This window comes from Myodes glareolus, chromosome 20 (assembly GCF_982192425.1).
Source record: "Myodes glareolus chromosome 20, mMyoGla1.1, whole genome shotgun sequence".
In the NCBI taxonomy this organism is placed as follows: Eukaryota; Metazoa; Chordata; class Mammalia; order Rodentia; family Cricetidae; genus Myodes; species Myodes glareolus.
Genome location: NC_142045.1, coordinates 21,425,222 through 21,713,579, shown reverse-complemented (window position 1 = coordinate 21,713,579; position 288,358 = coordinate 21,425,222). Strand labels below are relative to the sequence as shown.

The window sequence follows — 288,358 nt, the reverse complement described above, 5'->3', positions numbered from 1 at the left end:
AGTGTTCTGAAGGTTGAGGCTCAGCCTCCTGTATCTATTTTATCATAATTCTCTTCTGCAGACACAATCCCTTGGCCTGAAATCTATCACATAAATTTCCTTAGGACACAGCACTTGCACTGTGTACTCTCCGTCCCCAACCGGTGATGGCGGTGAAGGCAACTCGGCTCTGCCGAGCAGACCGGAGGTCAAGGTGCTGCTGGCCATTCCCCTAGAGTCTTCCTCTATGTGGTTGATTGGCCAAGAGGTATTCAAGTGGCTTTGGTTCTCCTTTGAAAAAAGTTCAATGAGGACATTTTTCATTTTCTAGAGCCCACGTCTAGTCCGCCAGAGCAGCCCAGAGCTATTTGCCGAGTGCACGTAGTCCTTGTTTTTGCAGAAGAAAGAAAAGATGTGTGTCTTTGTTTACAGCTGCGGGTCAGCGTGGAGTGTTACCGATTTGACCAATGCTACCGTGTCTGGGCAGAACTCCAGCCTCCCAGCTAAGGAGTGCTGTGTCCTGCCAGGATTCTGTATCGAGACAGTGTGTTCTCTCCTTTCGCATGCATTTCCCTCCCTGTCTGTAAGGGGTAACCTGGCTTTACCTAGCCATCCTTCATCCACATGCCTTTTTCCATAGAGAAAGGCAAAGTGCACTGTGAGTTGTCATGTCTCCCCCCTCCCCCCCTTCAGAAAAGGGTGGCATCATAGAGCTTATTGCTGCTACCACGCCGCGTCTGGCATCTCCCCAGTGAAACAAGGAGCTTAGTGAGAACGAGACAGTATCCAAAGCCAGCTCCGTTCATCAAATAGTGTAGCCTTCCTGGCTTCATTCCCCCGTTCTGGAGTTCATCATGCCGCAAACCACAGGCACTTCGTGTGCATGTTATTGTATTAGCTCCATATGCCGAACCCTCATGGAACTCACATGCAGAATATGTGATGTCAGACCGGTTTACACGAGTCTAAACTTTGGGCAGCTGTTAGACTCAGATGTTATCTTTCATTTTTTTTTTTCTTTTTTAGTGTCAGCACCATCCCAATAAATCCACCGAGTTTGAGGTTGAAAGGTGGAGAGCTCTGTACTTGAATGTGCTTCAGAGCCAGGAAGCCCCGCGCCACTTTTGTGTGGGTCGGTATTCCCTACATGAGGTCACAGCAGGGTGGTGGCTCCAGTCCTCTGGGAAGAAAAAACCCGAACTGGGGAGATCAATAAACGAGCGGGTACAGAACACGCAAGGACAGCAGTTCTCGCACAAGCCAGAAATCATCACCGAGAATCCGATGCCCTTGCAGGCAGATCCCAGCAGAGAGCTTCATTTCCGCAGAGGTGCTGCAGTTTCTCCGAAAGGCATCGTCGAACTGGCTCCCGAGAAGGTGCTGGCTAACAAGCGTCCCTGACTCTGGTATTCTGTCTGAGATTGGCAAGCTTGTCTTGGGTTTGGTTTCTCTGGAGTGAGACAATTCATCCTCTTTTGTCTGCACAAGAGTGATCAAACATTGCCACCTAATTAATACTGATATTAAAAGATAGACGCTCCCAACATTTATGTGGCATTAGGGACAATTGATACACGGCTCTAAAGCCTGGTGTTTTAGATTTACATATGCCATTTTGATCCTCCATATTGTGACTCAATGTGCATTTTAAACTAAACGCTGAGAACTGTAGGTTTTCCGTTATTCACTTTGGACCGACCATGATTCTTGATGGTTTGGTAAAGAAATCAAACTTTGGGAGCAGAGAGAGGGCAATAATTATGTGGACAGTTGTTTACTTACTTTGAGACCTAAATTAAAATTGAACTTCAGATTTATTTTCCGCTCTCCCCTTCGATATCCCTTCATTTCAGGGACTCTGGCTGCCACTGTCTGTTGATCGAGGTTTCTGTACCACCCAGTCCTTCAGTCGTTCAGTCCCAAAGGAACACACAGAGGTCTCTATTAGTTATAAACTGGTTGGCCTGGTAGCTCAGGCTTTTCTTATTAACTAATTCTTACATCTTCTATTAGCCGATTATTCTTGCCTATGTTAGCCACATGGCTTGGTACCTTATGCAGCCAGGCAGTCACATCTGGCTTACTCTGCATCTGGGTGATGACTGCAGATTGAAACTTTCCTCTTCCCATAATTCTCATTGCCACGCCTCTACTTCCTGCCTGGCCGCTGTCACCCCGCCTATACTTCCTGCCTGGCTACTGGCCAATCAGCATTTTATTAAAAATAATACAAGTGACAGGTTAAATGATCATTGTCCCACAGCAACGGTCCCCTTCCCTGGTGAGATGGCAGAAGAGCCGTTAAAACAGTGCTCTGCCCCCTAGAACTGGCTGGCTGGCCTCTCCTCCTCACCGCGCTTGGTTGCAAATGTTTTTGAAAATCGGAGAAACAAGACTTGCCCAGCTCATCTCTTGAAGATAGCAAACATTGAGCTGCCCCACGCTGTGAGCGCTTGAGGGCTCGTGTCTCATTCCAGCTGCACGGTGTGCCTAGCTACTTAAGACAGAACGCTCCCCCGCTGTGTTCCTTCAGCAAGCAAACTGAAGATGCTGTGAGCTCCTGGGCCCGGTTTCGACTTTAGCCTTCAAAACTGCTATGCAAGAAGTCCTTCAATGGGTTATTTGGAGAAGGTCCACTGAACAGCATCTTCCTAAAGGAAAGTGAGTCCCAAATGAGCGAGGTGTGCTTGGAGTGAGGCCGAGTCAATTGGCTCGGAAGCTACCACTTTCTAAACAGGAAGCTGGGGTCCATTGCATCACCAACTTAAGGGTTCCCGAAACCCTCTGGCTCTGACACACACCTTCAAGAACTTAATGCTTCTTGAGCATGGTGCAGCCTAGATGTTGTAACTCAGGCTAGGTGAGTCCCATGAGCAGCACGTGACCGGCAAGCGACCGCTGAGCATTCTCAGCCAGGAAAAGTCAGAAGAGTTACAAAAAGGCCGAGTGGCATTCAGTCATTCTGCAAACACCTTAAGTTGTGAAAGTTTCAGTTCTCAAGTGAATGGGACCCTTGTGAATGAATGAACCCTTCTACTCATGTGACTCATACTACATAAAACTCGCTGTCACAGTTCTATTAACAGCCATACTGGGCTCCCTGGGATAAATTTATATCCATTTAATGAGGACATGTAGGAATGAATCGGCAGCATTAGGCGAATCTTATAGTAGGAAATACTCGGCGCCATCTGCTCGGTGTCTGGAGGTGGTTTTATTCTTATATCATTGGTGTCTCCTGTATCTTTTATTCCCGACTCCTCACACGCTGAAAAGATTACTCATCCTTGACTTGAAACAATCCTTTAACTCTTTCCGTGCAGAAAAACCTTTTAAGCTTCTTCTAAGCGAAGGAACGAGAGCCTCCACAACCAGACACTCACACACATAGAATCGATAACACAGAAACCCATCTCCCCTTTAAAGCTATCGTTGACATTCTGCTGAAAATTATACATCTGATAACAGTTGACTTACCATGAAAATAGTAATTCCAAACAGGTGATCATAATTTTCTGTCTCGCCCCCCCTCCCCCTCCCAGTGTTCCAGTTATGTATGTAAGATCTATTTTGATGCTCTTTTCGCTCTTAAATATTCTGGAGTTTTTAGTTCTTTTTTCTTTCTGTGTCTCCATCTGGGAAATATCCATTGGACCATCTTCAAATGTACTGGCTCTTTCCCTGGCTCTTACCAAACTCCCGAGATAGAGCGCGTCCCCTCCCCCACACTCCATCACCGCAGAGCGAAGCCTCAGTGGGTTACAGCTGAAAGAACTGTGAAATCAGACACACTCCAAAGCTAAGAGAGGATTCAGAAATAAGAGCACTAGAAGTATCTGAACCATTTGGGGTTTATAGAACAAACTTCAAGCAAAGCCTTACTCTAAGCCAGATTAGCAGAAATCCTCACTGAGGGCCTCTTTTACCTCAGAACCTACTACAGGAATAGCGTGCCTGGTGTTCAGCCCAAGATTACAAGGTGTACTAAAAGACAAAAAAACAAAACAAAAAACCAACAACCCCACAAAAAACCAACAACAACAACAACAAAAAACCACTATGCGGAGATAAGTGAAGATAAAGCAGGATAATCAGACAAGGAATTTAAAACAATTGATGAACATGTTAAGGACGCTCCTAGTAAAATAGACAGTTTGGGACATCTAATTAGCAATGTCATCAGAGACAAAAATTGGGCTGGAGAGATGGCTCAGCACTCAAGAGCATTAGCTGCTCTTACAGAGGGCCAGTTCCCAACACCCAAATGGCGTCTTACAACCATCTGTAACTCCAGTTCCAGAGGATCTGACCTCCATGGGTACCAGTCAGGCATACAGGTGGTTCATATATATGCAAGAAAACACTCATACACATTAAATAAATAGATAAAAGTTTTATAAGAGTAAAAACTCCCCCCTCCAAAATAAATAGGAAATAAAACAAAGCTAGTGAGATTCTCCAGCCTGATGACCAAGGGAAATGGCTCAGTTAGTGAGTACCTACCCCACAAGGATGAAGGCATGACTTCAGTGTTCCCATAGCCACCTGAAAAAGCCGGAGTCACGGAGACAGGCAGATCCTTGTGTCATGGTGGCCATTCTAGCCAAATTGGTAGGTGCCAAGCTCAGTAAGAGGTCCTGTCTCAAAATATCAGGTGAACAGCAATTGAGGAAGACATTGAACATTGATCTGGCCTCCATGTATGTACATGCATGCACAACTACATATACAAGCATTACACACATAAAGAAAATTCTAGAAGTGAAACTCTAATGGCATTTGTGAAGACACTGTTTCCTAGTGCAGAATGCGCAAGTGTTCTGAAGTAATGTTTGTATCTACTTTGATAGAAGTGAAAACATGGATGATAAATTCTACTAGAGAGTTGCACCTCTGGTAAAGACGAGAAGCTTCCCATTTCATGGGAAGTTATATCTGAATTAAGCGTGGATTAATGTGGCTTTCAAAACATTCAACAGAAAGGCGGTGAGTCTTATTCCTCCGTGAGAAAGCTGTCTGGGAAAAGATCTCCTTTAGTTCCTATTTTCAAACAGTTCTGGAATTGTAAACAGGTTGTCTCTCCGTCTGAGTAAAAGACCTCTTGGGAGCGTGGCATGGAAGGAAGGTCGCCTCTCCGCCAATGGAAAGATTGGGTAACCTTGGTGCATGCCAGAGAGAGGGCCCAGACTGCACGCTATGGCTCTCACTTCTCAGGGTCCTTCCAGGGTCCACTCTGCCGGGCACTCAGCAAGGTCTTAGTATATTCTGGCTGATTAGTAGATTGTGTGAGGCAAGGGTTAGTGGCTCTGCGATGGATCACTGTACTGTATGCGGCGGGGCAAACTAGCAAAAAATTGATAGGCGATGTCGCTGTTCTTAATGGCTATTTTAGATTTTAAACTCCGGGTTATTAGCAGCACAGCAACAATACTGAGGGAATTAACTAGACCTATAAAGAGTGTTACCTCTTTGTGGAGGCTCTTCCGCATACTGAAATAGCAGTAGAAATCATCCAGGGTTTCTCTGCCAGGTCACAAAAAAGACTCAGGGAATGATCTTAAAGTTTAACGTTTTAGTTTCCCCTTTACTTTTCCTGCATCTTGAAAAACTTCGTAGCGGATGGGGATGGGGCTGGAATGAAGACCACTTGGGAGTTGTAATGAACCTAGCTTATTACTACGAGCTACTGAGATGGAAGGAGAGAGCTGATGAATAACACTGGGCACCTCAGCCTCATCGCTACCCCCTGAGACGCCGTGAGTCACCTAGCACAGAGTACCTCGCCAGCCTCACCACAGGCTGGCAAGAGTTGTCAGTATCTAATGGATGATCAGAGTGGCCTTAGCCAACTTGTCTCTGGACGCATAGTCTGAAAAATGGTAGGGCTAGGATTTGAACGAAGCTGCATCTGCCTCTGAAACCCAGGCCTACCTCTAAGGCCACGAGACTGGGTCCTGCTTAGCTTATCCAAAGACTAACATGACAGCTGTCCCCAAAGGAGGCTCCTAAGCATTGGTTTCCTAGTTGGCTGGATTAGGCCAAAATGTCTGTAGAATGGTTCCAGAGGTTTTAGATATGTGTAGGTGGAGAATGCTCATGTGTTTTCTGGCCACCCAGACGCGAATAATCACACACAAACTATATTAATTACAACACCGTTTGGCCAATAGCTTATGCATATTTCTAGCTAACTCTTACATCTTAGATTAACCCATTTCTATTATTCTGTGTATCACCACAAGGCTGTGGCCTACCGGGTAAAGTTCTAGGGATCTATCCCCTTCAGCTACTACATGGCATCTCTCTGGCTCCACCTACTCTCTTTCTGTATCTCTGTTCAGATTCCCCCCCAGCTATATTCTGCCCTGCCATAGACCCAAAGTAGCTTCTTTATTAACCAATAGTAGTAAAACATATTCGCCGCATACAGAGGAGAATCCCACATCAGATATGCACAGCCTCTCTTCAACTTCTACACACCATGAGGAAATGACCCAGTATTACTGAACTGGGATTTCAAAATAATGAGAAAATAGAGGTGTGATGTGTATTCAAAATTTAGCTACCCCTACAGAGGCCAATTACAGATCCTGACTGCTTATAAGGTCATTCACAGGGCAGAGATAGCCACTTGATATAAAAGCCCCCGTGAAAACAAGTGCTCATTTGGTTTTCCATGGTATTGTCTACCTCAGATAAAATTATTTTTATTTTCATTTTCTTTGCACCATGGCAGGCATCGCAGCTCTCAGCATATTTCAACACATCTGAATTTGGTATTTTGTACTTGGCTTGGTTTCCACTAGCTACTTCATTCAGTTCTATGACCTACTCTCCTGGGTCATTGCACATTAGAGTATCCCATGGCCCACATCTGTTTGCTGCTCTTCTTCCCCTATCCCTCTGTATGCATTTTATACACCAATCGCTCTCATTTTTAGTTTAGCTCTTTTTTTTTCTTTTACTCTTATGACTCTTACACTTTGGGGGCCTGCCAACTGGATTGCAAATAAATACACAGAGGCTTATTCTTACGAATGCTCAGCCTTAGTTTGACATATTTCTAGGCAGCTTTTCTTAAATTATTCAGCTTAACTTTTGCCTCTGGGTTTTTATCTTTCTCTATTCTGTATACCTTTCTTTCTTACTCCATTGCTGATTGTATAGCTGGGTGGCTGGCCCCAGTTATTCCCCTCTCCTTTGCTTCCTCTTCTTTTTCTCCTTCTATTTCTTCTCTCTGCCTGCCAGCCCCGCCTATCCTTTCTCCTCCTTAGCTATTGGCCGTTCAGCTCTTTATTAGACCAATCAGGTATTTTAGACAGGCAAAGTAACACAGCTTCACAGAATTAAGCAAATGTAGCCTAAAAGAATGCAGCATATCTTTGCATCATCAAACAAATATTCCACAGCATAAACAAATATACTATATCTTAAAATAATATTCTATAACACATCTCCAGTCTGCTGTCCAGTGGAAATTATCTATAAAACAGAGCTGCCGATAATTATTGAGTTCTACCTTCATCTTTAACCTATTGCTCCCCTCCACCCCAAAATTCAATTCTGTATCCAAGCACATGGCTTGGCCATCTTGTGTTTCAAAGCTAACCATTTCCCCAGCTGGACTTGAGGCGTCTTTGGTGCCTCTTCCATGCCCACCATAAAGTAGCCATGCCTCACCTTGCCACTCAGACTCCAGCACATCTCCTTTGATTCTCAGAGCTTAGAATGATCTAAAATGCAATTGTCCATTTGCTTGTTTAGTATCTGGTTTCCTTTGTCAATTGACATCTTCGTATGAACAGATGTCAATTCTGTCCTTTCTCTCCTATTCAGGACTGTATCTCCAGCTAAAAATCTATCTCCATCTTAAGTAGTAGATGTTATTTAAGTGGTTTTCTTTCTGCCAGCCCAGGGAAAAATAGATTGCAGACTCAGAAAACGACCTAGCAGTATAATAGTCCAGTTTTAATTTTTGCATTAAAAATAAAATAATAGTTGCAGCCAGAATTACAGTTTTGACTTACAAGTCCCCTTTATAGACAGGTCCTGTGGAACCATAACCGCAGGATCTCCAGGACTCAGAACAACTGCAGGAAAGCCAAGAAGAGTTTCAGTGAGGGTCCAGTACTGATGGTGCCAGAAGTCACAGGCCTTGAACCTGACCAACACCATATCACACACTGAACATTTGCAGGTAAAGCTGTGTGGACAAGCGTGCAGACTGCATGACACACAGCAGCTCCCGTGCCACTAAGGTGAATAAAGAGGCCTTGGAGTGAAAGGAAAGATGGAGGAGCAATGTGGGGGTTTTGTTCATTTGTATTGGTTTTGCTCTTTTGTTGTTGATTTTGTTTCGTTTTGTGTTTTTGACTTAGTTGTTCTTAATTAATATTTTTATTTATTACTTGTTTTATTTTCTTTTGTGTATGGGAGCGAATGCTGCAAGGGTGTAAGGCGTTAGGGAAGGACTGGAAAATGAGCGGGACCGGGGTACGCCATATGAAGTTCCCAGAGAAGCAATTTAAATAATCGTGTTTAAAAAAAAGAAGATGCCCCCTTGGCAACACATCTGTAAGCCTGCCTTCTTTGTTTGTTTGTTTGTTTTTTTTGGTTTTTCGAGACAGGGTTTTCCTGTGTCACAGTCCTAGCTGTTCCGGAACTAACTCTTGCAGACCAGGCTGGCCTCGAACTCACAGGGATTCACCTGCCTCTGCCTCACGAGTGCTGGGATTACAGGTGTACGCCACCACTGCCTCGGCAACCCTGACTTCTTGAGAAGCCAAAGCAGTTAGATCCCTGGAGCCCGTGAGCTGGAGACCAGCCACAGCAACATCTTGAGATTCCATCTGAAATATAAAAGCACAAATAAAGAGTTGTGAATTAGAATGTCTCAATAAAAATTTACGGAATGAAAGTTAGTTCATTATTGAGTGTAAAATTGGTTGAGCATGACTGCAGGAAGTGAATGCACCTTCAGCTGCACTCATAATTACAATAGCAGAAGACGCTTCTTTCAAGCAGCATTTAATTAAATGGCAAATTCTGGCTTGTACTTAAGATATGCATTGCATCGTGTCGTGACTCACTGGGTCATTTATTCTGTCGGTTGAGCGTCGTGAAACATTCTTCACTTGACTTCATCGGAAGAGAACAGCACAAGGGAGATCTGCTCTCCTGAGAGCACCCAGCTGCCCCGACTGAGGGCCCCTGTTTGATTTTCATCACTTCGAATGTCTAACATAACTTCTAAAGTGCTGAGATGGCCAAATATGGGCTGCCCTGATGAGTGACCTCTGTCTCCCCTTCCAAACAATTCCTCCCAGTTAGTTAAACTGGACCCTGGCGGTCCTGGCTTCCAGCCAATGAGCCAGCAGAAAAGGGCGCTTGTTGCTTTTGAAGGGCGCTTTCCTCAGAGGTTTCTGGTGCAATGGTAACATCAGTTTGGCTCCTCTGCCTCCCTTTTCAATAGTAACATGTTCTCCACAGTCGCCGCCACTCACAAAACACTGTCAGAAAGCAAGGATGCAGAATGCCAAACACCGCAGAAGCTTGAGATTTACTTTTGCCTCCTAAGGAGAACTTCTAAATAGAGAGACGTTTTATAAACAGCCCCACGTCCTTTTAGAGAGGAAATTGGAGGGACGGCCTGGATGAAAGAAAGCAAAGCATGGAGTGTATGAATGCCTTTTATTCTGCAGAATTGTGGGTAGACCTGAAGGAGCAGGGCAGACAGCGGTCCTTTTATTATCTGCAAACTGAGCCCAAGGCATGTGGGAAGGTCCAGAATCTGCTCTTAGAGCAAATATTCCTTGGCTCTGGTTTAAACAACAAGAATAATATAAAATTAAAAACAGACGTAATGTGCTGTAAGAAGGGCAGTCCTTAGCCGTGTCTAAGCCAGGTCCTGTAGGTCAGTTCAGTTGCACATGTTAAGAGATTTATTTCCGAACTCGATGTAAACAAAGATTGTAAAATGTGTTCAAATTAGATTCTATAGAGATTTAGAAGCCAGATAATACACACATCATAATTAATAGAATACAAAAATATTCTATGAGGTGTCATAGCAATTAAATTCTCAGCTTGTCCTTAGGCAGAGTATTGGTGGACATGACATGAAAACAGGAGGGGAAACAAGGGGAAGGAAGGGTCCAGCAAGAGTGGAAGAGGCACAGGGGAAGTCTGTGGGAGAAGGAGACAAAGAACAAATGATATATATTGGATGATAATGCACTAATAAAACCATTACTTTGAATGCTGATTTAAAGTCATAGAAAAATGTTTTTATTATAGGTTAGTCTATTTGTTTTCTTTGGGAACAGATTCTTTTGTTGCCCAGGTTAGCTTTGAACTCTTTATCTTCAAGTTCAAGGAAGACCTCGAACTCCTTATCTTCCTGCTTCTACCTCCCAAGTGCTGGGATTATAAGTGGGTAACATCACCCCGTGTCATTATTATTTTTCCCTATTGAAGGTGAAATGCAGAATGATTTCTACCTCAGGAGGTAGTTAGGCTGTGTTGTTTGATCTTGAACTCAGGAAAGCCAAAAGCTAGTTTGGACTAAAACATGGAAGGCCCTAGGAATTTGGAAAGGGATTTGGATGTCTTCTATTCAAGAGGTGAATGAGGACACAAGCCCAGGAAGACTTCGTTTATCAATTCCCAACACCCCTGCCACCCCAGTCTCTATCTCTGTGTCTCTCTTATTTAAATAGACGGAAACTCTATAACTATTGAAACTATGGAAGTCAGAAAGCACTGTGGAAAATAAAATGGCCTGAACATCTTACCATAGTTGGAAATCATCAATTACAAGATAAAAGGTAATAAGGAAAACAGTGTTCAGTCTGGGGATATCTACTTTAGACAAATTTTCACGAATATGCTTGTTTGTTCCACACACCAAGACATTCCTGTATTTGTCAGAAGTTTCCAAACACAAATACTGAAACAAACACTGATTTGGGTCAACGAGTGTGATTCAAGTTGACTTTCCTTTGTACCTCAAACCCTCTGTTTCTCAGCCTGTTCTTGCCTGTTCCTCAGTCACGTTTCATTCTGCGGTGGTCAGATGGCCATCTGCATTCTAGCTTCTCTGTGTCCTCAGGGAGATGCTGGAGGCAATGACAGCTAATGTAGACCTAAGAGATGTGGTCACAGGCACTGCGATTTGTAAATTATTAAGGTAAGATTTCAAGTTATGTAACTGACCTTCTAAAAATATTACGACTCCCAAATCATCCTGAGGACTTAGGTCTCCCATCACTAATAACAAACTAAAAAAATAAAATAAAATTTATTTTTTTACTAACTTATACTTAACATTTTTTGACAGTAAAAAAATAATTTCCTTCATAAGAAAATAAGGTATTTGAAAAACAAATGAGCTGTCATATTAGTTAGACCAGAGAAAGTTGGAAGCTATCTTAGCAGCCAATAAAGTCTTATGGAAATGCATTAGTTTATAAACTAATTAAAATAGAAAAGTAGTAGTTTGAACATAAATAACCTGTATGAATAGAAAATGCCACCTAGAGAAGACACGGGTTATAAAATTAAAATCTCACTATCAGGCACTGCTACCTCCTTACAAGTTAGTAGTCAGTAAGGCACTAGAGACCCCAAATAGCAAAGTCTATTACCATTGTTCTTTGTTACCCTCCATAATGCGATGGCAAGACCCAATTGCTGAAGGCAACACACTTTGGATGTAGCTCATAGAGAAACCAAGCTGAAATTAATCTGGGAATTTATCAATGGACTTATCCAGTGGTAGACTATGAATGTTGCAATACCAATCTGCCAGGCAAAATGTGCCCAGGGTTCTAAGAGTGGCATGACTGTGCGAGAGGTCACCAACTGTTTTCTGGTTGGACTTGAGGCTGGTTTGACAGGAAGGGATTCATGCCTGATACTGAAAACCTGGTCAAAAGCCTATGGTTAGGGAGGTCATAGACCCTGGGGGAGAATCTGCTACTGTTGTTTTGCTAAACAGATGTGTTGTTCAAAACTGCTCTCTGAGCTGCGTGGTGATGGCGCATGCCTTTAATCACAGCACTTGGGAGGCAGAGACAGGTGGATCTCTGTGAGTTCGAGGCCAGCTTGGACTACCAGAACTAGTTCCAGAACAAGCTCCAAAGCTAAACAGAGAAACCCTGTCTCAGAAAAGCCAAGAAACAAAACAAAACCAAAACAAAACCAAAACCCCTACCTTCTGGTAGACCCATAGATTAGGGCTGCTCTCACCCTTGGTCAAAGAAGCTTCTCTTTTGCATGGGCAGCCGTTGATGTAGAGACTTTAACTTTGTCAAAGCACTGAGAATCAGTGTTGAGTGTTCAGCCTAGATGAGGCATCTGTATTAAGCCATTCAGGGCTCAGGAAATATATTGGAAGGAGAGGAAAGAAAACTGTAGTCAGAAGAGGTGGAGGGGAGGAAAAAGAAGAAGAGGAAAAAGAATAGAGAGTACACTAAGATCTTTAAGCCACGCAGTGTGACTGGGTGACAGGCGCTGAAGGGAGAGAAGGCCACAAAGGCAAACAGGGGCCAGATTAATAAGGCCTTGGGGTTTAGTCCATAAAGAGGCGCTGTTGTAAGCTTTAGAGGCCAAAATATTACAACTGTGGCAGAATATGTATGTAGTCAGGTTTTATTCATTGGATGCCTTCATAGCCATGTATTTCTCGATCCATTTTTAAACGCAAGGGTCACCTGTGGAATGTGTGCTGACTTTGATCAACACAGGTTCTATCTAACGATAAATAAAATGTGAACTCTTCGCCTGAGAGGCTAATAACTGTGTGGTCAGATGCTTAACCTACAGAAATGACAGGTTGCGCTACACACCACAAAGGAACCTCTACAGCGTGCTACTGAATGCCAAAAGCAAATTCATTGACTTGGAGGGAATGGACCAGGTAGTCTAAAGGACAGATACCAGTCAGCGAAACAAAAACTCGCAGAAGAATTTCCACCAGTTAACCAGGCACCATGGGAACCCCGAGCTTCCCCCAAGTTAGCAGCTTCAGGAAGCAACTGCCCCAACCTCAGGTCCGGGTAAGCAAAGGGCAGTGATTGAGGTCTTCGGAATTTAGCAACTTGATTGAATACTGCAAAGAGACACAGCTCAGACCTCAGAGATGGCTTGCAAAGTTTCACAGTATGGTTGGAAATACAAGTTGTCTAAAGAGAGGAGGCAGGCAGGCAGAGAGGACATTTCGGGCAGACGGGAACTGTAAGTGCACAGACACGATGCTCTCCAGCCAAGTGCCTGGTGCTCTTGGGAATTCTAAGTAGGGGAATCAATAGCAGCTAGAACTCCAAATGCACTGGGAAACCGTGGAGAAGCGGAGTCAGAGCGTTGGAAAGCGCCGGCACTTGGAAGGGCACATATTTCCGTGCTATGCTACAGGGAGCAACCTAATGTTTTAGAATTTCTGTCCTTCCTTTTTAGGAATTCAGAAGTTTTTCACTCTGGCAGCAGCGTTAGGCATAGACCGAATGTAAAGCATTTGTCTTACAGGAACTGTCTGCTGCGGGCAGAACAAAGGGGTCATTGCTTGGATTTTTCAATTTCAAAATAGTTTGTTTTAAACTATATTTGGGAAACAAAACAGCCTGAAGGCAGCCTTTCTGATTTTTCAAGTTTGTTGTTGTTGTTGTTGTTGTCTTGTTCTTTTTTGTTTGTTTGTTTGTAAAGCTCTAAAAGCTGAGAGTGGTGCTATGGTCTCTTCTAAGAAGGCATAGAGTTGGGATGCGGCGTAGGATATTAGCAAGTTCCGGTCTCCCAGGATGGAGAGAAAGCCTCAGCCAGTTGAGAGGAGCCTCCAGCCGGAATGCCACGTTCCTTCCAGACTGACTTCTCCATTTCTGTCGAAATCAACCTGGAGGGGGATTGGGGTGGGGTGGGGTGGGAGGGTTGTGTGTGTGTGAGAGAGGACTTTCTGAGACATTTGCCATGAAGTCCCAGAACACAGAGTTCTATTCCCAACTGCAGCATGTCCAAACTGTCTGTCCACAAAAGGCTCTGTGTGTCCTGATGGTCACAATGGTCCCTCTAGATGGGTCTGAGTTAGTGTATTCCTGAATGACACATCAGACAGTTTTCTTCTGTGGGATAGTGATAAATCATGCTGGTGTACTATCTGCATGGACCCTGGTTTTTTTCTTTTTAAGCTGTATTGTTCTGCACAGCTACATTCCATTGGCCTATCTAGTGCATTATAAGAATGTCTTATAGATATATTTTCAAGCTCTGGTGATTTATTTGTTCCTCTTGAAGGCTTCATTTCAACCACACTCAGACTCAAAAGTAGACGCCGTCGCTCAGTGAGGACAGCCTAGGTCTCTTGGCAATCTGTTTTTGGGGTTTCACTTCAGCTTCTTCTTGACCAAAACTTCGGCATATTCTGCAGCCTCCTCCTTGTTTTTCCTGCTGCGTATCTCTTCAGATCAGTACCCTGGCATTTGTGTTGCAGGACTCATGGATATAAGATGCTGGATCTTGAGGGCTTTGTTCCTAGCTTTATCACCTACTTTGTTTAAGGATTTTCTGAGGACATATTAGTGGACATCATCTTCTTTAGAGAGACTCAAAAGCTTTTCAGATCTTACTAGTTTTCCGGGGCCCCAAATGACGAGGTACTTCCTGTCTCCAGTTCTCCTCGGTCTATCACAGTGTTTCTCAACCCATGAGTTATGACCCTTCAGGAGGTGAACAATTGTTTCACAGGGATCGCTTATCAGTTATTCTGCATAACAGATATTTACATTATGATTCATAACAGTAGAAAAATTATGGTTATGAAGTAGCAATGAAAATAATTTTAGGGCTGGGGGTTACCACAACATGAGGAACTGTATTCAAGGGTTGCAGCACTAGGAAGGTTGAGAACCACTGGTCTATAACAAGAATGCCCTGTATCCAACAGTAGGCACACTCTGCCATGGATCAAGATATCTTACTTCATGGGAAAACCTTGTTTGTCCTTCCCACCACAAAATCAGACCACAAAGCCTTTCCTCTTCAGCCAGAGCATCTACAGATACTTCTGTGGCCGCTGCTTCTCATAGGAAGTACGAAGCTTGCATTTACCCCACTTCAGCGAGTTTCTGACAGCCGGTGGTTCTGAAGGGGGATACTCAGATTCATCTCGACACCGCCTACCGCCTAGGAGGCAACATGAGAAAGAACGGCTTAGAATTTTTAAATTTTAAATTTCCTGAGTATTGGATACCCATTGCGATGAAGGTGAGGCTATAAATGGACAATTTTATTAGAGCCTATAAAGAAGATAAATTTGCTGAAGCATAGCCAACGAGATTATTCAGCTGTATTAGATAATGCTAAATTATTTTCCAAATTGATATGCCAATTAGGAGTCTCAGAACTATTTTAAAGAGTTTCTGTCTCTGGCTCGGAGGAGGACCTAAGGACATTGGATTCCTGTTATCAAACCAGATGACCTGAGCCCACACCTTGTCACCCACATATGGGAAGACAAAACCTGACACAAGTTGTCCTCTAATCCCCACATGTGCATTGTGGCACGTGTGTGCTCACTCAGACACACACACAAAATACATAAATAAGATGCAGTGATAAAGGAAGGGTTTGTGCATCCGAACACTTGCTGTTGTTTGGTCAGTGTAATGCATGCCAAACAGCACCCCCAAAATCATTTTCATTTCCTCTTCTGTCACTGAAAATGTTGAATGTATCTTCACGTATGTTTGCCATTTGAACTCTGTGAAATTCTTTTGCACAACCTTTGCCTTCTCTATCAACTCACTTGGTTTTGATGTTGTAGATCATTCGCTCCTCCAGATCCTAATCCCTTATTGGCTTCAGTTGTAGCAATTATCTCTTCCTATCAAAGTTTGTTTTTTGGACTTTTAGTTTCTGGCGAGTGTCTTGTACGAAACAGGCATTTTAAATCTTGTTGTAGCAAATTTATTGGTCTTTGGTGGTTAGGACATTACGTAAGACATCTTCTTTACCCTGGCATCATAAAAGTTTTGCCTAAAAATATAAAAATTGATCCAGCGTGAGGATGCATACCTTTGACACCACCATTGGGGAGGCAGCAGGAAGGAGATCTCTGTTGAGTTCGAGGCCAGTGTGATCCATATAGCAGGCTCTAGAACATTCAGGTCTACACAGTGAGACACTTTCTCAGAAAAAAAGACAAGTGTAACAGTTGGCTCTTCCCCTTTATGTTCTCAGTCCTTGTAGAAGTTTTTAAGAATGTTGCCAGGTAGGAATCCAACTTGAATCTTTCCATGTCACAACCAATTATGCCATTTATTGAAAGCTGAGCCATGTACTCTGGCCACACACCCACGCTGTATTCCTACTTTAGCTTGTTAGTATTTTGATATGAAAAACTCCATTGTTATTATTGCAGTTTGGCCTTTCTTTCTTCCTTTCTTTCCTTCTTTTTTCTTCCTTTCTTTCTTTTTGTCTTTTGATCTTCCATGTATATCTTAGAACCATCTTGTAAAGAAATAACCCATTTGTGTTTTTACTGGAATTACAATGAATCTATTGAGTTTCAACCCACTCCACGCTGCCTTCAGTTGCTCAAACACCACTGAAATTAATCATGCCCAAATCACCAAAAACTCAATGTTGTCAAAACCGTTGGTTTTCCCTTTGTTCTCTCGCCTTACTGCCCCTGCTGACAGCATGCCACGTAGATGAGAGGGCTCTCCTTTCTTACTCAGTGTGTGTTCTGGGCTTTGGTGACTTCATGCTGGCCTGATTTTCCTCCTAACCTACATAGGGAACCCCTCAGTTTTTACAGGTGGCCACTTCACCTCGAGCTGACCTCCGAGAGTCAGAGCGCCAGTGATCTGCTGTTTACTTCTCTTCCCCAGTTCACTCTCTGGGTTGTGGTTTTCCAGTGCATGGCTTTCAGTGTTACTATGTATTACTGACGCCCTAAATATAGAAATACACAGACTTAAACATCCAGTGGTATCCCTGATATACTTGACTTTCCTAGTTGGACTTCGAGCAGACACAAAAAATTCAATGCACATTTAAAAAAAAGTTACACCCTAAATACGATACTTTCTGTGATAGTTTGAGTGATAAGGGTCCCCACAGACTCATCTATTTGGATGCCTAGTTGGTGGAAGGATTAGCAGGTGCAGTCTTCTAGGAGAAGGTGTGTCACAGGGTGTAGGTAGTGGGCTTCAGGTATCAGAACCCATGGCAGGCCCCGTCTCTGCCTGCTGCTTGTGGAGTAGATGTAAACTCCCCCCTACTGCTCTAGCCCCATGGCTCCCTGGCTGTTGTCACACTTCTGCCATGATGGTCATGGATTTACACTGTGGACCCATAAGCAAGGCCCTGGTAAAGTGCTTTCTTTTATAAGTTTCCTTGGTCATGGCGTCTCTTCACATCAATAACTAAGACACTTTCTCAGACTGATAAATAACACCATCATATATATATACATACATACACACACACACACACACACAACTAACACTAACTAAAAGGCTGCATAAACAATAGTAAAAAAAATAAAAAATAATAAATAATAAAAAGACCAAAAACCAACTAGGACTTAATCCATTCTAGTCTGTATTCTTTCATCCTTATCCATTAACAGGTTGTAGATGCTACCTTCAAAAGTATTTTAAATCCTTTTATCTATGTCTGTTTCACATACCATCATCCTAGTGGTGGCCACTCTTCTCTTTTTGATTTGATAACAGCCACAACCCCCTATGCGGTGTCCCTGCATGCAATCTTGCTTTACTGTAATCCACTCTTCATTAGGTGATGAGGGTAATCTCAGAGTTAGGGCAGAACTTGTGCTGTCTTGGGTTAGAATCTTCCAAAGGCCTCCCACTGTAGATAGAACACAATCCGAAGTCCACACAAGGCCTACTAAGCGGACTCTTGTCTGCTTCTTGGGGCCTTAGCTCGCTAAATCCATCCCCGGCAGCCTTCCCTTTGCTTCCTAAAACAAGCTAAACTCAATCCTGCTTGGAACCATTATATATACTGACCCTGATGCCCTCGGCTCACTGCGTGGTCTTTGTGTCCTTCCTTAATCTGCTATTGAATCAAATGTCGTTAGAGAAGCGAGCTTCCCTAACCTAAAGACAGCCGTTCACCATAAAACTTTTGAAATTGTTCCCACTTACTGATTTAGATATTTTTTCTTGAATAGAATTTAGGCCTTTGAAAGCCAAGACCTTATCTGTCTTGTTCATCATTGTTCCTGCACCTTCAATAGTGCCTGTCACCCGAGGATCTCTTGACAAACATTTACTGAAGGGATAAAGGTTCTCCCAGAAGGATGTGTTGTATGATAAGAGGTTAGATGGCTATGGCCTAATGACATTCTAAAATCTTAAACTGCAATTCAAAACTAGTCCTATAAATAGGCTTGATATGGAAAGCAACGAAGAAAATGAACCTCACGCACTAGGGTGTGAGCATTTGTGGAAGTTCCTCCCATACATTGTTGTTTTGCTACTGATGTAATAAGTCAGATTAAGTAAGTTCGACTCTGAGTTCATATGTTCTCAAAATGAAAAAAAAGCACAGTCAACTCGCGAAAATAGTTTATATTTATGATTTTGAAAGAAGAAATGAAACTTACAAATGAAACTCCACATGGGTGTGTCCTTTTCCCCTTTGACGACAATCCAATTTGTACTCCAAATGCTAAACTTAGTTTTTTTTATTATGTTCTTTTCATTTGGAGGTTGCCGGGGATTGGACCCAGGGTCTTGCGTATGCAGTCTACACCTGAGCTGTGTCTGACCCTCTCCCCAGGTCCTAGATTTAAAAGAATGATTCATCTCTGCCATCATACTGTGTAATTCATAGATTGTGTGTCTGACCCATTTCAGACGATGAAAAGCCAAACATTTTCAGTACCTACTTGATTCTTCTCTTGGTTTTAAATACTGCTTGTCTTTGTTGGCTGCATAAATAAAAACTAATAACAGCTAGTACAATGCCCCACATTACAAATAGAATATATTTGAGTAGTTAATGAATGATAAATGTGTGAGATGCATTAGCCTAGGCAGCCTATCAAGTCCCTCCAAACTCAAGTGCCCAAACACAAATCCCCCTGTGATAGCATTGACAGGCAAGGCCTTCCAGAGGTGACCGGGCAGGCGTGACTCACTCAGGAATGCTATTAGTGTTTTAATATGAAAAGCCCAAGAGAGCGAAATAGCGTGTGTAGAACTCAACCACACTATTGCTCTGACCTCAGACTTTCAGCTTCTAGATTCTGAGAAATCTTTTTTTTGTCTTTTATTTGCTATTTTTCTAGAGCAATTTTATTTAAGAGAATAAAAGCAACTGAGCATGTGCCTCTACGCCTTCTTTTTCATAAATAATGCAGTATACTGTAATCGTTGCTTGACCTCCATTTCTTTCAATAATGTATGCCAACGATGTCTCATTTATAGATGACGTCACTCTTCTAGTTCCATACAATTCCATCACAAGGTCATATTATATTTATTTATAGATGTTAGATTTAATTAATTATAAGTAATACATGTAACCAAATTCCTATTGGTGAGGGAGGATAGTTTCTGCCATTACAAACAAATTGATATCTAAGACAGTGGGCAATCTCATAAAGCACCACTTACACTTCTGCGAATGTATCTGATACATAACTAAAGGTGAGATTAATGGGTCAAAGGGTAAATACATAGGTAATGCCTTACTCTTGAATTCTCAGCCTCCACTCTTGAGCTTACCGGTCAGTCTGAAATGTTGCCTTGATCAGCTATGGTCTGGGACTTAAGGGCTACATGCTTTACTGTTTACATGTAATCAGAGACTAGACAGTCCCACCGTGGCCATTTATACAGTGGAGAGCTGGGAATTCCAGCAACAACTCAGTCCAAGAATCTGGAATCCTCAGGACAAAAGGTACCAATGACACAGGCCTAGTCCACAACTGGAGACATGGAAACTCCCCGAAGACTTATTGGTGCAGCCAATGTTCTATATGTATATGTATATAGCACCAATGCTATAGGTGATAATAGCAGGGAGAAACACGCGCGCGCGCGCACACACACACACACACACACACGCATGCACACACACACACACACACACACACACACATACACAGCTGAGGTCGGTTGCATTCCTAACACTGGGGTTGGCTTGCACCTGCACACACAGGTCAGGAGCCTCGAGCGGCACAAGACGAGGAAGACAGACAGGGTTCCATGCTGTACACCACTCCCTCCCTCCTCCCCCAGCATCCCAGAATGTGAGCCTGGTCCTGGGAGCTTCAGACCATGGTCACCAGGCTCCATTGCTTTAGGCGTGAGGCAGAATATCATGGTGGCAGAAACACAGCAGAGCGTGGGCCAGAAGGAGAGAGAGCAATATTTGTTCCTTATTAGCCACCCAAATATTGTGCTTTGTTGTAGTAACCTGAAGTGACAAGAATGGCTTGCTCCACTTTAATTTATGACAATAACAAGTTTGTATTATGCAGTGCTTATGGTGTGTCAGGTACTGCCCTAGCATGACCCGTTTCATTCAAAGCTCCTCAAAACTCTTGGATAAGGTGCTATTCTTGTCCTCATTTTTCTGGTGAGGAAACTCTTACACATACTAGGTAGTAGAGTCTCAAACCTCACACTGCTAGTTCCTACACCAAAACTGACATTTAGAACCAGACAATTCTTGCTACAGATGCTGGCTTTAACTGGATGTGACAGTAACTGAAAATTAAGCAAATGAAAGTGTTTTCTGTACATGATATCTTTGGAGCCTGTCCTGAAGCTCTCTCTGTAGACTGTGTTGATCTCGAATTCACAAAGAGCCGCCTGTCGCTGCCTCCCAAGTGCTGGGATTAAAAGCGTATGCCACCATCACCTGGCTGTCTTCATATTTTAAATAATACCTTGTTCTGGGATACGGTAAGAGCTAGGACCACAGCCGACCTCTGCAGTGCAGAGGATGCCCTGAAGGCTGCTGTTAATATTCCCTTGCTCAGAGCAACTGAAGACCCCTCGGTGACTTGTTCACTCCATAGCTCCAGAGAGCCCTGCCCACGCAGTCAGGGCAAACGGCATCCCCTGAAGCCATTAGGAGTTCTTCATCTGCAGCAGATGGCCTAAAGGTTTGCTGGCTTCAACCAGGAGATCCTTCTCTTTGTGTAAGAATAGTACGTTTTCAGTTACATGGATCCATCAGAGTTTAAGACTAAGAGAACATATTGAAACGCCCCTCTGTATACTTTTTAACTGTTGTCTTACCTTTTTATTTTCAGCCCCATAAAACAGGCTTAAATGTTTTGATGTCTCTATAAACAATGGGGTTGTTTTTGTTTTCAGTTTCTTTGTGAGATGCGATGGTTTTAAATGACTTCTCTGGGGGCTTTGGGACAAGTATTTGGCAACAAAAGGAAACAACAGAATGGGAAGAAATCTAACCCAAGATTCTGTGAATGGCGAGATTCATTCCTTAATCTGCTGGCCTTTCGGTGGTGTCAATAACATCCTATTAAGCGATTTTGTGTGTTCCAGTACACACGTGTGCTTGTGCAGTAGTGTATCTGTGAGTGTGGTGGCCAGAAGACAAACTCAGGCCATATACCTTATTTTAAGACAGGATCGCCCATTGGCCTGGAGCCCTTCAGCCCTGGGATTATAAACACACACTACCACACCTGGCTTTTTTTTTTCCTTCCACTTGAGAACCAATCTAGGTTCTCATGCTTTCAAAGCAAGCACGTTGGAGATTGAGCCATTTCCGTGGCCCTCTTAATTCTCAGTGAAGTCGAATGGTACTCAACTGAGCTGGTCCTCGCGGACTACTAAATTTACCCTAGAAGACAGGCGCTGTCACTTCCAGAAAGGACGGGTCCAAAAGACCTGTGTGTACATGGGACCTACAGAGCCCTGTGGCCTGCCTTTTCTTCAGGCTAACTGAAGTCTTAGGTCGAGAGGGTTGCTAAGCAAACAGAGCTGGTTGGTGAGAAGAGTGAGACATATCCTAAGCTCTATTTCCCTGTTCCATCTCACTGTACCCTTACCTATGGAGAAAACAAAACCCTATTTTGTGCAGATACTCCAATTTTCCTGTTCCAGTTTTGTGATTTTTTTTCTCTTTTGACAGCATTTGCTGACAGCCAGCCGAGCTCTTTGAACGTGAATTCTGTCTCTTCCATCTTTAGATAAAGGATTTTTTTATGGAATAAAAATACTGATTGGTAACACCGGTCATTGCCTACAAGTCTGGGCTCCGTTACTCCTTATGCAAATGTAGTGATTGGTCAGTTCTCTTCGGTGGGCTGTTCTCAATGTGAACTGAGAGGCTAGGATGTGTGGCCCACTGTGTTCTTCCCAGCCCTTGTGTCCGTCCTGCTGCGAGCCACCATTGTGCTGCCTAGTTATCTTATCCTTAAGCACATTCGGAGAACATAGCAAGCTTTTCAGTTCTTGGTAAATGAGACAATGTTTTCAGTGGCTTAGTCAGGTTTGGGGCCTTGTTTTTCACACGCTGCTGTTAGAAGTTGGTATTCCTGCTCTCTCATGTTCTGTTTCTGTTTCTAAATCAACACTGCGCACTCTGTCAAGCTGACCTGTCATTCTGTTCTGCTTAGTCTAGGTTTGCTTTTTGGTTTTGATTTTTGAGCAAGGAGACATCGCTGCTGAACAGAAAAACTCCCAGGTGGACTGTTCAGAGTTTCAGGGCCCTGTCAAGGGTCATACACTTACGGCATGTGGTTAAGCCAGGAGTTAGTGACTGATTCAAAGGTCCCAGGAGTAATCACAGGGGCTCTGGCTTAGGAACTTAGCCCTAGACAGATGCTCACATCTGGGGAGTAAACAGTAGACTGAAATGCATCATCTTTCTTGAAGCTTTTGAATAGACTCACACATTTAAAAAAAAAAAAGAAGAAGAAGAAAAGAGAGGCCTACAGGCCAAGAGCAATAGAGCCAGAGGCACACTGTGCAAAAACTTAAATCAAAAGCAATGCTACCACAAATTGAGGGAACGTTGTATTCATTTTTTTTTGTTGTTTCCAAAACGAAAAATACACATAGTTTCTTTGGTAACAATCCTAGCTGCCCTGGAACTAGCTCTTGTAGATCAGGCTGCCTTGAACTCACAGAGATCTGCCTGCCTCTGCCTCCCTAGTGCTGGGATTAAAAGCGTGTGCCACCATCACCTGGCTTGGGGGAAGGTTAGAAGAGGAAGGAAAATAAATGGAATTGGATGGCAGCTGAGTAACAATGATAAGACAATCGGTTTGTTGGAGCAAAGTTAGATAAACAAGTCTGGCCTGGGAGCCAGATGACCAGACAAGCAGAGCTTCTGACATGGAGGCTTTGGAAGCTGTTGGAGCATCCTGTAAATTCTAGTTCTCTATGAAACTGAACCAGCCACAAACTACTTCTTGTAGCTCCATAGCTTCCCACCAATCTTTAAAAGAAGTCCCATCCCCTGCACTAACCTGGTTATGCATCTGCGCCTTGCTGACTGAAAAGGTTGAATTCACACTCAATGCTCTTGGCGTGCCTGAAGGTCGCATGACTGTCAGGACTCCACACAGTACATTTTGCTGAATGAAGAGGTGGGGTTTGGTTGACTCTGGGGGAACGGTTAAGTCTGTGTTAGACCCGTGAAAGAGTAGTTTCTTATCTAGGTGAAGGTAAAGTCAACCTTATCGGAAAACTTGCAAAGCTGATCAAAGCCTAGAATGGTGCGTGCAGTTATTTAGCCAAAGCCACGTCTTCCACGGCTGGTTCTGGCAGTAGATTTGGTTTTTCATAACCTCCTGGGGGCCCGGATAAAGAGTCTGGTGGGCTGATAGAGAAAGGAGTTTGGAGAAATGGATGAGGAGGAAGTCACTAACCAAAGAGGGCTGCCACTAATTACAAGGAGATGCTATCCTTACAAGAAAGCCTGCAGAGGCAAGATGCATGCGACGTCCCCATTTGAAAGCAAGAGGACATGCTGTTTAAATCTAGTCCCGTGTGTCTAATGTAATGGGAACTGACTTTTATCAATAGGCATGAAGAGAAATCATTAGCCTTTGAATTTTGTGATTTTTCTGAAGCCTCGTATTCCATACCCCAGTGCTCTCATGAGGGGAGCTGTTTTGTTTATGCATTTGAGCCTTTTCAACACGCTCTAAATTGAAACGGAGAATCTGTTCTTTTTTTTCTCTCTCTCTCTGATGCTAGTGTAAAATCGAATAAGCAACAACACACTGCAGGAAGCCAGTCTAGCCACGGCGAATCTGCACTTGTGTTGGAGGGAGGATGGGGAGAATGAATGTTTGCCCTGTGGCATCAATTTCCTGCATAATGTTCTTCAAAAGGCATTTGGAAAATGCCCAGCCTCACAGATGTACATAAATACCATACATAACTTGTTTCTGTCCGCGGAAAGAGGCGTCTGCAAAATTATGACAAAGCTGGCTTTTCCAACGCCTCCTGGCAGCTGATGAATCACCTCACCTTTAACTGGATGACTTAGAGGTGGATGATTCCAGGGTTTGACACCAGAAGGGCAAACTGAGAGAGCGGGCGTTTGGCTTCTGTGCCTTTGTTATTCATTTCAGGCTACTTGTATTCAGAAGTTTGCACGCCCCCTCCTTCTGGAAATTGCTGGAAACAGTATATACCCCAGCAGAAACCAATCTATAGCATTTTTAAAGCCACGTATTTGTTTTCAAACCACATAAAAATGTACGTACATATCACAAAGCATTCCTTTAAGAATGGACAGATGTGTCCCTGTTTCTTCAAGTCTTACTATCCCAAATACTGCAAATATCATTGCTGGTCCTCTTGTTTAAAATGTGATGGTTTGACTGAAGAACCAAACCCATTTCTGCTCAACCTGTGGAGCCGGGACAGAGTTTAAGAACTTGACATGCAGAGGAAGATTCAGATGTAAAGGATCTGCTTTCTAGTTTAGCTTTGCTGTTTTCTCCTTCAATGCTTGGGATCTAACCCAGGGCCTTATGCAAAATCTATGCATGCTAGGCAAGAGCTCTAACAACTGAGTCACATCCCCAGCTCCAAGCTCACCTAATAAAAGGCAAGAGAAGAAATAATTAGCTGTGTCCTATTACCTACCATGTATGAGGAGCCTTTCCATGTATCAGTGGTAACTGTTTTAATACTTCTGCATTTGTTCACACCCCCTCGTTTCATAGATAAGGAAATCTGAACACACCGTTCAGTTGCTAATAATCGAATTCAGGCCCAGGTCTGTCCGGTCCTAAAGCCTGTGGTCTTTTCTCAGCCTTAGAAATTATTAATCTAAAGGATCCACAGAAGGTCTCAGAAGATGCTCAGTGGTCCACATCTTCTTCGTCTCTTTTCTGACAGGGTCTCAGGTAGCCCAGGCTGGCTTCAAACTGGCTAGGCAGAAGTTTATCTTGAACTTCTAATCCTCTTGCCTCTGCTTCTGGAGTGCTGGTATTATAGGTTTTGACTATCACACCCTGTTTAATGTGGTGCTGAACCTTAGTGCTTGTTAGGTAAGTTCTCTAACAACTGAGCTCACAGATCCTTGGAAGTCTTAAATTAACATAAATCTGCCATTATGTGTATATGCTGAGGAGAGAGACTAAAACTTCTCAGATCTGTTGACTGTATCCCTAAAGCCCAGCAGACTTGTATTTGTTTTCTCCTGGGTGTCTCTGGTCACACCTTTCCCCTGCCTTCCTGTGGTAATCACCGCTCTACTCTTTTTCAATGTATGCAACTTCTTAAGAGCCCGGATAGAAAGTGACATTACACTGAACCCGCCTTTCTATGCCTGACTGATTTCTCCTGACATAATACTCCCTTCTAGGTTTGCCCACGCTGTTCTGCACAATGGAATTTCCTGGTTGCTTGTTTTTAACAGCTGAGTAGTACCCCATTGTTCACGCAGACCACAGTCAAAAACCATTGGTTCCCTTGGTTTCTGTGTCTCAACTGCTGTGAGCCAAGCTTCAGAAAAGGAGAGCGGACATCCCTTAAGCCTGCTGATTTCAGCTCCCCAGAGTATCCGCCCAGGGCTGGGGTTCCTGGGTTGTGTGGTTGCCCTACTTGTAGCGTTTCCCTTTGAGAGAGCTCTGTGGTGTTTTCCAGACCGCCCTTGCTAATCTGCAATATGACCAGGATGTTCGGGCGTCTCCTTTTGCTACTGCCCCGCCAACAGGTGTTATCTTTCATCTTTTTATAACAGCCAGGCTAACAGGTGTGAGGTGCTCGCTCTCCCTGGCTTTGATTTGCATTTCTCTGAAAATTACTGATATTGAGAAGTTTTCGTATAGGTTTTTTTTTCTCATTTGTATACCTTCCTTTGAGAAATGACTATCAAAGCCCCAAGGCCCACTTGTTAACCATGCTGTTTTCTCCTTACTGAGTAGTTTGAATATAGTTCCTTATCTCATGTATGATTTGCAACTATTTTCTTACAGTGTGTAGGCTCCTCTCACTGGACTATTCCCTTGGTGGAGTAGGTGCCCTTTAGTCTCACATAATCTCCTTGACTACTTATTAAAATACTTATTTATTTACCTACTAATGTATCATTTCATTTTATTATCGATTTGTTTCTCATAGATATAAAAACTCATTCAGGTCCCTAAAAATTAATCTGAAGACCAATAAACAACAACAACAAAGCTAATATGTGGCTTGGTGGGACATGAAACTATGCCTGGAAAAAAAAAATCAAAAAACAAAACAGAAAAAAATAAACTAAAGGTACAAATGAATGGTCAATAAATCTCATACCAGGGAGTTTGAGACAGAAGACATACTCCCAAATGCTTGGCCACAGAGATCCTGCATGAGAGAACAAAACAACAAAAGGAAAACAGTCAAATTAAAGGTGGTGGTGAAACAGGCCTGTAATGCCAGCACTTTGGAGGCAGAGGCAGGCAGATCTCTGAGTTCGAGACCAGTCAGAAAAAAAAAAATTGAACAAAACAGTACAGTGCTACGGACCTTTAATCAGCCCTTGGGAGGTAGAGGCAAGAGAATCAAGAAGAGCTGAACGTCATTCTCTTCTATATATTGAGTTGATGGGTAGCCTGGGCTACAGGTGACCTCACCGAGAAAACATTGAAAAACAATAAAAGAAAAGAAATATTGCACCTGCCCACCTCCAACTGCAGTTCAGACAGAAAAAGAAACCACTGAGTCCCCCCCCCCACCCCTGTAGATTCAGAGCCCCTCAAGGCCGGACTTGCCTGTCACGCCATCTTAACCCATGCCATCTCCATCTTGGTATCCAGATATTGAAGCAAAGTCTGAATCCCTGGAAGGCTTCCCGTCTTGTGGCGAAGTCGGCCTAACCAGGAGAAACCAGGGATGGGGGCTCCATCCCCAGATTTGGATGACTCTATCAGTGCCAGTGCTTAGAGTTCCAGAATGAATGTTCATGGCTCACGGAGGACTCTGCGGGATTGATGGGAAGGAGCCTGGACCTCCAGCGTCGGGAATGAGGGGAGCGGGCCATGTGGAAAGTTAGGACGCCATGCTGCTGACTGAGTAGGGTAAAAGTGCTGAAGTGGGCACCTGGAGACTACTGCCATGGTTTGAGCGTGCACCCGATGAAACACCCCAACGTGCTCCCTTTTGGGGATGAGTCTGGCAGCCTGCACATTGCGTGCTTCTTAATCACGTAGAGGTCCACCTTGAATTGTTTCCCTAGCTCCCAGTGCCGCCCCTTCTTCTGGTCACAGGGACCCCAGAGTTCTTCCATCTTGGGTGAAGCTTCCCTCGGGTCACGACCTGATTCTTGCTTACAGGCTGTTGTGAGAAGCCCTACGTTGGTGCTGGAAATAGAACTCGGGTCCTCTGGAAGAGCAGCAAGTGCTCTTAACTGCTTGGTTATCTGCCAGTCCCCTTTGTCTATTTTCTGCTTTCATTATTTTCTTGCGTTCCTAGCTGAGAAATCATTGCTCCAAACAGTGTTGTACAGCTCTGTTCTTTTGTGTGTGTGTGTGTGTGTGTGTGTGTGTGTGTGTGTGGTGGAATAAGATGAACTGTTGAGACAGGGTCTCTCTATGTATCCTCGGCCAGCACACCCAGAACCTTCTTGCATCAGCTTTCCCAATATTGAGATTAGAGGCTTGTGCCGTAAGCCCAACATCACTGTTTTCAGTTTTAAAGTTTTATTGTTTTGGTCCAGTGTGGTGGCACACGCCTTTAATCCCAGCACTAAGGAGGCAGAGGCAGGCAGATCTCTGTTGAGTTCTAGACCAGCCAGGGCTACACAGTAAGACCCTGTTTTATTTATTTTTTTTTAATTCATAGTGTCAGTTTGCCTAGTCTTGAATACAGTACACACATGACAAACATCTGTTCAAAGACCAATACAAACCCACGATACAGAGACGTTAAACAACCAATACTTTTATGGGTGTGTTTCTGGGTCATTACATGTCCCCCTGTTATCTATGTTGTAGTTTAGCAGATGGATTTGCAGCAGAACTGGCTTTCCTCTGGATTCAGTCATTCTTTGAAAAGAAGACTTAATGTACAAATCTTGATAGAGCATTTGAAACGATTTGATATTCCTATGAAAAGATTAAATAATGGTTTTGATATTACCCAAGGATAGCTTTTCTTCAGCAAACCCACACTCCTTGTACAAAGAAATGCAAACTTTTTAGAGCAGCTCTTTAGAAGAAAGATATAGTGTGAACTGCAGAGCCAAGCCATGGTTGTGACTGTGACCTTCCAGGTAGCCTCGTTGTAAAAAGCTAAAAGATAAAGGCAAAGCCAATTTTAATACATTCTATTTAATTTACTACATCCCAAATATTACCATTTCATCCCAAAAGCAATAGTCAGAGATTATTGAGTTGCTTTTCGGATTGAGTTTTCACATGCTGTTTTGGAAAGACGCTCAGCAGTAATGCTTGTATGCCTCGTGTCCTGCGTTCAATCCCCTATGCCGGGAGAAGAAAACCCTACAGATGTATATTTTACACTCAGTGCAGAAGAGCCCTCTCTTCTTGCTCGGTAGCTACCATGGTTTGTAGCTGTCATACTAGATGGTGTGCATGGGGAGTCAAGACGTTGGAAGACGTGAGCGAGGCTAATAAAGCCCGGAGGGAAAGTGGGAGGAGACGGCAGCGGGTTCTGGCACGCCAGAAATGCTTTGATGATCCAGGAACCGGTGATGTTATAACAGGACTCCAGCTTGCATTGCCAAAATTGCAGCTGTGCAGGTCATTATTAAGATGTGCCCCCTTCCTCTCCACCCCTCCCCTCAAAATCATAGTAAGCCCATTCCAGCAAGTGTTTTCGTATTCCTAGTCTTTTCTCTTTTTTTTTAAAGCAGACCTGGTCATCTAAGGTGCACACTCAGGGAAAGCTGTGATGTCTGGTGACTAAAGTTATGCCCAATAATTATGATCATCGTGTCCTCATAACCACACCTAGAGCAAAGGCTCTGGGGATTTATGGTGCGGAACTGAAGCAGTCTCCGGCCCCTTGGGGAAGACGCGCAAAATAGAGGTCTCTGCGCTGCATTCCTCTGTTTTACAGACGGAGAAGGAGGCAGACAGAGCACCCGAGGGCAGAAAAGGCCCGACCAGATCATGTTATAAAAGAGCTCAGGAAATACTCTTCCGCATCCTGCCCTGAGTCACACATAGTTCCTTTATGTCCCTCTGAGACCCTCTGAGGGCTCTCCCATGGGGCTTGGTCCTACGTCTTGCTCCAACCTGCCCTTCTGAAGTCTTAGATTCAGGAGTGCCTTTAAAAAAAATCCTTTGTTCAGGTGTGGCTGTACATATATGTGATCCCAGCACTCAGGAGTCAGAGACAGGAGAATGAGTAGCTCAAGTCCAGGCTGATACTGCCCGAGATCCTGTGTCAAAAACCGAATCCAAGCACTACCAGCACCTAACGCCTTTGACTGCTGTCAGTGCGACTCTGTGGTCTTGAGACGTGTACTGGTGAAGCCTTTTCCAGAACAGCATCTCTTCTTCCCAAGTTATTACTCAACAACATGAGCCAAATGTGTCTTCTTCCAGAAGATACTTATCATCAGCTCGCAGACGTGCAGCTGGGTCAGTTCCAACGCCACACACAGAATTCCCCAAACTGGAGCATTGTCTGAATCCATAAGTTAGAAGCATTTGTTTGAGAACTAATGCTAGATGTTAAATGTGGTAGGTTAAAACCCAAAGCCTGCTGGTGAATGTTTTAAACTTTATAGGGGAAAAAAAACCCCCAAATACATAAAGCCCTCTACCATGTGATAAAAACAGAGATGTTGTCTCAGAATCTCATAGTACACTAATGAATTGTAAATCATTGATAACATAAGCTCCCATTGTCAAGAGATTAGAATGAAATCCTACGCCGTCAGGTAGTTCTATGCTGTCCCCAACACTAAAGTTACAAACACTGTCACCACAGCCATCACGTGCCTGACTACTACCTCACCACCTCCACTACCAGTATGCTTCTCTGTCGTTAAGTTGAAGATAGGAAAAGAGCCCAGAAGAATAAAGTTTTCCGGGAGCATTGGGAAAACCTCTGCATTTGGGTTTCTGCCTTCCCAGCAAGTCAGAATCCTGGGGTGATATAAATGGGAAAATGCAGCATTTGTAAACCAACCCACAATTCATACAATTTCTTGCTCTTTTAGAATGATGCAGCATTGCTTGCTGAGCTAGAAGAGAAGAGTCTAAGAAAGCAATTAACTTAGGGGGGTGAAAAATTGGAGTCAAAGACGGCGATAGCTGAAAACCCACAGAGGGTGACTCGGTGAAGATGCTCAGGACTTAATTCATATCAGAGAGCGTCATAGTGCGGAGGAGTGATGGACACGGTGATGACTCATGTTCCCTGCACAGGGTACAACCTCAAAATAGGGAGGCCGTTCCTACAGGCAAATGGGAGCTGCCGTCACCAGCTGGGGACGATCTCTCATTTGGGGCTGTCTGAGTCTAATACTGCTTTTTGTGGCCGTTGTGCGCTGCTCCCAGCCAGTTTACAAGTAGAAGCAGACGGGGGGGGGGAGGGGTGATGTTCATCAGTGTATGTGATCTGGAGCAAGTTTTCTAATTCTCCGAGCCTATGTCTGCAAAGCAGAGATGGCGAAGGTTAAGTTAGACGCATATAGTTCATTAGGTGAACCACACAGTTGATGAGACTCCCATTTTCTGATAGACTGCGTGTGTCTTTTTAGCCACCCTCTCTTCTTCCCTAGCAAACACTTACAGTTTGCTTCTCCAGGTCATGAATGAAGATAGCATGGCTCCATCTAGGATAACATCACACAGCCTGGATAAAAATTTTCTAGTGTACAACCAGACTTCTTTACTGTATAAACTGTGTTTTGCAATAGCTTGACACGATTTAACACGAAAGCGGTCCAATCCAAACTACACACACAGAGGAAAACTCATAGATCTGGAGGAACTGGACCATTTCAGGGCAATGTAGCTGTATAATTTTTAAGTACATACAGTAACCAGAAAAATGAGCCCCAAGAGCTGACAGTTCGGGCCCGTATTTAGTCAACAGATAAAAATGATTAGCATATCTAAGAAGTTCTGGTCTTGCCTACACACTGAATAGATGTTTTATAAGTAAAAAGAAACCTACAGTATTGAAAATCAAACTATTTTCTCTCTGCTAAGTAAATGCTCCCTTTCAAACTATTAGTTACTCATCTGCTTACTAACGCATCCCCTTCAGAGACTGCACATAAATACACTTCGGCTCTGTCTCTGTACAAATGACTTTTTTGTTAAACGAGAGATTAAAACTGTCCAAATTAAAAAGGTTTTGTTGCAAAGGTTAAAGTTTATAAATAGCTTAATTTATTTATCTTTTAATTCTTCGGCAGATGATGTTTTTAAAGGACTGTAAATTTCTAAATATTTTCCAAATTTCAGTTATCCAACTTGACACAAAAGGTCTATTTTGGTATTTTCTAAGAACAGCATAGTGTCAGCCACGTCCTTTGCTACTATGCAGAGTTCTTGAGAAATGCAGGCCCTTTTTAAAATATTTACACCATTTAGGAGGACTCTTTAGAATACAAAGTGGCAGGCAGCAAATAAAGTGTCCAGGCTCGCAACTTTGACAAGCCTGGCGTTCTGTCTGCTCTCACACAGAGCTCCGCGGCCCCTATAACTTGGGTGGACCAGACATGGCTCAGCTTGAGTGTGGAATCTTTTCGCTCTTGCTGTTAATCCATGGAAAATATTTTAGTGTGATGTGTTCTCTTTTAAAGTTAATGAATTATTGCAAAAAAGAACAATGGGATTTATTCAATATGGTGGCTCAGAACCATGCCAAATATCTTGTGGTTTTCTGGGAACACAACAAGGTAGTTTTGGCATCGTAATAAATGAGGGGCTTAGCATTTCCCAGATGCTGAGCACATGATCTCTACTTGGGAGGACAATGGCAGGATTTTCTGTCCCTGATGTGTTGTTTGCTTGAGATCCTCCTGCATAACTGCAGTGGACCACTGGTGGGGTCATTAAAAAAGAAAACAACAACTGTATTTTATTTCTCTTCCCCGTATGAAGCTCCGTTTAGCTGATATCTGTCCAGAACCAGACTTTCCACAGCATGCAAATTCCATGTCAGGACTTGAGCTCCGTTTGCCTTTCTTTATGGAAGCTAACTAAGCAGTGGACATAAAATTTTTATTGGATGGTATTTGGTTTTTACTGCAAGTTTATGGATCCAACTAGATTTAACATTCAATAAACAAATTTTAATCACCTGCTTCACATAGTAGAGAAAGAACACTAGATTATGTTTTTTTCGAGAACTTTCAGGCTGAGTGAAAAGAAAAACCTAATTTATTTATCTAGAATCATAGATAAGTAGAGTTGGAAAGAAGTCCAGCAGTTCTAGGCTTGGGGCTCAGGAGTTTGCCCTGACAGAGTTCACGTTAACTGTACAGACCGTTGAGCTAACATGTCACGAGAGTACCCATATCCCATGCTAAAGGACAGCTGCTTCATTTCTCAGGAATTTCTGCCACACACAAAATGCAGGCCTTTCTTTGCGTAATGATTTATACCGCCCCCCGGCAAGACAAAGTCTAATTTTTCCAAATTTTGGAAATTCCAAACTTTTCAGTTTTTAAAATATTGCTAGCTAATTTGAGTCTTACTACCAACAAATGAAGTACGTTGGTGGGCATTGTCATTTTGCACTGTACAGATGTGGAGTGCCCCAAATTTGGATCCATTACCCAGGACTTCAAGCCAAGGCTTTGGTCCGTAACTTTCCCCTTTTCTCAGCGAGACAGAAATTACACGATTCAGAAGTAAAAACACTGTAGTCGTAAAGCGACGCTGGTAGAAGCTCAAGGTGCCAGAACAACGACAGGATTCTAGGGAGGCCTCATCAGACAGTCCGGGGAGGAGGAGACTTCAAGGAGTCTTTTGTGGATAGTCTTGGGGTGGCTCTTGAAGAGAGAGATTGGAACAAATCCACAAACTGGAGCGTCAGAGGCAATTGGTAGCAGGGAAATCAAAGAAAGAAAGAGAGAGAGAGAGAGAGAGAGAGAGAGAGAGAGAGAAAGAAAGAAAGGAAGGAAGGAAGAAATATTTATTCAGGGCTGGGAATGTGCAAATACATACGCAAAACAGCACAGATCAGAGTCTCTCCTTCCTAATACTGCGACTCTAACACAGTTCCTTATGTTATGGTGACCCCCAACCACAGAATTATTTTGTAGCTACTTCATAACTATCATTTTGGTACTGTTATGAATCGCAAAGTAAATATCTGACATAAGACCCGGGTGGGGAGTCGAGGGTCGTGACCCACAGGTTGAGAACCACTGGCGGGAAGTTAAAAATAATGTCATCGTGGAGCTTGTGAGGTGGCTCAGCAGGTAAAAGCTGGTGAGGACTGGGCTTTATAGCCCACACCACCACACTCAGTACAGTTGGTGGCTCCTATCCCAGAGCAAGCAGGCTAGCTAGACTAACTTAATTGGTAGCTCCTGGTTCAAGTGAGAGACCCTGCCTCAATATATAACGGGGAGCCCTGGAGGGAGATATCTGATCATCACGGACATTTGCATAATACTTACACACACGTGTGTGCCTCCCACCCCCATACACAGGCAAAGCAAATGAGAAAGGAAAAGTAACTTTTTTTGGTTGGGTATGATTGCAGGAACCTTTAATTCCAGTACTTAGGAGGCAGAGACAAGCCACTGTATGTAAGTTCAAGATCAGTCTGGTCTTCACAGTGAGCTCTAGGCCAGCCAGAGCTATGAAGTGTGCCAGGCACTGTTCTAGGCTACAGATATACAGAAGCAAATAAGAAAACCAAGTTCCAGGTTTGTGTGGGTTGTTTATACAGGACACACACACACACACACACACACACACACACACACAGAGAGAGAGAGAGAGAGAGAGAGAGAGAGAGAGAGAGAGGACAAACAGTTGGAAAATGACATACAAGACCATGATTTGAATAAAACCAAGAAGGGTATCCAAGGTAGCTGCGGTAACACATTAGGAGAATGGCGAGGACACATCTCTGAGCAGATGGCATGCACACTGAATCCCTGCTGATAAGAAGGCCCTGGCCCTGTAATGAACTGAGCAATAGCTTTCAAAGCAGCAGGAAAAAAAGACTAGTCCAAGCCCCTTGGGCGAGAAGGAACAGCAGAACCAACATGGCCACAGCCCGGCGAGCTGCAGGACCGCAGAAGGCCCGCAGTTACAAAGACAGACAGATGCCTCTCAGGTCTCGCGTTAAGAATGAGGCTGACGACGAGCGCGGATCTTCCACGCAGGAAGCAGAGCCATTTGATATTTGACAAGAAGAGGAGATGGATGGCGAATGTTCCTGAATTGAAGCTGATGAAGCACAGTTGATTTCTGATGACGGGGTAGCCTTCACGGGCAGAGGCGTGATGAAATGATAGATGATTGTCCCTTCAGACCGAGTGCAGAACAGGGCTGGGCTGAGGAGCCCTGAGTGAGGCTGCTGCACGCTGGTGATTCAGGAAACTCCAACTGTTTTAAATTTCCTTCCTTTCGTGTGTGTGTGTGTGTGTGTGTGTGTGTGTGTGTGTGTGTGTGGTTGGGTGGAATCACTATTGCTTTTGTATAATGTTCATTATCGACACTCGTCATGAAGGCAGGGTATAAGTATGAATATAATTGTCTCACTTGCCTCTCCGTGGCATTGCCATAACTATCTTAATTAACAGTAGATAAGAGCTGTTCAAATAGAAGAAAACACAAGCCAGAAGGCTCCACCCCAGTAAGGTGAGAAAGAAATGTTTCTGTTTTGTCTTATTTCGTGGGGTTGAAGTTGAGACCCCGGACCTCACACAGGCTAGGCAAGTGGTCCACCATTGGAGCTGGAGCCCTATCCACAAGCAATTTCGTTATTGTTTTTAATAGATTACATTTAAGACCCGAGTTTCCGTAGAGAAGGAGAAAGCAAAAGCATAAAATACAGGTTAAAAAAAAAAGATGATGAGACTGGAGAGATGGCTCAACAGTTGAGAGCACTGGCTACTCTTCCAGAGGACCCAGGTTCAATTCCCAGCACCCACACGGCAGCTCACAACTGTCTGTAACTCCAGTTCCCTGGGATCTGACACCTTTATGCCAATGCACATAAACTAAAGTTAAAATAAATTATTTTTTTAAAAAAAGGATGAAATCAAAAGATGAGAGTCCTTGAATTGTGGCTTCTAATGGTGCGACCTGTGTGTACGAATCTTTCTGATTTAACAGAATGCATGTAAAGTTGCAGTTGCCATGGTGTGCTTACTCTAAGTCTACAGACTAAAAACTTCAGTGCTAGGTCTTCTCTATGACTTATGCAAATGATAGGTGCACATCAGGCTCAGTGGCCAATCAGGTCAGTTCCCCTAGAGACAGTCAGTGGTTGGTCGCTGTGCACCTGTCACTCAGCGCACACTCAGAGAGCTGAATGTACAGCTGTATTGCCGTCTTGTCTCTTAGTGGACAGCCCCTATTGATTTAAAAGCAGAGCAATCAAAACAACGAGCTGACCAGCAGTGGAATGAAGAAGCCATGAAAACGGTGGTGGAGAGGGATCTGTGAGGGCAGCTACGGAAGAGAGCTGACTGGGGTCATTGTGATGCCACTGGAGGTGGGAGGCCGTGGGTGTGTCACCCATGGAGCTCACCCACACAGGGAGGCAAGGATGGAGACGTCTCGGAGAAGGTGACTCAGAGAAACCCTTGGAGATCATTAGTGGCACTCTAAGGACAAAGGTAAAATGTTACAAGTTTATTTAAACTTAGAAAGGCTATGGCGAGCTGCCAGAGCCTAGAGAAGATGCCTAGCCAGCTGTTGGGCGAGAAAAGGGACAAGCGCTCTCGAAACTGCTCAGTGAGTTTTGTGTGAAGGAGCATGGAAGTTCTCAGTGTCACTGGCATTTGACTTTGGAATGTATTAATGAAGTAATAGTTTTCAGCATTTTTTCATTTTCCTAAACTAAACATTTTCTAGGTTTTAAGCGCTCTCTCCTCCCACCTCTCCCCCCCTTCTCTCTCTTTCACACACACACATACACACACACACACACACACACACACACGTTAAGGGCAATGGGTAATCATCATCTACCAATGATTAAGATTGCTTCCACAGCTCCACAGATAACTTAATTGCAGGAGTAAGACATCCCATGACTACTTCTAGAACACCACTATTGTAGAATATTATTTTAAGGTGTGCTACATTTGTTTATGCTCTGGAACATTTGTTTAGCTATGTAAAGATATATTGCTTTTGTTTATGCTGATTTGTTTAGCTCTGTGAATCTGTGATTCTTTGCATGTCTAAAACACCTGATGGTCTAATAAGGAGCTGAACAGCCAATAGCAAGGCAGGAGAAAAGATAGACAGGGTTGGCAGGCAGAGAGAATATATAGAGGGAGAAATCTGGAAGGAGGAGGGAGGAGCAGGAAGAGAACAGGGGGAGAAGGACATCAAGGGGCAGCCACCCAGTCAGCCAGTCATGGAGTCAGAGTACAAGTAAGATACACAGAAGTAAGTAAAAGAAAAAGTCCAGAGGCTAAAGGTAATCAGGATCATTTAAGTTAAGAAAATCTGGCAAGAAACAAGCCAAGCTAAGGCTGGGCATTTATAAATAACAAGGCTCCGTGGGTTTTATTTGGGAGCAGGCGGCAGCTCCCCCCAGTCAGAACAGATTAAGAGCAAAGACTAAAAAACAACTAACAACATTTTGGTGTTCCAGCGTGGGGCTAGGGTAAAAGAAAACCCAACTACATGCCGCTCCACCTACCGCAGTACCTGTGTGTTTGGTGAATGCTTAATGAGTGCTTTTGGATGACTAGTTGTTATTATTTTGAATGATAGAGCGTCAATAAAGTCATCATAATACATATTATTTCTTTTATTAGACTAGAAGTTTTACTTGTTTTTATTTTCAGGGTTAGGGCCGCCATGTAAGATCCCTAGATTGTGTCCTTCTAGCTCAAGGGCACACATGGGAGGAGGGTACAGACAGTGGTCTGTGCCCTTGCTTTGTGTTTGGTCTGTGCTTATTTACAGCAGCCCTGATACCCATCACTATCACCTAGAATAATGCTTGCCTCACCAGGGGCAGAAAGACATCAGTTTCATTTAACTAATAATTACTATGCGTGGCTGCATGCTTTTAATCTCAGCACTTAGGAGAGGCAGAGGCAGGCAGATCGCATGTGAATTCGAGGCCAGCCTGGTCTACCGAGTGAGTTCCAGGACAGCCAGGGCTGTTACACAGAGAAACCCTGCCTTGAAAAAACAAAAAAATAACATAAAATAAAATTATTACATGTATGAATGTGCATTGCTCATTACTTTTTATTAAATGTTTTACACACATTTTCTAATTTATCTTTCAATAGTCCTATGGTTCCTATATTATAGACAAGAAAATCTTGGTTCAGAGAAATTAAGTAAAAGAAGAGAAGCGTCCAGTTCTATCAGTTGCTGGTTTTTCCACTGCACTGATGACAGCAAAGAGAAGAAAATGGATTATTGAGAAAATCATAGAATTAAAAAGTTTTTTCATTTTTTGTAAACCATGGGCCCATTTTGATGAGGAAAGTTCTCATTTATTTTTGCATACTTTTCTATTGTAATTTCCATCATCACATCACTACTTTAAAAACTTTATTTATTCTATTTTGCGTTTATGAGTTTTGCCACACGGATGTCTGCACACCGCTTGCATGCCTGATATCCTTGGAACCCAGAAGAAAGTTTGGATCTGCTGAATTTAAAAACTAGATGTTTGTGAGAAACCGCAGGACTGCTGGGAATTGGACCTGGGTCCTCTGAACTGTTGAACCATCTCTCCCCCAAAAGGCTTTGATGTTGTGCATTTTGTTTGTTTGTTTCTCTTTGTTTTTCATCAAAAGATGCAGTTGGAAGCAGCTGATGAAGAGATCCATAACTGGCCAAGTCCTGAGAAAAAGACACTTGATGCTCAGCCCTAACAGGACGTGGTTATCACTTTACCCCCTTTCCCCACCCTCCAAGGCTCTGAGAACATCTCGGAAAAGGAGGCCGAATGAAGTAAGAAATGCAAGACAGAGAGAAACTCTGTGACATGCTGTCTTCTGCACAAGACAAGGGTGTCACAGGATGAACTCAGGGCAGTTGCGGTTTCCACCATAAGAACACCCCTTCCCTTACTGAAGAGTCGCTGTCTGTTGATACCTTCTGGGGAGGAGAGTCCTTCCTCTTGAGGAGGTGGTCACTCAAAGGATTCCCATGTTCTGGTGCTTGGCCCCAAGTGGATTATTAGAAAAGGAAAACTAAGACATGGAATTATGAGGAGAACATATTGGGGAGATATGAGGACAGTTGGAAGGGGAAAATCGGGGGTACGTATGACCACATACACATCATTGCATACATGTATAAAATTCTCAATAAAGATCATTTTTTTAAAATCAAAAGAACATATTTCTTGTAATACCACCTTGAAATAGAGTCATGTTATCAGTATTTACAAGGGTTTGTTTAGTGTTCTTCAGTGGGTTGGTTTGTGCTTATTTGACAAGTCTCCCTCTGTAGCCTGGGCAGCCTTGAGCCTGCTTATCTTCCAGTTTCAGCTTCTGGAATGCTTGAATTGCAAGTGTGCACACCACATCACACTTGGATCAGTCTCTGTATTAAGAAGATGCCATGTGTATAAAACCCCTCTGCCACATGAAGGTAGGTGTGTGTGTGCACGCATGTTCACACGTAATCTTAAAATTAAAACTGCTTGGGATTTAATAAGTTATTCATTTCTCCACTTTGGATCTTCCCTACACAAACACTCTGTAAGTGCTTCTGGCCTAAGAGCCTTTAATGGCAGGGAACGCCGTCACCAGAGCACCACACACACCGTGGACTTCTATTTGCTTTCATTTCTTCTTCCTTCCTTCCTTCCTTCCTTCCTTCCTTCCTTCCTTCCTTCCTTCCTTCCTTCCTTCCTCCCTCTCTTTTTCTTTCTTTCTTTTTCTCTTTCTCTCTCTCTTTCTTTCTTTCCCTTCCTTCCTTCCTTCTTTTTTCAGTTTTGTTGTTATTGTTGTTTTTGTTGTTGTTTTAGACACGATTGCTCTATGTAGCCCTGGTTGTTCTGGGACTCACTATGTAGACCAGGTTGGCCTGGAATTCACAGAGATCCGCCTGCCTCTGTCTTCAAAGAGCTGGGATTAGAGGCCTGCACCACTATCCCCGATTTTGTTTCAATTTCTTACCTGCTACCATGATAGCACATCAGTCACAGAAGTCTTCTGAAGAAAATGTCATTTCATACATGAAGCCTGACATGTCATATCACATATGAAAGGCTATCGTGGGCAGACAGAAGCTAGGATGGATAGACAACAGCCTATTCCCTTGGGAGGGCTGTTGTCACCCTCAAGTTAGCAAATGTCCTTGCTTTATAATTGCTGTCTTTGTATATAATAAAATGTGCTTTTGAGAACTCATTTTCCCAACAAATCTATGCATATGTGCTGTTCAGTGGAAGATTTCATTTGAATCCCCTGCTGAACAGAAGTTATCTTGCTGTCCAAAACGTCTCTGTATGCTTCTTTGCCTCCTCTCCTTGATATCCATGAATTATGTGTCAAAAGTGTATTCTGAAATGTAATGAGCTGGGTGATGGGGATCTGGGGTGAGAAACACTATCTTCAAGGCAAGGCACAGCCATTGTAAGAGGGGCTCAGAGCAGCTGGGTCTTCTGGACTGGGCCTGCGCAAAACTGAGCCCAGTAACAGTCAGTCATGGGTGGGAAAGGGGCACACGTGGCTCCATTCTTCCCTGGTGAACTGTGGCGGGTTGATGGGTGCTGGAGGAGAGACGGTTACTCTTCAGTTGTGTACTCTCACTGGTGAGCTCCTCAGGCTCGGATGGATAGTTCCCTACCTGTACTAGTTAATTTCCCGTTGCTGTGATGAAATATCATAGCCATGGCAGCTTCTAAAAGAGTTTATTTTGGCTTGCAGCTGGCCAAATGTCCACCATTGTGGGGTGGGGGCTCTGCAGCAAGCACAGAGCAGAGAGCAAAGCAGAAGCGAGGAAGGCTATACAGTTGCTTCCTTCCTCCCTCCCTCCCTCCCTCCTTTCCACTCTCCCTCCCTTCCTTCTGGACCCAGGTAACACAGGACCCGAAACAAACATGCCTGGAACCTGAGATAAACAGTCCTGCCCATAAGTGGGGCTTTGTTGACCTTGGGTCTCCTGGAGATGTCCCTCTCCTAGGAGCTTAACCACTGTGTGGATCTAGCCATTTCACAAATATTTATTGAGCACCTGCTATGTGTGAGAGCCGTAGATGTAGCAATGAACAAGATAAATAATTCTCATGTTTTTGTAGAGGTTACAGTTTACGGGGAACAATAAGCAAGCCAGTAAGTAAAGGAATAAGAACAATGAGCCAGGCGTGGTGGTTTACACATGTGATCCCGACATTCTGGAGACAAAGGCAGGAGGGTCTTGAGCTCCTGACCACAGCTCCTTCTAGAGAGAGACGGGGGGGCGGGGGGGAAGAGGAGGAAGAGGAAGAAGAGGAAGAGGAGGAAGAGGAGGAGGAGAAGGAAGAAGAGGAGGAGGAAAAGGAAGAAGAGGAAGAGGAGGAGGAGGAGGAGAGAAAAGAGAAGAGAAGAGAGAGAAAGAAAGAAGATCTAAATCCTGATGTTATTTCAGGGCCTCAAAAAGGAAAATCTTTCTTTACTATTCTCTTTCATTCTGTATCTGATACCTGAGAATTAACTCGACAAAAAGCAGGCTAACAGGAGAAAAGCACACACTCTATTTCATGTTAATATATTTGCATGCCATGGGGGTATTCTTAATGCATTTATTTGTGTGTGTGTGCGTGTGTGTGTGTGTGTGTGTGTGTTGTGTTGTGTAAATTTCCTTTGAAATCAAAACATTCCATCCTGCAGGGAAGTTCCTTAAGCAGGAAGGTAACAACAAACAAGCAAGCAAGCAAAGCAAAAAGCTTCAGGTAGTCCCTGAAAATTATCAGATTTACTAGACCCTACCTTCTAGAGTAAAAGCTTAGAGTCCTGTGCTGAACAGGAGATTCTGACACAAACTGAGCTGCAAACAAGACTCTGAAACCAGCCAACCTGCCTGGGAGAGGTTTAGACCAACCCAGGCACTTGGAAAGGACACTCCCCAACCTGCTGAGCTGCCTGCAGGCCGCACAGTGTGCTCTAGGTTCCCAGCTTTGTGAGCTGTTACCTGTGCTGGGTGGGCTTTGGTGATGCAGCTGTCTTTGAATCTTTTCGGCTCTGGTAAGTAATGTTTCACCTGTATTCCTGCAGTAACCCCAATAAAACTCATTGGTTCAGCAGTTTGGATTTTGGTGGGATCCGTACTCTGACTTGTTGAGGAGTCCCTTTCTGGAGTGAGGACACACACACACACACACAGAGAGAGAGAGAGAGAGAGAGAGAGAGAGAGAGAGAGAGAGAGAGAGAGAATATATGGAGGCCATGGAACAACTTTTGGGAATCAGTTTCCTCATTCCAGGTGAGTCCCAGCAACGGAACTCAGATCACCAGGCAAGTCTTGGCAGCAGGAGTTTGGTGCACCTGGTCACATTACATCTGAAGGGGGAAGTGGGGAGCAGCAAACTCGGGGCTGCTAGTGCTCAGCTTATGTTTCCATTCTATACCATCGGGATCCCTTGCCAAAGGAATAGTCCCACAGTTAAGATGAGTCTTCTCACATTAATTAATGTAATTAAGATGATCTCCCACAGGCATGCCCCAGGGCCCTTTTCCCAGGTGACCTGAGACTCTATCAAGATGACAATGAACACTATTACATCCGGAACTTAATATTCAAAGCAACACTGTTTGGGTGGCTCTTCTGTACCCCCTCACTCTAAAGGCACCAGGGTCCCAGGATGGAACGGGAAAGAAGTTCTCTAAGCAGGTGATTACGGAAATATTTTCTTAGGACATGACATTTGCTTTGAGAACCGAACCTAATATCTTTGGCAATCAACCCAAGATCCCAAGAAAAACATCTTCAAAGAGACGGAATAACGCTATGGCCTCCAGGCAGCAATAAGCCTGTCCTGCTTGGAGAACAGATCAGAATAGGGATATGTAGGGGCAGACTTGGAAAACATATGGTCAGGCAACAGCTGGGGCTGGATGTTATTAGGCCTTTGGAAGAAATGTGTGGGTTATTTCCTATGTGGTGCTGACCCTTGGAAGATAACAAGAAGGATTCCATAAACCAATGTATATCATTCAAAGATCACTTCTAATATGAGCAGAAAATAGATGATATGAGATGATAAGTATAAATTTATTGGGAGGGAAGTTCTAGTCTTGAGTGTGGGGGTGAACATTATATTTTGAGGATAAAAATTTTGAGTTAGACTGAAGTCTCTGAATAAGCCCAGATCAGGTGATACAGTGTGCATGGAGGATAGTGGTTGACATAAAATGTATTTGGGGGGCACCAGAGAGGTGGCTCAATGGTTAAAGGCATTGCCTGCTCTTCCAGAGTACCCAATTTTGATTCCCAGCACACATGGCTGACAGCCAGCTATAACTCAACTTTCAGGAGGCTCTAATGCCTCTAGCTTCCACAGGCATTGACATTCACGTATAGAAACTAACACAGAGACAGATACACATACACATAATTTAAAACTATCTATCTATCTATCTATCTATCTATCTATCTATCTATCTATCTATCTACCTACCTACCTATCATCTATCATCCATCCATCTATCTAAAGTCGAATGACTATCTCTATCTATCTATCTAAAGTCGAATGACTATCTCTATCTATCTATCTATCTATCTATCTATCTATCTATCTATCTATCTATCTAAAGTCGAATGACTATCTCTATCTATCTATCTATCTATCTATCTATCTATCTATCTATCTATCTATCTGTCTATCTATCTAAAGTCGAATGACTATATCTATCTATCTGTCTATCTGTCTATCTGTCTGTCTATCTATCTATCTATCTATCTATCTATCTATCTATCTATCTATCTATCTATCTGAAGTCGAATGACCATGGCTTGCTGATGAAGTAGACACAGATGAAGAGGGAAGAGTAAAAATGCATACCAAGATTATGGCTTGACTGTTGTGCTATGTTTACTAAGACAGGGAAGATCAGGAGAAGGCCAGATTGAGGTCTATTTGAACATGTTCCACGTGAGATGCTTGTTGGATATCCCAAGATGGTGTGTTGTAGAGTCGAGCTTGGAGTTCTCAGGAGATTGGTATCTCTGGATTTCTGGTTTGGAGAAAAAAGTTACAGTGTAATCAGATTAGGAGAAAAATCATTTGTTGACGTTTGGGTCAACTGCCTCCCTTAGGAAAAGAAAGTAACTGCTGAGCAAAGGTTGATACATTTTGATTTTTGACAATTATGAGGGACAGTGCTTTTCAGGGCAGCATTTTCCAAGCTTTCCGCCCAGGAATGTAACAATTTCCTGTGGATTTTGAAGCTGGACCGATGGGATTTAGTCACAATCCCATCACTTACTTGGTGATTACTTGATTCTCCAGTTCTCAGTTTCCTGGCGGAGGAAACAGAGATGCTATTTATTTTACAGGGTCGTTTTCATCATGGACCCCTTATAGTCTAGATGAAAATTACATGAAAGGGGAAGACAAGAGAGTTGAGAAGGGCACATTGTCTGTGGCTTCCCAAAGGGACCTAGACCTGAGCTGGCTTGGCTCAGAGGAGCTAGCCAATATTCTCAGCCCAGGACTATGGTAGAGACAGTGCCCTTCCTATGTTTCTTCATGTGGAGGTACACTAAGAAGACAATGGGGTCCAGCTAGCAGCCTGGGGTGGGTGATTATTTAACTCAGAGTCCCACTGCTGCTGACCCTAGATCTTTTCAGAGCCTGTATTGTTTCCCTTGGTGGGAGTGGTTCTTCATACTGAACTGGCATGTATGTTTTCTGTCTCATTATGTCAAAATCTTCTTTAACCCCTTATCAATCTGAAATATGTCTATTGTTATTTTCCTCACCTTGCTGGAGGAACTTGTGACTGTCAAACTAGTTTGCAATAACAAGCAACGCTGATGATAGAATAAAAGGTCCAAGATGACTTCCAGGTTTGAAAATCCACCCAAACCCACCAATCCCTGACCTCGAAATCCCACCAATCCCTGGGCTTGAAATCCTGCTGATTCCTGGGCTCACCCCAAGCTCAGGACTTGACATCTCACCAACCCCCACCCTGGAAAACTGCTCTCCCAAGAAACCCTACATATGCCTGTTACCTGCTCAGTTCTCTGCTGCTTCTTGCCTGAGCAGAGACCATAATCCTGTGTAAATCTCTTGTGTGAGGTGAGTCTTTGTGGTACTCCTCGGCTCCCCGACTACCAAGATACCTTTCCTTCAGAGCTGTTAGTGGTTTACAGTGTTACTCTCTCTCACTTACGTTAATTTCTCATTTATGATAATAACAGGTGAGCTTCAGTTCTGTCCTGGTATCCCCCCCCCCTTGCCATTCAAGCCCTGCACCCAGCCTCCTTCACTTAGAGACTGACAAAGGAAAGAAAGAAGTTCCGGTCTTTTAAAAAGAACATTAAACCAATGTACTCACAGAGATATAAGCTAACCTATGTTTCTAAGGAAGAGTTCATCTGTCCTGCTTGGCACAGGCAAATGACATTTCCAGCTCTTGCTGGCCATTTTAGTCACGAGTCATGCTCACTACGGCTGCGCATAGATGTGGGGGCCTACGGACACTCAGCTCATTGTATCCAGAAAGTACAAAGGCTGCAAGATTGTTTTAAGAGTGAGTAAGAGGAGGCATGTGGCCGTGAGGGAAACAAAAGTGCAAGAATAAACATTTTAAATGGGGAGGAAATGATGAGAGTTGCGTGTGTGTACAGGACGAATTGTTTCGCGGAAGGACTAGCTCTGGGGGACAAAGAGAATCAGGCAGCAATTGAAGAGCCGGGCTTCTGCAATCAAGAGCAATCAGCGAGAGAGGAGACAAAGTGATTAGCAAAATGGAGAGCCTGGCCCGCGGAGGGAGTCGATCAGAATCAACACAGATGTCCTTTAGCCTGTGCTAATGCGGGAAGACACCAAGAGTTGGTTTGTGAACTTAAAGGCTAAGTGTGTGTTTGTGGTAGACCAAGGCCGGGCCTGCCTGCAAAATCAGAGGAAGCCTCCTCCACACTCTGCCCAGGTGTAGATAAGGAAGGATTGCCGCAGGCTGGGCACTGCAGGCATTTCAAGGTCTGGAAGCTGGATATTAGCCTGAATGAAGTGGCTGGCTGAGTAAAATGTTGCCTTATATGGTGTCCTAAGTTGTTTCTAGCTGCTTCTGTGGCTGGAGTGTGAAAGAATGAGCCCACATTTCTGGGCAACCCTGACCTTCCAAGACATCTCACTCTTGAGGCTGCCAAGACGGTCAAATTTATGGTCACCCTGTGGAAAACAAAGGGGACAAGGGACAGCTGTGGCTGCCTGGATCCATGCCCATCCTTTGCCCTACTTCCATGTGGCTTTGGAAGCTAATCAAAATAAAGCATCTTTGAACTGAACTCAAAGCATCCTTCTTGCCCCTTACTCTCACCTAGATCAGACTCTATAATCTTCGATGCATGGGGTGGCAGTGCTGCCAGTGAGGCGCTTGTGCAAAGCCATTGCCTCATCCAAACTGCCAAATGGAGAGCAAACGTGGTTATTATATCTGCTGAGGTCAAGGGATTGCTAGCACAAAAGATTCTTCAGTGACCTAATGGGGAGGAGAAAAAGCCCCACAGCATATCTGTCGGTAGAGAAGGGACATGTACGTGGGATTTAAAAGTTTTCAGCGCTATCTAACTCCTATTAAATAGAAGTAAGTTCGTTTGCTATAAATTTAATGTTTTTTTTGTTACATTAGACAATGGCAGTGAGGCCCAAATCTCATTTCTCTCAGTGTGTCTCTCCCAGGGGATGTTTACCAAAACCTAAGATTCCTTTCAGGACTGTCCCATCTATGGACCTTGGTAAACTGTCATCCAGTCCAAGACACTTGGGAATGTGAAAGGAAACTCTACTAATAATTAAGTCACACACATAATAGGGAGCGTTTAGAATAAAGTGGGGTGGTAGTTGCTTTATAGATAAGCAAATCCAAGTATTTGCCTGTCTCGCCCCCTTTCAAAGGAGCTTGGTCTGTCTGGAGCCTGGTGGAGAGGCAACCCTAGGCTTATCAAGCTAACCCTGGGCCAGCAGTCGGTACTCTCTTGAGCATGTGACTTATATGATGATAACCCTGGGTTAGTGACTGGAGGGACCCTGAGGAGGCAGGACATGACCTGACAGGCCCGGCCAAGCAGTTCTCCTTCTGTTAGAAATAAATGGGGTGGCAGAGGGGGCAGTGATTCTATTTTGTTCTGCCTCAGCTCTTTCCACACGTCTATACCATATGTCATGGCAATCTAATTCCAAAGACCTCGAGAATAAGGGACAAAAATAGCTATTTACAAATTCTCAGCAATGTGTACCTAAGCTATAGACACACACACCCACTCACCAAGCAGCTCAGAGTGTGGAAATTTGTTTTACCCATCTCCTTGTACTCTTGTAAAGTGATGTATGCAGATGTCATTGATGACAGTAATGTTTCATTCACCAAAGACTGGGGGGAAAAAATAGCAGCAAAAGGAGAGAAAAAAAATCTCAGTGTTGACTGAGTAAGTAAATCACAGAGCACAGCACGTTCAAGGAACGTAGAAAGGAGACGTGGGGAATGCTGTGACCTTCAAGAGATAGGAAGTGACAAGAGGAGGACTCCGGAGAGTGTGGTGGTGTTTTATAGTTTGTGGGAAAGGTGGGGCTCAGGCGCAGTCCGATTTTGTTTATACACACCTTTAAAATGTTTCTGGAAACGAATCCATTGTCAACCTTTGCTATTTACAAACCTGCAAACCTTAAGCCGTGTGAGTTTAGAATCTATTTTGAAAATCAATAAATCAAATTAAGGATCTGAGACGTAAGACCGTTCTTCAGACATATTTAGGGTAATGGCTTTAGAAATAACTACTTTTGCTGGCAGGGCTACTGAGATCCCTTGAGCACAGGGAACTCAGGTTAAAGGCACTTTGGGGATCTTACACGATGTTACAGTACTGTGCCCCCAGATTCAAATGTTGAAACCCTAACCTCCAAGGTGAAGGGGTTAAGAGGTGGTACCTCTGGTGAGGGGTGAGTACAAGAGGGGCAGAGTTAACTGTCCTGCCCTCTCACTGGAGAAAGCATCGACTAGAGGCTTCCTTCCTATCTAACAGCCAGAAAGTCAGCTACCGTTAGATGCAGAATCTGCTGGAAACTTCACAGGCTTCCCAGCCTCCAGAGCTGTGAGAAACGAACCTGTTGTTTATAAGCTAAACCCAGTTTATGGTGTTTTGTTATAGTTATCTAATGGATTAAGACAGATGGTAAATTTCCCACCTGTCAGCAAGCATCTGCCAGGTACTACGGGGGGCGGGCTCCAAATGTGAACGGAATCATTTACAGTTGCACAACAAAGCGGATATACTTAACCCTGCCAACCTGTACACTGTTACAGTGGTACATTTTACGTATCCCTTACATAAATTTTCTTTTGCTGCTGTTTGCCAAGGATCAACCACTGACCTACATTTCAGCTCTACCACAGTTTCTTTTAAGTAATAAAATGAAATAAACAAAATTGCCCATCCACTTAGAGCCACTCAATACATACAGGAAATGCTCAACTAACAGCTGGTGAAAGCGACACAGGCAGTTGAGAAACAGAATGAAAAGCATACATACAGAATCAAATTAAATCATTGCTGGCTTTAAAAGGGGGGACGATGGGAGTACAGTACCGTGTGAGCGCTTTCTTTGCAAAAGTTGGGCCCTCCATTTATTCCTCAGCAACACTGATGGATGCAGGCAAGCAGGCACGCAGGCACGCAGGCACGCAGGCACGCAGGAGCTCGCCCGAAGGCAACCCATCTAAGACGAAGGATGTCCGTGCAATGTGCGCGCCCTGTGTGATAGGAGGTAACAAAAACGACTTCGTATCCTGAGCCCTGGCTTCCATTCCTGGCCTGACTCTTTTTCTGGTTAAGCAACACGATTCTTCATTGCACAAAGGAGTTGACCATATCCACTTTCCAGCTTGATAACCCTGTTACACCCGCCTCGCCAGCAAGGAAGACGCAACTCCAGACAATTCTAACTGAGGTTTTATTCAGGACCTTAGAACAATCTTCTCACCCTCTTCGCACCTCTCGCTCGCTCAGGGCAGAGCCAGCCACGTGGGAAACGCAGATAGGTCCAGAAATGCAGAAGCAAGCCAGATCTTTAGCGTTAGCCATATATGGAGTTGTACACACCTGAGAGCTTTCACCGTTGGGAAGGTGGAAGGTGGGAATCAGCACCACCTGTAAGGCGTGGCATCACGCGGCTCTCTACATAACCCCTGAAAATTAAAGAAAGTCAGGCAGTGCACTTAGTAAACGCCAGCACACAGTGGGTGTCTTACATACGCTGCTTCAACAGGGACATTTAAATGGAGCCTTGAAAAAATGAGTAGAAATTTGGTAGCCTGGAAAAAGCCTAAAACAGGGAATTTCAATTTAAGAAATTGTTACAATTGGGTGAATTGTGCAAAGGAAGCCTTGGGGTTAATTAGAGTTTTCAAGAAAATGATTCAGGCAAATCTTAGTAGGCCTTTAATGTAGCTAAGTGGCAATTCAAAGACTCGAGTTTCCTCTGTTGTTTTTGTTTCTCTGTTCGATTGATTTCTTTAAACTTCTTATGGCTTTTAATAATCCTCCTTCTTCTCTTTTACAGTGCTGGGGATCTAACAAGAGCCTCAGGCATAGAGGTAAGGGGTCTGCGAATGACCTCTTTGTTGTCTTTGTTGTTGTTATTTTAACCTTAAAGGAAAGATTCCATTATGAGCACCCTCTTAGTAAGGGTTTCTATAGCTGTGAAGAGACACCATGGCCTCAGCAACTCTTATAAAGGAAACTATTTCATTGGTACTAGCTCACAGTTTAAAGGTTTAGTCTATTATCTTCATGGTGGGAAGCATGGCAGCATGCAGGCAGACATGGTTCTGTAGAAGGATCATGGTTCTTGATCTACAGGCAGCAGGTAGAGAACAGATTCAAACTTCTGAGACCTCAAAGCCCACCCCCACAATGACACTCTTCTTCCAACAAGGACACACTTCCCAATAATGTCACAAACCTATGGGCCAAGCATTCAAATACATGAGTTTATGGGGGCCATTCCTATTCAAATCACTACAAGGACCATGACTGTTTTCCCAAGGAGGTCCTGAATGTAGTCTGGAGGACTGGAAAGATGGTGTAGTGGCTGAGAACATTTATTGCACAAGCATAAAGATCCAATTTTGGACCCTAGACCCCATCTTAAAAAAAGAAAAGCCTGGTGTAGCCTTAGGTGAACTTAACTCTGTTGCTGGGTGGGGAGATGGGGAGGGGATCACTGGGGCTTGATGGACACCAGCCCAGCTCCAGGTTCAGTGAGAGACCCTGTCTGAGAGGAATGAGGCAGAGAATAATGAAGCAGGACATCTGATGACCTCTTCTGGCCTCATAAGGACATGTCATAACCCACACAGACAGACAAACACACACAAGCACCTGGAGTTGGATTTTCCTTTGGGCCGCCAGCCAGCTCTCAAATAAAGACACAGAGACTTATTATTGATTATGAATGCTCAGTCTTACCTTAGGCCTGTCCCACTAGCTCTTTTAACTGAACTTAATCTGCTTCTAGTCATCTATGCTTTGCCTCAGGTTTTTTGTTTGTTTTTTCCTTTCATTCTGTACGGCCTAGTTTCTTGCTTCTTCTGTGTCTGAATGTCTGGTCCCTGGCGTCTCCGTGGCTTCCCCAGCCTAAATTCCTCTTCCTACTTACTCTCCCTACCTAGAAGTTCTGAGTATAGCTCTTCTCTCATTATTGGCCATTCAGCTTTTTATTAGACCAATCAGGTGCCTTAGGCAGGCAAGGTAATACAACAACACATAATTACGTAATTAAACAAATGCAACACATCTTTACATAATTAACAAATATTTCACATCCACACCAAAGGCTGTAAACCTATAGGAATATAACCTCCCAATTCTCAGCAGCATTTCATATTTTTATTTTTACATGTGTTTGTGTGAATGGTGGTGGACATCAATGTATGCGTGTTCACATGCATAAAGTTGATGTTTGTGTTTTCCTTGGTTGCTCTTCTCTGTGTTTTTGGAGGTAGAGGCTAAACCCAGAACTCACCAAACCTGTCTAGTGTAGCTGGCCAGTTTGCCCCAGGGATCCCCTGTCTCCCCCTCCCAAGTGCTGGCATTAACAATTGACTGCAATGCCTGCTCACTTTTAAGTGGGCTCTGAGGATACAAACTCTGTTCCTTATGTTTGATGACATCAAGCCTGATGACCTGAGCTCAATCCCACGTACCTACATGTTGGAAGGAGAGAATGGACTCTTGAAACTTGTCTTCTGACTGTATACTCTTCCATCAAATGCATCCTGCCCCAGACAAATAAATAAATGATATTTAGATTTTTCAAAAAAGCAAGGGGATATATTTGTCTCACTAGAACATTATTTACAAAAACAAAACAAAATTAATAAAACCATGACATGTGCTTTATAGACTGTTAGATACTTAGGTATCTATATGATTTCTCACAACTGAAAAGTAGGGATCAGCCTCATTTCTCACAGCTTTATTTTACAAAAATAAAAGCCAAAGGAAGCCAATAACCAGTGTTCTTCAATGGCCTCTACTTCAGTCCCTGCTTCTGGGTTCCTGCCCTGTATGAGTTCCTGTCCTGACTTCCTTCATTGATAGGATGTGGATGTGGAAGCATGAGTCAAATAAGAAGTTTCCTCCCCAGACTGCTTTTGATTGTGATGTTTTATCAAACCAAGACACTTGTGAATCATCTCTTTTAAAGCCCCTTGGTTTTCTCTCGGCTTTCCAAGTCTTATGGTACTGGTTGCACTGTTCTGTTGCTGTGGAGAGACATCCAGACACAACAGCTCTAATAAAGAAAAGCATTTAGCTGGGGCTGGCTTACAGTTCAGAGGTTTGGTCCATTATCAGCATGACAGGAAGCAGGGCAGCATGCTGACAGACGTGGTGCTGGAGAAGCTAAGAGTTCTTCATCTGGATCCTGAGGCAACAGGAAGAGAAAAACACTGGGCCCGGCTTGAGTAGTTGAAGCTGCCAGTCACACTGACACACTCCCTCCAACAAAACCACACCTATTTCAACAAGGCCAGACCTGTGGTGATATTTTCTTTGTGCCCTAACAAATAAAGCTTGCCTGAAGATCAGAGGAACAAGCCACTAGTTAGCCATAGAAATCTGAAGGTCTGTACAGACAGGAAGTGATATGACTGGGCAGAGAGAGGAATATAAGGTGGGAAGAGATAGGAGGTTTTTTTTGGGGGGGTCTGAGAATTCAGTAGAGGTAAGAAGTCTCTCTAGTGGCTGGCTCCTTTACTTCTCTGATCTTTCAGCATTTACTCCAAAATCTGATTCTGTTTTTATTATTAGGACCAATTAGAATTCATGTTAAACAACCTCCTAATTCCTGCCAAGTAGCACCAATCCCTTATGACCAAGTATTCAAATAGATGAACCTATGGGGGCCGTTCTTATTCAAACCATCAGAAAGCAGTAGTCATTTTTAGCAAAAAAAGAGTAATGGGGTTGGGTCATATATACAAACAAGAGAAAATGATAGCACTCCTGTTTGTAATTTTTTGGAACTTAATAGATCTAAGAGCCATCTGATAGCTACAAAAAATATTTTGGTTTGTTTCCAATAGGTTCTCATGATTAATAATGAATCATGGATCCTTCTCTTCCTCCCCAGTGCTTCCTCCCCAAACTGATTTGTTCTCAATGTCCCAGGTCATGTGGTTGACCTTTGCCATTCCTTTTCTTTAACCTACTTACACAGTTCTCAGAATTATCATGTAGGGAAACACAGAGAGACAATCCTATATACTTAGGGAAAAAATTGTTTTAAGATTTAATAAGGCTGGAGAGATGGTTTTTAGTTAAGGGTCCTTTGTAGAGGATCCAAGCTCACAACTGCCTGTATCTCCAGGCCCAGCATATCCTAAACCCTGGTCAGAGGGCACCTGGCCTCAGAGGGCACCTGCCCTCATGTGCATATGCCTTCATGCATACATGCACATAATTAAAAAAAAGCAAAAGTGAATCTTCCAGATTAACTGTTTGTTAAAAGTGCTGCAAGATCCCCAGCGGCAGTAGGCAGGCAGGCCCACAGAGCAGCCAGTCCCAGGCAGAGATGGCGACCGGTTCCGAGCGGTGGCTAGTCCTGGGCAGGGAGATGCATGGCAGGCGGGCTGGTCCCAGCGAGCCCAGGGGTGTGAGCAGGCGGCGGGTAGAAGACACATATACAGATACATTGTACAGAATAGAATTGGATATTTATTACTTAAAGGGAGAAAAGAAAGAGAAGAAGAGGAGAGAGACAGAGAGGGAGAGGGAGGGAGAGGGAGGGAGAGGGAGGGAGAGAGAGAGAGAGAGAGAGAGAAAGAGAGAGAGAGAGAGAGAGAGAGAAAGAGAGAGGACAGTGAGAGTCAAGATGCAGAGAAGGGTAGGGGTCACCGGGAGTGGGCGTGGCTTGTCTCTTAAAGTGACAATTAACCATAACATTGTTGAACATACTTTATTCATCTGTTTCCTTATTAAAACAGTTGTCAAAAGCGTGTTTCTTTACACTTATGGTCTCCTTTAAATGTCGATGTGAGATCTTGAAGATCTCAACTTTTGCTCCGGTTTTCATTTATAGCCCCGGCTGTCCTCAAACTCACCAAGAACCTGCGGAAGTCCTGAAGCTCATGATCATCCAGCCTCTGCCTCCCAAGAACCAAGATTAAAAGTAGGCGTCACCATGCCCAGCTGGCTCGAGAATTCTTTCATCTGAACTGAACGGATCAGAACACAGCTGGAAGTGAATACCACCTCTGGGGGAGTGATTCCATTGCAAATAAGGAGAAGTGTGATAGTGTGCAATTTCTTCTTATTATTATTCGTTTTAAGGAAAGGCTCTCCCTAGTTTGTGATCTTTTACTGCTGTCCTTCACTTGCACATCTGCTATGTTATTACTACGACTGCCAGCCCAGTACATTTACTATGGATGCCTTTCAATAGTCTGTTGCCCGGGAGAAGATAAGACCTACACTGTGGAAGGGAAATACCATAGGATCTTTGCTAGAGTTCTGGAATATTTGTCGTAGAAATAATCACAGCGAACATTTGTCCAGGCCTCATTTTATAGATAAGAAACAGAGAAACAGTTAAACTGCCAAGGATTTATAACTAGATGGTTGCAGAAGCAGCATTGACTCCGTTTCTTTCAATCCTCAGGGTGAGTTGTGGCTAATGCATCAGAGAGTGCAAGCCTTGAAATAAACCATAGACAAGATGCCAGTTGAACAAGCTGTTCTTCACCTTTGACTCCCTCAGTTTTCTTACTGATACTTTGGTTGAAGCTTATAACTTAGACTTCTCTGTACCCATTACCTGCCCATTATCCTTTCCCAAATCCAGTTATTGCGCATCTTAATGCTGTTTCCTAGTAGGAAAGTCTGTTAAAAACCTGCTCAACAGTACAAGGAAGTTATTGGGAGAGGGACTGCTTAATGAAAAAGGTTGCCAATGGGAATGGAAACAGTAATAGAAAGAGGTTTTTAAAACATAGGTAATGTTGGGAGCTGGCAAGATGGCTTAGCAGGTAAGGGTATTTACTGTCAAGCCTGAAAACCTGTGCTCTGTCCCATAGTGGGGAGATTCACTTAGTGGAAGGAGAGGCCTTACTTCTGTAAGTTGTACCTCCACCCGAACTCTGTGTCAGTTGTGCCCCCACAGCCACACATCCACATACAATAAATGTGATTAAAAAATAATGTTGGTTGGCAGAACAAGAACTTAGTGGGCAGAGTGGACCTAAGCTTTTAAACGGGAACCATCTAGCCACTAACTCCGCAGCTACCCACGAGTAAAGTCAAGCTTATGAGTTACAGTAACCCTGAGAACTATCATCGGAGGATTTTCCTATAAACCCGTCAGACAGGCTGGAGAGATGGCTCAGCAGTTAAGAGTGACCGCTGCTTGTCTTTGTGACCTTTCTATTGTCCTGTAGAGACACCATGACCAAGGCAACTTGAGAGGAAAGACTTTAACTGGGGCTTATAGCTCCAGAAGGTGAGCCCATGACCATCATGGTGGGGAGCACAGTAGCAGGCAGGCAGGCAGGCATGGACTGGTAGCTGAGAATTTACATCATCTTTGCAAGTTCAAGGAGGAGTTAGAATTAACTGGCAACCTCAAAGCTCACCCTCTGTGACCCAACTCCTCCAGCAAGGCTATAACTCCTTATTCCTCCCAACAGCTCCATAAACTGGGAACCAAACATTCAAATATATGAGTCCATAAGGCACCTTCTCATTCAAATTGCCACACTGCTCAAACAGAGGACCTGGGTTCGTTATCCAGTACCCACAAGGCAGCTCACAACCATCTATATGACCCACAGTGTCCGATACCCTTTTTTGACCTCAAGGACACCAGGTACACATGTGATGTACAGACTGATAGACATACAAGAAAAACACCCATATATATATATATATATATATATATATATATATATATATATATATATATATATATGCAAAACCAATTAAACCTGTAAAAAACCAAAGTTGTCTGTTACATTTAGTGTGTGCATGTTGTGTGCGTTCGAACATGAATATGTTTGTGAAGGTCAGAGGACAACTTGCAAGCAGTCTTCCTTCCTTCTGCCATGCTGGTCCAGGGCATCAGATACGGGTCCTCAGGTTTGGCTGCAGGAAACGTTATTTCCTGAGCATCTCGCTGGCCCATGTAGTTGGACACAGGGCTTGGCTGTGGGTGCCGTTATCCACAGAGTCATCTCACAGCCCACGTAGTTCGACCAGTCACGGGTCCTTCGGCAGCCTCGAAGGCTGAGTTAAGCACTGTATGGCGGAAAGGCAAACAAACACATCAGAGGTTCAGAATGTGAAAGACTTAATTAGAACAGACCCAAATCCAGGTTTTCCGATTCCATAAATGCCACGGGCTTTCCATTTCACCGCTTGTCTTCCCCCAAAAAGCCCAACGGTTGGACAACACCATTGTAGGAACTTGTAGGAACTAATCTACCGCAGTGGAGGCTATGTCACTGTTATCTTTAGACACTGTTTCCTAGGTGACGTGACAGGTGGGGTGTGAGTTGAGGCCCAGCTGTGCCGATTGGCTAGAACTTGACTGAGTTCCGATGGTTCAGCTTCGATAGTATACAACTGTTTCTTTTATTTTTATGCAATGGTTCTCTCTTATGGGAAGACACACAGTCTCTGACTGATTTCTGAGAAAGCTGGTATCCCCGTGAAAACAGGCTTCCTAACTTTAAATCCTTGTAGGATACTCAGCTACCCAACCACAAACCCTGAAGATGCCTCCTCCAGATCCTGTACTCCACAGGGCCTGGAAGTGCGGAGCTGAGCTAGTAGCCCAGGTCCTTCTCACACTGTGTTCCCCAAAACAAAACTAGAAAGAAAGGAGGTGGTTGGATTACACATGAAATATAATCTTTCCAAGTAGAGAAATCACCCTCACTTTGGGCAAAGAAAACGAGGCAGTTGAGAGGAGCCAGGAGACCTCAGGAGTGGCATTGTCTAACCTACTGTAACTTAGGGAAGGATTGTGTGACGTAACGCAGGAGGAACACTTCTGGCCTGACTCGGAGTTAGTCTTTGATTGATGAGAGCTGTTTTAATTAGAACTCCGCAGGCTTCTTTCTGGTTCCAGCGTCCCTGTTAATTGAGTGATTGGAGCAAGAGAACACATCTGTCTTGCTCACCACTGAGTCTTCAGACCAAGATTCGTGCCCTGCATATACCTGCGATAGAACTGTGCTAATAATTTGCTATTCTACTGCAGATAATGATCTAACCCTAAGATCTCGGTGACACTTAAGTTTCCAGGCGTCTAGCCCTCCATCTACTACATCTCTGAGAGTTTGGGTTCTAAAATCAGACAAAAACATCTGTAGTCACATTAGTATTTAGTGTTACATATTGAATTCCAATATTCAAAAAGGCCCGTTCACTTAGAACAGCAACATGTGCATAATTCTCCAAGAATGTTAGTGCTAATTAATTCTTCTCTTCCTCCACACATGCTGGCCAGGTTTATTAAGAGTGACAGTACCTTTTCTTTCCCTTCTCCATCTCCGTGGACTACATGTCCACAGCAACGCTACACTAATGTCTTTTACTTTAAATTTGAGGGAACAAGTTGAGTGTTGCCATGCATTCTCATTGCTTGGGAAAACAAGCTCAATCTCACCTAAAAGCAAAACCTTTCCCCAGTTCTTACTATCTTGGGACAGAGCAGACAGTCTCAGGTTGTTGTGTGAGTGGGACACAAAGCTGAAGCGGCACTTTCGGAGGTGCCTTTGTATGGCCTCATCATATTAAGGAGTTGGTCCATAAAATCATAGCGCCCACCATCCCATAGACAACCAGTGGGTTAATACACTCCGGCATATAGCATGCCAAAAAAAAAAAAAAAAAAAAAAGCAGGGTATAGAAGATTTTCATTAGAAAACATAAAGACTTGCATTAGATGACAGAAAGAAAAAGGCTAAAGACACACAAATATTTCTAAAGCCATATAAGAAAACAAACAAACAAAAAAGTAAAAAAAAAAAATCCAAATAATTTCCCAAGTCACAGTGAGAAATATTTGGGGGATGACTTCAGCAACTCTCAAAAGGTTTCTGCCAGACTCTGGAGTCCATTGTGTCCCGCAGTCTGGAATCTAAGAGACGCTCTTAGTGTCTGCCTTATTTCCCTGTTAAACAGGAACTGGAATCTGAACTTTGCTCTCTGAAAGTCAAAGGCCAGCTAATTTAGGAGGAGACTCTCAAAATCAATGATGGTTTCTTCTACTTTCATTAGCTCTGTCTACAGTGATTAAAGGATCTGATTTCTAGATAAGCGGTCATCCTGATGGCTATTTTTTACAAATCGCATTAATTTCGATTCTCAGATCTGAGCACAGGCGGCATTCCTGAGGCAAGTCTGGATGCATGCAGCATTCCAACCGCGAGTGCTTTTTAAGTTCCCAACAGAATCCTGTCCAGAAGAGTGATGATACCTTTAGCCTCAAGGTGTGGAAGTCGTTTCTTACGGCCTAGGTACAGCCCGGCCCCTGCACTGCCTCAGACAGCTGCAAATACTTTGTTCGCTTCAGAGACATCTGACCACAGAGAGGCTGCCATCTGGACTACTTCCTTTTTCCTTTTTGTTCACTTAGAGCATGAACGATCTGGGCAGGCACTCATCGAGAGAGAATCGGGAAGGCCTGGGGAATGGAGCGCCCAGAAGTTAGCTCTCAATGGTTTTCTCTCCCATCTATGAATTGATTCACTCAAACGATTATTACTCACTGGGTGGTATTAGGAGTACAGCAGTCTCTGTCCTGGAACAAGGAACAACCTATCGCAGGTTGTATTTGTCTCAACCTCACAAATTATATTTCATATGCTCATGGTAATAAATCACACAAAAGCATCTTTAATGTATGGAGTTCTTCAATTGCTTTTAGTCCCCAATATCTCTTATTTTTGGTAGCCACGGGGTTTATGTAATGTTTTGCTCAAAGTCTTTATTGTGTTTCAAGTTTTAAAACTACATAACATCAAAAGCAACATTCTGTAAAGGCTTTTGTTAAATAATAATCAATTAACTCTTAAAATTCCAGAGGAAATCAGGAGTAGTGACTTACAGCTGTAATATTAGCCCTGCAGAGGTTGAGGCAGGGGGATGGCCTGGAATTCAAGGCTTGGATTATATAGCAAAACCTAGTTTAAAAGACAAGGGTGGGAGGGGGGTTCTGGAGAGATAGCTTAGTGGTTATCTAAGAGCTTTTTGCTGCTCTTGCAGAGGACCAGGGTCCGGTTTCTAGCACCATCATTTGGGTCTACAACTCAATTCCAGGTGGATCTGATGCCTTCTTCTGGTCTCTGTGAGCACCAGGCATGCACACAGTACACATACACACAAGCATACAAGCACTCATTACATAGAAACATAAATCTTAAAAAAATGAAAGTACATTAAAAAAAACCCTTTGAAATTATAGCTTGGTAAGTAAATGGTGAGTTGTGTAGTGCAATAGTCAGATCCCTTCATATGCATTATTTGCTCTAGGCCTAAATGGTAAATTACAAAACTGAGCACTTAATTACCATTGGGAACTAGTTTTTTGAAGGTGTTAATTCAGCTGGATAATTTTATGCTCTTACATGACATTAATCCCACATATTTTATATATTTATATTATGCACATATTTTAATAGGTTACACACAAACTCTTCTTTTGTGATAATTAGATCATACAAAGATCAAATTAACTCTGTTCCTAGAGTTGTTAAGCAAAGAAGTAGGAGATTTAAGGTGTATTCAGGGGGCGGCTCATCCAGGAAACATTTCAATCCCACGTGGTCCTGATGGGGCTCATCTATTTGGAAGTCTCTCTTGCAGACATCTAGAGTAATCAGGTCACTCCATCCCGACACAATAGTCTCTGCCACTTGTTGTTTGGTCTGTGATATCATGTCAATAGACTTCAGAGACATTAGCACAGGAAAAAGAAAATACTTTAAACTCAAGGCTATCCCAAAGGGTTCAGCAAGACATACATCTTGAGTCGATAGACTGATCAGATAGCAAATCCTACCAAGGAGTTCAGACAAAATTGAGTCAAACTGACTGTATCACATTCCCCAGTGCACTGCAAAACTGAGACAATGTTTCAGGAGCTAAGGTTCTTCCAGTTTGCCTTGTCATTGCCTTCTTTCTTTCTTTCTTCCCTCCCTCCCTCCCTCCCTTCCCATTCTACACAATTGTCATGCTTCGGCTGCTCTTCATAATGAGACCTTGGAAGGCAACATCATTCGATTTACAGCTTCATCAGCCTGGGTTCCCGCACAGCACCCAGCTCCACCATCTTCTCCACTCCAGAGCAATGCTATTAACTGCTATTGGGAACTGAATGCTTGTTCTGGCAGAAGGAGTTGTGTTCCAGAGGACAAACAGTATCTACTGCAAGCTTCACAGGGCCTTTGTTCCCATTAGGGAGACTCCCCTTTTCAGGAGGATGCAAAGCACCTGTCACATCAACTTAAGCTAGAGACAGAGCTCCATCCACCTCCTCTCCGGGTGTCAGCATGCACTCCGGAAAGTGAACAACAGTATAGGACCCTGCCAAAAAGGGTCAAATAGCCTCAAAGTGAAGACAGGGAGCAGGAAGAAATCTGAGGGTAGCTTTGGTGAGGAGAAAGACAGAGAATATTGTGGGCTTTTGCCTTATAATATTTTAGATTTGAGTTTGAACCCAAAGCATTCTACAAGCCATTCTAGCAGTGAGCTAAATCCCAGCCCTGTCTTACAATTTTCGAAGTGGAAGAGATAAAAGTCTGGCATCTGCTTTCTGATTTCAGTTGAAATTGGCTAACTGCATTATCAGGAGCTTCCGTTCCATTTCAGGAAGCCCCTCTCTGGTGACTGCTGTTTTCTTCTCAAGGGTCCTCTACCCAAAGCTTCAAACAAGACGAGGTTTTTTACATTTTCACAAAGATGTGTGCAAGGCATTAGTATTCCTAATGCAATTTGCATTTAAATGGCAGCCATTTGAACATTAAGCATCCGGTTTTGTCTCTCGGCTGCACCCTGCCCAACTTTAACAAGGCCTCACACACAGTCAGACTCAATGGGTTCAATAAATTCCTAATCCTAGATGGTCAGGCATTCAGCAGCAGGAAATTATATCTAGAAAATTTCTTGCCTTCAAGATTGTGTGCGTCAAGAAAGGAGTGATCAAAAATTAGTTTTCTACTAGATACTTTATAGGCTAAAAGTCTCAACTCTTAGAAAATGGCATGAATACAATTAAATAGTATGCTAATACATAATGACTAATACATACTTATTAATGTATAAGTATTGTAATACTGGTTACTTCAAATCTCCATTGCACCCAATGAGATATTTGTTGAATATTTGTTATGAAGCTTCTATAATTTTATGTAATGATACATACAGCCTCTTAAACCATATACTAGTACTTGATAATAATATTGCAACACAGTTTTAAACATACTTTTGTGGGTTTTTTTATGGTTTGTAATAATTGAATATAGACCCTCTTCCTACAAACAGCTCAAAGACCCTGGAGTGATAGTTGCCCGGTTCCCGCCCCCAGGGTGGATCGTAAGAATCAGGAGTGGGCAGGCATTGTTCACTTATTTTAGTACATAGCTGGGCTCATTAGAGGGTATGCCTTACATATTCATTCATTCTTTCTTTCTTTCATTTATTCAATATTTTAATTTGATGCCGTATGCTAGGCACTTGGGTTCGTCTTTACTGAACTCGCACCACGTGAACATTACGATCAACAGAAGAGTCATAAAATTCAAGGTCGCGATTTTTATGTTGTTTAATCCCACTTCATAACTGACAGACCTACCACCGGTGAACTACTTGTATGCTACATGACTGAGATACAAAAATTTGACGGCTCCACTACTTACTTCCTTACATGTGTCGATGGTATTCACATGACTATAACATAAGGCGTTCTTGACGTTTTCCTGGCGTAAATGCTAACGTTTTTAAAATGGCTAATTGGAAGTTTCCGCCACATATTATTGTTGAGCCCGCACAAGATGTTCAAGACCGTGAAAAGCTGAATGCAATGGCCTTCTTGTTAGGAGTTGGAATTTTTTTTTCTAGCTCATTGTTCTTTTAAGTGATCCGTTTTTACCCATACTCTTAACTGAATTCATAATTACCTCCCTTGCTAAAGCAGGATTTCAGACTTGAGTGCATAAATTAAATTTCACGCACACATACGAAAGACTGGTAGGCGAAATAATATAAACAAATTAAAGGCCTCTTTTAATGACCTTTGATTTCCGTGATTGTGGTCTTTGAAGTTACCTACTAGGCACAGTGGTTTTCTCTGTGTCTAGAAAGCTGCCTAATAGAATCCAGCCTGCTAACCCTGCAGGTTGCGTTTCCTGTGGCTGTCTTCCCCCACTGTCTTCTCGCTGACTCCCTTGGAATAGTTCTGACGCCCCAGCAGGTCCGGGCCTGGAGGGGGCAAGGCCACCCCCAGCTCTCGCCACCCGAATCAGCGGGGCAGCCGCGGCCACCTAGGCAGAGTCAGCGCCGGGTAGGGTGGCGGCTGCGTGACTGGCTGCAGTCCCCACCCCGACGCTGTGGTTAGGCAAACTGATCTCATCGCTGCAGCTCACGACACGCGCTTCCCGTCGCCTGCACGCTGCATAACGAGGGGCCCGCCCCTAGCTCTCGGAGCAACGAGCCAGAGCTGCAGAGAAGCCCGACCCGGTCGCCACGACGTCCCTCGATTCCTCTGTCGTTCTTCAAGTTATCTCTAACTCTCCTCGAAGTCACCAGGACTGAAACTTCCCGGCCTGACCACTATGCACTGCTGTCCTCGGCCCCTCCCCCGCCCCTGTCCCCTGCGTGTGCACAGCTGCCACCCTGTCCCTAGACCATCGGAGCTCCCGCAGGTCCTCCGGGTGTCGGGGTCGGTCCCCCGGGCCCAGTGCTCTCCCTGCCTGCCCCGCCCGCCCTGTTCTGGTCGCCGCCGGCCGATCAGCGTGTGCCTTGCAACTTCCGAGCCGGAAACTTCCCGGCCGTCGTCAAGAGCAGGGCACCCCCTCGGGCTAGAGACGGCGTCCGGAATAGGATTCCTCGGCGGATTACGCGGCGCCGTCGGCACGCAAGGCCAGCCCGGGCGGCCAGGAAGCCCCGGGAGCGCACGCGAGCGGCGGCAGAGGCGGCGGGAGGCCTGGGCTTGCGTGACCCGCCGGCTCCCGGCCGCACGCACTTCGTGCTGGGGGCACAGGTGCTGCAGGGCGGAGCCCGCTGTCCACTTTACAGCCCCGGGACCGCAGTCACGCTATGTTTGTGGGTGGGGGAGCCAGTTCACCGTGTCCCGGTGTTATCGGGAACACCGGTAACCTGGGCAGTAAAACCTGCTCAGAGCGATGCTTTAAGCCAATCGGAAGCCGGGGCTGCTCTGTCACTAAGGAGTAAGCCGCAGAAACTTTCTAAGGAATGGGTTGGGTGCAGAGGCACAGCTCACAAGTACGAGTCCTATGACGTGCCGACAAAGGAAGCAGAGCAAAAGGCAGAGGCGTTGGGACGCAAAACCTCATTTCAGAAAACAGTCGTGATCCTTTGCTCTCATCCCCCCCACACACACAGAAGCATTTTTTTTTCTTCAGTATTTTATTTTTAAAATCAAAGCTTCCTGATCGCACTGGTGCACTAACTGAAGAGACCTCTTTATTGAGATGACTCAAAAGCCCAAATGAAATTAAAAAGGGGGCCCAACAGGTTTGAAGGCCACTGAATCGAAGTTCTTATTCAAGATTATGTGATCAAAAAGTGTTTCTCATGGCACTGTCTACTGGTGGAGATTTGGAGATAAATCAAGTCCGGAAGGAAAAAATTTGACGTCCAGTTTAACGCAAAACCACTCGCATTAAACTGAAAACTTGGAAAACCCTTACTATAATTTAGACTTTGGTGAATTTGTCTAATCTTCTATAGACTTATGGTGCCTAGTTTGACACACACACACACACACACACACACACACACACACACACACCACTAACACTTGTTAATATAAGTAGCGTTAGTGAAGAAGCAGAGGTTCTCCTGGGCTGGCATTTGTACCATGAATTGTTAGGAAGGGCTTAAAGGTCTTTCACTTTGTCACACCTGGGAAGAGGGAGCAAATGTCACTAGTTTTCCAGTGTTCTCTCGGTCACTTTGATTCTCATTTAAGTGGATATAGGGAATGTTTGCTTTTGTTTGATGAGGACACTGAGTAGGACCGTACCCTTTCCTGGATTCTGCTTCTGCTTCTTCTCTAGATGTGTAATTAAAGAAGCGTCCTTGCGTCTGGCCTTGCCTTTCCTGGTCCCCAACACTTGGTCAAGAGGCTAATATCTGGTGGAGACAACTGAGTTGTGGTACCCACCTCCTAGTGTTAGTGATGAGGCCCAAAGATCAGCATATAACCCAAAGTGTGCCGAGGAAAGTCATTCACTAGCATTCTTTTGTTTGTTTGCTTGTTTTTTGTTTTGTTTTGTTTTTGAGACAGGGTTTCTCTGTAGCTCTGGAGCCTGTCCTGGAACTAGCTCTAGTAGACCAGACTGGTCTTGAACTCACAGAGATCCGCCTGCCTCAGCCACCCAAGTGCTGGGATTAAAGGCATGCGCCACCACTGCCCAGCACTAGCATCCTAATGAGGTTGGGAATGCAAGAAGTCTCCTCTTGGTGGGAAAACCTGTGAGCCACCATAGCCCTGCTAACTGCCAGTTATACAAGAGAATGGAACCAATGTTTAGAAAGTGGTGGATTTCAAGGACTGAGTGGTTCTACGGCTCTCTAGCCTTTCAGAATTTACATGACTTTCTCAAAGCAATCTGGCCTACCCTTTCCTGGAGTTGATTAGCTTTCCTGTGGCTCCTGTTAGGCACGCCTGTGTTCTGACAGAATATAGATTTACGCCAATAACTGTAAAATGAATGTTTACAGTACTCAAGATTTGTGGTACTGTCTTTAAACTTGCTTTTCCACAGAACCTTTTAGGCATTTTCAGCACTAAACAACTGCATCCCCTTCTCTCCCTCTCCCTTTACAGTTTGTAACACTGGGGATTGAACCAAGAGCATGACATATGCTAGGCAAGTAAGCCGCCACTGAACTTCGCCCAAGTTTTTGTTGTTGGGGGAGGGGACAATAAGGTCTCACTAAGTTACCTAGGTTGGCTTTGAACTTGTGATGCTCCCACCTCAGCCTCCTGTGTAGCTGTGATTACAGGCATAGATACGGGCCACCTGACCTGTCCCACGTCAACATTTCTGACAGCTATGCCATCTGGGTTGTATGAACAAGTTTGTTTCACATTTTAATATTTTCACTTTTCTCTTGTGCACACTCTGTCTCAACAGGGTCTTGTGCAGTCCAGGCTGGCTTCTAATGTGTTATGACCCTGAGCTTCTGATCTCTCTGCACTGACACGGTGGACCAAAATTACAGGCTTGTGTGCTACCACGCCCAGCTTTCTGTGTTGTTGGGGAATCAATTCCAGGACTTCTGAATGTTGGGCAGGAACTCTAAACTGGGCTACATCCCCAGCCTGTAGCATTTCCAGCTCTTACACTTTATCAGTACGACTCTGATGGACACTGAATACACGTGCTACGCACTTTCCCAGTTCTCCCAATAACCACTTGGAGCTTCTTTCATCAGAATTGGGTCACAGGTTCCTTGCAGATCTCATAGCATGGATGTGTGAAAACGACCTGATCCGAACCCACTCCTGGACTTGGGAAGCCTCCCGGGTGCTTGTGGACAGAGTAGAGATGAGGGTGAAGAGGTCTGGGTTCCTGAACACACGGAAGATGTTAAATCAAATGTCTACTTCAATACTTTGAACATTTAGAAAATTTAAACCCCTTAAAAAGTTATACATGTATTAATTCTTTTGCAGCAATGTTCAGGAATTCTAGTTGCTCTACACCCTGATCAATCATTTTGATATCATCATCTGTTTGATAGATTGATAATAATGCTTGATACTGTGTGTTAATAGTTTCTATGGCAAAACAATTAGTTTCTTTTGTGAGACAAGGCCAGGATGACTTTTAACTGAGATGATACTGAACTTCAGATCCTCCCGCCTCTTCTTCCCAAACGATTAAAGGTATGAAGCCCACATTGCTGTATGTGTGTTGGGAATGGAGCCCTGGGCCTCGAATATCTTAGGTAAGCACTCTTATCAACTGAGCTACAACCCAGCCCACAACTTGGCGAACGGCATGAAGTCTTTAACAGAGGCACACAATACCAGGAAAACAACAAATCTTCATTTCCTATAAACTCAGTCAACTTCATCATAATAGGGAATATAGAATCACTTCTGTCAGGCACTCATCCAGAGAAATGTGAATTAAGACACTCATGGAAATCTCAGCAATGGAAGGTGTCAATAGAGATAACATCTACAATGTAGTCCAGCGTAGCTTGTAACTCAGGATCCTCCTCCTCCTGATCAAGGGCCAGAACTGCAGAGATGTGCTACCATTGCTGATTCAAACACTTTTTGCTTTTTTCACAATGTATAAGGAAGTTCCTAATTTTTGGTTTAGGGTTTTAAAAAAATTTGTTTTTAATTATATATGTACACATGTTTGTTTCTGTGCATGTCTGTGCACATGAGAGTAAAGATGCCCTTGGAGTACAGGAGAGGGTGTAAGATTCTTTGGTTATGAGGCTAGAGATGATGGTGACCTGGCCCAAGTAGGTGCTAAGAAACTGAAACATGGGTCCTCTGCAAGAGCTGGGTATGTCCTTAACTTCTGAGTCATCACTCAGGCCCCAATTTTTATTTCTTTGAAGTATCTAATATTTATGAGGTGTTTAGTGTAGGCCAGGTTGGGATCCTGAGGATTTAATGAAAGGAATTTGAGTTTAATGGGAAATTTAACTTTTAAGGAATTATCAGTACACTATTTATGAGTATCAAATTCACTATGGGTGTTAAGTTGTTTTCATTAGAACTTTATATCTTTGTGTTTTTAAAATATATGGATGTAACAAATACTGAATTATATTTGCACAGTACATTTTTAAATGAAGTTCTTCCCAGTAGTGAGCAGGCCACAGTCGATACATTTATAGTCATGAAATATTTTGCTATAGTGAGTGTCCTTTTACAAATGATTTATTTTTATTTTATGTGCATTGATGTTTTGCCTGTATTTATATCTCTGTGAGGGTGTCAGATCCCCTGGAGTTGGAGCTACAGGCAGTTGTAAGTTGTCACGTGGGTGCTGGGAATTGAACCCATCTCCTCTGGAAGAAAAGACAGTGCTCTTAACCGCTGAGTCATCTCTTCAGTCCCTGTAGTGAGTGTTTTAATTTTTCATATTTGAAAGTCGGCATTTATCATTTAAGGATCTAACTTGTCTCATGGGAAATTTGTTTAACATTTATAGTCGAAGGCTCAAACACATTCAAATGTGTTACACAACAGGTTTCTGCACCGATGACAAAACATTTGAAGTATTAGAGAGATGCATTTAAACTCTGTGACCTTTATTTTATCATATGCTCATTTATAGTGTATGTAAGGATGGATAAAAGATACAGAGCCCAAACCTACAAATAGTATTTTGTGGTCGAACTCATTTCTATACCACAGCTATTTGGGGTTCAATATGCAAAGCAGCTCGAACAGGCTGTCTTCAGCTTTAACTGAAATAGCATGCTAGAAGTCCAGGGTGGAAAAAAAAAAATCCCATCTCCGTGAGAGGAAAATGTGTAGGGGCGTGTAAAACAAAGCAAAGTGGTCTTTGTAGCTAACCTCCTTTGCAAGCTAGAAGCTGTATGGCAAACCAAGCCTGGGCCATGTGTCTCTAATCCACAGCAGGCGAATGCTCCAGGAGGACCGGCTGTCTGGCAGAGACACGTAGAGCGGCATGTGAGGCCCAGGTGCTTCCACTTACAGCCACCCGGGATCCAGCGTGCTTCTGTGCTCACGTGATGGGCCGTGCCCTTGGCCGCTTCCATCAAAGTAAACAGAAGTAGGACCTGACAGAGTTATGTTTGGAAGGATCCTCAATTAAACGAGGCATTGTGTATGAAGTGCCTGGCAAACAGACCGAACCCAATAAATGTTAGCTTTTTCAAAATTCGGCACTTGCACTGGAGGAAGCCCAGAAACAGTAATGAAAGCAGCAGTTGTTCCCAACCCGGGAGGCCTGATTGCAGCCATCTTATTCCAGTTTACAAGAAGAGAGGTGTGTTGTGCTGTGGTTCGCAGGATGAAAATACGGTTGGACTTAACTGTAATTTTATCTTGCTACCTTTGTACCATTCTGCATTGACTTTAAAATTAGTCCACCATCTTGGGTGGACTTCCTGTTGTTTTTAGCAGACCTATAAACAAAGTACCTATTTTCCTATACTGCTTTTCATAGGTTCATGGGAAAGGAGAGGTTGTAGCATGAAACAAGTGACCAAAATGAGTGATTGCCCTGACTTATGAGCATTTCAGGGAAATTCCTACAGTAACAAACACACAGGAGTTCTTATAAACCCTAAGAGGCCTGCTGGCCCTGTAGAAAGCTGAATTTCCTTCATATAGGCACAGTCTCTCTCTCTCTCTCTCTCTCTCTCTCTCTCTCTTCCATATATATATATATGTTACCTATATACTCTCCCATATATATATGTTACCTATATATATATATATGTTTCATATATATATATATATATGTTACCTATGTATCACTTATCTAGCACATGTAGTGCTCTGGATTAATTCTGAAGCACAAGGCACATGCTTGTTTGTTCTGGCTGCTTATCCTGGAAATAACCACACAGAAACTGTATTAATTAAATCACTGCTTGGCCCATTAGCTTTAGCTTCTTATTGGCTAATCTCTTACATCTTAATTTAACCCATTTCTACTAATCTGTATATCACTACATGACAGTGGCTTACTGGCTAAACTTCCCAGCATCTGTCTCTGGCAGCTCCAACGCTTCTCTCTCTGACTCCACCCTTCTTTCTCCCAGCATTCAGCTCTGTCTTCCCCGCCTACCTAAGATCTGCCCTATCAACAGGACAAGGAAATTTCTTTATTCATTAACCAATAAAAGCAGCGCATAGATAGAAGGACCTCCAACATCAGGTAACACACACACACACACACACACACACACACACACACACACACGGACAAATATGCACAAATAACAAAAGGATAACACAAAATTGTATTCCACACACCCTACAATGGGAATATTTAAATTGCATTTCAATTATAGAATGGGCAGTAATGGAATGGGATGGAGAAAAAAGGATGGGAGGGAGGGAGAGAGAGAGAGAGCGAGAGAGAGAGAGAGAGAGAGAGAGAGAGATCAATAGATAATCAAGGAAAAGAATATCAAGATGGATGGTTGTGGTGCAAGCCTTTAATCCCAGTGCTCTGGAGGCAGAGGCAGTAGATCTCTGTGAGTTCAAGATCAGACTGGTTGATAGAGCAAGTTCCAGGATATCCAGGTAACACAGAGAAACCCTTCCTCAACCTCCCACACTCGTCTCTCCCCCCAAAAAAAGCAAGAAAAAGAAAAAGAAAAACAACAAACCAACACAGAACAGTCTTTTGGAACTTTTATTTTTTTTTTTAAAAAAATTACTTTAAGAATACTCACCCGTCATATTTTGACCTTGCTAACTTTAGAAAATACACTTTTTTTTCATTTTAAAGGCTATCTTAAATTTTTTTGAGATTGTATTTTAACATATACCTGTCTTTACTTTCCTTCAAATTCATGGCCTCTTTTTCCTTTTTTATTTATTCTTTTCTCATGCAGTATATCCCAACTGCAACTTCCCCTTTCTCCACTCCTCCCAGTCCCCCTTCTCAACCTCCCCTCTCCCCCAGACTTACTGCTCCCCCATTTCCCTTGAGAAAAAGAGAAGACCTCCCACTGAGATCCACCAAACACAGCAAAATAAGATGCAATAAGATTGGGCACATTTTCGCCAACTGTTATTGCATTCATACATGTGTTTGTGTGCACACACATGTCCCCAAATATAACCTGCTGACTCCACAATACTGCTACGTGTATGAGTCTTTTCAGGGCTGACCATTTTGCATAGGACGGCCAATTGAAAATACACTTCTTATTCCTGGTCTTTCAGAAGAGCTACTCTTCCCCGTGAAATTCTTACTGGATCTACCATTATCTAATCACATTTTCTATAATGATGAAAAGTTTCTGTCGGTGCCACATGACAATTCAGTACTTGAAGTGTGGCTAGCTAATCAGCAGTGGGATTTCTAAATTTATTTCATATCATCTAAGACCCCTTACGGGGGCATTTACCGTGTGTGGCAAGGAAAATGGAAGCAAGGTGCTGTGTAGACGAGCAAGCATAGACAAAAGTGAATTATAGCCTTTCCACAGGAGAACATCATTTGCCAAAACTGTAGTTATGCACCCTATAACAATATTTTGGTCAATGACAAACCAGTTCAGCGGTTATAACATTCAACAGTCCTTGAATGTCACAAGGAACTGAAAACTCCTGTCACCCAGTGATGTTAAAGTCATGGGAACATTTTGTGGCACACACAACTCAAGTGTACGTGCTGATGCTGGAGTAAGTTTCTGTTCCTAGCCCTACAGTATATATGCAGTACACAATTCTAGTTACCCAAGAGCGACTGTTGCTGTCTTCTGTATTAACTATAACTTTTCATGACTTAGGGAAGTGTTCACTTCTTCCATGCTTTCATTTTCATACTAGATAGCTACTAGCCAGCAGCTTGGCACTATTTCGCGTCTCCTAGTCATCTTTCTCTTTTCAGTGCCATTTTCTTCATATTCATGCAAACTATTATTCGATAGTAATCTGTCCTTTCTGCTAGAAAACCGTGTTTTCTATAGTTCCTAGAAGATCAGCACTTTGGAACTCAGATAATTCTGAAAAGGGAGACAAAGCAGGCACTTAGCATACTAAAGGCCTGGGTTAGTCACCAAGCCTCACCTCCCTGTGCTTGCTTGTCGCATAGTAGGTCATCATATTTACATTACGAAAGAATGTAGATTGAATAAAGGGAAGTAAAGCAGGGTGTAAAAACCAGGGGCCTTCCGTAGCACGTCTCAATATACTTCATCTTGATTACTTTTGGACCAGAATGAAATTCTATGTAAGCTTTTCCCGTCAATGGTTCAGAACGTGTTCCCCTGCCTATGACGCCATCTAGAAGCATCTTTCCCCTCCATTTGAAAGTAATGATTGCCCCCGCTGTACACATGACCCCCACTTCCTTCACCGCCCACCTCCTAATCAACCTCGGCCGCCCGCTGTCCCCGCGAGCTCCACAACCCCATTCCAGCCCGTCATAGGACGGGCGCGTCAATCCGCCCTCTCCTCCGACCCCCGCCACCCTCGCCGGCTTCCGCCTCGCTCGCACCTCGGCGGCGGCTAGTGATGCAATGCTCCGCTTCCGCGTCGGCGGCGGCGTGGGTAGTGACGTCGCCGCGCCCTGACGTCAGACGGACGTGCAGCGCGGTCGCCCGGGAGACCGGGGAAGCCGTTTCACACCCTGAGGAGTCCCGGGCTAGGTGAGGGTCACGCCTTCCTCAGCTCGTAGAGTACCGGGTCTGCCAGGACGCAGTTCCGGTGCGGAGGCTAGCGGCGCGGGACGGCGGGGACGGCGGGGGCGGCGGGGGCGGCGGGGGCGGCGGGGGCGGCGGGGGCGGCAGGGGGCGGCGGGAGTAGCGGGGTGGTGAAAGTGGGGGTGTCGGGAAGGCGAGCCTCTGGGCCAGGCCTGGGCAAGTGCGGTCTGGCCAGGCGGTTAATTTCCAGTCTAGGGACGTGACCTCCCGCTCTCCTGCCCCTGACCTGCCCTCATGTGATTCACGTCCCCGGAATGGTACTTGAGGAAGGGCCTGGAAGCAGAACCCGAGTTTAATGACCGGGCGTGACATTGGTGTAAGAATCGGAAATGAACCACCAGGGACGTTTCTGCTTTTAAAAACACACGTCTTTCTCGTGACCTGCGTGTCGCAGAGAAGGTTGGCAAACACCCACGTAGGTGCAGCCACGTACCACCGTACTTTTGCCAAGGGCAGTTTACACATGTGTAATGGGAAAGACCAAAGGAACTTGTTTGGTAAAACAGGCAAAATAACAGATGGGCAAATTAAAAATTCCAAGTTTTCTCCTGCCAAAAAGCAAACCCCCCTACCGCAAAAAAAAAAAAAAAAACCTGAATTATTTTTAAATTCTTCCTCTGTACTTTTCTGGGTATTCAAATCTTTATAAAGACCCGATGGGCTTTTCTTAAATATAGGCACAACAAAAATTAACATTAAAGAAAATAATGTCTCTGTCATCATCTTGGGAATTTCGGTGTCAACCTCGTAGTTGTAACCGTCTGCATGCGCTGCTTAGCAGAAAAGCAACTAGCAACTCCAGTTTACAAGGATCTTACAATAACATACTCTAAAGCAAACAGTGTTAAAAGCCCCTTTGTATGAGAACAAATGACCAGTGCTCTTCGGACGAATGCAATGAATGTATATTGGCTCTATGAAAAGAATGGGATCCCTAAACTATTTTAGGGATATTTTCTGCGATGTGTTTCAAAGTCAAGTTAAATACTCATTCAGTCCACCCCCCCCCACCACCACTAATGTTTTGGATGGCCCTCTAATTTACTAGGGTGCTATTTTTAATTTTTCTTTCATAAGCTGCAGCCTACCACTTCTGGTGGTATAGTAATAGGTTGGTGTCGAGTCACAGTGAAGACACTAGATAAAATATATTCCTCTGACACTTGAATTTATACTGTTATTTAGATCCATGCTCGCTAATACTTTTGTAAATGGTACTTTTAAAGGAGATTTAGTTGGTAATTTTGGGGGAAAATATTCCTAGTGGACCTGAAGATATGATCATTTCCATTAACTAATGGTGACTGAGGATAATGAGCCTTCTGGTTTCTTGCCATGTGACTGTGACAGACTGGCAAACATCAGATTATGTACTTGGTCACTTGGACTCATGTCGACATAATTAGCTTTACTCCCGTGGTTGACCTCAGCCAACATGACCAAACATACACATTGTCTTGTGTTTGTGTTGTCTGTGGGAAGACAGCTCATTAGTTGTTGGTCTTAAATAGCAGTTTATCGAAATGAGGGCTATTTGGGCCAATACAGAGTTGAGGAATCTCTCGTCCACCAATGGTTGAGTAATTTGCAATAAAAACACCAATATTATTTTTTTGTTTGTTTTATTTTTTGAGACAGGATTTCCCTGTAGCTTTGGAGCCTGTCCTGGAACTAGCTCTTGTAGACCAGGGTGGCCTCAAACTCACAGAGATACGCCTGCCTCTGCCTCCCGAGTGCTGGGATTAAAGGGAGTGCCACCACCGCCAGGCTAACACCAGCATTATTTTTGTCTTCACTCTCCTGCCCTGACCTAAGGCAAACCTTAGGGAGCCTTTTTTAACATCCCACCCCCACCTAAAGGATAGCTCAGTATCCTTTCTTGACTCTGACATTACCCCTGTTTATCAGTCACGGGCTTTAGACCTTCTTCTGGTTTAGATGCTTCAGTAGCTTCTTGTTATGGCTACTGTGTTTTCATGAAAGTAATAAAAGGAGTTTTATACTAAATTAGAAGATGAAAGTCTGTTAAAAGTTAAATTCTAGATAAATTTACATAGTTATCCATCTCAGCTACAATTGGCCATGTGGGCTTTGATGCTTTGATGGCTTTTCTGTTCAGTGGCTATATATCCTAACTTAGTAACTGTTTTTTGTGTTTTATAACTTAAAGAAGCCTTGATGACACATTTCTTTCTATAGCTTTTCAGATAAAATGTTATTTTAGAATACTGAAATAGCTCTGTTTAAAATCTTACAGTTACTTTGTTACAAAACAGATAATTAATAAACCACTATTATTTTTGTTATTACTTTATAACTTTCTGAAAAATAGAAAAGATGTGTCAGTAATTTCTATAATTTCCTGTGTGGCTTAAGGACTAACTGTGAAAACTTAACTTGTACCTTCTGCTATGGAACCAACGAAACAAACACCTGTTAAACTACGTACTGCCAGCTCATCTCCAGATACTAAGAATTTTTAAATCACTTGAGTTTTCTTGTCATTGTGTGGATTCTGACCGTTTCCATCAATGTTTTTAGCCCGTTTTCCTGCAGTGCGTCGGGGGAACTATGGATCGTCACGTTCCCATGCACGCATTACCGGAAGAAATCCAAAAGGTATGATTTTGCATTATAAGCATCCAGCATTAGGAGTGTTTTAGCCGTTAGATCATTCTAAAGTATAGGGGAGTGAATTTAGAAAACTACGACAGACTTGATGATTAATTTGGGATGGGAGAAGGAATAACCACACTGTAGGCTTTCCCTGCAAAGACTACATAAGAAGAGAGATATGTTGTTCCATTATGGTATTTTAACTGCTAGTTTTAGAGCCCTAGTGATGTCAAATCCCAGAAATGTTCATGTTTGTAACTTCTTGTGATATTTTTACATAATGCATTTTCACCTAAATTAATTCTCGTGGGTCACTGTACACCAGCTGCTGTTTTGTTTTGTTTTAGACAAAATCTAATTGTGTAGCCTTGGCTGGTTTGGAACTCACTACATAGACCACACAGGCCTAGAATTCACAGAGATCTGCCTTCCTTTGCCTCCTGTGTGCTGGGGTTGAAGGTGAGCACCACCATACTGGTGTTTAGATACGATTTCGACCAATTACCGATTGCTTTTGTCCTTTGCAGATGGAAATTGTGGGTAGGCAAGGGAAAGCTTTTTCAGGATTTATCCCAGAGCAGGTTTGAGTGCTGGTAACAGGGCAGGGAACAAAAGCAGGTAGCTCTGGGCAGTATTCTCCTCTCAGGAGGCCTTGAGTGGCAGCAGCCTTGGCTTCGGAACTGTACCAGCTCGGAGTAGCAGGACCCTTTATAGGTATTTCCCTCTTGTGTGGGCCTAGGAAGCTCTCATTCCTAAGACCTGATGGTGAACAGTGATAAAGCTCCTAGGCCTGGGGACTATTGAAGGCGCCTGGCCCTAAAGACATTTCTGAACCTTCTCCAGTAACCAGGGCCTGTAATTCTCTGATCCCTCTCAGGCTTCCTTTCTTCAGCTCCAGCTTCCTGTCCTCTCTGTACTCCCACCGTTCTTCTTGTTCTTGCCCTGGCTTAGATGGTTCAGTAGCTTCTTGTTGTTATGGCCGCAGTGTTAGTTGCCACGGTCCACGTGGGAGGCTTTCGCTGCCCAACCCCTGCTGCTGTTGTGGTCACATGCACAGCTCAGTGGCTCCACCTCTTCTGCAGCTGCCACTCCGCTGCTTTTCCAGCGTGGACTGTTGACCCCTAGCTGCGCGTCAGCTCTGCAGAGCATCAGCTGTTCAGCAGATGGCTGCCCTGCTGCTTCTGGCTGCTCAGCCGTGACCGCTGCGGCTGATCCACTGACGCCCGCCGCTCTTGTTCCCAGTCAGCCTGTGCTACCAAATGTGGGCGAGGAGACACCACTGGGAAGAAGCCGTTTCTTGTGCCCAGTGCTGCAAAATGAGAGAGGAAACACAGAAGGGTGTCTCCTGTCCAACTCCCCAAGTAAGCACACAGCCGATTTATATAGCCAGAGAAAAGGTGTTTGCTGGAACCACAGCCAGCCTCCCATGCAGACAAGACAATGTCCCCTTTGTGCCTGTCTGTAACAGTCACTTTACTAGGCCACCAGGGAAAAACGCCCCCCTCCCTGGCCTAGGTAGAAATAGTAGCAGAGTCATCTAGAGCTTTCTTAGGCCTGTGATAGCAGAAACTCTGATACAAATGGTTTGTAACAGTTTTGGCTGTGCCTGCATCTTCAGGAGCCAGAGCAGGCGTCTGTGGTGATTGTGTCATTTGTTCAGGACCTCTGAGAAGTGTTCAGAATGGCAGATGCTGACCTAGAATAGCCCAGCTGGCTGTCTAGCCAACAGCCCTTTTAACTCAAGGCAGCCAGGGCAGCATGGGAAAGCCCAACAGCTGCATCTAGAGAATCAAATGGCCACACCTCCAACATCTCTGCTTATTTATAAGGAAACATGAGTTTTTAAATAACTTACCATTTATACTGGTAGTGATACTGATTGTACTTTAAAAATAATACTCAATGCCTATTTAACACCCCAAGGAGAGGTAAATTTCCCCGTTTGTCTCAATTTCACATTTTAAAAAGTGTGTTTATAAATCATAGCACGTGGAGGTCAGAGGCTGACTTGTGGGAGTTGGGTCTCTTCTATCATGCGGGTCCTGATGATCAAATTTGTGTTGTCAAGGCTTGGCAATGAGTATCTTTATTTGCTGAACTATCTTCCCAGCTTTGATTTCCTGTTTATAATTCATTTAGTCTAGTTAACAAGTACTTCTTGGTTTTTGTCCTACCCTCATCCCTATTAGTTTACATCTGTTCTCAGACAAAGGCATTTCTTCTGTAACTAGTTTTTCAATCCATACATTGTTAACATAATAATTAAAAAACACCTCTTCAAAAACTATTGACATGAGTTGTGGGTTGCAACCTTATGCCTTAGCTGTACCTATTAATACAGACAGCTTCTTGTAGCAAATCTAGCACCAACTCTCCCACCCTTATCCTAATAAGAATCGAATGTAGGACCTCAAGCGTGTCTGCAATACCCCCAGTTTACAATCAGCTCTTCATTAACTAGTAATTTGTCATTCTCATTGAAAACCATGGTCAGAAGCAGATTGGCTTTTGCCAGTGTTCGTGCTGCTGTGGATGGCCTGTTAACATTAATCACAGCATCGATTGGACCTGCTGCTCTTCTTGCTGCCCACCTTACCGATTTATGGAAACTTTAAAGGAAGTGCAGTTACCAGAAGAGATCCTTTCAATCACTGCATGCGATTCTCTTTACCTTTGAAGTTAACTGTTTGATGCTAAACTCATATGACGCTCAGTTATGCTACTACTTCAGAAATGGTGCTTCCATGGGTTTGAACAAATGCAGTATCTTTTCACTTGAACTGTGTTCCTTGCATGAAATAGCTTGAGAGAGAGAGATGAAAAGAAACTGTTAAACAAAAACAACCTAAAAGCAAAAGCTCATATTTCAGACCCTAATCTCTTGTCAGAAAGAAAATGAAGAGACAGTAGAAAGAAATACAGTAGAAAGAAAATCTACAAGACAAGGGTTATAATCTAAGTCCCATGTAAGACAGTGCCCAGGAGGCCAGAGAGGTGGTTCAGCTGGGATAGGCACCTACTGCCGAGCTTGATGATCTCTGTTGGATTCCTGGGACCCATGATGGAAAGAGAGAGCTGATTCCTGCAGGTTGTCCTTGTGAGAGTGGAGAGTTGACGGCTGGAATCCCTGGATGCTGGAGATCATCAAGGTGGAGTCCTGTGTAGAAGATGTGGACCTAGAGTTGGTTCCTGAAAGCTGAGTGTTTCTATAGACGTAGAGTGGTGGGGTGCTCTTGTCATGTTTGAGGTAGTTAAAGTATGGCAGGTACTATCATGTCAATGTAGAGACGTGGGGACAGCAGGAGAGGCTCAGCTGTCTAAGCCAAGGACAAGTGTACTAGTTATAACCTTGTCCTGCCCAGTGTTTGGAAGGTAAAGTATAGCTTTGTGCTTTTTTCAAGACCTAAGTTAGATACACTTATGTAAATAATACTTTTATACCCATTAATGTCACGTGCTTTTCTGGTGGTTTGACTATAAATGTATGTGAACATCCCCAAAAATCTTCAAAAGCAAGCTTTTCTTTTCCAAAACTTTCCACTTAGGTGTAATCTTCATTGTCCATATTTATTTAATTACCTAATGGTCAGGCAGTATTCTATATTACCAGTTTGCTTGTATCATTCTACACAGAATCATGTTAAATATATAAATATGCATATTAGGCATCCCTGGTCTGAAATGCAAAATGCTTCAAGAGCTGGAAATTGTCAAGTGCTTATATTATCTTACAAATGTAAATTTTACATGATGAATTTCTGTTTCATGCATGCACTTACTGAGATGTTGTATCATATTTAGGCTAGGTATTTAACACAGGTAAGACATGAATGGAACTTGCATGTAGACTTGGGTCTTAGTTCAGAGACCTCATCTTATATATGCATACAATCCAAAGTCTGAGAAAATATATAATTTAAACCACTTGTGTTCATAAGCACTTCAATTAAGGATAATTATCATATATAATTTGTAGTGATAATAGTAATAATTCAAATTAGAATCAATTCATTTTTATGATGGAGAAAAGGGGACTTTTTCATAATGGCTTAGAAAATGTGCTTCACTTTTTCTTTCTTTTTCTTTAGAGGAAAAGAGACTTGAGGTGGATGAATCAGTGTACAGTGACAGAGGTGTCTTTCAAAGCTCCCCCTCCCCATTCTTTCTTGTCTCTTAACTTTTTGTATTACTTTATAGGCTGGTTCTTCTTCCTAAAGAAGCCCCTGCTGTGTTTTCTTTATTTTCTTTTTCTGTGTATAGGCAAGGAGGGCTAGTGCAGAAATCAGAGGAGAGGCGAGAGAGCCTTTCTTCTTTCTCTCTGTACTTTGGCTGTGTGATATGATAATGGACGCTCAGTGCCTAGGATGAGAGAAGGGCTGTGCTTCGCTGTACCGTTAACAGCAAACTGAGCAGTGCTGGGGAAAGGACACTGGGAGGGAATGGAAAGGAAAGGACGGAGAAGAAGGAGGATGCTAATAAGCCCAAGTTGGAGTCTATTGCCTGCTTTTGTTGGTCTCCTCTCCTCAGGGATTCCTAAGGAAGGAGGAATGAGATAATCTTTTCCCGGTTCTTTTTTTCCCCCGGTTTCTGGCTGAGCACAGAGCACTTCTCAGACTTCCATCTCCGTAAGTGAAAGAAAATGTATGAGAGGTCCATGGGTCATGTATGTCACATGTGTCTTTTTCTGGACTCTGAGTCTTTTTTTCTGCATACATTCCATACCATCCCTGAATCTCTTCTTCCTCCGGGCTGAGGTGATTCCTACCTGTCTCTGACCTCAGGTAACCAGTACTGTTGCTAGACGCTTCATCCAGTGGCATTTAGTAGACTGCAGTCATTTCTGCTTTTTTTCTTTTTTCTTTTTTGGTTTTGCGAGACAGGGTTTCTCTGTAGCTTTGGAGCCTGTCCTGGAACTAGCTCTTGTAGACCATACTGGCCTCAAACTCACAGAGATCCATCCGCCTGCCTCTGCCTCCCAAGTGCTGGGGTTAAAGGTGTGCCACCACTGCCTGGCTCGTTTCTGCATTCTTTTTTACTCTTAACAGTTTAAATTGAAAACAGCATTTAGGGATCAGTAAAGTAATAATGTATATCTCCTCCTCTTGTGAGTGTAGACTCATTTTATAGACTTATTGTGTCCTCTTGTTAAAAAAAAATAAATTCTTTTGCCCCCCCCTTTTTTTTTGCTAGGGAATATAAGTAAGTCAAAAACAACAGAGTAAAATTAGTTCACAAAGAGAAAAACTAATCCCTTGTTTTTAAAATGGTGGCAAAAATGAAGATGTTACAAGGTTTCAGACCTCCTTCAGGAGGTCTTTATTATCACAAGACAGAAAGCAATGAGATCAGGGTTGTTTATCTTGCAAAGCAGAAGTGGCCGGTGCAGGGTGCAGGGCTGGCGAGGGCTGGAGAGCAGGCTGTTCTTTCAGGGTAACAGTCCTTTCCCCAGCACTGACAGCTCATTTTGTCCTGTTTCGGCAAAGTAATTTTAGTACTTTGGAAATTTGAAATTTATTCAGAATAACAGTTTTATATTTCCAAGCACAGGTTGTCATTGCCAGAGAAAATAAACTTAATTTTTCAGGTCATTTTGGGCCATTGCAGCTAGGTTCAGATTTTGTACTGAGTTAGAGCAGAGAATAAAAGAAAGTGGTCTTAGAAATGTTAGATGTAGCATCTTGGAAAGTAGAGAGAGAGAGAGAGAGAGAGAGAGAGAGAGAGAGAGAGAGAGAGAGAGAGAGAGAGGTTTTTTAAAGCTCTTGTAGTTTTGACACCTTATGACGAAAGCTGTATAATTTATGGGAACACTATTTACTTAATGCTGTAATCCAAAGTAATTCATTAGTAAAACTATTTTAAAAACATTCTATCTTGAAAAAAAAATCCTTATTTTTCTATTTTATCCTTTAGCTGACTGGCTAAAGAAGGTTATAGAGATTTCTAATAGAGAAGTATTGGAGGAAAAAGGCTTTGCCACAATGTATAGGTAGTGTTATTCTTTTTCAAAGATATAAGGGGCGGGGAGAGAAGGCTGGTCCCACAAGGCAGTGGGTGACCCGAGGCCTCAGTGAGTCTCCTGCGGGTCACCTTGGCAGGTGGGAGACAGACAGATACATCATGCAGAGAGAGTTTGGATATAGAGTTTATTTAGTGGGTTATGGAGGGGAAAGTGAAGGGGAAAAGGGGAAAAGGGATAAAGAGAGAAAGACAGAGAGAGGGAGGGTAGAGAGAGGGAGAGATAGTAGTTACCTCTCAGAAGAGAGACAAAAAGAGGCTGAAGGAGGTGGGAGATCCATTTGCTTCTGAGGAAGGGGAGGGTTGGAGGTGGGTGGAGCTTGTCTCTTAAATTGACCTGGTACCCAGCAGGTAGTCATAATGTGGCATGTGTAATTTTTATAGCATAAGTCCAATATATTTATTTATTTATTGCTCAACAAAATGTATTTATATTGAGCTAGCGTTTTAATTTGATTTAATTAGATTTATTTATTTTATTATTTTAAAATTATAGTTACATGTAATTTTAAGAAGTATTATGGAGCCATTTCATGGGGTAACATTTGGCAGACTAAAGTATGATACCATAACCAGGAGATTAGCAGTTGATGCGATCAAAATTAGAGCTGTTATTCCTCACATTGCATTTTAAAAACTATATTCACCTTAACTTTCCCATTTCCCTTTCCTCCCTCCATGCTATGACTCCTGATAACTATTGATTTGACCATCAACAATTTTGTTATTTCAAGAATGCTATATAAATAAAAATCACATACTGTACACCATTTTGGGCATTATTATTTTTTTTAGGCGTTATTTCAGAATTTTTTTCAGGTAGTTGTAGCAAGAGTCTCTCATTTTTAATTTGTCTATTTGACAAAATTTGAAGGTTGAGGTGGAATCCTGCTCCCCGGAGAGACTGAGCAGCAAGCAGCTCACCTCCTCTCCTCGTCCTCTCCAGAAACCGCCTTGCTTCTTCTTGCCCCTTCTTAAAAACCCCTGTCACCTGGCTCCTCCCTACCACTTCCTGTCAGCTTGTTGCTGACTCAGCTTCCTGACTGCAGGTGAATTTCATTTAATCAGACACATCTTTGCATCATTAAACAAGTGTTTCAGAGCATAAACAAAAGTAACACACCTTAAATAATATTCTACAGCACAAAGAACTGACTTTTTCTGTTTTTTAATCAGAAAGACACTTTCTTTTCATACAGTATATTCTGATTACAGTTTCCCTCTCTCATCTCATCTCAGCTCCTCCCCTCCCTTCCAAGTTCATTCCCTCTCTCTCTTAAGTAAACAAATAAACATTTAAAAAATGAACATACTAACAAAAAAGGAAAGAACATTGAAATGCACCCACACACACAATAAAAACATGAAATCAGAAACAATATACAAACAAAGAATCAGTAAGGTTAAAAAAAATTACTAATACAAAGAAATGTGAGAGAAAAAAAATCACCAAAAATACCTTTGAGTTCATTTTGTCTTGGTTGTCTACTACTGGGCGTAGGGCCTGCCCTTAAGTGTGGTTTGTATGCTCATTGAGATTACCTTGAAGAAACTAATTTTTCTTTTGCAAGCAGTTGTCAGTTGGAGATAGCTTGATTAGGAATGGGAGCTCTTGCCTACTTCACTCTCTCAGTGCTGAGACCCTGTCTGGCTTGGACCTGCATCATGCTGCTGCAGTCTCTGTAAATTCATGTGTGCGTATCCGTCCTCTTGTGTCTGCATCTCCTCTGGCTGTTAGCATCTTTCTGCCTCCTCTTCTGCAGATCCTTGAGGAGAGAGATTTGACGAGGACATCCCATTTAGAACTGAGTATTGCAAGGTCTCTCGCTCTGCACAGTATTCAGCTGTGGCTGTCCATATTAATTCTCATCTGCTGTAGGAGGAAGCTTCTCTGATGATGCTGAGTGAGACACTGATCTGTGGGTAGAACAGAATATTGTTAGGAGTCATTTCATGGATATGTTCTTTTAGCTGAACAGTAATGTTTGGTTTTTCCCTAGTTTCATGGCCTGTCAAGGCTCTTGGTGATCCAAGTGGTGCTAGAGATGGGTTCCATCTCATGTAGTGGGCATTATATCCAACCAGGGAGTGGTTGGTTACTTTCAAATGTCTGTGCCACCAGTGCAGCAGTGTGTTACACAGGCAGGTCATCATTGTAGATTGCAGGGTTTGTGGCTGGATCAGTGTCCACCTTTCTTCTGTGGTATCATGCATAATCAGCCCCTTCTAGGATCATGAACTCTGGTCACTAGGGGTGAAGACTCTAGTTAGGCACCAGCAGAAAGATGGGTCCAGTTTTTTTGTTTTCTGGTTTTTTTTAAGAATACAATCTGTTACACTATATCCTTTATTGCAGAATTGAGAATATTAATATTGAGAGTTATCAGTGAGCAATGTTTATTGATTCCTGTTACTTTGTTGGTATGGTTTAAGTTACACCCCCCCCTTTTTTTTGGTTTGCTGATCTTAGGTTCTTTATTTTTTGTGGTTTTCTTTTTTTTTTCTTTTCTTTTTCTTTTTTTTTTTTTTTTTGGATGTGGTTAACCTCTTGGGATCAAAGTTTCTCTTCTGGTCCCTTCTGTAGAGTTATATTACTGAATAGGTACTGCTTAAATTTGATTTTATTGTGGAATTATTTCAGCTATGTGGTCAATAGTTTTGATGGGTATAGTAGTTTGGGTTGGCGTCTCTTAGAGTTTGTAGAACATCCATCCAGGCCCTTCTGGGTTTTAGAGTCTCCGTTGATAAGTATAGAGTGTTACTCTGATGGGTCAGTCTTTTTATGTTAATTGTAGCTTTTAATATTCTTTCTTTGTTCTGTATGTTTAGTGTCTTGATTATTATGTCTCATGACTAATTTCTTTTACGGTCCTGTCTGTTTTGTTTTCTGTGTGCCTCTTGTGCTTTCCTAGACACCTTAAAGTTAGGGAAATTTTCCTCAATGATTTTATTGAAAATATTTTTTCAATGACCTGGGTTTCTTCTTGTGTTCTTCTTATCTGTAGGTTCAGTCTTTTCATATGTCCAGATTTCCTGGATATTTTGTGCCTGAATTTCTTTATTTATAGATTTAACATTTTCTTTTACTCAGGTATACATTTCTGGTGCCTTGTCTTCAATGCCTGAGACTCTCTCTTCCATGTCTTGTCCTTTGCTTCTGAGGTTTGTGTCTGACTTCCTAAATTTTCATTTAGTTTTATCTCAGTTTGAGTTTTTTTTTTAGTGATTCTATTTCTTTGTTAAATTCTACTTTCATGTCTTGAATTGAATTTTCATTATTTCATTTCCTTGCTTATGTTTTCACAGACTTCATTAAGGGCTTGATTCATCTCCTCATTAAGGACTTGAACATACTCATAATTGATATTTTGAAGTCTTTGTCTTGGACTTTAACTATAAATTGCATTTTCGGGGTCTATTGTAATAGGGTTAATTTTTAAACGTTGTCATGTTTTTTATATTCAGTAACTATAATTTTAAGAGTCCAAACACAGAATTTAAGAAGTTTGTTTATAATGTATTTTTAGTGGGTCTGCATTTGTTTTATATATTCCTCTTGTTAATGTTTTCTCCAGCAGCAGAGTCAGGAACTTCCTGTTAATGATGGCCTTGTTGTCAGGAATGGCAGCATGTTATTATGTTACTTTGAGAAAGAAACGATAGAACACTGAGATGGAAGAAGGAAGCACAAATTATAATTCACAACAAACAGATAACTTTTACTTGCTTCATTTGGATCCATAATTACAGTATTTCATAACTTCTCAACCTTCAGAAAATATCCCAGGCAATTAGTCCATCAGACACTAAGAATTTGAAAATGGTTATATTCTTTCTGTTACAGTTTTGCTTGTAGAAAACTATTTATAGTTGAATAGTGCTGAAGATCCGTATGCCATGTTTGTGTTAGAGATAATTCAAGGATTGAGGTTATTCCGACCAAATCTGGAGACCATTCTTTTGGGTCTATTATTTTATTGTTTTGTTTTCATATCACAATAACTATTGTGTTTTTCTTTGATGAACATTTAGAAAACCTCTAAAATGCATTGCTTTACTTATTTTAGCTTTCTTCCCTTGATTGTTAGAATGAATGTATCTGTTTTAATACCTGTCAATGTGAAGTTTATATAGTCTGTTTCCTACATCCAGCTGCAAGTCTACTTTAACTGCCAAGGATTCTCTTTAGAATAGGGATAGGGCTCTTTCCAGGAGTAGGAAAAAGACTGACTGAAGGGACAAAGTTTAGGGATAAAAGGCCATAAGAGTACACAATAGACTCTTCCAGCTGACGAGAGAAGGGACTCTTAGGAAACATTATCTGTTTGATTGAGTTCAGGTCTCTTGACATGGATAGACGGGCTTCCCAAGGGCTGGCAGTATTCTGAATGGGGTTGGGGAGTCACTCTTGTTATCTTGAAGCCTGCTAGAGAGGATAATATGCAAACACTCTTCCATGTATGAAATGCTACTGAATGACAAGTAAGTCTCATTTTAATTCCAGACAAGACTTAGAGTAATTTATTAAAGTATGGCTGTAAGGGTTGGTTAGTTTTTGTGAGACAGGTTTATAGTGTATAGCTCTAGCTCATCTGGGAGCTCATTATGTAAACCAGGCTGGCTTGAACTGTTGGAAATCCACCACTTGTACCTCCTGAGTGCTGGGATTAAAGGCCTGCACTGCCTTACCCTAACTAAGGGTACATGAGTGATGGATATAACCCTTGAACTAATTTTACACTTATTAAGAGAGCATATGGGCCTTGCTATTTCATTTAAAATTTTTTCTTTATTGTACTTATTTTATGTGTATGTATGGCACATATACAGATGTCAGAGAACAATTTACAGGAGCTGGTTCTTGCCTTCTATCCTGTGTACCCCAGGGACTGACTTCCACTTGTCTGGCTGGACAATGATCATCGTTACCTGTCAGGTTATCTCCCCATTTCCATTTCCCTTTCTTTCTTTCCTTTTTTTTTTTTAGAATTTTTTAATTGTATGCATCTGAATGTTTTACTTGAATATATCAGTATGCACTGCATTTGTTTCCGATTCCCATGGAGGTGAGAAGAGGGCATTGGAACCCCTGGAACTCTAGTTCCAGATGGTTGTGAGCCGCCATTTAGATGCTGGGAACTGAACCCAGGTCCCTGATGGAGCATCAAGTACTCTTAACTTCTGAGCCATCTCTTCAGCCTTTATTTCATTTTGCATCTGTGGTTACTAGCTCTAAGAACTGTATCATGCATAGAATACATGGACTTTATGAAGATGTCTGATAAAGTTTGTCTATTATTAAGGTCGGGATGAAAAACTTTAGGCTAGTTGCAGAGATAATTAATACTTTCATATAGGATGTATCAGAACAGTGTTTACTGAATGGTACTAGTATCAACTAAGGTGATATGGTGTGTTCCAGGCTCAAAACATGTCAAACACATATCCTATTAGTGTATATGCATACATTCAATGTATGTGTGTATGTATACATATGTGTGACATATATGCTGTCTTATATGCATATATTTGAGTATAGATGATGTAAGATATATACTTACATTGACATTTGTAGTTTTGTACTTGCATCTGAAAGCCCAGTATTCACAGAAGAGATTGGGAAATACTGGTTTCCAGGGCTAAGTAGCATAAGGCAAAATAAGGTATTGGACAAAGATCCCAAAATGTGACTCGGACGTCCAGCTGTTGAGAGGATTGCAGTGAGGAACTGGAGGGCCATTGGGCATAGGACATAGACCTTTTCTGGTTTTTTTCTCTCTTTTGAGCCACAGTTTTTGTGTTCTGTGTGTTTCTGCTCAGTATTTGGCTGATTATGTACCACACGCAGGATGCTTCACCCTTATAGTTGCTAAGTAAATCTAACTGCCTAATTCTTCAATACTTCAGACCTAGTTGGCTTATTCTTGCTTAGAGAGGTTGAATCTTCTGTGTCCAATTTATAATTTGGGGCTATTGATCAATGAGGTGAGGGTGGGTGGATAGACGAAGTCAGTCACATTACTAAACAGAGCAGTATGTAGCTAATCAGGGGTATTGATTACATGATGTCATTTGCACCATCTGCTATTGTAGATGGAGACTTCTCATTCATTTCCTGGCTGCCAGACCTGAATAATCACACAGAAACTATATTGATTACAACACTGTTTATCCTAGTAGCTCAGGCTTCTTATTAAGTAACCATTACATCTTAAATGAACCCATTTCTATTCATCTATATATCGCCAGGAGGCTGTGGCCATTGTCCCACAGCAGTATCAGAGGTGGGAAATTCATATAATCACACATTGCCTTCTGGTGTTTGATTTGAAATTGGAAATATTTGTTAGACAATTTTATTTCATATTTGTTACCAGTTTATTCCAAGTGACACTTGTGCAATGGTTAAGTTGATGTGCCATAACATAGTTACAGGGACACTTTCTACATCCATGTGCTATAACATAGTTACAGGGACACTTTCTACATCCATGTGCTATAACATAGTTACAGGGACACTTTCTACATCCATGTGGTATAACATAGTTACAGGGACTCTTTCTACATCCATGTGGTATAACATAGTTACAGGGACACTTTCTACATCCATGTGCTATAACATAGTTACAGGGACACTTTCTACATCCATGTGCTATGGCATAGTTACAGGGACACTTTCTACATCCATGTGCTATAACATAGTTACAGGGACACTTTCTACATCCTTGTGCTATAACATAGTTACAGGGACACTTTCTACATCCATGTGCTATGGCATAGTTACAGGGACACTTTCTACATCCATGTGCTATAACATAGTTACAGGGACACTTTCTACATCCTTGTGCTATAACATAGTTACAGGGACACTTTCTACTATCTCAAGGGAGGTTGCATTAAGAAGAAACACTTTAACCAGATGACCAGATGTGGTGTGTTTCCTGTACTCCCAGTATTCGAGACAATAAGGTAGAAGTGGGTTTGAGGCCATTTTGGGCTAGTTATTAAATTCCAACCAATGATGAGACATTGTGTTTTTTTAAAAGAGTGCTTATTGAGCAATCTAAGAATTGATTTTACTTTGGTGCCCTGGAGCTCTCTTACCTTTATGAAAAGCAAATCAAACATAGGCTACCCAAGGACTATTTATTCTTAAGACAAAAAAAAAAGTAGGGTCTTTTTCCTGGCTTGCTTTTTCACTGCCCTTGTATTGACTAGAGCTACACACAGACTTTATCTGAAGAACATAAGAACTCATATACCCATGGTAGATAAATATGATATGGTGCATAAATATATAAGTATCGGTTCTTCAAAGACTTGGGTTTAATTTTAACATCCTCTCCTTTTAGTTGGCTATGAAACTTCAGGAGTCTCAGTTTTAATCTATGAAATAAGTATAACAAAGAAGATAATAAGTTTAAAATGCATTTTCTATTGTAACTTTGGACAGAATGTTAAATTCTATAAAAAAAATCTTAAAATATTGAAGTCTAGTAAGAGAATAGAGTTCATTGGGTGCAGTACCATCATTTTTATAAATGAGTGAAATAAGATCTTAGAAAGTCAGAGGCTCCGGAGCAGTGTTCTGAACCTTTCCAATGCTGCGAGCCTTTAATACAGTTCTTCCATGTTGTGGTGATCCCAACTATAGCATTATTGCTAGTTCATAACTGTAATTTTGGCACTGTTATGAATTGTAATGTAAATATCTGATATGCAACCCCTGTGAATGGGTCATTCGACCCCAAAGGGTTCATGACCACAGGTAGAGAACCAATGATCTAAAGGGTCATAGTGTAGTTGATTGCTAAAGGCCATGGGTTCCTTCTGACATTATAGAAAACTCATCTCAGAACTAAAGTTGTAAGGATTTCTTTTTTAGTTTTGTTTTGTAAAAGATATTTGAAGAGTAAATAATCTTACTGATACCACAGAGAGATCATTTCTTTGAGAAAATCTCTTCTCTTTCCAAGATTCAGGTTGGTTTTAGAAATTTTATCCAGATGTAGGCAGTGCCATGATGACTGTCCCAGCAGCAGAGCAGGCTGTGCATTTCCTTTGTCATCAGCATGGTTGCATAGCATCTTTGGTTGAGCTTTATTTTTCACAATTAAAAACATAACATTTCAGTAAATATATGTTCTGTTTCCTAGATGTCTCCTGAAGAAACAGTTTGTAAATACTGTGGCGTCAGCTACCTAATTCTTCATGAATTTAAGGCTATGGAAGAAAAACTGAAAGCAATGGAAGAAGAAATGAAATTTTATCAAGGAAGTGTAGAGCGAGAAAAGAGACTTCAGGAGAAGCTGCAGTCTCTTAGCCAGGAGTTTGACAAGTGCAGAACTGACAGTGAATCCAAAAACAAAAGGTCGGAATATGCTTTCTGTCTCTTATTTAGTCTGCAGGAGAATAGATTTGGGTGGCCGGTGGTACATGCCTGTATTACCAGCTGTCAGGAGGCTGAGGGAGGAGCGTTGTGAGCTCCAGGCCAACTGTGTATTTTTCTGTATCCTTTACTGTGCCTTTCTTTACTTTTGTTATAAGTAGATTTCTGTTATATTTGTAGCTTGGTATTTTTAATAGATGATATTTAAAATAAATAATATATGAAGTGTGTTCTGTGACTTCGCCGCTTAATTGTATGTACTGAAAATTGTTGCCCATTAATGCTTACAGATTCATCTTGCTTTTTACTATGTCTATGTTTTTCTGAGGGATATATAATAATTTACTTGACTTTTCTCTTTTCAATATTTATACTATTTCTATTTATTTTTATAGGTACTATTTATATTTATATTCCTTTGAACATGTTTTTCCATAAGATAAATTCTCAGAAACAAAAATACCAAAAGTATATTTCAATGTGAAATGTTGATGGCTATTAAAACAAAATTAAACCTTTGAGAGGACATGATTAATTAAGTTTGACTATGTACTTAGCAACCGGCCATTCTTACACTTTTTAAAATATCACTATTCTTTCTTTATTCTTAGGCATGAAAAAAGTGCTGCCCCCTGGTATTTAGTTTAAATTTCTTTTTGTTAATGTAGGCGAACAGTTTTCACATGCACATTGATTAACTGCACACATAAATTGTCCAGATTTCTATTGGGTTATTACTTTACATGGATCTTGTTTGTTTTGAGGCAGGGTCTCCCAGGCTTTGTGTATGTTGGGTGTATTTTTAGTAAAAGGCCATTTTTATATGACACATATTTCAGTATTTCCTAAATTTTGTGTTTTTGCCCTTTTTGGGGTGTGTGTGTGTGTGTGTGTGTGTGTGTGTGTGTGTGTGTACTCTGTACTAGTTTCCCAATAATAATAGAAATAATGTAAGTATTTCTGTGAGTATAGTAAGTGGAAAAATATTACTTTCCGTGAAAGCTAAAAAGATAAATACATAATAAGAGGCAGAGGCATGGTGGCACATGCCTTTAACCCTAGTGCAAGCGAGGGTGCAGTGAGACCACCACACTGAACCCTTCTGAGGGTAGGAAGAAAGATTTATTGGGGGTTAAGTTGCCAACACTATCTCTCAGGTTCAAAGAACAGCAAAAGGTGGAGAAAGCCTTGTCAGTTTTAAGGAGACATGTTTTGGTGTGCCTGTGCACACGCCGTGTGTGTGTGTGTGTGTGTGTGTGTGTGTGTGTGTGTGTGTGTGTGTGTGTGTGTGTGTGGTGTGAGCCAGTACAGTCTGGGAGCTAGCATGAGGACTTTGATCTGTTGCAGGTGTCTTTAATGTTAATCAGGGTTTGATGCCCCAATTGCCAGAGGTAATAGGGAGCAGATAAGGGAATTAATAGCTTTCTCTGACAAACAGAATCCTGCTTTACAAGATTTCTGAGGAATGCTGGATTTTACTGGGTCAGAGTCCAGAACTGAGACCAGGCTACCCTTTAGGACCTTGTTAGCAGCACTGCCATTTGGGGGCCAACTTTGGTTCTAATACCCAGTGCTAGTGAGGAAGAGGCAGGTGGATCTCTGGGAGTTTAAGGCTAGTCTGGTCTACATAGTGAATTCTAGGACAGCCAGGGCTATGTAGAGAGACCTTGTTTCAAAAAAAACCCTCTTTTGTCTCTGTGACATTAAAAGTAATTGCCAGTGCTGACAATGATGTCTACAAGTTTATGAAGAAAATTATTTTCTGATAAAGTGCTGACTTAATTTTCAGTATTTTAAATAGTTCTTACATATTCATAGATGAAGCTGCCCTATTGCTCTCTCATGGCATAGGGGCCAGCTTATACCAGTCTCTTACAATGTTCTGGGTAGTCTAGGCAGCCCTTAAACTGGCAATTGCCTGCTTTGACAAACCAGGAATTAACAGGCCTATACCACCATGCTGACTTCACCAGACCAACTAACTCATGAATTGCCTGTACCACCATGCCAACATCACCAGACGTACTAACTAATTCGTGAATTGCCTGTACCACCATGCCAGCGTCACCAGACATACTAACTCAAGAATTGCCTGTGCCTATTTACTAAACATTTTGGTAGACACCTATATCTTCTTTGGGCAGGAGGACTATGATGACCCATTATGTTTCCTAATCATTATTGCTTTATTAGTGAATTTTAGCCTCATTGTATGTCAGCTTTGAATATTGTTATTTTTCTAAACAGTTAAACACATTGATATTTCAAGTCTCTTGATGTTTAGTAATATATAGCTTCTTTTAAAATAAAAAAAAGTAAAACAAAAATTGAGTTTCAGGTTTGGTGAATGTGAATGCCAGGTGTTTTACCACTGAGCCCTGTTTTGGTTATTTGCCCAATTTATAATCAACTTCCTTTTCCTTCTTTTCTTCCTTCCTTCCTTCCTTCCTTCCTTCCTTCCTTCCTTCCTTCCTTCCTTCCTTCCTTCCTCCCTCCCTTCCTCCCTCCCTCCCTCCCTTTTTTTTTTTCAAGACAGGGTTTCTCTGTGTAGCCCTAGCTGTCCCAGAAGTCTCTTTGTAGACCAGGATTCCTCAAACTTACATCCCTTGTTTCTGCCTCTCAAATGCTGGGATTAAAGGCATGCACCATCACTGCCTGGCTAGTTTACTTTCTTATTGTTGAGTTTTTATAGTTGGTTTTATGTTTTAGGAAATGTACAAGTCCTACATCAGATATCTGTTTTGTTACTACTTCTTCAGTCTGTGATTTGTCTTTACTTTCTGTCTCAAACTAGAAGTTGTTTGTTTTTAAGTGAAATCCAAGCTATAAAATCTAAAAAGTAAGCTGGTGATACTAATTTACTAGCAAGCTAGAATACTATATATCTGATCGATTCTGCCTCTTTTGTGTGTGTGTGTGTGTGTTTTCCTTATTTATTTATTTAAAGAATTTCCACTTCCTCCCCTCCTCCCAATACCCTCCCACTCCCCCCACTCCCTCTCCTCCTCCCTCCCCAATCCCAAGAGCAGTCAGGGTTTCCTGCCCTGTGGGAAATCCAAGTTCCTCCCCCCTCCCTCCAGGTCTAGGAAGGTGAGCATCCAAACAGACCAGGATCCCCAAAAGCCAGTCCATGCAAACGAATCAAGACCCAGTGCCATTGTCTGTGGCTTCTCAGTCAGCCCCCATTTCAGCCACATTCAGAGAATCCGATTTGATCACATGCTCGTTCAGTCCCAGTCCAGCTGGCCTCAGTGAGCTCTCATTCGATCAGTCCCCTTGTATCAGTGGGTGAACACACCCTTCGCGGTCCTGACTTCCTTTTTCATGTTCTCCTTCCTTCTTCTCCTCATTTGGACCTTGGGGGCTCAGTCCAGTGCTCCAGTGGGGGTCTCCGTCTCTATCTCCATCCATCGTCGGATGAAGGTTCCCTCTGGTTCTGCTTTCATTGCTCACAATCTCCCTCCCTCTGCTTCTCATTTGGGCCTAGGGAGTTAAGTCCAGTGTTCCAATATGTGTCTCTGTCTCTATCTCCATCCATCGCCATATGAAGGTTCCCTCCATTGTATCTCCTGCTACAGGATCAGTCTCGATTCTGCCTCTTTCAGTGGTCATGGAGGGAGCTGCTGGTCACAGCTGATGTTAATGTCAGAGAACTGAAAAGCCTCAATGTCTGCTTATTGATCAGAAATATTTCTGTTTAGTAAATCATTGGCTTTTAGGACTTCTAGTTTAGGGATAATTGTATATTTACATACATTTGTAAGGAAGAACAGAGAGCTCATATACCCTTTATCCAACTTTCTTTTTTCGTTGAGGGAAGAGCGGTATACAGGGAGAGCCCAGGGAGAGCCATCCTTCTGACTCTGGCGAGCCCTGAAGTTATTATCTTCAAAGGGCAGCTAAGAAATGCAGATGAAATCACAGGGTGATTCCTGACATGTACATGAAAAAAAGAAATAAAAAAGAAGACCTGGCTGCTCTTAGGTGTGGTAGAGCAGAACATTTATTGTGGATAAGAGGGAAAGCGTAGCCAGAGGCACAGACATCTGGGAAAGTCCAGACTGGATGTGACCCTGAGCCCAGTGAGGAGAGCCAGGAGGGGAAGGGAGAGCGGAGAGAAGGGAATCAGGTGCAACAGCCAAGAGGGCAAAAGGTACAAAAGGAACCACTAACCAAACATGGCTGAATTATATAGGGAAGAGTCTCTGGGGGAAGGGCAGCTCAGTCCCTGGGCTGGTGAGATGGATTATGCCAGCCATACCCTGTAACTGGGTAGGGACTGGGGATGCCCAGAGAACCTGGCAGCCAGGTTGATATGTTAAATAGGCACCACAGCCTTTTGTTCCAGGGTTTGAGACCTAACACCTTGTAGACAGGATTCCAATTGATCCCAAGGTGTAGGAAACTAGAATAGCTTTACTGGAAATAAAACTTAGTGGTTTGGGAGTTCCCCAGAACGTATCTGAGAGAGGAGTGCAGCACTACTTACAGCCATCCCCATCAGGCTGGAAGCCTGGCTTACTGCTAGCTTAGCATTTTAATTTTAAAATAAAAACATTTGTCTTTATATTTATTGGTAACTTATAGAGCTAATATTAACTGCTGAGATTCTTGCTTTTTAGCTGGCACGAGCTCCAATGTTAGACAGTCACGCTCCCCTCCCTTCTCCTGTCTTTGTAATTTCCCATCTTGCCTGCCTTCATTCTTTTATTTCATACTGCAAGTATTAGTTATCACTTTTTTATTTTTTAAAAAATATTGTTTATTATTTTTTATAATAAAAATTATATTATTTTTATTTTTTAACATCTGTTTGGTTCCTTGTTGTAATTTCTGTTTCTTTCTAAAATTTTCCATTTTGTTTCATGTTGGTGGAGACTGCTTGTTCGTTTCCCAGCTGCCCTGACCTGAATAATCACACAGAGGCTATATTAATTACAACACTGCTTGGCCAATAGCTTAGGCATATTTCTAGCTAACTCTTACATCTTAAGTTAACCCGTTCCTATTATTTTGTGTTTTACCACAAGGCCCGTGGTTTACAGGTAAGGCTCTGGGGTGTTTTGTCTCCTTCAGCAGCCGCATGGCGTCTCCCCGACTCCACCTACTCTCTCTATAGAGCTCTGTTCTGATTTCCTGCCTGGCTTTACTAAGTCATTGGTCGAAACAGCTTCTTTAATAATGAGTGGTAATAAAACATATTCTAGCATACAGAGGGAAGCCCCACATCAGTTTCAAGAGATTTTTGTTTTTTTAAAAAAGTATATTTGTATTAGCTACTGTATAATTCTTTACAGATAATTGTAGCATCTGATTCATGTCAATGTTTGGTCTTTTCTATTAATGCTGTGGTTTCCTGACTCTGGTTCGATGGTAGATGTCAATGGAGTTCATTTTATGTCAAATTGATTACCATAGGGGGTACTCTGATAGCTGGCACAGTGTTTTTTGGTTTGTCTGTGTGTTTCTCCAAGAGATCAGTACTTGACTTGGTAAAGATAAGTCTTAATCAGTGTGGTTGAACAATCTGTTGAGGGCTCACAGAGAATAAAAATGAGGGGAAAGGGAAGAGTTAATTGTGTAGCATTTATTTTCTGCCCTCAGATCAGAGTTTCTGGTGCTCAGATGTGTGCTGAGATCTTGACTCTTGGGCCTTGTTTTGGACCAGAAATAAATACACTTGCTGCCTTCCTAGGTCTACACTTATATTAGGCAATGACTTCCATTCCATTACTTACATTATGGACTTACTAGCTTCCATTATCATATGACCTAATTCCTCATATTAAATGTCTTTTCCCCTCTCCATTTGACCTATTGTTTCTGTTTTTTTCTGAGGAACCCTGACTAATAACAGCATGCTTGCCATTTCCTACTGGGCCTGGACACTGTTCCTGGGAAAATGGGGCCCTGACTCTAATTGCCTTGTGTGTTGAGGGGTTTCATATATCCCCTTGGTCTCACGCTTTTCTGGGAAAAGGTCACCATCTTGTACTTCCTATGTTTTTGTACTGGGATGTAAAATCACCTCCCTACTTGGCTGCTAACCTTGGGAGGGACAGGGACTCCAAGGTCTGACTTACACCGTTTTGTTCCTGTGGTTTAGGGCCAGAAGCTGCCTCTTCTGTTTCTTCTTTCCACTGAGGGGTTGAAGAAGTGAAGTGCTAGTTCACAGTGCCTTTAGCCACTTAATCCCTCCTGATGGTGGGGGCTGGGAATGGAAGTTCAGCTCTTACTGGCTCCACCAATCCCAGAGGGCAGGGAAGCAGAGCGCTTCATACCATCTCGTTCCATCTCTGTGATACTCTGTGAAGTCGGAGGCCCTCCTCCAAGACCCACTCACAGCTCAGGACTGAGGTGATATAGGAGTGTTCACTAGTGATATTTCTCACGGTCTCTGCTTCTCAGTGAGGACTGAGATTCATTCCCCATGGACCTCAGCGATGCCAGCTGCGGAAAGAAAGTGGCACTCTTACTACTACCGGCCTTTACTGTCCTGTTCCTTCTTGGAGGAGGTTGGGATAGAGTTCCCTGCTGGCCTTGCTGACACTGCCCTGTTAGGGACAGTAGAACCTTGTTTCTTTCTGGAATTAAGGGATTTACAATATCAGTTCCCTGGCTCAGCCCCGCTGACTCTCCACCATGTGACAGGGTGGGGTGGTACAGAAGGTGACTCTTCCAGCTCTGTCCCTACTGAAACAGCAGCGTGGACAGGTATGGTTTTCAATTGTGTTTGGTCAGAGTAAGGCAGGTATTGCTAAAAATGTCTTCTGTGGTCAGCTGCTCTTTTTCAGTTAGCTAAACAGGCCAGGGTTCCCCTCTCTGTGGCTGTGGGCAGTTCTGGGCTGGAAACCTGCAGCGTTGTATGGAATGTGCAGGACAAAGGAAAGGCAGGAACTTCATTGTGTTGATGTTTCTCAGGTTCCCTCTGCCTCTTTTCCGTCTGTTAGTCTTGCTGTGCTTGAGTTTTTAGACACAAAGGAGGAAACTTGGGGACAGCAGAGCTCCTCCCTTTCAATAAAAACCCTGGGTTGATTTTCACTCAAATTAAGTTTTGCTTTGAGTAACTTAGAAAAAAATAAGTAATTGTTTAATTTCTCACAATTACCAGGAGCCTATAGAAGTCAGTGGATTCATATGTACATCTTTGCGTGCCCCTTCAACATTTCTTCTTCCAATTCCAGATGCCACAAGAAAAGTTAAGCCATGGGATATAATCTGCCTGGAGGGATGGGACTTAAATTCTTTTGAGGAAGCACGGGATTCTGACTGACCCAGTGTAGAGTCAGGGGTGCACGACGTGGTTCCCTCTCTTCATGGTTCTGCTGGATGTCTGGACACTGAGACCGACCCCGAGTGATATCAGACACTGCTGTTGCTGTCACTGTGCGCCACAGACCCTCCCTGTCCAGAGGACAGCTGTTAGTGCAGAGACACTTGGCTGGTCAGAATGCTGAGAGTAAGTGAATATCGAGTGCTCATCCTTAGTGAGACATCTCCATCCCCCACCACCCCAGTGCTCAAGGGGTGTTTGCTAGGGAGCATCAGGGAAGAGAGATCAGAAATAGTGTAAGTGCCAGAGGACGGGGAGGAGCACTGAAATACCGCCTTCCTGGTATGCCATGACTGTTCCAATTACAGAGACAGAGCGGATGTGCGTGAGCGCGCGCGTGCGCGCGCGCACGCGCATGCACACGCGTGCACACACACACACACACACACACAGCATGGGAAAGAAGGGAGCTTGTTGGGAAGGAGGGAACCAACCAGAGGACAGGGACAACAGTGGGGTTGTCTTAGACTCCCTGCTGTTGCTCTCTGTCAGTTCACTGTATAGTGCAGTCCATCATGGAGGGGAAATCAAGGCAGCAGGAGCTCAAAGCTCTGGCTCACAAACATCTATAGTCAGAAACAGAGGTGAATGCAAACTAGCACGGAGCTTGTGTTCTCCATTTTATACAGTCCAGGTCCTTACCACAGTCAAGTCAGAATCGGGATAAATCCCCACAAGCATGCTCAGAGACCCATCTCACAGAAAATTCTAGATTTGAACAAGGGGTGAATATGTACTTAGTCTATTCTATGCATGTATGTAATTATTAAACACCATTGCATCTGAAATAATCCACTCTGAAATAATTCAAAAAGCTTAAAATATAAAAAAATATTTTCATCGTAGTTGGCAGTTACCATGTTAGGCAAACAAAACAAGTGAAATCTAAAGCAGTAATAGTTCACAGGACGATACCAACTGTCCAGAGCCAGACCAGGATGATACCAACTGTCCAGAGCCAGACCAGGATGATACCAACTATCCAGAGCCAGACCCGACCCACAGTTTGGGAGCACATTAACTTAGAAAATATTTCTAAGTTTGTGGATGGAAAGAACAGGAAGAGATACACATATCTGATGTTGGGTACTCTGGAACTGGAGATACAGCAGCCCACCATGTGTGTGCTGAACCCAGTCCTCTGCTGCTGAGCAATCGCCTGGTCCCTTAACCTAGGGGCTCTGCTGTTTGTGTTTCTGAAGCACCTTTTTTTAAAAAAAAATAATAATAATTTTATTTTATTTTTTGCATTCAAGGATGTAGCTTAAGGGACATACATGTTAAAATGACTCTGTAAGTCATTTGGAATAATCACGGATATATAGAACACGGAACTGATACAGAGCTGTGGTTTTTGTAGTGTGGGGTTCTAAGAGAACCTTTTCAAATCTCTGGTCAACCTACTCTCACACACGGAGTGAATCTCTGTAGGGAAAGGGAAACGAGCCCTGGCTGGTGTGTGGCCATACTTACACGGCGGGGAGCACCTAGGAAGACACTTGTTTCATGTTGCTCAAAAAACTATTCCAGTACACACAGGACCATGAAAACATAACTGAAACCTAGAAGTTCTTAGCACTTTCTTATCCTAGGGACATAAATGTGATTCTGTTGTGTCTGTATTAGTACCATGCAGCTCTAGAACTTTGAGGAAACAATGTTTTCTAGTTCTGAGGTCAGCTACCCCTTTATTGCTTTTTGGTCCTCATTCCATGCCATCCCTAGGATGTACTTCAGAGCCCCGAGGCAGAGAGTACCTCCTTCTCTTGGAGGGCACATGCAAACAATAAGCAGAAGTTGACGGGAGTGTTTATGATCAGTATATATAAAGTTTACATGGGTTTTCCCATTACCAGATCTAGCAAGATTATGGAAACTGATATTTATTGGATAATACTGGTAGACCTATGTATATGTTTTATTACCGGTGTAACTATGAACACTTTTTTAAGGATTTTGATGTTGCTATAGCAACATGGTTACCAAAATAAACATTTTTTTTCTCTGCTTTTGTCTTTTTAAAGCCATTCTTTTATGCGCCGAGCTTTTTAATCAACAGAGTAGAGTTTCAGGCTCTCATTACCCTTTGTGTGTGTGTGTGTGTGTGTGTGTGTGTGTGTGTGTGTGTGTATATAACCTTCGATTTCTCTTAGTCGTTATTGTAACAAAAAATATTATTTTTGTTAGGATGAGTTCTACAACTTTTATTAGACTAAACCTGATTTATTCTGAGAACAAAGTAGAAAGGAATCAGTGCGTGGCCTGAGGTCAGTAGCACAGGCTCTGCCCTTAACTACTCTTAAGATTTGCTTCTTAATGTTTCTCGGCCTTGATTTCTTCATCTGCAAAATAGTAAGAAAATAGACTATTTCCCTGGGATGGAAGGCGGATTGCCTGATGCTTGGAGAATTCTTACCTTCCTCTCTGTCCTTCCATGTTTATTTAATGTTCATAGGATGCTGTCTGCAGTGATTTGAGTGAGGAATGTCTCTGTAGGCACAGGTATTTGAGCACTTGGTTCCCAGTGGGCGATGCTGTTTAGGGAGGTGTGGGGGTGTGGCCTTGTTGGAGGAGATGTCAATGGGGCCCAGCTGTGCTTCCAGTTTACCCACTCCCCTTCACGCTTGCTGTTGAGGATATAAGCTCTCAGATCCATGCTCTGACTGCTGTGCCTGCCCCTTGTTACCGCGCCTCTTCATCATGACAGCTTTTATCCCTCTAGAGCCATAAACCGGAACAGTCTTCCTCACCTTAGTCACGGTGCTAGCACAGCGACAGTAAAGGTAGATGGCCTTTCCACTATTGAAGAATCTGATCCGCCTCACTTTCAGTATCCAAACATACAGTCATCACAAGGAAAGTCCTGGATCTGGGAAATAGCGAGGTTATCAGTGCTCACTGGTGAAACTCAGCCAAGGTTAGCACAACTCTCACGGTGCGATGCTGCCACTTACTAATTAGGGCCATATATGTCTTCATATACATATTCCTCACGCAGAACGTGTAAAATATCTCAGCCTCAGGCCTGCGATCTCCTTCTGCTGCATCGCCAGGGCTTGTTCTGCTCTTGCCGTTTCTCTGAACATGGTGTATCCAGCCCCAGGTTGTATCTCAATAACCTGGTCAGTTTCTGTCCAGCTCCCAGTTCTGTGACAGCTGTTATCTAGGAGGGGACAGTGCCTCCATGGCAGCTACTGATGACCCCAGCCTAGCAAGCAACATAGCGTGATTGGGCCTGAATCAGTGGCCCCTACTGGCTGCTTTTGCAGAGACATTTGTATATCTCACTTGGACTTAATGGAATCTGTGCCACCTGTCTCTCTTCCCCACACTGTTCCGCCATCCCTGTGTTTGCTGTTCTTCAGCTTTTCTTCCCACAGGAATAGAGTCTATTCCTTTTTATTCGGATTTTTCATTTGCTGGTGTTCTAGTTCCTTTCGCTATGGCTGTGATAAAGTACCTAACAAAAGCAACTTTGGGAGAGGAGTTTATGTTGGCTCACCATTGGAGGGTAAAGTCCACCGTGGTGGGAAATCCTGGGGACAGGAGCTTGAGACCGCTGCTCACTGTATCTGTAGTCAAAACGTGGAGGACAATGAATGCTCTTGTTCCTCCTTCTTGTGCAGTCTGGGTAGGAACCAGGCTCAGTGGTTGTGTTAACCATATCGCGTTTAACCCCCCTCAATCAGCCTAACCCAAGGGGGTTGTAGATCCTCTCAAGTGACTGCTAATACAAACCTCAGAGCTGGGTCACACAGAGACAGCTTCTCATCCACACCTTACCCAGGAGCGGTTTTCCCCATTTTAACATCTTCCTTCTTAATGGCTTGAGTTCGTATGTCTACTCCCAGTCATGGTCTGTTTGCACACCTACAGCAGTTAGGCTCCTTGTATGACTCGTTGCCCATGTCTAAACCATTCTTAGCTACAGTCTAGAAGATTGGGGAAAAAAGGTGTCTCTCTGTTATACCTGCTGCATGTTTAGACCAAACACTTCTGCTCTCCCTTTTCTCTGCCTCCCGTTTTAGGGCTTGGCTGAGATGGTAGATCCTCAAGAAGACAGTTGCCAGTCCTGGTGCCTCCTGTGACTTCTTTTGTTTTTCTGTTCGTGATGGTCTTTAACAACACTTGTTTGGGGTTTGCGTTGCTGGCAAATAAATTCCACGGAAGCAGTTTCATTATTTGTCTCTAACGTAGAGCCTAACACCTAGTAACGTTGAAAAGATATTCCAGTCGATTCTCTTACGAACAGGAATGAAGACAAATGATTGCTCCTCTGGGTTTGTCTGTTGTGTGTTATTGTAGGCCGCAGAACTGAACTTGCCTTGTGCGTGCTAAAAGGGTTACCCTTGTCCCAGCTTCCTTTGAAATTAAGATGACTTTCTCTAAAGATCTAAAATGATATATAAGTTAAACTGTTGGAGTGCCACAAAAATTTCCACCTGTTGCGGAATATTTGTCTAGCTAGACAAAGATGTATTACATTTTGTTATGCTGCCTTTGTTTAATTATGTAAAGATGTGTTGTATTTGCATTAATTAAATGAAATTAACCTGGGCTCCAAGAGGCAGGGCTAGCAACTAGTTGACAGGAAGTATCAGGGAGAAGGGTAGAGTTTTTTTAGTTGTTTTTTTTTTTTAAGTGGGTTTTTTTTAGTTGGGGGCAGTGTGAAAAGAGAGAGGCTTCCCTGACATCTGCAGAGAGAGAAAGTTAGCCAGTTGCTACTCTAATTCTCTCAGCTAGGAGGTTTTCACCCTAGCCTTTGAATCTCCACCCTAGTCTTAGAAGGACAGAGATTTAATTAAAGTTACTTTTCGCAGCAGTAACAGAGCCATTGTCTGGGGGCCAGAACTCCCCCTAGGCTATGACCTGAGAGGCCTGGTGGCTAGTAGTTTAAAGTTCTGCCCCTGTGATGAATCTTCCTACTTAAATTCAGACTTCACGTTAAGGGAATCAATTGTCTTGCAATGGAAAGGTTACTATGATGATGACAATGACATTCTGATAAAAGAACCTTAGCCTCTAAGGGCATCTTAGCTCTCTGCAACCAGCCCTGAAATGCCTCCCTTTCTAGACATAATAATCTAAGTAATACTATATAGTTATATATATATATAAACAATCTATTTCCAGATGTATACGCTTATGACCTACATCATCTTCTCGAATCTAGTGTGTACGATTCTGTGATCATGGATTGGTAGTTCATGGATTAGTGGATGGTTAGATAGGTAGATTAAGAGGTGAGTAAATGAATGGGAAAGAGAAATGGGTGGATATACAACAGCCAGTATATTATAAACTGTTGGAGAATAGAAACTGTACATTGTCAGGTTTTTTGTATCCTCCCTTGTCAGGCTTAACTTTATTTACCTGAGTACCAGAGTATTGTTCTTTATAGTGTAGCTGCCTGATACATGTTTGCTTATTCACCCTTCCTTTTTTTTTTTTTTTTTTTTGGAGACATGATCTTACTCTGTAGTCAATGCTGGGTATTCCATTGCTGCAATAGGTCACAACCCACAAATTCACTGCAATATTAGCTACATATGGCCTCAGCCTTCCTCCCTGTCCTTCTGGCATTATGCATTCAACCCATCTCATGCTTTGTTACACTTGAGATAGGGTTCCAATTCCTAGGAACTGAACAACTACCTCTTGAAGAGGCCAATTCGAATGCCAAGATTCTGGAGTAATGATACTTACATCTGCACCCATGTCTAGTAAGCCTTCAATAAAAATGGCATTTATGCACACTCTTAGCTTTGGTCTTTGATCATTTATAGAAGTCTTCCAGAATATATGCTTCCTATGTCCTTCTGGAGTTTTTGATTCGTTCTCCGCATCTATTCCATCATCCAGACCAATATGCTTTTTTACAGTAGGCACTGGATTTTTTTTAATTTTCATGGTGAGACACATTCTCCATCGTAACTGGGAATGATTGGACCATGTTCATCATGGGGGCCTGCAAGAGGCACCCCAAGGAGTTTCCCATTTATAGTTCAATTTGGAATGTTTTGAGAGAAAATTGAGGTTCTACTAATAATGATTCTTGAGTAGTAGGCTCAATCTAGGATTGTACTAAGATAGGGCTAGCTTTAAGAAAATAACTAATAAGAAAATAGCTAATTTCTCTATATAAAAAGGCATAGTTCTGATGTAAGTTTTATTTAATATGAGGAGGCCTTTTTGGTGTTTTGAGACAGTTTCTCTGTGTAGCCTTGGCTGTCCTGAAACTTGCTCTGTAGACCAGGCTGGCCTAGAACTCACAGAGATCCACCTGCCTCTGCCTCCCGGGTGCTAGGATTAAAGGTGTGTGTGCACCACCACCACCCTGTAAGAAGGCCATTCTGTTCAGAATGTTTACTGAACAGTTCTGTTGTTTGTTTTCCCCCTGCTAAGATAAGCTACCCATTTTGTTCTTCTATGTGGTTGGTTATGTACTTCTAGGGCTCTCTTCTACATGATGCTACCTCTGAGTTTTGCAGCACATCATTGTAATTTTTCAAAACACTGTGAGAGAGAGGTGGGAGGTGGACAGGCCCACCTTTTATCAGGGAAAGTAGCAAGGTGGCATAGTGGCTGCAGTTGAGGATGTATCTTGTCAGGACCCCAAGGGCAGGCCAGTACAGATGTCTGAATACTAACAGTAATGAAGCCCTTTCTGCTTGCCTACAGCGCTTACACCCAAAGACCGCTGAGAGGTTGAGTATGTATTGTCTTGTCTTCTATCTGGGTCTTAGTTGGGCTTTCTATTGCTGTGATAAAATACTAGATCCAAAAGCAACTTGGGGAGGAAAGGGTTTATGTGGCTCACATATCCTGGGTCACAGTCCATTGAAGGAAGCCAGGACAGGACTCAGGCAGGAACCTAGAGTGGGGTGCCAAAGAGAAGCCACAAAGAGCTCTGCTTACTCGCTTGCTCCCCATGGTTTGCTCAGCCTGCCTTCTCACATGATCCAGGACCACTGCTCAGGGATGGTACCACCCACAGCGGGCTGGTCCCTCCCACATTCACCATTAATCAAGAATATTCCCTACAGACCTGCTTATAGTCCAAACTTATGGAGGCATTTTTTTTTCAATTAAATTTTACTCTTTTTAGACATATCTAGTTGTGTCAAGTTTGTGAAACCCGACCAGCACAGTTAGTATTTTCTAAATCTTTTTTTTTTAATTATGTCAGAATTAGTAAGAATGAAACAGACTTTATCTTTCCTTGTGTTATCTACAGGACCTAGCCCAGCGGTGTGCTCATGTTATTTACCAATTGTACCATGTATTGTACCATATTATAGCTATATTATTAAAGCATGAAATGAATCATGAAGCCAAGATTTTCCTAGTGCATTTTATTTTTATTTTATTACTGTATGTAACTTAGAAATGTTTATATACCTCCTAGAAGGTACTCAAGCTCATGCATTATATTTTGTACTTTAAATGGTTTCTATCAAGAAAAAAGAAATGGAAGCAATATATCTCTTGCTGTCACCCCTGTTTTCTATTAACACTAAATGCGTGTATGCCTACAGATGGCTCTCTGCCGTGAATTGCTTCATTTGCACTGGTTTTAATATGCCTCCTGGCTCTTCATATTCTGTTCTCAGCATGCAGCCTTACTTATGCTGAATCCTGTAATATTTGTATTCAGATAAATGCTTAGAGTGCTGCCTACGAAAGGTGTTTCTTGCTTTGCTTCTTCTTTGATCCAGGTGAATGTTAATGATATTGGAAGATGTCACTTGACTATAATTCAACATTGAATAATAATAATTTCCTGCAGTTTATATTCCATTTCTTTATTAATGGGCATGCATTTTGTCACCTCTATGTGATTGCTCATCGGTTTTGTCATTATCTGTCCTCCGAAGAGGAGGGATGTATTTTACCTGCAGCCAGACAGGAGGCGTCTTGTAGAATTACTGTTCTACCTGGAAAGAATCAAAAAAGCACAGAGAATAGAAACATAGGAAATTATTCATTGAATCTTCCCTAGCATAAATTGTTGATAAGATATAACAAGAAGGCAGGAAGTAGGAGCATGAATATTTAAATATGGGATTCGCTCTTATAATCAAAAGCAAAAAAGGAAATAAAAGTTCACTTTGAAATGATATACTTTTGTTTTATCTATACTTATATAGGTAATCTTAAGACTTATGGACTTTTGTGCTAAAAAACAGGCTTGTTCATGAGATAAAAGTTAATAGAAGTCACATTTATTTTCATAGGGAATTTTTCTTTTAGGTGGGTTTTCTTTTTCTATCTACAGTTAATTTATTTTTCATACATCATATTTTGGTCTGTTTTTCCATTTCCCTAATTGCTGCCTCCATAGGCTATCCCGGCTCCTTACCTATACAACTGTATATTCTTTTAATTTCATTAGAAACAATTAAAACCAAGAAACATACACAAAACACAGAAATGAAAATCAAAATAAGCAAAAGACAAGCACAACAACAACTGCAAATCCCAAACAAGAAAAATGAGGCAAAAAGTCTACAAAATGCCACTGAGTTTGTTTTGTCTTCCCCAGCCACTCCTGGGCATAGGACCTGCTCTGAAGTGTGGCTAGTATACCGAGTGAGAACACAATTGGAGAAAACTGATTTTCCCCTTGCCAGCAGTTATCAATTGCAGATAGTTTCTTTGTTAGGCTTAGGAGCTGTGCCTACTTTTTCCTCTTAGTGCTAGGGCCATGTGAAGCTGGAACCTCTGTAGGCCTTGTGTGTGCTACCATAGTCTCCATGATCATATGAACATTGACTCAGTCCTGTTATGTCTGGGAGACACTGTTAACTTGGAGTCATCCATCACCTCTGGCTCTTAGAATCTTTCTGCCTCCTTCCACATAGATCGCTGAGCCTTGAGAGGAGGGGTTTGATGAAGACATCCCATTTATGACTGAGTGCCCCAAAGCCTCCTTCTGCACAGTATCCAGTTGTGGGTCTCTGTGTTAATCCCAATCCATTGCAAGAAGAAGCTTCTCTTATGATAGCTGAGCAAGGCACTTGACATATGGATGTTTTAGTCTGTCATTTGTCATTCTATTGCTATGTTCCTTTAGTAGGATAATTGTACCATGTTTTCTCCTAGGCCCATGACCTACCTAGTTTCAGGTTCTTGGCCATTTCAGCAGTGTCAGGTATGAATTCTTCTCGTGTAGTAAGTCTCAAATTCAATTAGACAGTGGTTGGTTACTCCTTTAACATTTGTGCACTGTTGTACCAGTATATCATGTAGGCAGGTCACTGCTGTAATTACATTGATAATTCACTTTTCCTTCTGGTAGCCATGAATGCTAATCAGTACAAGTGAAGCTTCTAGTTAGACACCAGCTCTATTTCTCTGTGTTTAATAACATGTAAGTCTTGTCTTCCACGGTTAGGGCCTCACTAGCAGGTTGTGGAGAACAATCAATATCCTTGGCAATGACCTATGATGTTTTCTTTTTGGGGAGATTTCCATGGAACACCTTTGGCCAACAACTTAAGATTATGTAACATATTCCTGGACTGGAGTTTTTACCTGGTGGCATAAGATGTCTCGTTGGGCTATTGCTTAAAGTATTATTTGGAGTCCATTTAGGTTCCTTTCGTATATGTGTATATTTTAGGAAGTTTCAGTAGTAGCATGTTTCCATATGTCCATGCAAAAGGCCTTGAGTGTTAGTCATCCCTCCCTATATTTTCTTCCAGCCTCATCTCCATTTGGTCCTCCCACTCTAATCTCCCCACTATAATAATATACTGTATTTCCCTTCCATTGGAGAGCCTATTCTCTGTGCTACAGTGGCTGTCTACCGACTGGAAGACCAAGAATCCAGTAGTTGTTCAGTCCATGAGACTGGATGTCCCACTGGGTCTTCAGAATCTTCCAGAATCCTGAAGAAGTAGGCTCTAATGCCAGTGAGAGCAAGAGTAAGCAGGCAGAGAACAAGAGTGTCTCTCTTCCATGCCTTTTATATAGGCTGCTAAAAGAAGACCCCGATTAAAGCTGGAGCTTCCTGCCTCAAAAGATGTAAGAATCCCTCACAAGTGTGCCCAGGCGTGGTATAGCTTGATCTTGAGGTAGATGAGTTCTCAGCTTCCTGAGGAACCACAGCTGATTTTAGTATTGGCTGAACAAGTTTGCAGTTCCACCTGCAATGGGTTAGTGTTCCCTTATTCCTACATCCTTACCAGTGTGAGCTGTTGTTTTATTGATCTTATCCATACTGATTGGTGTAAGGTGAAATCTCAAAAGTAGTTTTGATTTTCATTTTCCTGATGGCTAAGATCTTAAAAAAATCTTTGATGTTTCTCAGCCATTTGTGTTTTTGCCTTTTAAGAACTCTCTACTTAGTCTATATCCCACTTTTAATTGTGATATTTTCTTGATGTTCAGTGTTTTTTGTTTGTTTTCAGTTATTGATATAATTTAGATACTAATCCTCTATTAGATGTATAATTGGTAAGGATCTTTTCTTCTGTAGACTGACACTTTGTTGGAATGATGATGTCCTTTGTCATATAGAAGCTTTTAAGTTTCATAAAGTCCCATTTTTTGTTGATCTTAGTGCCTGTGCTAATGGTGTTCTGTTCAGGGTTTCTTCCCCTTCCTCTATTCTAGTTATTTGTAAGTTTGATCTTTTCAGCATTTCCCAAATTTTCTGATTTTGTTTTGTACCTGGATTTTTTTTTTTTAGATTTAACGTTTTCTTTGACAGAGCTATCCATTTCTTCTGCCTTCTCATCAAAACATAGGGAATATTTTTAATACATGTTATATTAGTATAATAGATTTTTTCTTTTATGAAACATGACTTCATATTTAAAAGCACTTCAACTCTTTTTTACATGTTTTATGTAACCATCAGAACAGTGTTTTGAATTCTTAATTTTCCACTGACAACTATTTGAATGATTAACTAATATATTCTAAATTATATATTGATAAAAGAACCCCTATATTTGGGAGTGAACAAGTAGCAACCCATATAATCATAAGCTTTAATTCCACAGTTGATCTAATTTAGTCATTTTTATTTTAAAACTTCAAATCATTTAAAATGTGACAATTATTGTGTTGAAATTGTGACACTAGTGGGATCTTCCTGCACATTCTATTTGAACAAAATACTGAAGAAATATAAATTGACTCATTTGAAAATGATAGCCATTTTTCTAATTTTTTTTCCAGATGATGCTTAAACCTTTCAACAAGGTTTGAACTAAAGGAAGTTGTTTTATCTGTAATTTGTGACTAGTATTTGCTTGAAATCATGGTACAAGTGCTGGATGTGGTGCACACCTTTAATCCCAGTCGTTGGGCAGCAGAGGCAGGCTTACAGATCTCTGTAAGCTTGAGGCCAACCATGGCTATACAGTAAGATCATGTCACAGAAAGGAAGAGGAAAAAAACATGACATAAGGAACAATATACGTAAGAGAATGCAAAAAATGTCTTTTTTAGTTCAGAATTCTGCTTAACTTGTACTTTCAGTAATATTTTGCCATGTTTAAAGAAACTATATGAATGGGTATGGTTGTGTAAGAGATATTTAAAAAGGAACAGGGTTCGGGAAAGTTTGGGGTCATAGGTAGGGGTATGCCAAAAGGCGTCATTCAGCGTTTCTTTTTAAAAATATGTAATTGGAAGGTGCTGTAATATAAGATCAGTCTTATTAGCAAAATTCCCTTAAGCTGCAAGCTCAGCCTCTCCTAGAATTGTTCACCACAAGGGCTAATGTTAAACTCATAAAATTTCCTCACTGAGCCATATGTCTGTCTGCTGGTTAGGTTTTCCTTCACCTTTTCTTAGTAAGTTTGTTTTTGCAAAATTAAACAGCTTTATGAAGTGAAATTAATGGCTTTTTTCTTTCATTACGCCTTGAAGAAGCAGATGGAGAAATGGAATGCATATAATGAAATGCCTGGTTAGAGTCGGCCAGCAGGTGTGGAGGGCTGCTGGCGGGGAAGAGAGTGGACTGGACATGCCCAGTCTGCTTCTGTGTGGGGAGAGAGCAGACTGGACATGCCGAGTCTGCTGTCCCGGGGGAGAGAGCAGACTGGACATGCCCAGTCTGATGCCCAGGAGGTGGGTGGGGGGAGCAGACTGTACATGCCGAGTCTGCTGGGGGCGGGGAAAGAGTGGACTGGACATGCCCAGTCTGCTGCCCCGGGGGAGAGAGCGGACTGGACATGCCCAGTCTGCTGCCCAGGGGGTGGGGGTGGGGGAGCAGATTGTACATGCCGAGTCTGCGGGGTGTGTGTGGGGGGGGAGCAGACTGGACATGCCCAGTCTGCTGCTATTGTTTGTGTTTTCTTTCGTTAATGTTTGTCTTCTCTTTCCCTGGCCTTTTGCATTTAGAGCATCTGTGTTTTTCAAGCTATTTGTTAAAAGCAGCATTTTCATGGCACATTTACCAATATCATTCTTGCCTGTCATCTTCCTGCAGCGTTCTCAGGTCTTTGTAGCGTCACACTTGAAACAGGAGCTTGTGTGAACCACAGAAAAAGAAGAGAGAGCATACTGTTCATGCCATGGAAAAATTAACTAAACAGTCTAATGCCTTCACTTTCTAAAACAGAAAGTTTACTTTCCTGTACATGTAGATAGAACCTTAGACTTCTTTGTTAGTTGTCCTGTTTTCTTTGACTGAATGTTTTATTTCTCATTTTAGCTAGGAGACAAGGTTAGAGTTCTGCCCATTTCAGCCAGAGAAATGGTTCAGTGACGAAGATCATTTACTACTCTGAGAAAGGATTTGGGCCAGGTTCCTAGCGCTCGTGTGTTTACTGTTCTGTCGCTGTGAAGAGACACCAGGACCAAGGCAGCTTGTGAAGGAGAGCATTTGGTTGGGGACTTGCTTACAGTGTCAGAGTGTTCGTCCGCGATCATCATGGGAAGTGGGCGGGTCTGGTGCTGAAGATTGAGAGTTTTACATACTGACCCACAGGCAGAGACAGATAGACAGAGAGAGAGAGACTGTTTTGGTGTGGGATACTGAAGCCTCAAAGCCCACACTCAGCAGCATATCTCCGCCAACAAGAGCACAGCTCTCAGTCCTTCAGCTGGGAACCAAAATATACGATCCCTGGAGGGCATTCTCATTCAGACCACCACAAACACGAAGTGGCTCACAAATGACTGTAACTCCATCTCCAGGGGACCTAATGCTCTGTCCTCTCAGGGTGCTGAAACCTATAAACTCACATAGGCACAACATACCCTTAAAGAAATAAATACTTTTAAAAAATAAGTGTCTAGAAAGTTGGCTGTTGACTCAAAACTCAAATTATCACTGCATTAGAAAGCAGCTACTTGGTCCAGGGTGGTGGCGCACACCTTTAACCCCATCACTTGGGAGGCAGAGGTGGGTAGATTTCTGACTTCCACGCTAGTCCAGCCTACAATTCCCAGCCACCTGAGGTTGCACAGTGAGACCTTGCTTAAGAAGTTTAAAAGAGAATAAAGAGCAGGGGCTAGAGAGATGACTCGGTGGTTACGAGCATTCCCTGCCTTTCCAGAGAACCTGGGTTCCTTTCCTAACATCAGAACGGGCTGCATTTCCAGCTCCAGAGGGTTTGATGTCCTTTCTGACTTCCTTGGACACCAGGCAGTCATGTGGCACACATGGAGCCGAAACACTCATTTGATAAGTATTTTGAAAATCTCTGGTTGTCGGTTTCCCTACCAATGCAATAAGTCAAATCCAACCAAATTAATAAAACCAGGTTTCAATAAGCAGGGCAAAGGAACTCCTAGGTGACTCTCAGAAAGGCTTCCTTCTAAGTTCCTTCCTTTCTGACTTCTGCTCAGATCTGAGATCAGTTTGGAAGCAAAGGAGGATGAGAGAGATCATCTGTGGTCTGGCAAGCTTTGGGGTCTCAGGAGAAGAGGCTGAAGACAGACTCACTGGGGTTGATTCTGAAAACACCCTCTGACCCCAGAAACAAACGTTCCTTAGAGATCTTTCCCTCTGAGAACCTCTCGGCTTTTTGGTGGGATTTTAAGCCATTTTGGGAATTTGCTCAACTTGCCTGTATGCTCATACCGTGAATGGTATTTGGCTGCTGGTCACTTCTGTTTCCCTATGATACTGTTCCTTCCTCCTCGGATTCTGTCAATTCCCATTGGCATTAATTTAATTAAGTTGGAAATCAAAGTACAGCTGCCTGCGCTCAGATTCCACTACAGTCTTTTGCTGGCTGGGTGGCCGTGTTGCTTTACCTCGCTCCCGTGCCCTTCTGTCTCCCATCCCGCATCTGTCCGTTGGGGCCGATAATGACACCTAGTAGGAAGCTACAGTATTTAAGGTGGCAGTTTATGTAATTTACCGAGCATAGTGCCTGAAATTTTATAAAATGTTCAATAGTTGTACTTTTTTGTTATTTTATATCATCATAAGGGCCGTTTTAGTTGTAGAAAATTGGTTTTCAAAGATTTGGTGTTAAAAACTGGGGGTGTAGCTCAGCTGCGTGTTAACATATACAAAGCTCTGGTCTGTTAATGAGTGCTACATGAAAGTGGGTGTGTATTACAAAAATTCCTTCCCGCGGGAGAAGTAAGCAATGTCTATCCCTTCTACTAAGGTCCCAACAGAAATGCTGCCTAGTTCACTCTGGGAAACCAATGAGGTGTTTTTTTTTTATGTGGGTGACCCCTCACTGCAGCAGGCCAAACCTGGAAAGCCTTTCCCCAGCAGTGAGAAGGACGTCCCCATAGCTGCACAGATGGAGCCCCTCCCCCAGCCTTCCCTGGCTTATATTCTCTTAGCTCTTCCCGGAGGCCACATGCAAACAAGGCAGCGTTGTGTACTGCAGATGCTAGGGAGCAGGCTGCTGCTCAGAATCCTGCCACCCCTCCATCAGGGGTGTAGAGTCAGTGAGCCAGCTGGGATAGTCTTTTCCAAGGGCCTTGGACATCCCAAGGTGGAGACAGTCACAGCACAGAAACATGCAACTGTCATCCTGACACTCGGGCAGTGGAATAAGGAAGACCAGACAGTTCAAAGTCATCTTCACCTAGTAGTAAGTTCAGTCTGGGCTGCATGAGACCTTAGCGCAAGTACAAGGGCAGAGAGAAAAGAATAGCCGTTTCTGTATCAGCGAAGGATCAGCACAGCGTATCCGTCACGTGCTGAACTAACATTTCTTAGCATGCCAATGTGAAGAGGAGTGGAATTTGAGAAGCCACAGCTCAGTTGACTCCTCCAGTACTGCATAACCTTTCAACTCTGCTGTTTCCCAAAAGCCATCTAGATCGGCATTTGACTAAATGATAGGCTATTGTATAAATCAGTTCTCGTTCAAGTCCATATAAGTCATAAAATCCAGACAACAAAGTACTATGTGATTTACTAGTTCCTGGATTTGCTTTAATTAGCTCCTAAATCTAGTGTTATCCCTTTAGTTACTTCTAACATACTTTACATAATTTTTTCTGACATCGATGAGCAGATGGCTTTAATGTTTTCACCACAAACCATGCATGTAAACTTCATCCTGACTTTTGTTTCTGTTGTCTGTCCTTCCCCGTCAGTGCATCTGCAGTCAGACGTGTGAGGTGGCCTTGTATGTATCAGGCAGATCTGAGGTCTTTCTGCCCTATTGGTTGAAAATGGTCTGCCTTATGCAGATGGATTTACTTTAGTCTACAAGCTCCCAAATAATGGCACAGAAACTTCTTATTAGCTATGGAAGCTCAGCCTATAGATTAGATTTGTTCCTAACTAGCTCTTATAACTTAAGTTAACCAGTTAACATTAACCTATGTGCTACCACATGGTTTATGGCTGTGCGGTTACCTACCTCTGGCACAGCATGCTAACTCTAAGGTGTAGAGAAGACTGTTCCTGAGAGGGTGTCCAGGAGACTGTTCCTGAGAGGGTGTCCAGGAGACTGTTCCTGAGAGGGTGTCCAGGAGACTGTTCCTGAGAGGGTGTCCAGGAGACTGTTCTTGAGAGGGTGTACAGGAAAGATTGTTCCTGAGAGGGTTTATGGGAGACTGTTCCTGAGAGGGTGAATAGGAGACTGTTTCTGAGAGGGTGTATGGGAGAGACTGTTCCTGAGAGGGTGAACGGGAGAGACTGTTCCTGACAGGGTGTCCAGGAGACTGTTCCTGAGAGGGTGAATAGGAGACTGTTCCTGAGAGGGTGTATGAGAGAGACTGTTCCTGAGAGGGTGTACGGGAGAGACTGTTCCTGAGAGGGTGTACAGGAGAGACTGTTCCTGAGAGGGTGTACAGGAGAGACTGTTCCTGAGAGGGTGTACAGGAGAGACTGTTCCTGAGAGGGTGAACGGGAGAGACTGTTCCTGAGAGGGTGTCCAGGAGACTGTTCCTGAGAGGGTGAATAGGAGACTGTTCCTGAGAGGGTGTATAGCAGACGGCTCCTGAGAAGCTCTGGAGTGCTGATTATACCTTGGGCTGTCAAAGGAGCTTTCCCTTTGATATTCTTGAGAGTATAAAAATATAAAGGTAATAATATGGTCTCTGACTTCAAGCAATGAGGAGGCCTTGCTGGGTGGGATTTTTTATTAATGGCTCTTGAAGTGCGTGGCCTGGGCTCTCTGACTGATATCTGAAGATCAGATGAATCAGACCCTGTGAAGTTGACAATGTTATGATTAAGGGTTTGTGGAAACACTGCTTCTTAGCTCTTTTGATGCTTCTTTTGATTTGGTATTACTGCTCTCTTACCAGGAAAATAATAGTATTAAACTTTAACAAGATGGTAACAACAGAGTTTCAGGTATAGGAATGTCAGTTTCTCCTCAGAGGAAACTATAATTGGTTTTGGGGTAGTGAACATGTTTCAGATTGTCCAAGTTGGAGTACATTGGCTTTCTCAAGGAGTCTCCCACATCCAAAGCAGTGGGCTAAGACTGCACTTAGAGGTAAAAGTCAGACAGTAGAGATCAGGAAGATTTGAAAGGCGGTGCCTAAAACAGTCTCCTGAAATTGTGTAGGAACAGGAAGTCTGATGGAGCAGATTCAGTCGTTGGCGGAGGTCCCACTATAGTCTACACGGCAAAAGCCTCTTCAGGACTCACTCTCTGCTCTTCTTCGGAACACTACGGATCCATTTACCTTCTCTCTCTCTCTCTCTCTCTCTCTCTCTCTCTCTCTCTCTCTGTGTGTGTGTGTGTGTGTGTGTGTGTGTGTGTGTGTGTGTCTGATATTCTTGTGATGGGTTTAACATTTAAGTAAAAACCAGTCAGAAAGAATTCTTATAAAATTAATGATAGGGAAAAAAAGCTCATTTAAAAATATTTCTCAAAAGATTCCCAAAAATGCCATTGTGGAAAGTGTCCTCTGGTTAAATTTTGTGTGGAAAATATTCTACGTCTATGACTTCCTCAAAGGTATTTTTTTCTGTGGGGTTGGATAGCTCCTTCACCTTTCCATGGCTTCCAGAGACTGAACTTAGGCTATCAGGCTTATGTTCTTGGTGGCAAGAATGTACCTGCTCAGCCGTCTTGTTTGCCTACGTTACTTGAGTTTTAAAGATAGAGAATCTAGATTTTGTATTTTGTCATATTGTCTTCTGATCACATTTTACTTTTTATAATTACTGAATATCAACTGAGTATATTTTTTAATTAATTAATTAATTTGTTTATAAAAACAGGGTATATTTTTAAGTATATTTTTAAAAAATACTTTGTGTGTATGTATGTTTTGCCTGCATGTATGCATGTATATCTTCTGTCCACAGAGGCCAGAAGATAGTGTCAGCTCCCTTGGAGTTACAGCCAATGGTGAGATCCTATGTGGGTGCTGGGAATTGAACCCGGGTCCCATTGAAGAACAGCTAGTGGTCTTAATCACTGAGTTTTCTCTCTAGCCCCCAATTGTGCAGATTAGTGTATATAATTGTGTGATCCCCCTTTGAGATCACGATGCCGTTATTTGATGATCTAGCAACAGTCACTGCATCTCATGCTGGCATTGGCTGTAGGCGTGTAGCGGTGATGTGGGGTCTCCTGTAGACATTGCTTAGTTGCTCCTGATGGCAGGAAAACTGGGAGAGTAAAATGGTTTCTTGGCTGATGCAGGAGCTCTCTGACCACCATTAAATAACAATTGCATGTTTTCCTCAGAGTTTGGAAGGTGGTAATTTGAACTTTGAATAAATAGTTTTTCTCTCTTACTCATATTTTTGAAGGTAAAATGAAGAACTTCTGAATATCTTGCTGAATTATTCTTTGGGTATTTGCTGGGTAGCATTCTAAAATGTCATTACAGCACTAATCAAGCCCCCAATCGTCTTTGATTTGGAAGTAAACATACTAACCCATGTTTTTTCTATTATTATATTTTAAGAAGAAAATAAAAGTATTTCTAGCAATGTTTTCTTCCCTGCTTTCCCTAAATAATGCCTTTTCTCCCTATCTCTCCCGATTCTTCCTCGGCTGCACGAATAGACCATGATGCAAGCAGACACTTGTATCCAGGAAGTTTTTACATTCTCCCAACAGTACGAAGACGTGGTACTCACGCCTCTTTCTGCCATCTTCACCAGCACAAACACACTGCAGGGCAGCTGTCTTCCCCCTGATTCTTTCTTGTCCCTAACCATTACCTGTTTAGAGACAGACAGCACTCCCTTGTTTTAGAAGCCATACTGTTCTTGGTGTGGTATTACATCTCACAGTGGCATGTCACACATATTTTTGATTCAACAACTTTTACCTTTTTCTTCCTACCACAATTGCAGTTTTATCAGAAAGTTAAAAATACTGACTGGAAGCTGCCACATACTCTCTGTTCCTTATACTGAACCAGTTATTGCTACTTCAAATAAAAAGGCAAGACAAGGAAGTTATACATTTTAGTAATTCTTTGGACATTGTGCAAGTTAGTTACCTGAATATTTCCAGAAACTCATGCATCATTGTCTCTTGAGGTCATTCTAGGAAAAGCGCATGTGTAGACCAGTGCTTCTGGATAGAGGTGGCAAACACTTTTAATCCCAGCACTCGGGAGGCAGAGACAGATGGATCTCTGTGAGTTTGAGGCCAGCCTGATCTACGAGAGCTCGTTCCAGGACAGTCTCCAAAGCTACAGAGAAACCCTGTCTCAAAAAAAAAAAAAAAGAAGAAAAGAAAAAAAAGTGCTCTTTGGAGGGTTAGAGAAAGGGCTCAGTACTTAAGAGCACTGTCTGCTCTTCCAGAAGACCGTGATTCAATTCCCAGCACCCACATGGCAGCTCTGTTACTCAAGTGTCAGGGAATCCAGCATTCTCACACAGACATGCATACATATATGTAGTCAAAAACACCAGTGCATATAAAATAAAAAGAAATTCTTTTTTAAAAGTGCTATTTGGGTTTATTAGCACATAGTAATTATCAATATTATGTTTCTTATGCATTCTTTTTTTAATAATTTGGCTATAGTTTGAACATACCCACCAACATTCTCATTGAAACTTTTTCCTCTCTGAGGCATTAGCAGGTGAGATCCTTTAGAAGGTAGTCCTGAGCCCTCTACCCTTATGAGATTAGTTTACTAGTGGGTTATTTGGAGAGCGTGTCTGTCACAAACACCAAGTGTATGTGCCTCACTTTCCATGTGATGTTGTATGCCACCTCAGGGCCTTTGTAGTGTTCCCACCAGTAGGAAGGCACCAACAAATCTGATCGCTTTGCCTCAAAACTTTCAGCCCCCAGAACCATGAACTGAATTTTTTTTTTTTTGAGACAGGTTTTCTCTGTGTAGCCCTGGCTGTTCTGGAGCTTGTTCTGTAGACCAGGCTGACCTCGTACTCAGAGATCTGCCTACCTCTGCCTTCCAAGTGCTGAGTGCTGGGATTAAAGGTGTGTGCCACCACTGTCAGGCTTCCCTGTTCTTTATAAATCATGCAGTCAGTGGTATTCTCAGAAAATGGGCTAAGATAGGAAATTGGTGCCAAGAGCAAATGAGCAGAGGCCGAAAGAATTTCGACTAGTTTAGGAAATGAATAATCTGAATGCCGTGAACATTTAGGTCAACTCTGATGAGGGGTGAGAAGATAAGAAAACCAGGAACAATTTTAAACCCCTTTGGGCTGTCATGATTGCGTCAGCTGTGCGGTCATGTGAGCTAGGAAAAGAAGCTGGGCGGTGGTGGCACACACTTTTAATCCCAGCACTCAGGAGGCCGAAGCAGGTGGATCTATGTGAGTTTGTTGGCAGCCTGATCTACAGAGCTAGTTCCAGGACAGGTTCCAAAACTACATGGAGAAACCCTGACTCGAGAAACAAAAACGAACAAACAAACAAAAGAAACAGGAAAAGAATCATTTAAAGACAAATTCTAATGTATAGTTTAAGAAGGAAACAGAGTGTAAAGTGGAGCAACTGCAACGAGGCCATGCAAAGGATAAATGTGCTATTCAGTAGAGAACCTCGAGGTGCGGCCAAGCAACTGCTTAGTAAAGAGATAGGCACCTAGCTGGGAGCCAGATGTTCACTGCCATTAGGGTGGAATAGCGATCTTAATGGATCCAGAGCATCTCTGTGACCCCTGTGCTCACTGGGCCTGAGCCAAGGAGAAAAGGCAGATACTCTCCATGGACTTATCCTTCAGAACTGTCAGGGAAGGGACCTCTGCTCCCTGTACCCCAGAACAGTGTTAGCCACCCTCCTTGGGACTCACACCGATCCAGATATGGCTGGTGCTGCCACTGCTTTACAGTCAACCTTGGCAGCCATGTTAGCTTTCCACTGTGGCTGATACTCAAGACAGTCAATTGATAAAAAGAAAAGGGTTGCTCTGACTTAGTTTCAGGGATTTCTGTCTGTGTTGGGCTGGTTGCTTGGCTCTGGGTCAGTACTAAAGCAGCACATATGATGAGGAGAGGGTGGGAGAGCAAGGCTGGTCATCTCATGGCCAGAAAGTGGACAAGAGAAACAGGAAATGACGAGGGTCTCACAGTCTCCTTAAGTCCTCACCCCCCCCCCACCCCCGGTGACCTAAGACTGCCCGTGAAGCCTCAACTATGAAAAGGTTCCATAGTTCTACTCCAGGGAGCCCTGCCTGATGGAGGAGGGTCATCTGTCTATGTGTTACTTTCATTGGTTAATAAAGAAACTGCCTTGGCCCTTTGATAAGACAGAAAATTAGGTAGGCGGAGTAGACAGAACAGGATGCTGGGAGGAAGAAGGCAGTGAGGCAGTCACCATGACTTTCCTCTCCGAGACAGATGCAGGTTAGGATCTTTCCCGGTAAGCCACCACCTCGTGGTGCTACACAAATTACTAAATATGGGTTAAAGCAAGATGTGAGAATTAGCCAATAAGAGGCTGAAACTAATGGGCCAGGCAGTGTTTAAATGAATACAGTTTGTGTGATGTTATTTCTGGGTGTAAAGCTAGCCATGCGGGAGCCAGGGGGGAACGCAGCCTGCCGCTCCTTCTACACCTGCCCTTTAACATATGGACCAGATCCAAACTATAGCAGCAATATCTCCATCCATCCATAGGATGCTACTTCTCCAGACTATAGGCTATGGGGTCCATGAACATTTTAAAATGTTTGCCCACTCCTGGGGGAGCTAGGTCTATATTAGTAAGACTCTTTGCAGAGATTCCCTGCTAGGGTTTTAGGGTTTGATGTGAGTCCCCAGCGGCTCCTGTTTTAGAATACCTGGTGCCTAGCTGGTGGGCCTGCTTCAGGGAAGTTCTGAACCCTTTTGGATGGTGGCCTAGCTGGCAGAAGTAGGTTACTACAAAGTGATGGGTGTCTGTTCTGGCCAAGACTCTCTGCTTCCTGTTCTGCCTAGATGTGACATGACCCCACCATGCTCTGCTTGTCTTCTGTTGCCTGTCAGGTATTTCTCTGATGAGAAAAGTAACAAACGCCGAGGGCAGTGTGGTGGAGTGGATCCCAGAAGCCCTGCCCTGTGTGTGCCAGCCTGGGAAAGAGAGCCGCGGACAGCTGGCCTTGCATAGCCCAGGAAAGCTGTGAGGGCAAGGTGCCCAAGACCTTGAAGGTCCATCCAGCGTGTCATGAGTCAGCATAGGGGGTGAAAGATTATTCTGGAATGTTATGATTCACAGTCTTCCCTGCTGAGATTCAGGCATGCATTGGTCCCATTATCCCTGTGCTTTCTACTATTTCTCTTCCTCCCTTGTGGGGTGTGAACATTTGCTCGTTCCTGCCCCGCCGCTACACGTAGATGCCTTCTGTTGCTTTCACAGGGCCGGAGCCGGAATGAGCCTTTCTTGACTCAGAAAAGACAGTACATATCTGAGTTCACGCTGAAATGAGTGGAGACTGATGGTGGGAGTGGAAATAAATGTCTTGTCCTTGAGGAGGACACGGAGGGAAATGCCGTGCTTGAATTTGGATTGCCTCTGCCAAAACTCATGTATTCCTTATTGAAAGGTGGTTAGGTGGTTTTGAAAGTGATGTAATTAGACTAAATTTTAAGGATGTAATTAGACTAAATTGGTCCCTAAGGTTGGGCTTCTGGCACCTGGTCTTACCAGAAGCAGAGAAGAGTCCTGAGCTAGGACATTCTGTCACCTTGCCATTCCTACTCACACCATGAGTCCCTGAAGTGACTCTGCATGAGCAGGAAAGACCACCAGACTCAGCAGGTCTTGGTCTTGAACTTCTCAGACTTCAGAAATCTTTGTTTGTGTGCAATCCCCACCAAATATACATACATGCATACAGATAGACAGGTTGGCAGGCAGGCAGGCAGACGGGCATTATGAGCTAGGAATCTAAGCCAGACGTGTCTAGCCAGTTACTCAGGTCCTCGGCTGTATCTACAGTCCATAAAAAGACAGTTTGATATGAGATTGGCCAAATCTATAGACCACACTACAGAAAAGGAGGCCTGGCTCTCCCCTAAAATGATAGCAATATTTGAATAAATATTTTATATGACCAATTTTATTAAGAATAACAAAGTAGTGATTTATTTTGTTCTCAAATTGTCTTTCATCCTCTTACCATTCAAACAATTACAATTAACAATTTTGCCTTCATTTTTTTGTGTGAAATTATATGTCTCTTGTTTATTTTTAAAGTCACAGTTAATATTTTTTGTTGTTTGTTTTTTGAGACAGGGTTCCTTTGTGTAGCCCTGCTGTCCTGGAACTCACTCTGTAGACCAGGCTGGCCTTGAACTCACAGAGATCCGCCCCCTCTGCCTTCCAAGTGCTGGGACTAAAGGCGTGTGCCATTACTGCCCAGCTTACAGTTAATACTTTAAAATTGATTCTGCATTAATAAGCCTAATGAAAATATATTTAATTAAATAAAAATCAATTCTTTCAATAGCCTAACCACATATTATTAAAGAGATTGTGGAAAAATAAATGAATAATCAAAAGCAGAATAATGGCCAGATGACTTTATGCAAATGAGGTTAACTTAAAAAGTAGTGTGGATTCGGTCCAGTGCAAGATGCCTTTCTTCTATGTTGTTGGATCCATTAATTATTACAGTGGTATATCATTTGTGTTTTAATAAATAAAGCTTGCCTGAAGATCAGAGAACAAAGCAGTCACACTAGTCAGTCACACAGGCCAGGGAGTGGTGCCCAGAACTGGGGAGACAGAGGCAGACGGAATCTCTGTAAATTCAAGGCCACATTGGGCTACACAAGACTGAATCTGTTTAAAAGAGAAACAGAGCTCACAAATGTGATCCCAGCACTTGGGATCCCACACCTTTAATCCCAGCACTAGGGAGGTGGAGACAGGAACGATATAGCTGGGCAGAGAGAGAAATATAAAGGGGAAGAGACAGACACTCAGTGGAGGGTGGAGTCTGAGGTTGGAGGAGAGCATTCAGGATCACCTTGTTGTTTGTCTGAGCCTTGGTAGAGGCAAAATCTCTCCAGTGGTTTGGCTGCTTTGCTTTTCTGATCTTCAGCTGGAACGCCAATATCTGACTCTGGGTTTTTAGTATTCGTGCTACAAAGTATGCTAGTAATGTGAGTAATGATTGTGTTTTAACACTGAAATGACCTTAGCAAAGGATATGTTTTGGTAAGTAAGAATTCTATAGGATGATATGAGTTCCACGTTAAGTTTTTAAATGAAAGCAGATAACATTCAAAAGGAAGCTAAATGGTTTTTTTATTGTTGTTTTAAATATTGCTTCTGTTCTCTGTACTTAATGCTGGCTTCATTTCTGCCCAGTGCCTTCTCCTGCTGATGGTTTTGAAGTTGCAGTAGCACCACATAATAAATAAAGAGGTTTGGTTTCTGTCCCTAGAGTTTCTCAGGGTGCTTATGGTTCCTCTGTAAAATCAGAATTCTTTCTAGTTTTATTGAATCCTTGGTGATTTATCTGTCTATAATATCTGCACTCCACTCTCTCTCTCTTCCTGTTTTCTTGAGAGGTAATCTAATTTTATGAATGGGTTCAGGTTAATTCCAGGAGCACAGTTGCAGGAGCCATAATTGGCAGCTTATGCCCACGTCAGAAGCGTGTTTCCCAGGAGCTGGAGACTAGCTTGTTTTGATGAATTTCTTCATTGCTGTCTGAATTTTCTCCCTTGCTCTTCAGAAGCTTCTCCCCATGGGACCTTGATAGCGTGTGATCCTGAAGATCCCACCACTTCATTTTGTCCAGGCTCCAAGCTTCCGTCTGTCATTTTTGATTGCTGCGAAATCAGTTGGAGGGGAAGACTTTAATAATCTTGAGACCCAGAAGCTTGACAAAAATAGAGTGTGGACCACAGGTGGTGAAATCCCCAAAGCTATGCTCGGTTTTCTTGTATTTCTTAGGTGTTTTTCTACGGAGTGAGAAAGTGAAAGGGAATTTAAATGTATTTCCCATGCACTTATCTTCGTTATGAGCAATATTAATAGGCAATCCAAATAAAAATAATCAAGAAGAGAGGTTAATCCCCTGTTTGTTTTCTAACTCAGTGATTCTCAGACAATCCAGCTTAGTCAGGATGATGAAGAACTGGAAACTAGATCATGGTAATAAATGTGCTTGTTCCCGTGGTTGCTTCAGCAAGAGGCCTCTCAGTCACCAATCTCCCAGAAGAGCGTTCTCTCCCTTAGAACAGCATATGCTCTTAGTCTCCATCTGCAGGAACACTCTCTGACTAGACAACAGCATAGTGTTCCCACTCTGTGCAGAGCCATGACTGCCAGAGAAAACTGTGTGCCTACCCAGTTCGCACTGTACTGCATCTTGTGAATTGTTCTACAGAATGATGTGTACAGTAAGAGTGGACACTGGGCTTTTCCAGGCAGGTAGTGTTTAGGCGTATTAGTTTCATCTGAAGTAAGGAAGTTTCAATCACAGCCAGAGCACAATGTAGTAGTTCCAGCCTTCTCAGGGGGTGTAGTCAGAGAGCCCCAGGTATTTAGACGTCACATTCACTTAGGAAATACCCTAAAGGAAATGACTTTGTAAGTATTTTAGCATTTACATTTTTAATTGAACAAGAAAATATTTCATAAAAACGCAGGCTGGGAATTCTTTTCCAAGTAAAAGCCGTCAGCTAGGAAGAAGGAGGCTCCAGCAGAGTCTGTACATGTTACACGGAAATGAGATGAGAAGGTTTCCGAAAGCAGAGGGAAATCTCAGATGATTGTCATGTGTTCACGGCAGAGCACGCTAGGAAGCCCACTTCTTGGCAAAAAGGCGGGAAAATTTATGACAGGAACACAGGAAATGGAAGGAAAGGAGAACATTGTAATCCTGTCCACAAATAATAAATGCAGTCTGCATAGAGTGTGTTCAGCAGTGGGGGTGATGGGAATCTGAATGTAACGTCATAGAAACTGCTATTTTATCAGCATTGGAAAGACGAGGAACGGGGGCTGGGGCAGGTGGCTGTGCGGGTGTCCATCCATGTTACGAGGATTTGGTTCTGTTTGCTGCTGGACTACAATGTCAATTTTCCTTCCTACTTCTGTAGCAGAACTAACCCTGGAGAACAATTTTCCCAGTTCAAGGACTGCATCGTCCAGTTTGGCTTGAAGCTGAGTATAGCAATGTGGTTTAAACTCATCAGACGGACACAGGGGTCCTTTGAAAGGATTGGTTTTGAAAGCATTGTTCTCTTGCTTCTGTTGATCGGATGTGGGAATGTGCTGCCTGAAGCTTCTGTCACCAATATGAGCCATGACGTCAGGTGCACACTCCCACATGGTAGACCAGAGAGTGGGAGGTTTGCAGGGGTCTGAGACATTACAAACTATGATATCAGCATGTTTTATTGAAGAAAGGTCTTTCTCTGTCGTCCTGGCAGGCCTAAAATTCACTGCTAAAAATAACTCAGCCTCAAACTTGCCATGATCCTTCTGCCTCAGCTTCCTTATGCATATATGCCAGCAAACCCTGAATGATTTATGAGAAATTGTATGTGTGTATGTGATGATGATGTTCAAGTCTTAGTTATATGTGGCAGAACTATTTCTAACTGATTTGCATCTAAATTAAAATATTAAGAAATAATATAAGCATGTTATTTAGTAGCATAGAAATCAATACTAAAGGGAACAGGATAAACTGAAAGCAGTTGCCTTTGATAGTGGGAATTGGGATAAAAACAAATGTTTACTATTTTTCTTATAATAATTAATATAATATTTAACATTTTAAGTTAAGTACATCATTAATTGTAGTGATATTTCATTTGTATTTTAACAAATAAAGCTTGTCTGTAGTTTAGAGAGTAAAACAGCCCCACTGGTCAGCCTTACAGACGAGGCAGTGGTGACACACACCTTTAATCCCAGTAGCCACACTTGTCTGCCATAGAAACAGGGCAGCAGTGGTGCACACCTTTAATCCAAGAACTAGAGAGGAATATAAAACAGAAGGAGACAACTCTCACACACAGTCTCATTCTGACATTCCTGGTGACAGGGTTGCCATTTTAGACTGAGGTAGAGGTAAGAGCCAGTAGCCACTGGCTCTTTTGCTTTTTGTTTTGCTTTTTTTTTTTTTGTTTTTTTTTTGTTTTTTTTTTTTTGTTTTTTTTTTTGTTTTGCTTTTCTGACCTTCAGGTTGAACCCCAATTTCTGTCTCTGGGTTTTAATTAATCATGCTACAATTATTAAAATCAAATTAACTTTTTTCTATTTTTAGTTAGTATTTATGTATTCACTTCCCACCTATAATAAGTACTTCTCTTTTTATCTGGAATATCAATTGTTTGGTTTGGTATCTACATGTTTTTTCACGACAGGGTTTCTCTGTAGTTTTGGAGCCTGTCCTGGCACTAGCTCTTGTAGACCAGGTTGGCCTCGAACTCACAGAGATCCACCTGCCTCTGCCTCCTAAGTGCTGGGATTAAAAGTGTGTGCCACCACTGCCTGGCAAGTTATTTCTTTCTTTATTATTTTTTATTGATTTTAATGAGTGCATATGATAATTGTCTTTCTGGGTCTGGGTTATATAGTCAATATGTTGTTTTCTAGATCCATCCATTTGCCTGCAAATTTTAAGATGTTATTTTTTTCTGCTGTGTAGTACTCTATTGTGTAAATGTACCACATTTCCTTATCCATTCTTCAGTCAAGGGGCATTTAGGTTGTTTCCAGGTTCTGGCTATGACAAACAATGCTGCTATGAACATAGCTGAGCACATGTCCTTGTGGCATGATTGAACATCCTTTGGATATATACCCAAAAGTGGTATTGCTGGGTCTTGAGAAGGTTGTTTTCTAATTTTCTGAGAAATTGCCATACTGATATCCAAAAGGGATGCAGTTATTTCTTAATACAGTGTATATAAAGATGAGTAGTTTTCTTTGACTACTTATTTCATTATTATTATATTCAATTTTAATTTTAAAATGTTACTTATTAGGAAATATTGAAGCATGCAGTACTATTGTTTGTTAATTTTTTAGAGTTCAAGATGTAAGCATGAAGTTAAAAAAGCAGCAAAATGAATTTCAGAGAATACAGAAAGAATTAGATCATCAACAAAATGAGCTAAAAATTAAACAAAAACAATCCCAAGTCCTCAGGTAAGATTATCTTTAAGAATTAAAAATTATAAATATTAAAATTATACAGCAAATGCTGAATTTATGAATATCTTGAGAAAAAATGGAAATAGTTTCACTTTTTTATTGTCGTTATGTCAACTGAATTGTTTTGTTAGTAATGTAATTGAGCAAACAGCATTTTCTGTTAATACCTTGCTTTTGTTCCTTCTCTGTAGTGACATCTGAAATGAAAGTGTAGTAGCTAATGTCTTTTTTGTGTGTAAGTGGAGTGTGGTGATTGGTCTGTGTCCATGTCTGCACGCATGCGTGAGTGTGTGTGTGCGTGTGTGTAGTTGTGCCTTCCTCTCTTGTTCTCTACGTTATTTTTTGAGACAGGTTCTCTGACTAGAGCTGGAGCTTACTAACGTGGCCAGCCTGGCTGACCAGCAAGCTCCAGGCATCTTCACACCCCGCCCACTTACGCTGGGTTTGTAGGCACAGGCCCTCAGGAGTGCTGGGGATCTGAGCTAAGGACCCCTGTGAGGCAAGCCCTGTACTGCCTAGCGTCCCCTCCAGTTAATCTGTTAGGACAGAAAACCTTTCTCTGTGATGATACAGACCTTGAAATTTGGAATTCTTCAGCGCAAATAATGTTAATCTCCTCCTATAGAATCACTGGAGGGTTTATAATCCATAAAGATAAAATGCAGCATACAAACAAACAAAACAAAACAAAAAAACTGGAAATACACATCCTAAAATACATTGAGAATGTTTCTAAGGTTCAAGATAACTAAAAAATATGCTGCTGGATAAGTATTTGGATGTTAGGTTTTTGTTTTAATCCACTCTTTAATACCACAAACATTTCGTTAAAAAATCCTCTGAGCTCATGAGTTTTTGATGCCCCTGTTGATAAACCTGCTGGCCAAGGGTCTGCCTTTCATAAATAGCTTATGTATGACTGATAGTAAAGAATTGTTGAATGGATGCATGAAGGAAATCTGTTCACACCTACCCCCCCCCGGGTGTGTGTGTATGTGTGTGTGTGTGTGCGCGCGCATGTGTGGTTTTGCCTGCATCAGTGTCCGTGCACCACATGCATGCAGTTTTCCCAGAGGTGGTGTAACCCCGAACAGGACTCACACCTGATTGTGAGCTATCATGTGGATGCTGGGTATCGAACCTGGGTCTTCAGAAGAGCAGCCAGTCTCCTAACTACCTATCCATGGCTCCAGCCCCACTCCCAGATGAACATTTTTACCATTGCAATTTTCCTGGGCCCATTTCAAGAAAGCCAGTAGTGAGCTCGCAGATTAACAGCACCAGGCAACCTGGTTACCAGTTGCTTGGCTTCCGCGGTAGCCTTGGCCCGTGTCTAGATTACTGCATGTGAGGGTGTCTGTCCTCTTTGTAGTTACAGAAGACATTGGCCTTGCTGTATTGATCAGTGTGCCGTCACTGTTCTCAGAGCACATCTGTTGTCTGTGCCTGACATGTTGAAGGCTTCCTTTCGCTTTCAAAATTGTTTCCATTAAACAATGGATTATTTCATCACTTTTGAAGAAATGTGTGTTGTTGTGTTTTCTGTGTTTAAAAATGCTAATTTTTGTTTTACTAATTGCAGTCAAAGATTGTCAGACTACAGATACTTCTGGAATAAGACCCTTTTGTTACTTACTTTTACTAAAAGGGAACTAACCAGTATTAAATATGAAGTATGTGATAATTTTCAAAACTGGACTTCACTGAAAGGAGAAGTTTTTCTACAGATTAAATCTCTAAGTGATACAGCCTTGGCAGGTTTGTTACATATATTTACAGCCTAATTGCTTTCTCTCTAGCTGGTTCATCATAGTTATGTAATCATAGTATTTCTCTGTGTGTGGGGACTGAGGTCCACTTTTTATTGCTAGTTGGTACTGTAGAGAAACATGAAGGTCCAGTTGTCCCTGGAGTTCCACAGCTATTGCTCGTCTAACTTAAGCTACAATGTGTCCATTTTAAAGCTATGGTTAGAAGTCTGATTCCTCTTGCTAAGCTTAAAGATTTGTCAAACATTTCTCTTCATCTCAATGGTTGAGTCGTAATATAAGATCAGCCTCCCCCAAATAATTATAAATGTTGAACAAAAATACTCAACATTGCAGATAGACCAAAACTGAGCATAAAGACGAAAGCGTCAAAGACTGAAATAAGGTGTTTACGCAGTGAAAGACGGCAGTCTGAACAGGCAGCGTGATGTGTTACATCTGTGTGACCTGTTGGCCAGGGAGAACTACGGAACAGTAAACTTGACTGACAGGTGGGGGGCAAGGGCAAATAAACACACGACACCCAGAGGAACTTTGAGTTGTGGATGTTACTCTCCAGGCTGTTGCAGTGACGCATCCAGGTCATTATGCGCGACTCCCGCTGCACATGTGGCCTCTGGCTAATCACGTGCCACACGGTTTGTCTTGACCAGACGCAGCATGGTGCAGGGCGTCACTGGGAGGGGAGGCTGAGGGGAGGGGTGGGGAGGTTGTGTAATAGCTCTGCTTTTTCCTCACTTTCACTAAAACCGCTTTAAAGGGGTTTACGGTTATCTTCAATATTGAAAAGGAGTATGGAACTTGGCGAATTTCTTTCTATTTTTATTTTTTAAGGCCAGTAGACTGGGGTCAGGATATAGTTTATTCTACATAGAAGTAAAAATTATGAAAGAAAAAAATATGTTCTTTTAAACCTGAAGATGAGAGGCCAGTGACCAAGGCAGACGCAGCCTCTGGGAATGGCCAGGTGCAGAGACAGTGGGGAGGTCAGCTTCGGCATGGAAGTTCTTTCCAGCTCTCTGGAGCTCCTGTGTGCAAGGAAGACTGAGCAGCCCGCCTGAGACTGAAGCGATTGACGCTTTAACACCTTCCCTTGGGGAATAGACTTTATAGTTTGGATTTAGCTAAATTAACTGCTCCTTAAACCAAAGCAGAAACAAACAAAAATATTCCTTAATTTTTTTTTTAAATTACTGTTCGTGAAAGTTTTACTCTGTGTTTATTGTGTGCTTGGGGCCAAGAGTTGGCATCTCATGTCCAGAAGCTGCGGCTGCAGACAGTTGTGAGCCACGGTGTGGGTGCTGGGACTCACATCTGGGTCCTCTGAAAGAGCTGCCAATGTTCTTAATTGCCAAGCCATTTCTCCAGCCCCCTTAATACTTTTCAGAGGAAACATAATAGAACCTAGTCTCCATATTGTACCACCCACAGTGTTTAGTACACAATCAAAAATTTCTTTCTGGTTTTTTTTTCTTTTTTCTTTTTTTTCTCCCCCCCCCCCTCTATTTTCTTGGTTGGTTGGTTGATTTTTTGAGATAGGGTTTCTTTGTGTAACCCAGGCTGTCCTGGAGCTCACTCTGTAGACCAGCCTGGCCTTGAACTCAGAGATCCTTCTCCCTCTGACTCCCAAGTGCTGGGATTAAAGGTGTGTGCCACCACTGCCTGGCCCAAAATTTCTTAACCTGGGAAAAAATATTAAAAGTGTGGTCTATGTTCCCCCAAATAGAGCAGTTAAATATAGAGCAAACTTAAATTGCACCAGATGATGTGTGGGAAGGCACAGTTCTTCTTTCTTCTTTTTATTGTGCATTGCAGACCATTTTTATCAATGGAAGGTTTATGGCACCCTTATTGGACAAGTCTCTCTTGGTCGCTTTTCTAATGATGTGTACTACTTTAGTAAGCACATTCTGTCACACTTTGGAAATTCTGTTTTTTTTTTTTGTTTGTTTGTTTGTTTGGTTGGTTGGTTGGTTGGTTTTTCGAGACAGGGTTTCTCTGTAGCTTTGGAGCCTGACCTGGAACTAGCTCTCATAGACCAGGCTGGCCTCGAACTCATAGAGATCCGCCTGCCTCTGCCTCCCAAGTGCTAGGATTAAAGTCAAGCGCCACCACCGCCCGGCACATTCTGGCAATTCTTACATTTTTTATTGTTTTATTTTCTGCACACAGCCACCTTCAGTGTTACTATCAGAACTGTTTCGGGACACGATATGCCACATATATAAGAAGGTGTACTTAGCTCTGTGTTCTCACTGTTAGTTTTCAGAACAAACACGGCCATTCCCATATCTGTTCTCTCTGTTCATTCCCGTGTCTGTTCGATTGGGGCTTCTAGGTCGATCATGCACAAATCTGCCCTATTTCCTCCAACCCCGCCTTCGCTGAGAAAACTCTGAACAAAGAAATGGCACCCAAGTGCCCACCCAGGGACCTAGCTTTTGACCATACTTGGGCACAGTCCCAGCTCCTGTGGTCGCCTGAGGTCTATAAAACATCCCTGCCTTGGCGAAGGGCACTCCCTGGAACAGCTTTATGCTGAAAAGGACTCCATTTAGGACTTTTCATAGAGAAGCCATTGCCTGGCTACAAAGGTTCAAAGGACAGACAGACGGTCTTGGTAGGCGCCAGTAAAAGCTGACTTGACGTGGAAGCCCCGTTTCATCTGTCATCCCCCAAATCCTGGGCTCTGAGAGCCCTGTGGACTCTGCCCTGCCCATCCTCTGTAAATGGAACAACAAAGCCGGGATAGCAGCGTGTCTGTTTACAGAATGTGCTGCTGTGGGTAGCTATTGCTCAGGAACATGACCTCAGCCTGGTGGTGCATGTCTCCCACTCCCACTCCAGAAAGGCTCAGGGGATAACTTATTCATGGAATTCAAGGCTATCTTGGGTAGCATGGTGAGATATAGTCTCAAAGGAAAAAACAAACAAATTCCTTTCAAAATACAACTTCACCCAAGAACTCTAATGGAATTTGATGAGATTAGCAATGTTTTTGTGTCTGTTAAACTGGCACCAGCCATTTTACAGCCTGTGAATCAGGGAGCAATTTGACTTCAAATCTTACTGTCTATAAAATTTATGCTTATCATTATCAAAGACAGTGATTTCTCTGATCTCTGTGGACATAGTAAATTGAAAACCTCTGGAAATGATTCCTACTATAGATGTCATTAAGAATAAATACTGTCATTAGGATTCACCATATAGGTGCATTAAGAGCCTTCAGGATTCATGTGAAAATATCAATATTAACCAAAACTTAGAAGTTGATTATAGCCAGCCTGACTGGGCAGACGTAGCTGTAGACAACGTAGAAGTGACAGTTGTCTTAGTTTGCTCTCTGGTGCTGTGGTAAACGCCATGACCAAAGCAACGTGGAGAGGAAAGGCCTTATTTCATCTGCTAGCTCACAACCCTTATAGAGGAAGGATCTCAAGGCAGGAACTCAGCTAGGAACTGCAACAGAGGCCATACAAGAATGCTATCTACTGCTTTACTCTCCATGGCCTGTACAGTTTTGTGTTTTATACAGCTCAGGACCACAGGGCTTGGTGGTGGCATTCCCCAAGGTGATCTGGGCCCTCCCACATGAATCATTTTCTCAGTTGAGGTTCCCTTTCCCGATGACTGTAGCTTGTGTCACGCTGATGAGAACCTAAACAGCGCAGCAGTGGAACTAAGCCGTGATTACATTCTAACCAAGGAGTTCATTCTGCATGAGCAAAGAGTAGTTTCTCCAAGTATCCTCCTGGGGAGACAGTAATAAAGATTACAGAAATGATAACAATGGATTGAGAATGCTGCGTGAACTTGGGCTTCTGGATAAAATGATGCTTTGGAAGCTCACTGCGTTGGAAGGGGAGAGGTGGCTCAGAGTTAAGAACCCCTGTTGCTCTTACATAGGGGACCCAGGTTGGGCTTCCAGCACCCACATGGCTGTAACTCCAGTTCCAGGGAATCTGACACATTTTCTGGCCTCCATGGACACCATACACATGTGGTTCACAGACATACATGTAGGCAAAACACCAGTGTACACAAAATAAAAACAAATCTTTTTCTAAAAGACGCTTGTCACTTTTGTGTAACACTTTCCTCAGGGATGGAACCAATCCATTTTATTGAAAAGCTCTTTAAGCTGGGAGGCAAAGAACTCAGCATAGCTTCAGGAAGTCCCCCAAACTGACCAGATTCCCCAGTCTCCTCCCTGCCAAAGTAAATGAAAGCTACAGAAAAGACATTCAGACAAGCCCAAGATACAAAAACAAAACAAACAAACAAACAAAAAACCAAAAACAAAACAAAAATTTTTAAAAAACCTCTGAGACAGATCAGCTGCCCCAGAAAAGCAAATCTGGATCAGTCACTTGGCGCGAAATCTCCAGCCTGCTGAGCTGCCTATAGGCTGTGCCCTGTGCTCCAGGTCTCCCCGCTTTTGTGAGCTGTCCCCCAGGCTGCGGTGGGCCTTGGTGATGCAGCTGTCTGAGTCATTTCTGGTCCTGTGGTAACCCCAATAAACTCATGGTTGATCAGTTTGAACTCAGGTGCTACCCCTCCTTCGGTCTATCGGATGCTCGCTATCTGGAGTGGGTAGGTGTGTGTGTACCATGTCCCCATAAGACGTGGTTTTGTCGTGCCAGGTGGTCGTGGCAGCGCACACCTTTAAACCCAGCACTTGGGAGGCAGAGGCAGGTGGATCTCTTGAGTTCAAGGTCTTACAGAGTGAGTCCCAAGGCAGCCAAGACTACACAGAGAAACCCTATCTTGGAAAAACAAAGCAAAAGAGAAAGTTTTGTTGTGCAACAGCTGCTGAAACTTTGTAAAAGAAAATGGTCAAGTTAATACACAATAAGCTGCTTGCAAAAGATAAGGTCTGCAAATGATCTTTCTTTTCTGTCTTCATTTTTCTTTTAATTAATTAATTCTTTAAAAAGAACTATCTTTTCTCATTTTGCCAATGATCTTATTGCGCCTGGGAAGCAAGCTGGGGTGCTGGGAATCGGCCCCCAGCTACATACAGGTCCTCTGGCATCAGTGACTCCCCTCCTTGCCTCTCTCCTCCCCTTCAACCCTCTCCCAAGGTCCTCATGCTCCCAATTAACTCAGAATTAACTCATTCTGCACACGTGCCAGGGACTCATAAGTCAAGGTGGAGGACAGGCATCTGAGGGAGCCCCCAGAGAGGACTTCAAACCTGCCCCTCCCCCCAGACAGCAGTGTGACATGGAACACCAAAGCTACAGAAGGAATGGCTCCTACTTGACACAGTACCAGGTATTTCCGGCTTGAGTGAGAGCAATGTAGGGAGGTGACTTTTCTTTCTTTTTAAAAATTTAATTTATTATTGATTTTATTGAGCTTTACATTTTTCTCTGCTCCCCTCCTTGCCTCTCTCCTCCCCTTCAACCCTCTCCCAAGGTCCTCATGCTCCCAATTAACTCAGGAGATCTTGTCTTTTTCTACTTCCCGTGTAGATTAGATCTATGTATGTCTCTCATAGTGTCCTCATTGTTGTCTAGGTTCTCTGGGATTGTGAGTTGTAGGCTGGTTTTCTTTGCTTTATGTTTAAAAACCACTTATGAGTGAGTATATGTGATAGTTGTCTTTCTGGGTCTGGGTTACCTCACTCAAAATGATGTTTTCTGAGGCGACTTTCCCACCCGACACAGCTTTGCCAGTGATTGACTCCATCAGTGTCTCTCCACTTACTATCTCCTGCTTCCTCAGTCTCCAGTCTCGCGTGTCTGTCTCCTGGTAGTTTAGCGCTTGTCGGTCTGTTGCTCAGTTGGGTTTTGATTACTCTGTATGGCTGCCCACAGTCTACTTCCGGGCTCTCTCACTGTGCTTCTCACCCACTTCTCACCCACTTTCCCCTCATTCCTGAGTCTTTCCCTTCTCATTCTGTTCCTTTCCTCTCTTACTTTGTATTTATAACCTAAACTATAATACCAAATATACAGGACCAGAAAGCACACTTCCCTAGTCGTGTAATAGTTAAAATACTGAATAGACATGAGGAAAGAAGTTTATTGAAAGCTACAAGAGAAGGCCAAGTCACCTACTGGAATTTTAAAAGCCTTAAGGGGTCTTAATGCAATACAAGTTCAAGTCTAAGTTCTTCAAGTTCAACTTCAAGTTCTAAGCCCACAGGTGTCATATTACATTACTCTTATGCCAAAGTTATCTGTCATAGTTGAACAAAAAGTTAAACACAAACTAAGAGGGTTACTGAACACCAAGTGAGTCCAAAGGAATACCTTGGATTCAAGAGAAGAAAGAACATGTCTTAGAGACTACAGGGGAAATTGATGATCCTAAGGTTGTGTTTAAGTAGAATAGAAATAAAACACTGAACATTACAAAGTTAGCAAAATGGCATGCATTAATACATGCCTTCCATAGCTCTGAGTGTAATGCTCTTAATTTCATAACCCAAAGTCATAGCCTAGCTGATTGGATTAGAGAACAGGGTTATCTTTTTGCTGTATGCAGTAAAGACACCTTACCAAAAAGATAAACACTGTCTGGGGTAAAAGAATGGAAAAAGGTGTTCCAAACAAATGAAACCAGGTACCAAGCAAATATTAGCATTCTAATATCTGACAAAGTAGAAAGTCACTTCGTGTGATCAAGGTAACAATCTATCAAGAGGACATTACAGTTAAAAAGAAAAGAAAAGAAAAGAAAAGAAAAGAAAAGAAAAGAAAAGAAAAGAAAAGAAAAGAAAAGAAAAGAAAAGAAACAGTTCTAAACATGTATGCTTCAGACTTGGGTGTCTTCGCTTTCATCAAACAAAGTCTACTAGACATGAACACACAGACCAACACCAGCACAGTAACAGTTATGTCACTACTACAAAAGCCAGAGAAACACTGGAGTTCAATGACAGAGAAAATAGACTTAAAAAACGTCTCTAGAGCATTTCACCCAAACACCACACAATGGCTTTGCTCTCAGCAGTCCATGGGATTTTGTTTAAAATAGACCACATATTGGGACACAAAACACTTTCAGCAAACATAGAAAAACTGAAATAGCTTATTGTACTCTATTGGACCACATAATTAAAGCTAGAAATCAATAGCAAAAGAAACTATATCATGAAAATTACACAATTGAATGATGATGGTTAAGTCCTTGAGGAAATCAAAAAAAATTAAAAAGTTCCTGGACTAGAATAAAAACAGCATAGCAAAATCTATAGGATATAGTGAAAGCACTACTAAGAAGGAAGTCTGTATGTGTAATATAAATACATACATTTAAAAAGTCAGAGAGAGCTCAAGTAAAGTAATGACCCACCCTAAGGCTTGGGAAAAAGAGCAAGCTAAACCTAAAGTACTAGTTGGATGGAATTAATTAAGATCAGAGAGAAATTAATAAATTAGAAGTGAAAATATAGGAAATCAATGAAATAAGAAGTTTGGCCAGGTGTAGTGACACACAGGCACATTTCCTTAAGTTTGAGGCCAACCTGGTCTATTTCGTGAGCTCCAGGCCAGTCAAGACTACATAGTGAGACCCTGTCTAATAAACAAAAGCAAAAATAAGTAAATAAATAAATTTGGCAATTTTTTTAGCCTACTTAAGAGAATGAGATTAAAAACCACCCAAATTAATAAAATCTAAAATTAGGAATGAAAAGTGAGACATTAGCTCAAAAAGCAGTGAAATTCAGAATCATAAGGAGAGCTTCAAAAATAAATTCTACTAAGTTGGAAAATCTGAAAGAAATTAATGAATTTATATCTTTATCTGGCATATCAATGTCAAGCCAAGAAGAGATTGTTTATTTAAGAACTATATAAAAAGCAATGAGATTGAAACAATTTTATGAACATATTTTATAAGTCTTCCAATTTAAAAAAATGTTTAGGTCCAGATGGATTCACTGCAGAATTCTGCCAGACCTTTAAAGGAGGCGAAACCAATGCTTCTTACATTTGAAAAATAGAATAAACATTTGAAAATTGTTTTTACAAAGCCAGTGTTACTGTAATACAAAGAGAGATAAAGATATATAGACAGCAATGAAAACTATAAAACCAATCTCCCAAATGAACTTAGAAAAATTCTCAACAAAATCTTGTATACTGAATATAGAAACATTTAAAAAAGGATCAAGTTGGCTTTGTTCTGGAAATGTAAAGAGGGCACAACAAACTCAAGTCAGTAAGTGTAACCTACTGTGAAAATGGACCCAGGGACAGAAACTACATGACCATTCGTTAGATGAAGAAAAAGCCTTTGACAGAATCTTTTCATGACTAACTGGAGATAGTAGGGGTGTGGGGGGACGTAACTGAGCATACATGAAACATAATAGGGAATGTAACTGAAGGCTATATATGACAAAGCTATGACCAACATCATGCTTTAAGGGGGAGAATCTGAAGCATACTCATTAAAACCAGGAACAAGACATTTCTGCCACTTCCCCCCGTGTACTCGATGCAATCCCCAAATTTTAGAGCAATAAGACAAGCGAAGGAAATACAACACATAAAAATGAAGAGAGAAGCCACAGAACCCTTATTTTCAGGTGATAGCTATTCAGAAGAAACCCTAAAGACTTCCCCACGGAACTCCAAAAATGATCAATACTTCCAGCAAAGTGGCAGGATACCAAATTAGCATGCAAAAATCAGTAGCTTTTTTTTTTAAAACCAATTAACCAATTAACAAACCAATCATCAAAGGCTGCAATTAAAAACTGATGGCTAGCTGCCCTAAGGAAAGTGCTTCAGGTTCACCAAGGGAAACTAAGGCCCTGTTTCGAAAACCAGCTTCAACAAAAATACCACTTACCAGGGTAGGAGCATGGGGATCAGAAAAACAGTAAAGAGAATGAAGACAGGGGTAAAAATAATAAAACAGAAAACACAGGATAGTACCAGGAAGGAGTTTCAGTGAATACTGAAATCCACCTGCCTTTTAGTTTCCGTACACTTTTATACCCCAATACATCAGGGGAGGCAAGACAAAAGACTGCTTTAATATGATCCAAAGGACAGCTGGAACAGTTACTTGCTTCTATACTTTGAGATATCAAGTCATTAGCATTCTATCATTTAGGCAGTGAACCCACTCTAGACCAAGTATCCTGAAGACAGCCACTCCCAAGGTCAAACCTCCTATTTCACAATAAGGAGCAAAAGGATGCTTGAATATCCTGACCATTGGTCAGGGTGGAGTGGATCTACCTTTGTGGGCCACCTTAATTTCAAAAAGACCAAGTAACCACACCCTAGGATAGGGTGCGTAGCTCTGGTGTTATCAACAATTTTGAGCAACTTCGAGCTCTCTGACCTTCAGACAAGGTGGAAATAGGCTCACATTTTTGGACCTCCACAGCCCCGCTGATTGTTGAGAATTCTGTTTCAGTTTACATGTGACCTCCTCCAGGAGATCTTTGCAGATTATTTTGCAGCCTTCTTCATCTAAACGTCCCTGTCTTTTGTTTCATACTAAATATCATGTGTCTCTATACTAGTGTGAGTATTCTTGTCCATTTATTGTTGTTGTTTACTGTCCATTTTCTGATACTGGGCTGTAGTCTCTTTGAGAAAAAGAACAGGGATTTCTTCCACAGCTGGAAGGTGGAAACGCACACACACAAAGACAGCACACTCACTTGTCAAACAAGAGCTGAGTGCACAGAACACATGGGTGTGTGCAGTTGAGATCTTGCTACGGTAAGAGGTTTTTTGCCTCCCTGCTCACTACTATCTGTGTGATCTCAGCCCCAGGGCACTGTGTGCCAACTGGGACAAGTAGGTGCAGAGCTGGGAAGGTGCTGATGCTGGCCTCTTTACAGTGGCTCAGGATGCACTTCAAATCTAGCAGAAGTTCTAGTGCATACAGGAACAAACAATTCTCACACCTTCAAGCTTTGAGAAAATACTCTGAACATGATATCCTCACAAGCCAAGGCCAGTAGAGCCTGAAAAAGTGTCACATCTACTGTACTGTGCGGTTTGGTAGCCACAGGTCACACATGGCTATAGAGCATTTGAAATGTGGCTTCAGCCTCTTGGTAAAATGTGTCACTTTAGATAGCTGGAGTTAAATACACCATTTACATTAATTTCACACATGACTTTGTAGTATATATTGCTTCAGAGGATATTGCTAGTCTAAATTAGTAGTAACACAAACTCTTTCACACTTTAAAAACTAAAAATAGAATTCTAGTTTGATATTTACAAAAGGACGAAGGTCATGTAAATTGTAGCAAGGATGCTTCCTTCTGACTTTCATCTTAATCTCTTTGTCCCTCCCTCCCTCCCTCCCTCCCTCTCCGTCCCTTCCACCTTCCCTACCTTCCCTCTTTCCCTCTCCTTTTCCCAATCCTTTCCCCTCCTCCAGCCCATAGCCTAGGCTGAGTTGAAGCATGCGACCTGTATTTAAATGTACAGAGCTGTTTCACTCACAGTAGCTCACAACCGGAACTAGTCCAGATACCTTCCCATGGGTGGAAAACAAACAGTGGTATATCCATTCTATATCATCCAAATCAGCAACAAAAGGAAGAGATTACTTGTACATACAATAACTTCAATGAACATCAAGGAAAATTTTCTAAATTTTTTTAAAAAATGCCAATTTCATAATCCTTTCACAGGATTTTCTTTTTTGTCGTTTGAGAATTTCATAACCAATATAGTGGTTTTTGGTCAACTCTCCCCTCCAACCCTACCCTCCTCACCACTTCCCTTTCCCAACTTCAGGTGATCTTTTAAAAAGTCGCTGAATCCACTTAGTGCTGCCTGTGTGTACGTGGGCGTGGGACTATCTACTGGAGCATGGGCAGCCTCTCAGGCCAAATCCCTAAGTAAGCTGACTCTTTCTCCCACAAGGACCAGCAGTGGCCAGTAGCTCCCCAGTAGGATGGGGCTTCCTGAGCTCCTCTCTCTTCATGTGGGATTTTGTCTGACTTGATCTTGTGTGTGTAGTCACAGCCACTGTGAGTTCATGTGTCCGGAGGCCATGTGTGGCTGGCAAATCTCTCTAGCTCTCATAATTTTCAACCTCCCCTTCTGTTATGATTCCTGAGCTTTTGGGAGAGGAACGAAGATATAGATGTCCCACTTAGAGCTGAGCACTCTCTAGTCTCTTCGTCTCTGTGTCTTGACCATTTTGGGTCTCTGTACAAAACACCACCTACTGAAGAAAGAAGCTTCTCCGATGAGCGTTGAGAGATGACACATAGAACTTAGGAAGCAGTTTATTCCTGTATCTGTTTCACAGAATAGTAGTTGGAGCTTCTTCCTAGGGCTTGTAATCTAGCCACCCATGGGTATTTTTCTTTCTTAATGTTACCATGCATGAATTCTATCCTGTGGGTTGGGCTTTAGATCCAATCAAAAAGTGGTTCAATTTCAAAGTCATTTATTGTTCCATTTATATAGCAGTCTTGGCCTGATGCCATCGTAGGTGTAAGGGAAAATGAGCAGTTGCTGGGGACTGGCGCGGCTGGCCTGGAGGATGAGCTGTGAACACCAGGTTGAAATTTGGTGATATACAAGCTCATATTTTGACCGTGGTGGAGTAGGGGGCAGCCTACTGTGGGCTCTGTCTCTCCTGGGCCAGTGGTCCTGGGCTATATAAGAAAGCAGGGTGAGCAAGTCATGAGGACTAAGCTAGTAAAGCATTCCTGCATGGCCTCTGCTTCAGCTACTGTCTCCAGATTTGTCTTTGAGTTTCCTCCCGGATTTACCCTTCAGATGAACTGTAAACTGTAAGCTGGAATAAACCTTTTCCTTTCCCAGTTGCTTTCTGCTAGGGTGTCTATCACAGCAACACACAGCAAGCTGGAACACTGTATTGGGTTAAAGTCTCCTAGAACAAGCATGCACACACAGAGTTTGTGCGCAGCTGGTTAAATCTAGCGTGGTTAAATCTAGCAGAGTGAGGGGGAATGGACCTTCTCTATAAATCTATTTTTAACTTTCTGTAAACTATTTCAAAATAAAAGGGTTTTTAAAACCAATGTAATGGTTTTTGATTCCTTCATTTAATAACTAGTTTTTAAAGGTCTGTCCTATTGTAATAAAATTAAAGTTATGTAAATGAATGGTCACACAGTGAATGGAACATTGGGATTCCCTAGTAATAAGGTTATAACGTTCTTGTAGTAGCATAGTGACACAGTGTAACTGTGCATTCACTTGGCTAAGCTTAGGGCTACAAACAAGTAATAAACCTTAATACAGTCAAAAAATGCAAAACAAAACAAGCAACTTACTTTGTATTCTCATACTTTCTTTAGCTAATGAATTTTGTTGGTGTTTAGTGCTAAAAATCAGACCTAGGGTCTCACACATGCATCCCACACCAAGCTGCAACTTCCCTGTCAGTAGCTCCCCCCCACTCCTGTCTCTCTTTCTCCCCCATCTCTCTCTCTCTCTCTCTCTCTCTCTCTCTCTCTCTCTCTCTCTCTCTCTTCTGTTTTTTCAAGACAGAGTTTCTCTGTGTAGCCCTGGCTGTCCTGGAACTAGCTCTTGTAGACCAGGCTGGCCTCGAACTCAGAGATCTGCCTACCTCTTCCTCCCGAGTGCTGGGATTTAAAGCGTGCACCACCACCGCCCAGCATATCTCTTGACCTTTTAGAAATCAAGTATGAAATTATGTTAGAGTTCACAGTTTTAATAAAACTTGATGAAATTAAGAATGAAATAGGCATATTAGATTAGATTATGCTTATTAATGTTAGATTTCTAACATTTTTGGAGGGTGTATGTTTTAATTGTTTAACTTAGTCTGGCATTAAAAGCATGCCCAACTCAAAAGCCTACCTCTGAAATAAAATAGAAGCAAACCCTTGTTCAGGATGTTCAAATACTGACACATTAGGCTTTAGAAGCTCTACTCAGAAGACTTTGTGCATATAACAGCCCCTGTGATGTGTTAAAGCATGGTGGTGCAAACTAGAGGGGAATAAATGGGTTGTTGTCCCTGGTCTAAGTTAACCTCCAGTCTAATGCTAGGTTGTATGCTTGTATGCGATCCATGCAAAGTAAGTATGCAAATTGGCGTGCAGCATCTAGGTTAGCTCAGGAAAGGCTTCCGTGATGGGATCCCATATGAGCTATAGCAGCCACATGTGTGAGGAGGGGATGATGCCTCAGGGGTGTGCAGAAGCAGAAGGTCTCGAGTTGGGTGCAATAACCAGTAACCAGTGTAGACTGACCTGTAGGGATCATAATTCTGAACCCCAGATTGGGACAAGTAACTGACAAGGGCGAAATTTTCGATACACAAAATATAGGACCGAATGTTAGCACCGTGAGCTGTTGGGAGAGGAGCATTTAGCGCGTCATGATTGAGTTAATTCACCTTCCCTGAGTCTGATTTCCTGATGCCACATTGGAAATGTTTTAGTCCCCGTTGGTTTGGAAATCTTGCTGTCCTTTTCCACGAGGACATGGAAATAGATGCTATTTCACAAATCAACCTGTGTTGCAGATTCAGCCTCTTAATGTCAGATAGAAAGTCACACTGACATTAGGTATTTTAGAGACAACAGTGCTCACTCCCAGAACCAGCCAGCTATACCTAAGCAGAGTCACTTTGGCGAATGAGAAGTCGGTGCCAGCATGCGTGACCTACTCGGCAGTGTCATTCCGACTTGAGCACGGGCAGACGTTACAGTACGGGACAGTGGATTCAGCTGTGAGAAGCAGCCTCTGCGGTTCTAAAACTACCCAGGAAGCATTTTCCTTTGTCTCCCTCTGTTAAGCTGCCTTATTCTCGCAAGCTTTCTCTATTAGTGCGCTGGTCATCCTGCTCGCAGAAACGGGCTCTTAGTCACGCAGCTTTAGAAGCCTGTTAGCTATTCTCAGTGGGTGGGACGCCATATAAGGTAGCTGCTGGACCACAGGAGAAACATGCATTTGGTTCCTGCCATTTGTCTCTCTAGGATTTCCATTTGCAAGTTGAAAAGGAACTAAAAGAGAAAAGGTACCAGGGCCTCTTCTCAAGGTTCAGGCCAGTGGTTAATGCCACTCTTTCTTCCCAGATAAGATGTTTCTTATCTGGGTAGAGTCTTTCCTTTGCTCTCCTTGAACCGTGTCCCCCTGCTCTTTCTCACTCACATTCTTGAGCTCCCTCACCTCTGGCTGTTGTTCTCTCTCTCTCTCTCTCTCTCTCTCTCTCTCTCTCTCTTGCTTGCTTGCTTTGCTCTCTCTCCCTTCCCCTCTCGCTCTTGCTCTCTAACCTCACCATGTCCCTCTCATTGGCTTGGAACTTGCTGTGCAGACCAGGCTGGTCTTGAACTCACAAATGTGTGTTGGATTAAAGATGTGCACCATCAGGCTGCCTGGACCACATTCACTTGTGTTCTGCACCATCCTTTAGGAAATTCTCTCTTTCCTCTGCCCTGCTGCCGTATTACCTGCTCCCACATCTGTCCTGTGAATCTCTACTTTGATCTTTCCTGTGTATACGGATGTGGTAGAGCAATAAACCAAGCCAACATGGTGAGATACCCACTCACACCTGAACTCAGAACACAGCTTAGGAGGGGCTAGCCAAAGAAGGCAGTGCCAGGTAATCTTCCTAGAAAACTGTTGAGCCTCTCATAAACCACACCCTTGTTAATATCATTAGCTGACTTGGACAAATGACATAGTATTTTTACTGTGCATTTTGCTACCTTAGTGGTGGCTTATGCTGGCAGTCCTGAGAACATTGGTGAAGGGTAAACTTGATAATTATTTTGATGGGTGATGTACTCTGTGCATTTTACAAGAAAGTATACCGAATATTAGTAGAACTGTAAAGCCATTTAAAAATTAAGTGGAAGGAAAACAATGATATTGAATTACTACAATCTGTTCTGGTTTCACTCTAGGGGACAGTACCATTAGAATCATTAAAATAGATTCGTTAACTGTTAAATACTTTCTACCCACAAGCTTGCTGGTTTTAGATGCTCTATCCTTCAGGTCCTTGCCACTCTTACCGCTCAGAGTGCAGCCAGTAGCCATTAGAAACGCTACCCGCCAGGTCATGCTGCACGTCCACACTTACTCCCTTCTACCTCACAATCTCAACAAAACCCAGAACCCTCCACGGGAATTATACTTTTCATATTTATATGAGAATGTAAAGGCAGTCTATATTACTATTTAGTATGATTTAAGGCTAAAAAAAAAAAGTACAACATTTAGTGATCCAGCCCATTTTCCTTGTTTATTTTCAGAATTGCTAGGACGTTTAAATCTAACTTTTGGCTAGGTGTCATGCTCTCAAAAGAGTCATCTTCTTCTCACATATTAATTTTCTAGAAGAAAGTCAATTCTGAGAGGATTGTGGTTTAATGTCTTCTGTGTGTAAACTTTTTAAAATTTTCTTTACAGAAATAGATATGTTAAATAAAAATCTGACAGCTTCCCAGAGAAATAAAGTGTGCCTGGAAGAGGAGATGAAAAACCTCAAACTGTTGTCGGATGCAGCCATCTTGAGGTCTCAGGAGATGCAGGCGTCCAAACAGCACGAAGTAAGCTTGCAAGCCAGGTGCTATGATCTGCAGAAGGAAGCCCTAGGTAAAGAGAGTTCCTTCTCGATGTGAGCGACTAGCTCTAACATGGAAACGGGTACTTTCCCTCTAAAAACGGAGCAGTTTTGTGTTTATTAAGTTGTCTTGCGAATACGCCTACTAGTAACTGTGTCTTTGCTCCATGTTTACAGTTGTCCCTTGCAATCTTGCCATTTGAAGAGGCAGGATTAAGGGGTTATGTGAGGGCCCTTTCAAATACAAAGCAAGAGTTCAGCAGCACAAAGTGGAATTTCCTTTGCCGTCTCATTATTCCTAGGGGATGATTGGCTTAGGATGCAAAAGGAACACGGAACATATGCTGTTGTGTAAGAAGAACCCAGATTTTATTTTCATTTTTAATGTTTTATTTCTAAAACTCTAGCAGTTTGTGGAGAAAAGTGGTAAGGTTTTCAAAGCTTCATGTTGAATACATAACTCTTAGTTGTACTAATTATTTATCATTTTTGTTGTGTTAAAATGCATGACCCTAAATGTACCATTTCAAACATTTTTAATTTTTCAGTTTAGGAGTTTTAAAGTATGTTTACATGTTCTGCAAATACATGTGTGAAACTTTTCCACATTGCAAAACAGGAACTTTGTAGCCGTTGAATGCTTGTTCCCTCTCCACTTAAGTTCCGGGCAGCCACCAGTCTACTTTGTTCCTGTGAGCTTGACTTTTCCAACATTGTACAATAAGTGAGATGATATGGTATTGTGTATTTTCCTTTTTGTATCTGGGGGGTTTTACTTAGCACAGCATCCTCTGTGTTGCCACAGTGTGGGAATTCCTTTCAGTCCTGACCGGTACAGTAGACCCTTGCGTTTGTGGGCCCTCCTGGTTCTTTCTTTATTCATCTTCTGGTGGACTGGACGTTTGGGCCACTTCCACCTCTTTCCCTTTGCACCTGAGGCTGTGGAGAAGGTGGGGCTACAGATACCTCCCTGAGGCCTTGCTCTAAGGCTCTGATAAACACCCCGAGGCAGGACGGCTTTGTCCTGTGAGCAATGCCCCTATGGTTTCTCTAGTGAGAAACACCATTTGACCTTCCTACCATAATGGCGTCAGGTTCTTATCTTTAGCAACATTTAATTTTGGGGGGTGGTTATTTGGTATCTTGCATAGGTAATTGTCTTTCATGTCCTTTGCTCATTTTTTATATGTAGGTATTTTGGTTTTATTGTTGAATTATACAAGTGTCTCGTAAGGGTTACATATAAACTGCTTATCATATATGTGACTTTCCCATGACTTAGGTTGTCATCTCAAACCCATTTATTGTTTTTTTTTGTTACAAAGACTTTTTCCAGCTGAACGGGACCCCTTTCTGTGTTTTACTTTTATTGCACTTGAGTTTGATGTCATAGCTAAGAAATCATTGCAAAATCCAGTATTCTAAAGTTTTTTCTTTTCTTTTTAAACATGAATCTAGAATTTTAAACAGTTTTGGGAATAAGTCTAAGAAATACATATTTCTACCTGAAAGTATTGAAAATTGTTTATCAAGATAACAATAAAAGCTGTATTTTTCTTGGAATGCACGATGTGAAAGCCACAAAGAATCAATAAAAGAAAAAAGTGGTATTTAGAAAGACTGAGCTTTGAGGCAGTGTGTTATGGTGGGATGAGCTCATACTAATGGAGATCTAAAGAGATGTGAGTGCTGGGACAGAAAGAGAGGAGCCATGCATCCAGTAGATAGAGAGGGATGAGGGCTGGGACAGAAAGAGAGGGGCCGTGCGTCCAGTAGATAGAGAGGGATGCGGGCTGGGACAGAAAGAGAGGGGCCGTGCGTCCAGTAGCACCAATTTTCTGACTGAAGTCAGAAAATATGAATTTTAATTTAAAAATTGCAATTTTTATATGTGCATATGGAGGGCTCATTTGTGTTCCACAGTGCACATGTGGATTCAGAAGTCAGCTTACTGAACTTGGTTCTGTCCTTCTGCCCTGTGGGTCTTGGGGCTGAAACTCAAGCAATCTAGCTTGATAGCAGGTGCCTTTACCCTCTGAGCTATCTCCCAACCCAGAAGACTGTAATATATAACAGTGATCAATTATTTTTCTTTTGTCTATTGGTTGTCTATTTATTTAAAGCTACCTTACTAGGGGTTCTCTTGGTAGCAGTTTGTTTTGCTGGAGTCAGGCTGACCTGGAACTCATGCCCCCTTGCTTCAGCCTTGACTGCTGAGATTCTAGGTGTGTACACAAGTCCCAGCTCCTCTTTCTCATTTTGTTTGTTTTTAAGACAAGGTTGAATTCACTGTGTGACTCTGACTGACCTGGAACTCAGATCTGCCTGCCTCTGCTTCCTGAATGCTGGGTTTAAAATGAGTGCCCCCACTCCCGGCCTCCTTTTAATAATTTTAATGAGCAGTTTGAATAGTACATGTGTTAATGTATTTTATATTATATTTATATATTCACTTTTCCTAAAGTAATTTTTAGAATTTTTTTATGATATCACCATATCACAGGTTTGTATTATGGTATAACCAAATGGTGGATTTTTTTATTGTTTCTGTTTATGTGATATGAGACTCAATGATCCAGTTTCACTCTTTCCCACTCTATTAGTTTATGTACTAATTAAGTCATTATTTTTACCACCTAACGTTAAAATTTCCCATGTTCTAGTATCTATCACTGCGTTTTCTCTTCTGTTTCACTAATTCATTTCATATGCCATTAATGTTAATTTTAGTAGAATGCATTATTAACCAGTTCTTACAAGTAGAGTTTTTCCTGCTGTTCTTACTTTTAAATATATTTGGCATGTAGTTGTCTTTCCACTTAAACCTTTTATGTGGGGGTGTGTCCATGGTGGAGATCAGAGGTCAGAGCTGGGTGTTTTCCTCAGCTGGTCATCTTCTTATTTTTTAATTCCTTGTAGAATTATTTATTTTAATTTATGCATATGCATGTTTTGCCTGTGTATATGTATGTACATCACTTGGATGCTTGGTGCCCTCCAAGGTTGAAGAAGGCATCAGATCCTGTGCAATGGAGTTACAGATAATTGTAAACCACTGCACAGTTGCCAAGAATTGAATTCCGGTCCTCTGGAAGAGCAGCCATCTCTTCAGTCTCCACCCTCTCATGTTTTTGAGCCTGGGTCTTTCACTAAACCTGATGCTCACCACTTGTCTCTTCTATCTGATCTTCAACACCCTGGCATCCCCTGCTAAGCTTCCCAGCACCGAGTTACAGTTGGACCTCACTGCTGCCCCAGCCCTGGGTTACAGTTGGACCGCATGGCCGTATTCGGTCGTATCCGGCCGTATCCAGCTTTTAAATGTCAGTTCTGGGATGCTGAACCCAGGCCTTCATGCTTGCAAGGCACACACTTCACTGACTGGTCCAACTCTTCAGCCCCGTCTTTTTAAACTTTAAGATAATGTTATTACCTATTGCAGATGGCTCCGATGAATCCCTAGTCAATTTTCCTTCCTCTAAACTTTATACAGTCTTCTACATAGAAAGTTATTACTTCACATAAACTAGGGCAATGTTTATTACATTACAATCCCAGTAGGGATTCTAATTGGAATTGTATTTTATGTATAAAATTTTAGAGAATTGGCATTCTCATACTAATTCTCATCCTTTTTATCACTAGCTCAGGTTTTCTAGTTATGTGATTATGCTAACAGGTGCATACGCTCAGAGAGTCTTAGCAATTCTAACACTGTTCAAAAGTCCAAGCTCAGGGTGTCTTTACCTATGATCCCCTTACAATTAAGAAGTTACATACTTCCAACAAACAAAGACATGTAGTGAGCATTCCCGTGATAAAGGAGAGCAGTGGGAGCACAGCAAGGAATGATGGGAGCAGAGCCCGGCTTAGACCAAAGCCAAATCCGCATCCAGCATCAGGGTACTCGGTAGCATTATCTGGGCTGGAGTTGGTTTGGTCACTTCTAGTTCTATGGTCTGTAGCACACACGGCCTCTCTCTTCGGCTTGCTCCGCTCTGTACTCAAAGCCCCTTCCGTTGGCAGACTCTTCATGCTCCTGGAGTCTCCGTCACATCTAAAGCCTCACTTTATGTCACATGAAGCCCCTTAAGGCCATCTTGCAGGGATGCTGACCCTGTCACTTATTGCCTGGATTTCGTGCCTTTCTGAAACTTGGAGCAAGCACCATCATCCCATGGCTTTTCCATTTTCCATTCTTCTAAAAACAGTGCAGATGGCACTGCTGAGCTGTACTGTCCCCTCAGGATGTAGTCTTGGCCCCTCTGCACATCTGTAGTGGCCTCTACACCTCTGGGATAGTCACTTTTAGTTTTCAATTTGACACAATCTAAAATCATCTAAGAGGGTCTCGGTGAGGGATTACTCTAGATCAGGTTGACCTGTGGGCACGCCTGTGAACCATTCTCTTGACGACATTACCTGAAATGGGAGATCTGTCTTCTGTGGGTGGCACCATTCACTTCTCAAGGGTCCTGGGTTGGACAAGAGCAGGGAACAAAAGTTGAGCCCTAGCTTGAATTCAGTGATTCGTTGCTCTGCTCTGGACTGTGCTCTGGCCTCTCACCCTTTCTCCTGTAAGTTGTGTTTATCATGGAATTTTGTCAAAGCAAAGGAAACAGCCTTACTGGCTGAACATGGAGAAACACTATCAGTTTAAGCAGCTATCTTAGTTCAGCCCCTTTCCTTTCAAATGAATTTCCCTGTTACATGTTGACATCCTTGGTGGGCAGGGTCTTTCACTTGAAGCACTGGCCTACTATTCTAGTACCAAGTTCTCTTTAACAATTCCATCTGCCTTGTCTGCACACCTTCCTTACTGTAGAGTTAAGAGCAGGGAACAGTTGCCATGCACAGCCTGGATATGTTGGGTGAGACTATCCTTTGGGAGTAGTGAATAAGCCCTACTGATCCTGAATAGGGAATATTCTGATGGCAGACCTAAGTAAGAATCCAACTTGGTGAACCAGTTCTGGGTCTCCAGACCCAGATACTGGAGCATGGGTGAGGAGAGCTTAGAGCATAGGCATCTTGAAAAGGCAGCTGTATCAACAACAGCCCATCCTGGTAGAAGTTATCACTCACCTAGTTGGAACTCTGGAACTTGCTACATGATTTGCAGGTAACTCAGCAGGACAAAGACCCTCCTCTCCCCAGCTTCCCAGCTTCCCAATATCAGGCATTCATATGTTCACAAATATGCATACATATCTATACATGAGCATACACACAGTGCAACATGTTTGCATACTATACACACATTAAAAAGGAAAAATATATCTTAGTATGTCTTACTCCAAAAAGCTGAGTCTCATAACTTAGAAAGAAAAGCAGTCTCTTCTCACAGGGCACAGGCCAGAAATTTTGTAAGCAAATTCCACCTAATTCTTTCAAAGAACAGAAGATCCTAACTTTGCAAAACATTTTTTTTCCTCCTATGCTAGAGACAGAGTATCTGTGTGCTTAGTAAGCAAGTGTTCTAGTACTGAGCTAAATCTTCAACACCTACAAAATATTTTTAAAAACAAACAAAAACTGAATGCATTTCTCAGTTTATTCTACAAGGCTAAAATAACTCTGTCCTCCAAACCAGACAAAAGGGATTAGAAGAAAGGAATGCAATAAGCTTCTTTAGATTATGAATATTGATGTAACAATTTTCATAAAATGTGAGCAAATCAAAGCAACATTCTTTTTTGCTGCGCATACAATCAATTCTTATAAGTTCTTTTGAAATATAAAATGCAGTCTTTCCAGATTTCTTCAAACTAATGATGTCGATGCTGTCATTTTTTTTGTCCCTAGCCGCCCCTTCCAACTGCTTGTGCTCACCACGCCACAGATCCTGATGTTTTCTGACGTCTGCTGAGCGCTAGCTATTTGCCCATCATGCACTAAGCATTATCTGTTACTTCATTTCATTCGCAAATAGCTCCAGGGGTTAATTATCATTATTATGCGCTTGTTACTAGTGAAGAAACTCAACATTAGTCAAGTTAAATCATTTGTATTAAGTTACAGAGCTAGTAAGTAACAACGCTAGGGCCTGTCTTAACTGAGACAGAGGCCAGATTCAGGCAATCAAATGTGGCATTTCATTTGATAGTTGGCCCATAACTGAGGCCATATGTACGGTGCTGAATGCTCTTCCCAGTGGAGATCGCCATTTTAGAGCCTGGGCATCATTTTTTTTTTTTTTGAGGACTTTGGAGGGACTAGAAGTGGGTACCATTTATAAGAAAAGGCACCACTGTTTCTTATTGGGTCTCCATACAGAAAAGGGAACAGATCTTGCTTGTTTCTTCCTAACTACTCAACTATGACCAGACGTTTGAGATTTTAGCAAGCAGATTTCAGAATATTGTTTTCAGAGCTTTTTAACGGTGCACAGCTGCCGTAAAGGAAGGGCGCTCAATCTGGATGTGAAACTTTCAGGTATGTTACGAAAGGCCTGGGAGGAAGTTAGGAAACATTTTAAGCTACTGTTTTGTTAGTGACTTATTATAGGAATGGACATGTCATTTCTGAACTGAGTGTATGAAGTTGTATTGGAATGAATTTTTATACTTGGGGCCTGAGATAGTTCACTCCAGTGTACAGAGTTTTGATTTTATGAACTAGAAAAGCAGGCCTGTGGAGGCAAGAGCTGCTCTGACATTCCTTCCAACAGTAAAATTCCTCTCTCGCACAACAGATCACCTCCCTGACCTTGAACTGCTGCAGTGGGTGGCGGCCAGGGTGTAGATTCCTGGACACTAGGGGAAGCATATTAAAAACATATAAGGAGAGGTAGCACAAGATAATTTTAGGGAGTCTATCACAGCAGGAGCTAGGAATGGCGGACATATATCTCGTTGTGAGATTCTTTAATGTATGAATGATCAATCCTCTTAGAGGCTGTGGTGTTTAGGGTTCAGTCACAACATTTCTTCTCTCAAACTAAGACACCATCAAAGTTGAATATTGTAAATAAGATCGAAGAGAAACAAAGCGGTTAATGAACCAGTTTTCCATGTGATAGCACAACCCTAAAGTGCAGCAGGCAGTTGGCATGGTGAAGCATGGTCATGTGTTCTTAGGGGCACTGCAAATTGATACTGCTCCCAAAAGTCCTTTGTATCTGCCTGAACCGAAAATGCACCCTCACTCTGATGGTGTAGTTCTGTTCTGGAAGGAACGAGTAGCGTCCCTTAGCAAATGAAATAATAGGTGTAAGTGTGCAAAGTTACCCCTCGAAGCTAGTAACAGCAGCGGAGAGCAAGCCACCTCCTGTCACACTAGGTCACTGTGTAGAGAGTGTAGAGAGCTTGCACCACAGTCAGACAGTGGTTTCCACGCAGCTGCAAGGGAGGAGCAAGCTGCCTTGTCAGCCACGGGAAGCAAGAGGCATGGCCTGCATTTATGCCGTGGTTCAGTTTGTGTCAAAAGGAGGTCATTAGGAATGTGGGCATTCTTGTTTGCTGTGTGCCTTAAAAGCCCTAGCATACATTTGCATACGTGTAGACAGACATCTCTCTCTCTCTCTCTCTCTCTCTCTCTCTCTGTGTGTGTGTGTGTGTGTGTGTGTGTGTGTGTGTGTGTGTGTGTGTGTGTGTACAGGAAACTAAGAACAATGTTTACCTGCTGGAGCCTGATAGGAATTAGGTGAGCAGTAACTGGGGGAAGCCTTTTAAAACTATTTTTTTTTCCTCCACAGCAAGTTGAGGTTTATGGAAAAAGAAACACAAGAACACAGAGGTCTTCTACTGTTGCCCCTCAGTTTCCCTACTTGAACTTCCCCCATTGTTGCAGTGCCTTTGCTGTAACTGAGGGAGTCACCTCAGGTTCACGCTTCTATGGCCATCCTTCCATACTTTCTTCATTCCCGGATTCTCTCCAGGGTGCACACCGCATTTATGGTCATGGGTGCTTAGGCTCCTCTGGAGTCTAATGTTTCTCAAATGTTTTTGTTACTGCTGCTTCTGACTTCCTCGGACATTTGAAGGATCCTAGTCAGGTGTGTGTAGGGCGCTCCTCTATTAGGTGATCTGATGTTTCTCCTACAGTCACCCTGGAGCACCGTGGCCTGGGAGAAAGAAGAGCCCAGAGGTAGAGTACTGTTTTCATTTCGTCTTGTCAAAACCAAACACTGCCAGCACAGTCTGATTCACAACTATTGATGTCGCTTGACCTTGGTCACCTGCCTGTGGCAGGACTTGTCTGGCTTCCCCATGGGAAAGTTACTTCTCTCCCCTTCCCATCCTATCCTCTTTGGAAGGGGATTTCTGCATGCAGCTCAGATTTGAGGGGGAACTTCAACCCCCTCCTTTCAGGAAGATATCTGTATAACATATTTGGAATTTTCCTGCATGGGAGGGTAACCTTTCCTTGAGTATTGACTCATCTATATTTAGATTTAGGTTATAACCCAACAGTTTTTTCCCAAACTGTAGAGCTTTAGCTTATTGAAGTTTTTTCAGTTGACTCCTATGTCGCGGACCCGTTCCCATCAGTAAGGAGTGTTGTAAGGAAAGCTCATGTTGTCCACTTCCGTGCCTCAGCCCTAGAATCGGCCGCTTCTCCAAGGAGTGTGGATTCCTCTCATTGATTCCTACCATTGCAAGATGATGTTCCAAATCAGGATGTCAGTGCATTTGCTAGTGTGGGATGTCATTTGTTTTATGTGCTCTTGGGTGACAGAGCAAAGACATAAGTCTGCCTGTGCTAATGTGTAGGTACACTTATCCGTAAGTACCATCTACAACTGTATTTAGCTTAATGGGGGTTCTTATTAATGTTGCTTACTAAGGCTGCATGAATTATCCTACCCTCTTCAATGGGAGAATTCTTCTATTTTTCACATTTTAAAAACTATTTCAAATTGCTTAAATTAATTTTTATAAAATTAAATTAAAAATAAAATAATAGGCTATTTTCTCTTAGACTCAGGACAGATTTGCTGAAATACACATTGTGTACTTAAAACAACTCTCAAAGTGAAATTTTCCCCTAAATAAAAACATATTTTCAAAATTTGTTCTTTGAATTTGACTTATAAAACAAGCACCTTCTTTGACCATTTGAGTTTTCTAGAAGAATACTAAACATGGGGAGAACATGGTATCTAATGTTCCCAGAGAGTTAAAAGTCAAGAGAACCTTTTTCCAGAATGAAAGAACTGGGGTTTACAGGTAAAATTTCAGGAAGCAAAGGAAGACATTTTCCTTCTGGGGACCCCTCTGTCACTCCTTCAGCTGTCTCTGAGTCTTCTGTGTAGGCTCCAGCAGTACACGTTCTCTTGTGGGATCCTCACATTGTCACTCTGTGAACTTTTTTGGACGAGTTTATGATCTATTAGACAGAGAGTGATCTGCAACTGAGATTCAACCCTAGGCCTTTGTCAAGCCAAAAGCCTCTGCATCCCGTTAATCACTGCACTTGGAAATTCCCAACACCTTTTCCTTAATTAAACACAAAAATGAGTTTTTCTCCCCTTACAAAAATAGGCCATCAGCCTAGCAAGTCTTTGGAGGCTTTCTCCTGGGCAGTGCTGTCCAGTCACCTGGGAATATCTGGTACCGTGCTACTGATCTGTGTGGTGGCATGGAGGGCTGGGTAAGTAAAGGGGTTTGTCTTTAAAAGGTCCAATCTTGTACATATGTTCTATGTCGGAGTTACAGTGCTCCTGTTGGTTCTTATGACCAGGACAGTTTGGCATTAGCTTTAAAAAAACTAATTAAGAATGCAAGCAAAAGGATGTCAAGCAACAAAGGAAGTTAGTGAAGGAATAATTTCAGGTGTTCAGAATCTCTGAGAACATTGAAGAAGTGAACTTAGAAAGTAGCCAGGAAGAGCTGGGTGTGGTGATGCATGTCTTTAATCCCAGCATTTGGGAGGCAGAGGCAGGCGGATCTCTAAGTTCCAGGCCAGCCTGCTCTACAGAGAGAGTTCCAGGACAGCTGGGACCACACAGAGAAGCCCTATCTCAAAAAACCAGAAAAGGATAAGAGAAGAAGGAAGGGAGGGAGGGAGGGAGGGAGGGAAGGAGGGAGGAAAGAAGGAAGGAAGAAAGGAAGGAAGGAAGGAAGGAAGGAAGAAAGGAAGGAAGGAAGGAAGGAAGGAAGGAAGGAAGGAAGGAAGGAAGGAAGGAAGGAAGGAAGGAAGGAAAGTGATAGCTCCCAGTGGACACACAGCTGCTGTGTCCCAACGCAGTGGAGCCCTCCGACCTGCCCACTCCTCTGGTCCCCAGGCACTGGACTGTGGAGGGAATTCTCTGCTGTTTCAGTGGTCTGGTACCAGTGTTAACATATCAGACCTAGGAAGAAGTCAGCCTGGAAATGAGGAGCTGTGTTTGGCCACCCACGCCTCGTATGTGTTTACCTTATGTGTGTTGCTGCTGTAAATGGCTGTGCATTGCAGGTTAGGTAGATCAGCAAATTCAGAAGTGGAGTTGGAGCAAAATTCTGCCATCAGTGATTTATGGGTGACAAAGCAAGTAAGTGACACGTGTGAAAAGCAAGTTCAGAGAACACAGCAAACAGGAAAGCTGCACATAGGAGAACACATTGGCTGTGGGGCAAAGCAGTACTTTAAAGACTGCGATAAAAGTAGAGTATTTCTGAGTTCAGAAAACTGCCCCAAACCTAAGAGCAGCAGGCTGAAAATAGCCCTTATGTCAAATATGATATGCAAAAGATTGAAAAGTCACACATGAAGGTTTAATTCAGTTCTGTACGGAACACTGAGCACCTTAGCTAGGAGCTGATTGAACACTGAACCAAATCCAAGGGGTCCTCTGCTTGCAGTTAAATACAACTCTGTTGATGTGGAATGTCCTTCTGTATGCTGTGTGTATGTATTCCTCCCATTGGCTAATAAAGAACCTTGGTCTATAGAAAGACAGAATAGAATCAGGCGGGAAAGTTAACCTGATTATTGGGGGAAAGAAAGGCAGGGTCGAGAGATGTCAGTGAGCTGCCCATAGAACAGGATGCCAGAACACCTAAGGTAATGAATGCCACAGCCACATTATTATTATTAGAAACAGGTTAATTTACAAGTGAGAGCTAGCCAGTAATAGCCTAAGTCATTGTCAAGAAATTATATTAATATTAACCTCTGAGTGATTGATTATTTTATAAGTAAGTGGGGAACTGGCAAGTGGGAGAGAAACCGGTCCAGTGAGCCCAGGCAAGACAGAAAAAAGCCTCTGGCTACATTCTCTATTTTAATTTAGCCCACAAATTTGACATTAAAGTTTTATTTGTTCATATAAATGGTTACTGCTATTTGTGATGAAGTAATCTAGAGAATGTGTGCTTGGGGACCAGTTCAGGACGGAAAGAACCTATCCATGTGGACCAATCACACCCAGCAGGTATAGCCAGTCTTTCTCTGTCTCTCCAGTCAGCTCCCAAATAATAGCATGGAGATTTACTAATTATGATCTGCCTAAAGCTTAGACTTGATCCTCACTAGCTCTTATAACTCAAATTAACCCATTTATATTCATCTATGATCTACTGCATGGCATTTTCTCTTCCATCTTGCTCCTCCTGCTTCCTCTCCATGTTTCCTGGTGTCTCCCATGTGACTAGATTCCTAGTGACTAGATTCCTCCTCCACTTCCTTTCTCTCTCCAGAAGTCCTGCTTATATCTCCTGCTTAAGTATTGGGTGTTCAACTTTTTATTACACTGACCACAGCAATACACCTTCACAGAGTGTGAAAATATCCCACAACATTTTCCTCTTTTTGTCTAAATAAAAAGGAAATATTTTAACTCTAACATAATAATACTATATATCATACTCAGACTGGGGGCACCCCTATGTTTCTCTGGTGAAAACATTTAAAATAGGTAAACAGGGTAGACAGATTTATTAGTGTTACTCTCAACTATAATACAAATATTATTTCCCGTGCGTCTATCATAGAGCTACTACTTTATTTTTAATTAATGACAACCATACTCATTACCATGTTGGGATCTCAGGATAGAAATTATGAAAACACTTAGGAAAATGTTCATGGGTGTTTCTCTTCCTTTGTTCATAGATACCCTTCTGATGAAAATGTAGGGTCGCCCTGACAATTTCAATTTATTTTGCAAAAGTGATGACAGTGGTCTGAGATGTTTTAAATTATTTATTCTCTGTGGGTGGGTTAGTTGCCTACATGTATGTCTGTGCAGCATGCCCTGAGAGGCCAGCAGAGGTTGTTCTCCTGGGACTGACAGTTGTTGAGTCATCTTGTGAGTGCTGGGAACTGAACCCAGGTCTTCTGGAAGAGCAGCTAATACTGCTAACTGCAGAACCCAGATAAATCCAGATGAACCTTTTCTATCAAGCCCCTTTTTAGAGCTGTGTGCATGTGTGCACATACAATGCTGCACACGTGGAAGCCAGAGGACAACATTATGCAGTTCATGCTTTCTTCCTTTATGCAAGTTCTGCAGAGAGAACTTAGCCAAGCAAAAGTTTTTTACCCCTTGACCCATCAGCCAATACCAGTTTGCATTTTAAAAGTCCTACACGTGCCTGTACTGGGTTTGGTTCCTAGATGACTGCATTATTGGGAGATGATGGAACCCTTAAATGGTGGGCCTGTCTGAAAGAAATGAGCTCATTGCTGTCTTCTGCTTTGTTTCCTGACTACCCTAAGCTAAATAGGACCTTGACATGTGCTCTTAATTACCAATTTTGGGAGGTCTTTTAGTTGGGATTTCTATTGCTAGCAAGAGACACCATGAACATGGCAACTCTTATAAAGGAAAACATTCAAACGGGGACTTACAGTTTCAGAAGTTTAATTCATTTTTGTCATGGCAGGAAACATGGTGACTTGCAGGCAGACGTGGGGCTGGAGGTGTACTGAGAACTCTACATGTTGATCCATAGACAACAGGAGACTGTGTGCCACATTGAGTCTAGCTTAAGCATATGAGACCTCAAAGTATGCTCCCACAATGACACACTTCCTCCAACAAAGCCACACCTCCTAATAGTGCTACTCCCTATGGGCTAAGCACTCAAACACATGAATCTTTGAGGGCCATACCTATTGAAGCCACTACAGAAAGATATTACAGCTACTATTCCAGTTCTTTGAGTGTTGTACATCAATCTTGGTGCATTTTCCTCCTCCTCCTCCTCTTCCTTGGGTACACAGGGAACCTTCCCAGTTGTGCCCTCTTTTAATGTTCCCTGCCTGCCTTGGCTTCCCTCCTCAACCTACCCATTTTCTACTTGCTATAATGTGATTGGATCTCTGCCTACTAGCCACAAAGCTGTTCTCTTCCTTTTCTCATCTGTTCCCATCTCTTGGCTCTGGCTTTGGCAAATATTTATTGGCTACCAGCTGGCCAGCCAATGAGCACTGTCTTTCCCATTGACTTCTGGTGGGCATGTGTCTCTTGCTCTTCATGGGTGCAGATGAATGTCTTCTAACCTCACCCTGGGTGTATGTGGAGACACTTTTCACTTACCTCAGTACCTCTGATTCCCTTCTGGTGGTCTCCTGTCTGCTACAGCAACTCCAGTTCTCATACCCCCTTACTTACATAATACAGACTTTAAGTTAGGATCTTCTTATGAGACAAAATGGGATTTTTGTTTTCCTGAGTCTGGGTCACTCTATTTAATGTACTTTCCAGATTGATACATTCTCTGGCAAAAATTCCATAATTAAACATTTTCATACAGATACCTCCAATTCCCTTGTGTACATGCACCACGTTTTCATTGTCCATTCTGTGTGTGGGCATCCAGGCACACATAATGGTCCAAGCAGTGACTTAAATAATATAGCTTTTATGTCATTATTTCAGGTCTGAGCTGCCAGAGAACAAGAGACTTCTTACAACATGTATTTTTGAGACTTCGTGGGTGTAACTCCCCTATCAAGTCTAGAAGACATTATCTAGTGGCGGGCATCGCAGTCCTCTGGCTCTTACCGCCATTCTGTCCCTCTTCCAATGATGGTCCCTGAGCCTCAAGCATAGGATTTACATTGTGGATCTGTCAGTTAGGGTTGGACAGCCTATGGTCACTTCTCTTCATCTTGACCATATTCTGTAATATTCTGTAATATTCTCCATCTGTTTCAAAAAGATACTTTCTGATGAGGGGTGAGGGCTAAACTTATCTATAGGAATAAGGATAACTAAGTACTTCGAATATAATTAAAAGTTACATTGATTTAGGAAAATGACAGTAGTCAGTTCTCTTTGGGGATCTATGGCCTCTTCAGCCACAGATAACCAACTAGGTTTTTAATACCAAACACAAATACTGTTGATCAGGCCTTCAGTCCAATGAGACAGATGTTGGCTCTTGTCAGAATAAAAATGCCACTATTGCACCAGCTGGGACCATCATTGTGGGTCCTGGTTTGTAGACATTACAGCTGGGTAGGACCATCCTTCCTTGGGAGTTTGCATAGCACCTTCTCAGGATGGAGTTGTCTTAGTTAGGGTTGCTATTGCTGTGAATTGACACCGCGACCACGGCAACGCTTATGAAGGAAAACATTTAGTCGAGGTGGAGGTTTACAGTTTCAGGGGTTCAGTCCATTATCAACATGGCGGGACATGGCAGCATGCAGGCAGACATGGCGCTGGAGAAGCAACTGAGAGTTCTACATCTTATAGGCAACAACAAAGCAGTGCCACCTAGTAATGCCGTTCCCTTTGGGATTCATTTTCTCTCAAACCATCAACCACAGGAGTGTGCGGGGTCAGTTCCAGCTCAGTTTCTCTAAGTCCTATGTCCAAATGTCTAGTGTCTTCAGCAGTAAGGTTTTACCTTCAAGTTCTGGGAGGCAAACAAACGCATAGCAATAGCTTATATCTTCTGTGAAAGTCTCTTGGACTCTCCTTTCCAGCGACCTTTTAGGCAGTCTCCTGTGTCTGGGACAAGGATATTTTTGTTAAAATATACTCTTGAGGAGAAATGTGAAGTAACTCCATATAAACCGTGTGTATATGCGTATGTGTACATATATATATATGTACTACATATATATTTATATATATGTATGTATTACACATGTATGTATTACAAAATAATGTTTACCTATGGCTTTTTCAAGCATCCTTAGTGGTGTTTATCTGTTTCCTACCTCTCCACGCTGTATTACCCTCCTTTCCCACTCCCCAGTTAAAGCCCCCACTCCCCCATATCTCTTACTTTCAGAATTCACTTTGACGATGAACTTTCCTCCATGTTAAAGTGTGTAGCTCTCACCCTGAAGTCCCATGCTGCCCACCAATGTGGTGTTAATTACAAGAACCCTAGGCCACATGTCAGATGATGGCCCCGCTACCACACACCATGCAGATGACTCTGATGTACCGGCTGTCATTGGTGAGGATGTTGGTTGGGCTCCAACGTGGTCAGCTGCTTCAGGCTTTGATTTGCTCCAAACCTTGTTGCTGTTTCTTTGCTTCCAAGGTTAAACATCCACAGTTGTGTTCATTTTTGTCTTTTAAAATGCCATTGAACATTTTCAACTTCAGTTCAAGTGTATAATGTCTATGGTCCTTACTTTTCTGCATAAAATCTTTTAGCTTTATCTTTCCATAGTTTCCTTTCACTTACCTTTTGAACCATACATGCCCAGTATTTAAATGCATGTGTTAATTCTGCTGTGTATAGTTGTGAGGCTGATAATTGACTACCAATGGCTGCCTAATCTCTATGCTAAGGTTTAGGGTTTGTTTTTCAGAAAAAGAAAATAAGCATGTAAAATAAAAATTTAAAGACTAAATTCTTAGTTCCCCTTTTAAAAAGATTTATTTACATGAGTTTTGTAATTTTATGCTTAGCACACACTAATATTACTTCCAAAATGCTCAATTTATCTCAATTGATTATAGTCCTCTCAGAGGTCGCTATGACCTCCAGATCGGTCCACTTAGCTGGTTTTCCTCCACCTGGTAGAATAAGCTGTCCTTTGCTTTCTGTCAGCAGCTACAGATGCTGGAAGGCGCAGTGCAGAGAAATCCCTTCAGCACAGTTCCTTCTCCCTAAATCTATTTAACCGACTTTCAAATTTATCCCAAGGGAAAAACTTTGAAACTTTTTTCTTGTACCAAGCCGTTTGGTATAATAAACAACACAGCCATGTTTCATGATGTTATTTTGCACAAAATATTTGACCATCTTAATTACGTGTTTTAAAAATAGCATTACTGAGGTATAATTTACATATTTCCAGATTCGCCCATTTTAGGTGTGCAATTTATTGATTTTAAGCTATGCACAGAATTATGTGACCATTGCCATGAACTCATTTTAGACCAATGGTTGTCACTCTTCCTAGTGCTGCAACCCTTTAGTACAGTTGCTCATGTTGTGGTGACCCCCAACCATAAAATTATTGTCGTTGCTACTTCATAACTGTAATTTGCTACTTTATGAGTGTACTGTAAATATCTGTGTTTTCTGGTAGTCTTAGACGACCCCTATGGAAGGGTCAGTAGACTCCAAAGGGGTCATGATCCAGAGGTTGAGTATTTCTGTCATGTTCAAAATGAAGCTTTGAGGGTCTGGAGAGATGGGTCAGTGGTCAAGAGCACAGATTACTCTTGCAGAGGACACAGAGGGCCTGGGTTCGATTCCCAGCACCCATATGGCAGCTCATAACCATTATTAACTCCAGTCCCAGGAGATTTGATGCCTTCTTCTGACCTCCATGGGCACCAGGCATGCTTTGTGGTGCACATACAAAATTCAGGCAAAATATCCATGCACATAAAATAATAAAATAAGTACATCTAAAACCCTTTTTAAAATAAAGAAACTTTGGCGGGGAGAGAGGGGGCATTAAAATGTCTCAGAAGACAAAAATGCTTGCCATGAAGCCTACGGAATAGGGTTTGATCCTGGAACTCTGTGAGGTGGAATAAGAAAGCCAAATACAGAAAATGTCCTCTTCCCCCCCACACATATGTTGTGGCACACACAGTACCTGTCCAGCGTGCGCGCGCGCGCACACACACACACACACACACACACACACACACGAGACCATTAGCAGCCACTTCTTTTGTGTCCCTGCTCCCTCCACACGAATCACAATTGTGTGCCTATTCTGGACATTTCTTAAAATAGAATCATGCAATGTATAGTCTTTTTGTGTGCTGGCACAGTGTTTGTGTGTTTCATCACATAGAAATATGTATAAATACCATGTTCCTCCATTCTCTGGTAAAGGAGAAAGGCAAAGTGGTGTGGTTCAGTGGGGGAAAGAAAGACTGAAACCACTGGTTGGCATCTGCTTCCTGGGCCTGCGTGTTTCTGCTGCTTGCCCTTTGTCCAAGCAACTCGTTTATTTATTTCTGACTTGATTATACATCTGTACTGGGAATCTGGTAGATTTCATTACCCATCCGAGAGCACTAGGAGAAGAAGGAGATACGGTATAGTGCTGCCATGGGCGCTGCCGAGAATAAGTAGCATCGAAGTAGCTGTTTCCACTGGGACAGCGAACCGGGTGGACAGACGTAGGGTTAGGGGTTAAAATTTCCTTAGATCTCATTCTATTAGTCCTAATGTCTCTTATTCACAAGGTCCCTCTGCCTCCACTGATTGATCCTCTGGTCAGCCTTGGTCAGCTGAACAGTTGTCTGTCTGCACTCCCATGACTGAAGCAGGGATTGGCCGTGACTCCATGGGAATCACCTTGCCTGCTGTGTGGAAGAAGGGGGAAGGCTTTGGACAGAGCTGGACTGTCACCTTACCTGCCATTTTCAGAGCGAGTGTGTCGTGGTAACTTGGCCAGCCTTTCTGATTCCCTTGAACAGCTGGGTTCCAGTTACAGGAAGCTTTATTCCAGATGGGAGAGAAAGTGGGTGTAAGACCCCGCACTTTTCAGTGGACATCCACACCCGACCCAGGCGCGCGCTTTCCCGGACTCGGGCCCAAGAGAATGGACGATTGTCCTGAGGGTTAAAAGAGACACACACAAAAAGAGACCTTTGCTCATTTACCAGAGTAAATGGCAACTTTATTAAACTCAAGTCGGGTATTTATAGAAGTGGGCAGGGGGATCAAAAAGGGCAAGGCCTCCTCCCATCCAGAAGCAGGAGGAGAAGATTAAAGGCCTCCCGTGCCTCAGGCAGAATCAGCTAGGGGAGGCAGGCTATGGGCCCACTGCTAAAACCTTGAATACAGGTGGAATCACCATAACAAAGAGAGCCAGGTTCTTGCTAAGTTATCCCCTCAAGCCAGTGCTAGGGCAGAATCTCTAGGGAGTCGGAGGTCACACGGCCCTGCGAATGGCCAGGAGAAGGGAAAAAACCTTGGTAGCTACAAGTGGGGGTTTCCCCCTCCTTTGATTACTGGTAGATAAGCCCTTCCCACAACGAGCCACATCCCCCCACATCCCCAGGCCTCTGAAAAGCACTGGTTTTATACCAGAAAACTAAGGAAATGACAGTCACTCAGTTATGTCAGTTCAGCATTCCTTAAAAGAGTAGCTTCATACTGGAATACTATAGATTGCTTGCTTTCGTGTCCCAAAGTAGGAACCCACCTATACACACATGCACAGCCTTCCCTGCTCTCTAGACAAGTTACAAGCCAGACAACCAGACCTCTTGAGAATTCCTCTTCTGCTCGAGGCCACCACTGAAATGTGAAGTATGTGGAGGGGTTTCTGGTGCTAAAGTCTTAGCAGATTGTGTTTGTTCCTTTACCTTTGTACTGGCTCCCTGCACTGGGCATTCATTTGAAGGTGAGCTTTATTCTGCACGCTTTTCATTGTGTGAATCTGGATCTTGAGGGTTTTTCTCTGAGGATCATCGACACTCCTTAGGACAGATGTGCCTCCTTCCTTATTCAGTTTTCTCTCTTGAAGTAGTTCAGTTCTGGCCTATTCTCTAGACTGTTCCCCCTTTGATGTCTTATACCTCTCTCCCCATTCTTCATCCTCAAGCACAGCTTCCCCCTTCTGGGTCCAGTGCATCGGCTTCCCTCTCTCTTGGCCTCTTCTTTAGCTACACCGTGTCCCTGTTTCTCTCCCGCTAGCTAACTGCTACTACTGTTGTTTTGGTTTCATTTTCTGTATCTTAAAATTCCCTAGCAAGAGCATCTTAAGAAAGGCAGGGTTCAATTCACAGGTCCAGGTTACAGCCCCTTGTACCAGGGAGGGCACATCTGCAGGAGCTTGGGAGAACTGGTAAGATTCCATCACAATGAAGAGGAGAAAGGAATGAATTAAATGTGCATGGCTATGCCAGCTCTTTTCTCTACTCTCATACACCTCAAGACACCCCCATCCCTGCCTAGAAAGGGAAACCCATAGCGGGCAAGGCTGCCCCCAAACACCAACAGGTTATGGGGTGAATTAGAAGGTGGTTTAGTGTTAAGGCACTTTAATACGAGCCATGCTCACTGTTAATCATTCAGTTGCAATTCTGAGCATTTCGTGTGTCTCTTTCTGACATACATATATGTATTATATAAGTATAAATAATAGTTTTATAATAACCATCATTTTCTCTGTTGTGCAATCTTACATGTAAAAAATATTTATAAAATTTGGTATTCTTTTTATTTTTATTTCTATTTTTATAGATTCATTTATACGTGCATGAGTATTTTGCCTGCTTGTGTGTCATGTGCATGCCTGATGCCCTTGAAGGTCAGAAAAGTGCATTGGATTCCCCTGGAACTGGAGTTACAGGTGGTTCTGAGCTGGGAACTGAACTTGAGTCTTCTGCAAAGGCATTAAGTGCCCCAAACTGATGAGCCCCGTCTCCAGTCCTCCCTGGCCCTTTTAGAGACAGAGTCTTAACTATGCAGCCCTAGTTGTCCAGAAACTCCCTGTGTATACCAAGCTGGCCTCAAAACTCTGCCTGCCTCTGCCTCCCAAGTGCTGCACCACCACACCCAGGCCCTATTCTGTTCTCTAGATTAATCATAATTTCCTTCCTCTCGGGGTCCGCCCAACTTGGAGTGACGAGTAAGAAAGAAATAGACAAGAGATAGCGGAATCGGGAGGACATCCAATGAATGCTATGAGCCACCCTAAGTTTATTACTCAGTTTTCATACACCCCAATCCAAAAGGGGAGGGGGAGGAAAAAGACTTCACCATGAAACAAAGAACAAGCGAAGTAATTTCCTCCTCACAATTCAAAACATCAAGTAACCACACCCACGTCAAAACAAGACATCCTGTAGCCACACTGTAGCTCAAATATCCTGTCTATTATAACTTTGAAGGAGCAAGAATAGGTCTTTGACCTTTAGTCAAGGTGGAACGAATTCATTTTTATGGCCTTCACACCTCACTCTTACCAGTTACTAGACAGTCATCTTCCGCTTTTCTATCAAAATCATGTTAACCTTTATGTTACCTATTTTTTTCATGTCTGTGAGTATTGCTCAAGAATATCCTCAGTCTTAAAATGGTCACAAAGGTAATTTTTGCGTTTTTACTTTTATATATTTGCGCGACAGGCTTTATCTTAGAATGCAGGTAGCGCACAGCAGTTGGGTGACTTGAAAGTCCTGTTTGGAAAGTGGGTCTTGTCCTTTGCCTGTTTTACTGAAGCCTGAGCCCAAGATGAAGGGAGAAAGAAGAACAGTGAGTGCCCTGTGCAGCCGAAGCTCAGGCCACCTCACTCACGCTCTGCCTGCTGTGACATTAGTCCTCACAAAGGAATCCCTGAAAGTACTTTGATAAGGAAGCCTGGATTCATTCAAGTGGCTGGATGACAGTTGGGAAGTGTCTGCAGCTTTAGGCTAAGCTCCGCCTCACACTCATGACCAAGCCCGCTTCTCTGTTTTCTGTGCTGTGAGTGTTTGCTCACTTCTCCGTAACACACGGAATCTCAAAGTAGTTTGGATTTGTGTTTCTCTGATGACAAAGGATATTGAACTCTCTTTCATGTTTTATTGACCATTCATGTTTCTTCTGAGGACTTTGTCTTCCGCTTATTAGTTTAATTTTCAGAACATTTGAATTTCTTGTCTTCATTTTGCAATTTGCTCATTTCGGATCTCAACGCCTATCCACTAAGTGGTGTACAGTCAGCAAAGGTTATATCTCATTCTTTAGGTGTCTCGTCACTCTGCCGACTGTTTCCTTCGCCCTGAAAGGGCTATTTAATTCCATGCAATCCATTTGTCAACTCTTGGGCCTCATTTCCTGTACTGCTAGAGTCATTTCCCAAAGCCCTGCCCAGGTCCCTAGTGTTACCCTCCAGCCTGTCTCAAAGTCTTTGATTCCTTTCACGTTGGTACTTCTGGGCAGAGAGGAAGTTGGGGATCTAATTTTGTTCTTCTGCATGTGGATGCCCATTGATTCCTTTCACGTTGGTTCTTCTGGGCAGAGAGGAAGTTGGGGATCTAATTTTATTCTTCTGCATGTGGATGCCCAGCCTCTCCAAGGCTGTTCATTGAAGACTTTTCCCTGAGGAATGTTGTCAAGAATTAGATGGCTGTGTCTTTGAGGGTTTATTCCTGGGTCCCCTGTTGTATTCCACTGTCTGTTTTTGTGTGCTGCCTCCAGGACTGTTTTTCTGTTAGAATTGCCTTGGCTCTTTTCTTATCTGTTTCCTCATGAGTAATTCCTGTGGACTCTCTTGCTGGTGGTGTCTGGCTTTATTCTACCATGATCTGATATGACACAAGCAATTATTTCACTTTGTTTGGTATTTGATAAGACTTCCTAATGGCCTATCAAGTGACCAGTTTCAGAGAGAGTTCCACCTTTATCTGTTAGGTGGAATATTCTGTAGATCTCTACAGTTTAGCTCTGAAGTTTCTCAGTTGACTATTAGTTAAGAAGACTTGCCTAAAGGTGAGGATGGTGTATATAACCCTCACACTATCTTTGTGCCAGGGACTATCTTATTTTTCATGTCTTTCATTGGTCATTCTTAAAAATTGGGGTTCCCCAACATTTGGTGCATAATGTTTATAATCATTACAGATTTCTCATAAATTGTTCCCTTTATTAATATGTAGCTGCCCACTTTATCCCTCCTGATTCATTGTGATTTGAAATCTACTTTTGTTAGTTATCAAAACAGCTATGTCATGTTGGTTGACACTTCCATTTTGTGGTTTTCTTTCTGTCCTTCAACTTTTTCCATTTATTGAAAATGGATTTTTCTTACATAATATAGTCTGATTATAGTTTCTTCTCCATCTGTTTCTCCACCTCCTCCCCATCTCCCCTCCCATTCAGATCTACCTCTTTCTGTCTTTTATTAGAAAACAACAATACTAATAAAATAAAACAAAAACTAACACATCAGAATTAGATTTTAAAAAAACAGAAGGAAAAGATCTTAAGAGAAGGTACAAGAAATAGAGACACAGTCATTTGAACAATCAGGAATCCCATAAAAACACTAAACTGGAGGCCATAATATGTATAAAAAGGACCTGTAGGGTAAAAAGAGAAAAGAAGAATATATAAATAAAATAAAAATGAAAAATAATAGGATAAAATTCGAACAAACAAATAAAAAAACTGGGAAGAGCTCTGACATGACATGAGCCGAGGAACTGCCAAAGAGGCTGCTGAGTTCATTTTCTGTTGGTGACCTGCTGCTGGGCACGCAGCCTGCCCTTAAGAGGAGTTTGTTTCCCCGTGCAACTCATTGGGGAAAGTGGTTATCAATTGGAGATTGTTTCTGGGTTAGGGAAAGGGACACATGTCCCCTTTTCCTTTCAGCTGTGGGACACCGACTGTTGCAGTTGACCTGTGTAGGCCAGATGCATGCTGCCTGTCTCTGAGTTCATGTTTGCTTTGCTCAAGCTGATTTAGAGGGCCGGGTCCTCCTTGGTGTCCTCCACCCACTCTGGCTCATACACTCTTCCACCTGTCTTCCTCTGCAGGGTTCTATGAGCCCCTAGGGGAGGGATCCGACAACAACATCCCATTTAGGGCTGAGGGCTCCAAGGTCCCTCGTTCTCTGCACACTAAATGTCTGGCTGTGTGTCTCTGCATTTCTTCCCATCTGCTGCAGGAAGAAGCTTCTCTGATGAGCAAAACACTGCTATATGAGTGTAGCTGAATGACATTAGAAGTCATTTTTCTATGTATTTTTCTTAGAACAGTCATATTTGGTTTTACCCTAGGTCTGGTGTCAGGTTCGTGGTCACCCAAGCAGTGCTGGGTACGGGTTCCGTCTCACTGACTGAGCTTAAGTCAAACCAGTTATTAGCTGGCTGCTCCCACAAGCTTTGTGCCCCTGTTGCACTCACATATCTTGCAGCCAGAACACTGTTGTTCATCTAATGGTGTGTGGCTATCTTGGTGGTTTATGTTTCTCCTGTGGTAGCATGCAGAGTACCTTCCTGGACCAAAGATGCTAGAACCTAGGGGTGAAAGCTCTATGTAGGCACCAGGTCAACTTCTCTATGGTCAATGGGTTATGTAGTTGTTGTCTTTAGCGTGGCCCTGTCATCAGTTTGTGGAGAGTACCTACATCAGTTTGTGGAGAGTCTGTTTGTGGCAACAGACTGAGTTGTTTGGGGGTTCCCATGGGATCCCTTTGCCTAACAACCCAGTTATCTGTAACCCACTCCTGGGAACAGAAGCTTTATTTAGTGACATGAGATGACCAGTTTGGGCTCTGTCTCCCCCATTGTTAGGTGCTTTCAGCTAGATCACCTTCATATATGTATGTATTTTAGGGAGCATCTACTGTATTGTTTCCAAACTGCCCCTTAAATAGTCCTTAATTTTGGCTGTCTCTCCCTGTGTCCCCTTCTACTCACCTCCTGCCCACTTGGTCCTCTATCACAGTCCCCCCAACACCCCTATCCATTCGTAACTATCTCTTCTATTTCTCTTTCCTAGGGAGATCTATCTGCCCCTGCCATCTCCAGTCCTTTATTCTATGCTTACCTCTGTGGTTCTACAGTTTGTAGTTTGATTATCACTGACTTAATAGCTAATATCCACAAGTAAGTTATAAATACCATATTTGTCTGTCTGGGTCTGGGATACCTCACTTTGTTGTTTTGTTTTGTTTTTTTTTTCTAGTTCCATCCATTTCCCTGAGAGTTTCATTTCTAGGCCCTCTGGTTTTTTTGAGTCTCCATTGAGAAGTCAGGTGCTGTTCTAACAGGGCTGCCTTTATGTGTTACTTGGTCTTTCTCCCTTCCAACTTTTAACATTCTTTCTTTGTTCTGAATGTTTAGTGTTTAGTTATTACGTGTTGTGAGGAATTTCTATTCTGATTCAGTTTGTTTGGTGTTCTCTATGATTCTTATATGTTGATAGGTAAAGGTTAGGGAATTTTTCTTTTATGATTTTGTTGAAAATGTTTTCTCTGTCTTTGACCTAGGTCTCTTCTCTTTCCTCTGCTCCTATTATTTATAGATTGAGTCTTTTCATGGTGTCCATGGTTTCCTGGATGTTTTGTTCCAAGAGTTTTTTTAGATTTGTTTTCTTTGATGGAGGCATCCATCTTTTTATTTTTATTTTAATCAATGCCTGTGATTCTGTCTTTCCACTTTTATGTTCTGTTAGTGAGACTTGCCTCTCAGGTTCTTATTCGAGTTCCTATATTTTTCATTTCCAGATTTTCCTCACTTTGGGTTTTCTCTATTGATTCTATTTTCTCTATTGATTCTCTTCTCATATCATGAAATGTTTTATACATTTCCTCTTTAAGGACCTCTATCATATTTATAAAGGCTATTTTAAAGCCTTTTTATTGTGCTTCAGCTGTGTTGCAATACTTAGAACCTATCATGGTAGAGCAGCTGTACTCTAGTACAGACATACTGTCCTGGCTGTTTATCCTTGTGTTTTTATCCTTGCCTGAAGCCATCTGAGTTTGGGAAGTTTGTAATTGTAGACGCTGTTCGCTGGTCTTGTCTTTTTTAGATGGGTGTTTGGTGCCTTGGTTTCTGTTGCCCTTTCTGTCTGGCTCTTGGGGGTTTGTGATGGCCATGTGTTGACTGGTAGGGAGATTCCTCTGGGATCCTGATATGGACGGTCACGGGGGATTCCTAGTAAAATGTGTTCCTATGTATTGGGAGCTGACATTTAGGAATAGGGATGGGCTAGAAGGGGATTTTGAGGGAGAAATGAAATCAGGGTAGTCCCTGGGGATGGGGACAGAGGACGAGGAAAGGCCGTAACAGGTGTTCTGCTACAGAGCTGGGGATGAGACTGGGAGACCGAGATGGGGGGGGGCAAACATCTGGAGCTCTCCTACCTGCTTTACTGACCTACTTGCTTCTCAGTCCTGCTCGATGGGTGGCTTCCAAGCAAAAGCCTATTAGAGTTGGGGGCGGGGATGGCAGAATGAGTTGGGTAAGAGACTGGAGAAGATCTGCCTGTTGCGCTGGAGACTGGCCGAGAGTGTGGGGGGGGGGGGCACAGCTGGTGATCTGCCACAAAGATGGGGGTGAGACTGAGGGACTGGATTTGGAGGAGAGGAGGAAGCAGAGTGGTAGAAGCGTGAGGCCAAGCGCTTCCCTACGGAGTGCCTACTGGGGACCCGGATAGCGTGATGAGTAGGAATGGGGTGGGAGATTAGTCTTTTCTATAGGAATTTATTTTTTGTTCATTCATTTGTTAATTTGAGTCTTCTATGTGCTCGTTGGTCCTTTTTCAAAATAGAACATCTTATTTACCTTTTGTCAATCTTACTTTTCTGTGGTTTACTTTGGTCTCTAGTTAAGGAGTTGTGAGCGTGTGAGCTCACAAGCGGCAGCTTTTCTTCCATTTTCTCTGTTTCTTTGTTGCGCTTTGTATATCTGTCAGGGTGGGTGTGTCCTGCAGTTTTAAGTCTCCCTGGTAAGGCGTCTTCGGGTGAATCCATGGTCCCCACCACTATTCAGAGAGAGTAGCAACTCCGGGGACAGAGTGTTTGCCAGGAACCCTGATGCCAGCTCCTACAGAAGACCCTTGCACCCTTCTGTGTCTCCACGAAGGTGCTAAAGCCTCAATATGAGGTACTGACAGGGAGAAATGTCGTTCATAATCTTCAGAGACAGGTGTATTCATTAAGTCTTAAAGCAAGGAAGGAATGGGAAAGGATCAAAGGGCGAAGAAAAGATGAATGAGAGAAGATGCGTGGGCTAGAAGTCAGGAAGTAACTGAGACAGTAGTGGAGTGGGAGGAGAAAGGAAGGTCCTGAATGCCCTAGGCCGTTAAGCTGAGACACAGGCTAAAACAGAGCAGCTAAACAAAGGTGTTTTTTTAATTTGTTTTTTGTTTTTCTAAAAAAAAGTGTAACTGAAAATCCGAATGAGGACAAAGTGGGAAGGTAGTGCAGCCTGGGTGACTCCAGTTGGGGCGGCTGTGGGTTGGTTCAGCTCTCCTTCTGTCTTCCCTAGCAGCTGGGGGAAGGGCTGCCAGCCTCAGTAATCCAGTCCGTTGCTCAGTGTGTCCTTCCTGCTGAGAACTTTCTGCCTGAGTCCCCTGTCTGATGCCAGTTACAACTTCATCTCTGGTGTTGTACAGTGTTCTTCCCGTGGGCTTTTCTGGGCTGCGGCTCTGTGGGTAGAGAAGGCCTGTCCACTTACCCTTGTCACTGGACGGACTCTTCTCAGATAGACTGTCAGCGGCCGGCAGGCCTGCACCCAGTTCCCACGGCGTCAGACAGTGCTGGAGATGTTCCTTCCCAGGGTTCACTCCAGGACGTCTCACATCCACTTCACGCTCCTGCCTCTGTCTCTGCAGCCTTTTTGCTCCTGCAGTCTGAATATCTACTCCGTCCAGACCCTGGTCACAGCTCAACACCCTCTTCAGTCTTCTCTTTGCTGTTCTTTATCCTGCGTCTTCATTTGAGCCAGGCCAAATGGAATTTTTAAATCCAGGCAATGTGTGTAACTCTTAAAAAACACCAGCAAGAGGTGTGGCTTTTTTCTCATGTAAGGTACAGGTTATAAATTGTACATTAAATTCTCCGCACAGATGCCTTCTAGAATGATCCTTCTTGAATACAGAGGCACATGTCTCAGTAGCTCCTGTCTTCCAGACAAAACAGACACCCTTCCTTGTCAACGTTTCCCTGCAGCTACAGATTAGTCTCTGTTTCCCATCCACAGGATCAAACTGTGGTTTTAACCTGCTTTTTCAACCTCCTTTGGTCCCTCCCTCCAACAGTTTTCTTCTCCTTCGTCCTTTGCTTTCCTTTGTACCTTGGATACAGAGACTAGAATTGATTAGTCCTCACCATATAGAAGATGCTCATTTGTGACTTCTGTAAGCAGGGCTGTTATCTAAACCAGCAGTTCTCAACCTGTGGATCATGACCCCATTGGGGTCGAATATCAGACATCCATGTTACCATTCATAGCAGCAGCAAAATTACAGTTATAAAATAGCAACAAAAATAATTGTATGGTTGGGGCTCACCACAACATGAGGAACTGTACTAAGGGGTTGCCCCATTAGGAAGATTGAGAACCACTGTTTTAAACAATATGGAGCCATAAGAATTTTCAAACACAGAAAAAATAATGTAGCAGACGTGTGTGACCCCATTGCTTGTGTCTAGCAAATGTTAACATTTTGCCTCACTTCCCTGAGTATTGTTAAAGAAAAGAACTAATTGGAGCCCCCAATTTTAGTCCCATTTTTAAGAAGACTGCGCCCGTGGACCCGTGCCCGTGCCCAAGAACAAGGTCCTTAAGGTGGGAGTGATGAGCTTCAGAACAGAATTGGAGGAGCTGACTTTAATTTACTCCGGCACAGCAATCAGCGGCACTCACGTGTGCCCGTTACTGTTCTCTTCTGTGGACATGAAGGCACTGAAGGCTGGGAGCGCCCTGTGCAGGGTCCCTGGGTCAGCACAGCCTGGGAGAGGCAGGGCCAGGGCTGGAAGCCAGGTATGTGGCTTTAGAACTCATACAGAGCCCCTCTGAAGAGTTAAGGGTTAAATTGTGTTAGAAGGTTCAAAGGTAGCCTGGGTTTCCATATTGCTAGCATTAAAGAGATTACAGCCATTGGGGTGTTTTATGCTGAAATTGGCTTATTGTGTTGAGACAAATAATTTCACCAGTGAGGTCATCCTTAACCCTTTGAAACTGCAACTGTCAAATCAAACCCTAGGAATCTTAAATATTTTACCCTGTGTCTCTGGGTATCTTTATGCCAGCTCATCCCTCCACCTTGCTACCTGAAATTTGAATTATAGATTTTCCTCCAAATAGGGCTTTGAGCCAAAATTTAAGATTGTATGTGTTTTCTTTATTGGGTGGGTTTTTTTTTTTTTTTGCTTGAAACTTCTTTCTATTCTTTGTGGTGTATTTATTGTTTTCTCTGATGTTGTCTCATGACTATTATTATGCCTTCCCAGTGACTATTAAAGCTTCCTCTCTTCCTATGAAATAGTTAACCATGAATACCTTTTGTATGTGCAGTTTCTCAAAGCCTTTCAGAATGGTGGAATTCTTTCGAATGACTAATTACTGCAAATCTGGTGTCTGTGTAATGCTATCCAGCAAGCAGCTGCTTCGTATGAAGAGAGGCTAAGAGCTCTTTTTGGTTTTGTTCATTTAAAATCATTTGCTTCTTATTTAATATCTGCAGAGAACGCAGTCACATCACAGTAGAATGTGCTGTTGTAAAGTTTGGATTGTTTCCATGGGTTCCGCCTTACATCTGCATGGTGTTTAAAGCCAATGCTTCCTTTCTCTCCATCGTCATTCAGGGCCTCTTGCCTCATAATCCAATGTCATGCTGAATGACAGAAAATTGAAGTTGAATTTATTTGACTATAGAGACGGACGGCACAGAACAATACACTTATTTAAGAGCTCCTTGCCTCAGAAACTGAAGGAGCTGTTTTGTGCAGGTGGCTTAGACTCTCTGCTGCTTATCCTGACTATGTCCCTTTATTTATTAAGGACAAGAACTGGGCATTCTGCTTCTGAAAACAAAGGGCCCTGCTAGTCTACCAGAACCTTTAATAAGCCTGTGTGATGCTTACACATCATTCAGAACCACAGAGACACGGCCTATGCTTTTGCTTTTTTTAAAAAATAATCCTTAGTACTTCCTGATTACAAAAAAATACTGCCCAGAAATGAAAAGCAGCCATGAAAATATGTAAATCAACTTCCAGTAACACACCAGGGGGGCTTTTTACATCGTGAGTTTTCATAGTGAATTGTGATTCCTCAGCTCTAGGTGATGTCTTTTCTCCTTAACTAAAATGCTTTCTTGGTTAGCACTGCTCGTATTTTTTGTTTCTGTTTACTGGGTACGACAACCTTCGTGGGTTCTTGTTTTACAAGGCAAAACATTTATTTACTTTACCGCTATCCAGAGCTGTCGTAAGACACGTGACAGTCGCTGGGGCAGCATCTCCTGTGCAGGCTCTACAGTGCGAGCCAAAGGCTAACCTGTGTTTATTTTGAAAGTGAGAAGAGAGGCGTGGTAGAGAGAACCGCCCTGGTAGTACAATACTGTTGTCATTAGTCCAGCACAGGGTCGTGTGGCATGGTTTGTTTTTGTTGGAACCTGGTAAACTGGAGAACTCTGATACATCTGTATATTCAAGTGTGAGCCTTAGAATACTCTTTAATGTTATCAAAGTGAGCTTGTTTTAGTGGCTATTATTAGCATCTACTATTTTATTAATTCTCAGACAATTCAGAATTAATTATATAAAATTTACATACAAAGTAACAGTTCTTTGGGGGTTTATTTTCAAGCTAATCAGTTTTAACTGTAGCCCCACTTAGAAATAACAAAAGTTATTACTTGGGCTCAGATCCATACTTAATCTAGTTTATGATTCCATCTCATCAAAAGTACAAGGACCATTCAACAAGAAAGCAAACGTCCCCAGTGTCGTCGGTTCAAAAAAATAGTCACAAGGACACCTTGTCTTTCTATCTTTCATTTGTAAAACCGTGTTTCTCATTCTGTAAAGTATATCTCTTTAGAAGTTCAGAGACTATAGCTGGCCTATGACAATGCTCACCACACTTTCTTGGCAAATATACTGTTTACTGTGGCTTTTATGTTTCAAGAGTCAGTGTGAGCAAGAAAGCCTTAAGGACCAGGCAGAACTCAGTGGGAACCACGGGAGCACTTCACAGCTTGCTGAGTAAACTTTAGTAAGCTAATTGCTTTCACGTTTACACTTTCCACTTGTAAAAATCAAATCATTTAATACAAATGAAATAAGGCAGAGAAAGCCTCCATGCTCGGCACTGGGACACAGCTCGCCCTCAGCTCCTCCCTCTTCATTCTTAGAGAAGGAGTGAAAGCCTGCAGCCCGCGTGTCTGAAGTCTGCTGCAGCTGACTAACACACTGGCATGGCACAGACCATTCTAGCTAAGGTCTCTGGCTTTTGAAAGGTTTTTACTAAAAAGCATATTTCATGTTATTTTCTCTTCTATTAATGGGGATAAATGTACCCTGAAAATATCCTTAGTAAGTCCGTAATTGAAACTTGTTTTGAGGGGGTCTTCCTCTCAGCAGACTTCAACATCTTCAGAAAGTTTGCTGGCTGGTTGATGTCCTGATTGCAGGAATGGGACAATGGACCCAGAGAGACTCTCTCTCTCTCTCCTCTTCATCTGAAAAATGAGGCAACCTGTTTGGCAGTTTGAAGGGATAGCTTTAAATAATTTAATGCATGTGAGGAGATTTTGGCCACAAACATTTCATTTAGACCGGTGGTGGAGTATGGCATGGTCATTGTTAGTCAATAACATTATTAAAAAATGAAGAGTAAATATAAAGTATTCACACCTCAAAAAAAGTATTAGTGTAGTGCATGTATTAATAAGCTTGACTTACTCCTTCCACAATGTATACTTGTTTCAAAATATGCTGTACATGATAGACATAAAATTTTATTTGTTCTTTAAAATAATTAAAAATAATGTATCTGAAAACATTGGGATACACAAAGATTTTAATATAAATACCTAGAAAATTCTTATGAGAACATTTGTTTAGAGTGAATTTGCTTCTGATTTGAGAAACTAATTCATTGTTTAAAAAAGATAAAACATGTTGAAGATATCATAGAGGTCTGGTGCATGAGTTTCTTAGGGTGCTGCATAAAAAATTGCAAGTTTACTATTAAATGTAGAAAATTAAAATGCCTAAGGTGGCTAGAACATAAAAAAATTACAACTCCCTTGTTTTCAGTGTCTTTTTTCTGTATAAACTGGCTAGTCCATGCTGTGTGGTCGTCATACCTTCAGTGATTCCTGGAGAGTTGAGTTCCCGCAGGCTGTCACAACTCACAGAAGCCTAGTGGCAGGACTCGGGCAAACCAAGACTGCATACAGAACACATGGCTTCTGTTAGAGATCCATAGAAAACTTTAATTCTTAAATTAAATCTTGAATAAATTAAATCTAGAATAAAGATGAGAAGAGTAACAACTAGTGAAATGGAAGAAAGACACGAGGCATTGCACTACAACAAAAATTATAAGGAGTAGAAATATTTTCAGTGTGTACATCTTTAAGTTTAATAACCAAAGTGATGTAAATTAAAATAAAAATAAGACGGCACTCTTCACTTATAAGATTGGATGAAAAGAAATCTCAACTCTGATCTGCATTAGCGACTAGAAAGAAGTCCTATTTTGGCTACTGCTATCAAGTCTACAAATAGACACGGTACATAGGAAAACACTGCATAATATCTATTCAAATTTTAAGTGTAAATGTACAGTTGTATTGCCTATATTCCCACATTTAGGTACTAAGGATAGAGGAAAAACTAATATATTCTTGCTATAAGGATTTTATTGAATAATCCTTTTCAAATACTTCCTAAATTTCCTAGATGAAGACTCTGTGAAAGTCAGTTTTCCAAAATATCCTCTTGTCCTTTAAAGTTGTTAAACACCTTTTAGATACTACTCAGAGTTAACAAATTCCCAACCATGAGCCTGGCAAATGATTTGTCTGTTTCCTTTCTACCCAGAAGACTCAGTTGGTTTAGGAACAGAAGCGGGAGCTCAGATAGCCAAACATTTTAAGTGAGCCATGATCAGAAACGCGTAGGATGTGCCAGCAACACAAATTTCATTTGAAAACAGTAGAAAGGTTAGGCTGTTAGGTGTTGGTAAAATATCATGATGGTGTAAGGAGAAAGGGCCAAGACACGAGGCACGTGGGGTGTTATGTGGACCATGAACATGTTGCATAGAACCGTACAGGCAAAGTTTCTGTGTTGTCCTTTGGACGCTGAAGGGAAAGTTCAGCAGAGCTGGTTTAGTTTGTGAAGACACCCAGACACTGGTTTACTAATGAGTGTGCTGTGTCGTTTCAGACTTACAGTGTCAAGTAGAGGCCCTTGGGTTGAGACTTCAGAAGACAGTGATGGAGCTGGACAACTGTAAAGAGATGCTCATGTAAGGTGCAGTACTCAACAACTGAAGGGGGGTTGCCCACTGATGTGCCACACAACAAAGGCTTTGGAAAAAACCCAGTGTGTCGTCTTTGGGCAGTGGTTCAGTTGTGTAGGTGATGGTCTGCTGTGGCTTCTCTTGGCTCTTCTGTGACTTAAATACTGAAGGACCTGTCACCATTTTATCTCAGTAAAGTGTTTTTGTCCTTCTGTAAAGGACTTATGAGTTGTTTCTTGGCCTCTTGGCTAGTATCAAGTATAGAAGCCATCTAGCTACATATTAGGGATTTGTCTTGATGTTTCAGATGAAGTAATTATCTCATTTCTTCTTTAAATTCATTTTTAATGTCTATAGCATTTAAATTTTCTTAATTGTTATTTCTTAAAATATCTAATTTTAAATTCAAAACAGAGTGCCTTTGAAATGTTGACTATGTTTTATGAAAATAGAGAAGAAATATTGAAAAGCAAATGATAAGAAAATGACCTTATAAAATATTCATAGGTGGGGAAATGGCTCAGTGGATCAAGCACTCGGCGTGTGAAGTCCTGTGTTTTGAATACCCAGAGCCCATTTAAAGTGAGACATGCAGCACCTGTTTACAGCCTCAGTTTTTCTGTGATGAGAGCAGAGCCAGAGGCAAGAGAACCTCTGGAGGCCATTGCCAGCGTACCATGAGCAAAGACAAAGGCAAAACAGCAGAGTCCCCATCTCATACATGGTGGAAGACAAGGACCTCCACATGTGCGCCCTGACACACACATGCCTATGCACACACAGAGGTATGCAGCATACAGCGGTGGGGGAGAGAAGGAGAGAGGAAGGAAAAGGAAGAGAGATTTATCATACACATGTAAAAAGCTCCCAGAGCAGTATTTGTTTTAAAAATTCATTTATTTCAGGAATTTGAAAGGCTACTTGAAAGACTACTTTATACATAAACATGGTATATCTATAATTATAATGCTAAAATAAAAGGCACATGATCTTTAAAAATAAAGTATGTCACTTTACTTCTTGGTGTGTAATCTAGGAGCTCTGGTTTCAGTTCCTGTATTCACAAGATTCAGGCAAATAAATATAAATATTTAGGATGCTTAGTGACCGAATGTTTGTGTTTACCATGGCTGTTCCTAAGAACAATGTGTTTAATCAAATATTGAGCAAAGTCCAGAAATGTCCAATCAAATTAGCGTATAGTTAGATTATTTGTAGCAAGGGTTTTGTTTTAGAAAAACAGAAGTTAATATAACAGTAAGCCCAGAGGTGTGGCTGCCTGTGTAGGATGCTGGGGTGAAGGAAACAGAGAACAGGGAGTTCTTGATGCTTTTCTATGGGAAGTAAGTTCTGGGAAATAAGAAACATGAAAAAGAGACAAGATGACAATTGCAAAACTAAGAACTCCGTGTTCACTCTGTCCATATTAGAAGGACTGTGTTCTCATGGAAGTCCTGTGGAAAAAGCAGCCTCATCAGAACACAACTACTGTGTGATACTTGCTTCCTTTGGTATTATCATTATTGTTGTTATTCTGTATGTGTGTGTGTGCATTTGCATGCCATGGCACATGTATAGAAGTCAGAGAACAGCTTACGAGAGTCAGTCAGTTCCCTCCGTCCATTGTGTATGCCCCAGGGACTGAACTCAGATCTTCAGGCTTAGAGACCTGTGCCTGTACCTCTGAGACATCTCACTGGCCCAACGTTCACTTCCTGGAGCTCAAGAAGTGGGGGGGCAGTGGGAGGAGATACTGGATACTGGAAAGATATTGCTCTTTCAGAGGACCCCATTTTGGCTCCCAGCACTCATGTCAGACAGCTTAGAACATCCTGTAACTCTAGCTCCAGGGGATCCAATTCCTCTGGTCTCTATATTCATTTGCGCGCGTGCACACACACACACACACACAATTTAAAATAAAATCTTAAAAAAAAAAAGTTGAGCAGTGAAGTCACAGGTCAGGAGTAGGAAAATAGTGTTAGCACCTGGCCAAGCTAAGAGAGAATTTGTGATGATGCCAAAATTTAGCTTGGAAAAGTAAGAGATGTCAGATGGAAGAAGAGTAAAGCTTACTGTTGTCTACACAAACTAAGTAAGGTCTTTCTCCAGAGTAATTTTGCAGAGAATCCTTTGCATATACCAGGAGCCATTCCATTTACCATTAACTCAAGCCCCGTGCTATCTTGTCAGTTGTATTTTATCCTATCTGTAACCCGAGTTCTGAGACGTGGTAGGAGTCAAGGCAGAGCAGAGCGGAGGAGGGAGTGAGCCACCTCATGGTGGTCATTACACTGATGGCTTCTTAGGGAATTGCTGCATGGTTGCAGAAATACAGTGCGACTTCACCGTCTTACAGAAGTGCGGCTCCTCACCCATTTCAGGGAAAGATCAGAGCCAGCACCCACTTTTCGAAAATGTGGCTTAGAAAAGAGCCATGGAAAACAGTCCCTCGTGTCAGCAGCCTTCCTCTAAGCACACTGGGGCCTCTTCCACTTTGGAGTAAATGGGGTGGGGTCGGGAGCACGTGGGATCAAAGCCCAGCAAGCCACACTGTGCTCAGAGGTCAGCACTACTTTTTAGTAGATTAGAACTGAAGTTGTGTTTTGACCGATGATGAATTTGAAGTCAAAATAATTTACTCAAAACTCTGATGCGCAGAATTGACTCAGCAGTTAAGAGCAGTTATTGCTCTTGCAAAGGGCCAGGGTTCAGTTCCCAGTACCCACAGGGCACCTCAAGACCATCTTAATTTCAGTTCCAGGTGATCCGGCACCCTTGCCTGACCTCTGAAGGACACTAGACACACAAGTGGTACGCATACATACATACATGTAAAATTCTCATACACATAAAATAAATGGGTCTAATTTTTTAAAAAAATTGATTAATAAATTAGAGGTTTTCTATACATACTCAAACCTCTTTGGGCTTTTGGAAATTAGAAAATGTTGTAGAATCTTCCTTTAAATTTTTAATTCTGACCTTGGTGGGTGCTGGGAACAGGAGTGACCTTTATTTATTCAATTTACTGTAATTATTTTGTTATTTAAATTGTTTTAGAGTGTAGTTAGATAGTAGAGAACCTGCCTCATTCACTGGAGGCCTTTGAGCTTGATCCTTAACACTATAAATTAAGTAAAGCAAAAATAAAAAATAAAACATGTGCTTTTTAAACATAGTTGGATGTAAGTTCTTTTTTGTGTTCTAACGTGGAAAGAAGAAGCAGTTCCTAAGTGGATAGAGTTGGCTAGCTTTTCCCACATAAGGTTATTAAGAAAATACCTTCTGTAGTTTATCAACATTGTTATGTTCTTTTGCATGTTTTTGAGACGGGGTTTCTTGTAACCCAGACCAGCTGGGGACCATGCTAGGTGACAAAGGATGACCTTGAACTTCTGATCCTCTGGCTTCCTCTCTAAGTGGGATTACAGGCATGCTCAGTTTTATGTGGTGATGGGGATGGAGCCCAGGGCTTCGTGCATGTTAAACTAGTGTTCTATGAGCTGAGCCATATCCCAAGCATTGTCATGTGTTATAATTGATTTTTATTTTTATTTTATTTTATTTTTATCAGGAGGCTCTGGTGACAGTCACTGAAGTGAGGTAATGACTGCTTTACTTGATCCAGAGGCTCAGCAATATTATCAGGGGTTTGGATGCTCTTGTGTTTTAGTTAGGGTTCTATTGCTGTGAAGAGACACCATGACCACAGCAACTCTTATAAAGGAAAGCATCTAATTGGTGCTGGTGGTACTTACAGTTCAGAGGTGTAGTCCATTATTGTCAAGGTAGGAAGCATAGCAGTGTGCAGGCAGACATCATGATGGAGAAAGAGCTGAGAGTTCTACATCCGGATCCACAGGCAGGAGAGAGAGAGAGGGGAGAGGGGAAAGGGGAGGGGAGACTGGAGAGGGGAGGAGAGAGGGGAGAGAAATAGGACCTGACTTGGCTTCTGAAACCCCAAAACCCAGCCCCAGTGACACACTTCCTCTAGCTAGGCTAAACTTCCCAATAGTTCCATTCCCAATAGTTCCATTCCCTGTGAGCCCATGGGAGCCGTTTTCATTCTGACAACCACTTCTGTCTCCTTCCTGTTACCTTCAGCATTGACTTCAACTAGATTCTGGTTCCCTGTGCCTAGAACATGGCTATAGTTCTGAATACTGTGTCCAAATGAGGCTATCTAGTGGTAGAAGATCCTGTAGAAAAATCCCCCAATCCACCAAACAGCCCTCTCCCCCTCTCTGCTGTCTGGAGCCCATTACATCCTCTCTGTTAAATGAATTACTGGCAAGAGGAACTGGACTGCCAAAATGAGCTTTGGCCTGGCAGTCTGTATCGTGATGGGTGACAACTGAGATTCTGAGACATGGAAGAACACTGCAGAGAATGTCACAAGGAAAGCGGCAGTGTTTGCTGAGCAGTAGGGCTTTATCCTGCTCTCAAAGTCAGTTTGGAAATTTTCTACAAATTCCATCTTTCTCATAGTATCTGCATAGGTAAGGAAAGACCACACCAATAATAATGAAAGCTAAGAAAGCTCTATAGCTAGACCTGGTGGTGCAGGCCCGCAGTCCTAGCTGCACAGGAGACCAAGGCAGGATGATCACGGTTGGAGTCCTGCCTGGGCCTTGTGTGACTCTTGCTGCAGAGTTGTGAACAAACATCTTCTCACTCCAGATAGGGAACTTCCTGCAAACCAAAGAGAGCCTGCCATCAATGTCTACTTGATGAAATGAGTTGCTTGAGGTTACTTTTAGGAGTAGAAATGACTCAATGGCAGCTGCATGACCAGAAACGTGTATGACAGCTCATAGGAGCCGGACACCTAGAGCCACTGCTTAGCCTGCCGGCAGCTCAGTGGGTTGGAGACTGTCTTTTCCGCGTAGTTCAGTTACCCAAGCCTCTTTCAGGCAGCATAGTTCATCTCTGCCTCTTCCAAGAACTGAGGTAGTACTTGCTATGGTTCCTTAGAGTAACAGAACTTTCAGAATTAGTCTCTCTCTCTCTCTCTCTCTCTCTCTCTCTCTCTCTCTCTATATATATATATATATATATATATATATATATATAGAAAGGAGATTTATTAGAAGGACTTATAGGCTGTAATGTGCCCTTTATTCTTGGATTTTGGTCAATTCCAGATGTGATCAAGTTGGCAACCAAGAATAGCCATCACAGCTGATCTGCCTGTTACAAGTAGCTTAGCTTGTCTGAGAATGCCTTTCCATTGTCACGGTTTATATACACCTGGGGAGGGAAGCTGCAAGTGAGTCTAGTCAGTTTTAGGGACTTCCTGAAGCTTTTAAGTTGTTTACTTCCTGAGCTTAATTAGTTTTCCTGCAGGATGGAATGCACTTCCCTTTAGAATATCCTGTATCTTAAGAACTTCCCTTCAAGATGCAATGTGTTATCTGGAAGGAAATTGCTATACAACAGTGGGCTACAGAGTGAATTTAAGACCAGCCTGAACAATTTAGCAAAACTATGTCTCAAAATGAAAGACAGAAAAGGGGTTGAGGATAATGCACAGTGGTAAAAAACTTGAGATCCTAGATATTATTTTTATAATATACATATGAAGATATGAAATATATTTGTATTACCTTCAAATAAATATTAACTATATACACATATTTCAAGATATATATGTATGTTACAAATATATATATATGTGTGTGTGTGTGTGTGTGTGTGTGTGTGTGTGTTTGTCAACATAAAGACAAGAAGTAAGACTACAAAAACAACTGCCATCAATGACAGTTCTTCAGGAACTTCTGAAAACTGATACAGAGAAAGGGCAGTGTGAGGGTTGACTCTGTGGAGGCATGAGTGGGAGGAAAGCCAGATGTAAACGGGCAGTAGTAGACATGCAGTAGGCAGGCTCCTTCTCAGAGCCCATTAGGAAGTCAAGGCCTTGAGACCTAGTCTGGGGCACTTGTGGAAACTCCTCTAGACATTCCCATTTGCCAGCATCCATTTTGGCCTATAGTTGGGGGGTGATCACATTCCCTGCATTTTCTGATGTAGGTTATTTGAGGAGAACACTTAAGCCAAACGGCCTCCAGTCAGCCACACTAGCATTGCATGTAGAAGCAAGAATCTGAGAGCTACAGCCAAGACAAAACCCACACCCCACAGCAGGTAGCAAACTCTGCCCCTTCACCTCACTCCAAAAATGGCAGAGAATTGTAGGGCTAAGTATGAACACAACAAAAGCTATATCCCAAGCCTCATCCCACCCCTCAAAGTGACTTAAGAGTTCAGGCAGTAAACCTTTAACTCCTTAAGAAATTCAAATTAGCAAACAGAAGACATTAGGGTTAGTATAATTGCTATCCAGTAAGTATATTCAGAAATACATCCTTAAAAGAAAAATTAACTATTATGAAAAATAAATTATTATGAGTTGAGAAATTAAACATGTGGTCATGAAAACTACCCCTTTCATATTAAATATGAACGCACACCCTTGCCATGGGTTTACATGAACTGAAGAAATAGTCGACAAAATTATTTGCAACCCCTGCCAAGAATGCCCAGGAATGAGAATGAGGTTCGTGCAGAACCTTGCTTCATTCAGTTTGCTTGTGGTTGTCTTTGCTTTCATGAATGCAGGAAAAGGAACAGATTCCGTTAAAATATCTTGGAATGTATCAATTAGTAGTTAATGTAGTAGTTGCCCACCCTTAGCCACAAGGGCTGTCCTTCAGGACACAATGCCTAGTGAGGTATAGTAGCAGTATTCTCTTAACCACAACACTTGGGACGTAGAAGTCCGTGATCCCTGTGAGCTCTAGCCTAATCTGCTTTACATGAGCTCCAGAACCCTGTCTCAAGAAACAAAACAGAAGACGCAGTCCTAAACCACCGTAGTTAGTATTAAACCCTACACACATGTGCACATGTGCACACATGGGCACACATATACACAGTTTTCCTTGTACTTCCTTACTTTTTTATATTGTGGTAATAAAACACCAAGCAACTTAGGAAAGAAAGCACTTGGCTTTCAGAGGGTTGGAGTCCTTACTGGGGGAACAAAGGGATGGCAGCAGGGACAGCTGAGAACTCACATCTTGAGCCATAAACAAGAAGCAGAGGAGCACACTGGCAAGACACTAAGACTGTACCTTCCAATTCCTCCCAAACAATTCCACCAACGAGGGGCCAAGTATTCAGGCATCTACGGCTATGGAGGTCATTTTTGTTCAAACCACCACACCTATGTACCCATAAATTTTAAAATATATCAAGTTTAACTTTTAGGCACAAGGTAACATAAATAACGGAAAATGGAGTTATAATATAGTGAAAGTTATAGGATTGAGCTACATTTCCTAGCCTGTTGTACTGTGTTCACTACCTTACGAGATACTTCCAAGGCCTACCTGATTAAGTGTACTGACATTGTGATACAGTCCCAGGCTGCTGTGTAAAGATTGCTTACAAGCAGCCACTGTGATCAACACCATAGTGGATCTGATATCTGAGCAGGGGCCAAGAGAGCTGAAGATGGGTAGAATCAATAGTGTGAACACACGGGACAAAGTGACGAGTGCCCTCGGTGGGATGGGGTGGGACGACAGGTTTCATAACGGTAGTCAGAATTGTGTACAGTTGAAAACTAGTTAGTTCTGGAACATTCAGCTTATTACTTTTTTAACTGTCGTAGGGTAACAGACTTCAGACAGTAAAGCCATAGACGTGGAGAGGGGACTCCTGTGTGTCTAAAGCGGTTGTACAGAATGTGCCCCCTAATTTATGGACCTCTGTACCATGCTTACACTTTATTAACAGTCTGGGCCACAGTGAACTTTGACCGTCTCGATGACTGGTTTGTGAATCTCTAGCTTGCCCTTCGAGCACAGCTGGACGCACTGTTCTCGGAACCTCTGCTCCTATTGGCGCGTAACTGTTAGCGTTCCGGTTTTCCCAGCACTGTGGTGGCGACCTGTGTGGATGTCTGATCTGGCACACAGGAAGTGGCCTGGTGGCACTATGTTGTCACCGTGCCCGTCTTCTTGTTTCACGGTCTGATCTCAAGCAGTGTCCCCGTTTGCTTCCCTCTGCTGTGATAAACCTCATGGCCGAGGATGACTTGTGGAGGAAAGGGTTTATTTGAGTTTGCTCTATACAGTCCGTTATAAAGGGAAGTCAGTGCAGGGACTCAGGACAGATGTCCCCAGCTTGTGTCAAGTCGACAAAAAACTAATGGCAGGGGCAGTGCCACTGCATGGGCAAGTAACTCGGTCGGTCTCACACGGCAGATTGTCTCTAGGGCAGCGGCTCCATTTCACTTCAGTTATTTATCTCCTTCTGGGCTGTGTCGGACCTGCCCTTTGCGCTTGAAGACCAGCGCCTAGTGGAGTTTGTTTGGGGACTCTCTCTCCCAAGCAAGCCAGGTTTAGCCCTTCACTTCCCAAGCAGCTGAAGTTGCTCAGAACGTTTTTCTCTGGTTCTTCAGTCCAGGAAGACCGGCACTTCCTGCCAGAGGTTTTGTTCCCCTGCCTGGTTCTCACTTAGACTGTCCCCAGGTTTACAGTTATGTAAGACGCACCCTGACTTTGCAAGGCCACCTCATTCCAAGAATCTTTTTGTCCCCTAGATGCCCCTCCTTTCCAACCAGTTTCTAGTGTTGATAGGATCTTGTTTGTTCAGTTGTGGGTCTTGTTTGATAATGTTCAGACTATATCCTTCTTAGTTAAATACAGTTAAATAGAAGGCTGGAGAGATGGCTCAGTGGTTAAGAGCATTGGCTGCTCTTCCAGAGGTCCTGAGTTCAATTCCCAGCAACCACATGGTGGCTCACAGCCATCTGTAATGAGATCTGGTACCGTCTTCTGGTGTTCAGGCATACATGCAGGCAGAACACTGTGTACATAATAATAAAAAAATACAGTCAAATAAGCAGTAATTTGGTTAAGAGTATGTTTAAATAATTATAATTTGAAGATTTTAAGATATAGAAAAAACATTTTCTTTTGAAATAATACATTTTAACTATTGCAAATACTTTTGTCTTAGGAAAAAGTCTAATGACGCTGATAACTGTCAAAGAGAACTTAGAAAACTGAAGTTCGAGTCTGTTATTTCTGAGTCAAGGTATATACTGCAAATTTTAATAAACATTTTAATAACTGAATTTACACCTTATTTCTAAAGTAATTTCATTGAGGACGCACTTGCCTATTGTTTTCTTGCTTATATATGTGACACCTAATTTGGACCTCCTGGTGTCTCTCTGTCGTCCGTGGTTTCTGTCTCTGCCCCCACTGGTGTCACTGCTCTTCTCTGTGCTGCAACAAAAACAACCGACAAAGCAACTAATGGATGAACAGTTTGTGTTGATTCATGTGGTTTGCGTTGGTCCACTGCATGGCGGTGGGAACACGAAGGGGATGTTGTCAGGGGACAGGGAGATAAAGACAGCCTCCAACTTGCTTTCTCCTCTTTCAGTCCAAACCCCAGCCTGTGAGTAGCGTCGCCCATATTCAGGGTAGTTCTTCTTCCGTTAGCCCTTTCTTGGAGTAGCCTTATGGGCACCACCAAGGAAGGATTTCCATGCTGATCCTGAATCCTGCCAAGCTGACATGAACAGTCACAGCCCCACCCCCTTGTCAACCTGACATTCAAGCTTTACAGAGTCATAGCATTCCACCTGGAGTCTCATTTTCATGTCGGGGTGCAGACCCTGCCCTTTAAACAACCCAACACTGCTCCAGAATCTAAAGTCTCTGCTGAGACCTGAGGCAGTCTCTTTAAGTGAGCTACTATAAGATTAAAAAAAAAAAAGCGGCATACTCCTACCATATAACACCACAGAGTAAGCGTCCCATCCCAAGGGGAGGAATGGTATTTTAGAAAGGTAAGATCTGCCCAAAGCAAGTCAAACCCATCAGCACAGACACCAAGCGCTACAGTTCCACTCACCCTTCTGGGACTTCTGACAGGACTGTCTGGGCTCTGGTGGCCTTGCACAGCCCCTGTCCCCCAGGTATGCAGTACAGGAAGTCTTTCTCTTGGGCTTCCTCCTTGCCATGCCTGTAGCTTTCCTCATCAGATACCCTATATCCTGGCCTCTTCAATACCATGTGATCTCCATTGCAACTAGACTTTACCTTCACGATGTTACCCATAGCCTCTCAGGGATTCCCTGCGGGGCTCGGACCTTCCCACGCATTGCCTAGCCTCAGCAGCTTTCTGGATTATTTGGAGAAAGTGTCCATGACTACCTGGGAGCCCTGCATTTTACATGCCAAGAAACCAGCACCAGGTAGCTGGCACTGCTTGGTTCTGGTACCAGCCTCTTTTAATTGTAACATTTCTGCATCTGAGTGGTGCTTTCCAAGACCGTTGTTTCCAAATCGGGAATCCCGTCTGGGGCCTCTCAGTTCAGCCTCCCTTTTTGATGAATATGTGCTTTCATGAGTCCAAGACTCTTGTGGATGGGGATACCTTTCCCATTTTCCCACTGACACAGTCTGAGGCTTCTTTTGAACGGTCTGAATCTCTAACAATTGCAACTGTTTGGGCTGCACTTGCCTTGTCAGCAGCTTTAAACTGACAGTTTCTTCACCAAGCTGCGTGTTTTTCCTATCATTCTGCCTTGCTTGTCACTGCCTGTCACTGTAGACCTGGGTAAAGGCGGTGAGCAGTAACCATGGCACAGCCTGAACATTGTCCCGTCCTCTCATATACTCTCCACCAAATAAATTAGCTCTTTGGCTTTGAATTCAGTCTCCCTCAAGTTCTCAGGACATGAGGGAAGCCATGTTCTTTTCCAGAATATAACATGAATGGCTTTTCCAGAATATAACATGAATGGCTACCAGCTAAGGTCCCAAAAGATTCCTTGTTCTCTGAGACAGTTGTCTGAGACAATTCAGGGCTGTGCATTGTCTCACATTCCTATCTTCCGGTTTTCAGCTAGGAAGGGTCAGTTACACTCTGGTTACGGCAGTCAGAGGCTTCTCTCACCTCGACTTCCAAACCCTTCCACACTCTTCCCACAAACCAGTTCTTAAGGCCTAAGAACCACGTGGTCTGTTTACATCATTCCTTGGCACCAATTTTCTGTTACTTTTCTCTTTGTTTTGAGCACAGTACTTAAAAAAAAAGACAACTTAAGGATGCAGGGGTTTGTTTTGGCGCATTTTTGAAAAGAAGACAGCCAGTTGTGGCTGGGTAAATTCGGTACAGAAACATGAGGCAGCTAATTCCACCTTCCAGTCAGAGAGTAGACAGCAGTGAATTACGGCAGCCCAGTGTCCTCTTTATTTCATTCAGTCTGGCCCCGGGCTGTGGAAGAGTTTTCCTTGTATTCAAAGTGAGTTTTCCGTCTTTGCTAAACCTCTCCAGTAACACCTTTATAGATACACTCAGAATCTGTGATCATTTTTGATCCAGCAAAGTTGACAATGAAATTAGTTACCACAATGGGAAAAATTTAACGTCATGGAAATATTCATGTTGTTCACATCTGTTTTTAAGTCATAATCATGATGAAAGTTCTCCAAACTATAAAATCATAGTCCAAATACAAACCATAGTATAAATGTAAAATCATAGTATAACTATAGAATCATAGTATCTAACGTATGCTTGCTGTCCTTTGTTTCCTGTCCCTTTTAGGCACAGTAGGCTACTCAAAGAAAAAGAAGACTCTTTACTGACTTGTCAGCAACTGTACAAAACCCTACAGGAGGAGCTGACTACCAAAGAAAGGCAAGAGGAAGATCTCAAAAGAAGGATCAACCTTGCAGAAAATGAGCTAGAGATGACCAAAACTCTCCTGCATCGGACGCAGGAAGAAATTTTAACTCTGAAAAATGAAAGGTGCAGTCAAGAATAATTCCTTAAAGACAGTTTATCCTTAAATAAGTATTCAATATATATTTGAAACATCAATGTGGATTATCATAACAGCAAGGTCGGGACTAAGGGCCTATTTCCTAAGTAAATTCGGTCCCTCACTTTCAAGTGATTAAGCTGGATCTCAGCTTACCAGGTGGCCAAAGCAGAGATGGCATCAGCTGGCTTTCTTGTCAGAATTGTACTCAGATCTGATCATTTGTAAAGAGTTGTAACCTCACCCAAAACTTGGTGAGTTCTATTTTTAGCATAAAAGTGTTTGTTTGCTTTTTACCCCTTTTCCATCTTATCGGCTCCTCCTTCTCGCTGCCTCTCTAGCGATCTTTCCGAGGTTTCCGTCCAGGTGGAATTAATGGTGCTGCAAGCCAGACTCTCAAGATGCTTTCGTTCTGATCATTCAGCATCTTTACACGAGCCTCTTCTGTATGAACATTTCAGCTCTGCTTTCTTTCATGTTTAATTCACTGAGAATGCCTTCTCTCATTCTTTCAGAACCCTTTTGTTTCACTTGTATATCTAACAGATAGCATAATATTTGGTTTTCCCCTGTTGTTGACGTTTAGATTGCGACATAGAGAGTATTCTTTTTACATGTAGTGGTCTAATTGCATTCCAGGATAATACACACCATGTAAGGACAGAAACTTTTAATTATTCTCTGCACATAGGAAGCTGATGATTGATTGTCTACTTTTATTATTATATAATTTAAAAGAAATTGTATTTGTTGCTTTTGGTGTGTGTGTATGTGCATGTGTGTGTGTGTGCACGCATGCAGGTGCACATGCGTATATATGTGTGTTGTCACACATGCCACAGCATACATATGGAGGTCAGAGGACACCTTTGTGGAACTGGTTCTCTCCTTCCACTTTTATGCAGGTGCAGTGGTTGAAATCAGCTTGCCAGGCCTTTAGCAATCATTTGCTGGCTCTCTTCTATCGTTTTAATCTCATTAAAAGTTTTTGTTAATGTTTAGTACTATTTATGATTTTATGATTTTTCTTTTAGTTTTTTTATCATAATTGTAGCTATTTTCTGAGAATAAATCTGGGGTAGGGCTGCAGCAGTAGATAGCGGGCATATTTAATTAGGTAATTGGGTTTGTTGCTCAGAACTCTTTCTCCCCATCAGAGTGGTAGACTATGGGAGTCATCTGTGTGTACTGCAGGCTAGCAGACCTTCATGATTCCCTAAGAAACAAGGCTCATGTTCAGTGCTTCATGGCTTGGTTTTATTTCTACTCCTCCAAATACCAGCTCAGAGCTAACATCATCCAATTCCTTCTTCTCTTTGAGATATCAGTAACCTGATTCTTGCAGTGATGGTTTTGTGCCCAGCTACTCTTCATCAACCCCTTTTCTTCTTCATTTCATGATTACATAGTATTCAATATTATATATTTTCTTCTTCGTTTCATGATTGGATAGCATATTAGATGCTGCAACCTTATAAGTAAGAAATGTAAACAAACCAGACTTATTAAAGGAGTAAGTGCTGGAAAATTGAACATGCGTAAGCAGAAAGGAAACTTGTGTGTGGACAGAGAACCTTCAAAATCACTATAATTTAGACAAACACTATCGTGTCTGTTAGAGATACATTAGAAGTATATACTGATGGCCTTAGGTATGTCAATAACTTCAGAAATGCCCTCCCTATCTTTCTAATATGAGTTAATAACCAGTGAACATAATGATTGCCCATTGTCTGAAAGCAGTTATGTATTCTATAGAGACTGCACAGAATTACAATCCTCAATACCGTGTAAAAAAAAAAACCAAAAAGAAAACTTCAGAAGTCTTTGGTTTAGAACCTTGGTCATCTGAAGACTTCTTATGCTGTCTAGGATTCCGTGTTTTCAATGATGCAGGGTTAATGAGGCAAATGCTTTCGGCCACAGTGGTTGAGCTCGTCCTGTCTTTTGCATCAGTGGTTCTCAACCTTCCTAATGCTGCGAGCCTGTAGTCAGTTCCTCATGTTGTTGTTATCATAAAATATTTTGCTGCTGCTACTTAACTGTATTTTACTACTGTTATGAATCATAATGTAAATATCTGTTATGCAGGATACTGATATGATATGTGACCCCAAAGGGGTCGTGACCTACAGGTTGAAGCCCACTGTTTTAAATGTTTCTGAGATCCTCCTCTGAGGATTAATCTAAGTTTACATGATTTACATTGTCAACAGTGTGATGAAGATTCACCCTTCAGGAACAAATCCAAAAATACTTAAAAGCAAAGAAAAGTGAATAGACATATTTAATATTATAGAAACTGAAAAGACTCATAGCCGGCCATAGTGTTACACACCTGTAATCCCAGCATGGAGGAGGCTGAGACAGGAGGATCACTGCGAGCCAGGCCAGGCCAACCAGGGCTACATAGTTTGACCCTGCCTCAAAGAACAATAGCAAGGAATTCGGAGGTAAAGCAAGGGCTCTGTGTTTTGTGAGCTTTTGAGTTGGGCAAACAGATTTACATCACAGCATGGCCATTGTCAAGCTTGGGCAACCCAACAAAAAGGTGTTAACCTTTTACTTTGTGTGCAAACTGGGCGTACTAATACCAGCTAACTTTTTGTGGGTGCTAAAGCATCTAGCTCTCACCTTGTCTGTTACAGACACTTGGAAGTATTATTTCTTCTGTTTCATCTTTTCTTAGACCACTGCCTCCCTAAATATTTTATAGTCTACTGTCACCATGTAGGTGCTCAGCAGACAGCTGTTGAACTCAGTATCCCCTGCTTTGTTTCTAAGATGTAATGATTAACCCTTGGGGTGCTTCCACTGTGACGTCATTGTTAGAGCGTAGCGTTACCAAGAGAAGTGCTGTGCTATCTTCAATAGTGGAACAGAATTTTCTCCCGGTCTCACCATTGTCTCTGGTTTGCTCTCCATCGACAGTTTTGAGAACAACTCACTTGCCCAACTTCTTATGCTACCACACGCTTGCTGTTTTTAATGGAGGCAGGAGCTGTGGTAAAATCAAAATTATCTCTTTGATTGACAACGTGAAGACATCTCTAAAAGAGCAACTTGTGAAATGGGACTTAAAGCTGTTGCTTTGGCATTCTGCTTTGACGTTTGTTTGCAGCTACATTTTTAACTATAATTAAGGGAATCTAAAATTTTGCATTTATATAAGAAATTAGAGTCTCATTTTCTTTGGGGACTGAGAATTAAAAAGTTAGCTTTTTAAAATAAATACCCTTAATTGCAAGTACTTCCTAATTTGCCTATTGTGTCAACACTAAAAATGTTCGTTTGAGAGAATCTGGTGAGATTGCGGGGTAGAGGGTTAGATAGTCAGCCGCAGCTCCCCTGAGAAACCTGCAAAAGAAAGGCAGTAAGACACAACATAGAAAGCCTTGCCTTGGCACAGGCTTGCACGAGCGTGGCCACTTGTGAAACATACAACCTCAGTCATTTGCTCTCTGTCTTCATTTCTTCTGACAATGAGAGACTTGTGTGGACATATTTCTATGAACTTAGAAGAACTATTGCACCCCCAGAGAGAAGAGCAGGCAGGCAGTATGTGTCTGCTATTGGATGAGGATGTGTTTCATCCTCCTCGAGCCTCTGGTCACAGCATTGGAAACGGGGCAGCTCCTCTCAGATTTTCTAGGGCTTCTGTCTTGCTGAAAAGGAGAGCTGGGAGTGACGTGGCTGTGTGAGATCCTGGTGGAAATCTCCTTTATTTGTTTCTTTGTAAAACTCAAATCAAGGGCCTAAGTCTATGGCATTTCTCATAATCCTAAGACATCGATATCTCTGGAACCAGTTCTCAGCACCCATGCTGGGCAGCTCACAACCACCTGTAACTACAACTCTTGGACATCCTGTGCTTATTTATTTATTTATTTATTGCCTCTGCAGGCACTTATACTCAAGTATACAAACCCACACCCAGACATGCAGATACACATAAATCAAAGTAAAATGAATTTTAAAAAGTGAATCCAAAACAAGAAAAGAGAAGAAAGAATTCGCACCAGATTGCAGATTACCAGAACTCTGCTATCCGGCCACATCTGATGAACACAAGGACAGCCATGTCTATTCTGTGATCCTGATCTTTTTGATTATCAGTGACATTTTAATTGAAGTGCTTCTTTGTTTCTGTGGGCAACTGCTCATTTCTTAATCAAATTTACTATTATATGATTCTACAATTGTACCTAGTTGAATAATATTTCTTAAAATTAGACCAATATATTTGTTTACTCTTGAGTTGATAGCAAATCACCATATACTTAGTGGCTAAGGAAACATAACATGTTGTCTTACAGTTCTATCTTTTCAGAAGTCCAAATGTCCTCATCACAATGAAAAACAAATTCACCAGAGAACTAGGAAGACACTGACAGGACAAGGCATATCTTGAGACCATACGTTTGCAAAAGGTTTATCTAATAAGGAATTTGTTTCCAGAACACAAAAAGACTATTAGAAACTCAGTTAGGAATATAAACAGTCTACTAAAAATGTGCAGACATTTTACTAAACAAGGCCAGTCGGCACACAAGGAAGTGTGACATTCCGTGCCTATGTATCTACCCAAGAGAAATGAAAGTAAATGCCCATACAAGCATGCAAAGGCACACTGGCTTCATTTGTAAAAGTCAAAGTCTGTGAACCAATCCAAATATTCATCAGTAGACGAATAGAGAACAAATCACAGTTGCGTTTGTTCAATGGAATACTACTCAGCGTAAAAATAAATGGACTAATGATGCATAGCACAGCAGATAAATTCAGAAAGAATTTACGCTGAATAAAAGGTGCTGGGACAAAAAGAACCCAGTGTATGGTTCCGTACTTACAGAAAGCATAGATACATTCTGAATATACAAAATAAATGGTGAGCAAACCATAGGTTCGCTGGAAAGAGCAGAGCATTATAAGGGAGTAGCATTGGGGATGCTCCAGCAGTTAAGAGTGCTCACTTGCAGAGAACCCAGGTTCAGTTTCCAGGGGATCCGATGTCCTCTTCTGACCTCCACTAGGCATGCACATGGTGCATGCACATGTATGCAGATAAACACTCATACACGTAAAAATCAAATAAATCAAAGAACGAAGAGAAAAAAATGACAAAGATGTACAACCTTCCCCAACATCTTTGGATCCAAGTAAGTTTTTAAAGGATTTTAAAAGCAGAGCTCTTCTGCCAACAGAACGAAGTATTTAACTCCCTTCCTAACATGCTAAGCTGAATCATGGAAAAGAAGCATATCCCATTCAGGGGGGGGGGGAGCAGAAGCTATGAACAAAGGTAGAACCAAAAAATAGTAGTGGGAGAAATCATCAGAGGTGAATCAAGAAATGTTCCCCAGTTCAGAGATTTCAGAGTTTGGAAGTGCTTTGCTGGGCCGGGTGACTTACGGTGTGTTCCCACTATAGTGAGGGCTGTGATCAGGTGACCTACAGTGTGTTCCCACTATAGTGAGGGCTGTGATCAGGTGACCTACAGTGTGTTCTCACTATGGTAAGGGCTGTGGTCAGGTGACCTACAGTGTGTTCTCACTATGGTAAGGGCTGTGGTCAGGTGACCTACAGTGCTCCCACTATGGTAAGGGCTGTGGTCAGGTGACCTACAGTGCTCCCACTATAGTGAGGCTATGCTATTCATACCCAGTTCTTACTGGAACTGGTCACGTGACATTGAAATCGGTCACGTGACATTGAAATCCGAAAGACCTTTTCAGATATCTCTGCTTTGATCATTTTTTGCTTTGTCTGCTGCAAGAGTCCCTCCTAAGGCAGGGTCCTGAAGCGATCAGTGCCTGGGGAGGTGGACAGCAGATGGCACAGCTGTGCGGAGAAAGCACATCTGCATTGTGCAGTGTTGAAGTTCCAGGCGTAGGGCTTGAGATATTATTACAGTAAAAACAGAGCAGCCAGGTGGAAGGATGGGTACATGAGTCAGACTCAAATTTATCTCAGCTGCGCATAAAATTTAGGCGTTGTCAGCATCGAAATGGAATTAGAAGACGAGTCTGCAGCAATGTCCAGGAGGACCACAGCAACCCCGTGTTTGCTGTTGCCCCACCTTGCCACCTTGAACCTCCTCATTTATCTCCCCTGCTCCAGTATCAAGGCCGCCACACAAGCAATCAGAGCCACTTGTGTCTGCCTCGCGCCCAAAGTCAACGTTCTCTTTTAACTCTCGGGACTTTAAACCGCACAGCTGCAGGGACTAATTTACCTGTCTCTGGGAACAGATGGGCCTGCTGTGTCCAGACAGAACAGTGGTGGTCTCTGCTCAAGAGACCTAACTACTCACTTGCCTATTGACCTGGAATTCTCTTACAAGTTTCAGAATCATGACTTAAGGCCTTAGAAGTGGGGCTCTGGACGTTAGAAAGGATAGGAGGAAATGGTGTGCGTTGCTGAGGAAATAGTCTATGGAGAATTTGCTGCTGAAGTCTACACCTTCAAAATTTTAATTGAAATATAGTTACATCATCCCCCCTTTCCTCCTTCCTATCCATCATATATATCCCCCTCCCAGATTCATGACTTTCCCCTCTTTAACCATTCTTATTATTTATACATATGAACAAATACATATCTAAATCCATCTGCTGAGTTTGTTCACCATTGCCTGTGTGCATGGTTCTAGGCTGGCCGCCTGGGACAGGACAACCATTTAGGGGACTTATCCTAGGGAGAGCTAATTCTCCCTCTCTCAGCAGTGTTAATTGCTTGTAGCTCTTTATCTAGGGGCGGGGCCTTATGAGGCCTGCCTCCCATTTACATTGGGATGTGGAAGGAGGTTTAAAAGAAATCCCACACTAGCTCAGAATAAATAAATGGTTATTTATTTAGGGGTAGACTCACAAATCAGAATCCTCTGCTGGAACGGAGATCAGAAACCAAATCCCGCAACCAGAAAAGAGGCCGGAGGCATGCTCTACAACAGCATAAATAGTATAAGAGGCCATGCCCCAGTGGGCGGGTAACTACTGGCTGTAGGATTTCCTACAGCACCTCCCCCTTTTGTTTAAATAAGAGAATTCTAAGCCTAATACAAAATTCTGATGTGAACTAATTGTTCAAGTTCCACCTAAGCAGCCATGTTGTTGAGATTTGTGGGTGTAGCTTCCCTATGATAACTAGAAGGGAGGGTCACAGGGGACTCCCTGGTCTCTGACTCTTATGATCTTTCTGTCTTCTGAGGTGCCCCCTGCTCTCTGGGTGCTGGAGCTGTGATGTAGATGTATCTGCTGTGGCCGGGTACCCCACAGCTAGTTCCTCTCTGCATTTTGACTAGTTGTGTTTCTCTGTACTGTCTCTTCCTGCTTCATAAAGAATCTTTTTGATGAGGGGTGAGAGTTCCAGTCATCAGTGGGCAGAAGGATAAATGTTTAGAGTGAACATAGAAATTATTCTGGTTTAAGAGAGTGGAAGCAGGGAGGAAAGAGGAATTAGATAACACATAGGATGCTTGAAAAAGATGTAGAGAATCATTATTTTATATTTCCCTAAAGCCACATACAATACAGATATGCAGATACATATGTATGTGGTTTAAGTGACGTTATAGCACTTGGGGTGATGATACTCCTCCCAAGAGCCGTCGATTGTCGAATCTAACACCCCCACTCCCCTGTACCAAACAGGATAAACCTCCTTTCAAGATGTTAGCCAGGGGAGTCCGAGAGAGGCCCCAAAACAATGTAGGCTGTGTCGTTCTTGGTGTTCTGTGTCGTTGTTCTTGTTCAGCTTGCTGAAGACACCACACACTTTGGACATAGGCCTGGGAAGGGACTGAGCTGGAGCTGACCCGAAAGCCTCCTCCCTGAGGACTGCTCTCACCGTCCTGGGTGCAGGGCAAGCTGCTAAAGCAGGAATGACCATAATCCCACCCAGCTGCGGGTAGTGATGCTCGCGTGTTGTCCGTAACTAAGCATGTTCTAACTATGAAGGCTGGCTTAGCAGGCAGGAAACCATGCCTGGTGCGGGAACGTTTGTCAACTATGTGACTAGTGAGACCATGATCTTAGACGAGAACCTACTGTACCTTCTTAACTGACTTTAGATGTGTGGCTAGGTTAAACATAGCAATTTCCTCCAATATTGGTCACGTCCTTATGAAACTCTTCAGAATCCTTTTGTCCAGCTTTCTGTAATGCGGCACACAATTAACATTAGCACCCCAGACCCTCCTGCTGCTCAGTAATCAGTCATCACCACTGACCGAGTGTTGCTCCCCCTTTTAATTCCTGGCCTCTCGCACCTCTGGTAACCACTACTCGGTCCTCAGATTCTGAGATCAAGGTTGTGTAACCCACACATGAGTGGAGTCATGCAGCTCTTGTCTTTATGTGCCTGCCTTATTTCACTTAACACAGTGATCACCAGTTCTACCCGCCTTGTCACGGATTGTGTTGTCCATTGTGCTGTCCATTGTGTTTCATTGCCAGGTTTTCTGTGGTCATGTGTGGATGCTGGCTTCTTTCCATTTCTTGGCTATTGCTGCGGTGCACATGGGAGTGCAGACGTCTCTTTGACACACTGTCCCCCTCCCTTGGATATACACCCAGCAATGAGAGCTGGACCATATGGTGCTTCTATTTTTAGTTGTTTTCTTTTTTTAAGGACCTTCCATCTTGTTCTCCAAAATGGCAACACTAATTTACATTCCCAGCAACACTGAGAAAGGGCTCCCTCTTCTCTTCTCATTCTGTAACAGCCCGTTCTCATGGGGACACATTGATAGCTCACATCCGCTTCCATCTGCGTTTCCTGGGGGCTGGTGGGATTGAGCACCGTGCACACGCCTGTTGAGGCGCGAGCCCGTCTTCTTCTCAGACATGTCTACTGTACGTTTTTTTATCAGGTTGGCTTTTGCTGTTATTTGAATTCCTTCTATCTAGATATCCACTCCCTATCTGATATGTGGTTTACCAGTATGGCCTCCCATGATGTGTGCTGCTTCTTCACCCTGAAGGCTGCTTCCTCTGCACACATTTTGTGCTGTGTCGTAATCCATTTGTCATTTCTTTTTATTTTTTGACTGTGATATTCAGGTCTTGCCACACACACACACACACAAAAGACCTTGCCCGTTCATATGTCCTAAAAGTTTCCTCTACATTTTCTTCTAGTAGTTTCATTTTTCCAGGTCTTGATGTTTGAGCCTTTAATTCATTTTTAGGATTTTGCATCTGGTCAGTTAAGGGATCTAATTTCATTCTTCTGTCTACTCAATCATTATTTTAAGTGACTGTCCGTTCTCCTCTGCATGCTGGCAGTATTTGTTAGAAGTCAGTTGGCTACTCCGTGGATCCAGGCGCCCACTCCTTCTTTTCCAGGGGTGGTTGTCTCTGTCAGTTTCATGTTCTTTGATTATCTCAACCCTGCAGTTTATTTTGAAATTATTTAGTATAATTCTTTCTGCTTTTTTCTTTGCTAAACATTGCTTTATCTATAAAGGCTTTTGTATGTGCATGTATGTGTGTATGTGTGTGTGCATTTATATATATGTATGTGCATACACACATGCATGTGTCTCCTAGAGAGCTTTCAGGGTTGTTTTCCCTGGTTCTCAGAAGAATGTCTTTGTTATGGATTGTTATGGATTGTTAATGAATCTATAAGACAACTTTTGGTGATACGTACATTTTGATAGTATTGATTCATCCAATCTATAAACACAGGATGTATTTTGATTTAGTGTGTCTTTTCAATTTTTAAATACTATTTTGTATAGTTTTCATTGTAGAGACTGTTCACCCTTTTGGTTAGATTTACTCCCATGCGTTTTATTTTTTATAGTTACTGAAAAATAGGGTAACTTTCTTGATGTCTGTTTTAAAAGCACTAACTTTCACACTTTGTGTCCTGCAACTTCGCTAAACTTGTACATTAATTCCCTAGGTGTTTGGTGGAGTGTGAGTTTTTCTATATATTAGACCATGTCATCTGCAAATAGCGACAGTTTGACATCCTCGTTTCCAATTTAGATGCTTTCATTCTTTGCCTTGCTTGATCGTTCTGCCTGAGGCTTTCAGTCCTGTGTTGAATACAAGTGATGGTCTTGTTCTAGGTGCTATGACAGAATACTTTTAGCCTTTTCTCATGGAATACAAATTATGTGTTACCTTATTGTATTTGCCATTGCTGTGTTGAAGTATATATGTTCTTTACCTAAGTATATATGTTGTCTACTGTTGAATGTTTAATTTTATCAAATGCATTTTTAATGAATCGTGGTGATCAAATAGTTTTTGTCCTTCATTTTGATGGTTTATTTTGCTTACTGATTTACATATGTTTAACTATTATGAATAATGATAATATTCTTTTTTATATGTGCTAATATTTTGTTGAAGATTTTTATATCTATGTTCATGGGGTAATTAACCTGTTAGAACTGAGTGTTCTTCTGTGGTTAGGGTAGCAACAGGATAAGGCTGGCATTGCCGACTGTGGCTGGAGAGATTACCTCATACTCGTTCCATTTTGTGGACTCGTTGAGGAGGAACTAGACTTCAGTCCTCTTTAAATGTGTGGTGGAACTCGGCAGTGCAATTGTCTTGTCCTGGCCTTTTCTTTGATTGGAGACTGTTTTTAAATCACGGATTCAGTTTCATTACTTGTTATTGATCTCTTCGGCTTTCCTCTGCTTTATGGTTCAGCCGTGGTAAAGTGTGTAGGTTCCAGAAATTATCCATTTCTGTGGATCCATTGCAATGTCTCTTTTCTTCTCTGATTTTTTTTATTTATTTATTTATTTATTTATTTATTTATTTATTTATTTATTTATTTGAGTTAGGGACTATGTATCCCTGGCTGTCCTGGAACTTGCTAAGTAAACAAGACTGGCCTTGACCTCACAGAAATCTATCTGCTTATGCTGGGATTAAAATAGTTTGCTGACAATATCTGATTTTTTAAGGCCTTTTTTTTCAGTGCACAGGGGGTAGAGGTGTGTGACTTAAGTCGCGGGCACTCCAGGGAGCAGAAGCAGATGCTGGATCCTGAGGAGCTGCAGTTCCAGGTGGTAGCAAGCCACAGGTGGGGCTAGGAGCCAGCGCGGGCCTCTGCGAGCAGTATGCGCTCTGACTGTCAAGCCATCTCCAGTCCCCAGGTCTTCATATTTTCATCTTTGGTGTTCGAGTCGATTTGGTTTTTCTCTACTTGATGCAAGATCAGGCCAACTGGTGTTGTGGGAGTAACTTCCGCTGCCTCAACCAATAGCTGCTAAAATACCAGCCCACTGGGGCATGGTATATTTCTCTTTTAAAAAGAGAAGCAGATCCGGATCAGGCCCTCTTGGTTCCGGTGCTTGCTCCCGGCTCCTGCTCCCGGCTCCTGCTCCCGGCTCCTGCTCCCGGCTCCTGCTCCAGCGACTATTGGTTGAGGCAGCGGAAGTTACTCCCACAACAAACTGGGAACCTCAATAGAAAAACAAAATGCCTCTCTCACACTGGCCTTTAGTCAAGTCTGTGGGGCATTTTCTTTTCTTTTTTCCTTTTTTCCAACATAGTATTTTTATTAATTATTTGGGAATTTCATACAATGCCCCCAACCACATTCATTTCCCATACCTCCCAGGTCCACTCCCCCACTTTTGCGTTCCCACTCAACCCCACTGAAAAGAAAAATACATTAAATCCAATTTATATTTCCCATATACTCATTGGAGCATGGTCAAACTCCCAGTGGCCAGTCCCTCAGAGAAAATTGAGGTCTTCCCCACTCCCACCAGAAGCCATCAACTGTGGAGAGCGACCCTTCAGCATCTGCACCACAACATTTAAGGACTCTCTTCAGTACATTCCTGTCTGTACTGTTCCTTCTCTTCTCTTTTTCCTTTTCCTTTTTCTTTTTTCTCTTCTTGCTTTTCTTATTTTTTCTTTTGAGACCTGCCATTTTTCGTTGTTTTGGAGGTAGTGCTGCATAGATCTGCAGGTCTATCACCTGCCACCTAATTGCTCCTCTGTGGGTTTCTCAGGCTCCTTGGACCTGGCCGCAGCCCTGGGACTACCGCCACCTTGGATCAAGCCCTGCGTTTTCTTGATTAATGCCTGGTGTGGGTAGTGTGATTCCTGGGCAGGTGGTACTGGTTGTGTGAGAAAGTAAACTGAGCAGACTGTGGAGAGCAAACCAGTGTTTCTTTATGGTCTTTGCTTCAGTTCCTCTCTCCAGGTTCCTGCCTTGGCTTTGCTCAGTGCTGACCGTGGCTAGGGTCTAAATCAAGTAGATGCCGTACTCCCCAAGTTACTCTGGCTTATGGTCAACCTAGCAATTGAAAGCAAACTATGGCTGTATTTTCATTATCTACTTCGTTGTCTGATATTTATTATCTCTTTCCTTCTAATTTTGGTTTGGTTTGTCAGTTCTGTGACATGCAGCCCGAGGCTGTGGATCTTCTGTTTTGTTCACAGTCACTGATTACTGTGAACTTGCCTCTCGACACTGTTTTGCCCCATCCTGTAGCTTTGATATGTGTGTCTCCATTCTCATTTGCTTCAAGAAATGGAAAACATTCAACTTATTCATTTATTCATTGTTGTTTAAGAATAAGTTATTTAACATTCTCTTGTTTGTAGAGTATTGAAAATTTTCCTACTGATTTCTAATTTTATTGTAGTGTGATTGAAAGGATACTTGATATGACTTTAGGGATTGTTTTAAATCTTGTGTGCACAGTGTGAAGGGTGTGTCTGTGTGCGTGTGCACATGCGTGCACGTGCATGTATGCACATGCCATTGCACATAGATGGAGGACAACCTCAGGTATTGGACCTCACCTCCCACCATGTTTGATCCTGCATCTTCTGTTCACCCTGCATACCCCAGGCTAACAGACTCGTGGGATTCTTGGATGCTGTGTCTGCTTCCCATCTTGCTGTAGGAGTTCTGATATTATGGACCCATGCTGCCATGGCTAGCTTCTGGTGGGCTCCGAGGCTCTGAACTCAGGTCTACACACTTGTCTGGCAAGCGCTTTCCCCAGTGGTCACCTCCTTAGCCCTTGACTTCAGTTTTTAAATTGTCCAGGCTTCTCTTCTGGCCAGCGGCTCGCGAATGGATGTGATGACTCAGGGGAGTGACAGGACTGAGGTGACTCCGGGATTTCAATCCAAAGCAATGTCTGCCTTGTTAAAGTGTGTTTGCATATTATGTTGTGGGAAAATAGCCTCCGAGACAGGCCTTGCAGCTTGGGAGGATCACAAGGCGGGAGTCCTCTCTCATCTGTCGGTTTTGTGGCTTTCAGGGAATTGATGCTGGTTGCCCATCAGAAGAGCATCGAGCAGATGCAGGAAACCCTGAGACAGAAGCTGCTGAGTGACGAGAGCTGGAGAGAGAAGGTGACCCTGGCTCCCATCAGCGTGAATCTTGTCTGCTTTAGAAACACTCTGTTGTCCTGCCAGAAGGCTGGTCCAGATAGATTTCATTGCTACTCTGAATACTTCTGGTTCCATTTGGAATTTCCCATTCCAAATATACTTAAGATATATGCATTTTCCAAAATATTAGACAATGTGATACAAAGTAAAAAGAGAAAATGAAAAATAGAAATTGAAATTTTGTAATGTTAGGATATTTCTCAGTTCTTATGCAGAAAACCATAATTTTAATCTTTAAATATTTACTTTTTTCCATCTAGTGTCAGAATCTGTATTTGATCATATTTGTTAAAGAATAGAAATACTGATAATTCTCACTTCTTTGCTTCTAAGATAAGAGAATAGAAATGATTTAAAATTATTAGTTAGGAAATTTGACCAGTTTACTCTGGCATTAAATAATGAGCATTTCTCTGTCTACCCCTAAGAACCATTTGCTCCCAGAGCATGAAAAATGTACACTATGGTCTTTGGACTTTGCTGTATTTTTCAGGGTTTCAACAATGAATAACTTAAATACAGCCAGATAGAGCAAGTCACGCTTCTTAAGCTGTTAGTCTCCGCTTTCTCCACATGCACAGCCCTATCGCAATGGAGGGCTGATGAAACCCTCCCTGCCACAAATTTCAGTACTCCTCTGATGCCTGGAACCACCCTGGGCTGGAGCCTTGGCCTCTCCGCCCTTCTCTCCACCCATGATGTCTTGTACCCAGCATAGCGCTTCTCCCTCAGCTTCCTCATTTGTTGCAGCAAACTGTGGGTGGCGCTAGGTTTGGAATCCAAGGCCACGCACATGCTAGGCAAAGCCCGATCCGCGAACTGTACCCAGCCCTCAGTGCGCTGTCGTCCTTCGACTTAAAAGCTCTCCAGAACCGGAGCTTTCTGCCGAAGTCCACGTGGTGCGGCTGTGCTCTGTGTAATTTGTTGCACCACTCTCGGTTTCTCGTTGAGGATTGGGTCCTGTTACTTGCCACCTCAGCCCCCTTCAAGCTATTGCCTCCTCTAACAGTCCTGCACTGTGCCACCCAGCATATCGAAACCATTCACGCTCTGCTAATGCTCTGCCAGATTCTAAATTTGTTACTTCCACTCCCCGTTTTCAAACATCCTCAACGAGCACTAACGCGCTGTGAACAGGTGCCTTCCCCCTCGTCCTTAGCTAGATTAAGGCTACCGGATGACCATCTGGGTATGGCGTTACACACCTGCTAACCCAGTGCTAAGGCTGAGGCAGGAAGAGTATGACTTTGAGGCCAGCCTGGACTGAAGAGACGCTGTGCCGAGAAGAAAGTCCCTGTTGTACATGGGGGAATAGAAGCTGAGCCTATGGGCTGCAGTTGCTATAGATGCCCCAGCTAACTCCATATAGCCGACCTTGTCTTGCTTGTGTAAAGCTCCCACTTCTAATTTTTGATGATATTTGATGTACTTAGTTGGATGGCCTACTCTTATTTGTTTCCCCAATCCTTATCATTTGAATATCTAAATACTCAAAAAGACGATCTTCCTAGCATGTGCCAGGCCCTGGGTTCCATTTCAGCACCACCAAAACTATCAGACAAACAGTCCAAAATATCCTTTAGCGCCAGATGTTAAAATAGTTTGGGCACTGTGGCGAAGACCTAGAACAGTAGACTGCTATGGCCACAGAATTTGAGATGAAAGCAACTCTTTGAAGAACAGTTTATGGATATTTATTATGAGACATTCTCTAAATGTCCCATGTTTTAACTCCAAGATTGTTGTGGTAGAGTTAACTGGATAGAGATATAACAATTATTTTCTCTACCCCCCCCCCCCGAGCTCTTCATCTTAGAACATTAAAATGGCTGAACGTTCCTGCCTTTCCCTGAGATGCTCTCCACACCCCCAATCCCACTGGGGTTTTTAGGTACATCCCATTGCAAAAGGATCTTTATGGCTCATTCCGGTTCTTCTGCTCAGAGATTAAGCTAAGCCTAGCATCTGACATTAAGGAAAAATCAGTGTTCTTGCTTTCTACAAAGTTAATCCCATGGTGAAAAGAATCCTGTGTCATATTGTAACCGTTCTTCTTAAGTGCTTGCCTTGTCTCCAGGACATCATGCTTGTCTCACAGATGGCCCTGGGTGTATAATCTCCTGTAGTGAAAACAGCTGTCTCGTTCTGTTGAGAGGACTGCATGTCTTAATAAATGTTACTGTTTAGCCAGCAGTAAATCACACTCCGGCCAGTAAAGCCGGAGAATGATAAGAATGTCTTGATTGTGTTAGCTATTAAGACTGTGAATAAAAAAGTTCCCTAAAAGTCCTCTCATGAGAAAGGAGAATCACTAATATGACATTGTCATCTCTTTCTTGGGTCACTGTGCCTTTGCGTAGGAATGAAATGTTCTCTTTACAAGTATATACTGCACAAATTAAAATAAACTTAATAACTTAAATGCTTTTAACATTTTAAAAAGTAGATAGCAATCTGTGCCTTGCTTAATTATTTTAGAGTATGTAAAAAACACACATAATAGGATCAATAGTTGCCATGCAACAAAGAGAGCACATTTTCAAATAACTGTTTACTGATTGTCATGATTTTTTGTTTAAGTATTGCCTGGATACAAAGAAAGCAAATTAGTGTGCACGATGAACCTTTTAAATTGGTTCCGAGTGCACAGTGTATTGTTACTAATAATTTAAAATCTTGTGGTGGAAAACCCTCTTGCAGCCTGAATAATTACATAACCAATTTATATCAGTTGTTGACACTCACTTTTTAGTACAGCAGACAAATTCCGACCAAATATTTTCTTAGATTGTCATTAACATATTACAGTCTAGAAACATTTGGAAGTGTACTAACGACCTCATTTTTAGTACATAGACCTCTTACAAACAAACAAACCTTTGACCATAACAACCAGATTAACAGGGAAATACAGAGATGTAAACTTCACTTCAGGAAATAATAAACTCCAGATTTGCCAGGTTGGTGGCGCATATCTTTAATCCCAACAGTGGGGAGGCAGAAACAGGACCTCTGTGAATTTGAAGTCAGCATGGTCTACACAGAAGAGTTCCAGGCTGCCCAGGACTACATGGTGAGACCCTGTCTCAACAAACAAGCAGAAGAGAAATAATAAATTGAAAATTAGAAGGAATTTTTAAAAAGCTCATTCTTTTTCCAGTAAAATGTTCAAATGGCCATATGACTCCTAATGTGTTCTAACATTCAATCAATGGACGTTAAAAAGACAAGCACACAAAATCTAAAGTTTGACAGTGATGGAGTTATTTATAAATGTCATTTTTAATTGTACATAATAAACATATGGCTAAAGTATTGAGAGCATAGCTTAATTTTGAATTAATAAAATCTAAACATTTTAGACCTGAAATCATCTGCTAGGAATGTGTGATACCAACCAACCATCCAGATAACAAAATGGCCCCCATTGTTAGAGTGCTTGCGAAACACCAGGTTTTGTGCAGAATAATTTTTATAAGTGGACTTTAACTTTTATGACATTATTGTTCCAGTTTTACAGATGAAAAATAACCAGGACTGGGAGAAGTTAGGTAATATATCAAGGCTGCAGAGCAAGGAAATGAGCGGATACTAACTTCATCCTCCAGTATCCAAAGTTTCCAAGACGTCTGCATTTCACCAGGGTCCAGTCTCCATGACCAGATTTATTCTTCCATCTGAGCAAATAAACCCCTGGAGTAAAAGTCAGAAAATAGCAGTTGCGAGACATCTGCCAGGGTAGGACCTGTGAGTGGGTAGCTTGGCCCCCTGAAAGTCTTCAGGTTGTGACACGGGAGAGTGGAAAAACAGGCTAAGCTTGGCAGGTTCTTTGAACCGAGGAATCCATGGAGAGGAGATTAGCAACAGTTCTCAAAACAGTGTTTGCAGAAGAGCGTTCCAGAGAGGAAGGATGCAGGTGAATGGTCAACATGTATGTGTGGGGGAGCTTTAGTCAGGGAAGGCCAGTCTGAGAGAAGTAAAGAAAAGAATGAAACACTCACATTCAGCCAGGCATTAGCCTGTTTTAACCAGACAGCCCAGAAAACCTGTAATATGCAGGACACTCAGAAGGCTCTTCCATAATTAGCATTCCATCATTGGGCACTGTTAGCCCTGCATAAAATGATGATCTGGTCCTGATAGAGGTCGAAAGGAAGACCTAAAACAAGCTGATTTTTGTCTGTGTGTGTGTGTTTGTTTCTTTGTTTGCTTGTTTTTTGAGACAGGGTGTCTTTGTATGGCATTGGCTATCCTGGAACTAGCTTGTTAGATCAGGCTAACCTCAGACTCGCAGAGATCTACCTGCCTCTGCTTCCCAAGTGATGGAATTTGAGGTGTGAGCCACTACTGTCAAACTAAGATATTCTACTGTTTCTTAGAATAGATAGCACACATAACTATAGAAATACCAACATACCCAGATTCTGGGAGACAAACAGATCCCAAACATTGCTCCTACTAAGGTAACATTCACGATGTCTGCTGTCTGCTTATTTATTAAAATACAAGTGAAATATCACTACATTTCCCCCTTTTTGTCTAAAATTAAAGAAGTCTACAACTAACATAAGAAAACTATGTGTAATAAGTACAATGACATTATATAATATATACAGACAATAAATACATCAACAATATTTAGTCCATTTGTATTTGACAAATTCACAGAAAATACTCCATATCTATCCTATCTTGGTGTGTCCAAAGTCTTATTGATCATTTCCACACACAGAAATAACTAGAAGAATAGAACTCATAATGAAAAGAAAAATCAATGAATAGAAACTGACCCAAAGGGGCCTGTGACTTGCCCCAGTCTCCCGGAGGACCCAGCTTCAGTCCCTGGCAACCACTTGGTATCTGTAACTCCAGTACCAAAGGATCTGATGCCCTCTTCTTAAATCTATGGGCACTGCACATACATGATGCACAGACATATGTTCAGGCACAACACTCATGCCCATAAAATAAAAAATAAATATTTCAAATGATTCAGAAAGATACGGATGTTAAGATTAGAAGATAAAACAGTTGCCGTGAGTGCTTGCCACACGCTGAGAAATAAAGGAAATTTCCATCGTGTTAAGTTTAGTCACGCAAGCTATAAACAAGATGTAGATAGAAAAATGCAATACAGACAAGAGTACACTGAACCAATGGGAAATTAGACACCCACAGGAAAGGCCCAGTCCACCTTAAAACACAGCAAATAGAAAAGCTTTTACATGAAAACGAGATTTTCTCTTAAAGTCTCAAAACATGAAAGCAGACCATGCGTGTGCTATGACATCTGCAGTTAGGATTCCTGAAGATCAGAGAAGAGGAGGGGAGACAGAAGTGTCCGAATAAATGATGGCAAAATGTTGATGAATTAAACTTAAGTAGATTGGCCAAGCTCACCAGACCACAAGCACAAGAAAGCAAAGACACTAAAGGACATTATAATCCAATCTCTCAAAACAAGTGATAAATTTTCCTTTAAAAAAAAAAACAAATCAGGAGGGTCGAGCGATGGGGAGAGATTCAGAGTAAGCAGCACTCTTGTGGAGGACCCACAGATGCTGGACTGCTCGCGGCCATCACAGATGTTGGGCTGGTTCTCCAGCTGCAGGGCATCTGACGTCTCTGGCCTCCGCAGGCCCCTGTGCTTATGTACACACACACACACACACTCACACACACACACACACACACACACACACACACGTAACTAAAAGTAGAATAAAGTTTAGAGTATTTTCTTACATAGTTGCAATCAGTTACATCCTGATTGTAGTTTCTGTTCCCTCTACTCCTCCCAGTTCCTCCCTACCACCCATCTGAATCCATTCCCTTTCTGTCTCTCTCATTAAAAAACAAACAGGCTCTAAGGGATTATAATATATTATGATATGGTACAATATGATATGATATGGAACAATACTAACACTTTGGAATTGGACAAAACAAACAAACTGAAGGAAGAGACCCCAAGAGAAGGCACAAGAATCAGAGACCTGCCTGTTGGCACATTCAGGAATCCCCTAAAAACACTAAGGGGGAGGCCATATGATGTGTGTATGCAGAGGACCCGCTGCAGACCTGTTCAGACCCTGCACTTGTGGCCTCTGTCTCTGTGAGTTCACGTGTGATTTAGAGGGCCTTGTTTTCCTGGTGTCCTCCACCCGCTCTGGCTCTTCTCTTTCCACCTCATCTTTCTCAGGGTTCCCTAAGCCCTGAGGGGAGAGATTTAATAGCAGCATCCCATTTAGGGCTGAGGGTTCCAAGGTCCCTCATTCTCTGCATAATGAATGTCTGGCTGTTGTCTTCAACAGTGGGGCCCGGCCATCAGTTTCTGGAGAGCACCTATAGTCTTGGCAACAGACTGAGTTGTTTGGGGGTTCCCATGGGATCCCTTTGCCTCACAACCCAACTAGATATAACCTAATCCTGGAGCTGGAGGCTTCATTTGTGACAAGAGATGGCTAGTTGGGGCTCCATCTCCCCCATTGGTTATTAAAGTTAGATCACCTTCCTATCTGTTTATATTTTAGGAAGTTTCCACAGTGCCCCTTAATTGTAGCTGTCTCTCCTTATATTCCCTCCCTTGCTCCCCTTTCCTCTCCCTCCCCAATCCAGCCCTCTCCATATCCATCCATAACAATCCTATTTCCTCTTCCAAATGAGATCTGTTTTTCCCCACTAGCCCCTACCTCCAGACCTAAACTCTGTTCTACAGATTATAGCTTGGTTACTGACTTAACAGCTAATTGCCAAATATAAGTGAACACGTGCCATATTTACCTTCCTGGATCTGGGATACCTAACTCAGGATTATTTTTCCTAGTTCCATCTATTTTCCTGCAAATTTCATTTTTTTAATGACTGAGTAACACTCCATTGTGTGACTGTATCACATTTTCTTTATCTGTTCTTCGGTTAAGAGATATCTAGGTTGTTTTGGATTTCTGGCTATTATGAATACAGCAGCAATGCACATGGTTGAGCAAGTGTCCTTGTGATAGGATGGTGCATCCTTTGAACATATGCCCAAGAGTAATGGCTGGGTCTTGAGGTGTATCAAAACCCATCTTACTGAGGAACCCCCACACTGATTTCCATAGTGGCTGACAAGTTTGCGCTCTCACCAGAATTGGAGAACTGTTCCTTTTATTCCACATCCTTGCCAGCATGGGTTGTCACTTGTTCTATTGATCTTAGCCATCCTGATAGGTGTAATGTGGATTCTCAAAGTAGTTTTGATTTGCATTTCTCTGCCAAGTAAGGATGCCAAACATTTTTCAGGCACTTGCGTTTCCTCTGTTGAGAATTCTGTTTAGATCTGTTTAGGCCTAGTTTTAATTGGGTTACTTGTTTTCTTGATAACTAGGTTTTTTTTAGTTTTTTTTAATATATTTTGAATATTAAACCTCTGTTAGATGTGTAGTTGGTAAAAATCATCTCTGATTCTGGAGACTGCCAGTTTGTCTGGATGACAGTGTCCTTTGTCATGTAGAAGCTTCTCAGTTTCATGGGGTTCCAGTTATTAATTATTGATCTTAGTGCCTGTGCTAATGGTGTTCTATTCAGAAAATCTTATTCTGTGCCAGTGATTTTAAGGCTATTCCCTACTTTTTTTGTTTTAATCAGGTTCAGTGTATCTGGTTTTATGTTGAGGTCTTTGATCCATTTGGAGTTGAATTTTGTGCAGGGTGTTAAGTATGCACCCTATACATACTATATGTATGGATTCTTCTACATGCAGTTACCCAGTTAGACCTGCACCATTTGCTGAAGATGCTGGTCCTTTCCCAGTACATGTATCTAGCTTTGTGGTGGTTTGAAAGGGAGTGGCCCCCACAGGGAGTGGCACTCTTAGGAGGTGTGGCCTTGTTGGAGGAAGTGTGTCACTGTGGGGTGGGTTTTGAGGTCTCTGTTGCTCAAGCTTCCCTTAGTGTGACAGTCAGTTAACTTCCTGCTGCCTACAAGACATAGCACTCTCAGCTCCAGCATCACATCTGCCCACATGCTGCCATGCTCCCCTTTGTGATCATAATGGGCTGAACCTCTGAAACTATAAGCCAGGCACTCCAATGAAATGAAACTCTTTATAAGAGTTGCTGTGGACATGTGTCTTCACAACAGTGCAAAATGAGACAAGCTTCTTTCAAAACTCTGGTGTCCATAGATGTATGGATTTATATCTGAGTTTTCAATTCTATTCCATTGATTGACATGTATGTTTTTGTGCCAATACCATGCTGGGGTTTTTGTTTGTTTGTTTGTTTTTTACTATAGCTTTGTAATGCAACTTAAAATTGGGGATGGTGTTACATCCTGAAGTTCTGTTATTATTCAGGATTGTTTTAGCTATCTTGGGATTTTTGTGCTTAAATTTTAAAAAATTAATTATTTTAAAATGGAAATCAGAAGCCTAGGACTACAGCTCAACAGTAATAGAACATGTACCTAGAAAGAACAAGACCACGGATTTGATCCCCAGCCCCGTAAATGATATTGCCAGGATAAAAATCATTTCATAATGATAAAAGGGTTCTTTCAATAAGAGGTCATAATAATCCCAAGTGTTCAAATGAGTTCAAGTCTCCAGCACCCTTGTAGAAAGGCAGGCGTGGCTCTCACTGGTGCTGTAGGACGTAGAGATAGACATTTGCTGAAACTTGCTGGCTGTAAGCCTAGTTCCAAGCTCAGTGAGAGGCGCTGCATCCAGGGAATAAATCCAGGAGGACAATAAAGCAGGACACAATACACAATGTCTTTGTCTTACTCCTGCATGTGTTCTCATGGATGCACATATACACTGTACACAGTCGCACATACAAATTATAAAGACAGAAAATTGTATCTACAATACATATCAATACACAAAGTCAAACCTGGTGGAACTGCAAAGAGGAAAATATGCACAGTTTAGAAGTCAGTATCTTTCTCTTAATAACAGATAGAAAAGTAGCCAAAACATTGGAAGGAATAAATAGTATGGAAAATAGCATGTTGATTTATCTTTAAAAGCTACCCTGAAGAAAGCTATTAACCAGCTTGGCATGGCATTGTTTGTAGCGTTCTCTGCTGCCCATTGCTACATACATTCTTCTCATGTGCATGTGAACCTTTTACCAAAATGGACTATAGTCTGTTACAAACTGTGAAAGGGCTCGAGACATGCAAAGTATTTTCTCTGGCCAAGACAGAATTAAGTTCAAAGTCATTAACAGAAATATCGCAGTATTTTGAAACTAAACAATGAATCTGTGGCCGTTAGCCACTGTGCTCTGTAGGCATGTGGGGAGGCAGGTTTTATGAAAGAATAGAGCTCATGGAACCGTAGAGTCCCGAAACAGGGGCATGCCCACCTGTGCCCGTGCCGATCTTTGGTGTGTTGCTTAGCCTCTGTGAAGCTGCTTCATTTGCTTTTCTCCTTTTATCAATTTTTATTAGGGCACAAAACAGTGAGTTTCATTATGGCAACTCATATCCCTATGGTCCCTGTGTTTTTCTCTCAGCCTCCTTCTCAGTCTAAATGATGGGGAATAATGGTTTCAACAGTATTTCATCTTTCTGTCTGGAAAACAGCACAGCACTTTCTTTTCAGGAGATCTATTCTCACAAGTGGTCTGTGCACTGTCAAACAGAATTGACTGGTCTGGCTCCTGGTTTGGCATCTAAAATTGATTTGGAAGATGTTGGACATTGTTGGATACCAGGCAGCGATGTTATCACCTGGGAATTGTCTCCACGGACAACAAAGAATAACAAAGTCAGCAACAAAAATTTCACTTTGAAAGTAGTGAAAAGACAGCACTTTGTTCATCCGTATTAGCTACAGAGTGCGTGAGATACTAGGGCTGTGCTTCAGTGCAAACATTAAAGGTAGGCCGGAAGCAGTTTCTCGGGTGCTCTGGAGTCAGCAGGAAGCCTTCAAGGATGTGGGTTGGACCAGAAGAGGACACAGATGAACAGAAAAAAAAACTAAACCCTATGCTTTGTACATAGGTTTTACTTGGTGTCATTTTTGAACTTGCATAATGCTTTTGTTCATTTTTAGAAATCTTTCCGCCCATGATTTCTAAAATAACTGAGTTATTGCATGTAAAATAATTTGTGCTGTATCTGAACATCATCAGAAGAATAATTTATATTGCATGAAACTTGCCTTGCCATCTAAGCCACTTAACAGTCTGTATAAAAACATAGCCACACACTTGGCCTGAATTCCTCTTCTCAATGGTAAGGAATGCAGTTAAGTAAATTGCTGTGGCCATAGACTTGTCGTTTCGTTCTGACTGAGGCAGATCACGAAGGACTCGGTGGCTTTGTGCCGTGGGGACACCTGTCGCAGCGTCCCTGCAGTGTTTCATTTTACTTGTCTTAACTTGTGCCACCTGGTAACGGCCAGTCCCTCTGCTCCTGTCTGCCTGCAGGGCTTCTCTTGCCCGCTTCCCATTCGGTCCGTTCTTTTTCTTCCTCCTTTTCCTGCAATAGTCCAAAGGGGAGAGGATCTCACTTGTGCTCACTCAAAGCATCCCCTTTTCCTTCTAAACTTTGCTCTTTGTTTCATCTCCATCAAGGGACCCAACTGATCTCGCTCCTAAGTGACCTCTTCTCTATAAACAAAATGAAGGAAATTACTTTTATAAAAAGTTCTTCCAAAGTCCTCTGTCATCTGATGTATAGTTTATCCTGTCCCTCCTACTTTATGTGCCTAATTATTCTCCAATATTGAGTAATCATCCCCCATTTTAAAAGGTATAGTCTGTCCTGAAATAATTACAGGTTTTTTCCAGTTTTACACTTGATACTTTAGCACCTTGGTAAACATTTTGTCCCAAAGTGCTCCAAAACTGTTTATGTTTAAGGCCCTGAAGCTATAGTTTAGTGGTAGAGCTCTTTCCAGTTCATATGTAGTCAGCCCTAGAGTCAACCCCAGCTCCAGTGCAAAGAGAGAAGAGAGAAGAATGGGAAGGGGGAAGGGGGAGAAAGAAAGAAAAGAAAAATGTTGAAAAAAAAATCAAGTTGCTTTTAAAAAAGTAGTGTCTGCAATTTATAAAGGATTAACACTTAAGGTTCTGCCTTTGACTTTCCAAATCTTTTGGGCAGAGTTTCTTCCTTCAGTGTGTTCTTGATTTACCCACTCCAGTTTTGCTGAAGCACAGTAGCCAGATGCGGAAGGTAGTGGAAGCCAAAAGGTGCCATGTATAGAGTTCAGACTGCATCCGGCACAAAGTTTTGATCACGAGAAAAGCGGATTGGAATCCAGCCTGTGCTGTTCTTACCAAGCATACACCTGGTGTGACCTGTTTTCATCTAAAGAAAGGGGTTCTCGGCAGTCCACACAAAGATGTCCTGCAGGCTGGGCATGGCCTAGTAAAAACGTTCTTATGAGGAGTTTTGGCTCTTTTTTAACTGATGCATTGAGAAGCCACTAAGAGAATAAATGAAGCTATGTTTCGTGAAGAACTGTGTCACACGTGACACGGACTGCGGAAAGGCCAGAGGGGCCTTTGTCAGAAGTAGAATAGCAGAAAGACAGATGTAGCAAAATGGGGTAAAGGCATCTTTGGTTTGCTGTGGAGAGAAGGGGATAGCTGGGACAATGCTGGCGCTGTGTCCACATGTAAGGAAAACAAGGGAGAAATAGGCTTCAGGGTGTTGTCCAGACTCGTGCACCACGCATTCATCTGTGAGTTGTCCTCCTAGAGGCAGGAGGTCATGGGCTGACCTTCAGAGAAGTGTTCTTTCCCCTCTCAACAGTCCTGTGACGTCCCTTCAAGGTCACCAATCACCCTTCCCCAAACAATGTAGGAATGTATTTTGAGCGAGCCAGCCGGGATATCTCCTCGTGTTTTGTCTACACTTTGCCATTGAGCAGTCCTGTCCTCTAGGCAGAAAATCCTGCTAACCCTGGAGCTGGTCTCTTAATTCACTTTACAGACTTTCTGCGTCCTGGATTCCTTGAGAAATTAAGACAGACCTCATCCCTTCTCTGAATGTCTAGAATCAAACAGTCCGAAGCAGTCAGGCTTGGCTGTCTCTTCCCGGGGATCCTGGCATTCACCACGCCCCATAGAATGACACAGTGCGTACCTGGAGCTGGCCTGTCGCTGGGATCTCACCTCTGATCTCAGGAGATGAAGTCCGCAGTGGGGAGCTCTTACTCACAGGTGCCTCACCCCTTGCTCTGTCTAGTAGGCAGAGCCAAAGCCAGTAGTTAAAAGCCACATTGAGGAAGACGCTGGCTCACCTACAGGAAAAACTGCTGAATGCTTCGCGATGTCTGAAATGGAAACTCCTGCTGGGGAAGGAGTGAGTTATGGTTTCATGAGGCGCGAGGCCCCGCGGAACGTCCTTCGAGGTCAGATCCGTGGTAGACGGCGGTCCTGGCACGTGGAGGCGAAGCGCACCGCCTGTTGAATTCTTGCCCATGCTACAGCCCTCCACAGATGCTTTGCCTCACTTAATCCCCACAAAGGCTCCCACAGGAACTGGTTATACCTCCACCAGGAGAGGTTATGCTCACAAACATATGATCACACAGCTAGCAAGTGTCAGAGCCAGGACCGAGGCTCAGTTCCATCCCAAACCAAAGACCTTACGTGTTTTTTTTTTTTCCACAGAAGCATGAGAGACTGAACCAGGGGTTTCTAAAGTCCCTTCCAGCATTGAGATTCTGTCTGAGCCTCCATGTGGATGGGGACATGAGTGTTGGTTTCCTCCTCATTCCTCTGGCCTCAGTCACATTAAAATGACAGTCTGTGACACCATACCCCACTGCAACCTCCACTGAGACATCAGCGTTTGTTCCTTTTTCAGCTGAATGTAGTCCAACCTCAATATGGGGGTAGAGGGCATTTGCTTTGGTTTGTTTTCCCACGCCCCCTGATGAGGATGGAGCTAGCAGTATCAATGATTAAGCTTTTAGTCATCTTAAGTATACGTGACTCTGCTCTTTGTCGCTCTAAAAACTGTCACCTCTACGACATTTCCAGGTTTTTGTTACTAGAATATTTAGCCCAAGGTCAACTTTGAGGGGCTAACTTCTATGCTAGCATTTGTAATACTAGAAATTTTAGAATACTGTAATTACAAACTTGATGTTTGGCTCTTTCAAAAATTACAGTCTGAAAATGCATTGAATGTGCTTATTTCAAGGTAAAGTGGCTTTGTGTGTTTTCATACGCTGTTTCCAGATTGAAGCTGAGCTCACCAAAGAAAGAACCCGGCATCTCATGGAGTTCCAAGAGCAAGCTCTTCTCTTTAAGGAAGAAGCGAAGCTGGAACTTGACATCGAAAAAGAAAAGCACCAGGAAGTAGTCCGGAAGTATCAGCAAGAACAAGAGGACCTGCAGAAGAAGGTCTGTCACCACTGTCTGTGTCACAGTCCGGGGACACAAACCTCGTGTTCCCCTCAGGCATGCCTTCCTTTCTATAGCTTGATAGTGCGTTCATGGTTGCCGTATCTTCGTTCTGCCCACACAGACAAGTGGTTCAGAAAAGATACTGGAGGTAAATTACAAAAGCACACAGCCCAGCTCTGTATGCATTGGCTTTCTACTGACAACTTCCGCTTAAAACTGACAACACCACATAACTAATGACTAGCTTGACTCCTGGTCTAATAGCCAAGATAGTAAAGTACTTTACACGATTAAAAATGTCCTTCCTAGGATTTAGTCTTCTTATCTAGAGGTCTTTAAATTTCATTTATTAATAGAGATGTTTTAATATTAATTAATTATAATATTAAGTAACTTAATTTTTATGGATATTTAATTTATTAATTAATAAAATTTATTGATTTTATTAATCCATTTTTGGATGAGGAAAAATACCATAAAAGTAATGAGCCTGCTGAAGTGCCCTTTATCAGTTAGTTGTTGATTTTACTTAATTAGGAGACATCCTCCTACCGCAGCCTCCCAAGGGTTGGGATTACAGCCGTATACCACCAAGTTGTGCAAGTTGTTCCTGCTTTCGTAGGACTTAAGTGAAGGGAGGGAAGAAAAGCAGGGGAGGAAAAGAGGGAGAGAGAGGCAGCTGGCAAGAGAATGAACCAAAAGTCAGTGTAAAACTGACAAAGCGCGTTAAGAATCCATATTAGAGGTCCTCGATGGCTTAGCAGGCCAGGTCACTTGTCACCATGCCTAAAAAAGTGAATTCAACCCCCAGGAACTCACATGGTGGAAGTAAGGAACCAGCTCTGAAATGATCTCCTCTTACTGCCACATACGTGCACACACGCATGCATGCACACACGCACATACATGCACACACACGGGCACACACACACACACACACACACAAATAGATAAATGTCTCTAAAATATAATTTTGAATTTGTATTTTAAATCCAAGTCAGGGCTAGAGAGAAAGCTGTGCGTTAAGAGCACTTTGTCTTGCAGGTGACTCCCATCCAAATCCAGGCACCTGCGTGACGGCTCACACCCTCCCTTAACTCCCATTCCCCAGGCTTTAACCCTCTCTTCTGGCCTTAGTATGCACATGGCACACAGACATACATGCAAGCCAAACACTCATACACATAAGATAAATAAATTGCAAAAAAAAATTTAAGAATTCATGTTAAGTAAGCACCAACAGCCTAAGAGGCTCTGTATTTGTGTGAAGACGTATGTGGAGCCGTTGTGGGGTTCACAGAGGGCAGGAGGCCAGCTACGAGAGCGCATGACACAGTAGTGCCTGGCCCCGCTCAGAATGCCCTGCAGATGCTACTGGCTTGAAATTCTTGAGGATTTCGTCTTTGAATCTGATTTTTTTTTTTAATGAATTCCTATTAAAACCATGATGCATGTGCCAGGAGCTTGGTGCCTCCGCTCCCCTGATGGTGTAGCCTGTCCTAGCCAGGTCCACACATCTTGCTGCGAAGCTTCTGGCACCAAGGGCTCCACGGAGGCCATCTCCTTCCTCCCTCCGCCTCATGTCTGCAGTCGCCCTGAGTCGCTTGGGGTCCCATGGGCAGAGGGATGTAAACAAGATGGCACCGTTACTTAAGAGAAGTTGAAATTCAAATGTTATCAGAGAAATCTGATTTTGAAACGTTGTGTCCCCCCCCCCTTTTTTAAATCCAGACCTATTTGTGGCTCTGAAAACCCCTGTCACCGGACAGCTTGCTGCTCTTTGTCATCTCTGCCCGGAGGGAGGGACCACTGTTCAGACCTAACGGTGACCTTCTTCTGAATTAATTGAAAAATAGTAGAATATTAGTTCCTGAAGTGACTCATGGTGGTGAAGAGATTTCTTCCAGCAGTTATTCCTTATGTAAATTGGACATTTGAAACTAATTTTTCATACATACTGTTCTTCAACAGCGGTCCCCAGAGCTCTGGAAACTCGTGTCTGTGATGTTTCCAGAATCCCCGTGGCTGGTTTCCTACTGGACCAGAAGTAGAGGACTTACAACGTGGTTGGCACGCCTGCTCTTCTGTTGTTTGCTGGCTGTTGTTTTGGGGTTTTGTTTGCTTGCTTTTGGTTTTTTAAGACAGTAACTCACACTGTTCTAGAACTCACCATGAAGGACCCAGCTGGCCACAGAGTCCCAGTGATTCTCTTGCCTTGGCTGGAACTTACGAGTGAGCCACCAAGCTCAACGTTCTGTTTTTCAAGGAGAAAGAAGTCTTTTCCCTTCTGCAGACTGCGTGCTTTGGGCGGAAGGTTCCCTGGGTTGTCCAGTGTTCTTGTGTGAGGAGCAGCACATTTGCGCCCTGTCCTGCTGTTCTCCAGAACGCTGTAATGACCGGCTTAGTGGCTACTTAGCCTTCAGTTCAGGTCACTCAGATTTAACACTTCTTCAGTCATTTTGGTTGACTTGCTCTGTAGCCAGGCCTGGCTCTCCAGAGCCTGCCAAGCGTGGCTCGTCCCTGCTTGTCCTCTGGTGGCAGATCAGCAGGAGCAACAAAGGGATTTCACCGTTGAAATTAGATACAGATCTAACCAGGGGAATTTTTTAAAAACCTTTACTGTTACCCCACTATAGAACAATCCAGAATATCGGTGATCCGAGAAGTGGGGATGGGGTGGGATGCCGCTGTAGAAGACAGAGCTAGTGTTTGGGGTACACCAATATATAGGGGGAAAGTACGTCAAGGCAAACTTGCTGTTTTGATCTGAGAGGAGTACAGCGGTGGCTTTCTCATTGTGTCTCCAAACATCAGGCAGACACTTGGAGGCCCCCCGCATCCAGCCAAGCCCTCTCCCATCTGTTTGTGGAAAATCGAATTACCTTTGGCAGCTCGATACAGTCACAGAGATTTAAGTATTTCCAAGGGTGCCCAAGTAGTCAATGGGATACCAGTTTAGAAAAAATAAATAAAAGTCTGTGTTGACTTTAAAAATATCTGAAGGCCCCTGTGTTGTAGGATTTGCTTTCATCGGGTCGAAAAGCACCCTGGTTTATCAGAAGAAACTTCGCAACAAGAGCAAGAACTCTGCCATTCCCTGGAAACAGTTGCCTGTAAACTAACATGCGATTTATCTTACAGATAGCTGACTTAATCGCAGGCGCTACAAGAGACCTGAGGCTCGAGGTGGCCTCTCTCCAAGAAAAGCTCCACGAATCCCACGCACGATATACTGAAGAATCCGAGTCAAAGAGGAAAGAGATCGAAGACCTGAAACGTCTGGTTGCAGAATTCGAGCATCGCTTGAAGCAGGAAGCCAGCTGCGATGACGCAGTTTCAGAAGACCTGAAGAAGGAAATGAAGCAGAAGTCAGACGAACTGGAAAGAGTAATGCTGGCCCAAACGCAGCTGCTGCAGCAGTTCAGCCAGTCCCAGGAGGAGGTAGGAAGCAGGTGACCCCGCGGCCCTTTAGACAGCAGACAAACAGACACAAGTGTGACCGGCAGCTTGACGCCAAGGAAAGAGTCACAGCCTGGGTCCATGGCACCCCGTAGCCTCTGTGGGATAGATAGTTCTCTTATGTTTACACATCCTTTACTCTTTGAGAAAATTATGCATGCGTACAGCGTATTGCTAGTCGTGGTCATACACATCCATCCTCCCCTTCTTTCCACTCACTGACCCCCCATGTCCTCTTCCCAACTTGATGTTTGTTGTTTTCTTTAAATAACAGTCCAGCTAGTGCTGCCCATATACACGTGGGTGTGCAGCCATCGCTGGGACACAGTCCATCTACCCGGGGCCACACCCCTAGAGAAAACTGACTCTCTTTCCCCTAGCAGCCATAGCCTTCAACATAGCTTCTCAGCTAGGAGTGGGAGGCTCACCCCCTCCCCCATCCATACTGGAGTGCTGACTGGCTCGATCCCGTGGGAGTCTTGTACAGGCAGCTGCAGCCTCTGAGTCCCTAAGTACAAGGGTCTTGTCACGTTAGCGAGAAACCTCAGTCCTGCTTCTTAGACTCCGCTCCCTCTTCCGCCAGGTTCTGCGAGCCGGGGGGCAGGGTGTGACACAGCTGTCCCGTTATGGCTTGAGCCCTTTCTGTGAATCAGTTCTGTGTTGCCAGTGATCTCCTAAAAGCTCCAAGTCTAGAAATCTTTACAGATTACATCTCACTTGCTTTAACATTAAATTTTGTCCAAGTAATTTTCCGAGCACATGCTGCTTATGTTAAAAAGGAAATCCAGGCACTGTAGAGATAATTTGACTTTCATGGTTTATAGCTCTGCCAGCCCGCCCTTCTATGCAGCTTCCTTGCTTGAGTCTTCTGTCTTATGTGTACACAGCTATTTCAGCAGTGTTTTTACAACTGAAGTAGATTCATTTTTATTGAGAAATTTTTTCTCTTGCTTATTTATGAACTACTAAACAGTTTAGAAATAGTGTAGCAATTAATTTAATATTTGATCCCATGTATAACAATATAGCATATAAAGACAAATGGACAGTTTTGAATGCTAGTGAGAAGTAAGATTTTTGTTGGCATCTTAATAAAAAAGTGAATGGAAAGCGCTAGCAATAATATGAGATGTCAGCAGCAAACACCATTTTCTTGCTATTTTTAAATTGCCAACCAAAACTGAAAGCTTCTGCCATCCTTATAAATATGAATAAATAGATATGAAATGAGCCTGTTATAAAGAATCATAACGCTGAAATAGGGACTGGATAAACTGTTGGATGAGAGCCCTGCCCACTATAAAGTAGCTGTTACTTATATGTCACACATGAGGAGCCCACAAGCCTGGGTAGTTATACAGGCTCACACGGCGAGGGAGCCGAGATTCAAATCTGAATCTCTGTGGCACAAAAGTTCCTTTTCCAGAAAGAACCACTCTTCCAGGAGCGAGTCTGCTTGTGGATTCCAGGGTAACCTCGGGCTTAGCCCTCAGTACCTTCTTGACCGAGGTTTTCTGTTCAACCCAGTCCTATAGCCGTTCAGCACCAAAGAAATACACAGAGATCTACATTAGTTATAAACTGATAGGCCTAGTGACCCAGACTTTTTAGTAACTCTTATAATTTATATTAGCCCATTATTCTTGTCTATGTTAGCCACGTGGCTCAGTACCTTATTTGGTGATGCAGTCACATCTTGCTTCTTCTGTGACTGGTCAGGACTGCAGAGGAATGAGCTTCCTCCTTCCCAGAATTCTCCTGTTTTCATTGACCCGCCTCTACCTCCTACCTGGTTGTCCCACCTATACTTCCTGCCTGGCTACTGGCCAATCAACATTTTATTAAAATACAATGACAGCGTACAAACTATTGTCCCACAGCAGTACTCTAGTCCCCATCGCTTGCTCTTACCTTAAAAATGAACAAAAGTAAAGCAATAAACATAAAACACCAACACAATACATACAAACAGGCCTGAACTGGGGGAGGAAGGGATCGCTGTAGAGTCTGGTGAAGGTCGCATGTAGAAGGACAGCAGCTCAGTCCAGTCAGAAGAGGAACACACTAGAGAAACTGAGGAAAGAGCGTCCATTCTAGCGGGTCCATATTAGCATCTCTGTGGAGGGAAGGGTGCTAAGGGAGAGAAAGGCCATATCACTGGACTAGCCAGTCTGGATCCCAGATAAGAAGTGACTCAACCAAGGCACAAACAGAAAAAGGAAAAGGTCAAATGTAAAAGAAAAGAAAAGGAAGTTATCATCTCTGTAGATGCCAGGTACTATGCTGGAGAAGTAGCAGAATAATTAGGAACAAAATGGTAACTGCTATTTCCTGCCTTCCAACAAGTGGTAAAGAAAGCCTTGAGAGAGTACTTGAATTAGCACCCAGACTAAAGAATGACCTAAACAGAACTTTTTCATATGAAAACCTTAGACTGAAGGACAGAGACACCCTACATTGAATGCCTATAATTTATCACGACCTGACAAATTACCCCCAAAGCCACTGACTTCAAACTGTAAGACTTCATTGTCTCTTTTCTTTTTGAAAGATGTGTTCATTTGTGTGTGTGTGTGTGTGTGTGTGTGTGTGTGTGTGTGTGTGTGTGTGTGAGTATTGGCACATAGGTGCTGGTGTGTAAAACCGTGCTCATCCCTGGAGCTCAGAAGGGACTGTCAGGTGACCTTCTCTGTCATTCTTGGCTGATCCGAGACAGAATCTCTCCCTGAATCTGGGGCTCTCAGTTTCTCAGTTAGACCAACAAGCCCCAGCCTTCCTCCTGCCTCTGCCACCCACAGAGCTATAGTCACAGGTGTGTGCAAGACACCTACTTTCGACCTCCGAGGACGCCTATACACATACAGTGCACAAACATACATTCAAGCACACACACGTACACCTAAAATAAAATATTTAAAAATGAAACAAAATATTGGCTTCTGAAAGGTTAGTATGTAAATAGTAATAAATCATTACTAGAGGGGAGAAAGTATGGTTCATAAAATAAAGTTAGTGAAAAATTTTTATGTGTGGGGGCAATATCTCTCACAGAAGGGTCAAGTAGACTAGGTTTTTCCATCAGAAGTTATCAAAATATCACCTCAGGTTAGTGAGAACTGAAGTCTAAGTAAATAACTACCAAGGCTGTTTCTCTGGCTAAACATGCCAATGTCCAGAATATGCTTATAAAACGGGAAATGAGCCAATGGAAGTGATAGGATTTGTGAGCAGAAAAAAATGTGAGTGGAAATAAAGTCATATAAGATGAAGAGCCCTGTGTGTTTCTAGCCATGCTCTGTAAACACTTTAAGTTCCTCGGAGTCTGGAGAATTTTAAGCTGTGATTTCGTGGAGGAAAAGCTCCCATTAGAATGGAGATAAATTAGTGTTCTCCTAAGGAAGTTAATTAAGGGGAAGAAAGTCCTGTTCTCTTTCGAGAGGTCAAGGAGTGAGTGGAATTTGTTTTTAACTATAGAAAGGGTAAGAAGGAGGCTGAGGCCCCTGAGCCTGGGCAAGCGACAACAATGTCGTGAGCAGGGCTGGGAGAAGGTGGGTAAACGTGCCCCTCCCCCCAGGGAGTGGAAAACAAAGCTACTGCAATGCACATTTGAACAAGACTCTAAAATGTTCTTATTGGGGGAAAAGACACACACTAAAAAGCTGGAACATGGGAAGCAAACAAGAGAGCGGCAGACGATGTAAGTGAGTAGCATATGGTTATTAAAGCCAAAGTAAAACAGGTCATGTATTTTGGGTACCAGTGGTCCCCTCATGTGCCTTCCACATGAGTTCTATCCACACAGTGTGGCCCAGTGTAAGGGCCTCTTGTAGTCAAGAGGAAGAGTATAATTTTTAAAAAGCAGATCCACAGGAAGACAGAGCTCAAGACAAGAAGAGGGGCAGAACTTTCAAATTCTGTAGTTCTTGTAACCCATCTAATGGTAGTTTAAAAATATTCAAAAATAGGCCAGGCGGTGGTGGCACATGCCTTTAATTCTAGCTCTTTGGAGACAGATGCAGGAGGATCTTAGTGAGTTCGAGGCCAGCCTGGTCTAGGGAAGTGAATTCCAGGACAGTTAGGACTGTTACACAGAGAAAAACCTGTCTTGAAAGAAAAATTCAAAACTAGGAAACAGTGCTCTTTGTTAAACATGGAGAATTCCCCGGCCGCCCAGACCCAAAAATAATCGCACAGAAACTGTATTAATTAAAACACTATTTGGTCAATAGCTTATGTGTATTTCTATATAGTCCTTACATCTTAAATTAACCCATATCTATTACTTTATATTTTACCACGAGGCTCATGTTTTACTGGCAAAGTTCCAGGGCCAGCATCTGTCTCCTTCGGCAGCTACATGATGTCTCACTGACTCCACCTACTTTCTCCTCTATCTCTGCTTGGAATTCCTGCCTTGCTCTATTCTGCCCTGCTAGAGGCCCAAAACATCTTCTTTGTATACCAATAGTATACAGCGCATACAGAGGGGAATCCCACATCACTTTACTTCACTGCACTGCCATGAAATTATAAGAAACAAGGGAAGAGCTGACACCTGATGAAAAAGACAAAATTTTGGAAAATAGAAAGTAAATACCTAAGAGATTATGGATTTGACAAATTATGGATATTGAAACCTAGTGCCCATTGTGGGTGAGGGGATCCCAAAAGAGAAACCTAATTACAGGATACAACAGGGGAGGCTGAGAAAAGGGGGACACAAAACACCTTTGAAGAAGGATCAGAGAGTGGAGCCCAAACAGGGCTGATTGGGAGTAAAGGAGCCACCGTTCCCCAGTATCAGTGCCTGTCTGCCTGGGAAGAGACGTGAGGTTTTCTTTCTTTCTGAACTGAATGAGAAAGACACCGTATGTGAAATCAAAGCAGGAGACAGAGGATGAGCAGTGGGGAAGGTCGATATAGCAAATGGGAGCCCTCCCAGCCCCCACCTCAAACTCTGCTCCCAGAGTGCAGACAGCAGGTTTGTATGTCAGTAACCAAGCAGCTAGAAGAACCCTCTCTTACGAAATTATCTACCTCGAGAAAAGAGCCATGTCTGCTGGCCATCGGGGTATCCAAGACAGACTATATTCATGTCCAGTCTGCCTACCCAGAAGTGTGCCAGCCAAGAGCCCTATGCAGACTCACTTGTATCTTTAGGGAACTCATTTTTAAACCTAAACAGCCGAACACCACAGAATAATATTTTAGGACTGTCTCTAATATAAAGGACAGCAACCAGAAGCAAATGAACACACAATTGGCCCAGCCAGATTTTTAGTCAGCACGTGTATTGATGTGCAGTGGTTTCCTTCTCAGAATATTCAAGAATCAAAATTGTGCAATATTGATCTGTATTTGCACCCATGCACCTGTTTTTATTTGTTAGGTGTTCGCTTTGGCATCCTGTCTTTGCTTTTGCTAAAAAAAAAAAAAAAAAACAGAAAAGAAAGTACAAGTCACTGCTGTGTGCTGCAGCCTCAGGACCCTGCGGGGAAGAGGCGAGGGGAATTTGTCTCCAAGCTATTAGCACAGTGGTAGTATTGCAGGAAGAACTATGTAGGGAACTCTGTAGTTTTCTAAAATATTAGAATCATGGATGAACTTAAACCTTTTGATATCTAAAATTATTTCCAAGTATCAAATCTGCTTTAGAAAAAAAAGCCATTAGTGTAAGAAGTTTGGTGAAACTTTGGTGATGATGGACCTGTGTAAACTGTAAGATGGAATTTTAAGCATGCATAGCATTTGCGAGCACAAATAGCTTATTTTCAAAGGGCATTTCCTTAGTTTGGGAGTGTGTACTTACTTCAAATGTGTATGTAATTGATATAGAGAAAATGGTATATTTCTCTCTGGTAATTCTGTGTAGGAGAATACTAAACTCAAGGTCAGTTAGTAAATTATCACAAAGTGATCCTCGACCTTGACATACCATTAAAAATATTTTTTATTTATTTAACATCCTGTCTCAGTTTCCTCCCCTTCTCTCCTTCCAATCCCTCCCTCTCCACCTCCCTCTGTCCCCACCCAACCCCTATCCATTTCTCTTTAGGAAAGGGCAGGTCTCCCATGAATATCAACAAAACATGGCATATCAAGTTGCAGTAAGACTAAGCACCTCCCCATGTATTAAGGCTGGAAGAGGTGACCCAATATGAGGAGTAGGGTCCCAAAAGTCAGTACAAGAGTCCTGTGCCCACTATTGGGAGTCCCACAAGAGGACCAAGCTACACAGTTGTAGCATATATACAGAGTGCCTAGGTCAGTCACCAATAGCATAAACACTGAGATCAACACTCAATAAATGAGACCTCATGAAACTGAAAAGGTTCTGTGAGGCAAAGGACATGGCCATTAGTATAAAACGTCAGCCTACAGAATGGGAAAAGATATTCATCTACCCCATATCCAACAGAGGGCTGGTCTCCAAAATATATGAATAACTCAAGAAACTAGATATCAACAAACCAACAAATCCAATTTTAAAAATGGGGTACAAAGCTAAACAGAAAATTCTCAACAGAGGGGTCTCAAATGACCAAGAAACGTATAAGGAGATTGTGAACATCCTTAGTCATCAGGGAAACGCAAGTCTAAAGGACACATCATACTATAGCATCAGTTTTCTCTTTCAAAGGGTAAAAGCTCTTCAGGGTCATGCTTAGGCCTGGCTGGCAGAAAGCAGGGACAGGTGGACTGAGAACCCCAAGGATTTGGTCAAGGAGCCGGGTAGACATGGGCGTCTCTGCTTGTGGCGAGGGAGAAGCCGTCGGGAGAGTAACAATTGAGAGAAACATGGAGGTACTGCTTTGTTGTACGTCATTAGTGGTGGCAAGATATCAAAGTTTGATTGTTGACTTAAAAGAGAGAATCCTGAATACCACGTGTCTTTTCCCTCTTCTCCCTCATCTTGAACACTTGGTTCTTGAAGAGCCTTATTCTAAGGGATTTTGTCATTTCTGTAGCTTTTATTCTGATATACCTTCGATAGTTGGTTTTATTGTGTTTGGAAGCCTGAGTATATAATTTTAATGCAGTCAGCCTAAACTCCATCTTCGTTCTTAAAACTTTATTTAGTTTCTCATTCCTGTTTTACCAAAAAGCCATCTTTTGTCTTTCTGCGGTGTTTCCGTCTTTCTGCGGTGCTTCCGTCTTTCTGCGGTGTTTCCGTCTTTCTGCGGTGCTTCCGTCTTTCTGCGGTGCTTCCGTCTTTCTGCGGTGTTTGCGGCTGAACAGACAGCTGCGCGGCAGCTGCGCGCATCTTTGCTAACTCATACCCACACCTTTCTCACAGAACCCCTTGTTGTCTCAGGTGCTCCCCCCCCCCAACTGGCTGGGCACCCGCCGTCCTGGGTTCTGTCTGGTTAGAGTTGGTAGAAACTGCGTCATCTGTCATTTCGTGACTGGTCAGGGTCTCGTTAGTGTAAAACACGAACAGCGCCATCTGCGCCTGTTCCTCAGCGAAGACCTCTTTCCTGGCATTACCCGCCCTGCCCCCAGTTATGCCAAATACAGCTGATTCTGAAGCCCCGCAAATGGAGCTCACCCCTTCAGAATGATCAAGTCACTCAGCAAAGCCTTCCCTTGCTTCTTCTCTGTGTTTGGAACTGAAAACACTCAGTTGTCTCTAGGTGTAAAAGTAAATAAGCAAATAAATAAATAAATAACCCAGCCGCTCTCATATTTCAAAAAGTGGGGAACTGGCCACTTCTAATATTAGAAAGTTTAAGTAGAGGGTGAACTAATTTACATTTTCAATTTTCTACTAACCTGCTCTGTGGGAGTACAGTTAAGCAATCGATTATTTTAAGTCCAACTGAAGCAACCTTTATCTGAGTGTTTTGAGGAGGCTGTAGACAGTGCCCAGCACCAACGGTGGCACAGTAATTCTTCCCTCCTTAGGTCACACTAGCCTTCCATGAAAACTTCCAGCCCCTGCCCTTCTCTGTCTCCAGCTTTGTCCCCACCTCCCCGCACGACATCGTTCACAAAGCTGGCATAGAGAGCTTCTTTTCGTGCCAGTGTGACTGTGCCAGTGCCCTGCTTGAAAGCTCTTCCCATGAACCAGCTGGCCCTCTCAGAGCCAAGTAAAACTCCAGTGATAACACGTTGCCAAAGTTCTCCTCATCTGACTTGCTTGCCTCCTCCCTCGGTGCTGGCCTCTTCTGCGTTTACAAGCCAACGCTTCTAGCAGCCGTGTTCCATGCCTGGCTGTGCCTCTCCTGCTGCTGCCTCTGCTTGGAAACCCCCTTTCCCCTTCTTTACTTGGTGCATGCCTGCCATTTCCATTTTGACTTCCACGTGATATTCCTTTACCATGTGATGGTAAAGTGTGGCCCAAGATAATCCCATCTAGGACAGGTAGAGGATGGTGGCTTCATTGATTGTTTTCGTGTTTACTTGTAATTTTCAGCCCCGTGAAGCATATTCTATCTTCTGCATTTTTTTCGTGTCCCTCAGTAAAACTGCATATTAAAAGTCTGCTACAGCCAGGCATACTAGCGCACACCGTTTTAGTCCCAGCACTTGGGAGGCAGAGGCAGGAGGATCTCTGAGAGTCAGAGGCCAGCCTGGTCAGAGGTCAGCGAGTTCCAGGTCAGCTAGAAATGCATAGTGAGACGCCATCCCCAAAACAAAGCAAGCAAATAAAAAGAGTCTGCACAGCCCACACTTCTTGCCTAATTGCTGAAAACAGTATAGCCAACCACAGGTCGGGCTCCTTTTGGTATATGATGGAGTTTTCCGCTAATGGCTACTGACTCCGACTATATCCACATGTCCGTCATCGTGCCGGCCCACCCCACTCCTGAAACAGCAACTTCCTAATGTCTGTTTCCTTAGTGTACACCATGACTGAGTAAATTATAACCCCTAACCTACCCGTGGACAAAGCTGTGTTGTGGTGTTAGTTTAAGGGGAGTAGTTGTGACGGCAGCAGAGAAAACGAGGGTATTAGGATATCTGCCGAAGAAATCACAGTGGTTTGGGCCCAGATGAAATTCCCAACTGTGGATCCTGTTTTCAGTTCAGAGGTCCTCCTGGCTTGGGAAATAATAGGAAGAGAATTAATCCTTTGTTCCGAAGGCTAATAACCTTGTGGCATGAGTTGCCGAGGGCTGGCCTCACACCAAGACACTCCAGACACTCCGCTGCCCTCTCCCTGCCCCCACCCACTGATCTTTCTCTGCTGGAGTATGTCCAGCAGGAGTTGGAGGGTGCAATCTGATAACCCGAAGGCTGGTTCAGCCCTCCTTGGCTGGAGGGCACAGCCTGGAGCCTGCTGTCACCACCCTCCATGCGCACCTGCTCTTGGGGACGGCTTTCCATTCACTCTACCCTTTCCTTCCCCGCAGTCACTTGCCTGAAGCCAGTTTTGAAGGGACCTGCCCTGGGTGTGTCTTCTGTAGAGTGTGACTTTCCTGGAGACTCAGAGTCACGTTCAGTGGATCGGTTGAGTTTTATTTCTCTTTAACGCGATCTCCTCTCATCACCTCGTCATTTTATCTTTTCGTGATGCTGGGCCTGTCCTTTGTGCCGCTGGCTTGTTTGCCCAGGTCCTCGTTGCTATCCATAGTTTTCCATGCTTCAAAAAAATTGACACTTATGACTTTGTTAAGCAGGAGTATTTTATACTAGTTCATTGAAACCCATTTAAATTTAGTTACTTCTACACGTTTGCCAGCTTACTGTATATATAGATACGTGATGCATATAGATAGATAGCACTGTATATCTAGATAAATACTGTAAATAGATAAATAATGCCGTGCACGCTTTCCTTTTGAAAGAAAGGTTAGATCAATGGAGTTTAGAATTCTTGAGAAAATCGGATGGAAATGTCCCAGTTTTCAGTACCTTTACATCCTCGACATGAAATGGCATGTGTACGCTTGCCATAATACAATAGACTCCTCACACAGGCACAGGGCTAGAAGGTGGCTGGGCTCCACTTTCCCAGGCGGAGTGGCTCTCTGTGAGTTATGTAACCAACCTTCACTTCTGTGTCCTTTTTCAAAAAAATTTTTGGTAAATATATCAAGAGCAGGAAATGTGATGGCCCTAACACAGCATCTTATTAATCTTCCTCGTAAGCAGCTTAATATTTCCCGGCCCCAACTTCCAGCTAGTGTTCAGGTGGAGCTAATGAGAGCCAGATGACAAAGCCTACATGCCAGTAGTTTTCAATTGCTCTAAAAACTAAAAACCAGCAGAAGCGAATAATTGACCAACACCTTCAAAAACGTACATGAGTGGGGATCATGTGTGTATGTAATATAAGTATAAATGAGGACCTTTGACCCCGACATTCTAATGGCTTTAATAAAGGTTACTGCGTTGATCTGGAACTGCTTTGGTGTCGTTGGTTTAGGTTTTTTGAGACAGGGCCTCTCTATGTACTCGTGGCTGGCCTCCAACTCACAGAGGTCTGCCTGCCTCTGCCTCCCTGGTGCTTGGATTAGAGGTATGCACCACCATACTCGGCCCAAATTGTATTTTAATTACGAAATTTGTAACTCGTTAAAGTTCTGCCCATAATCACGAGAAACTCAAATACAGGAAGATGCAACTTAGCCTGCTGAGTTCTAATTTAGTTCCGCTGATGGCAGATTAGTCAGTAAACCCACAGAGAGGATGTTTTCCACTAAGAGTCAGACTTGGAAATGCCTTGACTATTTTTACAAGCTAACCTGATTGATAATTCCTAGATCACAATCACTGCAAGTGTGCTTGTTTTTAAGACACCACATTGAATGACTGACTTTTCATCCTGTGTGTGATGAAAAGATGTGGACTTCATCTGGTCCAAAAGTCAATGTTGGGTGTCTTCCTCCATCGCTCTACCCCTTATTTTTTGACAGAATGTCTCATTGAATCTGTATGTCACCAGTTCAGGCAGACCAGCTGGTCCCAAAGTCCCTAGCAATCCTCCTGCCTTTGCCTTCTCAGAACTAGGATTCGAGACATGCTTTGCCATCCCTGACTTTTTCCATGGGTGTTGGGGGAAACTGAGTTCAAGTCCTCACGATTGCTTGACAACCACATAGTAACTGAACCATCTCCCTAGCCCCATCCCCATTTACAGATCCGTCGGCCTGCAATGTCAGGTGCAGCAGCCATTTCACACGTTTACCTTAGACAGGCCACTGATGACCCATCACACCAGCAGTGCTATCCAAACCCAGCTTGCTGAACCATAGTTCTCTTGGGCTTATTTACAGGAACATGGCTGTGGTTGTTATTAGCAGGAGCATAGGTAACCCCAAAGCAGCTGCCTCTCCAAAAAGTTCTCCTCCAGTGTGAGTGACGACCTCCTAAAAGCATCACAAACACTCACACACTTCATTTAACCTTCCCCTACTGTATACTCCGGGATCTTCTAGAGCAGAATTATTTACAGTGAATGGGGTGAGTGCGAGAGAAAGGGGAGTGGGTGGAATCTCAGTTGGGCATCTAATGACCCTCCTTTCTCCCTCCTCCTATGAGGAAATGTGAGGAAGCCCTCCCATGTTAGGGTCTAGTGTGGGTGATCACAAGCTGCTCTGATGACAATGGCCATACTATGCCTAGGGATGACATTTTGTAGAATCTGGACATTGGGAAGATCCAAGACCTAATGTTTACTATGGGTTTTGAGGAAATTGTGATGAACTCCATATGTGAAAATGGAGAATTCCTCAGCTTAAAAAAAAATGAAGAGGGCTGGAGAGATGGCTCAGTGGTTAAGAGCATTGCCTGCTCTTCCAAAGGTCCTAAGTTCAATTCCCAGCAACCACATGGTGGCTCACAACCATCTGTAGACCTCATGTAGACAGAATATATACAGAATATTGTATACATAATAAATAAATATTTTTAAAAAGTGATGAATCTCTAATCCAATCATATTTAAAGCTTACATCCATTTCAACATATCCCTACTGTGTGAGATTTCATTTTCTACAGATTATTCTTTCAAAAAGCCCATCCTTATTGAAAACTCATAGCTTCTGCTCTTGGGTTCAGATTCCATTAGATTCACAGAAGCCAGTTCTGGCCAATCTTATGAGGCTGCAAACCTCTTCAGTAAGAGGCTGTGCTATAGTTTGGACAGCCACGTGTTAAAGGATTAGTCCCCAGATGGTGCTGTTGGGAAGTGTTGGGGCCTTTGGGATGTTGGCCTTGTGGGCATCATTGGAGGCGTGGGGGGGGGGGGTCCTGGCAGGCCTTCCTGACTGGTTGTACCACGCCCTGCTACTGTGAGCTGCCATCCTCCCCAGGGCCCAACACAAAGGGAGTGTCTGATCTTGTTACCTCCAGAACCAATGAGCCAAAATAAGCGTATTCTCCCTAAAGTTAACTACCTCAGATGGTCTTCACAGTGCAGTGATGCCCACTAATACAGGCTATCCAGCATGGCTTACGGTAACTTGATGGGAGATTTCTGCTGGAATTAAAAGAAGAACATGTTCTTTATTGGGGAGATTATCCTATAGAATGACACATGATGTGTGTGTGTTTAAGTTCTACGGAAAGCGTCTGATAACTAGTATTACTGTTTAATTGTTGTGGTTGCTATATTGTTGTTCTTCTCAATCTCATGATTTCATCAGTTTGCTTCATGGGTTGGGCTATGCTTTCATTATAGAGTAACATGTGCTGACTTTACAGATAATATTTAGTGGCTATCAGACATTGCTGGCTAAGAAGTGAGGCAAGGAAGCTGAAATCCCACTGATGTCAACCTTAGTAGGCCTGGGATTTTTGCCCCCTGTCCCTCCATACCACCCACAGAACCCTGGACGGGTCCCCCACACACACACCTCTCTCACAAATGTCAAGGCTTGAACTAAACATTCTGATTCAACCTTCTCTCCAGCCTCACACACTTTTCCTCCCTTCCCTGTCCTGTGTGGTAAAGAGACAGAGAATACAGCCTCCGACCTCCAGCTCAGTCTGACTTAAGCTGTCAGGAACTGGCCACTTACATAAACTGTTTAAAGTCAGAGCTGCTTTTCTCCTCATCTCTTTTCAGAACACTTTTCTCCAGGAAACGGTGCGGAGAGAGTGTGAAGAACGCTTTGAACTGACAGAGGCTTTGAGTCAGGCCAGAGAACAACTGTTGGAGCTCAGGAGGAGTGGAGGAAGCTTACCGTGTTCCCTCAGCAAGGGCACCCTAACCTACCCTGCCACCGCAGCCAGCAATCACCGCGAACAAAGCAGTGCGAGGCAGAACTGTGGACGAGGCGCCCACCCGCCCAGCCGGCACGGACTGCCAAAACCCACTGCTTCCCCAAGCCCAGATAAGCTCAAGAAGGTCAGCAGCTCCGGACTGCCCGCCCTTCCCCAGTCTCATCCTCCCAGGGGCAGGGCATCTTCGGTAAATGAGACCCGGCGGAGGTTGACCGCCATCCTTAGCCGGAGGCTGAGTCAGCAGTGATGACCAGAGCCAGGAGCAGTGCCAAATGTCCACGGTGTACACACCCTTTCACAGCCTGCCAGGGCTCCCTGGAACAAGGTGCCCGGAAACGTAATGTGTCTGTAGATGTATTTAACAAGGGCTGTAAAATGCTAGGAACTGTGAAGCCACACTTTTCAAAAGGCCTTGGAATTGGCAACAGAAAATGAAGTCGGTATTCCAGAGGGCTGATTTCCACGCTCATGTATGTATTGTACGCTCTGCGACCCTGGTCTTTTAGGGTTCTCAGCCTAGTGGGTTATTCTTTCTCCCTCAGTCACTTCCTATCTTCCATCCTCCCCCTCCCTTCCTGCTTTCTTTCCATAGCAAGCAGATCATCTCCACAAAAAAAAAAGTAGATTATATTGGTTTTATTGGCATTTGTTCATTTGGTTATTGAACTGCATTGATGTGGTAAGTATTTCAAATAGAAAAGGAAGTCCTTAATTTCCAAAATACTTCCTTCAAATCCTGGCAGAGCTAATATCATCATCCAGTGTTCCTCTACCTCGGTCTACCTGGTTACCGACGGCTTTGTAGGCTGGGCCCAGAAGTCGTGATAGACAGCCTGCAGAAGACCATCCACCGTGAGGCGGGGGGCCTGCTACGGAATGATGGCGACTCCCGGTCAGGGAAAAGTGGTTTGGTTCTCAGATTCTGACTACGGTTTCAGAAAGCAGAAGGCATGAAAATGTTTCTTGATGGCTCTTTTCTTCACTGGAGGATTCTGGCACACAGCTGAGTTCTACTGAACTTAGATTCTCCAGTCACTGGGACGAACTGACACAAGATCGCCTGGTATAAAGAACAGAAGGCTCATTTGGATTCAAAAATGATTACCCTTGGAAATGGGTAACTGCTTACAGTTTCTGTTCTCAGGGTGAGACTGTAGAATAAGATCTGCTCTCTGAAGTCATCTTAAAGCCACCCACTCATGTAGCTGTCCTACCTAGGGCTGGTGCTCGTCTGTCTTCTCCATGGGGTATTTGTCTTTCCGTTCTTGGGGAGTGAAAACCGACTTAAACCCTCTGCCTGCTGTAACATGGACCTCCAGCTTTCCCCTTCTCATACGGGGAAAGCAGTAACACGTGTGACTGTGGCACACTCAATTATCGGATTCGCTGCAGTATCGGTGAGAGGGATCATCGGTACCTGGCAGCCTCCCCACTGCATAGGAGAGTACCCTGACTAAACACAATCACAGTTACCTCCCGTCTTTCTGAGGCTTCCTAATCTCAGCGTAAATCCACACCAGATGCCGGGTGTCCTGACTGCTTTAGGTAGAAGTCTTGCGTTAGGATCAGAATTCTTCCCGTTGCCTCACAGAGGGTGCCATTCTTCACTGCGGTGCCTCACAGGAGAGCCCAGCAGCAGGGAAGCGTGACTGGAGGGTGGACTGTGGAGGCCACCCTAACCAGTTCTACAGATAAGAGCACGGGACCTAGCTGAAGGAGTATACTTGTGACCGGAGTTGAACCAGAGCACTGTTACTCAATCGCAGTCCTCCCAGCCTCCATCATGATTGCTCCCAGCACCACCCACCCTACAGTTAATTAATATTTGTCCTTTTTTAAGTCCCCTCACTTTCCAAACTTGAGTGTGTGTGAGAAGGAGAGTTGATTCAGGGTAAAATAACTACAAAGTAACACTTGCCCTTTGCTAATTCTGTTCCTTCTAGCGAATGCTAATGCAAATGTGCACCTATTAAAATAAGAAATATTAGTGGGTGTTTCCCTTCCACGGTATCATCTTGTATAATGCGGCAGGGACCAGTGCACTAGATCTCCTGGTTCTGAACTTTGTTTGCACGCTGAATTATAAATACCTGTAACATAAGTTAGACTGTAAAGGCCGCAAAGGCACAGAGCATCTTGGGCGACAATCTCTATCATCAGGTGAGACACGCTTGCTCGCTGTTTTGCAATCTCAGCTCCCATTGCAGGAGCCCGAGGCATACAATGAGTTCCTTTATTTTTTACCGTGAATGTGGGTCAATAAGGAGAGTCACATGCAAGCTTTTCTACGGATGTAAAGACTGTCATTGCAAAACCTGGTTTCTTAGTTTGTTGATACACTCTTGCTTTGTGATGAATGTCTGGAACTCAGAATGGAACCATTGTCTCTCATGAGGTTGTGTTATGTGCTACAAAGGTATCAGAGACGTAGATGGATAAACAGAAAAGCGGCAATTACATTTAGTTTAACCTACACCATCTGAATAGTGCAGATTGAGCTATGGGCATATCTTTGTATTTGGAGAAAGAAATCCTTAAAAGTGTCACGAGACACTAGAGGTTAAAAACCCATCTCCTTGATTCTCCCGGTGATGAACTCTCGGCTTGACAGAGTGTCATGAATATTAAGAAAGTAGTGAGGGGCTGGAGACATGGTTCAGTGACTAAGAGCCCTCGCTGTTCGTGCAGAGAGAACCCTGGTTTGGTTCCTGTCGTCCGCATGGCAACTCACAACCCTCTGTAACTCCATCTGGACCTGATGCCCTCTTCTCACTTCCGTGGGCACTGCACACAGGTGGCACACACACACGTATGTCCTGACAAAACGTATGTCCTGACAACACGTATGTCCTGACAAAACACCCGTGCACAGAAAGTAATCAAATAATTTTAAAATAATAAATAATTTTAGATTTCTGAGATTTCTGAGCATCCTATAGGTTAACCCTAAAGCTATCCACTTACTTTTTTCAACAAATATGGAGACTTTCGTTTAAAAAAAAATTGTGAGAGCTTAAAAAATGACATATTATCAATCCTCAAGAATTATATAGTAGCTGCCAAGAATAAAGCTTATGTGGACATAATATACATGGGAGGTGCTGAGTGAAATGTTGAGAGCAAGGTGGATGAAGCTTAGTAGGGGAATCAGGAATGCCTCAAAAAAATCAGTATATACAGCAAGACTTTAAAAAGAGGAGCAGAATTGTACAGAAAAAGGTAGACCAGGCAGAAGAAATGCATAAACAGACATGAGAATCGTAGAAAGCATTTGGTGAGGGGGCGGGGGTAACAGCCTGGGTACCTGATAGGCTGATCTCACTGCGTGAAGGTGCTGACTAAAGGCCAGTGCGTGCTTTTAGCTGGACATGCCGCGTGCTTTTCTGAAAATGAGGAGCTTTGCCCTGGCAGGGCTGTGCTGGGGTTGTGTAGGGTGGAGAGCCTGGAGGATGCAGCGGCAGCTGGCGGACAGTGAATGGTCCAGGCAAACTAATGAAGTTCTAATGAAGATACTGGTGCTGGGGATAAGGAATAGGCGTTAGATTAAAATTCTACTCAGGGCAGGGAAAGGATTTTCTTTTCTCCCGCTAACTGCAGTCTGAAACTGTTACCAGCCCTTGACACATTGGCAAGACTGCGTTTGATGGGCATGGCTCTAGTTAGAGGATCATCTCTATTTAAGAATATAATAGTCCCTCTGAATAATGTGAACTAGTGGGAGCTACATTTCATGTGGGAAACACATGATCCCACAGTCTGCTACACATAGGGCTGCTCCTTACAGGGGCATACAGATCTGAAAAGGCCTTAGGAATTGTAGAGGAAGAGAGAAGTGGACTTTAAACAGAAATAATCATGTCTTGACTCAAAGAATGTAACTACAGCTACACAGGGAGATTCTAGAGAGATAACTGTGTAATAAAATCTGATTTTCACTGCATGAAGGGAAATATAAAAGAAAATGCTCAAAGTAAAGTAAGGGTTATCTTAAAATCTTCACACTTTGTGGTACTAAAGAGACCTGATAACCATCACCTGGTCCAGATTTATAATCTTATACAAGTAGATAATAGTTCACTTAGTTAATTAGCTTTCTATTTGCATAACTGTGTAACATCAGACGGAATGAAAGACCCTGGGCTTCAACTCCTGGCTTACCCATCTCATTTCCAGACAAAGAATATGACCAGTGTGCCAGCTTTTTCCTGCTCAAAGTCAGCCCTTCCAGCAAGATCAGTGTCTGCTGGCAGATTGTAAGAAACGCAGAATTCCTCACCTCACACCCAAGCCTGCTACTGTCCTCCCCTCTCCTCCCTCCCCCTCCTTTCCTCCAGCCTCCTCTCTTCTCCCCTTCCTTCCCCTCCATCCCCTCTGCTCCTCTCCTCTCTAACCTCCCTGGTCCTCCCTTCCTCTCTCCCCTTTGCTCCCCCATCCTTGCACATGCTAAGATCTCCATCGCTGATCTATAACCCCAGCCTGAAGTGGTTTGTATTTGCATTAAGGGGTGAGTCCATTGCTCTTGGTGGGGTATCCCACATTGCTTAGCACAAGGCAGGCAATGGCCTTGCTGTATTTAGTCCCTTTGCCTAAGAGAAGGCAGTGGGGTAATGAGGACAACCCCTCCCCCACCATGCACCACACAGACCCATTTAACACCCATTTCCAGTGCATTAAGATTTTTCTACTTGGCCATTGATTGTGAATCCATAACTCTCCAGGAAAACTAGTGGATAAAGAAAATCAATACTCATTCCTAAAACTCTAAAACCTCCATGAGCCTGAAACAACTGGAGATTTTATTGTTTTAATCCAATAGAGGCATTTTGGTTTTAATTATTGGCAGCTCGTTAATAATCTTAAACTCAAATCTCAGAATAGCATGTATTTGAAACTCTGTTCATTTTTGTAATGGTGATGCTCATTGTCTTCTGAGACTCCGGACATTTTCTCGGGTGATGAAGTAAACAGTGTAAAATTTATTTGGCCAGGAAGTAGTTCTGAATCACTTAAATAGAAAACTAACTTGTGGCATTTCACCTGGATTAATATGTTTTAAAGACAGAATTAACACCAGCTAAACAGAATTCAGTCCAGATTTGCAGTCCCACAAATCTGGATAACACAGTGAGACGTTCAGCGCACCTGCCCTGGGGATCGTAAGCTCATTTGGTGATTTCCCCAGGAGAGCCGTCTTCTTTGGATACGCCATTCTTTCTTTCTTCTTCCTTTCCGGCATCGTGCACGCTGTGCAAGGGCGCCTGCAAACACCTGGGGATTGGTTTTTCTTTTCTGCTTTTCCCCACATATCTTCTGTTGAGCCATATTTCCAGTCCAGAAAAGAATGAAAGAAGCCAGGCAGGGTAGCACACACCTGTGATTACAGCCCCGGGGAGGTAGAGGCAAGAGGATCACTACAAGTTCAAAGCCAGACAGGACTGTATATAGAGATCCTCTCAGTCAATCAATTGATCACTGTAAAAATAATGAGACAGATTGACTTCATTTGCCATTTACAAGTTTAATATCTCCTGTTAGCATGCTTAGTGCTGATGCATGTATAGGTAAAATTAAAAACACTTCTCATAGTTAGGTAATTCAAACTCAACAATTAGACAAGTATAATTCGGGGTTTTGGAGCATTGTAGATGCTTTTATAAGGTATCAGTGTGTGGAAGATTCAGACCGGCAGTAGATTTATCTGCTGAAGATGTGAGCATCTGGCCCTGCCTCGCTGCCAGCGCTGTCTCTGTCTCCCAAGTGAGCTCGATGCGGCCCAGCACATTAATCTAGAGAAATCTCTCTGTCTTCTGCCTTCTTGAAGCAAATGAGTTCTCCAGGCGTAATTTTCTATCCAAAGCCTTAAATTTCTAGGGAATTAAGGTCACTGCCAAGATGCAAGTGACTTTTTTTCACTGGCTGAAAGCTGGGTTTCTGAAAACCTGGAGTAGCCAACCTTCTACTCCCTATGACCAGACTTTAAAATAATGTATTCGAGGTTTAAGCCTGGGCTGCAAGATTCGAGACAGGAATCATTTTCTTTTTCCATGCAGTATACAATACTTAAGATAAATACTGAGATATATACTTTTGATGAATTAGAGGAAAAAAACCACCACTTTAACAGCCCTGGCCATAGGCGTAACCCACGTGTTCCCTCCAGACTCAATCATAACATTTGCTCATGTTCCCTAGATTAAAAAGGGAAAAAACTGTGTATCTCTTATGCATATTTAGGTTAGAATCTTAAATAATTTAAGTAGATGTTTTGAGTGTTTTAAAGATAGCCAGAAGGTTATAAATGATGGCATTTGGAAAATTTTTAGCTTTATGATTTTTTAATGACTGCAAAACCTTTCTTGAACTACCTACCATATTAAGTTACTATAAATACATGCCTAAATTTCTGCAGAGTCTCTGGCTTGAGCTGCTGTGATAGTCATTATTGCTATAGCAACCTTAAGATGACATAAATATATATTAATGAATAATTATGAATCACAAAAATTACATTTTACTACTAGTGCATTTGCTTTTTAAAATTTGGTGTGTGCGGCTGTTTGATGTGAGTGTGCACATGTGAGTGTGCAAGAGCCATGGCGTGTGAGCAGAGGTCAGAGGGCAACTTTGGGGCTCCAGTTGTCAGCTTCCACTGGGACCCTGATCCTCCGGCTTGCACACCACTTGCTTTGCTCCCTGCGTTCTCTGAATGGCCCTCAGCACTTTTCTGGTGTGTCAGATCATATCCTTTTCCTTGTGTAATGGAAAATTAAAGTGTATCTAGGGATGATATTTATGCCTATAATCCTAGCGGGTGAGAAGTCGAAGCAGGAGGATGGTGAGTTCAAGGCCAGCCTGGACTACATCATGAGTTATTGGCCAGTCTGAACCGTGAGACCCTGTCTCACAAACACTATAATGACATCAGAAGAACAGGAGGGGGAAGGAAGGAAGACAGTTACAGGAAAAAAAAATAGTGATTGACTTGTCTGTATATAGGGTATTAGTTATTTTGAGACAAGTTCTGCTGTGTAGCACAGGCTAGCCCTGAACTCATGATCTTCCTACCCCAGCCTTCCAACTGCTGGGATCACATGCATGTAGCATCATGTGAGAATTATTTATGTCTTATTAACTGGTGAAAAAAATCAGCATTTTAGAAACTTTTCTCTGGAATATCTGTAATATACTAAATGAAAGTACATCAATAAATGTTGATAATTTATAAATTTGCATTATACTTAAAAGAATTGGTGATACTTGCATCTACTGTATCTATTATTTAAAGATTCCTTATAGCTGATTTGTATCCCAGGCACAGACACCAAGCAGAGTCCTTATAAAAGTGTATTGTGGGAGGAGACAATATCAACTTTTCTTACTATTGACACTTTTGCTTTGCTTTAATGAAACTGTACGCACTCAACATTAGACCTGGTTAGGGCCCGAAGACCCGCAACCCAGTACGGAGACTGTTCTGCCTTTCCTCAACCTGCTACCACACAGGAATATCAGAGGCCTTGGAAGTTTTCCCTGTCACTTAGGACCTTGATTCCTAGATAACCAAAGAAGCAATAAAAGGAAGTGCTGATATTGTCCTTGTGCGTTTCTGTAAGCACGGGCCTGTGGAAGTCCCAGTAATATTTTTAGTCAGAAAGACCCCGCAACCAATTAAGCCTATGGACTTACAGAGTCTTAGGACACACCTGTCAAGGAAGTTGGGAATACGGATGCTTGCAATAGGGAGAGAAGTGTAGTCATGAAAACTGGATCAAAATTCTTTGTGGCCTACATAGCTTAGAACATGAGTTCTAAGCCAACAATAGTTACTGTCATTAAATTCTTATTTTTACAAATCACCTTGGAGCAAAAGAAAATTTATTCCATTCATACCCTGAATATAGTACACAGATCAGAAATTTAGAGGTTCTGGTGTCATGCTTAAGGATTTAGGTATAGTTTGAAGGCCTTAAAAGGTGGTTTTCTAACCATATTTTTTTTTCTGCTATCAAGGATTGGACCCAGGTGAAGTGCTTTGCCACTGAGCTAATACCATAGCAATTCACCTTCTAACTGGAGGTTTTCAATTGCCCGATGCATTTCAATGGCACTTGTGTACACTCGCTGTTTCTCAGCACTGATATTCTAAATAGCCTGACTTTAACTTCACAGACCTACTCTTAATTGCCATGGTCCTCAGATACCTAGGGCTCCTGCAACCATCCCTACCTTCCTTGGAACTAAGACAGCATGCTATTGCTAGAGCACAGGGCAAGGCATCTCACTGGGTCTGAGGACATGTGCCCAACTGAGCCACACCCTGACTGCACTTCAGCCCCAAATCTTTATGAACTATTATATTTATTAAGATGTATGTCTTTTCTGACCTTAATAGTATGAAAGCAGCTAACCATGTACTGAAGACAAGAGTGTGTTGATGTACTGTTGAAATCCAGCCATTAAAGGTGAACCAGAAACTCATCTTCTAAGCTTGACGCCATGGTTTCACCATTGAACTCTGCATTAGGGTTCTGAATGTCCAGGAAAAGTGGCAAGAGTTTTGTCTCAGCTGTCCTCCTTTGTCTTTGGATTTAGTCCTTGCACTCTCCAGGGGATAATTCAGTCTCTAGTCTCCCAACTTATCTAAATGTATCAAAGATGGGCCTATTAGACTCCCCCGGCCCACTCAGACTAGAATCAGAGTGTCCCCATAGGTCACCGAGGGATTTTCCTTGATTATCAAAAAGACATAAATGAAAAGACCTGGGGCCCTCCCTGCCTAGTAGAAGGGCTGTCTCCACAGGCTTCAGGCTATGCCCCTGCTTTGTTCTTGAAGTTTTAAAGCAGAATTGAATTTCCAGTGTAAATGGCATGACATCTGGCTAACAGGTCTAGGGGCAGCAGCTGTCTTCCAGTTACCATTTAAAACCTGATCCTGAAAAGGGAAAGGGTCCGACATCACAGCAGGCAGGCAGCAAGACAGCAGCAAGAATTGGGGCCCCTTTGTTTTGCCACACGACTCTGCCCCTCTAGACACCAAGGCTACTTTGCTCAGAATATGCCGGCATGGCAGTTCCTTAAGATGGCTTATGTGAGTGGCAGTGGACAGAGAAAGGGGACCAAAGGTGTCACGACCTGGACAGAGGAACTTTCCAGAGTGTAGCACCAGAAGACCGAGTGGCACGAACAAAGAAGCCCCAAGAGTGCAGCCCTTTGTGGCAGGGTGGTCCTAACCATTGCGGGATTAACAGAAACAGTAACAGCTAATACAGTTACAAAGGGCAGAGCACCTTGCCAGAGGCTTGAAATGGGTGCCACTTCCTCATCACCAGAACCTTAGGAACTAGCTGTATTAGCTTCCTTCTACAGGTGAGGGGAGAGAGGCACAGAGAAACTAATCAACCCTCTAGACCTAGCACAGCTATTAAGTGGCAACCCTGGGTCTAAGAGACGAGGCAGTACAGGTAGGGAATGGCAGTATGGTCTGCTTGTCACGTGGTCCTCCGAGTGTCTGAAAATAGACTGTGTTCTTCATCGCAGAACAATCTGAACACCGTCGTTGTGCTCTGTCTGCTGACAAAGAAGTTCAGCCTCATCTGAGGGCAAAGACTCAACAAAGGGCAATGAAGCCAGTGTGGAGAACGCATTATGAAGCAAAAGAGAGTGTAGACAGACCTGGAAAGGACCTTAAAATCCTCTAGGGGGTCCTATAGAAAGTTATTTATATCCTATAAAAATGAAATACTCTAGTCTTCATATTTCTTTTTAAAAAATAATTTTCTATATTAAATCTTTAGGTCCTGTGCTTTCATACCTGTTTCTAAACAATGCTCCCATACAGGGAGATAATGCTTCTCCCAGAAGCCATAAGACTTTAGGCAAAAATCTCAGCGCCAGGTGTACAATAGCTCCCTTTGAGGTTTTTTTGTTTGTTTGTTTGTTTTCATCAAAGAGCGTCCAATGGCCCCCAAAGTAATAAAAGGAATTATCATTGTCTTTGGTTGTCTATCAACCAAGCAAAACTTGATGGTAATACTTTATTGCTGAAGACGCCACACATAGTCAGCCACAGGATATGGAGCATCCAAGCTGGAAGTGAAATCTTTCTCCCTTCTAGATAGCTATCGTATTTATGGCAAGTACTTTGGAGGCTGCCCCAGGAGCAGTCATCAGCAGTCTTATCTAGTTGTGAGTGACAATGATGAGCAGCCTGGGAAGGCATGCCCATTGGTGCAATAGTGGCACAGATGCTACGGGAGTAACCAGTCACTTTCTATTTGAATCTCAGCCCCTCCACAAAAGGGAGCTCAGTATTTGGAACTGGCCTATAACCACCTTGGAACTATAGCCTGTGACTGGGTGGTCACAGGCCCCAGAGAGGATCTACTATTGGTGCTTTGCTAGCTGGAAATACATTCTAAATATTCACCTTTATCCTCGTGTATAGATTAGTACAACTCTCAGCTTTCATCAGAGAAGCTGTTTTTTGCTGTGAATTATCTATAAAAACAATTGGTAGAAGTACAGAAAATGGAGTGCCTGGCCCTAAATGGGGCATCTATGTTGGCACTACCACCTTCCTCTGAGGCTCAGGGAACATTGCAGAAGAGAAGGACATCTATCTGACTGTTACAATCTTTCTAGATTGTAAGAGTCAGTGGTTGAGAAGGACTGATTCAAAACTGCCTTCTGGATATGCCATGACCATGGTTGATGCACTCACAAGCTCAGCGGGCCAATGCAAGATTAGATCCATCATTTCATCAAGGAAGGGGAAAGGGCCCAGAAGGCCCCACTTCCGCCTGAAAGTTAATGGTGACTGAAAGAAGGGCTGTCACTTTCTTTAGTGTTGAAACCACTGGTAAGTTGCCTGCCCATAGTCCAGTAACAACAAAACAAAACAAAGCTCCCATCCATTCTCATGAAGGCAGTTCTATTTAAACTCCGAGGGTCACACAGGGAAAAAAGCATGAATGTGTTCAGCAGAATGGTTTCAGCAAGAGGAAGAAGAGGGATGAGGTAAAGGGGTGAAAACACAATTAGTCTCATGTGTGAAATTGGCAATGAATTTTTTTTTAAAAGAAGGGCTGGAGAGAGAGCTCGATGGGTGAGAGCTTCCTGCTCTCTAAAGAACCTAAATTCAGTTCCCAGCACCCACATCAGGTAGCTTGCAACTACTTGTAGTGCTATCTCAAGGGAATCTGACACCTTTTCTGGCCTCTGTGGGTACCTGCACACACACACACACACACACACACACACACACACACACATCCACTTTAAAAAAAAAACTTTAAAAATAAAAGTAAACAAAGCAGGTATAAGGCTAGGAGTATGCTCATTGGAAGAGTATATGCTCTGTCAATCCCCAGTCCACAGTGGAAATTGGAAAGGATACAGAAAAAATCAGCAGCCAGGCCATGGCGGCACAGGCTTTTAATCCCAACACTAGGTGGGTAGAGGCAAGTGGATCTCTGTGAGTTCAAGACAAAGCGAGTACAACCAGGGCTGTTGTACTCTGTGAGTACAACCAGGGCTGTTACACAGAGAAGCACCGCCTCTAGAAGGAAGGAAGGAAGGAAGGAAAGAAAGAAAGAAAAAGGAAAAAATGAGTAATGAAAAATGACAAAGGATATAACCATCACCATCCCTCAAAAGAAAATAAGGTCCCCCAAAATACAAAGTAAAAGAATATTACAGTTACTCAGAAGGAGCAAAACAACAACAAAATAACAGCAAACCTCTTTAGATGAAATCAAAATCACAATGTACAAAAATAAAGGCACGCTCTAAATGTAGTGGTCGTGAGTGCTCTTGAAAATTGTAAACATACAACCTTCAAGGCATTGTCACAGAATACAGTCCTTTATACTCAAAGCTCATTCACCGTAATTGTTCATGTTTCATACTGCTGAAGTAGGAAATCAGCACCCATGAGTTCAGGGTGCATAAATGCCATTGTTATGTTACAGTGTCAAATCTCTTCGTTATTTCTTTGACTTATCAGGTGCATCCTGCTTCTCTAGATTTTCTCTCGCCATCTTTGAATATTATTATTGTCTCTCCTCCCTCACCTCCCAGCAGACCCTACTCTTTTAAAAGTGATTTTTTAAAGATTTATTATTTGTGTGTGTGTGTGTGTGTGTGTATGTGTGTGTGTATGAGAGAGAGAGAGAGAAAGAGAGAGAGAGAGAGAGAGAGAGAGAGAGAGAGTACATGTGTGTGCTGGTGCCCACAGAGGCGAGAAGAGGGCACCAGATCCCTTGGAACTAGAATTATGGGTGGTTGATCCACCCAGTGGAGGTCCTGAAACTGAACGGCAGTCCTTTGTGAGAGCGGCCATAGATCTTAGCCACCGAGCCATCTCTCTGTCCCCTAAACGCAGTTCTTTCTATTCACGTTTCTTAGGAGCTACCCTCAACGTTCTAATGTGCTCCCTGCATGGTGCTAGAGACTTAGAGCAACTTCGCTATCATGTTCATCTCCATCTGCTTCATATCATACTTGACAAGCATTCGAATTTTATACTAGTTTTAATGCCATAAATTATTGATAGAAAATACTGTTACTGCTATATGCCATCAGTATTTGTTTGGATTTACTCACTGTTCGTATCTTCAATCCTTCACCCATTTAAATTTTCTGCCCACGGTTTTCTGTATTGCGGACGTTCCTGCATCTGGCTTCAGAAATTTGCTGCTAAGTCAGCAACTCTTGTGCTCTCTGAACTGTCTTTCAATTAGTCTGCTTTTGGTTTTAGTCTTGATTTGGCTTTTGGATACGAAGTCTTACCATATCCAATCTAGCCTTCAAAATCTGGTTTCAAACCATCCTCCTGGATCAGCCTTGGAGCAGCTGAACTAGAGGCAGGCATCACCATGCCAGGCTTTTGTCCAGTTTTTAGTCAGCAGTTTTGATGACAGACAAGAGTTCTTTTTTTCTTTGCCCACAAACTTTTCTTTAAGACACAGCAGACCTTGGCTGGAGCTGTAGTTCAGTTGGTGCTCTGCTGGCCCCCTATGTACAGAGGCCTGGCTTTGATATGGGTGTAAACTGGTGTGCTATCACACACCTCTAAGGACTCAGGATGTAGAGGCAGGAGGATCACAAGTTCAAGGTCACCCTTGACTACACAGTGAGTCCAAGACCAGACCTGTCACAGATACACTAGCCCAAGTCTCTCAAAGGAAAAACATCCCAATTTGCTTCTTTTGGATGCTGTGTTTGACGTCTCTCTAGTGTGGCTTTGCCACCTGTTTCTATGGAGTCTCTCCTGATGCTTTACTCTCTGGAGAGGAAGAGGGGATGAGCTTTTGTTGTTTGGATTTGTTTTTCAAGACAGGTTTTCTCTGGGTAGCCCTGGCTGCTCTGAAACTCGCTCTGTAGACCAGGCTGGCCTCAAATTCAGAGATCTGCCTGCCTCTGCCTCCCTAGGGTTGGAAGTAAAGACATGCACCACCACCATGGCCAACTTCGGAATGTTTAAATGTCAGTTTGTGCTCTTGGATTTTTATTGATAGGAGAGCCTGACTGAGATTGTATTTTTTCCAGAAAAGATTTGCATTCACTCAGCTGATTATACAAATATTTGTGGAAGATTTTAATTAAAATTCTCTTGATTTTTCAGATAAAGGCTATTATAGAAACATACCAAAAGCCAGTGAGGGGTAGGCTATGATTACCAATTCTCAATAGGATTGCACTCCAGGCTTCAAGGGTAGTGTCAGCTCCCAGCACCATGGCCAAGGGCATGAATTGTCCCTTTCTTTTTCCTTTAAGGACCACACCAAGGCCTGGGAACGGAACCAGTAAACTGGACTGGGTACATCAGTGTGGCTGTCCCTGCAGAACTGTGACACCTCTATTTCCCATTTAAGGGAGATTGGTCTTATACAGAAACACACTCCGAAGTTACACTGTAGGTGCAGCTGTTAGCATTCAGGCATTATGCTGGCCAGTCACCTGGCAGGGTGCGCTTACCAATCCTCAGGCAGGACCCTGACCTGCTCAGGGTCCTGATGACAACTTCAGCTACTTCTCTACAACTACGTCCCCTCATAAAGCCACCCTGCCCACCCCGCCTCTCTTTCCTCTCTTCTGCCATGCCTGTCTCCAGAGGCCCATCCCCCCTTTCTCATTCCCTTCTCCCAATAAAATATCCTTCAAGTGAGCCCTGCGGCATGATGGAGTGCCCCCCCCCGTCGTCGTTTTTTAAAATTATAACAGCCACCGAATTCGTTGAGAAGATTGATCTATCTTTGTTTGGCTTGGAGATCAAGCATTCATTCGTCATCTGTAGATCGATAATATTTTGATCTTTGTCACTTTATACAGCAATTAGGCAAGAAGCTTTATCATCACACCCCTGCCCTTTCATACGCTGAAGATTATTGTATCATGACGTGAACTTTCCTTTGAAGCTTAGGCCGGGGATACTGACAAATCGACATTCCTTGATCAGCCCAGACCAGACTGAACTTCGGGCCCAACACTGAAGTGACTGCATTTGAAGGAAGCACTCAGAACAACCGCATCTGTTGCTCTGTTGGGCTGGAGAGCAGAATCGCCTTTATTAACTTCTGACAATTTATAAGGCGTGAAACCCGAGTTTATCAAGTTCACGCTGCTGTCTTTGTGTGCTGGTCTCTGGAAACGTCTTTAAGTCATTGTTCTTCATGATCACCCTGGCTTTTAGAGCCTAGGGTGCAGTCATTTTGGCAAATGAGTAGACACCAGCAACTGTGTGAAGACAATGAACGTCACCCCATCATGTGACATGGGGAAAATATTTTTTTGCTTTTTTAGCAAGTGCTGGGCTATGAATATGACTCATAAAGAAAGTAATTATCTATCGTTTCTGAAGTGAAGTAGCAGAGAAAAGAACATTCTAAAACGAATGAAGAAAGTAAAACTTGGGTTCATCCTTCCTACCTGGAGATTCTTGGGTCCCGGGAGTTGTTTTCTCTTCTTTAAATGGATCGCTGCTTTGTAAAGGATACCATCAAAAAGGATACTTGTCTTCACCTTTGGACAATCTAAGGAGATAAAAAGCTTAAGGACTTTATAAGGCTGAGCGTAGATGAAGTCTCGTAGACTGGAAAGAAATTCTTCCTGGTTGCAACCAGCAGGATAAAACAAACAAACAAAACAAAAAACAAGCCTTTCACAAAAAGAATGTCTAATCTAACATTGCTAACATTGGTCTGCTTCATACTGGGAGGGTAGTGGTTGTGTAAATGTGTAATGTTAAGCAGAGATGGGAGCTGATTAATTCCTGTGCAACACGCACTGGTGATACAATGGATTAGACCCCAACATGGTTCTCATTCCCTAAGTGTTGAAAGGGAAGGCTAGGAGGGGCAGGGAGGAGGCTGGTTTGACAGAAGATGAGAAAAGACCGGCTGACACCAAGGAACACAGACTGCAAGCCAGGTATGCTTTACGTAGCAGAGGGCAGATCTAGGACCAGACTATCTGAGCTGTGCCTTGCTTCCTTCGGCAACTGCAGGTCATAGGTAAGGTCTTAAAATACTCCCAGATCAGTTCCTGTTCGCTCTCTATGGCTCACTCTGCCCTTCATTCCCTCTTCTCCTTCACGCCCTCTAGGGAATATCATCTAAAGCAATAAAAGGCAAAGTGACAGAAAGGACATTTCTATCACTAGAATAGGGGAATTCTGAAGAGCATGCTCTCTGAAGCTCGCTCCTTCACTTCCTTCAACCACCTTTGATTGCTTGTAGCAAGTTCCGTCTGTTTGTGATAACGGCATGTGGCCAAAGGCCACCTCTGAACACACGCGATCCGCATGCCTCGCAGAGCAATCAGCACTGTTTGTGAGCTGACAATGATACCAATGAAGATTTGCTTGAGGTCTCCTTGGGTACTGGAAATCAAATAAAACCACCTACACAGATCTCTACACATCTCGTAGAGGGGTGAACTTTCACCATCTTCTGTCACCTAAGCAGGTCACTGTTTAAAGGGACAGGAGAGTAAGGGCAATGGAAGTCAGGGGCTGGTGTCAGGACAGTGTTTATGAATGGCATTAAGGGTGTTGTTTGTTTCTTTAAAAAAAAAAAATTCTGCAAGTTCTATTTTTTTTTCAGAGTTAGACAAACCTGCTGGAGGGTCTGCAAAGATCTTTATCGAACCCTTCCTTCCAGGGTGAGGGGACCTAGCCACAGGGCCACAGCCAGGAGACGAAGAGGCTGAGCTCCAGCATTCACTTTTATAGCAGAGCATAGTTTAGCAGTTTTTCAATCAGGTCCACGTGTGCTAGCAGCACGCGGCGGCAGCAGTAGTGCTTTAGGCCCAGAGCGTTTAGGGCATCCCGCTCAGTGCACTTGGCCTGCAGCAGACCCAGGTAGGCCTCTCATTTGTTGCCAACGATCTTCCTGCAGGTAAAGCCACGCGCCAGGATGATCATGGCGGCGTCTCCAAGTTTTATTTTAAAAATTCTGCGTGCTTTGCTTTCCTCCAGACGGTGCAGGCATGCTTATGACAACACCAGCATCACCCAGGTCGACGATAGCCAGAGAGCATCTTTCCCACAGGATGCCCATACAGTATTGTTCCCTCCGTAGTGATGGACACCAACTTTATCCAGCATCACACAGCATTCTCTTTCAGGTTTCCTCAAAGCTGGCCGATTGCTGGCAAAGATGCCTGGTTTTGCTTCTCCTGCCTGATCCTCAGCGTCTGTTTGTGCCTCAGCATGTACTTCCTACTTTTCATAACAAATTGCAGCCTAGACTTGGTTGACTCCAGAGACATCTTATCTTCTTTGTGGCAACCGTCTTCCTCCTTAAGTGTGGGATGTCCCCAACTGCATGGTTTCTCAAGACATCAAGACAGGGTTTCTCTGTAGCTTTGGAGCCTGTCCTGAAACTAGCTCTTGTACACCAGGCTGGCCTCAAACTCACAGAGATCCTCCTGCCTCTGCCTCCCGAGTGCTGGGATAAAAGGCGTGCACCACCACCACCCGGCTCTTTCTGTCTTATGTGCAGGCACAGAGGATAAACAGTAAGAATTCACTGTGTCCCTTGATGCCATGGACTGGATTGGGACTCGCTCCAAACCCATATATTGGAACATTCACTCCCAATGTGACTACATTTAAAAATGAAACCTTTGAGGAGGTAAAGTTAAGTGAGGTCAAGGGACAGAACCCTAATCCGATAGGGTTGATGTCCTTGTGCCATGAGGCAACACCAGACACGCACACAGGCTGAGGAAAGACCATGCGAAGATGGAGCAAAGAGCATGCCCAGGCCAGGTAAAGAGGGCTCAGGAAACACCACACCAGCTGACCTCTCAATCTCGGACTTCCGACCCCCAGGACTATGAGAAAATCAATTTTGTCGTTTACGCCTCCCAGTCTGTGGTATTTTGTTCTGGCAACTTTAGCAAACTAAGACTTTTGTCGTATTTGACAGGTAGGACCCACTCATTAAGAGTTTCTATTGCTGTGACAAAAACATTGTAACCCAGGGCTATTTGAGGACAAAAGGTTCTGTCTTCCACTTCCAGGTAACAGTCCACTGTGAAGGGAAGTCAGGGCAGGAACTCAGGCACAAACCTCGAGACAGGAGCGGAGGCAGAGGTCGTGGATAAACATTGCTCACTACCTTGCTCCTTATGGCTTGCTCATCCTGCTTTCTTATAGCTGGACCACTTACCCAGAGATGGCACCACCCAGTGAGCTGGTCCCTCCCACATCAATCATCAATCAAGAAAATATCCCACAGGTGTATTACCAGTTGAGGTTCCAATTTCCCAGATGACTCTGGCTCGTGACAGTTGACAAAAAAACTAGCCAGCACGTCCACTGTGATGTAGCTCAGGACTATGGAAGTTGCCAGAACTCCATGAGAACTTAACTTCCGCACCAAATTTGCCAGTCTCTTTCCAGCTCTCTTGTACACTATCTCAGGGATGAGGGAACCACTGACTAGATTCATCGTGGCAGACGCAGCCCAAGATGTGAGCCACAGAAAATGATTCATTGCTTCCCTTAAAGAACTCCTTGTTGTGTTAAGGACGGGATATACCAATGCTCTGCTAGGGGCAGAAGGCGAGACGTTGGGAGTCCAGAGTGACTCCTTTGGATTTGGAACTTGGAATGGTGTGAAGGGGTAGAAGGATTAATGGGGGGGGGGGGGGATGTGATGAAGATGGAGTGAGATTTCTTTGGTGTCTATTAGCAACTAGTAAACTCACTGCAGACTGAGTGGCATACATCAACAACCCTTTTATAATATTCAGAAGAGTTGTGGGTCAGGAAATTGGATAGAATACAGTGAGAACAGGTCAGCCCTGACCTTTGCTGTCTGGAGCCCAGCTGAGGAGGTCTCATATGACAAGGAGCTGAAAAGCATCCATTTCTAAGATAGTTACTTGACCTAAGGCACATACCTACCTAGGACACTCAGCCAGGGCACCTGCCCTTTCCTCTCCACACACCAGCCCCTTATACTGAGAACTTCAGTATAATCACCAAAGAAACAAAAAGCCTCCGTAGCCTTTGATGTGTTACCTTCAGAAGTTATGTGACATTATTTCTACTAGAAAAGTCTAACTTATTAACAAAAACTGTTGTATGTGGTCATATTTTTATACATAGACTACATGAGTTTATTCTCCCCCATGCCATCCTTCCCTCTGCTCAGCCCTCCTGCCTCCCCTTAGTCTTCCTTGTTTCCCTGGACAGCTAGATTCTATTTTTGAGTTTATATACATAAACATGATTTTATGTGTCTGTATAAAATCTAGGAACCACAAATTAGGAAAACTAGCCAGGCGGTAGTGGCGCACGCCTTTAATCCCAGCACTCGGGAGGCAGAGGTAGGCGAATCCCTGTGAGTTCGAGGCCAGCCTGGTCTACAAGAGCCAGTTCCAGGACAGGCACCAAAAACTACGGAGAAACCCTGTCTCGAAAATCAAAAAAAAAAAATTAGGAAAACTATATCCGAAGAGACAGCACTTGTTTGAATGAGGATCTTGCTGATCTAGGGAGGGTAGCCTTGTCAGTCAGGGGAGCCAGAGTCTAGGTAAAACCTCAGGGAGTTCTCTCCACAGCAAAGCAAGGATTACAGCTTTCTCTCTCTCTCTCTCTCTCTCTCTCTCTCTCTCTCTCTCTCTCTCTCCCTCTCTCCCCACACACACGCACACACATACTCATACACACATATACACATGCACTCACACTCATATACACACTCCCACACATAACACTCCCACACGCTCACACACTCATACATACCATGCTCTCTCTCTCTCTCTCTCTCTCTCTCTCTCTCTCTCTCTCTCTCTTTCTCTCTCTCTCTCTCTCTCTCTCTCTCTCTCTCTCTCTCACACACACACACACACACACACATCACAGAAGAAGTATAAGGGTGGTAGCAAAGTTCTCCTACAGTGAACACAATTGCTTTTCCAGTTTTTGTTTCTTGCTCTCCGCGGCTTTGCGTGATTTGGGGTGTGGGCCCATGAGGTCAACCTGAAGGACTTCGGTGATGGCAGTGGGAGAGGCTGCCTGTGAGTCTCACGGGGAGAATGAAGAACCTCCTGCCTGAACATGTGAGTCCTAGGAAGTCATTTCCTTCTACCCACAATGCCTCACTAGCCGAGTCCCTCGGCCCCACCAGTGGAGCAAAGGCTGAAGGGCCAAGACCAGTCCGTGCACGCGTGAAGGTACATTCGGGATGGACCATGCCTGAAGATCTGCTCCTGCTTCCTTGTAATCCTCAGTGTCTGGTGAGAGGGCTTCATAGACCAATCGGGAAAGTTCTCCACACCTGGCCTTCTCCACAAATGTCCTTCCCTGCTTTCCCGGTACCAGGCCGTCCACAGTCGGCACCGGCTTCTAACCTCACTGCAGCCAGCGGTCCGTCTCTAGTGCCTGCTTTTACAAGTCTTCCAAGTCTTCCAACCCATCAGAGGTGCTGTCCTTCCGTTTTCAGCCGCTGCTCTCATTTAACGCCATGTCCGATAGCTGCTGTGTGCTGTAGAAAGCCAAAAGTCACATTTTCTATTTTTCTGTGCGTCCACCACAGCAAGTGCTCCTCTGTGTCCCTTTTGCTTCCAAAGGGCTTGGGGGTCATAGTTTAACTGGGTGTTTATGATTACACGTCGCCTCCACAGGCTCCCAAGCAGTGATTCTTAACCTGTAAAAGGTACCAACATTCTTTGAATTCACAGTGGAGGGCAAGGCCTAGGCCCTCCTCCAGAGGACACACATAAACACAGACAAGTACTTCCTGAAAATGCCAGGCACCACAAACCCTCTAGGAACCTTTGCAAACAGTAACTCCAACCTAAGGACCCTTCTTCAAACTCATTCTTCCGCTCTTCTGTGAGGTCATTGCATTGTGACCCATGGGAAAAACAAGGGCTGGGGAGAGGGACTCAGGTGACTGTCAGTGATCACCTGAAGGAGCTCCTGGACAGGTTCCAAGTCTCCTTCGATGCCCGCTTTGTGGATGTGTATTTAAAAGAACAAAGGCAACCTGGGAAGTTCTTCTTCCAACAGCCTGTGCAGCAAAGCGGGAGACTGGCATTCTTGACATTCTTGCCCGCGCTGAGAGCTCCTGTCTCCTGAAATCAACTCACAAAGGCCCACTTCACCTCCTGCTAGGTCTGAAGCAAGCTACCGTTTCCGGTGTTGGAGAGACACGAGTGGAAACAACAACCGGCTTGTTACTGAAAATCTTGGATTTTCTTATTGATAGTTGCCAGCCAGCTCGCGAAATCTGAATGCCTTCACTACCGGTCCATGAGAGTGCAGCCATGTTGGGTTGCTGCACTGTAGAGAAGTTTCCTCAGCAGCCATGACAGCCGTTCCATGTCTAAAGCGTTCTACACAGATCCCAAGCCCTTACTCTGCTTTCCCAGCGGATCTGAAGGCCCCTGTGTTCCAGCTCGTGAGCGATGTGGGGAGAAAGTCTCAGGACGACATTGAGCTAATGCTTTACATAACAGCTCAGTTTCAACTGTCAGTACATGATATGTGAAATCATAGTCCCTGTGTAGTCATTAATACATAATGCTTCAGTCACTGCCTCAAAAATCAATTTTTATTGCCTCACCGAGGGGGCGGGGGAACAACCACCAATCCCATGGCTCCCCCAGGCCCTGTGCTGTGAATCTCCCATTGCCTCGCGGCCGTCACTTGGGCTCAGCTCCCTGACATGACAGAGTGCAATAGCTTCAAAGAAAAGCAAGGGTGTTGGTTTTTCAGGCACCGTCTCCTGTGTCTGAACAAATGTGCTCTGTCAGCCCCTGGGATGCTCGCTGGCTGACGGATGGCCCCGGCCAAGGAGACCTGGGTAATGCTGCTGCGAACTGCCTCCCTGCATCCCAGAGACATTTGTGTCAGGAATGCCATAGCACTTCTGGGACTCACTGCAGCGGAGGAATGCACCTTCCATGTGTTTGCATGAGTGGTTCGGGTCCCACCCTCCTCCACACCCAGTAAACCCAAAACTGCTGCTTTTGTACGACTTCCCCAGTTTCTCAAATGTGCTATCACACTATTTAAATTAGGATTTTTTTCCCCTTCATAAAAGTTAGCAAAGGCCCGTGGTTTGGAGGTAAACACCAACATTTCTAGTCTCATCGGCAGAGAGGTCCTGAGCAAGAACTGCCTGAGCCAAAAGTTTTTGGTTTGAAGGGCATGGCAAAGTTCCTCAAATGAGTCAAATAGTGCAGGAAAAGTTTTTCTGAGATGGTAAATATGACTCAAAACACAGCACCAGAGTTGACTTAAAGTGCGTATCTTTCCCGTCGGCTTCTTCATTCTCATTTTTCTTCCCTGCGGTTTTCCTGGTGTTCTCCAGATTACCCTCCCAAACAAGGTATTCTTATTTCAAATTGAGTGAGACCTTAACCTGTTCCCTTTACCGCTGCCCCCATCCCGCCCTCCAAATTTACAGCATTTGACAAGAGGCACTGTGGCAGCCTGCTGGGGTGAAATGTTTTCCCAGAAGGTGTAAGTTGCTACTTTACATTTTATTAAAAGTGTGATGAGATTAGATGTAAGGGGAAATATTATGGGACCTTTACCAGGCAAAGTCTCGGTTTCTTCCTCTTCCGCTCCTTCAAGGGCTGCTTGTGTTAGCAGATCTCCACCAGGGGGGCAGGTCTGTCCCTCTGGGACGTTGGCAAGGTCTGCAGGTATGGCTAGAGTCTCGGGAGGAGAAGGTGCTACTGACATACAGTGGGGAGAGGTGAAGCGTGCTGTCAAACATCTTACAAGGCACAGAACAGCCAAGAACTACTGAGACCAGAAGTCAGGGTGCCAAGGCTGAGAAACACTGGCCGCACAATGTCCACACAGCATCCAAGAAATCCACAGCATTGCCGTTCATGTCTGCACGCAGGTGGGGGCATTGCCACCTTTTCCCAATTTGCTTAAACTTCATACAGCTGTGTTGATTACCCTAGCTGGGTATTCAATACTTAATGGGGGATTGATGGCCTTTAGTAATGGCTCTGTATTCCAGAAGTGCAGGTCCAGCAGGGGAGAGACACACATGTGGACCAACTTCATGTTGTAGGTAGAGGCCAGTTGGGGCAGGAGAGAGAGAGCTCTCAAGACATGTGGCCGGGAGAGATGAACTCCAGCGGTCAGGAGGACAGGCAGGCACTCAGTGCTGTGGCACACGAGACTCCAGAAAATGGGCCAGGTGCCTGCAGGAGCCTGGGGAAAGGCAGGAATGAGGTAGAGATGCTGGCCAGTGGGGAGAGCCTTGGGCTGTCCTGGGTGCTCAGCCACAGCTGGGCGATGCAGTCTGATGGAGGCTGAGGCCAGCCTTCTTCCTTTTACCATATTTGCTTTTGAGAAATAGTGGCCCACATATGTCTATTTAACTTTATTTGCTCTGTCTGGAAACATTAACATTCAGTAGCAAATCTTACCAATTTTATTCAGTACTTAATAGAAAAGAGAGTTTTCACCTAAAATCAAATTATAAAAGTCTTCCCAACCCCAGAACTGTGGTCCTGTATCTGGTTCGGTCATTAGTAATTTTGTTGCTTCATTTTTTTTTAATTTTTTAATTACTCTAACCAGGTGGTGGTGGTGCACACTCTTAATCCCAACACTCACAGGAGGCAGAGACAGGTGGATCTCTGAGTTCAAGGCCAGCCTGGTCTACAGGGAGAGAGTTCCTGGTGATTCAGGGAAATACAGAGAAACCCTGTCTCAGAAAACGAAACCAAAATTCTTTATTCACATTAATAGGAAGAGGAGGAAAGCGAGAGAGAATGTGTGTGTGTGTGTGTGTGTGTGTGTGTGCATATGTGAGCACGTTCACGCATGCACAGACTTGCATATGCCATGTGTATGTGCCGTGTGTATGGAGAGATCAGAGGACAACTTTCTGGGTCTCTTCTCTCCTCTGTGGGTTGGGATATTGAACTTGAGTTGTCAGGCTTGGTGGTAAACACTGAGCCATCTCAGTGACTCCCATTAATAGTTTTGTGAGCAAAGTGTATTTTTTATAACAACTAATTTTTAGTGCATATAGTTAGACGTATCTCAAATTCATAGAGTCTAGAGATGAAGAGACCTCAAGAAACCTCAGGTTCAGCTTCTCTAATCTTTCCAGATAGGCTTTGGCCTCATGATGCACATGGTGATGCACCATGCACACATTTAAGACAGAGCATCAACTACATTAAATGGCAGGACTTGGTTTTACTCTCACGCATTTGCTGAGGGGTAGGGGTTTCCATATTTGGGAATGACAGAGCGACTATTGCCCGAGAGGCTCTGCCCAGATTTTATTGCTCAGATACTGAGGGGACAGACGGGGTGGGTACATGATTTATGACTAAAAAGCAGTAGGTACAGCTGAGGGATCCAAGCTGGCAAGATCTGGGAGCAGATGTGCAGAGTGGACCTGAGTCCTCTCTGAGAAACTCACATTCCCTGGAGGGACCACTGTCTGGGGACTCTATGGCAACTCATGCTTTAAGCAGAGCAGACCCTTCCATTGGGTTGGAGCAGGCAGTGCATGCCCTCAGGGATCCTGGCTGACATTCCAGATTGGCCTAAATCTGGGCTCTCTGGTGACCTCCTCCTTCTCGTCCAGCTCAGAATCTCTGCCTTGATTATAGCTGGAACCTTCTTCCTATCAAAAATAAACTCTTTTGATGTGGGATTCCCCTCTGTATGCTGTGAATACCGTGTGGTTATTTCGGGACTGAGCAGACGGCAATAAACAAGCGGCCTTTCTACAACAAGTTGGTGCCAGAGCAGCCAGAACGAGCAAGCGGCCTTTATACAACAAATTGGTGCGCCAATGTGGTCAACTAAATCCACTTAAAACCTGACAGAGCTTAAAAAGGAATTCTACACACACACACACACACACGCATGCACACACACACACACACGCACACACACACACACGCACACACACACACACACACACACACACACAGAGAGTTTAACACAGCTTCTTGCTGTTGAGTGGCAGCATGTTACAGCTCCTTTAAAAGAGGTCTTCCTGATTCAGCAGTAGCAGAAAAACAAAAAGCCACACGGTTTTGAAACAGCGGCTTTCTGGGTCTTGCTGCCAGTATGAACTCTGGATCTTTCAGAAAGCTGAGCTTTTAAATGGGGTTTGTGGGCATTGTGCTCCAAGTTACTTGGTGGCAGTACAGGCCAACTGGTTACCAGAGCTGAGTGGTGAAGACTGCTCCCACTCAACAGTCTCAGAGGCCGTGAACAGACGTCTGCCATGTTGGACTGGGCAGAGCTGGATCTTGGTCTATTGATGTATATTTCTGCTCCTGATTAAGGTATATGATTGTGCAGTTCATTTTAAAATGTAATGTATAATTAAGAAATATAGGTTAATAGATAGTCATCTATAATAGTCAAGCTTCTAGTCATGTTAGGTTTCCTAGATATATAGAGATATATTTCAGTTAGATAGATATTCTTCAAATCTTTCAGAGACCTTCAGAATATGGCATTTAAAATATTTTAATAACTTAGGACTTTTCATGATATGAGACTCATCTGCTCCTGCCAGCACCAATTTACTTCAAGAGGATGATGGGCATCAAAGAGGCTCCTTATGGAGATGGATAGTCATTTGGGCAAGAAACTGCTCTTGCCTGGACTGCTTGATGAACTGGACTTGCAGGACCCACAGAGAAATGACGGCTGAACTTGCCTAAAGGTGAGACGGTCCTTTGGGGTTCCTGCTTCATGAAAGAATCTGCCAGACATTATGCATGATACAGAAGAAAGTGACTGACAAACTGCTAATATAGGCAGAACTGTCTTTGAAATTTTCTGCTTCATGGAAAAGTCTGCTGGATACTATGAGCCAATAGGCTGAAGATGGGTGCCTGCAACATTACAAAAGAACTTTGGGTGACTGTCCATGCAACAAAATGTCTCGGTCAATTCTAGAGTTTTGGAAGTTGCTTACAAAGTACTTCCTGTTTACTTAGGTAATATTATATCCTTCTGGAGTCTTTGATGGAGTTGGACAATATATGGTTATAGTTACAATTTTCCTTAGTTATAATAAAAAGTAAAGTAGATATAAATATTGTACCTGTAATTCTTGATACCTGGTTTTGTATGTAATCTTGCTATGTTAAAGTTAAAACCTTCCTTTTTATTTAAACAGAAAAGGGGAGGTGATGTGAGATCCCCCTCTGTATGCTGTGAATACCATTGGTTAATAAAGAAATTGTCTTAGGCCTGTGCAAGACAGAACTTAGGTAGGTGAGGAAAACTAAACTGAATGCTGGGAGAAAAAATGTGGAGTCAACAAGAAGCCTTGGAGCCGCTGCCAGAGACAGACATGCAAAAGCTTTGCTGGTAACCCACAGCCTCATGGTGATACACAGATTAATGAAGATGGGTTAATCTAGGATATAAGAGTTAGCCAGAAATATGCTAACGCTACTGGCCAAACACTATTGCAAATAATACAGTTTCTGTGTGGTTATTTCGGGGCTGAGCAGCCAGCAACAAGCAAGCAGCCTTTCTACAATCCCTCTTTCATGCCCACACCCTTGTGTGCCTATCATTTGACCCACTCTGTCACCAAGAACACTCAGGACACAGCCTGACTTTCTTCCTTGGGACCACCCTGACTTATAACAGCAGTGAGCATGGGCCCGCCTTCATACACACCCACCTGGTGTGTGTGTGGCTCAGGTTTCATTTCACTGGATTCTGAGATGGAGAAAGCAGAATCTGGAGATCCCAAGGCCTTGGCTGTCCCGTTTCCCAAAGCAAGCCCGCGCCCTGGCATCATGAAGTGACTCTGGCAGCCCTTTACCTGCAACAAATGAATGGAAAAGACAGCCGTGCAAAATGCCAGCTCATTTTTGTGGGTTACCATAAATGCTTTACAAGATCCTTTACAGCCGCCAGCAACCGTTTGCTCATGCATACTCAGGCTAGGGACGGGCCCTGTCTGCTCAGAAGAAAGGCAGCTTCCTATAAGGCAAGTTTCAGCAGAATAGTTGGCAAGGGGAAACAAGCTGAAGGATCACGCTTGAGTGTGGCTTCTGGGGATTGCTCGTGAGATTCTTGGAAATGACCCTACAGAGGGGCATGGCAGTGGCTGGCAGCTTCCTCCTTCCACTCTAAAGCCCAGGCCTCTCTGAAGATTTTCAGGCTCCTGGTCATGGACTTCAGGAAGGAAGTTTATTGTGGGCTTACACTTGAGGCAAATACACAACTCTCAGTGTATGGCTTTGCTAAAATAAGGAGACATTTGTGCATTCTTTTAAATTAGCTGCCAATGCATCCCCTTAACTTAAGCCCATTATATACCCCCCAAACTCCCAGCCCATTATATACACCCCAAACTCCCAGCCCATTATATATCCCCAAACTTCCTCACCCATTATATACCCCCACACTCCCTAGCCAACAGAGGTCACATTTGGCTGTCCATCCGTCACTGCCCACTGTAGGGCATGAGTTTTTCACTGTGAGGAGTCCATAACCGACAGGGAGCTGGTAGTCTCAGTGTCTGAGAAAAGAGCAAAGATCATACTGGGTCTAGGAAAAGATCGAACTTTCAAATTCCTTATCATTTTGACACATTGTTAAGTCAGTCATCAAAGGAGGTTCCAACTGTCCTAAGACAGAGACCATTTGCCCCGATAACTGTTGGCGGCTGATTTAAAGAACAACAAACCTTGCTGAGCCCTCAAAACTGAGTCTTTCTGAGCTTCTTCTAGGGTGTGCTCTCCCTCTCAATAGGAAAACTAATACAGGACCCAGGCTTTTGTTGTTTGCTTTCCCAGAAAAGACACTGTTTTATTAGAACATAGTAATGTTACAGATGCTTAGATAGATGTGTCGCTATTGCTCCGTGTTCCTATTAATGCCGCCTCCCTTTCATGCAGCAGTTGGCGTAGAGATTTGAGTCCCTGAATGTGAAACCATCCATAGCTCCCCAGGTTGCTGTGGGTGGGAACTGTGATTCCCACTGGTATTCATGAGGAAACGGAAGCTGAGAGAAGTTCAGACACTCCGTGGGGGCCCGTGACGGACAAGACAGACCCTAACATCCAGCTGGCGCCTCTGCACTCGGGGTGCTCCTTCCGTTTGATAAACCTCTACTTGAGTTTCTCCTGCCAGTACCATGGTGTCAATGATTCTCTCTAGCCCACACTAGTTCCTGTGTCAGTTCATGTCGTTAAATAGGCGAATTTATAAATGACCTTTAAGTTAGACCTTAGCACTCCCTTAACCCAGGGCTCAGGGGCTCTAGAGTGGGTTGAAGTAGGGGGGTCATGAATAACATGCTTGCCACATTTGTAGAGAGGTGGAGGTTGGCATGTGGCGTGTGCTAAAGGAAGGGCTACAGCTTCCTCCACACAGTGTCTGGCCTTGCCAGCTGGGGAAGATCCCTGTAGATCCCACTCCAGTCCTTGATCTCTTCTGTTACCGAGTCAAAATTGAAGCAGCATTCCTAAACCTGCAAACTACTTCTAAAACAGCTGTCTCTCCAGGCTGTAGAATCAGTCATCCCCAGCTAACACTAAAGTCCTTTATCACTGATGCCTTGTTACCCTGATCACAGCTTGACTTCCTCCCGGACGGGCCTCTTGCAACCTTCCCAACCCCCGCTCTACCCGATAACCCTCTGATTCTCCTCAGTCCTTTCTTAGAAGGCCCTGTACTTCCTGTAGGGAGCATTGCAAAACCATTCTTAATGAGAGAGAAGTCTGTGAGCCAATAAATTGCCTCATGTGAACCATTGCATACCAAGAACATGTGAAGTCAGTTGCTTCCCAGGAAGTTAGATTAAGAAAAAAGAAAAGGTGTTTCTTTTGTGAAGAAACCTTTGTGGGTTGTGCAAGACGGCCTCGAACAGCAAGGCCTTCTTAGCAGATATTACAAAGAGCGTGGGGCCTTCAGGCTCACCTGCCACATTTCCTTCATGCTCGCTCATGGGAAACAACAGAGAATCTGTTGGCATAGAGATGTGAAGGGAACACATTGGAGGTGTGGAGTCAGGTGACCTGGATTGATACCCAGCTTTATACCCGCCCTTTCATGACTGGCACAAATCATATTACCTCTCCCTGACCTAGGAAGCTTATCTCTTAGAGAAAGCATCCTCCAGAAGGGAAGATGTAGTAGCCTTTGAGAACCTATCAAGTCACCAGGTCCCATTCTTGGTATGGAGCCTTTTGTTCATCCTCACCTTGGAACATCTACATCCGTGTCCAAGGACTTTTGAAGGGATTTGGCCTGATCAGAACCAAACCTGGGTCAGACAGATGTTGTGGAATAATCTTTTTGTACACTGTGAAGATCTGTCACTCAGATGGGTTTTAATAAAAAGCTGAACAGCCAATAGCTAGGCAGGATTTTCAGGAGAGAGGACACTGGGAAGAAGAAGGATGGAGACACAGAGAGTCACCAGTCAGACATGGAACAAGTTGGATACACAAAATGATATAGAGGTAAAAGCCACATGGTAGAGCGTAGAGTAATAAAAATGTGGGTTAATTTAAAGTATAAGAGTTGGTTAGAAACAAGTCAAAGCTGTTGGCTGAGCTTTCATAATTAATAAGAAGTCTCCATATGGTTATTTGGAAGCTGACTGGTGGGACAGGAAAAATCTGCCTACAATCAAACTCTAATCAAGCATCTTCAAAAGTCAGGGTTTCTCAAAATACCAACAGAACAGCGCCCCCAGAAGAGAAACGGGGGAGTCACAACTGGGCAGCATGAAGCAATGGCAGTTTCCCATGTCTGAGTCCTGGAGACCAGAGATCCAGTTTCTCCGTTTCAGTGAGGCAGAGGGCCCTGAGAGCAGGATCTGCTCCAGGCTTCTGAACCGAATTCCGTTGGTTTGTCTAGAACCTTCATACCCTTTGGCTTACAGAAGCATTAGGCTAGCCTGTGCCTCTGGCCTGCCCACATGTTCTCCCTGTGTCCGTGTCTACCCCTAATTCCCATTTGTATAAAGACACCAGTCACATTAGATTAGCCTCCCCCCCTCATCCCACAAATCAGTTATCTAAGCCCAATTGTCTCTGCAAGGGCCCCCGTCCCCACATAAGCTCATGCTGTGAAGTGTGGGGAGGGGGGTGACACTCAGCAATTTCAGGAGGACATGATTCAGTCCAGAACACGACCCGGCTAAGGATCTGAGGGAATTATTTATAGCATTTGGTGTGAGTATGACGATTTCCGTGCTATTTTTAAGATTCATGCAATCCAAACATCGCTCTAATTTCAAAACATTTCTCCAAAGCCTGTGAGTAAAGAGTCCAGACAGCTACTCCACACTGATTCTCAAGGCTCCGACCACAAACGCCGAGTCCTGACCCTCATCTTCTCATGCCTTTGAGCATGTCTGTTCCCTCCAGGTACAAAGCAGCGAGCCTAGAAGGCTCCCGGAGCAGCGCGTTATAACCTAAGCAAGTGTGGGGAGTGTTGCCTTGAGGCTGAACAGAGAGCCCTGGGGATTAAAGTCAGAGAGAAAAATCTAGGTGTCTATGGCTGGAGAAGCAGACCAGGCCCTCTCTCTCCCCGCTTCTTCCCCTCCCACACGCCACCTCTCACGTCTTCTCTTTCTCTTCTAAAAGAACTCAACACCACACAAGCACAGTTCATCTTGTTTTCCCCACACAGTGGCTTCTGAAGGACAAGGTTTTGACGTGTAGGTCGCATGGTGTTTGGGGACAAAGAAGATGGTCCTGGTCGTAGGAGGCTTCCTAACACACTGATCAGATTCATATTTTTCTATTACAGCAAATGCGCCCCAAGCAATAGAACTTACCAGCAGCACTAACTATGGTCGCGCTGTTCTTTTATTTCCTACGAAATCACACTTTCGAAAGCGACAAAGGGCTCTCTGACAAAGACCCAGCAACGGGAGAAGGAACAACTCAAGCGGTAAAAAGGACACTCAGCATGGTTAGCTCATTGTCGCTTGAATCGTGACACAAAAGCAGGGCGAGCCAAGGCATTTGCTCATCCTGAATATCAGCTGCTGGCCCAGCAGAGAAATCCTCGGAGATGACCCAAAGGATGGGCGGGAGTCACAAATGACACCGGGTACCTTAGTCACACAGTGGAAACCCACTCATTAGCTGCCAATGTGGGTTCATAACACACCTTCTTTTCATCTCTATTAGGAGAACTCCCAGTTTTCCAAAGGCGGTTGCTCTCCGCAGAGGAATCTGTCAGCTGCAGCTGCGACCAAAGAAAATTCGCTCTAAAGAAGGGGTGGCCCCCGGAGGACTCCAGGCCCGTGGTCACCGTTCAGGGGCAGTGAGGAGCTCAGCTCTGCCATGGAGAAACCAGTGGAGTTAGCAGGCTAGAAGCTATACTAAGTAAGAAGGACACAGGAGAGGTATCCACAGAGAGAGGGGCCAGGGAGCTCAAAAGTCAATGGTCTGGTCAGTCAGGGAGACACTCCCACCTCAGGGGACATGCGATTTCATCAGGGGTTTCAAAGTCTGGATAGACTATCTCCAGAGACTACACCACTCCCTCTGTCCTGATTCTACCTCTGCCTGGGCATGACAGACCCTTGTCTTCCTGAGAATGGAAGGTGCCGGCTAGGGAGGGGACAAGGGCGTTCTGTCTCCTGACGCTGGCATTCTATGGAAGCAGCAACAGAAATGATTTCTGAAGACCAGCAAGCCTCCAGGAATCAGAATCTCCAGCTCCCTCTCCCCACCCCCAGCCAGACCCAGCCCAGGCCGCAGGGTCATCCCCGTGGCAGCTGAGATAGGCAGAAAAGGTCAGACACTAGCCAGAACCTGGAGCCTGCTGGCCCGGGGGCCCTGTGTGGACTCTGAACGACATTCCAGGTCACCTCCCTGAGCCCAGTGAGAGCTCTGGGGAGAATCAATACTGTCACATCTGGTTTGCAGCCAGGTGTTGTGTGAGTTCAGTTCACGTGATTATTGTTCCCAAATGTTTAGGACTCCTCAGGGAAGGGGGGGGGGGTGATATCTAGGTCCTAGGTCAAGAGAGTGGATGGTGGAGTCCCAAATATTGTCCTTAGCACACAGGAGTCACCGGGCTGGTGGCAGTCTTGTCCACTCCCTATCCCCGTCACTACCACCACCACCCTACCACCCCTCATGGTTCATCCAGTTCCCGGTAGAGTTTTCAGAAAGTCACAGGGTTCCTGAATCAAGATGAGGACAAGACCTCGAGAGAAGGGGACAGCCCAGGGGCAACAGCCTAAAAATGACCCCTGAAGCAAAATTAAAGCAGAGCGCTCAGATACCATATAATTTAAGAACAATTAGAGGTGGTTTCTCCCCAAACTGGCTAGAGCAGAGTACGTTAAACCATATTGAGTACACTAAAAAAGCAAAAATGCCTTTAACCCCAGGACTTGGGCAGATCTCTGAGTTCAAGGCCAGCCTGGTCTAAAAGGTGCATTCCAGCACAGCTAGGGCTACACAAAGAAACTCTGTCTCGGAAACCAAGCAAACCAAACAAAAAATAAAACACAAGAGCCAGGGAGATGGCTCAGTGGGGAGGGGTGCTTGCTGCCACCTGAGTTCAGTTCCTAGAGCCCAGTGGGGGAAGAAGAAAACCGACTGCCTCAAGTAGTCCTCTAACCTCCACACACAAACCAAGAGTCTAAAAAAGAAAGCCTAGAGAAGCAAGCCCTCTGGTTCTGAGCGCCACCCTCTTCACTCCACGTCTGTGGCTTTCAACTGTATTCCTGGATGCCGCCACTCCGTCCCCACCTCGACCTCGGAGACCTTTGGCTAGAGCGGGTCTCAGCTGCCGCGGGTGGGGGCTGCTACTGGAATTTAGAAGGTCGAGATAAGGAGTGCGGTAAGGAGGCAGAGCGGACTCCAAATGTCGGAGGGCTGCTGTTAAGAGCAAGCCTTCTCCTCTCCCAGGCCCAGCGGGAGCTAAGCTATAGGAAAGTGACCAGAACAGAGCAAAAGTGGCTTGAAAATCTGCATGAAGGACCTCCAAACTTAGCTATCAGTCAGGAATGGTCGGCAGTCCATGTCTGTCGTCCCAGCATGGCGGAGACAGAAGCGGGGGTGTCAAGGGTCCAAGACAATGCTGGGCTTACATAGTTAAGTTTGAGGCCAGTCTGAAGTCATTATTATTAAGAATATAATATAATAATAATAATTAATAATAATAAATCAGCCCTAGTGATTCCCTTTGACTGGTCCGGAGTCACTAGGTATCTAGCCCCTCGGTGCCAATTTCCAGTACCCAAAGGTGTTAAGTAGAACCTAGTCCCCTGAGCTGACCATCTGAGATGGGCAGCGATGACCAGGCAGAGCCGGAAAGGTTGATACAGACGCATAAATAAAATAAGAAAAAAATGAAGCCACACCCTGTGCATGCCAGGAGTCGAGCGTTGTGAGGAACGGGGGAGGGGGGATAAAGTTATCCCAGGGGAGCAGGTGGCAATAAAGGAATGCAGAGACAGGCTGGGAGAGCAGCCCGCCACCCGCACCTCCATTATCCACTCACCCCCACTAAGATATGCAGCTCACGCTTCTAGGCATAGGAGAGATAAGGACGGCACATTCCCTACTCTCCCAGCACAGGCAGCCAGGCCCGGGTGATGAAATTTATACACAAAGAAATGGAATACACGATGCTTCTCGGAGACGTACAGCAGGTGCGGGTCACGATGTTTAGAAAAAGAGAGCTTGTCTACAAGCAACAGAGCCACACGAAGGTTGGTTGGGCTTTAGCCAGCCCAGGGCCCTGCTGGGGTCTGAGCTTGCCCCAGAGCCCAGGGCAGGGTAACCAGAGGGGTCAAGCCATCCTGCTGACAAGACTCTGTGGGTGGGTAGGAGGGGGGACTGGGGCAGGCAGGGAGTCCTGGCTCGTCCTTCCTGGCTTGTCTCCTGCTACTCAGCAGAACTCTCTGTGCTTCGTTTTCTTTTTCCTGCCTGGTCCCAGGCAGCGAAAGCCTCCCCACCCTTGTTCAGAACCTCACACTTCCTGAAGCCGCAAGGACTTGAGCGACGAGAGGAGCAGCCATCAATGTGGTCCCAGAAGGACACAGCAGACCTAACTCACACACAAACTTTTGCTTTCTCCCCTCATGTGCCTCTGGCTTCTTCCAGTAGTGGCAGTTCTGAGAGCTGCTCAGGTGAAAAGCTCATGGCTCTGAAGACGTGCTAATAATTCAGTGGCCTTGCTCTTTGCCAGAGCTGCTGCTAACAAGCATTTGGGCTGACTGCCCCTGTGAGCTTTCTCCTCTGACAAGGAAGCAACGGAAAGGTCAGCAGCCGGACACAGAAAGAGGAGAAGGGTCCTGAATAAACACAGACAGTTTAATCAACCATGAAGAAACCCAAGGGTTGACTGGAAGTGCTTTGTCAGGGGCAGAAGGGAGGCCTCTGCCCTCTGAGAAAGGCGAGGAAGGTTGGAGGTCACTTACTGACCCCAGAGGCTGTCGTGGGGCAAGTGTTAGTGGGAAAACTTAAAAACATAAAAAGACCAGAAGGCTTAGAGGGAGGAAGGGAAGGAGAAGGAGGGAGTGAAGGAGAGGGAGGGGAAAGGGGAAGCCAGTATTTGGGTATTTTCCAGAGGACTGGGCAAGCAAATGTTCCCTGGAAAGAAGACAAAAATATCTTAGCTCAATAAGAAAGGAAGAGGCACCCCGTGTGAGGACTGGGAGAGTTGGTTGCCCCTCGGGCTTCCGTCCCCTGTGCCTGTCATCTCTGATTCCAGTTTCCTTGCTGTGTCTGAAATATTGGTTTCTTTGAATTACTTCAGTGTCCTTTACTTACATCTAAAAAAATCAAGGTCAAACTCTGTTGATATGTGGAAGGGAATTTAGATGAAGGGGGTGAGCCCTCTCTCTGGCCTGTAATTACTTTCTTTGTAAACCTGAATACCCAGTCAGACGAAGGCCTCCTCCACACATCTTGTCGCGGTTAGAAAACACCTTTAAACAAAGGAACCAGAAACCCCAGCCACACTGGTGTCCACATATGTCCAGGCCTGTTTAGTTTTATTTTTTTAAATTGAAAGCCAAATGACTTTAGATGAGTCAATCTATGATATAATTTAAAAACTGCATATTTTTAGATAATTCCTAAGAGCATTCTGCAAGCCATTAAAGGGCTTGATGTCAGCCTCTGTGTTTATAGACTATTTCTGTCAGAATGGGGTAGGGGATATGAAACCCTTGTTTTAGTGGTAGTCCGCTCCTTCCCCAGTTTCCCAGTTGACGTGTGTGTAATTTGCTTACTTTTTCTCCACACAACTGAAGATGCAATTCATTAAAAGTCACAAAACTTACTGTTTTGACAGATATTTCTAGTAATGTTAGCAGGCATGGAATAAAGACTTCTCCGCCAACATCAGCAAGCAGGAGGGCCTCTCTCAGATCCTCCGGTTTCCTAGGAGGGACTCAATTCTCCAGTGATCTCTGTTTCCCTGATCTGGCCTGGCAAGATACGTTTCTTCCTTTAGGCTCAGCGCAGTTTGTGTTAGAGCTAAGGCTGTGAGCCCAATAATTTACGAGGGGATAATAGCAACAGGAAGGGTTGTGTTGTTTTTCCTTGACCCTTGAGGATTAAGAATAAAAATTAAGCCAATTAAGGGGCCCGATTGCCTAGGATGTCTTAGGAGGAAATGACTTCCTAAGGCATGTGGGAATTATTAAAAAATAATTTTCCCTTGGAATTATGTGTTGCTACACAGAGGCCTATAAAACGGGGTCTCGGAAGGGAAAACGGCAACTTGTATGGAAAACGCATTCTGTTTTTCCAGAATAGATGGGTAAGAAGCAGGCCAAATGCAGCTTCCCGGTTGCGGTTGCCTTGTCAAATGAGAAGTCTCTGAATGCAGATACATCAGGCTTGCTCAGAATAATGAAGGACGCAGGAGGCGTGGATCCCCAAGCTACACGTGGTAAGAAAACAAAAACAAAACAAAACAAAAAACAAAACAAAAAAAAAAAACAAGGATCTGACTTTCCTCTTTGTTTTTCTTCCTTTTTTCTGTTGTTCAACGTTCACCCCAAACTGTACGGTTGGGTTATCATATCTGTGTCGTGTCTGATGTCACAGGCAAACCATGCAATATCGCTGAGGCTGTGCCTGGCTGGCCGGAAGAGAGGCCGAGCCTTGCCTTGTGCAGAGCACAGCCGGCCTAGTGTGTTGATGAGAGGCTGGTTGTGTTGGTGAGGGACTGGCCTCCTGCCTGGGGTGTTCTCCAGCCTCTGTCTGCCCCCTAGCGGAAAGCCTGGGGAATGCGCGAGAGTTCACCGAGGAGGCACTCGCTCACTGAAACCTGAACTAGGGCTTCCTGCGACCTGGCCAGGGGCAGCCCTTGTTTCCCAGCATGGCCTCCCCTTTTCTCAGAGGATCAGGATGCTCACCCTCTGAGTATTCCGCAGCCTCCCTAAGATGAATACCTCTATTTTAGTGTGTTTTTCTGAGGCCTTCCGTCGGCCTCTGACAGCCCTGATCCCCACATCGCAGCAATCAGCAACAGACACCTTTCCCAGGAAATGCAAATTATCCTCGAGTCCCCCAAACTAAAGAAGCCACACAGTGCTATGCTACTGAACACGTTGCCCCCACAAAAGCCCCTGTATGACCCAGAATGGTTCTCTGTACTCTCTGTCACTTCCTCACAAGACCCCGCTAGTTGCCAGACTTGGCTCCAGAGACACAAAGATACTTGGCCAAGGCTCTTTCCTTAGGGATGCCTGTAGCCCAGAGACAGAACAGTCTATCCTTGATTGCCACGAGCCTCGGTCCACGACCGTACAAACCCACTCTGTGCTTCGGAAGCAAAGACCGCGGGGACGGAGCTAGGGGATCGGTTCCAAATTCTAGTCACAACAAAGCTAAGCCAGCGAGTGCTTTGTTCAAATGATTCAGGTAAGATAATGAGGCCGGCACAGGCCGTCCTGACACCACACACCTCTCGAATGCCCCGGCTGTGTTAGGAACCGCTGATGTCACCGGGAATTTTTTTCATCCCGTACCAAGCTGCAGGGCTGTGTCAGCCTTACAGATGTGGCCGAGGGGAGGCCAGTTTTGCTGTGTGCTCCCTTAGATGACAAATTGTGCGCGCCTCCTGCTTGGAGGGGGGTGGGCACTTGGCTCCTGTCAGCCCTCTGCTCGGCTTGGCTCATTTCAAAGCCTCAATTTTGTTGCTGTTATGTTGTTATTTTCTTCTTGAAGTCCCATTTTCTCCATTGCTGATTCCCAGACATGGAAGCCCTAGAGAAGGAAGGAAGGGTGAGTATCTCAAATGACTCCTCAATTCTCTGGGTCCAGTGCACAGACCCGCACTTTAGAACCTGAGGGAAATGGTATTGATTGTATTGGTGTCGGAAACGCTGGGGGAAAAAAAACAGATTAAGGTTCTTCTAGACACCTGGCTCTTGGCAGAAATGAGTGCAGAGAGTGTAGAGTCAGTGTTGGCTTGATAGCTAGATCTCTAATGCCAAAGGAAGCAGAGGCTGGCAGAGAGCCCCAGGAGAAGGCCTGCTTCCTGGACGTGAGGTGTCTTGTTCATCTCTCACTGACAAGCAAATTGAGGGAATGGTCATGATTCCTGGTCCTCTCGGGCCCCCTACGAGAAATAGGATTGGGAACTGAGACCAATTGGCCAACCCCATACTTTTAAATCTAAGATATTTTAACTGATAAGAAAAACATTTTTGCCTGATACAAAACTCCTGAGAGAGATAGCAATCAAGAGGGGCATAAGGGGGGTGAGGGATCAGCTGATGATTGCTCCCTCAGAGGCCAACTAAAAAGTCTTCCAGACTTGGAGGGAATTAAATCCCCCATACCGGGTGCCTTACCACGTCACCTGGGGTGGTAACAGTAATGGCGGTCACCATGTGCCTCTCCCTCCAGAGAAGGGTCGTGTTGTGGGCAAGAACAGGTGCTGTGTGGGATAAAGGCTACCAGGGTCGTGCAGACAGCAGCATTATAAAAGCATGGTGTATCCAGGGGGCTGGAAAGGTATCTGTCCCCACTTAGCCCTTCCTCTTCTTCAGAGAAAAGTTGACCTAGTCTTCATACGTGGAAGGTTGGTGCGCTTGGTGGGGAGGTGGAGGCAGCAAGCAGAGATGAAGATGACTCTGGAGTTCGCTTAAAACACTTGGTTTTCCCTAAGGCTGTTGTAGCCTTGGTCAATAGGCATTCATTATAACTGTAAATACGGTTCATTCTTCACATTTAAAATTAACCTTTGCTTAAAGAAACCCCACCAATATTTTAGGACAATGATCTTCAAATTAGCTTGTGTCTTAGTTACTTTCCTGTTGGTGTGATGAAACACCATGACCAAAACGCCTTGTAAAAGAAAACATTTTTGTTTGGGGCTTACAGAGGGTTAGAGGGGCTGGAGAGATGGCTCAGTGGTTAAGAGCATTGCCTGCTCTTCCAAAGGTCCTGAGTTCAATTCCCGGCTACCACATGGTGGCTCACAACCATTCTGTAATTGTGGTCTGGTGCCCTCTTCTGCCACACAGACCGAATATTGTATACATAATAAATAAAAAAGAAACATTTTTTAAAAAAAAAAAAACAGAGGGTTAGAGTCCATGAGCACCAAGATGGGGAACATGGCAGCAGGCAGGCGGCAGGCAGGCAGCAGGCAGCAGGCAGACAGGCAGGCAGCAGGCAGGCATGCTGTTGGTGCAGGAGCTGAGAGCTCACACTCTGATGCCTAAGGAGGAGGCGAACCTAGAACAGACCTAGTGACCCACCTCCTCCATCAGTCAAGGCGGCACCTCCTAATTCTTCCCAAACAGGTCTACCAACTGGGGATTATAGATTCAAACTATGATCCCATGGGGCCATTCTCATTCAAACCACCACAGCCTTCCATGTCCCAGCTTTGGGTCCTGTCTTGGTTAAGTCTACTTTCTACTGCTGTGGTTAAAAAAAAAAGTAACAATAAAATAAGCAACTATGGGAAGAAAGGATTGATTTGGCTTCCACTTCCATGTCTCCATCCATCTCTGAGGGGAGTCAGGGCAGGAACTTGGAGTCAGGAACTGAAGTTGATGCCTTCGAGGAAGGCTGCTTACCTGCTTGCTCCTCCTGGCTTGCTTAGTCTGCTTACTTATAAACCCCAGAATCGCCTGCTTAGAGGAGGCACTAACAGTGAGCTGGGCCCTTCTACGTCAATCATCAATCAAGACAATGCTCTCAAGACTTGCCTACAGATAGAGGCATTTTCTCAACTGATGTACCTCTTCCCAAAAATCTAACCAGGACGGCCGTATTAAATGTCTACTGATTCTGCATTTTCATTTCTCCTCTGTGTCCTCAATAGCACATGTGATTTATTTAGTCAACAACTATTAATCAAATGTCTGCTCTTTATCAGGTCCTGCTACTAGATATGGAGGAATACGATCTCATCCAAGACACCTGTGGCTCCTGCCTTTATGCAACTTACACAATGGAAAATATGACCTACACAAATTAACATAACATTGCAGTGTGGGAATGTGTGCCCTGTGTATGGAGGAAGATAGATTGATTTAATAGGGAAAGCCAGGAAAATCTTGGGGGAATGAGTGACATGAAATCTGGAGGAACAATAGGATTAACTACCTACCCCCCAAAGGTCAGGTTCATCTTCTGGAGTGGGACAAGACCTGTGTCCTCAAGGCCATGAAAGACAACAAATGTAACCAGAAGTAGGCAGCCCAGTTGGTAAGAAGATGCACCAGGCTGGACACAGGATGAGCCAGGCTGGGTGCTTAACTAGACAGCCAGTAAGATACAATGTGTGCTTCAGGAAGACTGCACTGTGGCAGGAGCCTGGAAAGGGTGTAAAGCCCATTTGAAAGCTGGTTTGCTATGGGGAGTGTGCACTAGGAAAAGAACCTCTGTTGGTGCTAGAGCAGGCAGATGTGCAATGCAGTTCATACCTGTGTCTTCCATCAATGGCCTTCTCTTTGTGCTGTGGGACAATGGACTTGTGCCCTTGTCACTTGTATTGGTTTAATAAAAACACTGATTGGCCAGTAGCCAGGCAGGAAATATAGGCAGGGCGACCAGAATAGGAGAATCCTGGGAAGAGAAAGACTCAGTCTGCAGTCATCACCCAGACACAGAGGAAACAAGATGAGAATGCCTCACTGATAAAAGGTACCAAGCCATGTGGCTAATATAGACAAAGATTATGGGTTCATTTAAGATGTAAGAGTTAGCTAAAAATATGCCTAAGCTATTGACCAAACAGTGTTGTAATGAATATAGTTTCTGTGTTAGTACTTGGGTCTGGACAGCTGGGAAATGAATGAATACTCTCCGTTTATGTCTTTGTGTCCTCAATCACCATCTGAGATATAAACACAGCCTTCCTCCCTTCTTTCAGGTTGTTCCTAAAGAGGTCCATTGAGCTTGCTCCGATGGATGCCTTCATATTTTCTTTCAAGCTCTGTCTAAACATGAAGAGCAGGAGTGTTTGTGATGCCTGGACTATTTCAACTCCAAGGTTATAAACTGAATGATGTCAAGTCAGATTATAGAACCGCCAATCTTCAGATGTTAACTGATGGGCCAGCATCAGATTGACTGAGATTTACAGCCCTCCAGACTACCCCAGGAGTTGAAAGTTCACAATGATGAATTACCCAGTAAAGCAAAGGAGACTTCTTTTTGAAGACCAAATGCTTCAAGCACACTGTATGAGTGCGGAATTAGTTGCCAGAAGCCCCCTTCTATCTAGCATCCTTGTTTTGGAAGACTAGTCGTCAATCCATTCCAGGAATGGTGTTCTAACATGGCACCAGGGCTTGGGGGCCAATGTGGTCTTCTGCCTTCTAGGAACTGCACACTGTCAGAACCAACGTGGTTGATGTGGTTTGTCATGTGCTCACCATGGTGCTGTGTTCTTTAATGTCTCACATTGTGAGATAAGTCAGTGTGCTTTCTTTATAAAAGTACCCACACCCAGGCACTTTGTGACAGTAACGCAAAGTGGACCAAGGCACCTAACAATAAAAACAGAAGAGCGTGATATACTTAGCATAGACAGAGGCCAAGTACCATGAAGACCCCAATCAGGGCAGAAGCAGTGACCGGTTCTGAGTGGGAGGTTCTCCACAGGGCACAGGTGTCAAGCCAAAATCTGCTCTCTGGAGAAGAGAAAGCTGATAATATCAGGCAGAAGAAAAACTCTAAAGACATCCAAGCTAAAGGCATGGCCAAAGGACTCATGGGAGCAATGGAGAGGCTGTAGCTGAATGTGAGATTAACATTCTGGTAGACTCAGTAGAGGGCTACAATGACCTGCCTGGGGGCTACACTGTATTGATTGCCTATTGCTGCAAATTACCCCCAAACTGGGCAACTTAAGACCATTATCTCGTGATTTCTGTGTCCCTGAAATCCAGATGTCGATCAGGGATCATCTGGCTCAGGCTGAGGTGCCAACCAGTGCAAAAGTCAAGCATGCTGGAAGCATGGAACTGAGTGAGAATCACGTTCCAGGCCAACCACATGTTCTGGTATTAAACACCAGTTCCTTATCATGGGGATCTAGCCATAGGCCAGCTCACATCATCCAGTGGGGCCAGACCATTCCCGAGGACGCTGCACAGGGTAAATCCCAGCAACAGATGGTCGCTGAGCGCTGTTTTAGAGGTTGTCCAGTGCACATACCAAGAGCCATTTGAGGTCTCATTTCATCCTAGTCTGTATAAATAATAAAGAGAAATGTATGGTGTCTCTGTGTATTAGGTAGTTTTTATCGATGGGTACACTCTGGTCCCTGCGAGTCCTCAGGAAGAGCGTGCTTCATCTCATATCTCCTGCTAAGGATTATATACAGTCCATTTGGCACTCACACTACGCTATTACGAGACAGATTCAGCCCAAAGCTGCCTGTGGGGGTAGAAATGGATGGGAAGGTGGGATGTCAGATAAAGAAGTAAGCACCATCCCGAACTGAAGCAAGGGAGGGGGAAGGTCTTACGCAGACTGCAGTCAGAAGTGAGTCTGAGCGGAATCTGGTTGACAGCTCACACACGATGCCAACTTGCCACAGCTTGGCAGCGCCCATGGTTTTCCCACATGCAACTGAAAATAGCTAGCATTCATCCTGAGGGAGGGCTCCTAAAATAGGCAGCTACTGGGAGCCTCACCTCGCTGCTCATTCAAGCTGGAAGCAGTCTGCAATTATTTTGCTGAAATTAGATACAAATTAAGTTGCCACTTCCGGAACGTCCTCCTTTACTCTAGCACCAAAAAGAAGAAGAAGAAGAAAAAACACTAACCACATATAGTTTAAATCCTGCTTCTTAAAAATAAAAATGAACTCTGATAGAAGGCCATGACAGATTATTGAAATTCATCTTCTGTAAGACTTGATCCCATCACCTACAAGGTGATTTCTAGACCCGGATGTAGTTGCTATGGATGCAGAATGGCAGGAAATGAAAAGGCTTGAGGCTAGGAATGGCTAACACCCATTTGAGATGTGCTGTGCATCCAGCGTAGAAATGGAGCCTTTTGCAGAACCAGCCCCTGGGTGTGTGTGTGGATAGCCCTGCCCTCACCTTGTTTTACTATGGCCTGTAAGTATTCTTGGGGCTTGCATCCATTTGAACAGCCCTACATTTGATAAAGCTAAGCACACATAATCATGGTAATTCAGGGGTCTTCTCTCAGATGTCTAGAAACAATTGACACGCAGAGGATTCAGAGCCTGGGGTCTGTGCCGAGGAGGAGCCCCTGGTTTGTTCTCTCACCCTAATCAAACAGTTTTTCACTTGCTGCTTGGAAAAGCACGTAGCCCTCTAAGAGCTGAGCTGCACTGGACCCGATGAGGCTGCGGTTCTGTGACTAGAGATGACTTCGGATGACTTACCATGGCAGTCAGTTCCTGTCGCCTTGGCAGAAGGCAAGGATTGCTTTCTTCTCATCACTGGAGGATTAGTCATGAATGAGACATATTGCATGCTTCCAGGACCTGCTTCTCATTCACCCGCCATGCCCCCACCCCATCCTTATACTGATCTAGGAAGTGATCTATGTCTGAGAAACGACATAGTAAATCAAGATTTTTCAGGGTGACCCTCTTTCTGGTGAAGTTTGGGGGCTGGTGGCATTTGAATGTACACATCCCCGTAATCCTTAAATTAGGAAAAAAAGAAATTAAATGATCACCTAAGCAAGCCTTATGGATGATGACTCTTTTGGACCTTGTTTAACTTTTAAAAACTTATTTTGTTTCGCTTTTTCCAGATTTTTAAGCATTTGGAAAAAAAGTGAAATTAGTTAAACCAACTCAAAGTAAGCTGGGTGACGTGAAATGAACTGATATCAGCAGTTAACCTTAAAGGTTAGGCTCACAAGCAAAAATATAAAAATACAAGAATTGAGGTCACAACAGGACACCCTTGACAATAAAGGGTGTCACTAGGAAGGCTCCTCCGAGCTTCAGACTGTGTCTCCTGGCCTCCCTTTCCTTAATTATTTCCTACAGCTCCCTGCAGCTCCCAAAGCCTACAGAGGCCAGGAAAAGTGAACCGACCCACGATGTGAGCTTCATAATAGAAGGGAAAACCCAGGGTACCAATTTGCACAAATTCAGAACATTGATACCTCATTTATTCTCACCATTTAGGAAACTTTACAATTAGCATCTTTTTTTCTTTCCTAGCTCAACGACTCAGAGGCTGCAGTTCTGCCCAGGGCCTCTGCAAGCGGACAGGCAATCAGCTGACAGGATGCGTGAGGAAATGGCCATTCTCCCTTTTCTTGTTACCTGGCCTGTTTCAGGCACTGCAAAAAATAGCTTCCCGGATTCTCACATTCACCCCGCCCAGTAATGAAGGCTCAGCCACTTTGCAGGCACCCTTCAGGGCCTTAGCATCAGGTTATCAGGACTCTACGCCTCCATTAGCCGCCCCCGGCCTGGATAAAAGTCCTTGGTGACCTTAAAAGTATCCATTTTAATCAACAGGATCATTTTTGAGAGGAAACTCTTCTGAGCTTTCTGAGACAGCAGGGCTTTGGCTCTGGTTCCCTTCCCAGCACAGACCTTGGGGCCTGGAGAGCATTTCCCTCTGTGGTGGGTGATGGGGAGACAGAACAGGCCTCTCCTGTGCTGCCCTGCACGTCCAGTGGTCCAGAGCCCAGCTGTGCGGAGGAAGGGAACTTGCTCTCCAGCACCTCCAGCACGGGAGCAGCTTTCCCAGAGGACAGACAGAGGCTCTGGTCTTGCTAACTTGTGCTGGGCGCCTCCCTCAAGAGCCTCAGGGTTCTTGGCAGAATGAACCTTATCCCTGCTGGGAGCGATGACTCTCTCAGGCCACGCTGGAGGCCAGATGGCAGGCCACAGGGTGACCCACTGGAGCCTTCGTGCTGAGAGGGCGGCATCCAGGACAGCAGAGGGAGGGCTCCAGGGCCAGCTGGGTCGCTAGGGGCGCCCCACAGAGACAGAGCTTACTCAATACTGCCGACCCTTGGGTTTCTGGACAGTAATTTGGGGTCATTGCCGGTGTTAAAGGCAGAGCCTCCCTCTTACATACGAAGGACGCTAAACTCCAAAGCTATGGTTTTGGATTCTGCAAACTGGAACCAGATCCAGATCTTAACGGCACAGCTGCGACAGATTCCGGCTCACTTATCAGGCCTCTGGAGACCATTCCCTCAAAACACGTGGGTCTGCAAAAGACAACTATGGCTCTGTCGGTTTCTGTAACCACAGTGGCTCTGGACTTGAACCCAGAGTAGAATGGTTTGACCTGATGATTCGCCAAACGATGCCACTAGCGGATATCTGTGGTGAGGTAGTTTCCTGTCTGTGAAAGGAAGCTTCAAATATGGCCTAGCCGCTAGAATCCTGGGATTCAGATGAGATGAGGAAAACAGGGCGGGCAGGCGCTCCGAGATCTCCGAATGCTGAACCAGAGACAGCCCCAGCACTGGCAGAACAGGAGGAAGAGCGAATGCTTCCCTGCGAGTATTTAGGGAAAGGCACAGCCTTAAGGGACCTCCTAGGCAGAGGAAGCATCTTCCTTCCTTCACCTCCCCTCCCTACACTTCCCCCACCCCCACTCTTATTGTTAGTCACACCTGGGCACCTCTCATCAGCGTGCACTGCGTTCAGTGAGGAGGTGCCAGCTGTCAGTCCTGTTTGCTCTCTCGTGCTTCCCTGGGTGGGACAGGCTGCAGCGGAAATGGCCGGAAGTGGGTAAGAGAATGATGGGTGCTTATATAAAGTGTCAGAATGGAGCATGGGGAATCATAGATTGTTACATCATGCCTGTGGACTGCCTTACATAAACGAGGAAAAACCCATGAAAGGTAAAAACGACACCAAGCTTCAAGAGTCCTAATGTTTGGAATCCCAGTAGTTCATTTATCCACACTTCTTTGGACAGATGCCTTATATACTAACCACCAATAGAAGGTTTTACTGTAGAGGGCAAAGAAAAACGGGGAGGGGGGGGAATGGGAATAAAAATGGATTCCATTGTTTTAACTCATGCGATTTCATATATAATAATTTTATATATAACGCTTACTGTGAATTTTATATATAACAATTCATATATAACATTTACTGTGATCATTCGTTTAAAAATTTTTTTTAATTGACTTGAGAGGAAGACAGCAAATTTTAACATGTTTTGGATGTCCCTGTAGAATAGCCAGATGAATATCAACAGGAGGGGTTCGGATCATAGCTACCATGTGTAAGAGATTTGGAACTGTCCAATAGGGAATATTCAACAGAAGGTGGTACTTGAAATGGCGGCAGGGTTTAGATGGCCATTGAGTACAGGAGGAAAAGAGTGTCAGGTCTCAGCTTCTAATAATCAAATAAGAGATTCTGAGGAAATGAAGTGGAAATAGTATCCACGTTTCTCCAGGTTGAAGAAGCAGTCGTGAGTGGGAAACGTCAACAATGTCAAGCAAATGAGAACTGGAAAATGTCCATTCAGTTTAGCAGTGAGGAGGTCATTGGTGAGTAATGCAGTACTGGATTCATTCAGTGGGGCCAGGAGAGCAGAAACTAGGTCCGAAAGGTGTTGGAAGCAAGTTGGGTTGAAAGAGGAGGAATCGTATTGGATTTCAAGAAAGTTTGGGCAAGGAAGTGAAAATTAAACCTGGAAAAGTTGTTGTTTGTTTTTTTGTGTATAGTTGTTGTTTGGTAACTGTTTTCTTTATACTGGGAACTGGAAAGTGTATATAGAGGAGAATAACCCTAATGGGAAGGTCATGACTAATCCCGGCTGCAGAGTAAGACATTATCCCCTCCATGATTCCAGAACTACAAGAGAAGAGCCCAGTGTCAGTCAGGCAGATAGAAACCCAACCACTTGGGGTCGGGAGGAAAGTAGCTGAGATCATGCCCATGGCTCAGCACTCCTTGCCTGGGCAGGCATTGGGATCAAGTCCACTAAGCATGCACAGGCAGGAGAACATGGCAGATTCCTACCACCATACACAGAGAGATTTCCAAGCTGCATAGTGCGCTGCATGGCAGATTTAGATTTTACTCAGCTAAAAAAGGGTTTGCACGCTACACGGTGCTTCCTAGAGTTGAGGTGGTGAGAATGGCTCCCACTGGGCAGTCTCAGAAGCAGTGAATGGACTTCTGCCATGTTGGACTAGGCAGAGCGAGCAGGCAGGGCTGTGTTTGCCCTAGCAATGCCTCTGCTTAGAATTTTAAGAAGCGCTTAGCATTTTAAGAAGCCTTCCTGGTCAGAAAAGGATTATAGATATGCAAATGATATCAAACAAACAACCTAATGATGCACCTCAAGATTCCCAGAAAAAAAAATGAGCAATCAATCCTAAATATAGTACACAGCAAGAATAATAAATATAGTGGAAAAATTAAATTGAGATTAAAGAAGTAATGCACAAAATCAACCAACCAGTTGGCTCTTTTAAAAAAAAGTGGTAAGATTGCAAACCCTTAGCCAATCTGACAAAAAGAAGGGGAGAGAAGACATAAATGAATAAAATTAGATATCAAATGAATGTCCTTACAACAGACTCCAATGAAATACAGAATGCTATTAGACATTACAGTGAAGACTTATTCTCCACAAATTTGGCTAACAGTAGAACTAGAAAAGCTCCTAAGTCCATACAACCTGTTAAAATTAAACTCAGAAGATGTAAACAACTTAAACAGACCCACTACAAGCAAATAGTCAAATGCTTTTCCTCAAAAAAAAAAAACAAAAAACTAGAATCAGTTTCACTACTGAATTCCATCACGCGTTCAAAGATCCCATGTCAATTCTTCTTACCTTGTAAAAGAAGAAAGACTACCAAGTTCATTCTACAAAGCCAGTATTGGCCTAATACAAAAAGTAAATGAAGATTCACCACAAAAAAAAAAAAATAGGAAACTGCAGACCAATTTCTTTAATGAGCATAAATACAAAACTTCTCAACAAAATGCTTGCAAACCAAATTCAAGAACACATTAAGAGGATTATATATGTCTTCCTCATTGTCAGAACAAGGAACTCCCACTCTTTTGGCCTTGCAGTATACTTCAGCTAGCTAGCCAGCAAGATTCTTGGGGATGCTCCAATCCGTGCTTCCTACTGGGAGAGCTGGGATTACAGGTCTGTACCCATGCATTCAGCTTTCTCACAGGGGTTCCAGGCAATGCACCCAAGTTGTCAGGCTTTTACGGCAAGCGCTGTCACCCATGGAACAGTCTTTACAGCCTTTATTGTCAACAGGTGAAACACTCATAATCTTTTCTTTAATTAGTAAAAAGCAGTTAGTGAGGGAAAGAAACTCTCACTAATTTTACTCTAAAATGTGTGTTGTGGTTTTTGGAAAGAGTGTTATTCCATATGGAATATTTTGAAACTTACAATGTATGAAGCTTTTAATTTCAGAACTGAAAAAAAAGAAAGAAAATTCATTTAAAAAAAAATCACTACTCCCAAGAAGAGGAAATAAGCTTCTCATTCCCTGGAGTCAGTCCCTGGATTCAGAAGGACCAGCTTTTGTGATGCGCAGGGTTTTATATGTTTATCAGATATTGATAACATCTTTCACAGTTGCTCTGCATTGTGCTGGGCGTTAGAGATGCGCGCGAGCAGGCTCATTTCTGAGGATGAGGGAGAGAAGTGGACACACACTCTGGGATGTGAAGGCTTACACTCTGAGAGCTTACAGGAGGAAGTCAAGTGTTCAGCAAGGGTAGAGCCAGGAGGCTAGCCCAGATAACAGACTACCTGGGGCTGTCTGTTCTCCACTGTACCCTGTGTGGTGCTGGGGGTGGGGAGCATGGAGGACATCATTTAGAAATCCTCTTTGGCAGCCTTGGGGCAGTTGGGATCTGTGATAGCTGAGAAACAAGAGCTACTGGTCTTACCATCACCTTCCTCTGTGACTGTAGCATGACTTCCAGGCGAACAGCATCCTGGCCATCCTTGCAAGAGGTACTGAACACCAACCATGGGCCAGACACTGCTCAAACAGAGCAGAGTTAGTTCTCAAACCACCAGGTTCCTGCTCCTAGTGAGAGGAAGAGAACTCGGCGTGGAGATGAGTGGTTTAGAGAAAAAGCCAGCAGAGAACAGGGGCACAGGCAGCGTGAGATGGGGTCCCCCTGAGTCAAAAAGGTCTTAATGAAGTCCAGCCTGGAGCCCAGAGAGATGGCTCTGCAGTTGAGAGACCTGCTGCTCTTGCAGAGGGCCAGAGTTTGGTTCCCAGCACCCACAGTGGGCAGCTTTCAATATTAACTCCAGCTCTTCTGGCCTTTGCAGGTGTACACACACACACACACACACACACACACACACACACACACACACTTTCTAGTCCTATAAAGAAGTCCAGCCTGAATACTCAGTCACCTGAGCACTTGAAAACTATGGTTAGTGTTGCCTTAGTTCCTTCCCCATCAAAGAAAGTGGCCAGTCATCTGACTCCAGAGTTCCAGGAAGCGGTCCCCCTCAGGCAAGACAAGCTAATATGTATTTGTTCTCCGTCTCCAGGGAGTTTTCTAATCCGATGTGTGGAACTGGTTCAGTTAGAGAAAGACATTAAGAGTTCACACCTGGAAAAAAAGAGCAGATGCTGTGTCACTGGAATGGGGTAAGAGGGGGAGACACCCCTCAGAGAACAGCAGGCTACAAATGGAGAGACCAAGGAGAAGCCAAGGCCATGTGTCCAGGCTTGGGCTGAGGACTGGTAGAGGGTAACCAGGCTGTTAGGGTTTTCAAGATCGAGTCAAGGAATCTGTGATTTTTCCCCAACCCAGTAACACTGGCTAAGATTACTCTTCACTGTAACCCAGACATTCCTGTTCCGTCATCCAACACGGAAATAATAATAGGTGTGTGGGGAGAGCAGCTAGGGGCAGGAAGGAAGTGAAATGACTGTCCCATTTTTTTTTCTTTTGGTGCCTGGTACATACTTCTCCATGGAAACCAAGCAGGAAGAGATTTAATAAACCCCAAGGGGAAGAAAAGGATGTGCAGTAAGCGGTGACTATCACTGTGAGCCCGACTTGGTGACAGGAGCAGAGCAATACAAATGGCATGCCAGAAAGAATCCAGAAGGTCGTGGGGTTAGGACTCAGCTCTGGCTTTGGCACCATGGGCTGGAAGAGCTTAGAAAGTGACCAGACTCTCTAGTCTTCGTTTTTATGTCTGCTTAGATGACGCCACCCAGAGTTGGCGCCAGGATTCGGTCATGTCTCCTGCACTGACAAGGAAAGTCCATAGGGGTCTGGAAACTTCTCTGGAGGAGTCGCAGCAAACAGAGCCAGCAGGATCATCACATGGCACCGGGTCCATGATAGGTGAAGGACAGTTTTGAGAACACTAGGAGCTGTCCTTGGGCCTACTGCCTGTGGCAGTGCCCTCAGAGGCAAGTAAGGCAGCAGAGGAAGGTGTCTTTGCCATCTGGCGCCACACAGAAAGCACAGTTGTTTTCCAGAGCGAGATGGCCGATCAAGGAGAGAAACGGCACCAGACACCCAGACATTTATTTGTTGATGATTTTCTATACCATAAACTCCCTTAAAATTCAGGGTAGATGGCATCTTACTAGGAGGTGAGTTCTATATGATAAATGGAGAAACAAATGGGAATCGGAGGGTTTTTTTTCCCTTTTTTAACTGAAAACAAATTATATAATAAATTCTGATCCGTTTCCTTGCCCTCAACTCCTCCCTATCTCCCCATCCTCCCAACTCCATGTATTCCTTCTCTCTTTCTTAATCAAATTTTAAAGAGAGAATAAAACAAAAGGAATAAACAAAAAAGAAAAAGAAGCAAAGAAAGAGCATAAGAAATATATATACATGTAAACAAAACCATAATATACAAAAACCATAATATGCAAGCAAACAATCAGTAAGAAATGCCTTTGAGATTGTTTTGTGTTGATTGCCTACTGCTGGCCATGGGGTCCTGCCCTTAAATGTAGTTTGTATACCCAATGAGATTCCATTGGAGAAACTATTTTTTCCTTTGTGAGCAGATATCAATTGATGATAACTTCTTGGTTAGGGATGGGAGCACCTGTTTACCTCCCCATATTTATAAGCTTTCATGAAAAACTCACATGCATTTCTCTCTAAAGAAAACAATTCAATTAGATGCAACCCATTCCTGACATTGGTCTACTTAGAGATAACTACTTAGGGTTTTGTCTTCCTGTTATTTTGTGACCCCATTTATATTTCTTTCATATGTTTCTGTGTAACAATCCTTCTGTACCCTGTGTGAATATATGTCACTATGATTGGTTTAATAGGCAAGCTGACTGGCCAATAGCTGAACAGGATAAAGTAAGGCAGGAAAGCCAAACTGAGAATGATGGGATGAGGAAGGGTGGAGTCAGAAGAGTCACCAGCCAGATGAAGAATGAGCTGGACACACAAAATGGAATAGAGGTAGAAGCCATGAGCCTAGGGGTAGCACATAGATTAATAGAAATGGGTTAAGTTGTAAGAGCTAGTTAGTAATAAGCCTGAGCTATTGGCAAAGCATTTGTAATTAATATAAGCCTCAGTGTATTTATTTGAGAGGAGCTGCAGGACAGGAAAATTCCACCTATAAATGGCACCCAACACAAGGCATAGATCTACACACCTGAAAAAACTTTAAAAAGGTTCTAAACACACAAGAATGGAGCCAAACTTAGCTTCCTAGTCTTGTGTCTTTCATGCTGGCCACAGTACCAAGCAGCTGCAAGTAGGCCACGAGCTAAGCCACATGGCAGGTTCCTGCAGTCTTTCCCATGGACAGTGGTACAGAGACGTAGCTCTCAGCCACTGCCTGCTGACTTAAGCTATCAGCACAAACTCCACTAGTATGCTGCATTGCAGGTTTGGAGGTTTTACTCATGCAAACAGAGAAGGATACAGAAAAGACACACAGTAAAGACAGATTCAGACAGAAAAAAAAAAAAAACAAGAACCTCTAAATTGGTTACAATGTGTTTAAAAATATACACAAACTTGGGAGAATTAAAAAAAAAGTGTAGAAAAACTCCTTTAAAAAGGAATAGAGTAATTTAAAAAAACGCAATAAGCCACATAAAGATGGGAAATACACAGAGAGTTTAAATCCTGTATCTTATTGTGTTGTCTTTGAATTGTTTTGGTTGCTCAGAGACACTGGGCTATAAAACCTGCCAGATTCAATCAATCTATATCTTTAAAATATCTTGATTTCAAAATTTATGTCAAAAGATATGTTATTTGGGGGGTGAGATTATACTTTGTTTCCACAGGAAATGAGAGGCTATGGATTCATTCCAGGTTAAGAAAAATCAGGTTTGATCAAGGAAGATTCCCCCTAAAAATGTGACTACAAACATAAAGAAATAAAACTAAAAGAACTACAAGACACATGATGCATATTTTACTTGCTCAAACATAAAACAAAAAAAATCATCTTTGACTGACTTATGTACAATAGTCTGTACTTGTATTTATGCAGAAATGTGTGTTACTTCTAAAAGTTTATATATTTTCAGAGCAAGGGGACCAAAACCAATAAAAATGGATGGCCCAGTGATCCAGCTTTTCAAAATGCCTCTGTTACAGTCCCCTCAGAATTCTGCATCCAGAACAGCTTTAAGGCTGCTGGCTGAGATGGTACAACATCACAGAATACTCCAGTCAGTACTTGACCGTAATCCTAAATTTTCTCCCAAAGATAATAGCACCCACAAACAATAGGAAACAGTCTAAAGAACTATGTTCACATTTCCCAAAGATAGATTATGATGGATACTTATTATCATTTAAGGGGAGATTGGTTATAAGTTATTATTGGTAATGGTCAGAAAAAAGCTAAACAAAGGAGATTAGTTCCAGGGATCTTGTTCTAAAAAAATGCAGAATAAAGACATGATAGGATAAAATGTAATTATTGAATCTACATTAATCCAAAAAAGCAACAATTAATCTTAAATATTTAACATTGGTATAGATTTTGGCTTACTGATACAAATTTAAAGGTAATTTTGTTATACTATAATATATTCTACTCTTGTTCAAAGTATTGTGTTTATGCAGCTCATTTAAAAATATAATGTACAATTAAGAAATACAGATTAATAGACATCTATAAAAGTCAAGATTATAGTCATGTTAGGTATATTTTCAAGGTCAAACACAGATAAATTTAGATGGATAGATGGTCTTCAAACACTTCAAAGACCTGAAGAATATGGCATCTAATATGTTTAATAACCTAAACCTTTACATGACAGAGAAACACATCTGCCCCTGGCAACACCAATGTACTTCAGAGGAGATGATGGGCACTGAAGAAACTTCATATGGAGTCTTCCTTTATGCCAAAAGTTAGCCATGTAGGCAAATAAACTCTCCTTGCCTCAATTGCTGACAATATACTGTCCAAACTGGACCAGATGGACACAAGAAAGGTAACTGGTGAGCTTTGGTAAGACAAGGTAGACAGTCCTTCAAACTTCTGTATTTCTTCTCTTAGCCCCCTTTCTTCACCCTTCTTGATATTTAATCATTCCTTATGAATCTCCATCCCTCATCTATCTTGAACTAAATGTTTTAACTCTTTCTGTGAAGACCCTACCCCACCTTAGTTTATTACTCTATACCTGTAACATACTCTATAATCGCTGTCCTTGTTCTGATAGTAGCATACTTACTGAAGGCTTAATGCTAACATCTGTATATAAGATATTCTTTTATACATACCATATTTGCCTTGTGGGATCTCAGTTATCTTACTCAGGGTGTATTTTTTTAACTATCCATTTTCCTGTAAAATTTCATGATGTTGTATTTTCTGACAACTAAATAATATTCCATTGTATAAATTCATTACCTATTCCCACACTAATAGACATCTAGGTGGATTTCCAGTTCTGAATATTATGAATGCAATGGACATAAATGAACAAGTGTCTCTGTAGTGTAACGGAGAGTCTGTTGGGTATAAGCCCAAGAGTGGCACAGCAGGATCTTTTTTTAATTATTTATTTATTTATTATGTATACATTATTCTGTCTGTGTGTATGCCTGCAGGCCAGAAAAGGACACCAGACCCCATTACAGATGATTGTGAGCCACCATGTGGTTGCTGGGAATTGAACTCAGGACCTTTGGAAGAGCAGGCAATGCTCTTAACCTCTGAGCCATCTCTCCAGCCCCCGCACAGCAGGATCTTGAGATAGATCTAGTCTCAGCTTTCTGAGGAACCGCCACACTGATTTCCATAGTTGCTGCACAAATTTGACTCCCAGCAGCTGTAGCTGAGTGCTCTTAACCCACACCCTTGCCAGCATGAACTGTCATTTGTTTTATTGATCTTGGCCAATCTGCTATAAGATGGAATCTCAAAGTAGTTTTGATTTGCATTTCCCTGATGACTAAGGATGTTGGACATTTCTTTGTTTCTCAGCCATTTGTGTTTTATCTTTTGAGAAGTCTTCATTAATTCTGCACCCCATTTTTAAATTGGGTTATTTGTTTTCTTGATGTCGAGGGGTTTTTGTTCTGTGGTGCAAGTAAGCAGAGGGAATAGTTTAGTAATTTGAGATTAAATTCAGTGTAACTCGCAGATCTCTGTAAGTTCAAGGCCAGCCTGGTCTACAGAGCAAGTTCCAGGTTGTTCAGAGCTATACAGAAAAACCCTATCTCAAAAACTCAAAAGAGTAGCAATAATAATAATAAATAAAAATTAAAAAGGAAGAAGTTGTGAAGAACCTTGTCCATGATAACTCAGGTAATAAGGGATGTGGCTGGGCTCAGGCTTGTCCAATCCCAGTGTCAGTTGGTGGACCACAAAGACCTCAGCAGGTAGAATAACAAAAAGGAAATCAGAAAATACTGAAACTGAAGAGAAAGGCAAATCTCCATGTCAGACGTTCAGAGGTCAACAGATACTTGAGCCAGATCTGAGGAAAGAGGGTACTTTTGAGGGGGGTATTAGAAAAGAGGCTTGCAGCAAATGGGCAAACAGGTGCCAGTGTGCCACCATCCGGTGCCCTGAAGTTAGAACCCACCTCTTTATACCACATAGAACTGCAATGGACCTGCCAGTAGGAAACTACCCACAGGTCTCTGAAAGTCAGAGGCTTTGATCCTATAATTGAAGCCAATCTGTGCTGGCTAGTTTGTGTCAATTTAACACAAGCTAGAGTCATTGGAGAGGAAAGAGACTCAATTGGGAAAAATACCTACGTAAGATCAGCTGCGGGCAAGCCTGTAGGACATCTGCTTAATTAGTGATAGATGGAGGTATGCCTAGACCACTGAGGGTGGTGCCATCACTGGGCAGGTGGTCCAGGGTTCTATGAGGAAGCAGACAAGCCACAGCGAGCAAGTCAGTAAGCAGCACCCCTCCATGGCCTCTGCATCAGCTCCTTCCTCCCGGTTCCTGCCCTGCTTGAGTTCCCGCCCACACTGCTTTTGATGATGAATTGTTATATGGAACCATGAATGAAACAAACCCTTTCCTCCCCAGTTGCTTTTGGTCATGGTGTTTTACCACGGCAGTAGTGACCCTAAGATATCACCCAAATCACTCCTCGTGACTTTAGCTGCTGCTGATCTCAGGGTGTGTGTCCTGATCATCTATTTCTTGAATAATTATTTACTATGTTCTAAAGGCATGCAAAGCCACATATGGAAATGTGTCAACGTTAGAACACTAGACAGCTAGAAATGGTGTTTCGTCCAAGCTATGAGATTCAAAGAAACCAGAAAAGGCGTGAACATGGATTGGCCTCACTGCCTACTGCGTCTTGCACTGTTTTTAACTCCAGATTTATTTGTATATGGTGTTGTCTGTCTGTCTGTCTGTCTGTGTGTATGTCTACAAAAGTCAGAAGAAGATGTGCAGTATTCTGAAGCAGATGTTGCCAGCGGTTGTAAGCCACCTGACACTCTGGAAGAGTGGGAAGTGCTGAACCCTTTCTCTACCCCGTGCTGTACCTTTCATGAGCATGGGTCTCTGGTTTTATTGACGTGATTTGGAGGACAGTGTCACTCCATTCTGAAAGCTAAGGAACTGAACATCCCAGGAGACAAAGCAGCCTGGCTAAAGCCTCACAGCTAAGAATCAGCACACCAAGGATTTGAGCAGTTTACAGAAATCATAAAGCTATAGAAACAGGACACCAACAAACATAGCTTAGTTGACAGTTACGTTGTTTTTTTTTTCCTTTTTTTAAATGTTTATTTATTTATTTATTAAAAATTTCCACTTCCTCCCAGCCTCCTATTTCCCTTTCACTCCCCCCACTCCCCCTCCCCTTCACTCTCCAGTCCTAAGAGAAGTCAGGGTGAGAGCAGAAGGAGGGAGAAGATGAGCAAGAAAGTCTGGACAGCAAAGGGTTGGTCCACCCGCTGAGACAGTATGCCTGTTCTAATGGGAGCTCACCAAATCCAGCTGGACCGGGACCAAATAAGCGTGCGTTCAAACCGGACTCTCTGAATGTGGCTGAAATGGGGGGCTGACTGAGAAGCCATTGATAAAGAACCTTCATCTGGCGATGGATGGAGATAGAGACAGAGACCCACACTGGAGCACTGGACTGAGCTCCCAAACCAGATGAAGAGCAGAATGAGGGGTGCGCCCACCCACGGCGATGGTGGGACTGATCTAATGACAGTTAAGTTCTAGATGCTACTATTTTTTCTACTAATTTAAGCTTATAAACTGTGTGAGTTCCAATCGACCAAGTGCATAACTTTAAATCATTTAAGTACATCAGGATTCATAGGATTTCAAGAACAATACCGGCTCAGAGATGTCCCCCCACAGTACCACAGGCAATGGTGGCTCCATGTGGCCTCTCGTTTTTTTCAGTACTCGGTCCAAGTGCCTCCTACAGGACTGAAGACGAAGAGAGATAATGCCGGCAAATCTGCCTCATTTCTCGAACTCACTTTCCCATGTAATACACATGTCCCAGTTTGCCCATCCATGCCCCTTTGCAATTGTAACTTTGACAAGCGAGAAAGAACACCCGCCCTCCACAGAGCAGTATGTGAATGAAGGGCCCCAGGGGCTGCGCGGGCCCTGACACCTCTTCAGAAGGAAGTGCTCCCACCTGCTCTGGGCGCTGCTGCTGCAGGTGAGTCACCACGTTGCCAGCCAGGCAAGTATTTTAAGAACCATGAAGCGTAAGCAGAAGCCAGCAGAGAAAGATGAGGGCTGGAGTGTTGCCATTAGCTCCGAGGGTGTCTTGTTGTCATGGTGCTAGGAAAACCACTTCCACTTAGAGTCCCACCCACCAGCTGCTTTACTGGAACTTCTGCACGGGAGGCTGGGAGCCACCCCAGCACGGACGTACACCTGGGGCAGACACCCACTCCAGAGGCCTCGCATTGCTTATCTGACGCATGACCCGGCTGCTTTCTTACCTCATGTGACATCACCGGAAGCTTTGGAGTGGAACCGGCAACAGCAAGAGCTCAGCCTCCGGTTCCCATTCCAGCAGCGGGCCCTGGAGCGCCACTGTTGCCTATTTCTGGAACGACATTTCAAGGTTCAGGCCTTAGACCAGTGATTCTCAACCTTCCTAATACCGCCGCAACCCCTTAATTGTGGTGACCGCCCCACCACCATAAAATTGTTTTCGTTGCTGTTTTATAACTGTAATTTTGCTTACTGTGATGTAAATATCTGATATGCAGATGGTCTCAAGCGACCCCCATGTTCAGCTGCAAAGGGGTTGCAACCCACAGGTTGAGAGCCCCTGACTGAGACCGTTGTTGAGAGGGTAAGTTACTTCAGTTCTGCCAGGAGCAGAAGTTGAGGGGGGAATGAGGGTGTTCTTCAGAGGCAACACTTGCATTTCTCGTGGGCCTGCATTCTGTAGCATGGCACGTCTAGAAGGTAACCCCAGAAGCCTTTCTGGGCATCCACACTCCAACTGCGCTGAGGTGAAGGAGCAGACACTGACCACTACGCTGAGGCTGGATGGATGTCTGTGGGAATGTTGCTTCTGTCATAGCCTTCTTAGGTGAAAGGTGCCTGAAGCACCATGGGGATAAACTGGGGTCCGCACTCATACTCCACACAGACTATCCCCGCTTGACCCTCACCTGCTCTTACTTGGAGGTTATGCTGCCTATGGGATAAAGGAGAGTGGTCTGCTGTCTGTCAGCCACTTCTTAACACTTAAGGAACCCAAACCTTCATCTTAATGAAAAAACGAGCATGCACTATATCTGGGTCCCACAGTCCTCTCCCCCAGATTGTGACTTCCATGTTTGGAGCAGGTGGATTTTGTTAAGGGCTCAAATGGTTTGACTGCAAGAGGTCCTCGGGCTCATTTTCCAAAGCAACGAGGCACCCACGAGCTGGCAGGCATGTGGCATTCGTCCACCGAGAATGGCAATGCGTTTCTAAAAACAGTGTTATGGCTGAATTGTGCCTCACCCCCAATCCCATTTATACATGGAAGCCCGATGTCTAACACCTCAGAATGTGACTGTATCTGGGGACAGGGACTTAAAGGGATAGTTAAACTACAAAGGAGATCATGAGAAAAGGTCTGAGTTCAACATGATTGCTGTCTTTACAATAAAAGGTAAGAGCCAAGGAAAAGGATGCAAGCTAAGGAGAAAAGGACAAAGGAAAACAAAACAGCCAACTGCTTGATCTTGACGCCTGCTCCCAGAACGGCAGGAACAACATTTCTGTTGCTCAGCCACTTGGTTTGCGTATGTAGTTGCCGCAACCATTGTAGACTAACACAAACTAGGAACCCCGCGTCATTCAACCATCACCTCAGAAGGTAGCGGTTGCTTCAATGTAGTGCATATACAAAGCTGGCTTGTGAGCCCTGAGATACAAGCCCAGACCAAGAGTCCTAGAAACAGAATAACATGCACATCAAGCATGGCTTCTAGGATTGGGCAGAGCTCCAAGACCAGAACCTTCCTTACAACCTTGACAACTTCAGAACAGAGAGCTACGATTGTGGTTTTGACAAACATGCACAGAGTACTTGTCGGTGGGAAGTGTTCTGAGGTGATGTGTTCTTTCCCAGACACTGTGATTACTGGGAGTGGAGGAAGCTCTGACAGGGTCAAGTTCAGAGTGGACGTGGGTTTTGACTTGAACGTGGCCTGTTAAGGACTCCAAGACCAAGTGGTTCATGGAAAATTGGCAAAGCCATGACCCACAAGGGTCGGGCTCAGGGGAGATGGCAAAGCTTTCCTTGAGAGTCCGAATGCGTGTTTATGAATGACTGATCAGTGTGTGCAAAGACTAGTGACTATGGCTTCCTCCTCCTGGGTATACACAGACAGACCTAGGCGGTTCACCCACAGATACCTCCTCCTGAAGCTAGCTAGCCCCGCCCAGTGCTGCACCTAGCACACACACACACACACTGAGGTCCCAGGTTGTCGCTGTTAGAGAACCCCACCTGGTCTCAGATTCGTTGTATGTGTGTCTTTTTGGCTATCCTGTCTTCATGTCACTGTGACCCAGCTAGGGTATCAGGACCCAAACCACACAGGTCATGGTGGTGATACCTGTGCTGAAAAAGTCCCTGATTCAAACTCTGGGGGACAGTTAGGTCTTCCAGAATTTGGGGGGATCTGAAAAAAGTCATACAATGTGCGCATCACAAGCTATATGACACCCTGTAGCATCTGCAGTCACGCCCACCCTACGTTCAGACAACAACTTCTCTAAATGCATGTGTTGCCTAAATAGACTGTGGGAAAGTCTGTGTCAACTCAAGACTGACTTTTGTATCAGATGTGCTTATTCTGGGCCAGATTTTGCTGCCAAATAAGTTATAAATACTTTTTTTTTTTGGACTTAGTGCTCTTGAGGCTTTGAAACTGTAAAGCTGCTTCATCTTAGAGAAGCAAACTGAGAGGAAAAACTTTCCACATTTGTTCATCTTCAGGAGATGGTGCTGAGCTCCTGCTGCCCGGTGGGGCTCTGGGGTCCATACACACATGCTGTGATGGCTGTTCTTGGTTGTCAACTTGACTACATCTGGAATGAATTACAATTCAGAATTGGAGGGCACACCTGTGGGACATTTTCTGCTTAGTTTGAAGTTAGTGACTCTTCTTCTAGTCTGGACCTTTGAGGTAGGAAGGCATGCACCTTTGGTGCAGATCTTAAGACCTGAAGACACACGCATTGAATCCAGCTCCGGAGATGAGAAGGCATATCTTTAATCTGGGCCAAACTTTCTGCCTCTGACCTTACAATTTGACCATGCCAACACAGAAGTGTATGTAAGGTCATAGAAGAAGGAAGGATTTGGCTCTTTGCCTACTTGCCCTTACCTTGCCAGAACATTCATTCCTTCACTGGCATCGGAGCCTCCTCCTTTGTGATTCAAACATACAGAAAAGGCCCAGTTGAGACATCCAGCCTTGTGGGACTGAACAACCTCTAGGTTCTTGGACTTTCCATTCGCTGGTAGCCTTTGTTGGATTAGATACACTACAATCTATAAGCCATTCCAATAAGACCCCTTTACATATGCATATAGAGAGATTCATGTCATAACTTCTGTGACTCTAGAGGACCTTGACTAATACCCACACTTCTGGTGGGATGTGTCTGTGCTCCCCGCCTCCCTGGGCCTGGCCCATTGGTAGAATGCAGATCACAGCAAGCTTCCAGTCCTCCGTGAGGATCCAACACTGTACAGATGATTTCTATGATAGACTGAGTTGTGTCCCACCAAATCCATACGATGAAGCCTTAGTCTCAGTGCCTCCAAATATAACCTGATGCAGAAATAGAGTCATTGCAGAGACAACAAGTCAAGATAAGGTCACTGGAGTAGGCTCTGGTCCAGTGTGAGTGGTGTCCTTAATAACATGAACTTCAGACATAGAAAAAGAATCACACTTGAGAAAAGAGAGATCAGAGCAATGCTTCTGCGAGGTGAGGAATGGTAGGGGACTTCCAAGCGAGGCTCAGGACAGAGTAGCAAGAGGTTAGCTCAGTGGTTAAGTGTTTGTCTAGTACCAAACCCTGGGTGCCATCTCTATCGCAACAAACAGACAAATGCCTTGCGGACATGAAGGATGGCTGGCTACCACTCACTGGTTGGAGAGTTTCCTACTGAGTGGGATTGTGTTCTGATTAGCTAAGGCTGTTATTGCGAAGTTCTACAAAGCACATGTCTTAGACAATGGACATTTATTGTCTCTCAATCTGGGGCCCCAAATCAAGGCATTGGCAGGGTCATTTCCTTCTGAGGCACCAGGGAAGGCTCGGTCCTGAGCCACGCTTGGAAGTCCCCTGCCTCCTGAGTGCTGGGATTAAAGGCGTGCACCACCACCACCTGGTTGGAGTTGATGATTTTTAAGACCTCTCCCCAGTTTGATCCATGCGGATAGCAGCTCAATAGAGTGCCACTTGGGCTGAAGACCTGGCCCTTCCGGCTTTTCTCTGTTGTTTTACAGATAAGCCA

General features: G+C 43.3%; 1 protein-coding gene, 3 long non-coding RNA genes and 1 pseudogene across 9 annotated transcripts; 2 read left to right on the top strand and 3 right to left on the bottom strand.

The window, feature by feature from the left end:
• Positions 1 to 43,585: 43,585 nt before the first annotated feature.
• LOC146890080 (uncharacterized) lies at positions 43,586 to 51,714 on the bottom strand. 3 transcript variants are annotated; one of them, XR_015735724.1, is made up of 4 exons: positions 51,576 to 51,714; positions 50,950 to 51,021; positions 48,332 to 48,930; positions 43,586 to 43,752 (listed from the first exon to the last, which is right to left on the bottom strand). It is a non-coding gene; the product is annotated as an uncharacterized LOC146890080 (long non-coding RNA). The 3 variants fall into 3 exon arrangements; XR_015735723.1 differs by having other exon boundaries at positions 50,954 to 51,021; XR_015735725.1 differs by lacking the exon at positions 50,950 to 51,021.
• Positions 51,715 to 70,723: 19,009 nt separating this feature from the next.
• Lekr1 (leucine, glutamate and lysine rich 1) lies at positions 70,724 to 235,245 on the top strand. 4 transcript variants are annotated; one of them, XM_085682470.2, is made up of 14 exons: positions 70,767 to 70,828; positions 73,424 to 73,501; positions 73,846 to 73,957; positions 87,670 to 87,884; positions 123,057 to 123,176; positions 124,765 to 124,940; positions 140,320 to 140,505; positions 172,691 to 172,772; positions 181,797 to 181,874; positions 184,404 to 184,607; positions 197,879 to 197,972; positions 211,199 to 211,363; positions 214,508 to 214,807; positions 227,841 to 235,245. In XM_085682470.2, the coding sequence occupies exons 4-14, from the start codon at positions 87,670 to 87,672 to the stop codon at positions 228,243 to 228,245; spliced, it is 2,025 nt and encodes a 674-aa protein (XP_085538596.2). In that variant the 5' UTR covers positions 70,767 to 70,828; positions 73,424 to 73,501; positions 73,846 to 73,957; the 3' UTR covers positions 228,246 to 235,245. The 4 variants fall into 4 exon arrangements, with proteins under 4 accessions (XP_085538595.2, XP_087755590.1, XP_085538596.2 ...); XM_085682469.2 differs by lacking the exon at positions 73,846 to 73,957 and having other exon boundaries at positions 70,724 to 70,828; XM_087899464.1 differs by lacking the exon at positions 73,846 to 73,957 and having other exon boundaries at positions 70,761 to 70,886.
• An 8,914-nt stretch (positions 235,246 to 244,159) lies between these two features.
• LOC125393930 (DNA-directed RNA polymerases I, II, and III subunit RPABC5 pseudogene) lies at positions 244,160 to 244,911 on the bottom strand (annotated as a pseudogene).
• Positions 244,912 to 249,055: 4,144 nt separating this feature from the next.
• Positions 249,056 to 258,881, bottom strand: LOC125393931 (uncharacterized). The gene is made up of 3 exons (XR_007230013.3): positions 258,621 to 258,881; positions 254,164 to 254,307; positions 249,056 to 250,694 (listed from the first exon to the last, which is right to left on the bottom strand). It is a non-coding gene; the product is annotated as an uncharacterized LOC125393931 (long non-coding RNA).
• A 2,051-nt stretch (positions 258,882 to 260,932) lies between these two features.
• Positions 260,933 to 269,177, top strand: LOC146890081 (uncharacterized). The gene is made up of 3 exons (XR_014999263.2): positions 260,933 to 261,183; positions 263,235 to 263,375; positions 267,825 to 269,177. It is a non-coding gene; the product is annotated as an uncharacterized LOC146890081 (long non-coding RNA).
• The last annotated feature ends 19,181 nt before the right edge of the window (positions 269,178 to 288,358 follow it).

Excerpts from the sequence above, each read along its gene's own strand:
- Lekr1 (XM_085682469.2), top strand. The coding sequence starts at position 73,454 with ATGGATCGTCACGTTCCCATGCACGCATTACCGGAAGAAATCCAAAAG. Across the intron at positions 123,177-124,764 it reads AAACAATCCCAAGTCCTCAG|TCAAAGATTGTCAGACTACA; the intron begins GTAAGATTATCT and ends TACTAATTGCAG. Across the intron at positions 140,506-172,690 it reads TCTGCAGAAGGAAGCCCTAG|ACTTACAGTGTCAAGTAGAG; the intron begins GTAAAGAGAGTT and ends GTGTCGTTTCAG.